The following is a 288,358-nucleotide window of genomic DNA, read 5'->3' on the forward strand; positions in this document are numbered from 1 at the left end:
TGGCCGGGCTCAAGAGATCCTACCCGTGCCCCGGCATACACCCCATCTGGCGTACACCCCATCCTAGGCTCTGTCCTCTTGCTCACCGCATGGCAAAGGGGCCAGGGAGGCCTTCCGTGCACGTCTGGGCCCAGGAGCTCTTATCAGGGCCTGCCAGGAGCCAGTGTGGGTGCTCTCGCCCTGTGCTCCGTTCTCTGGCCTGCCCCATAGGCAAGGTCCCGGGTCAGGGGTCCACTGGGCTCAGGGTGGCTACCCCTGCTTCGCCTGCATGATAAGGTGCCTGAGGGCCATGGGTCGGAGGCCTGTCGGGGCCCCCCTTACAGCTCCGTGCCTGAGATCCAGCTGGGGCTCCGAGCCCCTGGGTTGCAGAGCCCCCATTTCTTCCAAGGATAAGCGGAAGCCCTGTTCGTTAAGGCACAGCACGACCAGATGGCTGCACTCAATGCTTTTCAGTGGTGCTACCAGATTGCTGACCCGCTCTGGTTGTCCAGCTGAGGCCCATTTGCTTCCCAAGCCAAGCCAGGGCTCCAGGATGCTGGGTGCGTTTGAGCCTTAGGTACCCTCTCTCACTCGGTGTGCAAGGATTACAAGAAAGGGGGTAGCCTTCCTCTGGATTACTACGGACAGGGTACTCAGGAACCACTTTGGGTCTGGTGGTTCTCAGCCAGTGTCCCGATGGCCCAGGACTGGACCACCTCCGTCCTGGACTCCGTCCTTAGGCCACCTGCATGCCACATCACCCAGGACAGGGTTGCACGGCCCGTGGAGGCTCCCCCTGCTTGGCTGGGTCCAAGAGCTCCAACCGGGGCCCCAGCATGCCCTGAGGTGTGTACCCCTCATTTTGGACTCCGATCTCTGGTCCACCGCATGGCAAAGCACCCGAGATGGGGTCCCGAGGTCCTGGGGTGCCTACCCTGCATGTGCGGGCCCAGGAGCTCCTACTGGGTTCTGGTGCCCCGCTGGGCCCCAAGGCAGGTGCTCCCACCCTGGGCTCCGTCCTCAGGCCTGCCACAAGGCCAAGGTCCCAGGTTCAACAGGCCCAGGGAGGCCTCACCCACTTCGCCTGCATGTTAAGGTGCCCGTGGGCCCTGGGTCGGAGGCTACTTGGGGCCCCTTTTGCATCCCCGTGCCTGAGGCCCAGCTGGGGACTCGAGTCCCCCAGCGGCACAGCCCCGTCCCCTCCAAGGATAAGCAGAAGCCTTAAGGTTAAGGCACAGCAGGACCAGATGGCGTCCTACAAGCCCAGCCATCTGGTCGCACCGAGCCCCTCAGCCAGGTTGCGCACAATGCTTTCCAATGGTCCTACCTGATGGCCCGGCTGCCCTGGAACCCCCGATGACGGCTCATTCGCTTCCCCAACCCAGCCAGGTCTGCAGGAGTTCAGGCGCGTTTGTGCCTTTGGTCCCCTTTGTCACTTGGTGCACACGAATTACAAGAAAGAGGGGTGATTTTCCTCTGGATTAATAGGGACAGGGTACCTCGGACGCCTGTGGACTCCAGCAATTCTCAGTTGGGTTAAGCCAGGGCCCGGGCTGGCCCACCTGGGCCCCCTAGGGCTCGGGTCCATGCTTGCCTCCCAGCCCTTCCCGATGGGCCTTTCCTCTGAGTCTGCCTTCCCTGTGAGCGGACAGAGGTGTGAAGCTAGCAACCCCGGGCAGGGCGGCCTTCCAGGGGAGGGTACAGCCAGCACTGTGTACTACGATTGATTGGGCATGCTTGGTCAATTTAGGGATGTACTGCTTTGCCAGCCTCGGCTGTTGTTTCATTGGAGGGCAAGTCTGGTGCCAGCAGCCGCAATAATTCCAGCTCCAATACCGTATATTAAAGTGGCTGCAGTTTAATAGCTTGAAGTTGGATCTTGGGATCTAGCTGGTGTTCCCCTGTGAGGTGAGCTACAGTCTGTCCCAGCCCCTGCCTCTTGGTGCCCCTTGGTGCTCTTGACTGAGTGTCCGGGGGTACGAACCATTTACTCTGAAAACATTAGAGTATTCAAAGCAGGCTGGTCACCTCAATACTTCAGTTAGGAATAATGGGATAGAACTGAGGCCATGATTAAGAGGGAAGGCTGGGGGCATGTGTTGTGCCACTAGAGGTGAAATTATAGAACCGGCACAAGACAAACCAAAGCAAAAGGATTTGCCAAGAATGTGTTCACTGAACCAGAACAAAAGCCGGAGGTTCGAAGACGATCAGATACCATCCTAGTTCGTACCATAAATGATGCCGACTAGCGATCCTGCGGCATTATGTCCATGACTCACCAAGCAGCTTCTGGGAAGCCAAAGTCTTTGGTTTCCGGAGGTAGTATGGTTGCAAATCTAAAACTTAAAGGAGTTGACAGAAGGGCACCACCAGGAGTGGAGACTGCGGCTTAATGTGACTCAACACAGGAATCCTCACCCGGCCCAGAAACGGAAAGGATTGACAGATTGATAGCTATTTCTCGATTCTGTGGCTGGTGGTGCATGGCTGTTCTTAGTTGGTAGAGCGATTTGTCTGGTTAATTCTAATAATGAACAAGACTCCTCCATGCTAACTAATTACACGACCCCCAGCTTTTGGTGTCCAACTTCTTAGAGAAACAAATGGAATTCAGCCTGACGATAGCAAGAAATAAGAGGTCGATGCTGCCCTTAGATGTCTGGGGCTGCACACGTGCTACACTGAAAGGATAGCGTGTCTACCCTTCGCCAACAGGTGTGGGTAACCAGCTGAACCCTTTTCATGATTGGGATGTGGGATTGCAATTATTTCCCATGAACAAGGAATTCCCAGTAAGTGCGGGTTATAAGCTTGTGTTGCTTAAGTCCCTGCCCTTTGAACACACCGCTCGTCGTTACTACCCATTAGATGGTTTAGTGAGGTCCTCGGATATGCATTGCCGGGGTCGGCAATGGTCCTAACAAAGTACCGAGAAGGTGATCAAACGTGACTATCTATTCAAAGTAAAAGTCATAACAAGGTTTCTATAGGTGAATCTGCAGAAGGTTCATTAACAATGGAGTGTCTTAAGTGACGGATGCTGCCAGCTCGAAACCCTCAGCCGCCTCGCAGATGGAACACGCACACCGTTGGCACAGGGCCTGGACCTGCCCTTGCGTGTCCTTGCCAGCGGAGCGGTCCGCGGCTGCGGGGGAGACGACTGGGCACAGGGAGGACCCAACCAACGAATGCATGAGAGACCGGAGATGGGGCAGCCCTGACCTCTGCCCCGCCAGGAAGGGCACATCAGTAGGCCCTCCCGAGACAGAACCCATGCTCACCTAGCACGACCCAGTAATGGGGAAACTGAATGGCAGTGCCTTCTCAGACCACCTCTAAAGCCCCTGCTGCCCTGGGCCCTACCACACCCGATCCCGGCCAGACCAGGCTTCGGGCAAACGAGGAGGGACCCTTCTTGAGCGGCAGGGCAGCCTGGAAGAGAAGGAGCCGGGCCTCCAAGGAGACCCACTCTGAGTCGTGCAGGATGGGGAGCCACCCGGTTCTTCCCTTCTGGTGCCTCTGACAAGGGCAAGGGATAGGCTACTCACCAGCAGGGTGCAAACCCGGTTGCAGATGGCTGATGTGCATGTGTGATGACCCTCCCTCGTTGCCAGGTACCTGGTTTGTCCTGGTCCCGTGGGGCCAGGCTGAGGGTTTCAAGATTTTTGTGGTCCAGACAAGTGGCTCTGGGGCTGCTAGCTCCTGTCTCTCTGGGAGCCCCCCTTGGGGGTAAAAGACAGGGCTCCCGGCCGAGCGCCTGGTAACGCTCTTCGACCCGTGGAGGTTGACTCCCAGAGGGGAAGCCTTGAACAAAGTGTGGACAAAGGGAGGCCGCCTCCATTGCCATTACTTCACCGCATGTTCATTAGTCACCTGGTGCTAAATCATTCGTAGACAACCTGTTCTGGGTCAGGGTTTCGTGAGTAGCAGACCGGAACCCCCTGCACAAGTCACTGGGAGGCAAGCAGCTCCAGGAGGGAGCCTCCCAATGACCGGCCTCAGAGTGCATGGCCACTCTTGTCATCGTTGACTTGGTCCTGCAACTGGGTATCCCGACCCATCTGGTCGTTGGGTCATTTTGGGCCATCTGGTCACCATTCTGTGTGACCAGATGGCCAGGCTAACTCCACATTTTGTACTCCCACCAGGTTTCTGTAAGCCAAAGTCGAGGAAAATGGGCTTACCAGTCAGACCTGCAGGGAGGGAATGTGGCCTGCTCTTAACTCTCCTTGGCTCCCTGGGCTCCAAGAAGGTGGAATGCACCCACCCAAGGCAGCACCCAGAGCCCACTGTATGCAGGGGCAGTACCCAGGGCAGGGTGGCTTCAGGCCCGGGGAGGACTTTCTTGCTCCTGTACTGGGTTTAGGGTAAAGAGCGGAGACCAACCCTGCATGAAGGCCTAGCCCCTTCCCGGGGCGGTGAGCTGGAACACTAGCCCGGTGGAGCTCTGAGAAGCACTCAGCAAACACCTGGGCCTAATCTTGAATGTCAGTGACTGTCAATGTTCAGCGCTACCCAGTCCCCCGATGTACCAATGGCAGGCCCAAAGCAAGGCTTAGCGTTCTCCTAAGAACAAGAGGGGCCTTGCAAAGGGGAAGCAGCAGGCCCGGGGAACCCCTCTCCCCACTTCTCCAACAGGGAGGTAGGGCGTGTTCACGCCCTTGGTCAGAGCTCAGGGAGGGCCTGGGCTGCATTCACTGGCCCTCCTTGCTACCAAGCTTGTGGTGGGAAGAAAAGAGCTCCGTGGTCACAGACAGGGGGCTGCCTTGGGGAAGGTCCAGACTGGACTCTGGTTGACCTGGTATAGCAGGGTCTTTTTGGCGACTGTAGGCTGCTTGGTTGGAAACACCTGACTGTTGCCCCGGTGAGGGCTTCCGAGCCACAGAGGGGACAGGACTGGGCTCCAGGTTCCCCTCTCTGGCCATGGTGGTGTCATAAAGGGGATGCTACCCCAGCGTCGTCAGTTTCAGAGGATCTGAACGGGGCCTGGGCCCCCTTCTGTACCAAGGGGTAGGCAGCCTGCTCCTTTAGCATGCCACATCGTAAAGGGCATGAGACGGGGATCCCATGGGTGTGGGGAGGCTTTCCCTGCTTGGCTGGGTTCAGAAGCACTGAATGCTGCCAAGGCCAGGGCTCCTGTGGGTCCTAGGGTGGGAGCCACAGTCCTGCCAAGTGCCCAGGAAAACTTTGGAAGATCTACACATATTTAATTTAATTTAATTTAATTGTGGGTTTATATAGCGCTAGAATCGACTCCCGGAGGAGTATCTCTGCGCTTCGACCCCTCGCTGAATTAAAAATGTTTCAGAAATGAATTGCTTTCTTGGATCCACCATGTGTTTCACATCCAATTCGACTATTTTATAAGGTTTAATTTATTTAACCTTTGAACCAGATGTTTGCAAAATATGGGTGTAGTTTGCCTTACTGTCATGGTATATAGGGCCAGGTGTACGACCATGACAATTTGCGACTCGCAAATTGCGCTCGATTGCTAGCCACAATTTGTGAGTCGCAAAATGTCATGTGCAACAGTGTCTGAGACACTGTTTGCGATTCCTAATTGGGTCGCAAATTGCATGCCTCTTGAATATTCTTGGGGCACTCGCAATTTGTGACCCCATTTGGAATAGATGGCCCTCCCAGGGATGGTGGCCTGCTGGGCTCAGCAGACCTCCATGTCTAGAACTGCTTTTTAAATGTAGCCCATTTTTCTTAAGGGAAACAGGATGCATTTAAAAAAAGAAAAATGAAACATTTTCGTTTCATTTTTTAAGGGCAGGTAGTGGTCCCTGGGACCACTGCCTGCCCCTAAAAAATATTCCCCTGTATTTGCGGAAGGGAAGGGGTCTCCTGGGGACCCCTTCTCATTTGCAATTGCATTACCACCCTCTTGAAGAGGGCGGTAAAATGTATGTGTTTTGCGACCGCAATTGAGGTTGCAAAACATTCATACATGAGGTAGAGAGTCGCTATTAGGAAGGCACACCCTTGAAACACCCCTTCCTAATAGCGAGTCGCATCTCTTATTTAGCAAGTTGCAAATAAATTAAGACTTGCTAAATAGGAATTGTACATGGCCCTATTCATTTTTGCATGTGCAAACGGATCGCTAACCTGTTTGCGCATGCAATTTAGGGTCGTAGATGCCAGATCATTAGCTGATTGGCTATTGAATACCTCTTCAAATATTGAAGTCAAGCATGTTGGTTTTAGGTCTGCTTTGCCTGTGTTCTGCGTTAGGCCTTCTAATATAGGTAATTATTTAGTTTGGCATTTTTGCCCTATCTATTAATACTTTACAAAAGTGATAATAGCTTTTACAAAATATTTATAACTTTCTTTATTTCTTTCATATAACTAGGGAGTAGTGCTGTACTATCGCAGTACCACAACATTATTTTGTAGGATTACCATTTTTATTTCTACATGTATTTATAATTTTGTAGCACTCAACGGGGAATGGCATATTTCTTTTAATAGTAATTGTGAAATCATTTAGTAATTAACGTGCTACTCTGTACACTTTTTTCAGCATATTTAAATATGTTATTATTAGAAAATACACTTTTCCCGACTATATTTATAAAATATACATCCGCGATGAGGAAAGCAGGGATAAGCAGCGCCAGGACCACGAAACACACGGCAGGCGGGAATAAGCACAACAAAAGCCTAAAAAAGTAAGACAGACCAAACAGAAAACAACAGCCAACCACAATGGAGGCAACACGAGCCAGCAGAAAACCCCACCAAACCCATTGGCAACAAAACATTGTACATGGCAGGCCAACTTGGACAAGATGAATGCAGCCTGAGAGCAGAGGAGGACAATGGCAGAAAACCAGAACACCAGCAATGATGCGAAAGGCACAAATAAGAAGAAACACGCCAACAACAACTTGGCAGCAATGCACACCTGAGGTGGGAATCCAGCGCCACACCAGGAGCTGGATGACATGGAGGAAATGGTCTCTGCCACATCAGTCTGGAGACGGTGGCAGGACTCCGGGACTGGAAACTGCACCAATCAATAGACATAACAGCAACAGGGAGAGGAACCAGCAGGGACAGGGGGGACGGGGGGAGATGGGCACAATGGCACACATGCACAACTAAGCACAGCACAACTGCAGACAAACCATGCCCAAGAGTAACACCACCAACCAGGAGCACAAGTCACACAACCCGGCAATGTCACACCACTGAACAAGCACAGAAGTGTACACAACACCGCCTGAAAGGGAGAAGGATGAGCCAAATCAGAGCTGAAGGGACATCTCACACACAATGCAGCACACACACATAGGAAGCAGAGCACCCCAAAACCCAACACAATGTGGTACAAACACCAACCTGTGCACAACCAAACACAGGACAAAAGTGCACCTGCCTGTGGCCAGTAAACGGCCATACGCATCTGGCAAAGCACGAAACAGGGACATGATAATGCACAAGTACAAACACACAGTCCTGACGGGGTAGCAATGCACGGATGGCAGGGAGCCTGAGAGTCCGTGACAAACACATTGGCATACAAATCAAGACACAACACAGTTGGAGACAAGTGAAAGTGAGGAAACTTTATCAACAAGTGCGAGTCAGTACAGCCAAGAGAATTTCCTCGATATGCAGATCAATGCAGCAGCATGTCTGAATGAGAAACGTAGGAAAGCGCCCATGTCCATCTCGGGGGAGTCCATCACCAACACAAGTTAGTGCCAACCAGCGTTGGTTGTACGCCTCTGGATCATGAGTCCAGACCAATGCAGCCATTTCCGCAGTCGTCTTGGGACATGTGACCAGATTCCCAACATGCAACCAGGCGTCCGGACATGTGCAATGGGTCACATCCAGTTGTGGCTGCAAGTACCTTGTCACTCGCCCATGAACGCGAGTGTATCTGCATAGGCTATCATCTCCAATGAGCGAACGTCGTCCACCACGTCCGACATGTCGACATAATCCATCAGCTGTCCTGGACAGATGTGCTGACTCCAACCACTGGACCCAATGTGCAGCAAAGCCCAATCGGGTAGTGGCTTAATGTGCTCACTGCACACGACGACTCGTGCAATCTCCCAGGTCCAGTTTCCAGCCTGCATGCCAAACATTCATGCATGCCATAAGTGGGCATCCTGGTGACACTCCTGGTCATGGGCCAACAGGGGGTGCACACACACATCGAAATCCAGGTCAGCTACCGCTACGTTGGAGAGGCAGACATCCATGGACCACTCGAATATGCATGAGCGACAATGCAACACAGGCTGCACGCAGGTGATGTTTGCAAGGCGGAAGCTCAGCTGGTAACTGATCCGCAGCACTGCCAACGGCAGTGCCCCCAGTACATGCAGCAGATGTGCACGGTACAGCTCCACGTGACTAGAGTACACCATGTGTCCGGGAAGGTCTGCCATTGCGTCAGTGGATCTGCTTAAAGCGGCACTGGCCTGCCCTGAGACAGTCCTGTGGATGAAATGGCACAGCTCGCTGCAATGGGCAGTGTCTGTGTGCAACGGGTGCAGGCCTTGGGTGGTGTGGGAGTATGTGTGAAGGCCATATCACCCACGCAAACTACGACCATGGACTACTGCGTGTGGGATGGGTACACATTGGTCTAAAGCCGGGCAGTGCGTAGTGTGGGATTCTCAAGCAAATGCCATCGTACCTGTCAGGAGGTGCTGGGCACATGCAAGTTCCAGCATTCATTTTTGCCACCTGGCCTGTTTCTGCTTGGTCACGCACATGACCTCACCCCCTTCCACTGACCCCCGATACACTCCGATGCACTCACCTTGGACAGCGACATGGACTTCCACATCCTGTTTGACGACCAATGACACGGCGGACAGACTGCGGACTGTACTCTTCCTCTTCCGCAGTACATGTCATCCCCGGATGGACTCTGGCTGGCCCGCCACAGGTCCATTTGTGTAGTGTGCTTGGCATAGCCCTGTACCGCTCCAGCTGCATAACTGCACTGGATGTGCAAATAAACATCCTGTGACGCATTGCTGTGTCATGTCTTACATCATTCATGTATGGATGTGTGGATGGATGTGAGGACAGTGCCTTCCCTTGCGTCAATGATGTTCATCCTGTGGGATGCCAGTCAGAGGGTGCGACATTGCATTTGAGTACCGGGTCCCGTGAACACTACAACAGGGACGCACGCATCAGTCACTTCCTTGTCCAGACATGGACTGGACCACGCCCAGAGCCCACAAGTCATTCTGGCAAGCCCTGCGCTAGTCCGGCGTACGGCAGGCCTGACCATTCCGCTGATGCACCGAGGGGAAGCCCTCATTCCTACCCGTCGCAGTCGTACCTGCTGGTGGTGTGCAGGTCCCTGGTCTAGTTGTCAGCATGTCACAGCCACTCCCTGAGGGTAAGTTTTCACACACACCACACCCATCCGGCACAGGAATCACAGGCCATGTGACACCACCAACATAAGGGGCCGGCGACGTCACATTCCCTTCTTCCGGTGGTGACTGGATGATGGCTGCTCCACGCTTCTCATTCATGAAGGGCCCAAGAGTTGTTGCGCACAGGGTTAGTGGCATCCGAGGCCTTGAGGACGGCCTGGGGCTACCACCACATAACGCAGACTGGGGTTGCACAGGGTTAGTGGCATCCGAGGCCTTGAGGACAGCACGGGCCTACCACCACGTGGCGCAGACTGGGGTTGCACAGGAGTTAGTGGCATCTGAGGCCTTGCGGACGGCACAGGCACCCCACCACGGGACAGTGATTTTGGGTGCACTGAGTCAGTGGCACCTTAAGCTGCTGACCAGGTGTGCAGCCTGCGATGATGCCCCGTCCCGATGGTCCAGACAGCTCATGTTTTGTGTGCCCTGCTGGACTGTAGTGTAGGCCAGAGCCAGCGGGCAGCGCTGGCCTACCGCCCCTTGGCGTCCCTTCCGGGATCCCAGAGTTAGTGGCACCCATTGGACTGAGCGGGTGTGCAGCCTGCGATGGGGCCGGGTGCACTGGTATGTCCCATGCCATGGAGTGATCAAGACCCAGCACAAAACGTGTGACCTGGTGGCCTGCGGAGCATGGCTGCATGGTGTGGAGGGTGCCCTGTCAGCGGGCCCCGGGCTTGTGGCTTGTAGCGGCACGTGGTGGGACCTCCTGTTTACGCGCCGGTGGCGCAAGGTGAGCATTGAGGCCTGGGTGTGCATGGGCGGGCATGCTCCGATGGGCGGTGGGAGGGGTTGGGGTGCCCCTGCCTGGGTGTGCATGGGCGGGCAGGCGATGTTGTCTTGTGCAAGTGTGTGTACTGTGCCAGTCATTTATCTGGACTCTATTTCAGCTGACGGCTCTGACTCAGATGTGTGACCTGGTGTCCTGCTATACATACCGGCACGTGGTTGGAGACACACCAATGGCAGCAGGTGAGCAGTGTGGCCTGGGTGCGCAGGGGCGGCACTCTCTCTCTCTCTCTCCCTCTCTTCTTCTCTCTCTCTCTCCCCCTCTTCTTCTCTCTCTCTCCCTCTCTTCCTCTCTCTCGCCCCTTCTCTCTATCTCTCTCTCTCCCTCTCTTCCTCTCTCTCTCTCCCTCTCTTCCCTTCTCTCTCTCTCCTCTTCTTTCTTTCTCTCTCTCTCTCTCCCTCTCTCCCTCTCTTCCTCTCTCTCTCCCTCTCTTCCGCTCTCTCTCCTCCTCTCTCTCTCACTCTCTTCCTCTCTCTCTCTCTCCTCCTATCTTCCTTTCTCTCTCTCCTCTTCTTTCTCTCTCTCTCTCCCTCTCTTCCTCTCTCTCTGCCTCTCTTCCTCTCTCTCTCTCCTCTTCTCTCTCGCTCTCTCTTTCTCTCCCTCCCTCTCTTCCTCTCTCTCTCCTTCGATCTCTCGCTGTCCTTTGATGTGCGCAGGACACACCTTCTTGTCAAGTTTTTTGTCTTACAGGTGTGACCTACGGATTGTCACGAGGGAAGCGGCCATGTGTCTGCATTTCATTTCGGTGTTCATTTTAATAAAGTTTCATTTGTTGCTTTGAAAGTGAATGTGTGCTGCTCATTTCTGTGACGACACATGCATGTCACCAGTTGTGATTGTGCGACATCAAGCGGACTATTTTGTACATGTTTAGGTCAGGCTGATGTGGCATGTCTTTGGTCGGGGGTGCTAGGGAGGGGTGGTCCTGGGGGTGGTGGCGGTGGGTGTTGTGGCCCTCTTGGGTGTTTCAGCCGCATGATGGGTGTCTCCATGGCATCTGTTGCCCTTCTGATGTAGCCCTGGGCTGTGCTCCCTTTAGGTTTGCAGGCTGCCGTCTGACTTTACACCACGTCATAGCAGGTGTAGATTTCCTTGTGCTAACGCGGCTTATCGCCTGTTTTGTGTTCTTATCGCTGATGTGTCTGTTCGTTGAGAATGTTGTGGAGTGATGTTGTCACCGCTTTTGGCACGGGCACGCCCACTCTGCATCTCATTAGCGTTAGTTTTAGGGGTCCACTGTGGCAATGTTTTTTGTGGCTGCTATCGCGGGTAAACTGGTGCTGTGGGCTGTTTACACCATCTTGTGAATGGGGAGGCAAATTTATCACGACTTTGGCTGCGATAAAGTGACGTTAATTCGGCGATAGCTCCTTGTGAATATGCCCCTTGGTTTCCTATGCAGCCCCCACAAATTTTGATGGGAATTGGATACTGATTTTTGGTGCCATCTATTGGGCACATTCTTTAGATGGTTATTGTTTGGTTTTCGAGAATTTTACCCTTGATGTGGGATGGCACTTGATCATTGGCATTGTCAGTAAAATTGACGTAATGGGGATTGGATACTGATTTTTGGTGCCCTCTAACATAACAGGAGATTGACGAGATCAAAATTTGTTGGGGCTACAAAAGACTCCAAACCCGATGAGGAAATACAAACAAAATGTCTTTCACACAGACAGTGTGAAGGGGATCACGGAAAGAAACATCTGGCATGAAAGAAATCTGAGCCCACTTCTGACTTTGTAAACATATTTTTCTTTTTCGAACCCTGTTCACTAGAAATGTTAGAGCACATTAAGAATGCATTATGTGGGGGGAGGAGCCTAGCGCGCAACCAAGATGGCCGCGTAGGTGCGAGGCTCCCGAGGACCTCCGCAACCTCCTACGTTTATCCTGTCTTCATCCTGCATCGGTTGAGGGGACTGTGTCGGTGAGCCTGAGCCGAGGTGGTACCCGTTTCCCGTTTTCGAATCGGACCTCGGGTGCCGGAGTGAGCACCGACTGAAGTTTGCGGCCTACTTCTCTCCTGACCCCGGATTCGCGTTTGGGGGCGACCCAGTGGCAAAGTGAACAACAACGGCGGGCTGGGCCTGGCGAGTCGCGTACCCCACACTTTCACTTTCGAGTCCCCTTGCCGTTACCGCAAGTGGGATCACGGCGCTCTTTGTGTTGGGGTGGCCTCGCTGGGAGACCCTGCCTGCCTGCCTGCTGTGGCCCGCTCTGCCGTCCTGGGGTGGCCCCCGGGGCTCGCGGCCTTGATTGCTTGCTCTCCACTGCGTGGCTGGTGCGGGTGCGAGACACGCGACGATGGCCACGAAGCAGGATGGGGATCGGTTGAAGGCCAAGTCGACCCGGCGTGGCACCGCACATCAGGCCAACATCATGGACCGCTACACCCTCCCGAAGGGGTCTCCCGGCGGATCGCACAAGTCCTCTGAGTGCCCCCCGGATGCCCCGGATTTGCCTACGGATCTTTCTCTGCAAGACGTCATGGGCGCCATTGCTGAGATGAAGGCCTCAGTGGGCCAGCAGTTTGACACTCTAGCACACAAAATCGACGCGGTCCTCATTGATGTCAACCTTGTGAGAGCTGATCTCTCTAAGACTAACGACCGGGTCGACTCTTTGGCCCACACCGCGTCGGGCCTCACGACTGAGGTGGCGGCCCTTCAAACGGAGGTGCACCGGCTCCGTCAGGCAAGTGCGCTCATGGATCGGCGCCTGGAGGACTCCGAGAGCCGGACCCGGAGGAATAATATCCGTATCATCGGAGTACCCGAGGGACGGGAGGAGTCGGCGGCGGATCTCTTTGTGGAGGACCTGATCACTACCCATCTCCAGCCTTGAGGACTGAGTAAATTCTTTGCTGTGGAGAGGGCCCATAGAGTTCCCGGGGGCAGACGAAGGTCGGAGCCCCTCCGCGGCCTCTTATTGCCCGTATTTTTAACTTTCGGGACAGAGATGCGGTTTTGCAAGCTTCCAGACTGCAAGGGCCGATTAAGCTGGAGAACATGGAGGTGAACTTTTATCCCGACTTCACCCAAGCGGTCCAGAAGCAGAGACTGAGTTTCCTGGGCGTCAAGCGGCGGCTTCGAGGCATGAACTTAAAATACGCCATGCTCTTCCCGGCCAGGCTGCGGGTGGAGGTGGATGGTCGCACTCACTTTTTTGACCGTCCTGAAACGGCCGGGGACTGTCTGTCTGGGGGTCATGGTCGGGATGGCGGGGGGGGGGCGGCGGGAGGAGAGTGCCCACCGGACCGGGTCTGAGGTACTGATGCGGGGGCTCACTCCGGATGCTGCCACTTTCGGCCAAGCTTAGGGTCTTTTGTCTGTCGTGTCTTGTCTCCCCTCCATTGGAGGTGGTGCGGGGTCTCGAGGGGGTGCTCTTTCCTCCTCTAGGGGGTCTTAGTAGTTTAAATTACATAGGGGCGACAGGCACACTGCAAGTTGGGGGGGCTGTCTGGGCTCATGCAGGGGTGCAGGGAGGGGGGAGTTTTGTTAGGGCGGTTGGGTTGGGGTGGGGTATTGTTCATTTGTACCACAAGGCAAAAATATTGTTGTGCTATTCCTAAAGTGCTCTCTGGGGGGCGATTGATCGCTTTCGGCTATGATGGGGGGTAGGGGACTGAGTCTTTTGTCCTGGAATGTTAATGGACTGGGGGACAGGATAAAACGGGGGTGGTCCTGCAGTTCCTAAAACGAATTTCACCTGATATAGTCTTTCTGCAGGAAACACAGCTCATTGGAAACTCCTTTCGTGCTATGAATAGACGGGGCTACCGCCTTATGGCCCACTCGGGCTTCACGTCTGGTTCAAGGGGTGTGGGCATTATGGCTAAGACCTCGCTCCCGTTGGAAGTTGATGAGGTGCTCCATGATGACAGGGGACGGTACACGGTTCTGGTGGGTAGATTGGAGGGCAGAGTGATTGTTTTCGTTTCTGTTTATGTCCCGCCGGGGTTGCAAACGACTACTTTTGCGGATCTGGGGCGCCTCCTCCTTGGCCTTCCGGAGGGGATTCTAGTGGTTGGGGGGGATTTTAACGCTGTGGTTTCTGGGACTGAGGATCGTCACCCCCCTAGGGATCTCCCCCGTGCCCAAGCGTGGTTGTCCGGCCTCTTGGATACCTTGGGGCTGGTGGATTGCTGGCGTTTGAAACACCCTACGCAGATACAGTACACCTTTCATTCCGGGGCCCATGGCAGTCTTTCGAGGCTAGATTATGTCCTAATGCCAGCGGCGCATGCGGGGAGAGTCGGGGAGGTGCGCCATTTGGCGCGGGGTATTTCAGACCACTCCCCGCTCCTGTTACACTTCGACATTGTCCCGAGGGGGGAGGGGAGGATGGTCCCGATTAATCCCTGGTACCTGCGTGACCCCACCATTCGCACAGAGTTGGTTAAATCCCTTAAGCGATATTTTGAAGATAATATGGGGTCTGTGTCCTCGGCGGTCTCTCTGTGGGAGGCGTTCAAGACGGTACTCCGGGGGGAGGCCCTGTCCCTTATTTCCCATTCCCGGAGGCGCGAGCGGGAGGAGGTGACCCGTATTGAAACTGAGATAACTGAGTTGGAGGGTGATTTGGAGTGTGGGGTGACGGAGGACAAATTGCATGCTCTCCGACTCAAGCAGGCAGACTACAAGGCCCTCGTCACGGAGGCAGCCAGGGGCCTCAGTAGGGAGCAACAGGGGAGACTGTATGATGTGGGTGATAAGGCTGGTAAACTGATTGCGTGGCTGGATAAAAAGGAGAGAGCGAGTCGAGTTGTCCCGTCGATTGAGCAATTGGATGGTGTGTGTGTCACTGACCCAGGAGAAATTGTCGATTGCTTTGCAGAATATTTCCGTGGGGTGTACTCCCCGGTATCTTCCCGCTCGGAAGAGGACTCCCATGCCTTACTTAAAGACATTGCGTTGCCTTCCCTTTCGGAGGAGGATAAAGCGTTGTTGGACGCGACCCCAACATCTGAGGAGATTGCCCTCGCCATACGCTCGGTCGCCTCCGGCAAGGCCATGGGTCCTAATGGCCTTCCCATCGAACTGTATAAACTACGACCGGATACGCTGGCGCCACATCTCCGTGCTATGTTCCTCGCGGCCCGCTCGGCGGGATCCCTCCCGCTGGACCAGCGTCTGGCCACTATCGTGGTTATTCATAAGGAGGGGAGGCCGCGGGATCGGGTCACGTCCTACAGGCCCATTTCGCTGCTGAATGCGGAACCCAAAATTCTCGCCAAGGTGTTGGCTAATCGGCTGGTTGGCGTGGTGTGCGATCTGATTCACCAGGATCAGTCCGGCTTTATCCCTCATCGCAACACTGCGCTCAACCTGCGGCGTTTGCATGGGGTGCTCGCGCGGGTCCCGTTCATACGAGAGCCGGCCATTTTGGCGTCCCTGGACGCCAGTATGGCGTTCGACACGCTTGAGTGGCCATATATTTGGGCGACACTGGCGAAGTTTGGTTTTGGCCCGGGATTCATCGGTTGGGTGAAATTGTTGTATTCCGGACCGCTGGCGCAGGTGGCGGTGAACGGTAGAGTGTCGGCGCACGCGGCAGGGCTGCCCGTTATCACCGCTCCTCTTCGCGCTTGCCTTGGAGCCCCTGGCGGAGTGGCTGCGGTGGCATTCTTCTATCCGTGGTCTCCGATGGACCCCCGAGTATGAGGATCGCGTATCCCTTTACGCTGATGATATTCTTTTATACCTTGCTTCCCCGCGTAAATCACTGATTGTACTAGTTGATGTTTTGCACTCATTTGGCCGCAACTCCGGCTTAGTCATCAATTGGGCTAAATCTTGTGTGTATCTCCTTTCCGGGGAGGCTCCTATCCTTCCGCGGGGTTGTCCTATCCAGATCGCTCCGCAGGGATTTAAGTACCTGGGTATCTTCATTACCCTGGACGCGGAGGCCCGATATAAACAGAACTTGCTCCCCCCCCTCCAGCGCCTGAAGGATGACGTGGCGTGTTGGAGGCGCTTGCCGCTCTCACCGCTCGGCCGTGCGGCATTGTTTAAGATGATGTCGCTGCCACGTTTCCTGTACGCTCTACAGAATACGATGGACGTTGTCCCGGCGCGTTACTTTCGCGAGGTGGAGAATCTGCAGCGACGCCTGTTCTGGGAGGGTAGGCCGCGTATCGCCCTTGCGAAGCTGACGCTCCCGTGGTACGACGGGGGGGTAGCCCTCCCAGACATCAAACGGTATTACTGGGCCTCCCAGCTGGCTGCGATAAACCACGGCCTTTATGGGCCCGCTCTTAACCCGGCCTTTGAAATGGATAAACTATTACTGCCGGGTGGCAACTATAATCGGGCACTGTATTCTAGATCGCTTGACGCGCGTCTGACGGGCCCTACGCGGGTCGCGGTACGGGTGTGGCACGCGGCTAATTTGGCGATGGGGTGGAAGGACCGGTTGACCCGGGCGACGCCACTGTATGCATCGGAGCGGTTGGGCTCCCTGTGGACCTCGAAGGGCTTTGAGAAGTGGGACATGATAGGCATCAGCAAGGTGGGCGATCTCTGGACGAAGGGGGGATTTAAGACGTTCGAGGTGCTGCAGACGGAATTCCAGTTGCAGGACAGGGAGTACTTTCGATATATGCAGGTCCGTCACGCGCTGTGCTCCGTATTCCCGGATGTTGCCTCCATCCCGGAGTACTCCCCTCTGGAAGATAGAGTGCTAGATGGGCATGTACCAGACGGCACGATTTCATTAATTTACAAAAAGCTCATCAATGATCGCTCGGGACTGCTGACTAGCCTTCGTGAGGCGTGGGGGGCTGATGGACTGGAGCTGGATGACGAGGACTGGGTGTCTGCGGTGGCCTCCCCGAAAGAGGTGGCCATACCGGCTCACCTTCGCTTCGTCCAGCTCAAGATACTCCATAGGGTCTATGTTACGGGGCCGGGTCTGATGCGTATGGGCTATGCCGTGGACGGGTTGTGTAAGCGTGGGTGTGGTTCTTTGGGGACCTTTCTCCATATTTTGTGGGAATGCCCGGAGGTGGCGCGATTCTGGCGTGGTGTGCATGCGGTTTTGCAGGCAGTCACGCATGTGACGCTGCTGCCCGAGGCGAGGAGATGTCTCCTAAATGTGTGGGAGCCGACAGACTACTCAGTGCCGCAGACGTGGTGGGTGACTCTGGGATATATGGTGGCCAAGCGTGATATTGCGCAATTGTGGGGTTCCCAGAGGTTGCCAACTGTCTCGGCGTGGAAGGACAACATGGATTGGTGTATGTTTTGGGAAAAGGTAGTGTATGTTGCGAGAGGTAAGCCTGGGAAATGGGTGAAAGTGTGGGGCCCCTGGAACACCTACCGTGGGGGAATCTGTACCCCGCCGCTGACGCCTGATATGTCACCGGCCCCGTCTCCTTAGCCTGCTTGTCTCCCTGGTTCTGGGCATTGAGTTCACTTTGTCTCCGTCCCGACCTATCCCCCCCCTGCTATTCCTGTGGATCGGTAGGGTCCCCCCTAGGGGAGCTCATGCTGCTGCTTCGACTGTTGTTTGCCTTGTGGATTTGTTTTTTTGTTTCTTATATAAAAATGAAGCCGTTGTGTGGGGTCCGGATGGTGTGGCTGCCGACGCTTCTTTCAACTCCTGTGACCTCTCTTCTGCCGCAGCGTGTGTTTTACTGCTTGTATTATATGCTCTTCCTGTTTGCTAGCGGCCGGCCTGAAGGTTGTAGGCCAATCTTTGTACATCTTTTGGATTCTGTAATAAACGGTTTCAAAAACAAAACAAAAAAAAGAATGCATTATGTACATAGGAGTATTTCTTGTATTCACTTTTGTTTGTTTTGTAACTAATGAGGATAGGCCAGAGAAAGAAAAGAAACGCTCAAAAACTAGATATAAACAGTGGTGAAGGACCAGCGAACATGAACCCGTGATCAAGGTCTCACTCACAGTGAGCCCTTAATTAAGTAGCGGTGAAAGCATGAGAGTAGGAAAATATTACTTTTCCAGTTTTGTTGGTTTACTTCAATGCTATGGGACTAAAAGCATCATTTGTGGAATCAAGTTTGAAAGAAAATGACCACATTTTATAATTAAAATCTCGTTTTCCTTGGGCTTATAAAGTATTTCTGTGGACATATTTTCTGGCATAAGAAATTTTGTATGCCTCAACATGGTAATCTGCTCATGTTTTTCAAACATTGTGTGGGTGTCAGAACCCCTTTCAGAGGGCCACGGATTAAGCAGCAGTTACTGGGCCGAACCGTGGGGGTAAAGGCCCTTTACTCATGATGTACCAGGGCCAGACCTACTATGGATTCTGAGCAACTGGGGCGAATACTCCTTCAGCAATTGACTCTTAGGATTAGTGTGATCTGAGCAGTCCAAGACTTCCCCTTGGGGAGGTGCGTACAACTCAAAATGCTGCAGCAGTAAATAATTGTCCAGCCAAATACTTATTTTTATGAAAAATGTAAGTATTTTATTTCTACTCCTACCAACACAAAGGAAAAATACAACATTAAGAAACACCTACACAGTCCTTCTAAGGTCAGGGCTCTAGTGCTCCGTAAAGCAGTTACCTGGATACCACTCCCTCCTCACTCTAGCAATAGTTTTTATACCTCATTAATTATTGGCAACATCCAGAGTATGCACCTCTATTAGTCCAAGTCACAAGAGTCCACTTTGACGCCATTCTAAAGTCAAAAGTGTTCCAGAGCTTACATGTTATTTTAGCCAGCAAGTTCCCCCGGAAATTAGGAAACCCTTCCCATGATGTACATTGTACAAAACAATGTCTGTTTTTTTATCAAAGTGCACAGAAAAGTGATGGATGAAATGATTAAATGATGCTCATTCTCTGATAATTATTCGGGTCTCATCCCAATCCATTATTATTTTCCATACCATGTCACCTCAGTTTTGACCCAGTCAAATGCAAATCATTCTTGACTCTGCTCCAATGGGAATAGGCCAGAACACAAGGTACCCAGGACAGTTTTCCCCCTAGTTAGGGCTCATCAGACAGGTATAGCTTGGTTGTTCCAGTGACACGGTATATGTCCAGATGTGGGTTTGGTGACACTGTGCCACTGGAATAAAGCTGGAAACCTTGTGGACATTCCCTTATTGAAGAACTGTGAACTTTTCTGCATTTTCTTTAATCCTGCTTCTGTTGTTTGTTGGAATTTCCCACACACCAGGATTTTCAACTCCGTCTTCCACCCTATGTAGATTCTGTATGTGACATCATCAGACATTGCCAGGTAGCAGAAATAAAAACATAACAAGCAGGTGGTTGCTGACAGTGTCACGATGGCTCATTACTGCTGCCTTGGACACTGAAGATGAGAGTTCTAGATCTCAGGCGCAGTGGTCACTTTCCTTGGAGACTTGGGAAGAGGAGGTTGGGGCTGTGCTAGCTCGTGAGAACTGCAATTTCTTCAAACACTGATATGTATTGCTAAGCATGAATACTACTACTACTGGTAAGTTCACTTATGCATTAGATTGCTTGACTGAGGGTCTTATTTAGAGTATGTGGATGGAATACTCAGTCAAAATAGGACAGATACTTCTTCCACCATAATACAAGTAAATTAGACTATAATATACTTGGGATACGATGGATGGGACTTCTGTTAAGTTTTGACTCTAAATCATTATGTTCATATTTAACTAAAATAGAAGTGAGACATTGTCTCTAAAGACCTATGCATTTTCAGAATCCATGCACTCTTACATAAACACACACACACACACACACGCACCCACACCCACACACACACACACACACACACCCCTCCTATTGGCAGTCGCCAGTAGGTATTTATCGTTAGGACCTAGTTTCCATATGTATATATATTTCTTCACAAAAAAAACATAGGTTACAGAGATGTTAAAGTTAGGTTCAGATTTTACACACACAAAACTGGAAATTCAGCAGTTATAGTTATACTTATCTGAAGAAACTGTAACTTGTGCCCTAAGGTAACTATGATTCGCGCCCCCGCCATGCACAGTTTTCTCGTCAATAATTTTATTGCAAATGTTGCAGTAATATTATCAATGACCGTAAAAGATGTCAGGACTGGTGTAACATGTGGGGTAATTTGCAGTGTATGGCGAGGGCACAAGTTATAGTTTTTTCAGATAAATATAACTATAACTGCTGAATTTCTGTGGTTTTGTGCATGTAAAATCTGAACCTAACTATAACATTTTCTGTATCCTTTGGCTTTTTAGTGAATTTCTAAGTTTAACAATAATATACCTGTAACATTTGGTTTATTGAATGAATTCATAAGGATTTTTAAACTGTAATTAATATTTAATTACCATACGTTAGTCCAACCCCAGCATCGTACAGCCTTCAGAGTTTGTCCTTCAGTCGTGCACTGAGGGGGGGTTACCCACAGGGCCTGCAGCCAACTCTCTGCAGATACACAATCCCGCAGCCTGCACAGTGGGGGGGGGGGGGGTCGGGCTGCAGGCAGCCAACTACACACACTGTACTTGGTGGGTGGCTGGCCGCAGGGCCTTGCCTGTGGCCAGGACACAGGCACCCAATCCCCCACAGGCACCCAACCCTGCACACAGCCTTTGGCTAAGCCTGGCCAGGGGTGGGCCACAGCAGGGGCCAACCCCCCACATGCAGGCAACTGGGAGGGGGGCATGCAGCCCCCCTTCCCAGGCTGATTTTGGCCTTGGGAAACCCATCTTCCGGGGCGCAGCTGTCAAAAGAGGGGGAGGGGAACATGTGGCCCCCTTCCCAGGTCTCTGCTGTTATAATTACAGGCCCATATCTCTTCTCTCTACCTTTTCCTAAGTATTGGAAAGGCACATTAACTCTCAACTCTCTGCACATGTGACACTGCATAAGTTATTTCATCCGTCACAGTCTGGCTTTCGCTCTGGTTATAGTACCGAATCTGCTATGCATGGGGTCACGGAGGACCTCAGGCAGCAGCTGGACTGTGGTGGTACAGCAGTGCTCATCTTATTGGATTTGAGCGCTGCCTTCGACACAGTCTCTCATTCCATTCTGGTGGATTGCCTTAAAGGTTTAATAATTGTAGGTGTGGCCGTGCATTGGCTGATCTATTTTCTAGAGGATCACTCCTTTCAAGTTTCCTCCCCCATCTCTAAATCCAACACTGTAGCCTTAACATCAGGAGTACCACAGGGCTCAATCCTGAGACTTCTACTTTTTAATCTTTATGTTCGCCTTTTTCTCTTATGCAGATGATATGCAGATTATTTTTTCTCTTTCATCTGCTCAGCATCAGGACCCTTCTTGTCTTCAGCTTGGAATGCATAATATTTCCTTGTGGATGTCCAGAAATGCTTTAAAGCTGAATGGCTCCAAGACTGAGGTCCTTATCTTGGGGAGCAATTCCGAGCTCTGGGGAGCTAGCCACTGGCCTACCTCTTTAGGACCTCTACCGGCTCCAGTCGCAAAGGTCAAGAACTTGGGTTTCACCTTTGACAGTAAGCTTTCTCTCGGAGCCCAAGTGTCTTGAGTCACCTCGGCTTGCCTTGCGGTCCTCATGTGGCTAAAGAAAATCTTCTGGCTACTTCCATCCGCAGCTCAAAGAACTGTCTTGCAGGTTTTGGTGACTTCCAGACTTGATTATGGAAATGTACTATATTTGGGTGCGTACAAGGCCTCCATTCGCCGTCTCCAGCTCATTCAAAATGCGGCGGCCCTGCTTTTTTTGGCTGCCTCGTCATGTCTCTTTCTCCTCTGCTGCACCAACTTCACTTGCTCAAGGTAAATAAACGTATTGAGTTCAAGGCCCTGTGCTACATGTTTCGAACTCAGCATGGCTTGGCCCCCTTGTACATGCAAAACCTTAATAAGCCGTATCAACCCACTCGTAAACTGAGATCGGCCAGCCTGTTTCTCTTCTCAGTTCAGAATGTGGCGGACCCGTATGGGAGGCCGCTCATTCTCCTACCTGGGACCTAAATTGTGGAATTCCCTACCGTTGGAACTCAGGACCGGTCGGTCTCTCCTAGCCTTTTGTAAAAAGCTGAAGACATTTCTCTTTAGTCAGGCTTAATTTCTACTAACCTCTACTTTGCTTGTCCTGCTCAGCGCTGGGAAACCCTGTTGGGTAGCTGTGCGCTTTATAAACCTTTACAATAAATAAATACATAAATTCTCCATGGACCTCATCCCCTGGGGACTGGCCAATAAAAAATTAGGGGCCCATTTTCACCCTGGGGACCTGACCGCCAGGAGCCCTGCCAGTCAATAGTGGGTACCCTAGCCCCACCCAGGGCACCCAGTGTCTGGTTGTTGGGGGCCAAAGGAGAGCCCCAATGCCCCGAGGTCCCAGCCACTTCCCCGCCTCCAGCAGGAGCCAGCATTGCACCAGCACGGAGCACCAAAAAATGCTGCTACCTGCATGCAGGAGCAATTTTGCCATGTTTCCCTGAAAGGCCCGCTCCCAGTGGGCAGGAGCATTTTGAATGCTCCCACCTGCTGGGAGCGTACTTAGTGTTTGCTCTTGATTGGTGGGAGCCTTAAAATTTCTCTCAACAAGCGAGAACAAACACGCTACATCATGGGGGTAGGCGCCCCAGGAATTAGCAGGAGCCCGGCAATGGGGGATAGGGTCCCCAGGGCCAATAATGGCTCTGTGAGGGGGTCTGTCTTCTCTTTGAATTGAGTGGCCCCCTCCCTATGGATTACATGGTCGAGGCCCCTTCCCCATTTTTCTAATTGCCAGGCCCTGGGGATAGGGTCCCTGGGGCTGAGATCAGCCTAGGGAAGGGGGTCACGTGCACCTCCCAATTATATCGTGTATTCGCTGATTGTTTGCGAATTCACAGCCCAAAAAAATTAACCCTGCTCCCTTGTATGTCTTTTAATATTTTTTCTTGGGACTCAGCTGAGTCAGTGTCCCAAGTTGGCTGCCAGTACTTCCTGGTTGAAGTGCTGGCAACCAATCAGATCTCAGCAAACACAAGGCGATGATGGACGGGGCGCTGAAAGTTTTCAGACACTCACTCCCAGTCACAGATCTGGGTTGAATCCATAATCGTTTTTAGCTCACTTTGCCACCTCAGTTCAGACCCAGCAATATGCAAATCAGTCTTGACCTGTGCCTCATGGGAACAGTTCAGCCTGAACTGCCAAGCCAGGTCTTCCCTGAATCGGAAACAAGCATCATGGGATCGGTTTCGGGGTAACACCCCTCATCAGCCAGGCTAGCTTGAATTCAGCTGCAAAGTGAGCAAGGGACCCACGTCTGGGCATACTCTGCCAACTTAGGGCGAACAAAGCAAACAGAAGGTGATGATGGACGGGGCGCTGAAACTTTTCAGACACTCACCCCCAATCACAGATCTGGGTTGAATGCATAACCGTTTTTTAGCTCACTTTGCCACCTCAGTTCAGACCCAGCTATATGCAAATCAGTCTTGACCCTGTGCCTAATGCGAACGGTCCAGCCTAAACTGCCAAGCCAGGTCTTTACTAAACCGGAAACAAGCATCCTGGAACTGGTTTCAGGGTCATCACCCAGACTAGCTTGAATCCCGTGGCAAAGGGAGCAAGGGACCCACGTCTGAGCATACCCTGCCAACTTCGGGCAAACAAAGCAAACACAAGGCGATGATAGACGGAGCGCTAAAACTTTTCAGACACTCACCCCCAGTCACAGATCTGGGTTGAATCCATCATCGTTCTTTAGCTCACTTCGCCACCTCAGTTCAGACCCAGCTATATGCAAATCAGTCTTGACCCTGTGCCTAATGGGAACAGTCCAACCCGAACTGCCAATCAGGTCCCACCATGAGAGCTGTCGTATTTGCGGACCCTCTGTGTCCCTAGATATATACATTTCTTTTGTCTTTAATAATGCAAAAACTGCTGAACGGATTTAAATCAAATTACAAAAAGGTCTCTTTCTGGCCCAAGAGGTAGCTTTCGGCCATATTTGGTGTAATTCCGTTCAGTAGTTCTTGGGAAATTATACGGAGAAAACTGTTTTGCCCCCCTCTCCTCTTTTCTTGGTCCCCGCTTGATGAATCACCTCAAAACTCCAGAGAACAGCTGTAGTCAGAAGCACCTTAGTTTTGAATTTTATTTGAAGATTTGTCAAACGACGATTAGTTATTAGCAAAACAAAAAAAAATTGTCCTATGGAAACTAGGTCCTAACTATAACTACCTACTGGGAATCGCCACTAGATGTATATATATATATATTCACTTAAAAAAACCATAGGTTTCACACATGTTATAGTTAGCTGGACATTTCCCTCGTAAAAAAACAATGAAATTCCCCCGGTCGCGTGAGTTATAGTTGCCTGCACTAACTATAACGGGGGAATTTCATTGGTTTTTCACGAGTGAAATGTCCTACTAACTATAACATGTGTGAAACCTATGGTTTTTTAAGTGAATATATATATACATATATATATATATATATACACATATATATATATTCACTGAAAAAACCATAGGTTTCACACATGTTATAGTTAGCTGGACATTTCACTCGTAAAAAACCATTGAAATTCCCCCGTTATAGTTAGTGCAGGCAACTATAACTAACGCGACCGCAATCCTCTGCTGATGCGAATACTGTATTTAGACACTTATTTGCCCATGTCTTCTTCCATTAAATTTTAGCTATACATATATTACAAATATTTTTTTTTCATAAAGACACATATGTCATCAGCAGAGGATTGCGGTCGCGTGAGTTATAGTTGCCTGCACTAACTATAACGGGGGAATTTCAATGGTTTTTTACGAGTGAAATGTCCAGCTAACTATAACATGTGTGAAACCTATGGTTTTTTCAGTGAATTTGCAAGGTTTTTTAAATGCTAATTCCTAACTACAACGTGTGTGAAACCTATGGTTTTTTCAGTGAATTTGTACGGTTTTTTAAATGCTAAGTTACTTTACGCCGTTCGTAGCGTGCGCGCCCACTTCACGCAGTTCGTTCCGTGCGCGTTACACAGTTAGTGCCGTGGGCCATGCCATGGGCCATGTACGCACGATGCGCTTCGCGCACCGTCCACACACGGAGGACATATTATGCACTTCGTTGTGAAAGTTTATATATTAAAGGATCAATTAATAACTATGCCATGTACAAAAGGTTCCTTCGGGCACCTGTTGCACACGGGGTGGGGAAATTGTGGATATTTTTTTTATTTTTTACCGTACGCGTACGATAAGCGTATTCGGCGTTTTTTCAAAAAAATAAAATAAATAATTTTGGCCTTGGGGGTTCTATTGGGATACCCTAACCATGGCTAGGTGGTTAGGTGCTGTCTAGCCTGCCACTTTTCATGTTATCCAACTTTGTTTTTCCTCCCCCCCCTCAGAGTGCGAGAGAGAAAATGGCGGCCGACACTTCCTGGTTTCGACCGATTCGAATGTTTACTAAGATCTAACAGCCAATCAGAATCGCGCTCGCGCACGGCACCGTACGCGTACGGTAAGCTTACCGTAAGCGAACGGTAAGCGCACGGTAAGCTGCCACAGATATATATATTGATTTAAATGCTATTTTCTCAGGAACTAGTGAACAGATTTACACCAGACCTACAAAAGGCACTTCCTTGACCTGTAGACTACCTCTCTGCCAAATTTCAAGTAACTCTGTTCAGCCGTTCGGGCTTTAGCTGTGTCTAAAGGTCCTATGGAAAAATGCATGGGGAAAACGCGTTTTGGGACCCCCCTTTTTTCTCAGCCCCCGCTTGACGAATCCCCCCGAGACTTTCAGGGTAGGAGCGGAGCGTAGCGCCCCATTAGTTTTGAAACTTTCGCGAGGATTCGTCGACCGGCGCCAAAGTTATTCAAAATAGAATGTTGCGGTTTTCCTATGGAAACAGGGTCCTAACTATAACTACCTACTGGCGACCGCCAGTAGGTAATATATATATATATATATATTCATTCACTGAAAAAAAACAAAGGTTACAGGGACATAGTAGTTAGGTTCAAATTTTCCACACAAAACAAACCAAAGCTATTCATCAGTTAGAATTATATGAGTATTGTATAATAACTTAAGATGGTCAGGGACATCACTGATGACATCTCAAATTGCATCATCCAGTGGGTAGGAGTGTTTCGTAAGTTGCCGACACTGAAAGAAATATACTGCGCTACTGCATAAGTTAAATGACTATTCTTTCTGTACTCCTACTGAATGTTAGTATTTCTAAAATATATCTTCTGAACTATAATCCTATTTTTAAAGGAGGTGTACTATTTATGAGTAAACTAGCATCTACACTGACACGTCCTCTGTTCATGTATCTGTAGGGTAGTACTGTGCAACAGTCTAAGCTGTTCATTGAGACTGCACTCCAAAATGATGGCTGGGTACTGCTGTGTTCTACGACAAACTGACCACTTTGTTTGAACCTCTGTCCTTTGTGATGAATGAGTGTAGTAGTAGTGTGCAATACAATCATATGTTCACTAAGATCTCTCTCTAGGATGATGGCCAGGTGTAGTAGTGATTTTCAACAGACTGACCTCTCTGATACCTTTCTCTAGGATGAAGAATAATTTTACTTGTGGTATGTGACTCAGTGGCCTGTCTTCTAAGACCTATCTACTGGGTGTGTGCTGTAATGGTTTGTATAAAACGGACTGCAATAAAACCTCATTCCAGGTTGACAAATGGTGTTGTTGTGGTTTGCAATAGATTAGCCTGTACAGTTAGACGTCTTACATTGGTTGTTAGTGTTTAGAGTATTGCTTTAGAAGAGACAGGATTGTCTTCCAAGGGTCCCATCCATCCTTGGCAAGTGGCAGCAGCGGGAACATGGCGACCAGCTAGAAAGCCGGTCGCGAGTCGAGCGCCCTAGCTAGCTTCTACAGTTCCGTGATGGTGCTGATAATCAGTTGATTTATAACCGAAAATACACTGCAGAGCATACGATACACATAATGCATCCTGGATTTATCTGATCTTACTTTATCTTTTCGGTGCCTTGTGCCTTGAGGATCGGGCGGACTGCTGCCGGAAGGATCCGCTGCCCGGCCTGCCCCGATGGCGTCTGCGTCTGCTGTCTGACTCCTGGCTCTTCGGCGTTCGGTTCTGGCGGGAACTTGGGGGGGGTCGGCGGTGTGGTTGTGGCTTGCCTGTTTGCTGTTTTTGCCGTTTGGGCGGGGACGTTGTGCTGTTCTGGTGGTTTTGCTTCATTTCCCAGAGTTTTTCTCTGTTTCTCGTTTTCCCCTCCTGTTTGGTCCCCTTCAGCCTCCGTGGCGGTGTGCTGATCAGGAGAGGAGGGGGCAGGGGGGAGACGCTGGAGGAGAAGCAGAGGCAGGTTGCTGATAGCATTCTTCGGTGAACGCTTGGAAGGAGAAGAGAAGGAAAGAAGGGGAAAACAAATGCTGGTAGGCTTTTATTTTTTCAGAGCTGATCTGTATAAATATCTAGAAGCACCTCAGAATTTATAGCCTAAGATAAGTGAGACCTGGGCACTAAAGGCACCAAAGGCAAAGTAATTAAGGTCCAGACGCCCTACTATGGTACTGTCCCCCTCTGTTTTGTTTTTTTTAGCCTAGATGCATGACATTCCAGGCGTTATTTTTTCAGGGCAGCTGGCGCACTTGCGGAGCATCGTCGTGTTCGGTGCACTATCAATTGTATCAGCGCCCCTGATACTACTGGCAGGGTTAGGCTTGGAATTAAGTACGGTTCATCCTCTGAGTCTTGTACAGGTCTAAAGGGGGTGATAAGACAGTGTTCGGCCTCCCCTTATGACATCTCTGTCTCTCCGAGAGAGCAGATGAAAGCGGGCACGAAATTAAGATATGTATGTTACCCCTGCCCCGTGGAGGTAGTTATTCAAAAATCTGGTCGACAACCTGGTTCCCCTGAAGCCGTAGAGGCCGTCAGGAAGGGACAGTTAAATTCGCAGTTTTCTGATATTCCAGGTTGTTTAAGCCCCATTACTACCTACACTACTACCCCTAATACTATTACCACCACCTCCATTGCTTCTTCCATTTCAACCACGGAGTTGTCTCGGGGAGGAGGTATAAGCTAATATCACGCAATTTTTTAGGGGCAGATCTTCCGGCATCACAATCTCATCAAACCTCTGGGATCTGTAAAGGCGAAACCAGACAGAATCCTAATCAGAGACAGTTATCTAGCAAGCCGAACAAACCGGTTGTGAAGCCCACCCCAGCAAAGAGCCGTAAGAAAAATAAGCACTTAGTTCCCATAAAGGTAGCCCCCTCACTTCGGTCCTACTTCATGGCTAATTTACAGGGCAGTATAGACTCTGTACAGTCTGAGTCTACAGCCTCTGTAGAGGAACATAGTGATGTGGACCCCTCTATTGTACTCTCTAATCGTTTTGCCCCTCTGAGCGTTATGCCTGTGTCATCTGTGGTGGACAGCCAAGAAGAGCTTGAAGAGGTGGGCTCTACGCCAGCGGAGGAGGTTGCTCAAAGTGCTGAAATAGTACAGGGGCTTTTAAAACAGCTGACTCTGGAAATTGGGGCTCGCTTTCTACATCAGAAAAAAATACAAGATACCTGCACTAGTTTAGAAGAAAATTTGTTGGCACTCACCCACAGGATGGAAGATCTAGAACTAAAAGTAGGGGAATTGAGCCAGGAGGTAAAGGACAATGCTCAAGAGGTATTAAGCCTTAAAGCAAAAGAGTAGGAAATGGCAGAGAGATTGGAGAGACTGTAAAATATGTCAAGAAGGAACAACATTTGGATTTTAGATTTAAAGGAAGGGTTGGAAGGAGATAACCTAAAATCCTACGTTATTGATATTCTGACCAAAGCTTTCCCCCAGATTGCATCGGCTTCGGTTTGGGAAGTCGAAATTCAACAGATTCATAGAGACCCCTTTAGGTTAAATCCGGCTCGGAAAAAACCTAGAAAGATCCTGGTCTATATACAGTCCTATTCTGTAAAGGAGCATTTATTGGGGGCGGCACTCAAACTTAAAACTATTCAGGTTCAAGATGCTTCCTTTAGAATCCGTTCTGATATTTCCCGGGTTACGGAGGACAGGAGATGGGAACTGGGAAAGCGTATGGATGCATTAAGGGATCTAGGAGCACAGGTGCAGCTTCCTGCCTTTTTGAAAGTGGTCTATGCAAATAAAATGTATAATTTGAGGTTCCCGGAGGAGGTTGACAGTTTTCTTGCACAATGTAGCTCCACAGTGTAAGGTTTTTGAATCAGCATCTAAGTTTTCTTTTCATTAACATCTCACTTATAAGAAGCTAGGCTAGGGGCCCTCGGCTCAAAAGGCAATATTTATTGCCAATTGGTAGTTTGGGAGGGTTCCCGCGGGGGGGGAGGGGTAGTTGGGTGGTAGTGGGGTTCAATGGGGGTTTTCACGGAGTTTGGTGGGGCGCATTGGGAAAAAAAAATATATATATATATATTAAATTCATGTGACATTACAACCTCTAGTAGCAACTGCAGAGGGTGGAATATGTGCTATGATGGGGGATAGGTCTGCTCGTGATGGGAATCAATATCTTGAGTGTCTTAGTTGGAATGTTAATGGCTTGAGAGTCAGAAGAAGGCAACGCCTGATTCTTCAATATTTAAGAAATAGTTCAGCTAGACTGCTCTTGATCCAGGAGACCCATCTTTTGCTCGCAGAGTGCAAGGCACTGTTTGGGAAACAAAAATGGGTGGATAAAATCATTGCTTCAGATCAGCAATGCTGCTCTAAGGGGGTTGCGATAATATTAAAAACGAACTCGGGAGTCGAGTTTACTAAGTGTCAGGTAGATAAAAGAGGATGTTGGGCTATCATCGAAATCACATTTAAAGTGGTTAAATATACTTTAGTAAGTTACTATGGGCCTAACGAAGATGATATTTCCCCCTTGTACAATCTCTGCTTGGCCCTTGCAGACTTTGATGCCCCTTTGATCTTGACTGGCGATTTCAATGTACTTTTAGACAATAAGCGTGATAGGTCTTTTCCCCGAACTCACATTGCAGCTCCTCGTGCTAAAGCTCATTTGTTGAATATTTTGAAAATTTTTAATTTACGAGATCTGTGGAGGAAAAATCATGGTGAACTTAGGGAGTATTCCTTTTATAGTAAAAAGAACTCCCACTATTCCAGGATAGACTATGTATTTAGCGGAATCTCATAAGGTGAGCTTAATTAAATATCTGCCCATTCATTTATCGGACCATGGAGCTATGGTTTTTAAATTCGATTTTCCTCTGGATCATTCTTTAAGGAGATGGACATTAAATAGGAGGTTTCTCCTGCTATGTTCTACTCCGGGCCTTTTGAATTCTGCAACTGACACCTTTTTTCACAATAACTTAGGGTCTGCCCCCCAACATATCGTCTGGGATTCCTTTAAGGCTTGGTTGAGGGGGATATTAAAAGGAGCGGTAACTGGGTGGGCCAGGTCAGAGAGGGAAGAATTGGTTAATTTAGAACAACAGATAGCGGGGGCTGAAGCTGATCTGAAAGCCATACCTTATGACGATCCAGAGAAAGAACAATGGGTAAAGAGAGTGGAGGAGCGGCAGTTAAAATTTAAACTTAACACAGAAGAAATCTTACACCAAAAGTCGGAGATAAGTAAAATGCGCAAGTTTGACCAAGGGGAGAAATGTGGAAAGCTCCTTGCCATTAAGCCACGGATCGATAGAGGTAGTATCTATATTAGCAAGATTAAAGTGGGTACACAACTTAATGAGGAGAAAGATTAAATAGAACAGGCTTTTACTGGGTTCTTTCAAGATCTTTACCATGAAGATCTCCAGGAGGTGGAGGAGTCTATTGATAGTTGGCTGGAACAAAAACAGCTTCCGAGGTTAACTGAGGCTAGTCAACAATTCCTTTCCTCAGAAATAACAGGGGCTGAGATACTGGAAGTGCTTGATACGGCAAAAAAGGGGAAAGCTGCAGGCCCCGATGCAATCCCGATGGAGGTGTATTCCATGCTGAGGGATGAAATTATTCCAGTCTGGTTAAAATTGTTTAACGAAATATTAAAGGGTACATCTCCTCTGCCGGATTCATGGTCTGATGCAGTTATTACCCTGATTTTGAAGCCTGGTAAGGATCCCTTTCAGTGTCAATTGTACCGTCCAATTTCCTTATTAAATGTTGATTATATATATCGACATGCGAATTTGTCTCTTCTGCCTTGCCCCCCTCCCCCCCCTCTGTCTACCCGGGTTGGTTTACTCCTTCGATACGAGGAGCACATGCTACTGCCATTAACTTCCTCTGCCTTGTGTGTTTGATGTTTTCTGTTTTTCAAAAATATGAAACCTTTCTTGTTTGTTTATGGACTGCGGCTGCGGCCGACTGCGATGATTAGCACTTTAGTAACTCTTTTGTTGCTTCATTGATGTGAATGTTAAGTCGTGCCTAGGTTTACACTGCGTTTAGTGGCCGGCCTGTTGGTTGTAGGCCCATACTTGTATCTCTTCGAAATTGTAATAAAGGATTTAAAAAAAAAAAAAAAAAAATGTTGATTATAAGGTTTTTGCAGGCATATTGAATAAACGGCTTTGTTAAATCGCAGCCCAAATAATTCACGAAGATCAAAAGGGCTTCCTTCCGGGTAGACAAATGTCAGACTTGGTATACACTGTAGTTGGTACAGTGGATCTGGCTTCATCCAGGGGTCTTCCTTTGTCAATTATCACGGTCGACGGGGCTAAAGCCTTCGATCGTGTGAACTGGCACTTTTTAGATAGGACCTTGAATGTTATGGGTTTTATTCCCGGCTTTAGAGATGTTTTTAAAAAAAATTATAGCACTCCTCGGGCCCGGATTTTAGTCAATGGAAATCTTTCTCCCATTGTTAACATAGAACGTGACACTAGGCAAGGTTGCCCTCTGTCCCCTATTTTATTTGACATTTATATGGAGCCTCAGATAAGACTGAGGTTATGGCCTGGAATATTGTTAATCAGGTTGAGCCATATGCAACAGAACTTAGATACCTCGGAATTACAATAACTCAAGATCCCAGGAAAATCCCAAAGGTTAATTTAGACAGAGTTTCAAAGGAAGTTGAGTTTCTTTTAAAAAGATGGCAGAATATTCCTATATCTCACTACGGTCGGGTTAATCTCGTCAAAATGTGTATCCTCCCGAAGTATACTTACCTTTTTAATAATATACCATTAGAATTCCCAAGAGATGAGATTCTTAAAATTCAGGGCAGGATTTCTTCTTTTATTTGGGCAGGAAACGGGATTAGGCTGTCCTGGAAAAAACTCAGGCGCAAACTAACACAGGGTGGTCTGGGTTTACCAGATTTTCAGCTCTATTGTTGGGCCTATCAGCTGAAAAATGTCAGGATGCTATTGCATACTCTGGATAGTTCATTAATTGGTAATATGTTCAAAGCCATGCTGGTGGGTCTAGGGGAGCATGGTTTTATGTATAAATTTGGCTCTCCGAAATTTTATAAAAAGGTCCGTCTGAAGACGCTGGGTATGGCAGCCAAGCTTTGGTCAGATTGTCGAAACTGCTTGGGGCTCTCTTATTATAGTGAATGGGCTCCGTGTGGGACTCACCTGGAACTCCAGAGTGCCTTGTGGACACCCTAGCTCAGCCTCTGATAGCGGCAGGAGTCCTTCATTGGGGGGACTTGGTAGTGGACAGTATATGTCATCCTTGGAATGTCTGGAACCATATTACAAATGGAACCTTGTCCAGATTTAAATATTATCAGCTCTCCTCATGGTGTAGATCTCAAAACTGGTTGTGTTGTGAGGATAATTCCATGGAAAGTGACCTGCAAAACCAGATCCCAAGGAAGAAAGAAGTTGCTTTATGGTGCAATTATCTTCTGGCTGCAGTAGAAAGAGGGATGGAAAAACCTTACCAGGTCTGGGAGAACTACTTGCCAAGCGAGGAACGGAAAGAGTTATGGCAAGAATCTAATGATCTGCTTTATTCGGTGGTTAAATCTGCTGCACTCAGAAGAAATCATTTCTTCACACTCCATAGGATATACTGGACCCCTCTTAAAATTTCCAAATTGAAGGGTGGAGGAGAAGCTAAATGCTGGAGGTGTGGTTTCCAGAATGCAGATGACGTCCATATATTTGCGTCTTGCCCCAAGATACACAAATTTTGGTCGGATGTGGGTAAGACTATCTCCAGGGTCATGGGTGAGGAGGTGGAGGTAAGCCCAACTCTTATTCTCTTTGGTTTTGTGCCTAAGCTCGGTGGGATACGAGATCACCTTGGACCCCAACACAAATTGGTATTTTATCTGATTTTGTTGGCCATGAGAGAGATTTGTATGTTGCGGCGTCAGGAAATCTCCCCAAGTTGGAATGCTTGGTGGAATTCTGTTAAGTATTACCGAGCTGTAGATCAGAGGGTTAATGTTTTCAGGGAAAGGCCTGACATTGGGTTGTTTTGGAATTGGTTGGATGACTCCTCTTGAGTAGTTTTTTTTTGGGTCACCTAATGGTTTGTTCTCAGTATAGGAAAACTTCCAATGATTAAAACCTCTGGTCCAGCTCAAGTTGAGTATAAACGGGTATCCCCCTGTTTGGAATACTTCAGCTGAGACTAAGTACCACCAAATAGTTATCTGCGCCAGTGGTGGGACAGGTCGAGAGGAGGCAGTAGCTACAGAGGTCATATTAGGAAAGAAAAAAAAAAGGATTGTCTTCCAAGAACTCTCTCCTGGGTGATAAGTGATTGTAGTAGTTGATAAGGTTACAGTGAGCTCTTTGCTTTGCGTCTGCCTCCTTTTCTTATTTTTTAAAAATGTAAATGGTATTTTATGAAGTGTATTAACATTTTCTTTGCTGGATGATGTCATCAGTGATGTCAATTGAGATGTCATTAGTGATGCCATCAGTGACGTCACTGACCATATCATGAATGATGTAATATGTGAGGTCATAAGCAGTGCATTGTGGAGGGTGTAAGTTCTAATTAGCTCAGGTAACTATAACTGCTGAACTTCAATGGTTTTGAGTGAGTAAAATCTGAACCTAACTATAACGTCTTTGTAACCTTCAGCTTTTTCAGTGAATTTTAAAGATTTTTTAATGCTATTTCATAACTATAACTTCCCTGTAACCTTTGTTATTTAGTGAATTTCTGCCGTTTTTTAGTGCCACTACAGAACTATGATATCCCTGTGACCTTTGTTTTTTTAGTGAATTTCAGTTTTTTAAAAATATAAATTGAAGTACAATTTGACCCAAAAAGTGCAATTTGCCAATATACATTTTCACAAGTTTATAAATACACTGTATTCACACATTCATCCTTAGTATAAATTTGAAAATGAAAAACTAAATAATTAAGTTATGGTAACCTATGTAGTCTTTCTGTAAAAGCAATGCAAAGTCCTTCTTTTTTGTTAAATTTTTTTTATGGATCCGCGTATCCGCTGCAAATTCGACAAGGAAGCCCGTACTCTATGGTTACAAGTTTCTGCGACGAAATTGCAATGGATCCATGGATTCAGTAGAAAGTAAAACAAATACTGTATGATATGAAGGCCACATAAAACTGAACATTTACACTGTGGCGGATAGTGACTTTTTAAAGTGGTGAGGCATAAACATGAGTGGCGAGTTTGGTTTACTCAAGTGACATAAGGAGGGTTTGGTGGCATATCATTATTTTATTTTCAGTTTTATATAGCACAACTAGACCGGAAGTGCTGTACACGATTTGCCAAGAATCACAGGATGATGAACTTATGTCGAGATTAGAACTGTGGTTCCCAGTCTCAAATTCAGCAGCTCTGACCAGATCATATACATCAAAAGGAATATCTTTCTGCATGTATCAACAATTTCAGAGTTCCAACCTTTAAGATTACATGCGTTTTTGGACTTATGGTTAATAGCATCACAGTTAAACAATCAATTAGTATTTGTTGCAATATTCATAAAGGGTGAACATAAACATTTGGTTCACAGAGTCCTCTAAAGAGAACTTCAAAATATATCAAAGATACATTAGAACAACAAAAAATATCATCTATGATACATTAGAACAACAGTCGGAAATTGTACTTCTGTCCAGACCTGCAATCCTCGCTCCTTCAGTGCTGGTCGTCTGTCTGTCTTTGGAAGGCTCTGTATGCACGCTGCTTTCTGGTGAAGTTACGAACGCTACTTAAAGAGTACAAAGAAGAAATCAAAGCCACTCAAGCGGCATATTTTTCTAACAAAATCATGTCAGCCAAATCAAAACCTAGGGAGATTTTCCTAATAATAAAAAATCTCTCCAAGCTACCACCCAGCCTACCTGTAACCACATCCACAGAGCATTGCAACAATGTGGCAGCCTTTTTCCACCAAAAAATTGACAAAATCTACGCCTCATTTCCCCCCCTGGCCACCTCCGTTCCAGCCTCGACTAACACAGTCTTGGCACACCCTACCTTACAGACTCCCACTACACTAGCTCACTTCCCCCCCCTAGATCTGGCATCTCTGGAAACTGTAGCCCAGAAAGTCAAATCTGGCTCCCCCAACGACCCAGCCCCACCAGACATTATAATGTCGGCATCTCAGGTCACCCTACCCATCATAATGGACCTCCTGAATGCCTCTATCTCCTCTGGCACGGTCCCTCCTGGATGGAAACGGTCCATGGTTAAAGCACTGCTGAAGAAACCCAGTTTGGACCCATTAGACTTCAGCAACTATCGGCCAATCTCCCTGCTTCCCTGGCTGAGCAAGGTGTTGGAGAAATACATCAACAGCCTTCTGGTCACCTTCCTAGAAACCAACCTACTGCTAGACCCCACCCAGACAGGCTTCCGACCCAAGCACGGAACCGAGACCGCCCTCCTCAAGGTCACCGAGGAATCCAGAAAAATCTTGGACCAAGGAGGATCAGTGGCAGTGATCCTCCTTGACCTCAGCGCGGCCTTTGACACGGTCAGCCATGACATCCTGCTGAACCGTCTGTCTAATGTTGGCGTCAAGCACCAGGCTTGGCTATGGTTCGAGTCCTTCCTGAAAGACAGATCCTTTCAGGTATTCGACGGTGAATCAGTATCTACCAGCAGACCTTTAAGGTGCGGGGTCCCACAAGGCTCCTCTTTAAGCCCGGCGCTATTTAACATTTATATGAGGCCACTGGCTGAGGTTGTTCGTCCGTATGGAGTTAAGATCATCTCCTATGCGGACGACACCCAGCTGGTGGTCTCACTGGCACATGAGGCCAACATTCCCATGAGCGGGGGACTCTGTAAATGCCTTGATGAAGTAAAGAGCTGGATGTCTTCCTCATCACTCAAGCTAAACGGGGACAAGACAGAGCGGATGCTTCTAGGTCCCGCGAATCCTAGCTCCTTCAATTCCCTGTGGCCACCCTGTCTGGGCACCCCCCCAACACCCAAGGACAACATCAGGAGTCTTGGGGTGTGGCTCGATAAATCCCTGTCATTCGACACACAAGCTACCAAACTTTCCGCCACCTGTTTTGGCCTTCTTAAAATGCTCAAAAAAATTCTTCATCTTTTACCCACGGAGGCAAAACAAGTGGCCATCCAGGGTCTGATCCAGTCCCGCCTGGACTTCAATAACGTCCTATACCTCGCTGCACCAGACTACACACTGCGGAGACTTCAAACAGTGCAGACTGTGCAGCTCGGACACTGCTCCAGCTCCCACGCCGACAATCCGTCAGAGCTAGTCTGACCAGTCTACACTGGCTGCCAGTCCGCCAAAGAATCCACTTCAAAGCCTTGTGTATTGCCCACCTGGCTTTCTGGGACAAAGGCCCAATCATCACCCGCGACCTAATCTCTCACTACCATCCAAGCAGAAACCTACGGTCAAACCAGACTTTTCTGGCCACCGCACCCAGAATAAAAAGAGCCAGAGCAGGCGGTAGGACCTTCACCCATAACGCTTCCAAGCTATGGAACGCCCTTCCTCTTCATCTGAGAGCCAATTCTAATCTTACCTCATTCCGGAAACAGCTCAAGACTCTTCTTTTCAACTCCCCACAATATTTCTGGTAACTATCCCCGCCTCTGCCTATACATCGGTCGGTCCCTCAGCGCTTGGACGCCCCCGGGCATCAATCGCGCTTAATAAATCCACATACAAATACAAATACAAGTGTTTTGGGTTAAGTGCTTAGTTTCAGATCTGCAGGGACAGGCTAAAAACAAAGCCTGGGCCTGCCTAACATTTCCGGACTGAACTATGGAGGCTTGGCTCCTCCCTGGGAAGGAGCTTCCACCCCCCCAGAGCCTTGATGCAATGGACCGTTACACCGTGGGGTGTTCAACTGTGACGCCAGTCCGGTCCTGTCACAGGATTAATTTTTAAAATAAATTAAATAACCAAACCATGGCACAGCACGGCAGTGGGAGCAGCACTGCCATGCCACTGCTGCAGCCTGCCAAAACTTCTCTGTACGTGCTGTGCCGCTTGAGGAGGTGAGGAGAGAGGCCCAGTGAAGCCTCATGCAGGTGCCTGGTGGCCATGACCTCACCCTCTAAGCCACTCCTGGCACTGCTACTGCTGTTACAGCAGCACCAGGATTGGCTGAGACAGGTGACTTCCCCGCTCATTTCTGAGACGGGGGATGCAGCTTTGAGTCACACCCGGCTCAGTAATGGGTAGGTAGAGGACGAGTGTTTGTGACTTCAGTGTGTCTGTCAAGCAACTTCAGCTCCACACCTCTCATGCCCACCCCGCACTAGCTTGGGACTTGCCTCAGCCACTCTTTATGAATTTGACGCACTTGCGGATCCGTTGCGGAGCACACAGGGGTTGCAATGAACACTGCGGTGGATCCACGGATCCTTGTGCTAAAAAGAAAAATGTTTTTAGACAATTTCTTGCCCATGAGGGCACCCTCACAGTCCCCTCCATCAGTCCCATGGATTTGGGGCACTTCTACCCTAGACGCTTCTATCACTTTTAAATTTTATTTCCCCCTTTGAGAACCAGGTCCAGATGCACAAAATGATGGGCAGCAACTTTCTTCTCAGGCTGTGGCAAGCCAATCACAGCATTGCTGTTAGCACGTGGATCAGCGGATACGCCCTGGTGGATCAGAGTCTCTAGATATACATAAACCTTTTTACGTAAATAACTCCACAACTACTGAACAGATTTCCACCAAATTACAGAAATACCTGTTCTGATCAAGATCTAGCTTTCTGCCAAATTTGGTGTAATTCCATTCAAAGGTTTGAGCTGTAGTAGTGTCTAAAGTCTCTTTGGGAAATTACATGGGGAAAATGCATTTTGGGCCCCCCCTTTTTCTCGGCCCCCGCTTGATGGATCACCCCGAAACTTTCCAGACAGCAGCTGAAACGACTGGCAAACTAATTTTTAAAGAGTCCGGAAGATTCGTCAAATGGCGCCAAAGCTATTAGCAAAACAAAACGCTCTTCCTATAGAAAGGAGGTCCCAACTATAAAAACCTACTGGCGACCGCCAGTAGGTAATAAATGAAATTTTATATTATATATATATATATTATATATATATATATACACACCTACACATCATGAAATCATATAATGATCCTTTTATACAATTATAATACAACATGGCTAAAATAAATTAACAAAGTCAATAGATCTTGGATTGGCGGGAACTATTGGATTTGCCAATGCTCATTAATTCGCCAAGCCAAGATGGTGATCAGCCATTTTAAACCAGTAATTAAAGTGAACAAGCTTCTAAAAATGAGCAAGTGGACCTACAGCACATTCCAGCTGCTGGGCAGTCCTAAAAAGTGTTAATATTGGAAGCAGGTGGGGAGCGGGACAGAGAGCTGGTCAGAGAGCATTTGACAAAGGGAGAGAGTGACCTGGCAGCACTTAGCAGCTTCCGTGTTGTTGGGGAAAAAAATTATTACACAGGGAGCGGGAGGGAATGAATGAGGGATCGGGTGGGAATGAGAGGGGGAGTGCGGTGGTCGGCATTGGGAAGCAGGGGGGTGAAAAAAACTATCAAACACGCGCGCTGCCATGGAGTACTAAATGTTAAATGAAGAAGAGTCCTTCAGGGATGCAGAGGAAGAATACAACTCATTCATTCAGAACACTGTGAGACTGAATTGCTTCAGGGAAAGACAAACAAAGGACTCAGAAGGGAAACCATTGAATGAGAAGTAGACAACAGGTATAGACAACAAATCCATTCAATCATGAGCAATGGGTTGACTGAAAGACCATTCTAAATATATGATATTCACCTGAAACATTAACTCAACTTACAGCTAGGGCTGTCTGTAGCTGAGACCTTAAAAGCAGCTGCTGTGTCCGTCAGACGCCATTCGGGGAGGCTACAGGGCAGGCAGGGGCTAAAGTACGCCACTTGTGGTGGTTGAGGTCATTTGCCACTGGCTCTGCAAACTGGGCTAAGTATAATTCCTTTCCACACTAGATTCTGAGGTCAGCGAGGGCGAAGAGTCACAGGCTTCTTATGGAAGTTGTGTGGGGCATCTGAGCTCAGAACTCAACAATCAAACAACAGAAACAATAACATCTATGTTCTGCCCAATACTTATCTTAAAAAAAGAAATAACTTTCAATCGCACAGCAGAACTAAATACTAAACTATCCAATTTAGTATACAAACCAGTGAACCTGTGTATGGTGGAGTGGGTAACGCATTAGTTCTTGATGCTGCACTGGAGCCTTTTAGTCGGGCACAAAGAGAACTCTGAATGGAAGGGAATTGGAATACACATGACCCAAACCTCAGGCACCTGACACACATTAACCATGCAATTACATAAATACACCCTACATCCCAGGTGCTGCCCTCTTTCCCCTGGACTGGGCCACTAACAGGCTGCCACACAACACCTAGACTACAAGAGGCAATGAAAGTTACTCTACAGGAAGAAAAACTTCACTGATGAGGAGACAGACTTTGCCATTAGTTTTTTACTTGATCATTACAAGGAACTACATGGTCTACCTAGATATACCCGCAGTGCAGAGGAGCAGACACCCATGTGGCAGAGCTGAGAGACAGTCAATGCATTCGTTTTGGAGTCACACAACACGGTGGAAAAAGTTTCCAGGATACAGGTGACAAATTGTCTTCCTGGATGTGGACCTAGATCCTGTCTTTGTCTCATCTCCATCAAGGGGCATTCCTTACCACTATACATCCTGACCTGCATTATGACCTGTCTGTTTCACGGAACCCCAGCTTAAGACCAGGTAAGAACTTTAACAACCTTCTCTCGCAACGAATTCTTGTATCAGCACTCTGTGCTCCCTACCCTTAACAGGTGGGCAGCCATAACACATTCGTTCCTCATACACAGCCTCTGACACCCCCATTTCCAGAGAGTAAACTGTTAAAATTGTTCTTTAAGACATGCAGTCCCCACATCTAGTGTTTTGTTAGCAACAGCTGGAGCAGTAGCTGAACGTAGCTGGGCTATATAAACAAAGTGCACTCAGCTGGTGATGCTTCTAAGTACCTGTCACAAGCATCATGATTAACTTGTCTGTGAAATGGCCATGATATCTCCGCTGACCCTAAGGAAAAATCCAGTGGCCAGGTAGTGGAGCTCAGCCATTATTTTTATATGCACATTGATGACCGTGAGCTCCTACTCTTAGTCTGCAGCAATGTCAAGGATCACTTTGGAAGAGAGGTGGCATGTAGTAAGGATTGCTTCCCTGGACATACCAAATATGTTGATCTTATGTCTGTAATTCCTCTATCTCCTCCTAAAATAACTGTTCTACAGTATGAGTGGCACGGCAACAAATACATTCACCAGCTTGGTGAAACAATTGTTTTTGGGTTTGTCTTGCTTTCATGTATGGTCGGGCTGTGTGCCACTGGGTGATGTAGTGAGTTTGTTGATGGGTGTGGCGGAGTACTGACTGTTCACTCCCCACCCTGCAGTAGCAGAAGTTTTGCATGTGTTTTGAGGTCTTGTTGGAATACATTCTATATTACTTGAAGCTAAAATTAATGTTTACATTTTTTACATAAAATTTATAATTGAATAAAAGTTAATTTGTAAACATTCACCAATATTTTCCTTTTCTTTTCATATTTTCCCATATTGATTGGTAGTGTTACTACTTACCTCAATTCATTTCTATGAGAGTGCATTGCAGTGCCATTGACTGGCCATGTGTGGTGAATGACTTACTCAAATACTTGGCTGTAGTAAATTCGAGCCTGTTTTGTCAGCTGTACTACTATAGTCAACATAGGTGTAACATATGTGAATAGAAATTGCCTTACTCTTGAGGGCCTGTTTAAGAATGAGCATGTCCCTTCCCAAGCCAATCTTTAAATTTCCTTTAATCCACCCATACAGAAGTAGATATCCTCCTTTTATTTTCCAACCACCACCACAGTTCCTCTGAATATGGAGATATCTGCACATAGGAGAGAGGACAGGTGAGGCAGAACTCTGACAGGATGTTTGTAAACAGCATTTGTGATTTCATAAAGTAGTACATTTGCGGGGAACCTGGCTTAGCAGGGCAAGATTCTGGTTGGGCCCTGCTGATTTGCCACAACAGCCTGGACAAACCATCAAAATCCTTACCTGTATATTGCTACTAGTGACTATAAATTCAGATAGAGGTGAAATAAAACCCCAAGGCCCCACAGCTGCAATGACTGTTTAGCTGAGAAGCAAAAAACCCTCCACCAGGAGCACAGTCTGGAAGGATTTGTGCAGTGCACCTTACAACCACTGAAGACCCTGGTGAGACGCACCGCTAGGCAGTGGCATTAAAAGACTCTGGTCACAGCAAAGACGGGTGACAAAGGAGTCATTGTAACCTGCTACTGGCACAAGAGTTCCCACCTACTCTTCTAAGAGGGCAACTGTAAAATAGCCACATGGACTGAGGGGCTCCCATGCAAGAACAGATGATGTAGGCTGGGGTTGTGAAGGCCTGAACATGAGAGATGCAATACTATTGTGAGACCTCTGGGCACTGTGAAGAGATGCAGGAATGAAAGACACTGTGCTTCCCCGCCTATGTCTCCCTGATGGTGTGAGCAAATTTGGTTGAGGACAGTAGTTCATGGGCATACTGGAGGTACGACGACAATAGCAGCGGGGCCAGGAGAGGCAAGAGAGGCCCAGTGAGACAACCAGGCAGTTAAGCCAGAGCCAAGCCTTACACATAGGTGCTTTAAAGACAGAGACTATGAGCAATATTTAAAGTAGACCCTACACAAAGCACAACAAGTGTGGTGGTGATAGGAACAGCTCTGAGGTGGGTTACAGTGGACAGGCACTCATGACTCTAAGTGGAGAAGTTAACGATCGCTGGTCGGGTCTCGAGAGCCCCCTGTCCCCTTCCCATTTCCCTCAACAGGACTGCATGCTTTGGCAGGGCTGATCTTCCTGAAACAGACTTGAAATTGGGGTGCATGGGAGCAGGCACATCAGGCTCAGGTAAGAGCTCAGCCGATTTGAACATGCCAAAGACAAAGGACAAGATTCTGCAAATGAAGGGAAGTGGGAGAAACAGCATAATGAAAGATAGGCTCCTAGAGGGGTTGAAAGCCTGGATGTGGGGGCGACTGAACCCACTCTTCGGAGACAATACTAAGAGCCAAAAACACCCAAATATGCAGTAAAAAAATTGAAACACAGGAGAGAATGGACATCAGTACATCGGGATGATTTTATACACATTTTAAATGCAGTGACATGTATTACACAAAAGCATAATCTATAATAAATACATAGTTGGCATTATTCTACAACACTGTAACAACTACACTGGACCCACAGTTAATCATGTTTCTGTTTTCTTCTTTCTGCTCTGTGTGATTCTACAATAATATCTACAACTTTATCTGAACCATTGCTATTCACTTTGAAATGATATGGCGTTGGTCTTTTAAAACACTGTTTGCATTTTATAACAGTTGTATAAAACGACTTTATAGGTTTTGAAAGCGATTTAGGACTGAGTAATGAAAGCTAAGCATCAGTATCAATGCTATCAATAGCTTCAAGTGGTGCGAATGAACACGTTTGGTTGTGTGGGGAAGATTTGGATAATGAGGACAGAGATCAAATCGCTTATTTAGAATTTTACTGCTGAATGGTTTTCTACACACCCACATCTAAAGAGATTTAAGGTTAAATGCTGATTTGTGAATTTTCATTATATGATGACATTTCTTGGCCAAGTTTGATTATGAAGTACTTTTTGGAAAGGCTAAATTTGCACATTAAATATATTATTAACATAACTCACATGTAATACAGTTCTGGCCCCAAATAAGTACTATTTAACATTTTTACAGTTTCTAGCATAATTAATATCTGGCAACTGATATGAACTCACTGGTCTTGAGGTACGGTCCTATCAGTGTGAGTCACGCTTCATCGAAATTCCAATAAAATTTAGCATGTGGCAAATTTCTTTAATCTCCTTCATACACCTACCCATTTTTCCTCACTTCCACTATAATGGTACGATGCCTTTGGATAATGTCATGACTGCAACTGTTCTTTGCCAAGAGGAGTTACCATCATCATGGGGAGCCTTGAGTAATATTGGTCATGCTCTACAAACCTCCTTCCCACTGTATGTACTGTGGAAGATTTGCTACTATGAAAGGCATGAGTAAGCTTCTATCAGAGTTGGAAATGTGGAGTGGCCACGCTCAAAAACGGCGTAGGAGTGGGTGAAGGGGTTTCATCATTTGGGGAGTCATTTTCCCCATGGAAAGAAAAAAAAGCTGACAAACACACATTTCCTCTAAGATTACTATTGCGAGCACTCCTGAGTGGCAGCCACTGTGCCGCCTTTCGAGGAGCACTCCTGGAATTTTTTGAGAATTATGGATTTTCTGTGAATCTGCCCTACAGCCAGCAACTTTCTCTTTCCTAGAGTCAATCATGTGTGGCGCTCATGTTTACGAGTATAAGCAAGAACAAAATACATATTCAGGGCTTAATGATCAGCTCTGGTTTTGAGATAATTGATATCAGATTGCCATCTGATAATGGATCTTAATTACTCATTTATACTGCGTGTATTTGCAATTTTAAATGAGATATTACACAAAAAAAGAAACACTTGTATTCCTAGTAAAATAACATCCACTCTTGTATTTTTAAGTAATTATCTGATTTACTGGGAAGGAGAAACATATGTTTACAGCTTTCCCCTTACCAAATATTTAACTGATGTGACCACTGCCTGTGACTTGTCATATTCACCTGTCAGGTGGCCTTTGACAATTATGAATGACAGCAAAATAAAGGCAGAGGAGGATCTGGGATCCAGCAGTCTGTGGATTTCAAAGAGGCTCATTTAAGCATGGCAAGGGTGCCCTATCCTTCTCTAAGGGTTGAAGAATGCGATATCACAGCTGCGAAGTGCAAGACATAACACAGTGGGTAGCTCTACTGGTATGAAGATGTGAAATTTACTCTCCAACATTGCCACCCAATAGACGGGGTGAGACAACCATAATCAAAGTGTGGGGCTTACGCCATGGTTCCATTCAGTTCCTGAATAAGGCCTCTAACTCGTGCCGTGCACCTTCTGGAGCATGACTGGTGCCAAATCTCTGCCTACTGCTGTCAAAAGCACCACTTATATGGCTTGCATATAGGTGAAGATGTGATCAGCACACGCTCTACCCAAATTATTAAAGCCACTCTCTAGCCACATTGTTAAAACCCAGACAAAAGAAGCAAGGCCATCCTGCTCCCATTTTAAATTTCCATTAGTGTGGGTCTGTAGGATAGACTTGTTGAAAAGGGCATTTTTCTTTTTTTAAATGCAGCTCTACCTAACAGCTTTTTTTCCCTTTTAGATTGTTGAATCCTCACTGTAAAAAGAAATGATGACTCAGGTGATCTGATGTCTCACTACTACATAACCTGACTTTTTTCCATTACAAATAAGGGAGGTCATATTTTAACCAGCTTCTTTCACAGGTGGTTGAGCAACCTATTACCGGATTCTGAGACTGTCACGTATAGACAGATAATCCTTGTGCTCCAAACCATTATAGAGTGTAATCGGGATACAGGATCATGGCACCCACGCACCAAACAAATTGAATAAATATTGCACTTGGTTATTTGCCTTGATGCGAGGAACTCCCAGAGATATACAAGTCCAAGATCCAAAAAAAAAAAAGAAAAACTAAAGTTATTTAATTTGCAATTCCTCATGTTGAAAATCATTAAATTAGATCACACCACTGGTGAAATATTCTGGATGGAGAAGCAGGCACCACCATCAAAAATGAAAGAGGGTCCCACGAGCTATAGGCTAGTGCCAACCCAACCACAAAATACTAGTGGTACAGCCACAATCCTTAGAGTTCTCAAATTCCTCATTCCATGATCGCAAAGAGACACCATATCACCACAGTTTCTATTTACAGGCAAACATTCTGATAAAAAACAAAATAGCATCACTGGAAAGAATAGGCTGTCTTCAGTAAAATGATACTGGGAGTATTCAAATTAATTTAGGGCGTCACAGCTCTACTGTATGAACGATTTGGTAATAGGGATTGCTTTGTTAATAAAGGGGAGTCTACTTTCCTATGAATTTTGCTGGTGAAATCTAAGGATATATAGTTATAAACCCTAGTTGCACGACTTTCCTATGATGAGGTATTTATGTATTACTGTTAAAAATGTATAACTTATAGACTGAAATCTTTTCCCTTTCTACCATTCCTCAGGTAGTTGCGCTTTGACAAATAACTTGTGATTGCTGAAAGAGTTATTACATATACATTTTTGCATTAAAATATTCTTATATTCTTTCATTTGATGTCTTTCAAGTTTCCTTGAGTTCTGCCTGATTTAGTTCCACTGAAGAAGCTTTACAATCATTTTTTTACTGATACTCTAGTGGTTTCCTTGAATATGCAATTCTGTAATGCCAAGATGTATGCCATATTGCCTTCTGCACAGAATGATGGTCCTACTATATAAAACCTTTCTAATGTTTTGTTACTTGAGTTTAGTTAATGCTGCCATGTTTGATTACATTTTATACATATATCTAATGGCATGTATCAACCTTCTCTTTGAGTCAGGGCAGGTGAGGATAATTTTCGCTTCTATCAATAGAAGCCAACCACATAATCTGAAATTTCAATTTTCCACTTAATAGTTTTTTGTTTTCAGCTTACATGCTCATCATGGGGCGTGGGCTTTTTTGAAGTGTCCTAAAAGCTGTTTCTTCTCTCTGAAGCTGCTTTCACATTCAGTACAGTGATAAGGGCGTTCTCCTGAATGTATTCTCTGATGTATAGTTAGACTTCCTTTTTGAGTAAAGCTTTTCTCACATTCATCACACTGGTACGGTTTTTCTCCTGTATGTTTTGTTTGATGTCTAATGAGATGGTATTTACAGCTGAAGCTTTTCCCACATACTGTACATTGGTAGGACCTGTGATGCGATCTCTGGTGCTTGAGGTACTGACTTTTCCCATTGAAACTTTTCATACATTCAGCACATTGATAAATAATGTGATCTGCAAGTGTCTTGTAATGTTCAGCAGACCGTCCTTTATAAAAGTAGCTCTGCTTACGCTGAAGATATGGTTGCCAGTTTTGCTGAGACCTAGGTGGACATGTTGTAATGTTCCGATTACTCTCACGCTTGGTAAATTTATCTGAAAGTTCAATTTCTAGTAAATCCTGATTTAATTTAGAATTTGATGAATTGCTGAAACCGCTTTCATCTTCGGGGTTCATCTCTCCTTCAAACTCCACTCTATTTGGTGGCCATTTGCGGATGTTTGCCCCTTTGATAGAATTCTGGAATATCGTCCCTTTCGCTTTTTCTGAAGCTTTTCGCACTTTCATTTTTCCAGTACTAATCAGGAAATCCTCATTGTTCAAGTTTCTGTGGGAGATTTGCTCACCTTGTGAATAAAAATGGGAAGGTTGTTATTACATCTTTATGGGCAGAGAAACAATTATTGATACAACTTTGCAAACATCCACACACAAACAGAGATGGTTGTAAAATAAAACGTGAACATTTATCTTTTACCTATTTATTCTATTCTATGACATCTGTAAAGAAAATATTTAAAAATAGATAAACACATAGTACTGACTAGATAGTCTTATGAAAAAAGACCTTGAAAGGTATAAATTATATTTGATTTTAAACCTTGTCATCATTTCTGCTACAGAATGTAATTATGGAAAACATTACAGAAATAACTAACCAAAAAAAACACATCAAAATCTACGGACATGTGGTGACATTTTGCCTTGATTAAGGAACTTAGTTTATCTGGATCCAAATCAGACATACAGTGATGCTCTTCCAGCACACAGGAACAGGTCTCGTGGATTAAACCAATCTGGCCATTTACTACCTCTTTATCAGTTTGTCCTCCTCCATAAGAACACTCTGAGCCAGTTCAATTAAAAAACTGGCATTGCTTTTGATTTCTATATATTTAATGAGTGCAGTGGAAAATATGGATATATACCAAAAAATGCAGTAAAATCATGAGCTGTACATGCTTCCTTCAAGAATGAGCTAACTCTTAATATGTTAAGTTAGTTCATAATATTGAACCAATAATTATCCAACACTAGTCAACATTTTTTAGAAAAAACATCCTGTAGCTGTGTGCAGCAGGGTTTGACCACAGACCCTGCACTCAAGGGTCCACACCACGAAACACACAGCCTTTGATACAGCACAACTAGGGTTGACCACATGACTTGTCCTGTGTCCAAATCCTATGAACCAGGCACTCATCCCCGCTGCAAAATTCTCCAGAATCTCCCTTGGCCTCCTTTGTGGGTCAGCAGATGCTGTGTGGACTTAAAAGACCTCCATTAAAAGACCCACTCAGACTCCAGCGCGTTTAGGCAGACTCACAAGGCCCATGGACAGCAGAGTCGATGCTCCCACAGTAAATGTGTTGTTTTATTTTAGTTAGGACCAGGAAGAATCCTTTTGTGCATCACATGATGGCAGCCACAACAAATAATGTGCCTGTCAGATTGCACAGGTCCTTGTACCTCATTTGCGCTTCTCACTCAAATTTACAAGGTGTTGCTTGAAGTATCTATTGCTATTGCTATTCCTATGCCACCCTGTTTAATATACCCAAATGCTTTGAGATAGTTCCTGATACTTGACACACTTCAAACAAATACAATAAATACACAAGTAAATGAGGTTAAGGGTGGAATGGGCATTCAAAGTGCACTAGATCAAAAAGAAAACCAAAGAATGATAGATGCAATGTAGGAATTAACTTTAGCAACAGTTAATTACTCTGAGCCAGGTTCCAATTCATTGTTTATTTTTCTTTTGTTGCTAATTGTGCCCCAACCATAAGTAAATAGATATTGGCCTGTCAGTGCACTGAATTGTTACCAACAGATGATCTTTCAAAACAGGGTAGGGACTGGACTGGCAAGAGGACTTTTAACTGAGAATAAGTGATTTGTCCAAGGACAAACTTCTACTTTTGCCACCTAAAATCAGGTTTCCTTAGAAGAGTAGCTGAATAGTACATTGACATGAGGTATCATTAAACTCAGCAGCTAGTAAGAATCCATCTGTTCACTCATCTGCTTGTCCAAGTGTTCTGGCATGGGTGCTGCCTCACTGTACGTCTGTTAGGAGGGTCTATACACGTTTGTGTGCTGGTCTATGTACAAACATACCTGTTTGTCTGGTGATGTATGAGTATGGGTGCAGGTAAGTGTGATGATATCATGCACTGCTGCTAGTCGGTCTATGTGCATGAGTACTTTTTATGTGTGTTAGTTTTTGGTGTTTGGCTAGCCGAATATCTAGTAAACATCACAAATGAACGTTTGAGCCATGGCTGCGCTTAAAGTCCTTAATATTTACAAGGGCTTATATAACTCACTTTGTTGCCATTTGATGGCTATTTTAGAATGTTTGTCTCAGTAGGTGACAAATATTGGCATTCAGTAGAAGATTAATAATGGAGACCCTTCAGCGTAGGATTCATCTTAAGTGGTCTTCATGGGTGTTTATCTTTGAGCAGAGCCTACAACTCAACAGAATTGAAGCCTTCTATTAATAAATAAGGCATACTACATTCCGTTTTACATTAGAGGTACTCTAGTGTTGGGCTCTTAAAATTAGAAGATTCGTTTGGTGCAATGCGTGTGACTGACCAATGTGTTTTTCAGATCTTTTCTGACTGGATAGTAAATTATATGTGTGGGAGCAAGTTGAGATGATGAAACCCCTGTAGCAGGATTTTGCTATTATCCAAACGTCATCAAACCTTAAGCCATACCTGATCTGGGTAAGGAGCCCTTGGAAAAGATTGCTGTTAGCTAAATTCCAGTTGGGAACTATTAGATCCCACCTCTGCTTTCTCTTGGGCCAATATGATGAAGCATCTGTCTTAATTTGTCCGTGTGACAATACGTCTCTGCCAACTTTAGAACATTTCGTCTTCTTTTGCAAATATTACGAGTTTCAAATTAAGAAGTTTTTAAAACCGGTTTTTAAGCTTTATGGCGTTCGTAAAAGGAAACCTGCCTTGTATTTTTTTCGTATGCGCCCACATTATTTGGTTTTTTTCTATGTAGTAAATTTACTGAAGTGTGTAGTGCATAAGCATAATTCACTGTCTGTTTAATAGTTTGTCCCTTCTTCTTTATTTACTATCCATATTTCAACTTTATTTATGCTTGCTTTTAAATGATTGTTATGCTTGTATAACTTTTATGACTGTTTTTAAATAATCGAATAAAGCCTTGATTGACTTCATGAATATGTGTTCTCAAGAATGGAATCACATTGTTCCAGAACGTGTTCCGTTTCTATCTGCCTTTTGAGGATTATCATGTTTGGGGTGTTGCACTAGTCAAGTGTTGAGAGAATAAACATTTCATGTTCCACACAGTGGGGTCGTTAATGTAGAGATATATCCTTCCTTAGCACTGGGGTTGGCAATTCGCTCTGTCATTGCAGTTTAAGCTTGCAGAACAAATGATAGCTCTGAATAGTGTGCTCAGGTTCCTATCCTATTCCACCAGTTTATAAGCATCGCTTAATGATCAAGGCTACATCAAGCAAAGGGTTTAGCTAGCATCAGCCAACACAAGCGTTTCAATCTATGCAGTGCAGCTGCTAGTAGTGGATGTGCTCCCCGAATCGTGTGATTCTGCCTAGAGTCCCAGATCTATTGTCTAGTGAGAGCAGAGTCTAGAGGTATAGGAGAGCTGCACTACCTGAAATCCACACATGTATTATATTGTACAAACATGTTGCCCACCTCAATGATCAGTTGCTCATTGACCAAAACATAAACATAAATTGTATACAGAAAGAGGCAACCACATTCAATTAGTAAATATGGTAGATTCCCCTGATTGTATGTGGAGTGTACTTTCATGCACCTGTGAGGTATATTACCCATAAAGCTAGAGAGTGTAAATGGCAAACAGTTAGCGGACTTCCCTTTTCCTGCATATCCCCTGAACGGCTACTTATATGACCTCGTACCTATGGAATTCTTTATAAAGCCAAGTAGCTTTGAATCAGCATCCAGAAAAATGACCTTTTGTTGCAAGTGAATGATAATGAACAGGTTTCAGCAGGTCACGGTGTGATTTGGCCAGAGTGCAACACCTGAACAGAGACTGTGACCTGAAAGCATTGCCTGGATCAATCCCCAGTAGAAAGACTTCAAGCGACTGACAGACATAAGCTGTGCTGACAGCTGTGCTGAGCCCATGTGACCAGACCTTCATCCCTTGCATCTTTTCTTCAAGTGACAGTGGACCATGAAAGACCCGCTACACCTCCCTCCCTAAGGCTGCCACTCACACTGTCCACCATGGACAGTTGGCTTCAAGGAAGGCTCTTCTACTACCAATTTGTTTCCCTTCCCTGGTGTGGCTCAGAATGTGGTCCTCATCATGCTACCAAATGCACAAGGAACTGTTAAACTTCTACCTGCAGCATGGTTCCCAGGTGCAGTCCCTATCATCCTATGTAAAACGAGCAGTCAGATATCACACTGTGATAAAATCGTAACCATTTCAAACCTACACTGTGATCGGCTGTCTTTTGGCAATCATCCCCATGTATGCAACCCATATTCCACGTGCAAGTCTAGAGTACGGTAGTTATTGATTACATTAAGAGCCCCAATCTAAAATATTGCTGTAACCATAAAACTTATTAAAGTAACTAGACATATTTGATTGATTATAATAAAAGTCACATCTTTTTCTAAAAGAAGAACACTGCTTAGACAATTTCTTGTGTGATACATGTATTTGCAGCCTGAACTAGACAACGTAACCTATCACCAACGTCCAAGAGGTAGCTTCGAGATTTTGACACTGCCCCTGCTGAAACCAAAGCCAAAAAAGGAGGAGTATTCGGATGATATCTGTGTATTATCAGACAGTGGCACAATTATTAACATGGATTGCACCGGCCTTGGAAAAGTGAATCGACACCTATCATGAGTTCCATCTGCAGCCTGTACAAAAGAAAGGTCAAAGACAAGTCAATCATGTTTCGCTTTGCACTCTATTCATTTACAATGTAGCCACTCCCTTCTCGGCTGGGGAGATCACGACTGAAAATAAATAAAGATTACATCATAATGTAACTTGGTGATAGGCACTAAAATAAAAGTTGTACATTACTGTAGCTTCTCTCTTGAATATGTTATGAAAATTGGCTAAAAGTAAATATTTCTTGACAGGCTGTATGTATTATATAGCATGGTTTAGTTTTCTATACATTTTCCAGCTTGATTTTGAGCTCTTACTCACCTACAGATTTTACTTCAAGCTCTGGGTCTTCTTGGAAATGAATTTCATCTTCTGGTTTATTTCTTAGTGCAAACAAAGGATCACCTGCTATAAAAGGAAAATAATAGTTACCGCCAAGTGAAATAATGAAATACTTTTCATAAACTTAATGGAAAATTGGTTTAAAATAAAAATAGTCTATTCATCCACAGCAGTAAACAAATAAAACAATCAATCCTACTCCTATATGAAATGTTCTAAAATGGTAGGTGATGCTTTGTTTATATTATCAATGTCCTTGTAATAGATATGGATCAGTGTAATCAACTGGGGCTCTAGAGCCGTGGATATTTCCTACATTGAGGCCCCAAGGTCGCAGACTTTTAGAGTATTCCTCTTCAGGGTTTTATTGGTTTGTTTTTAGGATTCTCTATGTATATTAGGCTCATTTTGGGGTCGTTTTAGATTCCTTTCTATTGCTGTAGTATTATCAAATGTTGATGTTGATCTTTTATGATGATTGTCTGCTGTTATATCTTTATGAATTGTCTTTTTTCTGTGCTTTTATGAATGGAGGCCAAATAAAGTTTGACTGACTGACAATGTCCTTGTAGGATGCCAGCACATATACATTTACAGGTAGACGCCAATTACGACACACTTGAGATTCAAATGGTGATGTTCCATTACATTCGCCCCTCTCTTAAGAGTAGCATAATTTCCATCAAACACAGCTTTGAAAATAACTTTTTCACAATATTTGCTGCATTACTGTAGCAACATATCTGCTAGAGAAGAATGATGAAGGGTCACATTTGTCAATTAGTGACCTTGGACATGTTTGTTTCAACATTCCTTGATGTTCCTCGAAGATAAGACTATTTCAATGTCACTGTGATCTAGTAGTTTATTGTAGTGCTCAAGGGGGAAGTTAAGCTATAACCACTAGATAGTAGGTCAGAGAGGACATTTTAGCTCTCCCAACTACTTAAAGACACTGCTTCCATAGGGCCCTCCTCCTTCTCCCATTGACCGTCTTGCATCAGAGCCCAACCCCCTAAACCCAAAATATACGCCACCTCTGTCTCTCTAGTGCCATCCAGCATATAATGTCTACTCTTGCAAACTGCTGAAAGCCTTTGCTGAACAGCACCAGTGTGCTGAATTCTTGTTATTCTGACACACTGTGGCCCTAATGCTGTGGTCATGTCACCATGCCACTACAACACCCCCACCTTGCAACAAAGTCCTACTGTCGCTGCCTCAAAATAGTGAATCCCTCAAAAATGTGCAGCTATTTGGTATGTGTTTCACAAGGTTCTCCTCAGGGGATCCACTCCACACCACTGCACCCCTCTGTCTTTCATAATCCTTTCATCTCCTTAACCATGCTCCACCAGGGTTGACTTTTGCACTCCATCTAACTACTAGTGAATGAATATTCCGTCACCTGTGCTCCATACCAGCTCAGAGCCTCGCCCCTCTCTGACATGTCCAGTTCCATGGTCCTCCAACAGAGATGGTCTGGGCTCCAGGGCACAGCTCCCCCTTGCATGCGTGGAACTTCTGTTATGGATATTGTCTTCCATCTTGAGGCATTGTTTTGACCCCAAAGGCAGGATTCACACATGCAGTCCTAATACCCCTACACCTCTGCATCTCTGCTTCTTACAACTTTCTACATACAACAGTTGTGCCTTTAATGTTGGAATTTTGCTTCAGCTCAATGTAGAACAGTTCTAGTCTTATGAGTTAAGCCTTTAAGAGAAAAATATAATGGCGATCTCCATCACCTGCTGAGCCCTTTGGAGTGATCCTGAGGTGTGTGTGATCCTTCTCTCTGGATTCCAGATCATACCCTAAGCAGCAGGATTGCAGAAGATGGTGCTTGACATGTCGGATGCATGGACACAGTCCCAGTCTGGTGGTTCATTGGTTTTAATTGGAGCTGTGCAATGTGCACCATCTTTTCTCCATGTCCTGTGCTAAAGAATTGCAGTTTTACATGTGGATGATTACTTTTTTCCGAAGATCCTCTTTAACTATTCGCAGACATAACAAAAACAGATATATAATGCTCCAAACAGGTTTTTTGAAGGATTATCTACCAAATGAAGTCTAGATTTTTGGCAACTAAACTGAATTAAGTTGCTTCACATTCATAAATAGCTCAAATAAGGAGCTGCCCTGTTATAAGAGTACAGACCGTTGTTGCCTGGTTAACACTCGCACTCTCCCGTCATGCTAGTGTTGAACTTTATCCCTTTGCTTACCTGCTGATCGGTCCTTGTGATATGGGACGCTCAAATGTGCAGTATATTTTGCAATGATGAAGATATTATTGGACTGGTCTTTCCACTAATGTCAATTATGCTAAAGTACATTCTTTTTTCCCACCCTGTGGGCTGCCATGTATGGCATATGTGTATTGAAAATGATAAAGTCTTAAAAAAAATAAAGATACGTTTCCTGGGGATTGTTATGGACGGAAGTGGCTCCCCAAAGGAAACCATACAATGCTGCATCTTTGCACCTTTATTCTTTAATCTTTATATTGCTGATATAACCATGAAAAGAACTCATACATTTCAACTGAAACTAACCTCCTAGCATGCTTAGTTATGACATATCCCAAAGGCACTTTCCTGTACTATGCTCCATTTGGAAATCAAGGGCTATAACTGGGAAACTATTATATTCAAAGCGTATTAGCTTACAGTCAATTGGTTGAATTATAGGCAATTGCTTTAGAAAAATTATTGTCAATTTAAATAATTTAGCATTTCCGAGTGTGTGTGTTCCATGCAAGGTTGTCAGAGAATGCACATATCACATGTAAAGAAGGACACCTGCAGCAATTCAAGATACAGTTAATTTTTAATACAGAGTTTAGAGGTTGAAACCATTCACTTCTAATCCATGTTGCTGTTTTACTTCCTTCCCATCTTAACTTATGGTGTAAAAATCTAGATGACTGTAGACAAGAATGAATCTAGAAATGGTGGAAGGGAAAGTAGGCTTTGCCTCTTTCTGATGTGCCCCATGTCAAATGAATAGATTTGTGCTGGAGCATTGCAGCCCACCACTTAAGGAGACGTTCAACACAAATAGTAGGGTGTCTGTTCTTACCCGGTGTGGATCTTGATGCTGTAGCGATGACTCTGTGCTTGCCAATAAGGGAAGAAATCACTCGGTAATGCAATTTCTATGAAACAGGGCTCTTCCCAGCAGACATTCCCATCCTTTGTGCTAGTGTGTCCTGCACATGTTTCATTTAAATTGTTGCAGACAGCATTCAATAGCTCTTTGGTAAATGGAAGTATTTATTCTATTTACACAGAACAAATCTTATCATCTTAATTGGCTGACTCAGCACAAGACCAGTAAAGATGATGTTAAGAGATCCTTTTCTGCATATAATCCAATACATCTTAAATTTTGGAAACTCAGCAATAATATGCCAAAATAAAGCTGTCTCTCCTCACTGCCCCAAAAGCAAACTGTACTTTTATCTATCTTTTCTGACTTTGGAAAATTTGCCTGTGGTATATTGCAAATGGTTATTATTGAAACAATGAATTCATTTAAAGTTGATGGTCTTATTACATTATAGATTTGGAAAAATGTGTGTGACCAAGAAGTTGGCAATTTTTTGCAAATTGACTTATTGTTGGGTTTCCTGACCATGGAAAGCACTTCTTGGAAGGAATATGCTACTTACCAGTATGCATCTGTTCTTGGCATGTAGAGCTGCAGATCTACACACTTTTGCATAGATCGCCATCTGGTGTTGGGCCCGGATGTTTGCAGTTTGTTTTTCCTCTTGGAAAGTCTTTGGAAGTCACGAGGTCGGTGACTCCTCCTTTGGATCGTATTGCGCATGGGCTTCGGCTCCATCCTCAGATTGTTTTTCGCCAGCAGGGAAAGATGGAGCGTAGTGACAACAGTGAAGAAACCCATGTGTGTTGTATCTAAATAAGATAGACTGGAACAGATACAGGTAGCCGGGGAGGCGGGTGGGCGTGTGTAGATCTGCAGCTCTACATGCCAAGAACAGATGCATACTAGTAAGTAGCATATTCCGTTCGAGGCATATGAGCTGCAGATTACACACTTTTGCATAGACTATATAGCAGTTCCCAATCTTAGCGGCGACCACCGGCATCTGTTGCAGTGGTTTGAAATAATGTTTTTAGTACAGCCTGGCCCACACTAGCTTGTTGCTTGGTTTGCACATCTACACAATAGTGTTTAGTGAAAGTGTGTGGTGTTGACCATGTAGCAGCTTTGCAGATATCATCTAATGGGATGTTCCCTAGAAAAGCCATGGAAGCCCCTATCTTCCGTGTAGAATGGGCTTTAGGGGGAACGGACAGCGTTCGTTTTGTTTTGTGGTACCAAATCTGGATGCATTTTACAATCCACCTAGCTATCCCTGATTTTGAGATGGGGTTGCCCTTGTGTGGTGGAGAGAAAGAGACAAACAGTTGTTTGGTCTTTCTGAAAGGTTGTGTTCTTTGAATATAGTAAAGTAAGGCTCGTTTGACATCTAGCGTCTGCAACGGTTTGAGGTTGCGAGAAAAATACTGGTAATTCTACAGATTGGTTTAGGTGAAAAGGGGAAATGACTTTAGGTAGGAATTTTGGGTTGGTACGGAGAACAATCTTGTTCTGGTGCATTTGAAGAAAAGGTTCTTGTATGGTAAGTGCTTGTATCTCACTGACCCTTCTAAGGGAAGTGATGGCTACAAGGAAAGCTGTTTTCCATGTGAGAAATTGCAGTTCACATTTATGCAAAGGTTCAAAGGGAGGCCCCATCAGCCTTGTGAGAACGATATTTAAGTTCCAAACAGGTGAGGGTGGTACTCTGGGGGGAATTATTCTTTTGAGGCCTTCCATGAAGGCTTTAATGGCAGGTACTCTGAAAAGTGATAGGTGCTGCCTGTTTTGTAGGTAAGCTGCAATTGCTGCGAGGTGTAGCCGAGTGGAGGTATAGGCTAGATTACACCTTTGTAGGTGGAGTAAGTAGCATATGATGTGTTGTATAGACACGTCTAGAGGATTGATTGTGTTGTTATGGCAATAAACAACAAATCTTTTCCACTTGGCAGCGTAGCAGGCTCTAGTGGTAGGGCGTCTAGCTTCTCTGATGACGTTCATACAGTCAGGGGGAAGGTTTAGGTATCCGAATTCTAGGATTTCAGGAGCCAGATCGCAAGGTGGAGCTGAGCTGGGTCCGGGTGCCTGATCTCTCCATGGTTCTGGGTTAGGAGGCATGGCGAGAGGTGTAGCTTTTGGTGTGGTACTACCGAGAGTTCCAGCAGCGTGGTGTACCACGGTTGTCTGGCCCATGTTGGAGCTACTAGGATCAGTGTGAGGGAATGCTGTTGTAGCTTTCGCACCACTAATGGAATTAGTGGGAAAGGTGGAAAAGCGTAGGCAAATTTGCCTGACCAGTTCATCCATATCGCATTTCCTTTGGACAATGGGTGTGGGTATCTGGCGGCGAAGCTTGGCCATTTTTTGTTTTCGTTGGTGGCGAAAAGGTCTATCTGTGGATGCCCCCACATTTGAAAGAACGGGTGAAGAACCTGCGGGTGAAATTCCCACTCGTGGATCTGTTGCGTTGAGCAGATCTGCCATGGTTTTTTGGACTCCTGGGACATGTTGGGCTAGGAGAAAGATTTTGTGTGGAATTGCCCATCTCCATATGCTCTGTGCTAATTGAGAGAGCTGTGGAGAGTGTGTGCCACCTTGTTTTTGAATATAATACATGGCCGTCATGTTGTCTGTGCGAATGAGGACTGCCTTGCCTGAAATCCGTGGTTGAAAGGATTTTAGGGCTAGAAAGATTGCTAGTAACTCCAGATGGTCGATATGGAGTATTTGTTGTTGAGGCGTCCATGTGCCCTGCACTGTGAGGTGTAATAGGTGAGCTCCCCAGCCGGAGAGCGATGCGTCTGTTGTTAGTATTATTTGGGGAACCGGGTCCAGGAACGGTCGACCTTTGGAAAGGTTTGTGGTGTTCCACCACTGCAGAGAGCGATGGGTGCGACCGTCTACCAATACTAGATCTGTCAGTTGCCCCTGGGCCTGGTTCCAGGGGCGCGCTAAGCACTCTTGGAGTGGACGCATCTGGAGTCTTGCGTGAGGCACTATGAAAATGCAAGAGGCCATCATCCCTATCAGTTGCATAAACACTCTTGCTGGAAGGGAGTGTTGAAGTACGAATTTTTGTCGCAAAGCCTGAATGCTTGCAATCCTGGCCGGATTGGGGTAGGCTATTGCTTTTGAGGTGTCTATGGTGGCACCGAGGTATTGTTTTGTGTGGGATGGTGTTAGCTGGGACTTTTGGTGGTTCACCGTGAAGCCTAGTTGGTGAAGTAGTTGGATTGTAGTGGCCGTGTGGTGTACACATTGGTTGTATGAAGTGGCTTTTATCAGCCAGTCGTCCAAGTATGGGAAGACGTGAATGTGCTGTCTTCTGAGGTGTGCCGCCACTACCGCTAGGCACTTGGTGAATACCCGTGTGCTGTTGTGACTCCGAATGGGAGCACCTAGTGTTGTCCGTCCACTACAAGTCTGAGGTACTTTCTCTGAGCATGGTGTACTGGAATGTGGAAGTATGCGTCTTTCAAGTCCAGTGTGGTGAGAAAGTCGTTCTGGGAGAGGAGCGGAAGCACCTGCTGAAGCGTTACCATGTGAAAATGGTCTGAGTGTATGTATGTGTTTAGGGGCCGGAGATTTAGAATAGGTCGTAGAGTCTCGTCCCTTTTTGGTATTAGAAAATATAGGGAGTAGACCCCTAAATTTTGCTGATTGACGGGAACGTGTTCTATTGCCTGTTTTTGTAGGAGGGAATTACCTCCTGCTTTAGTAATGTGGAATGTTCTTGTGACATTGGGCGTTGCCTGGGTGGAATGTTTGGGGGGGTAGATGTTAATTCCAGGCAGTATCCTGACCGAATAATTTGGGTCACCCATTTGTCTGAGGTGATGGTCTCCCAGACATGAAGGAAATTTGTAAGTCTGCTCCCGACCAGAGTGGGATGGTCTGGAGGGAGCGGGGGGAAGTCATTGGGTAGGGGTTTGGCAGAGCGGGCGGTATTTGTTTTGCCTCTGCCTTTATTATTGTTGCCCCTATAGGCGCCTCTTTGATAACCCCTTGTGAAGGTGGACTGAGAGGGGGATTTGTAGGAAGTGGACGCGTTATCTGAGGAGTAGCCTCTAGATGTACTCCGAAAGGAAGAGCGGCGAAAAGAGCGCCTAGGAGGGTGTGACTGTAGGGCTCCCATGGACTTCGCCGTATCGGTGTCCTTCTTCATTTTTTCGAGGGCCTCATCTACCTTTGGGCCGAATAGGTGTTCCTGGTCAAAGGGATGATTAAGGATGGAGGCTTGTACCTCTGGTTTAAATCCTGTTATTCTTAGCCAAGCATGGCGACGTAGGAGGACGCTAGTATTAATGGCCCAGGTGGCTGTGTCTGCTGCATCTAAGGCACAGCGTATAGAGGTGTTAGTGATTGTTTTACCCTCTTGAATTAATTCATTGGCCCTAGTTTTATATTATTCAGGGAGGTGGTGCATTATGTTTTCCAATTCATCATAATGTGCCCTATCATATCTGACCAATAGCGCTTGGGTGTTGGCGATACGCCATATATTGGCTGCCTGTGACGCAGTGCGCTTTCCTGATGCGTCCAGTAGCTTTGACTCTTTGTCAGGTGGTGGTGCTTCGCCTGACGCCTGGGAATTTGTTTTTTTTCGTGCAGTGGAAACCACTAGGGAATCTAGTGGCGCTGGCCCTTTGATATAGGCGGGATCTGTGGGGGCAGCTTTGTATTTTTTTTCTATGCATGGGTTAATGGCTCTGGCCCTGACTGGGTCTTTAAAAACCTCTGGCGCATGCTTTACCACCCCCTTAAGCATAGGTAGTATGGAGGTAGACCTATGTGTGGTATCAAATGTGTCGAGGAGGAAATCCTCCTCCACTGGGTCAGTGTGCAACTCTACCCCGTGATAGTGTGCCGCCCTTTGAAGTAGATGGTGGAACCCTAATGAGTCTTCCGGTGGAGATGGCCTGGAAGGGTAAAGGTCATCTTGTGGGACGTCGGGGATATCTGGGTTATTGTAGTCGTCCCATGGGTCTGGGGATCCTGTAGTGGTGGGGTCTTGGGGCACATCCCCTATATCGTGATATGGGTCCCTCTGATCATCATCGTCTGGAGACGGGGTCAGAGAGCGAGGAGGTGGGGGTGGAGAAGGCGGAGGGGGCGGAGGTGGAGAGGGCGGAGGAGGTGGAAGAGGTGGGGAAGGTATTCTGAAAGGAGAGGTAGCAGAGTCCTTCCTCTTTAGAGGTGGAGGCGGAGCCGGTTTGTCCAAATGTCTCTTTTTGGAAGAGAGTGCCAGATGTCCAGTTTTTGGATCAATGGTGAGAGTTTTTTGCAAGGGATCCGGTGTAAATAGTTCCTGTGACGGTGTTTGGTCCGTTGGCGCCGAAGTCTTCGGGGCGATGACTTTTTAGGCTTGTCCGTGCCAGTTTGCTTAGCACTGGGCTTGGGAACCTCCGATTTCTTGGTCGGCGCCGAGATGGGCTTCGGCTTGGAAGTGTCGGTGCCGAGGGCCTTATGGGGTTTGGTCGGTACCGAAGATGGCGTCGGTACGGAAGCGCCGGGTTTCGACCCCGAGGGCTTCAGTGCAGAGCACGGTGTCGAGGTAGAGGCCGGTTTCTTTTTCGGTGCCGAAGTGTGTTTCTCGGCACCGCTGGCAGGCTGGCTCGAGCCCGAGCCGCCGGAAGGCTTACTTGGCTTCTTCACCGGGCCCGAAGGTGGGGTGTGTGAAGCAGTGTCTCTGGTCTTGCTTAGGCCCGGAGGCGAAGGCGTGACCGAAGCCTTTTTGGGTGTTGGTGCGGGTGTGGGGGGGGGGGGGTATAGTACTCACGACCCTCTGCGCCGGAGTGATGTCTTCCACATCTGAGTCGTCGGCCTCGGAAGCACTGACGAGGTCCTCTTCGGTGCGCTGCTGTCCCGGATCTTCGATGTCGTCTCCGAAGATATCGACTGGAACGGAGGTCGAGGAGTGTGCCATGTTTCTTCTGGCTCTTCGGTCCCGAATAGTCTTTTTCGATCTGAAAGACTTACAGGCCGGACAGTCTCGAGCCTCGTGTTCAGGGGAGAGGCAGAGGTTGCATACCTCATGAAGATCGGTGTGGGGGAATTTGGACCCACATCGAGGGCACTTCTTGAATGGAGTTCTTTCCATCAGCCGGGACCGGAGCTTGGGTAGGCCCGAAGGCCGCTGTCGATGACTGGAACCGAAGATTTGTCGATGAGAAGGTGCGTTGATTGAGGAGATCGCGATCGAAACAATACCGCGATGTGAGGTGAGGATTCCGCTTCGATCGTCGAACTGGAAAATGTTCGGAACCGGAGCGCGAAGATTACATCCGAGCCCGATAGCGGAAAAAAACTATCTGAGGATGGAGCCGAAGCCCATGCGCAATACGATCCAAAGGAGGAGTCACCGACCTCGTGACTTCCAAAGACTTTCCAAGAGGAAAAACAAACTGCAAACATCCGGGCCCAACACCAGATGGCGATCTATGCAAAAGTGTGTAATCTGCAGCTCATATGCCTCGAACATATGTTATTTGGTTAGACATTTTAAAAACGTACATAATTGTTACAAGTGGACGTTTGTATCTTTCTGTACCTCTCCACTATGCAATTTTAAATCGGCAATGCAGACATAAAATGCGATGCAAAACTGATTAATCCCCTGGGACCCAAGATCTGCTCCCAATTCCTTGAAAGTCAGACATGTATTCCCAGTTGTCAAATCTACAAATGCTTGTATCCTCTTAAAATGCTTTCTACAGAGCTTTATTTCCTCGAAAGCAGGAGGTAGAGTCTGACTTGCTTACATGCGAGTCTCAAAGGATATAAAAATGTGGGCTTGCCCTGCATCAATGTAATGTAGAACACTACCGCAAAATGTTTGAAAAGTGTTAAACTTAACTTTGGAAAAAAAAGCAGGTTTGCAAACTGCAGCTCTTGATAATTCAAACTCTCAAAATGGTGCAGACGCAGATTTTCTTTTCATTTAGACTGACTAAAGGAGTGCACTTTTGCTTGAAGCGATTTGTTTCAATATTCATTATGTGTAGCCATACTGCAGGCATTGTCAAAAGCAGGCTGATACAAAATTAAAGTTGTTAATTATTTGTGATTGTTAAAGTGAAATGATTATGTTAGAATGTGAAACTGAATTATGTCTCAAATGTTAGTTTACTGAAAGACTGTTCTTACCTCTTGTAATTAGAGACTTTTGAGGTGAAATTAAAAGTCTGATGATGAAACGTAAATTGTGCATTCCCGCTTGTTATGAAGTTTGTATTATTTGTAGATCTGAACATTAACACCCCTTCAACAAAGATTTCCTCCAAAGACTTTTTGTATTTATTTCCATTATTATGGTTAGCATTTGGTATTAGTACCAAAATGTCCCTAGAACAAGGTTTTGTCAAAATATGTCTTGGACTTTGTGAAAACATGCTTTGTTCAGATTATGCCCCATGGGCACAGAAGCACGGCGATGACGTAAACCTTGTCTGTATCCAGCATCCATGCATGCAGGGTCAGCACTGTGCCGATCACTTTCTCTGGGTTCAGAGGTCAGTGGTGTAGCCATGGATCTGGTCACATCCATATCAATTATGCAGTACTTACAAGAACCTGGCACATTATGCAGGACTAAGGGTATAGTATAATAATATTTCACTTTCAGTATATCCGGAAATAAAAAATATGTTCAGTTTATGGATCCTGTGACAAATGCAGTCGTTGTTCTATAATCAATGGTATCATCACCACTTTGGGAATCACACTGGCGCTTCCTATGGATGGTTGTGCCCAGCCTGCCCTCCACCTCTGACACACATTAACAGCGCAAAGGTTTCAAAACCAGGGTCCCGAGTGCTGCAGGAGCAGAAAATGTTTGGCTCCTGGCAGCTCAGATTCATATTTATACCTAGAAAGCCTCTGCAGGTGTCTAAAAAGCGTAATATTTTCTTTATGGATATTTTTTTTAATCACTGGGCAGCTTTTCACCACAACAATGGATAAACGGAGCTTCTAACTGTGATCTAATTAAAATTTGGGTTTTGGTGTCGAACTGCTCAGCGTTTTTGCCTTCTTGCGTCAACAAAATTTACAATGCCTTTCTCACCAATACAGGCAAGTAATGCTAGGCTCACCGCTAGGTAGAAAAAGATCTTAGGGGGGGGGGGGGGGGCGAGGGGGGTACGGGGGCAAGGGGGGGGGGGGGGTTGGGCTGAGATTTGTGTGAAGAAGCTGAGGAAATACCTTCCAGTGAGTTGGCATAACATCTAATACAGTGAAACTGATACATAATTAAACACCGTGCAGTGAAAATAGGGATAAGGGGACAGCGAAATCAGGTTGCAGCTGACAAGAACTGACATTTCCCCATCCACACGCAGGGAGTTTCGGAGCGAGTAGCGAAACAGCACCGCTTTGACTGCCAGATGGAATCACGGCATCCCCGTTTCTTGGGACTCTGCATCTAACGAGCGCAGTCCAGGTCGTCAATGGAGCTATAATTAACCAGATTGTTTAATTTAAGTGATCAAACCAAGACTGCTGGTTGTGATCTACACGGGGACTAGAGAGGGATAATTACCGTGTATCCTCTCCATGAGTGCTTGTTTTTCGCTCATCCAACCCTTTGGAGCCTACGCGCCCATTATTTCAATTGCCCTGTCTCTAGGGCTGTTCATGGTGCCCTCCCCCACTCTCACCATCGTCCTGAAGAAGACCCCGTTGTAAGAAAGTCAGGAATCTCCGTGTTTTCAGGGGCCAAAACGTCGACACTTTGTTGATTGCCAGTCTAACCAACAGTGATTGTTTCGCTGTGGTAACCCCCTTTGGGTACATGGCTATGTGTATATATGTATAAAAATGGACAATATGTTTAATCAACAGGCTGAATGATAGACCTTGTTTGGAAACAATTTCTGAATATGTATTTGGCACAATATTCTGACCCCTTATGCACACCCTCTAACTCCACATAAATCACTTTACCTTATCCCCTTTCTCCCCTCTGGGCACTCACTATTTATGTCTAATAATTGCCTGTATTTGTATAGCATGGTTCAGTGTGATTAAATAACACTGTTAACTAAATACATAACGTGGTTGTCTTGAATTTGATTGTTTGAATTGTGTATATATTGTATTTTGGTGCGATTTGGCATGTACTGGGACCAAGTTTTTCATTGTACTGACCAGAACTAACAAGCAGAATCAGACAATTCTTTTTTAATCACTGAATAATGCAGAATCGCTGCAGTATGGCGAGTGTTAAAGGAAGAACATGGCACCCAAGCGGAGGTCATTTCTGGAAGTCAATGTGATTCCATAACATTACCGGAGCCTTGGAATCATTTTCGGGAGTGCTGGACAGTAGAAATGGAAACATTGTTTGTGTGTAGTACAATTTAGCAACTAAACTTTCCCCCTGACCTCTTCCTCGTTCTCTCAAACTGGCTGCCTCTTGTGATATAGCATCAATCCAGCGCGGGGACACACTATTTTTAGTGCAGTCAGGCGCTTTAGAAATGGCTTTATTATTATTATTATTAAAGTAGATGTTGTCGAGCCTATAATTAGAAGCAGGTAAGAACAAGTTACTCACCTGGAGAAATATTAATAACTTCTCTATTTTCAACATTTCGATGGGCTAAGGAATATGCCTGTTGCTCATCTTTTATGATGAAGGAAATTACCTCATTCCCTGTCAATAAAGGAAAATATCAATGTAGTTATAATTACACAAAAAACATAGGAGGTTGTTTGTAGGCATAGCAGACTCTTCATGGAGTGAAATCGTGTACTCTTATTTATGTTGTATACATTTTCTCTCTGTTTCACACCACAACGTTTCATAATAATATAAATGAATCTGAATCTGTAATGAATTACTAGTGTTGAAAAATAAATAAACAAACAATTAAATAAATAGCTTAATATACCCATGTATAGTTTTAAGGGGTATTGATGGCTGTAAAATTGCATAAAGGACAACCACATGTCTCTAGCAGGGCCTGCAAACATTTATGAATCTAGCGGACCTCAGAAAAAAGCTGATGAGGACATGACTTGTTCAATAGAGTACACAGGGGCTAACTGGTATGCCCCAAGCAATGCGCCAGGCATACCAGCTCCAGCCCAGTTTATAAACTAATTCCATGTTTCCATGCCCATGGACAAAGAGCCCCACTGCACCCAGATGGGTTGATGCAGAAAAATAATTGTTTTAGTCCCATTGTTCACATGAATCCCTGTGGGAGAGAGAGGGTCTACAGTCCCTCATGTGTCATGGACAAATGCAGATTAACAACATTTTGATGTTGTACTGTATCTGCTGGTAGAGCCGGGGACAGTCAATGTGAAAGTCTGGAAGGAGTGACCGACTGGAAGGAGGGATCGCCTGGATGTAGTCCATCATCAGCTGCATCCCACTATGCTTACAGGAAGTTAAAAACATAGATTTCGCACTCTACCACTAAATGTAATCAGCAAAACAGAATTACAATCTCTTCAATTTAACTAGTTTGAATCTGTTGAAAGTTACCTGAACTGGGCATAGTGCTGCGTTTCCCTTTTGAACCAGGCTGCGCCATTAAAAATGATTTTGACATGTCCTCCTTTCTCCAGCTGACATCGGCATTGGGATTTTGAAATTCTATTTGACATAATGTATATTTAGTTATATCTTTCTGACATAGGATCATCATGTGTACAATTTGCATTACGCGCTTAATATTATTTTTAAAGCATAACTGTACTATTTTTTGGGCCTGATTGTCAATGGTCGTTGCAGAAACAGGTAGGCAAAATGAGTTGTGATTTCTTAGGGATGAATGGTAAACATCATGCCATACAACAGCAGTTAGTCGCTAAAGGGCTTAGACATTCCAAACAAATTCCATCTTCAGAAAAACTATTGGACCATATATTACAATACTGGATCTTTGACCCTAATTCTGCTACCCAACTCCTCCTCTTTGAACCGTTCCTAGCAATCTCTCATCCGGCACATCCATCATGGATATCCTTTTCTGCTCAGTTCCTGGCTAAAGTTTCTTACCCACCCAAATAGTCGCAATACTTCTGCTCCTTCCAATTACTCAGCTTCTCAACATAGGTAACGTTTATATGTTGTTTGGCCTCGCACACACATGCCAGAGTCTGCTATATGTAAGTGTTCCACAGCTCTCAATCTCCCACAACACATCATCACGCCAAAGTACTCAACCAGCTTCCCCATCTACCAGACCGTCTTCTACAACATTTATTACCAACTGTTGACTCACCAAACCCTCAATCAGTCTAGCTACAGCCGTAGCCAGGTCTTTAGTCAAACCTAAACATGAAATGTCTTCTTGCTAGGATCACACTCAGTAAGTGGGCTAGCAACTTGGAAACTCTTGCCCCCATAGCCCTCTCTGAAACCGGTAAGTTTGGAAGGACTCCGGACGATTCATAAATTAACCTACAAAAACACCAGAAAATAAGCAGGTCCTCTAGCTTCTGAGAGGTCCCAGGCCTCCTGTACCTGCTGGTTAAATGAAGGGATTTTTCCAAACCCACACAGAACCACTAGCAGCTTGGTGTGGCTGTGAGCTCAGACTCACTCAGGGGCAGCTGCAGACAGATGCTAGGGAGAATTTACTTACACTTAAGTGAGAGTAATATACAGTTTCTACAATTTAAATTGTGTTTAGTATTATTTGCTTCTATTAGGTTTTAGGAAGCACCAAAAAGTACTGCTATTACAGTTACAATGGCATTAGGAGCTGTTGATCGACCTCATATTTGTGATAATATACTGAATACCCCAAGAAACATGGTACCTCGTTATAAATATGGTTCACTGATTTATTTGCTACCCATGTATCATTCTCGTATTGAAGCATTTATGAAATGGACTATTTTCAGAATTTCCAGGTCACCCTTTTCAACTTTCATGCTTTGGTAAGATCTGATTTGTTTGAAATAATAATTCAACAACCATTCACCGTCATCAAAGGATTAACTCAAAATGTCTTCCAGTCGTTTAGGGCCGTATTACGATCTTGGAGGATGGGAATACTCTGCCACAAACGTGACGGATATCTGTTCCGCTACATCACAATTCCATTATATCCTATGGAACTTGTAATACGGCTATGTTTTCAACTTGCACTCATTTAACTATGAATTTAGAACATGTGCACTCACCTTTTGTAGGACAAATGAGGACGTCTGAACTTTCAGAGCCAGACCAATCTCTAGAATCCATCTCTTCCTCTTGTTGCATTTGAAGTAAAACATCAGGGTGGATGGCAGGATAACCATCTAGGCAGAGAATGCATGAGTATTACACATACATGTCAGGCACATTACGTTTTCAAAGGGACTTACACGAAAGAAGAAGGAATGTCAAACATGCAGCCTGCATATGTGCAAGATTTCCAGCATTACAGTGTGGCAATATGACGTTTGCAGGCAAACCACCTTGGGTGACTTTATTGCAAATTTACTGACACCAGCAGTGGAACTTCACTCACGTGCTGAGTGAATTGCCACCTCCAGGATAATCAAAGACGCTTGGCAGAGGCATTGCAGCAACAGAGGCAGATACTGCACTGGGAGTAATCCTGCCCCCAGCAGGAATAGCTCTTAGCACCGGGCCATAGTCCCCTACCACTGAAGACCCAGTCCAAGTGCCAATCCTGCATGCACCCTCTCCCTCCAGTGCCTCAACATCAACAGTGCCGGCTCTGTGTCCCTTGGCAGCACTGGCAGCATCAGTTCTCTTCAGGTCACGTGCTAGCAATGACTCACTCAAATTTGGTGCTGCAGATTACCTCATGTTAAATGAGCATGAGATCATAATTTGGAAACCTAATCAGCCACGGTTGTTTATTCTTGCTTTAGGGACTGTCAAGATGAAAACACAAGTATGCTAAATCAGCAACACAGAGAAGTAGGTGTTTGTGCCCATTGCATTGGAAACTGTATAACTTGGGCCTATCACAGGTTGGTTTTGAACGTAACGTCCTCATGGCTGTGAAAATCAGCTATTCAAAAGTGTCCGCATCAGTCTCAGCAAACACAAGGAGATGATGGACGGAGCAGTGAAACTTTTCAGATATTCACCCCCAGTCACAGATCTGGGTTGAATCCATCATCGTTCTTTAGCTCACTTCGCCACCTCAGTTCAGACCCAGAGAAATGCAAATCAGTCTTGACCCTGTGCCTAATGGGAACAGTCCAGCCAGAACTGCCAAGCCAGGTCTTCCCTAAACCGGAAACAAACATCCTAGGACCGGTTTCTGGGTAACACCCTTCATCAGCCAGGCTAGCTTGAATCCAGTGGCAAGGGGAGCAAGGGACCCACGTCTGGGCATACCCTGCCAACTTAGGGGGAACAAAGCAAACACAAGGAGATAATGGACGGAGCGCTGAAACCTTTCAGACATTCACCCCCAGTCACAGATCTGGGTTGAATCCATCATCGTTCGGAGGACTGCTTTAGACAAGGAAAAGCCTTCTCCCAGTCTTTAAGTATAAAGGCCTTTCCTACAGGTTTTCAATTCAATTAAATTGCTCATTTAATTTCCCCTGTCCTGATGAGGACTCATTTATTACCATGGGTCGAAACGCTGTTGACACTTCTGACAATTGGAATGGAGTTATACCCTTGAAAATCAAATTATTGTATTTTTTGAAATCTCTAACTATATATTCCATTGTCGCTTTCTTGTTTTACATACTGTGTATTGTATAACCTGTACTCACTGTGTGATCATGTGAGTACTTTTTCACAAAAAGTTTATGTTTCGTCTACTTTGTTGATGAGTAATGTAAATATAACATGCTTCGCTGAAACTAATAAGTGGGTCCCTTGTCTTGTTGATTTCTGGATTGTTTAAGCCATTTGGCTCTCGTTCATGGGTGAACTTTTCTCTAGTAATATTCCTACATTTTCTTAATTGGAACTCATGTTGTGTATCTCTTTAGTACTTCCCTTGGTTCCAGATACCGTTTGGGATGCCTCTATTGTGTAGGATTGCTTATTAAATAAGATATCTATTATCTACTCGTGGGTACCTTTGATAATAATGACATCATTTTTAGGTCTCGCCTGACCCAGCGCATGCGCTGGTCTGGCGAGACTTATTGAGAGGGCTCCAAAAAGTGCTACCAGGCCAGCCTAGAGCTACAGTGCATGTGCGCGAGCGCCGCGCTTTACCGCTATTACTTTCACTTTCGCGGCCGCAAGGCCGCTTTGATGTTTGATCGTGATCGCGATCACTTTCACTTTCGCGGCCGCTTTGTATAGCCAATAGGTCTCGCTTTTGGGACCTTATAAGTATTTAGTTATGCAACTGTTACATAGCTAAACACTTATAAGGTCCCAAAGGCGAGACCTATTGGCTATGCCAATGCCTGTTAATTTATGTGTGGTGCAATTGACTGAGAGATTTTCCATTGTTGGTGTTAAGTAAAAATGTAAAAATGTATATACGTTTGTGTGCATCATCTGGTATGTTGCTAAGCAAACAGTTGTCATACTTCTGGGAAAACCAAGCTTTGTGTGTTTTCTCTAGCTGCAAGAGAGAGACAGAGAGAGGGAAGTCATTTCTCACAGGATGCTTAAAATGAATCAGATCACAAACTCAAAAGATCATAGAGGAACCATCTGGCATCACTGTAGGGCAGGGATCCTCAAACTGAGGGCGAGCTCCTTAGGCAGTATAAAGAGGTGTCAAGGTGGGGTTTTAAAGGATCAGTAAGTATGACCTTTGGAGACATAGACAAATATCATTCTGAAAATAGTGCTGTGATTTTACTGAAAGAAAACAGAGTCGCTGTGAACCAATCTCTAGTGTGAGCCATCAGTTGCGTCTTTGATTAGTCATGTCATGACTGGGAGTGGGTATTAAAGGAGGTCTCCAATATCCCAGTCTCATTCATGCTGGAAGCACTTTTAGGTCTGCCAATAGAATGTTGGCAATCATGTGTTAGAATGCACTTTTAAAGGGGATAACTGAACAGAACTACGATGCTTGAATTGTTATTTATATTCAGAGCTTCCAAGTGTCTCCAAGTCTTGTCCAACGCCTGCGGCCAGTCTGTTTATTTTGGCGAACAGCTCATCACATTGTGGGATTTGTAGTTTCACATTTAACACTGTAAACAAGGGCTCAAAAATTCCTGCATATAAAGTGCTTTTGGCTGAAAAAACAAATTAGGACTGTCTGAAAGTGTCACACTTGCAGTGATGCCAGCTTGGGTTCATAGTGTCTCTAAAGAAAAGAAAAGAAATAATATCATTTTTTTAAATGCCTTTGATGCCGTTGCTGTTTTTCTTTGTCTCATTTGCTTACAATACATTTACAGTTTCACTTTGCATGTATTGTAAGGAAAATGTAAGATAGAATCAGAGGTTGAAGTGGACAGGGGAAGGATTTCCTACGCTTTTTAGATTTGAGTAAAACAGTTCCCATACTTTTTAGTAAAAAAAAAACATCCGTTCCTGAATGGGTGCGTTGAGGAAGGTTGAAAGAGGAGAAAAATGATCTTCTCCACTGTGAAGTGAGAGGCAGATAAAGAAGGCGGTCTTGAAGAACCTTCTCTCTATGGCACTTGCTACCTGAAAGAAATGTTAATATATGCACCTGGTTAATGGGTAATTCTGAAGGCTGTTTGGGAGCCAGTGAAGGATTTAATTGATTGAATTTGCAATTTGTTTAATACACGCTTAATCTAATGACTTGCATATTCACAGTGCTTTTCGTCATAGGCTTGGACCTCCTAACACTATAAATACACGTCACTATTCCCCAGTGCACCAACCAGGATTCAAATCAGTGACTGTCCAGTTACTTCCATAGTCATCTGAAGCAATCGCATTCACCAAACGGGCTTTACTATCAGGAAAATGCATTTTCTGCATATAATCTGAAGTTGCATTTATTTATCATATAAGGTTTATGTATTATATTTTATATGCAGTTACCTGTAGGTGAAAGGACAAGAAATTGGTAACATATTTTGGTCTTTCTAGCCATTGTAGTCAGGATCACAGTTCCCAAATTTTTCTTCGTGCACTTAGACCACTGGATAGAATACTGCATTTGGTCAGATTGTTAAAATGCCCCTATACTCTGTAGATCGCACTTGAATTGTGTGGCTTCCTTGCTGTGTTTTTCACTTAATATTTTATCGTGTTAAATTAAAAAACATCATTACAGATCAATGTTGTCTATATTTGTGAGTGGATGGGACCTCAGGCCGCACTCAAATTCTTAAGCTTGCTTGCAGCATTTAATTGAACAATTGTGAAAAAATCAGTTGCTCCGTTTGGGGGTGGGGACGGGACCTACAGTGAAAATATTTTATAAAGGGAAGAGATGTGGGGGATGGGGGAAGAGTGTGGCATCGAAACGTTTGAAGACCATTGTTGTAAGGGTAATCTTCTTCTGGGTTTGGGTGATTTAAGAAACTGGTTGGTCAGAAGCGGCTGTAGCTCTGCATGACTAGCACACATGCCAGCGCCAATGAAAATGTCAGTGTCAATTGTCCCACTGCAATTAAGTTGCCAGTCTGGTGCGACTCCGCCCACACAGTGTTCTTCTGTCTCTCAAATGCCCTCTGCAAAAAAAGTGTTAACCACTTGCGAATTTACACTCTGCATGACTTGGGGTCCATCTGCAGTAAAAGTGCAGAAGGGATGTCAGGAACAGGGTAGGGTGCTAAAGGGACTGTACAAGTGCAGTTTAGGCCACCAATGTTAGTAAAGCCTAGCCAGCCAGCCAGTAGGGGTTACATGTTTCTGCTATATGTGCTAAATGTTGCCCATTCTTTCTGAAGTAAGATGGCATAAAAGGAATTCAATGCAGTGTCTGCCAACCTGTGCCTACAGGCTAGTCCTCCAGGTTGTGCATTGCTACAGTGGCCCTCCAGGAGAGAGCAGCTCCACATTCCACAACAACCTATTCAAAGAACTACTCTGGTGCATATTCACACCAAATAAGGGGACTGGAAAGGCATTTATTCATACATGTGTGTATCCAGCATTCCCTAGGTTTCACTGAATTTGGCTGCCCAACACAAGTGAACATGAATCCTGGTAGGAAGAGGATTCACCCATGCAAAGACTGGTGACCAAGAGGCGACCAAGACTAGGAGGAATCTATGTCTAAGACTGGAGCTTAAAGAATCAGGTAGTATTAAAGGTCATAGTTGGCTAATAAAAGTATAAAACCATTCTTGGTCCAGAGCTGTAGGGAAGGGGGAACAAGGAGGGCAAGAGACAATGCCTAGCTCTACTGATCTGCACCAAAGCCAATGATGCTGCCATAGCATGCATTGAGCAATGTGCTGAAAAGGCTTCAGCTATACAATGTTTTCTGAAGAATCTGGAAGTGTTGTGAGAATGCTCTCCCAGCTACACACTTGTACTTACAGGAGGCCACTTCCTCAATGTCTGTTCTTCCCTCCGGTTCCTGTGGATCCCAGATCTCTGGCTCTTCTCTTATATTAACCCTGACTAAAGCGTCAGGACTGGTAATTTGACAGTCTGCAAACATGACATAAATGCAACACTGCATTAGAATACATATATTAAAGATAATAAGCATTTCGTTTGGTTTTCCATGCTGGGTCATTTCATTCAATATACTTTAAAGCAATTGGTTTCCATACTTGATCTGCAGTCCAGTAAAGTTTCACAAAACACACAACAGTAGCATTTTACATATCCCATTTTGTAAACAAATGCATTCAATGGCATTACTATATTTGCAAAACAGGGGCTGAACATCTCCAGAGACATCTCACTGTTCACAAAGAGCCCCTACTCAAGCCCAGGTTGTAAAAAGTCACTCTCACAAGCATCTGGAATTTACTATAGTAAAATAAAATAACTCTTGTATTAGTGACAGTGGAGCATTCCATCACCAGCAGCCTTCATTTCTCTCTCTTCGCTCTAACTCAAAACCTATTCCTACGGAGTGTTATTTTTATTTGTATAATGCTGAAATGAATGCAAGTTCTAGCTTACTGTTTTGTTTCTCTTGATATTGTAAAGAGATCCTGGTCACCAGCATGTTGGAGGTCCAGATCGCTACCACTTGCTCCTTACGTAAAGCGCACTGACACCTATTTTAGGCTGAGTTGCGCTATAGAAAAATGTGAAATAAATAAAATAGATAAAAACAATTGATTGATTCCGAATTTACAAATGTTGCATTTTGGCGCAAGACATTACCACAGGAAAACTTCATATGTTTTCTCTCTGATTTTATCTTCCCTCTTCCAAATGTTCTCCAGAGTGTCAATCATTACTCTGCGGGAATTACAAACGCATTGTCCTTTAAAACGATTTGTGTTACCAAGCAGGGATTTACAGCAGTGTTAGTGACTGATGCTATATATTGATATATAAGTAATATATATATATATATTATATATAGAAAATAAATCTGGTTTGCTCAGTAAAACATGTACTTCCAACACCAACAGCAGTCTGTCAGTTAACTTTCAACTTGTCAACTGAAGCATCACCACAGATTTCTAATGAATAACTAGTGCGCTAACAACCTTTTTCCAAGTTTAGTAAACTTTTTTATTTTTCCCTATAAAGTTTGCAAAAATACTTTTATGTTAACTGTTAATTCATTGTATATATTTATATTAAATGTAGAACTTAAGAAAAAAATGCTACAGCACTATTAACTTAATTCTAAAATAAATGTTTCTCTTTTTAATTTTTTTTTATTGTTTTCATTGATGCAAGAAACAATACTACGGCATCACGATCAACATTATTACAATCATAGCAGACATTGTTGTCAAAACTTCCCACTTCACAAATTAGCCATGCCATCTCCTCCCCTTCCAGCAGTAATCACATATTTGCAATAAATGTCCCCAGTACTTGGCTCCACCAGGAAGCTCCTCAGGATCTCCACCTCCCATAGCCGCGGACCACTTTATCCCTTCTATTTAGCTGACCCCTGTGCTTCAGCACCCCCTCCTTCCTCTACCTCTACCTGCTTGCGTCCTGTGTGTTCACCCTCCATGCCTGCCCCCCGTCATGCCGGACTCAGCTGTCTTCCCTCCTCCATCTCTTGGAATCCTTACAATAACACCGCCCAAATCTCCAAATCCTCTCCCACCCTATTGCCCACCCTGGCCAACTGAATATGTGTCTCCTCTGCCAAGACCAATTCTACCATATCCCTGCTCCACTGAGATACCGAAGGGGTAAACTGTCCCAGTCATCCCATTGCTACCCGCCTCTTGGCAACAACCAGAGCCAGCAACAAATATTTCCAGCGCACCACCACCCCACAGAGCTTCTTAACCACACCCAGAAGATACTGTCCAGGGGTTTCTTCCAATGCGATGCCAGTCACCCTGCCCAGTTTTGCCGTCACCCTTGCCTAATATGTGCACACAGTGGGACACATCCAGGCCATGTGCCAGAAGGAGGCGCCCGCCGTCCCGCATCTCAGCCGGTCTGCAAACCTATTAGCATGCATTCTACTCAGCTTAATTGTTATCAGATGGGTGCGATGCACATAACAAAAGTCAATTAATTTAAACAGGGCATTACAGGACACCCAACGAACAAGTGCACATGTCTCAGAGGAAACCTCGTCCGTTACGGGTTCCTCCAGGTTGTCCACTCAAGCCTGCCAAGTGTTACATGTCCCCCTGCCCTTATCCCTCATATGCGCCACATTTAACACAGACACCAGCCGCCAAGTATCGTCCACTGTCGACAGCAGCTGCCACGTTTCTTACCATCGGGGGACGCTGGAACCCCGTCCAAATCTCCTGAGTCATACTGGCAATGTTAGCATATTTTTTAAAACTGTTCTGCCCCTGCCACAAACTTAACGCATGCATCCTCAAACGTAACAAACTGATCTTCTGGGTATATGTCCCCCAGTATCTCACAGCCCCCTTCCTGCCAGCGAATTATGGACATTGTCCCGCTAATACGTTTAAAGAGCACCAATGACCATATGCTCAGCTCACTCGTAAATGGCAGCCTCTTCAGGACCTTGCCAATCACTCTCTCCCTGATCACTGTATTCCGCTGCACCAAGTGAGGAAAATGCCCCATGTACTCTCGCTCCCATCAACAACTCCATCAAGGGCGCAGTTCCACACGTTCCCCTCAATAGCCTTTTCTCCCAGTTGTCCTCCTCTGTAACCCACTGTGCAGCGTGCTACATCTCAGACGCATAATAATACAAATTGAGGTCAGGGAAGACCATGTCCCCTTCTCCTGATCCAGTTTAACTGTGGACATTGCCAGTCAGCTCCTCTTCCAAGCACACACAAGCCAGGTCAACATACTCTCCAGTGCCTTGAACGTACTATGGGCAATTGTATGAAGCAAGTTCTACACAATATACAAGCATCAGGAGACGGAAACCATCTTTGGGACAGAGATACGACCCGACACCCAGAGCGTCAGCATGTTCCAAAAGGCAACCAATTTCTTCACTTCCCCTAGCACCCGGTCTGTGTTGTGTCACCTCAGCCCCTCCTCACCATGCACCACCATAATCCCTAGATATCTAAAGGCCTCCTTTCCTCACCGTAACCCCGATAAAGGCAGTTTAGGACCCAGTCTATTACATAGCGCCCCCAACGGGCTAGGAGTGCCTTATTCCTATTGACCTTAAGACCAGTCGCAGCCACAAATTCATCTCATTTGTTCAGCAACAACGGTACCGAGTTCATCGGCGTCTGCAAATAAAATAACACATCATCCGCATGAGGCGATATCAGATGTACGCTATCTTTATCTTTATACCGTTATACTTATTTTTATACTGAAATCTTGCAGGTCACTGTAGAGCCTCGCCCCTCACGGTTTTAAGGCCAGTGCAAACAGCAGTGGGGAGAAGGGACAACCCTGGCACATACACCTGTCCACCACCCAACCCTCCAACACCAGCCCACCGCTACAAACCTGGGCCTCAGGTGCCCTGTAAAGGAGCTTCAACCAGCCACCCGAACCCGGACAGAATCCGACGCATCCCAACACCTGCTGCAGATATTCCCAGCCAAGCATATCAAACACTTTAGCAATGTCTACTGACACCAGCACCAATTACTCACGGCTATCATCGACCGATTGCAGCACATGGACCACCCTGCGCAAGTTCATGGCCATACTCCTGCCCAGAATTAAGCCACATTGATCCTCATGCACCAGTGTCCCCACCACACCACGCAGTTGTTCCACAAGTAATTTACACAACACCTTTGTGTCTGCATTCATCATGGTCAGACGCCTGTATGCCACCGGGTACATGGCATCCCGCCCGGCTTCAGTACCATACAAACCACTCCATTTATGAGTTTAGGAGGCAACTCCCCCACCCTAATCGCCTCCCCATATACCTCAACAAGGGTTCTGTCAACTGCGCCGCTAAAGCCTGGTAAACCTCCACCTGGAAGCTGTCTCCTCCAGGCGACTTCCCTCCCACCATCTTCCCCAATGCCCCTCGCAGTTCCTCAAACGTCAACTCTGCCTCTAACCCCTCACGATGCTTCTGAGGGACCACCGTAATATCCACCCGTACCAGGTAATCAGTCACCATATCCAACCCTGTGTGTTGTTCCTCCCGATACAGTCTCCCCAAGTGCACCTGAAGCACCCCAAGACCCCCACCTGTGTCGATGCCAATGCCCCATCCAGTCTTCTTGAAGCCATAATGGGAAGTTTATTTTCTTCCCACTTTAACAGCCATGCCAACAGCTTACTTGGCCTGTCTCCCTCCCTGTGAAAGCTCTGACAGTATTCTTTTCGTGTCCAGCCGATCCAATGTTTCCCCAACCCACGCTAAGTATTCATAATCTCCACCCCCACCGTGGGGCCAGTGCCTTATGTCTTTGCATTTCTGCCTATTCTCCTTCTAATGTCCCCACTTCTCTGGACAGCTGTCATCGAATACCGTAAATTTTACTCATGCACTCCCCCGCATTACCGTTTTTATCGCTTCCCACTTGTTTATACAACTAGTCATGGAACCTCAGTTCCCACTAAAATATTCCGTCAGCCACTTGAGATGAGAAAACAGATGCATCTATAACTTAGGAAGAGATAGTGGTTGTGTCATGCAACAATGTATCAAGGAAAGATTTATTTACCCACTGAAAGATCCCAAGCTTGAAAATACGGTGCTGGTCAGCACGTAAAAGTGGGATCTAAAACACTTTTCTGAGGCACAGTATCCCAGGGACATTAACGGATATTCCGCTCACTTGGCAAGAAGGAAAAGATCCTAATGGCCACCAAAGGAACAAAGCGAAAAACGAATAGAAACCCTAAATGGGAACTATGTGAAGACTTGTTACAGGTTATCTGACTGAGAAGGCATGTGATGAGACTGGGGCCCACCAGAAAAGAATAACCTATATAAATGATGAGTTCCCTTTGGTCTTAATTTAGAGTGGAACCGGAGTTTGCACAACATAACAAAATGAAGCTCCTGGGAATTCCATATAACCAGAGAGAAGGGGGAGGACCGGTCCTGGCCTCCCCGTGCCATGGACCTCGAAGTTGGAGAGGCACAGAAGAATACAAAGAAGCAATGACACACTGGCACCTCCTGGAGCGGCAGAGGTTTGGGGAAATCACATGTTGTGTCACTGGTAAAAGGCCTTTGGTTTCTTGGGGTACTCAAATAGACTTTTCAGGAATCTGGGGGGGAAGAGTGGACAAACGAAGATTTCCTGGCACTATGACAGATTATTGTATTCGTTTCAAAGGGAGCTGCTTCTTCAGTTCATAGTTGTGAACTGAAGCTGTGTCCACTGTGAGCAGCGTGGAGTCTCTGGGAGATGAAAGTGATACTCGGGCAATGGCCATAGGGGACAACAGCCGTTCACCCTGGAGTCTCCCCGAACAACATGAATGAGATCATCCAGTGTTGGTTACTCTTACTGACTGAGGCAATATGTCTGTCAGCATTGCTTGTTGTCAGTATGCCATTTAGTGTATACAGGTGCACGGAAGCCTTGCATTAGGTCACATCTACCTACCGCACCTTGGGCCGGAAGTGCATCCCTTACAAGCACAAGAAATCATACCCTTGATTAAAGCCATATTATTGAATGATAGAGGACTGAATTTCCCCTCCAAAACAGTCACGCTTCTAAAGGTACTCAATGCATTGAATTGCAATGCTGTTTTCCTCTGTCAAACACATTTCTTGTTTAAGGATCAGGTGAGGCTGAATTCTAGAACCTTCCCAGTAACGCTTCTTGCCTCTAAAAGGGCAAGGGCAGAGGGTGGGAGGAGAGTTCCTAAGAGAGATCAACACTTAATGAGACTTCAGTGCTAACCGATAAGGATTTTAAAAATATATGGGCGGTGGAGGGACTTCCTGGAGAGAGACTACAAGAGTGACACAGAAGGTTAATTTGAATATACGTCGCCAGTATATGGAGAAGGCGAGCCTTGTGCAGAAGGCTGAGAAAGAAAGTCGATGTGTGGTGCGAATAACAAACAACCACTAAGAACTATGCTTTCTTTTCCCATTAATACAATAGATTCTATTTCTGAAAGACCAACACTATTAAGAAACGTACTGCCCAAGAACACATGCCATTTTACCATTTCTGATCATGCCCCAGGAATGGCTGGCCTTAAAATGGCTTTCATAATGCTCAGAAAAGGAGCTGTAAATTGCGGAATTATTTTCATAGTACCATCGTCGGAAGCGCCGACATGTCTCGAGAACTATTTAACCATAAAATACAAAAATGGAAAGCAAAAACCTTTCTTTAAGCATTATCTTTGCTGCATTTGGAAATACCTTTTATCTCCATTTTTAATTGTATTCCAGGACCCCAGGCTTCGGCTGATATATTCAGTGTTTATGAATATTTAAGAAGATCCATTATGGAAAAGGTCAGTCCTACCTAGACTTTCAATTTCTGGAGAAATAGACTGTGTCTATGCGAAAAGTCTTGACATTTATACACGTCTTTAGTTTGGCGCAAACAATTGCGTCATCACATAGCAACTCTTACCACTCCCAGAAATCTGCATCAGATACTCACTTGGGGAATTATGATCACTGCGCCTTCTCTTGGAGTCTGGATTGCTGACAGAACACAGGTCATCCTTTTCTTTAGCTCTCAATGAAAATACAGAGGTGGCGATGACAGGACCTAGCATTGAAAGCAAAGAGACGTTAATAAGAGATAAACAGCCAATCATCATCTATCTACAAGTGTGGTTTGTGAAAAGCCAACTGAGCGTCACAATAAATTAGTATGACTTACAGCAACTGGACAAAGGTGGTCATCATGATCAGAGTACCACAACTGACCTCATCCATCTTGCTCTGAGAAAAGGCTTGTTATGCAAATAGAAGGGTTGCTAAATGGACCATCAGTGACAAGCTGATGCTAAGCACAGATGGGACACTCTCAGAACAAGCACAGAAAGAGCAGTATATTGTAACAGAGAAGGCAACATAAATAAAACATAATGCACCATTTAAAGCACACTACATAGAAGAACAGACCAGATAATGCAATGTGTAGTACAAACATAGCAGTGCATACACCGAGGCAGGAGAGGTAATGCGTCAAAAATATTTTCTAAACAGGCATTGGCAAAGCCAATAGGTCTGGTGTTGACTGACAAAAAAGCAAACACAAGGAGATGATGGAAGGAGCACTAAAACTTTTCAGAAACTCACCCCCAGTCACAGATCTGTGACTGGGGGTGAGTGTCTGAAAAGTTTTAGCGCTCTATCCATCACCTCCTTGTGTTTGCATTGTTTGCCCTAAGTTGGTAGTGTATGTCCAGAAGTGGGCCCCTAGCCCACTTTGCCACTAGATTCAAGCTAGCCTGGCTGATGAGGGATGTTACCCCGAAACCGGTCCAGGATGTTTGTTTACGGTCCAGGGAAGACCTGGCATGGCAGTTCAGGCTGGACTGTTCCCATGAGGCACAGGATCAAGGCTGATTTGCATATAGCTGGGTCTGTACTGGGGTGGCGAAGTGAGCTAAAGAAAGATGATGATTCAACCCAGATCTGTGACTGGGGGTGAGTGTCTAGAAACATTTTGGTGCTCCGTCCGTCATCTCCTTGTGTTTGCCCTAAGTTGGCAGGGTATGCCCAGACGTGGGTCCCTTGCTCACTTTGCCACTGGATTCAAGCTAGCCTGACTGATGAGGGGTGTTACCCTGAAGCCAGTTTGTGAGGGATGGGTGGAAAATAAATCTGGCAGGCCGTATGTGTTTCTTAATCTTGGTCTATAGTTAGGTTGTTCACTCCTGTTGGACCAGAGTGCTGAAATTTGTTCGTTGCCACTTTGGCACTGAGGTTCGTCTGGCAACACCTTGGATTCGAGGCACATTCTTCCTGTGCCAAAGATGTTAAGAGTAATTTTCAACATGGGACACTTTAGTTCAACGTGGCTGATGCCGACTGTACGGCTTTTTTTGGTGGTGGTTCTTTGGCGAAGGCATGACACTCTCAAGGATGTTCCTTGCCATGAAGCCTAGGCTCCTTTGGAAGTCAACCCCAGTGGGAAGATTCTCTTGACCATGACTTGTATGTTTGAGGCCAAGGGTGCTGTGTTCGGTCCTCAATGTCTTTCCTGTTGTCTTAGTCCTGGGCGCTGGTGCTGGTTTTAGTAAGGGCCCTGGAGATTGTTCGTCTCTAAAGTCAGAATCATGGAAAGAAAAACGTTTGATGTCCTTAGTGACTACAGCAAACAGTGAGACTCCGTAGAGTCCCGACCATGCACCATGGAATGTGTCGTGTGCCTGTCACTTCAGTGAATTTTCTTTTTCAATCTGAAGGTGTTATACGCTGAACAGGCAGCCTTGTATTGGTCACTCCGGTTACAGACATGATACTGATCTGACCACGATATTTACTGCTACGTAAAAGGCAACATTTTAATGATGTGTTCTCCAACCCTCCACCCACACTAGTCATTTTTACAGGACCTGGCCCCAGGCTTGTCAAGCATTTCAGCTTCTACACAGTCAATGTAGCGAAGTATTCCTGATCGATTCCATTGACGTCTCATAGCTAATGATGCTTTAGTTTCCCAGCGCCTAAAGTAACGCTTCTTCAACGAGCAACAGTCGCAGAACTGTGAGAACCGGTCTAAACTTGATTGTGAAAAAAAACTACGTGAGGTGTAATATTTTGGGCTTCAAAGGGGGTATCATGAGTAATCTCTAAACAGAATCTCATTCTAACATAAACTTGCAAAGCCTGAGTCCAACACTAGATAGAGGAAGTGTGCACAGCATGTAATCTATAGCCACACATGCTTCAAACGTATAGTTCTTACATACAAACAAACCTGACTTTTTATTAATGATCATGGGCCTTTTTTGGAGTTTAGCAGATGGGATAGACTCAAAAACAGATGCCCCATTTGCCAACCTTGAGATTACTCGCTCAATTTTGTGTCAGGGGAACTGCCACATTTCCAATGGGAGAGTCTACACAGGCTCTGCTGGAGGATATCTTTGACTGGTGATCCATCGGACATTGTACTGTTGAATCAAAGGACCTCAGATTATCAACCCTACTACGTAGGGCAGATATTCCGGCGTACTTTTGTCTTCTTTAAGAACACCAGGGAATGCCTGGCCACAAAAATTGCTCTGATGCACTGGGGAAGCTTTGAGTATCTCAGAGATACTTCTTCTTTATTTTTCAATACTAAGCCCCGCTTTGGAAACAAAAAACGTGGCTGAGCAGATGTATTAAGCATGGCACCCAATCAGCAAAATGTCAGGGCCTTTATCAGACCCACCGCAAAATAGGCTCTTGTGAAGGTACAGAGATCTCCTCCTCCCATCAGGAAATCACCATGTATGGTGGTTGGTCCTCCACCAGGCCAGAGGAATACAACCCTCCAGTGCCCTAGCAGATCAACGCACAGGCTGCCATACTCAAAATAAGGGTCCATATCGCAACTGAAGCCTTGTGCACAATATATTTGCATTTTCAGCAGATTTTATAACTCTGGAACATTATCTGTTTAACTTTACCTAGAGAGATCAAAGCCTGGTGAATTTCATTCATCACATTCTTGTAAAGTTCCTTCTGCCATTCATGTAGCAGCTTCCACTCCTTATCAGAGAAACAGGCAGCCACATCCTGGAATGTAACTGGCACCTGTAAGAAGAAATGTATGTGATATTCTCTGTAACACAATATTAAGACAACTAAACAATAATATATTTTAAAAGTTCTCTTTGTCTCCAATGACAATAATGACTGGTGCGAAATTGCCTTCCTTTGACAAAAAGACAAAGAAGGGGAATAAGTGAGAAGAGACATCACAAGTGACTCAGAAGCGAGAGAGCAAAGGAGTGTGGGAAGAGGAAAAGAGAGCGAAAGAGACAAAAGCAGAGAAAGATAGACTGAGACAGATGGGGGAAAAAACAGGAGGAAAAGACGGGGAAAAACATCAGAAAGAAAATCTGAGCTCATGGGATATTTCAAGGAGTTAAGGACTTGCTGGAAAGATCTTTCTGCAACCTGCATTTCAGAGGTTTGAGATTCCGACAAAGCAAACTTAGCCTTTTGTTGCCCGAATGCCTATATATGGAGTTTTATTGAAAATAGGAATACTGACATGCAACAGTTATAAAACGCTTAATATCAAGTGTTGTTTTAACTAAATTTGTCGTTATCATTCTCATTATTTTAAAGCTGGGTCCATGTCACAAAAAACACTTGGTTAGTTGCACTTGAGAAATAAATTACTAATGGAAGAAGCCAATCTTGGACTCTCAAGTAACCCTTATCTGGTGTCAGACAAATAGATCACCCTAAATATTACTTTATATGGCTATTTTCTGTTGTTCCCTATAAAATATTCATCTTGGTCAATGAATTTCAATGAAAGATTCACGTCAAACCAACAGTGGAATATCATAGGACTCTAGAAAACAACTGATAGATTGAGAGCTGTGCAAGTCCAGAACATACCCCAATAAAACCTAAAGGTAGCAGATGCAAAGTTTGAAGAAATCGGTCTTACAAGAGTCCCCTTCCCCTTGTTCCTCGAGCACCATGGCCTAAAATAAATCAGAAACAATTTCCAGAAGCAAAATAAAGGAGAAGAGCAACTCTTTGGCCGAAACAAGCAGCTGTGCAGAGAGATTTCTTGTCTTCAGCACTTGGAAGAATTAATGCAGTTCAACCAGTTGCAAATAGTAGGTCCGGTAATCAGTCCATATATATGATTGGAGCATCAGTTCTTTACACCGGCTCATACAGGTTCCTTAACACTACTCATTCCTAAATGGACGAGCAGTAGCCTAAGACTTCTAGTGTTGCTCATAAGCAGCAACGCAAAGCACCAGAGTACAGCACTACCAGCAACCACGGCACAAAGCAAAACCATGGCACCCACAAGGAAACAAGAGGAACCAGAAGCATTGACTTAGCAGTGCATTATTAGATGGTCAGTAAGTTGAGCTGGCCATCGGCTGAACAATAAGGGCGATTATATTTGAACAAAAAAGATGACCTTTGACCCTGCTTGCAGGTTAGGCCGCTCCCCACGCCACACAGCACCATCTGTGTGTTCGTGCCTCCAGCCCCCTGCTGCCTGAGTTGGGCGCCGCCGTTAGTCTGCTGCCTTCCGGCGTTTTCCTTTCTGTGCCCTCGCATCTGTATTTTGCCCCTTTTTGTGCTCCCATTCTTGTCAGTGCCCCTCTCCCAGCGTTTTTCTTTCTGTGCCACTAGCATTGTATTTGCCCTTTTGTGATTATATTTGTGATTGTGTTTTGCCCTCGTTGTAATTCTATTTGTGATTGTATCTCCCGCTCGTTCCCACCGCTGCCTCCCCGGCAGCCCGGCCCCCCCAGCGCACCCATTCGCCGCCCCTCTCCCGCCTCCCAGCTGCTCCTCCCTCCCACCTCCCCATATATGGCGGGCGCTGCGCGGCCGCGCCCAAGGCAAGCCCATCTGCGCGCTTCCGTGCCTGGACCGCGCCCAGCCCCAGGAACCCTGGTCCCCGCGAACGCCACGACACCCACCTCTGCTACGACTCCAGCACCCTCCTCGCACTCAACACCGGACGATCACACACCTGCTGCCTAGCCGCCCCGAAACTCACCCATGGACCCTTCTCCTGCCGGAACTGCAGCTTCATCAGCATCCGGCCCGCCAAACCACCTACCAAAGAACCCAACTACCTCAAATGAATCCTCCTCAACACCCACTCCGCACGCAAACACGCCGTGGAACTCTGGGGCCTACTAGACTCCAACACCCCAGACATCGCCTTCCTGACGAAGACCTGGCTGAACCCTTCCTCGGCACCCAACATCGCCATAGCCATCCCGGAAGGCTACATGATCACTCGCAAGGACCGCACCAATGGAGTAGGAGGAGAAATCGCCATCGTCCACAGGAACACTCTCAAAGTCTCAACCAACACCGACGACACCTTCAGCACCGCCGAACACCTGCACTTCCAGATTCACACCGATCCCAACACCACCCGCAGGGTAACCCTCGTCTATAGACCCCCCCGGACCCCGAGCACAGTTCAGCGAATCCATCACCGACCTCATCAGCACACACACCCACGCCTCCACAGACTACATCCTCCTCGGGGACCTGAACTTCCACCTCGAGAACAACAATGACGCCAACTCCATCACCCTGATCGACAACCTCGCCAACCTCGGACTCAGACAACTCGTCACTACACCCACTCACTCCACTGGCCACACGCTTGACCCCCATCTTCTCCGCAAGCTTCCACGTCTCCTTCAACTACACCACCGAGCTCCATTGGACCGGTCACCGCTGCATCCACTTCTTCCGGAAACCCACCACATACCACTGCACCTAACAGATGCCGCGCTGCTGCTGGAGTAAAGTCACCGAAGACCAGCTTTCCACCACCCTCACCTGGAGCCCACCCGCAGACTCGACCGACCCCGACGTCGCCGCTCGCAACCTCAGACAGTGGATCAACGACTGCGCCAACACCCTCCCCCTCTCAAGAAGCCCTCCAACACCCACACCAGCAAGAAAGCCAGCTGGTTCACCGAAGACCTCCAGGCCTCCAAGCGAACCTGCCGAAAACTCGAAAAAAACTGGATCCGTGAACGAACACTGGAAAGCTACACAGCCCACAAGAACGCCACCTGCAGACACCACCACCTCATCAGATCCGCCAAAAGGACATCCTTCAAAGACCGCCTAGACAACAACGCACACAACAGCAAAGAGTTCTTCAACATCGTGAAGGAACTCTCCAACCCCAGCTCCAACACCAACGACATCCCACCTTCACAAGACCTGTGCGACTCGCTGGCCGCCTTCTTCCATCGCAAGATTGCAGACATCCACGACAGCTTCAACGCCGTCACCACCCCGGCAACCACTGAGACCCCTGCTCCCACGACCACCATCCGCACCAACCGCCTGCTCTCCTGGACCAACATCAACGACGACACCATCAAGATCATGAACACCGTCCACTCCGGATCCCCAGAAGACCCTTGCCCACACCACATCTTCAACAAAGCCAGCAGCACCATCGCACCCCATCTCCGGAAAACCATCAACATCTCCTTCGAGACAGCGACCTTCCCGGAGAGTTGGAAGCACGCAGAGATCAACGCCTTACTCAAGAAACCCAAGGCGGACCCCAAGGACCTCAAGAACTTCCGACCCATCTCCCTGCTCCCGGCAAAGGTCATCAAAAAGGCCGTCAACAAACAACTGACCAGCTTCCTCGAGGAGAACAGCATCCTGGACCCGTCCCAGTCCTGCAGCAACCACAGCAACAAAACTGTCCTCATCGCCGCCTCCGATGACATCAGGACCCTGCTAGACAACGGAGAAAACGCGGCCCTCATCCTCCTGGACCTGTCAGCCGCCTTTGACACGGTCTGCCACCGCACACTATGAACACGCCTCTACGACGCCGGAATCCAAGAGAAGGTCCTGGACCTCCTCCTTCCTCTCCTGCAGAACACAGAGCGTCCGCCTCCCCCCTTCTGATTCAAAGCCACCGGGATCATCTGCGGCGTACCCCAAGGATCATCCCTCAGCCCAACATTGTTCAACGTTTACATGGCATTGCTCGCCCACGTCGCACGACGGCACGACCTCAACATCATCTCCTACGCCAACGACACCCAGCTGATCCTCTCCCTCAGCAAGGACCCCCACACCGCCAAAACAAACCTACATGAAGGAATGAAGGCCGTCGCCGACTGGATAAGGAACAGCCGTCTGAAGCTGAACTCGGACAAGATGGAGGTCCTCATCCTCGGATCCACCCCCTCGGCCTGGGACGACTCCTTGTGGGCGACTGCACTAGGAACACCTCCAACACCCACCGACCACGCACTCAACCTAGGGGTCATGCTCGACTCGACCCTCTCCATGATGAAGCAGGTCAACGTCGTCTCCTCCTCCTGCTTCAACACCCTCTGCATGCTTCGCAGGATCTTCAAGTGGATCCACACCGAAACAAGAAGGACGGTCACCCAGTCCCTCGTCAGCAGTAGACTGGACTACGGTAACGCCCTCTACGCAGGAGCCTCGGCCAAACTCTTGAAACGGCTCCAACGCATCCAGAATGCCTCCGCACGCCTGATCCTCGGCATCCCTCGCCGCAGCCACATCACACCCCACCTGAAAGACCTGCACTAGCTCCCGGTCAACAAGAGGATAACCTTCAAACTCCTCACCCACGCACACAAGGCACTCCACAACACCGGACCAGCGTACCTCAACAGCCGATTCAGCCTCTACACCCCCACCCGCCAGCTCTGCTCCACAGACCGCGCCCTCGCCACCGTCCCCCGCATCTGAAGAGTGACCGGCGGCGGCAGATCATTCTCCCACCTCGCTGCCAAGACATGGAACACCCTCCCCATCCGCCTACGGCAGATCGAAGACCTCCTGACCTTCAGAAGACTCCTCAAGACCTGGTACTTCGAACAGTAGCAGCTCCCCCCCCCCCCCCCTCCCCCGGCACCTCGAGACCCTCACTGGTATGGAGTGCGCTTTACAAATGCTATGATTGATTGATTAGTAAGAATTTGTTTCGATATATATAATAATAACACCTTGCTTGAGAAGAGTTTATCAAAGTCTATTAGCCACCACCTTTTTGATTTGCTTTAAGAGTACAGTGGTTTTCCCCTTTAAGGATTTCAGGTTGTTATGCAAGCCTTTATTGTGTCTTCCACATTTCATTTTTAATCTATCCTGTCTTAATGGATGGGCTCCTGTAAATGCTCCTGTAGACTCACACCTCCTTAACCTGCCTCTGAAGTGAGGAAGTGGTTTAGGTGTGTTTAAATATGGGGCCCCTTGTTGTAAAAGCCTTGGGGCTACCTGTTGAAAGCTCTCCCACAGTCAAGCCAATAGTTTTGTCAAGCATCTAAAGACTATATAAAGGGAACCCTCTCCCTTCAGATACTCTGAAAATTAGAGACCCAAGGTACTCCACTGAGATTGTGAGGCTCATGCCCCTTTTTCTAATCCAGAATAACATGCAAACGAGAAACGGTGGCCAAAAATACAGGGTTTTCTAACATTTCCAAGGCATAAATTACTGGTATATTGGCACCAATATTAAAGATCCTACCATTATACGTTACCATACTTCTACTGATCAAAACGGCACACTCATGAGTGGCTTAGGAATATTTTACAGGAGAGAAGTAGGCCAAAACCGCATTCATGTCAACTCATTTGCAAGGATCTCAAACTAACATTGTCACAGCTCTGGTTTGCTCCCCTCCCACTAAACACTCTCACTGTAACAAACATTGGCAAAGCCAGTAGGCCACGACTTTGATCCTACTGGGTTTGCTAAAGCCTTTCACCCATGTTGTACAGCATCTGCAAGATGCTAGGTAGCATGCCATCAAGCTAAAATATTTTCTTAACAAAGCCACGATGATGCGTCTGCGCGGTCAAGTAATTTTGTAGGCGTGTGCATGCTTGATTATGCATGTGTGCCTATTTACTGATCCGAGATTGATCAGTAAATTAAAAAAAAAAAATATATATATATATATATATATATGTATGTATATATATATATATATATATATATATACGAGCCAGCAGCAATTTGCTGCCTGGACCACTGCAAAAAAAAAAAAAAAAAAAACGGGGATTGTGGCAAATAGAAGAAAAAGAGTACACGAGGGAGACAGCTGGAAAACACATGCTCTCTCATGGACAGAGCAACCACATAGAAAAAAGTGGTGCCTGAAAACTAAGCAGAGGAAGGACGCAAGTAAGGGATCTGTGCTTTAAGGGAGGGATAAACAAAAAGAGAAGGAAGAAAGCCACACAAGGTAATAAATAAAACCCACGTAAATGAGAAGGACTATAAAGCCAACCACTATTAAGCAAATGGAAAATTCTAAGCCCATTTTAAGCAGCCAGTAGGCTTTTTCACAACCAGTAGGCAAGACTTAAACAAGCATTTGCAATGCAATAGGTCTCGCATTTACGCGAGTTTGAGCTATTGGCATTGTAAATGACAATGCTTCTTATTTAGGTTTTGTTTTTTAAAACATAAATAAAACGCATTATCCTTTACAATGCCAATAACTTAAACTTGCGTAAATGCGAGACCTATTGCATTGCAAATGCTTGTCTTTATAAAGTTGTCAATCCTGCACTATTGTCTCTGTACTACATAAGAAAAGCACACTTTAGAATGAATGTTTGAATGAATGAATGCAGGAGTAACACTGCGGCACAAGTGGGCACTTTCTATGGATGGTGAAAGCCATTCTAAAGGCCTCCAGGGGTCCACCTTCGGTCACTTGCAAGTCTCTTGAAGATGCACCACTGATTCTTCAGTGTATGGTAACTAGTGTGTAGACAGCACAATTGTGTTTGTGTAGCCTGAAATGTGTTGGATGGTCATAGAAGCGTTGAGAAAAATTATACTCTTGTTGAACTGTACCGTTCTAATTCATCTGAAACTTCATTCCTAACTCTAGTTCGTGCACTGTCCCGCATCACTTTGCATAATAACTTGTATTGGAAGGTGTGTCGGATTACTTTCACTATAACCGTTTTGTACAGGCACTGTAGTTTACACAGTAAACGATGTGTCCAAATAGGGCTGCTTTGTGTGCACTGGTGCAAGTGATTGCTGGTCACCCTTGGGCGTTAGAAAAGCACTGGGGTGCCGTATTGAGTACAGATTATGTTACATAAATGCTAAATAACTTCTGTACATACTCCTCTCGCTTCTCTTATTTGCCATACTTCAAAGGGGCCACCAGGCCAGCCCCACATCCTTGTTTGCCCAGGGCGTTTGGATATGCATAGGGCTGGGACAGAGTCACTGTCCGCAAGGTCCTCGGCTAAGAGTTTCTGTCCCAGTAGCTGACAGTCACTGGCCCTCCTTCACCCACGGTAAATGTGCACGGGTATTTGTCTTATATCTCACCCCCTTCCAGTCATTTCAGAACTACAAAATCTTGTCAAATCTGGTCTCTCTCGCTGTCCAATAATCTGGCACTCCTGAAAGCAGCAACACTGCAAGTACTTCGACACTGGATCTGCCCGAGACCTCAACAAGACGACCACTTCTAAAACTCGTTTAGAACTCGTTATTCATTGATTTGAGGGTGTGGGTGGTGAGGAGAAAGGTAGACCGCAAGTGGCGTAACAACCAGAGCTGGCGACGTTGGGCCTAGGGGGATTCGGTTCGAGTCTTGGCGCCGTTTCAACATCGTGTGATTCTTGGCAAATTACTTAATCTCATGGTGCTTTGAAAAATGTGACATTGGCTTATGTAAATGGGGCTCGTGTAAAGTCTCCAATACCCCCAGGGTGTTTAAAACTTTAAAAAGTGAGTTACGTTCTGCCAAATCTATCTATGCCTCGCTTCTTGAATGTGATCAGGAGTTTACGCTGTGTTAGACCTGTCATAGGCCAACCTCTCGGATGGATCCAAGCCACGGCCACGTGTGAGACCCACTGCCCCGTGCTGCCAGCTTTTTGCAGGTTCAGGTTTCTCTCATTTCCTCTGGTATTTAATATCCGTGCGGATCCAGAGTCGCCTTGGGTCTCTGTTGCACGCATCCTTGTATCCTCCTCCCATCCTGCCCAGCTTGTGCCAGCGTGCCCTTCCCAGGCACTTTCAAACAGCAAGCAAGCGCTTCCCCTTTCTCTTCTCTGACAGGGAGATGGACGCGGATTGTTATTTACCGAGCAGATGTGTAACCGGACGCTCTAACCTGCTAATCCTGTATTGTGAACGGAGCCACTGAGCGCGCCATCATCCCTGTGCGCAAAGCGCCCTCCCTGCGCGCAGGAGGAGGAGGGGGCACGGCTCCGGCTGCTTATCAACACCTTTCTTTTTTAAGGCACTGTTATTGTGGAAGAAGTTCAAACGTGCGTGGCTTCGGTTCCTTTTTACGTTTTTGGTTTGGCTTTTTCTGCCATCCCACTTGAACGGCCTCGCCTGCCAAAAGGTTTCTTATCTTTATGGGGCCATGTGTTTGGCCCCATAAAGATAAGAAAGCTTTCACTGCAGAAGGAAGGCAGACGAGCCCGTCCAAATGGGATGGCTCAGAAAGCCGAGCAAAGACGTCACCAACACCTCTTTTCCAATGGCTGGCCACTGTTTAGCATAAACGGTGACGCCGGCCAATGGAAAAGAGGGGTGGGGCTTAATGCCCATTACAGAAAATCCCTCAAAACGTTAAATCTCGCCAGCGAGACTGCGCATGCGCGCAGCCTACGCCAGGTGAGACCTAAAAATGGTTTGTGAACCCAGCCCTGCATCAGGGAAGTCGTCAGCAGAAGGAGTTCTTGGTCCCAGGGATGTACTGATCTCAGTTCATCGGAAAAGGGGACGTACTACGGGTCTCTGGTGACAGAACTAATCTACATGCTTCCCCTGCTTTGGTGCTCTGAGACTATTGAATATAGTGCAACTCTGCACTGAAAACTCCTCTTCATGCTTCTGCCAGACAATGCTGGAATTTGCAACACATCAGGAAAACCCAAAGCAGATAGTGACCTGAGATTAAACTGCTGATTGTTTGTCAACTCATCTGCACTGACTGCAATGTGCATTTTACTCCAGATCCTTTAATACATTGTTTTCAAACGTGTGCAAATACCTCCCATACATTACAATTCAGGGGCCCTGTTTATCTCCTTTAAAGTCTATGTTGCCAGTTTAGTTCTGAAAACAAATACTTTCCAAAGAGGCACTAAAGTCTGTTGACCCGTGGGCCCCAACCCGGACTGCCGCCAGAGTAGTAGTGACTCACTGGCAACCTGCTGCATTGCAGATCGGCAGTACTGAGCTCAGCAGCCAGGCATAATTTCAGAATGCAGCATGCAATGGCGCGGCAATGAGAAGTTGTCGACACGACTCCTGGAGGACCGCGGCTGCAGCTGAGCCCCTGCAAGGCCGGGAGTCATCGTGGCAGGCTGGCCCGCTGTCAGACCAGCAATGCAGCTAGTCGCTAATAGTTAAGTGTCACTACTAGTACCTGTCCTTCAATTTTCAGTTCTGGGATTTTGCAAAAAAATTAGATGACTGGTTTAGGTTACAGCTTTAGAGGTCTGCTTAAACATTTGTTTAACAGTACGATCAGGTTAAAAGGGCACTAGGTTAGTGTCCTTCCATTTCTGGTGCTTTGCAGCAGTTTTAAGATCTTCTTACATTTTCTTATTTCTCAAATGGGTGTAATTCTGATATTCATGCTTCCCTCGTCTTCATTGCTTGGTTTTGCTCACAAGAAAAATGTCACTCATAGTCACTGAATGTCACTTATAATTACACTGAAATTATGAAAAAGTCACACATAAGCGATCTGAAACCTTGGCAGCTATGCTGTTGGAAAACATTACATCATTTTATTTTTCTCACAGTTTCCCAATTTGTAGATGATATTTTCTGTCCCTTGCACTAGGCCACAGTTTTTTTCAATCTTAGTGCCTGGAAGCCTCTGGATAATCATGGTGCTGTTTCAGTATTAAGTCACCTGCCTCTGCCGGTGATTTTAAAACTTTTTAATAATTTATTGCCCAAATTCTCACACCTAGCAATATTTACTCTTGTCCTCCCATGTCTCCTCTCTGAAACACTCCTCTGCTAACCCCATTGGCTCCTCTAAGCAACAGTCTGACTGACCAGCCTGTGCAATAAAATACAAGTTTGGCAAAGCAAAATGTGTGCATATGTGAAGTAGCCAAAAATGATTGAAACCCCAAAAACTGCACATTCGTCAAAAGTATGCCGATGTGTTCTGTAAATGTGGCACTTAAAAGCCACTGCTTTGACAAGTGCTGTAGTTGCTATTGTATAGTGCTTTACATGCATACACACTCAGTACAACGTAAAACGCTTGGCGCTAGCAATGATGCACTGCACAGTGTATGTGTGTTAGATCTGTCAACCCTAGGGTGGTCTTCCCCTACATTTTTGGACCTCTTCGCCTCCCACTGGACCCCACATTTTTGTTGGACTTAGGACTCTGGGCCCCTTACCACTGCTAAACAGTGCTGAGGTGCAGGTGCTCTCCGTTAAAAGCATGGTGACACTATTGCATCAGCCATAGACCCTGCTATTGCAGTGAGGCCTATCCTCCATCTGCATACTGATAGTCTGCACGGTCTGGGACTTTTTGCAACTGTAGTCTTTTGTCCCTGTTGACAGACAGGTAGGAAAGAAAGGGAACACACCAGAGCCTCCTGGATTTTTCCAGAGATTTCCAACCCCCTGGATTCTTCCAGAAAGTGCCGCTCCTCCCGATCACCTGACCTTAGGGTATAATAGGGAGGGTTCTGGCCACACATCTCTGTTACACTGCTGGACCAGGAAGAATCTCTGCGGGAGTGAGGACTGCTGTGCCAGGAGGATTGCCACTTGTGAGGAGGCTGTCTGCTCCCAGGAACTGCTGCCCCAACTTGCTGAGCTGCCCTACTGCCTGCCGATCCTGCCCTGCTAGAGAGAACAGAAAATAACACCCTCCAGAGTGTCTCCACAGCATTCATGAGAACTGATTTTTTTGTTTGGACTGCAACACTTCCCAAAACAGCCCCTTCGGTGCTTTTGGGACACCAACGTTCTTCAAGACAGCCTCTGCAGCATTGGGCACGGGGAACTGCCTCTAGCCTGGACACCTGCCCTATCTAGGAAAGACTCTGTGCCCAAGATCGTCCCTCACGCGGAGTGCGCGAGACTGCACCCGACTGGGGACTTCAATTATTGTTAAAACTGCCCCCGAGATCACCACTAAAATTGCCCTTCACATCACCGCTGCGGGCCGAGTCGAATCGCCACAGAACTCTGTCCCCGTAATCACCGCCGCGGCCGCATGTCAACAACCAGGTGTACACCTCCAGCGAAGAAGCTGTGCTGAAGCCAGGCATTGCCCAGCAACCATGACTTCCCTGACGTCACTGCCGCGTGGGGAAAGGGAACCGCCCCAGGAGACCGCCGCATCAAAGCCAGAAGGGCTGCCTCCGCCCCACTCCTGTGCAGCCGTGACAAGCAACCCAGCGTCCTGGGAGACCCACGAAGCCCTGAAGCCGGTGCCCGCCTCAGGTAACGGTCAGCGTACAAGTTAACCTGCCGTGAAGGGGAAGTTGGCGGGAGCGGGTTGTAGAGTGCAGGGACTGCCTTAGCTTACTCACAGGCTTGCCAGGAACTGCATCTACTGATTGCGCAGTAGCCCATTTGAACTCGCTCTGCCCGGGACTATTTGTGCATACCTCCTGTGAACGGGGACTGTCTTCCTTTACGGAGGAGTTGCCGGGGGCTGTGGGATTCATCGGCTGGGACGGCCTTCATTCATATCGGGGACTGCCGTACTTGACTAACGGGACTGCCGGGGCTATGTATATCTAAATGCGAACCTCGCCCTGATAAGTTGAACACCAGTAACAATAGCGCAACTGCGAAGGGCGCAGGACAGCTGCAGCACCGTCCTCCCGCACCAAAGTGACCCCTGTTCATAAAACCTGCGATCAGTGCTTCATCTACACCACTTAAGGAACTGCTTTAGTTTGAGTACAAAGGATCGTCCTCCTAAAGTGGTACAGGCTCACAAAGACTACGAGCAGTGCATAATCTCCTGCCCTTGAGGAACTGTTCTTACCTTAATGTTCTTCCACTGAAAGTCAGTCCCTATTTGAAACCAAAAGACCTTTTGACTGACTCCTTTTGATTGCATATAGTGACTTCTTACTATTTTTGGATCTTGCATAATCTTTGGATAAAGATACCTTTTTTATAAAACTGGTGTAGTGTCCTTTTGTGAGTGATTTTACTGTGTCACTCGTGATCTGTGTTGCACAAATACTTTACATATTGCCTCTGAAGTTAAGCCTTCCTGCTTTGTGCCAAGCTACTCTGTCGGAAGCGGTGGTCCCTATTTGGACTAGGGTGCATACCCCTACCAACTAGAGACCCCGGTTCTAACATTGGTGGCAGCGGTGGGATTAGGACTTGTGCTTGTGTAACACCACACATGACTCAGTGTACACCACAACCCTGTCTTCCCTCTCCAATTGCCATTTTTATTTTGAAATTCTCCATGACTGGCTGCTCTTTTTCAAAGTCCTTTTTGCCAAGTCCCATTGGTTTTCTCTACGAATGTCTGAGGTCCTACCTAGCAAGATGGAATTTGAGCTGGCCAACCTGGAAGCTTACACGGTGGCGCCGCTCAAGGAATTCTGCAAGGAGAAAGGGGTGCCCTTCAAGCGAAGCGCCAAGAAGGCAGAGCTTCAGAAAGCCTTGAGAGCATGGGTAACGGCCCACCCAGAAGGAGAAGGGGACGGGCAGGGATCAGAGCATGACGCCACAGGAGATCTGGACCTACTGCCTAATAGCGACAATGTATAGCCAGGGTCAGGAATACGCTCCAGGGCAGGCAGTAGTGTCTTAGCGAGGAGCCTGCCCTCAGAGGAATTGGCAGACAAGAGGGAGGAGAGACAGCTTAAGTTAGAGCTTGCCAGGTTAGAGAAGAAGCGTGAAGAAAATAGGCTGGCCATGGAGGAAAGGAAACTGGCCCATGAGCTCAGCCTGAAGGAGCTGACGGCGACACAAATGGTGGCAGCGTACCTCCTGAAGCTTCACGCGAGTCCAGGTTCTATATGCCTACAGATGTTGTGGCCAGTTTTAATGTGGGGGATGGTATTGACAAGTGGTTAGCAGCCTATGAGGTGTCTTTAAGAGCCCATGGCGTCCCCGAGAGTTACTGGGGGGTAGCCTATACAGGTACATGCCTCCAGTGGGGAGGGACACACTCCTTACATTAGACAAGGCAGACCAGACCAACTATCCTGTTATGAGGGAAGCGTTAGTCAAAAAGTTTGGTCTTACCCCTGAAAAGTATAGGCAGAAGTTTAGGAATAGCCACAAACGTCCCACACAGAACTGGGTAGATTTCCTGGATTACGCTAGTAAGGGGTTGGGTGCGGGGCAGCGAAGTAACTGATTATGAAGGGCTGTATAATTTGTTCTTGAGAGAGCACTTTCTAGAGAAATGTTTTCCAGAGCTGCGTCAACACCTGGTTGACCACAAGTTGACCGATCCGAGGAAGCTTGCGGAGGAGGCGGACACCTGGGCCAGTACCAGGGCGTCCAACAAGGGATCTGGGGGAGACCCCCAAAAGGGTGGATAGGGTTTCCACCAGAAGAAAGAGGGGGGAGATAAAAAGAAGGAGGAGTTCTCCAAATGCCCCCAAACCAGATCGCAAGGGAGAGGGTTTGGATCCCAGCCCCAATCTGGCCACCAGAAGCCCACTTATTCTGACAAAGGTCAGCAGCCCAAATCTGTCTGGTGCTATGAGTGTGGTGAAATTGGACACTATAAGGGGGATCCCCAGTGTCGGAAAAGAGCACCACCTCCCACTGGAGGCAAAAACCCCAGGGTGGCTAGTGTAGTGCTGGGGGAGGAGCTGTCCCTAGATAATAGGGGTGAGTAGGCAGGGTTGACCTTAGTATCCCTGGGAGACAGTGAGATGGTCCCAAAGACCCATGTGCCCTCAAATACCACCAAGTATAGGCAGTGGGTCACCATCAATGGTCGGGGGGAGGCTCTGAGGGACACAGGTGCCAGCATGACTATGGTAAGGAGTCAGCTGGTGTCCCCAGAGCAAGTAGTGCCCAATGCATTCCACTCAGTTGTGATGGCTGACAACAGGGAAGGCCACTATCCGGTGACTCAGCTTCCCTTTGAGTTGGGAGGGGTTTCAGTCCTTCTAAGAGTTGCTGTAAGCCCTGCCATGCCAATCGACTGTCTACTGGGGAATGATCTGGAGCACACTGCCGGGAAGGAGGTAGAGCTCAAAGCACATGCAGAGATGCTGGGGTTACCAGAGTGGGCCTGTGCTACCACACGGTCCATGGCTGTCCAGGAAGGGAGTCTGCCAGGGCTGGAGCCTGGAACAATGGCCCAGCCAGCTGCTAACAAGGGAAACGACCGAGGGCATTGGAAACCCGCCCCGGAGAGCGCATCCTGTGAGATGGATGGGTCACCTGTTGCGGTCGCACCGAAGTCCACGGAGGGTGACGTTACTCCCTTGGGAGACATGCTGACCCCTGCAGAGTGGCAGGTGGAAGGAGGGGCTACCCAGGAGGAGTTTTGTCAGGCACAGAAGGAGTGCCCCACCCTTTTTTTTTTTTTTTTTAATTCTTTTTATTTGCATTTTTAAACAACAAATAACAACACAACTCACTGCTGTGAACACAGGTCATATTATTGACGATACAGCCCCCCACCAACCCACAGCCAATTATAGGGTCAGCATTGTCCACTTCAGTATGCAGGTACAGCATTCGCCAGATCTAATCTCCGCATCTTTGTCGCCACCCATGCACCATCCAAATCCCCGATATACACCCTCATGTCTCAACGTCTACCCACATCCCATCTGCGTCCCGCCTGTTCCCACAAGGAGCATTACATCACAGTGCCTGGAGCGTAGTTTGTGCCAGCCAGTGTATAAAAGGCTCCCATATGTCTTTCGGCCGTGAACGCACCGGCATGAGCTCCCAGTACAAATCGAGCTGTGTTTGACAATATGCAGCACTTTGTACCCAGTCCCTTATACTAGGCGACGTAGCCACCCCCCAATGCATCGCAACTTGTCGCTTGGCCAGCAAGAGTAGCATCGCAGGTAGCTTCCGGTGCTTGGGTTTGATCATATGTAGAATGCCTAGTAGTGTAACTGTCGGTGTACAAGGGATCAGCAGGCCAGTTATTGTGCATATGAGCTCTATCACCCTGGTCCAGAAGGACGCCAGTGTGGGACAGTCCCACGCCATATGCAAGAATGTAGCCCCGCGAGCACCACAGCGCCAGCAAGCATCTGTCTCTCTCAAGCCCATGCGGTGCAGCCGGCTAGGGGTGCGGTACATCATATGGATATATTTGAAATGGATCAGGCGAAGCCTGTAGTTGGGGGGATAGGATCTCAAGGAGCCCACAACACAGATCCCAGTGTGCATCAGAGATTTCGGCACCTAGTTCCGCGGCCCACATGCCACGCGCCGCCGGGGTCACCACGGGATTGCTGTACTGCAGACTCCGGTAAAGTCGGGATATGAGCTTGCGTCCCGACTCCACCGTCAGCACATTCACCAGGGCAGGGAAATCCGGCGGCGGTGCCGGAAATGTAGGAATGAGCTTTTTACATGTGTGGCGGAGCTGGTAATAAAGGAGTGTGTCAAGCATCGTTGGGGCGTCCTCCCCGCATAACTGTTCCTGTGTGAGGAAGGCATCCCCCGGGAACAGATCCCCCCCTGTGTGAAGTCCACGTGCTGCAGCCCGTTCCCCAGTTCGCATGTGTTGCAACGGGGGCCACATCGGATTCCCTCGTATAGGCATCGATCTGGTGTATAGAAGGTCCAGCCCGGCCCTACGCTTCAGTCCATCCCAGGCCCACCGAATTGCATGCACCGGGTCGATTTCGGTGCATCTATGCTTGTGTGGTGCATAAACAGCCACGGCGAGCGGCAGTGGTGCCGCCCTATCCGTCTCAATCGCCACATGTGGCTGAAATGGCGTGGGGTGCACCCAGTAGTGCAGAAACTGTGCCTGCGCACAGTATGCATAGAGCGAGAAATCCGGTGCCGCCAAGCCCCCCTGTCGTTGCGGGAGAGTGAGGGTCTCCCAGGACACCCTCGGTTGTTTTCCCCCCCATGCCAGTTCCACCATCCGCGAGCGCACTTGGCGCAAAAAGCTAGCACCCAGGGGCATCGGTATGTTGACAAATAAATATAAGAGCTTAGGTAAGATGACCATTTTGGCCACAGCAATTCTTCCCGCCAGCGAAAGGGGAAGATGTTTCCAGCGGCCGACCCTCTCTTCCACCCAGCGCAACACCCGTCCATAATTTTCGGACCATAATTGCTGCATATCCGCGCTTATCCATATCCCCAGGTATCTAACCGGACCGTCAGCCCATTTCAGCGGACAGTCCGGAGTAAAGCGTGAGGTCCCGGCCGTCAGAGGCAGGATGACCGACTTTTCCCAATTTATGGTTACTCCCGACAGCCGGCCATATTCCAACAGTTCATTTGTCATGGGGGAAAGATTTTCCTGCGGGTCTATCATGTATAGAGTGATATCGTCCGCGTACATGGATACGGTTAGTGCCCTTGACGAAAAACCAATGCCTCTGTCTGCATGATGTTGTCTAATGCGGGCCGCCAAGGGCTCTGTGGCGATCGCAAACAACAGGGGCGATAACGGGCAGCCTTGCCTCGTACCTCTCCCAATGGCAAAGGGCTCAGAAATAAGCCCGTTTACTCTAACCCGAGCAGTGATGTTAGTATACAGTAATTTAATATAGTTAATGAAAGCCTCACTTACACCCATTCTCTGCAGCAAGGGGAACAAGAACCCCCACTCCAGGGAATCGAACGCTTTTGTGGCGTCCAGCAGCACCGCCACCGCCTTAACATGTGGGGCCAAATAGTGTAGGACTCCAAAGAGTGTTCGAAGATTATGAGAGGTCGAGTGGCCCGGCACAAAGCCCGATTGATCCGGGCGTATCATAAGCGGCAGCACCGGCTGTAGCCGCGTTGCGAGCATTTTTGCAAAGATCTTCGCATCAGTATTGATCAAAGATAGCGGTCTATAGGAATCGCAGTGCTGGGCGTCCTTGTCAGGTTTCAAGAGGGCAATGATTACAGCCTCCCTCATTGATGCTGGGAGCATGCCCCCCTCGACCGCCTCGGCATATACTGCCAACAGTCTGGGGGCCAGGAGATCAGCGTACTCCTTATAGAACTGTGCCGGTAGACCATCCGGCCCTGGCGCCTTCCCGGCTGCCAGAGAGCCTATTGCTTCTCTAACATCCTCGACCGTGAAGGGGCGATCAAAATACCCTTTTTGGTGCGCATTGAACCAAATTAACTGTATCGTATCCAAGTATCCAGCCAACTCCTCTATCGGAGGCACTCCCCGGGCACGGTACAGGTCTTTGTAAAAATTTCGAAAGGTGTCTAGGATTTCTGGAGGAGTATGCACCTGTCCACCTCCTTGTGTCTCCACTGAGGATATGAAGGGGGAAGGTCTTTGTGATCGCAGCAGGAGGGCGAGTGTTTTACCCGGGCGGTCTCCCTCCCCATACCTGCGGGCAACCGTGTGTTTAGTCAAAAATTTAATTTCCCTATCTGCTTCAGCCTGGTACTCTGTAAGTTTGGCACGTGTCTCCGCCAATGTTGCCGCCGATAGATCCGAGCAATACCGCACCTCCAGATCATGTATGTTGTCTTCCAGCCGCTTTAGTGTACCCCGGATTGCCTTCAGGACTGCGGCCTGCCCCGCGATGCAGTGACCCCTCACCACCACTTTAAATGCGTCCCACAGGATGCCCACCGATTGCACAGAACCTGTGTTCTGTTCAAAATATTCAGTTATGTGTTGGTATATTTCTTCCCTAAATACCTGATCCGTCAGGGCCTGTGCCAGTAATCGCCACGCGAAGGGCGTTATATATGGTTTTGGTACGTGTAACGTCAGCTCAACCGGGGAGTGGTCAGAAAGGGTACGCGCCCTGTGAGTAACTGCGGACACCCATGCATGTATGTGTGGGGTCAAGAGCCAAAAATCCAATCTGGACCAGGCCCCCCTGTGTGGGGTGAAACAGGTGCCCTCCCTGATCGCTGGATGCAACGCTCGCCACGAGTCCAACAGATGATAATCCGCCATGAGGCCCCGGATGAGATCTGACGCATGTGGGTGATGTATGCGATCAGCCCCTACCCTGTCTAACTCCTGCGAGAGCACCACATTAAAGTCCCCGCCCCATATGTATGCCCCCCCTCCTAGTGACTGTGCCTTGTGCCAGACATGCCTAAAAAAATCAGGTCGTCCGTGTTGGGACCATACGTGTTAATTAGTGTTATCTGCATGTGAAATAACTGCCCCATCAATATTACGTAGCGCCCCTCAGTATCGGCATACACCTTGAAGGTGCGCCAGGGTAGGCCCCTTCGAATTAGAATTGCCACTCCCCTGGAGTAGCTGGAGCAACCTGAGGTGTGGATTTCTCCCCATCTGGTGTTCCTAAGTTTCTCCCCGGCAGTCTGTGTCAGGTGTGTCTCCTGTAGGAAACAGATGTCGATCTGGTGCCGCGCCAAATGTGCATGGGTCAGTCGTATTTTGCGGTGATTATTTAGACCCCTAATATTCCAGGTAAGACAACGCAGCGCGGTCATGTAAGCGCATATGGGTGTGTCCTACGCAGCCGTGTGATCATCCGCTGTGTCCCTCTCTGGGCCTGCATGTAAACCTCCCATACATCATGGACAGCAATCGATAACAACATGGCATCAGCCAGCGCCAGGGCTGCATCAGTAGTCAGTGGTACAGTAAAATAGTGCAGTGGAAGAGAACTACCCAACAAGAACCAAACCCCCCCGCCACCCACTCCAACCCCCCAATCAGGTTGAGATTCATTTACCCCCCACCACCCATCTCAAAAACAACAGTCTTGTAGTAACATCCCGGGAATTATCCCTACGAGGGCATGGGGTCACCGGCATACTCCCCTATCGAAAGGCGATAGGGTGGCCGAACAAGTCCGCCTTATATGTACTCAGTCTGTCTGCTTACAGCGGGGCTAGCCCAGTAGCTCTCCCCCTTTATATCTCTGCCAAAGTTCAGAAATGGCCTCTGCAACAAGTCCGACTATCTCCCCACTTTCCCCCTGCACCGCCCTCGCCCCCCGCAGGCCTCAGGATCCCCCAATGCATCAGCAAGTGGTATACTTAGCAATCACGCTGACCGGTGCCCTGTCGCACCAGCGGTCGGGGAAACCAGCACAACTTTGTCCTCACTACTCAATGTCACTTAGCTGGCCCATCGGTGGAGTCTCCTGTCCTTCTCGCCGTTCTCGCTGTGACCGCTCCGCCTGTCTCGCGAACTTGAGCGCCTCCGCAGCCACCGCGAAGACCATTGGCTTTCCTTTATGGTGTATCCGCAACTTGGCAGGGTATAGCATGGCATATTTAGTCCCCACTTTCTGGAATATCTTTTTAGCCGGTAGGAATTCGCGCCGCGCAGCCTGCACAGCTTGCGTGAAATCGGGAAATAAGGATATGTCCATGTTTTGAAATTTGAGCTCACCTCTTTCACGTGCCAGCCGCAATATTGTGTCTCTGTCTCGATAGTTTAGTACTCGGGCAAGGATCGGGCGCGGAGGCGCCCCCGGCACCGGGCGCGGCCCCATTGTATGGTGCGCCCGTTCGATCAGAAACATGGCCGACAGGGCCCCACCAAACAGGTCGCGGAACATGCCCTCAACAAAGTTCTCCATATTGCCAGTGTTCGTGGATTCCGCAATGCCAATAATTCGTACGTTGTTCCTTCGGGAGCGGGCCTCCAAATCTTCATTACGCCCCCGTATCACCTCCAGGACCTTATCCATGCGAAGTAGTTTCTCCTGGGTGTCCCCATGGCCCTCCTCGCATTCGGCAATTCGTGTTTCCATCGCCTCCAGCCTCTCCTCATGTTTATCAACCTTATGCGAAATTCCGTCCAGGCGCTGGGCCATGGAGTCCAGTTTGCCGTCAATCTCCTTGAGGCAGCCCTTCAGGTCGCGAAACATACTCTTCACATCCTCGTCCTGCGTCGGTTCCAGTTGCGTTTCAGGGACCACCGTCTGCGACACCGGGCCATCGCCCGTACTCTGGGCCAACTGTCGCTCAAACTGGAGCTTCCGCTGCTTGGCATCTGTTTTCCCCATGGTGCAGGTAGGTACTCCAGGCCCAATATAGGAGGGGGAGGATCCAACAGAATCGCCACAGGCCCCCCGGGTCTCTGCCAAATCCACGGGTGGCAAAGGCCTACAACCTCCCTGTCTCGTGGCCGTGTACCGTGTTGCGCGTCATGCCGATAATAACGCCAAGCAGTCCTCCAGCGCCCCCCGTCCGTGGGCCCGCGGCGGCCTCCACCAGAAAGCGCCCATCAACCGCTCCGCAGTCGGGCTAGGCCACCCGGGTCTGGCACTCCCGCGGTCACCACATCCGGGCCAGGCCCGGTCGGACCACTCTGCGCAGGTCACGGATCTTCGGTGCCCACCAGCTAGGCGCCCCTTACAGGCACGAGGTATGCGGGTCGCTCCCCCAGGGTGTCGCAGTTAGCAGCCTCGTCGATAGGAAAGCCGGGGAAGCAATCCGCGCCGAGTCGGCATCAGCAGCACCGCAGGTACACAGATCGCGCTGTTGTTATGCTGGCTGTCCCATGTCATCCGGGATCACCCTCCGGTCACTTAGGGCCGCGAGGGCAGGAGAGGCATCCCTCAGCTTTCAAACGCGGCGTCCTCACCGTGCGCGCCCGTCCTCGGCCCGCGACCGGGGACTCGCGTAGCAGCAGACGCCGTCAAGGGCGGCGCAGTCCGGCAGCAGGGTCGAGACGGAGTCGACGCTCCGGATAGCCTTAACCGATCTCGGTCAGAAAGGCAGCATTCGATTGCTCTTCGGCTAGGCAGCCCCCGCCGCAGCTTAGCGGCGCAAATTAGAAGGCATACTACGGATGGGCTGACGGATTCGGCGTTCGGCCGGCAGAGCCCCGTTACACGGCGGCCATCTTGCAGCTCGGCTCGGCCAGGAGTGCCCCACCCTTGAGGGCATGCAGAGACAGGCCGAAGCCCAGGCAGGAGGAAACGTCTCTGGAAACTACCACATTTACTGGGAGGACGGCCTCCTCTACAGTGAGCCTAAGGCTCCTGTGCATGGGTCATCTAGGGCCTTAGTGGTCTCCCAATGCTACAGGGCCTTCCTGTTGGAGTTGACTCATGAGATCCCCTTGGCGGGACACTTGGGCCAAGACAAAACTTTTGCTAGACTAGTCCCACATTTCTATTGGCCCAGGATGAGGATTTCCTCTGATACATTTAGCAAGACATGTGTGTCCTGCCAAGCTAGTGGGAAAACAGGGACCAAATTGAAGGCCCCCCTGGAACCACTACCAGTTGTTGGTACTCCCTTTGAAAGGGTGGGCATGGACACTGTCGGCTCAATGGATCCGCCGACCTCTTCTGGTCTTTGGTTTATCCTGGTTCTGGTGGACCACGCCACCCGGTACCCAGAGGCTATCCCTCTGAGGACCATCACTGCACCTGCGGTTGCTCGGGCCTTGATGGGGATATTTACCCGTGTGGGCTTCCCCAAGGAAGTGGTGTCGGACAGGGGCACCAACTGTATGTCCGCCTATATGCAGGCCATGTGGAAGGAGTGTGGGGTGACTTACAAGTTCTCCACCCCTTACCACCCCCACACCAATGGGCTTGTTGAAAGTTTTAACAAGACCCTGAAAGGCATGATCAGGAGTCTGCCTGAGGGCCTGAGAAAAAAGTGGGACGCCCTCTTGCCCTGCCTATTGTTCTCCTACCGGGAGGTACCGCAGAAGGGGGTGGGCTTCAGCCCCTTTGAGCTTCTGTACGGTCACCCTGTCAGGGGACCTCTCAGCCTAGTGAAAGAGGGGTGGGAAAAGACTCCAAGGAGGCTCCTCCAAGATGTAGTGAGCTACATGTAGGCGTTCCGCAGCCAAATGGCTAAGCTGTGGAAACAGGCCTCTGACAACTTAGAGGCCAGCCAGGCGGTCATGAAGGAATGGTATGACCAGAATTCCCACCCTGGGGAGTTGGAGCCTGGACAGAGGGTGTGGGTCATGGAGCCCAGAGAGCTCAGTGCTCTCCAGGACCATTGGACTGGCCCTTACGAAGTACTTGAGAAGAAGGGTAAGGCCACTTATGTGGTGGATTTTAAGACCCCTAGGCAACCCCACAGGGTGTTGCGTGCCAACCGCCTCAAATCCCACCATGAGAGGTCTGAGCTCACCTTGCTGATGGTGACTGATGGGGCAGAGGAAGAGGAAAGCGAGCCTCTCCTTGACCTCTTTGCTTTCCAAGAAAAGGATGGATCGGTGGAGGGAGGGGTCCTCTCACCATCCTTGACGCCGGAGAAACAGAGCAACTGTCACCAGGTCTTAGAGCAGTACTCCTCTTTGTTCTCCCTTATCCCTGGGATTACCCACCTGTGTACCCATGATGTGGACACAGGGGACAGCCCCCCTGTCAAAACCAAGTCTTACCGGCTGTCAGATAAGGTAAAGGCCAGCATCTGGAGTGAGGTCACCAAGATGCTGGAGTAGTGGGTGATAGTTCCCTCCAACAGCCCCTGGTCCAGTCCGGTGGTTCTGGTACCCAAGACAGCCACACCTGGCACCACACCTGAACTTAGGTCCTGTGTGGACTACAGAGGACTAAATTCCGTGACCAAGACGGATGCTCATCCCATCCCTAGGGCGGATGAGCTCATTGACCGGCTGGGGGCTGCCCGATATTTGAGTACCTTTGACCTCACGTCAGGGTACTGTCAGATCGCCCTGACAGAGGGAGCCAAGGAGAAGTCGGCTTTTTCCACCCGGAGGGCCACTACCAGTTTCAGGTGATGCCCTTTGGATTGAAAAACACTCCTGCCACATTTCAGCAGCTGGTGAACCGGGTATTCTCCGGTCTACAGGCCTTTTCCGCTGCCTACCTGGACGACATAGCCGTCTTCAGCGGCAGCTGGGAAGAACATCTGTGTCATCTTCGGGAGGTGCGTCAGGCCCTGCAGCAGGCGGGCCAGGCCCTGCAGCAGGCGGGCCTGACCATCAAGGCCAGCAAATACCAGATCGGACAGGGGTCCGTAGTATACCTAGGACACTTGATGGGTGGGGGTAAGGTGCAGCCCCTACAGGCCAAGATAGAAACCATCCTAGCCTGGGAGCCCCCCAAGACGCAAACTGAGGCCAGGGCTTTCCTGGGCCTCACAGGATACTACCACAGATTTGTCAAGGGTTATGGCACCATTGTGGCCCCCTTGACTGAACTAACCTCTAAGAAACACCCTAGGAAAGTAATCTGGACCGAGGCTTGCCAGAAAGCCTTTGACTCCCTTAAGCAGGTCATGAGCACTGCTCCTGTGCTTAGGGCCCCTGACTTCTCTAAAGAGTTCACTGTTCAAACGGACGCCTCTGAACGTGGCATAGGGGCAGTACTTTCGCAACTCAATGAGAAGGGCCTGGACCAACCGGTGGCTTTCATTTCCAGGAGGCTACTCCCCCGGCAACAACGGTGGAGTGCAATAGAAGGAGAAGCTTTTGCGGTGGTCTGTGCTCTGAAGAAGCGGAGGCCATACCTATTTGGCTCCCACTTCCTAATTCAGACCGACCACCGGCCCCTCCGGTGGCTCATGCAAATGAGGGGCAAAAATCCTAAATTGTTGAGGTGGTCCATTTCCCTACAGGGTATGGACTTCAGGGTGGAACATTGACCCGGAGTAGACCACGCCAATGCTGGCGGTCTCTCTAGGTTCTTCCGCCTTAATGACGAGAACTCCCTAGAGGATGGGCAGTTCTCCCTACTTTCGGCTGGGGGAGACACGTGTTAGACATGTCAGCCCTAGGGTGGTCTTCCCCTACATTTTTTGCCCTCATTGCCTCCCACTGAACCCCACATTTTTGTTGGACTTAGGACTCTGGGCCCCTTACCACTGCTAAACAGTGCTGAAGTGCAGATGCTCTCCCTTAAAAGCATGGTGACACTAGTGCATCAGCCATAGGCCCTGCTACTGCAGTGAGGTCTACCCTCCATCTGCATACTGATAGTCTGCACGGTCTGGGACTTTTTGCAACTGTAGCCTTTTGTCCCTGTTGACAGACAGGTAGGAAAGAAAGGGAACACCCAAGAGCCTCCTAAATTTTTCCAGAGATTTCCAACCCCCTGGATTCTTCCAGAAAGTGCCGCCCCTCTGGTCACCTGACCTTAGGGTATAATAGGGAGGGTTCTGGCCACACATCTCTGTTAAACTGCTGGACCAGGAAGAATCTCTGCTGGAGTGAGGACTGCTGCGCCAGGAGGACTGCCACTTGTGAGGAGGCTGACTGCTCCCAGGAACTGCTGCCCCAACTTGCTGAGCTGCCATACTGCATGCTGATCCTGCCCTGCTAGAGAGAACTGAAAATAACACCCCCAGAGTGTCTCCACAGCATTCATGAGAACTGTTTTTTTGTTTGGACTGCAACACTTCCCAAAACAGCCCCTGCGGTGCTTTTGGGACACCAACGTTCTTCAAGACTGCCTCTGCAGCGTTGGGCCCAAGGAACTGCCTCTAGCCTGGACACCTGCCCTATCTAGGAAAGACTCTGTGCCCAAGATCGTACCTCAAGCGGAGTGCGCGAGGCTGCGCCCGACTGGGGACTTTAATTATGGTTAAAACTGCCCCCGAGATCACCACTGAGGGCCGAGGCCAACCAATTGCCCTTCACATCACCACTGCAGGCCGAGTCAAATCGCCACAGAACTCTGTCCCCGTAATCACCACCGCAGCCGCGAGTCAACAACCGGGTGTACACCTCCAGCGAAGAAGCCCAGCAACCAGGACTTCCCTGACGTCACTGCTGCGGGGGAAAGGGAACCGCCCCGTGAGACCGCCGCGTCGAAGCCAGAAGGGCTGCCCCACTCCTGTACAGCCATGACGAGAAACCCAGCATCCTGGGAGACCCGCGAAGCCCCAAAGCCGGTGCCCACCTCAGGTAACGAACAGTGTGCAAGTTAAGCTGCCGTGAAGGGGGAAGTTGGCGGGAGCAGGTTGTAGAGTGCGGGGACTGCCTTAGCTTACTCACGGGCTTGCCAGGAACTGCATCTACTGATTGCCGAGTGCCCCATTTGAACTCGCTCTGCCCGGGACTATTTGTGCATACCTCCTGTGAACGGGGACTGTCTTCCTTTACGGAAGAGTTGCCGGGGGCTGTGGGATTCATCGGCTAGGACGGTCTTCATTCATTGCGGGGACTGCCGTACTTGACTAACGGGACTGCCGGGGCTATGTATATCTAAATGCGAACCTCGCCCTGATAAGTTGAACACCAGTAACAATAGCGCAACTGCGAAGGGCGCAGGACAGCTGCAGCACCGTCCTCCCGCACCAAAGTGACCCCTGTTCATAAAACCTGTGATCAGTGCTTCATCTACACCACTTAAGGAACTGCTTTAGTTTGAGTACAAAGGATCGTCCTCCTAAAGTGGTACAGGCTCACAAAGACTACGAGCAGTGCATAATCTCCTGCCCTTGAGGAACTGTTCTTACCTTAATGTTCTTCCACTGAAAGTCAGTCCCTATTTGAAACCAAAAGACCTTTTGACTGACTCCTTTTGATTGCATATAGTGACTTCTTACTATTTTTGGATCTTGCATAATCTTTGGATAAGGATACCTTTTTATAAAACTGGTGTAGTGTCCTTTTGTGAGTGATTTTACTGTGTCACTCGTGATCTGTGTTGCACAAACACTTTACATATTGCCTCTGAAGTTAAGCCTTCCTGCTTTGTGCCAAGCTACCCTGTCGGAAGCGGTGGTCCCTATTTGGACTAGGGTGCATACCCCTACCAACTAGAGACCCCGGTTCTAACATTGGTGGCAGCGGTGGGATTAGGACTTGTGCTTGTGTAACACCACACATGACTCAGTGTACACCACAACCCTGTCTACCCTCTCCAATTGCCATTTTTATTTTGAAATTCTCCATGACTGGCTGCTCTTTTTCAAAGTCCTTTTTGCCAAGTCCCATTGGTTTTCTCTACGAATGTCTGAGGTCCTACCTAGCAAGATGGAATTTGAGCTGGCCAACCTGGAAGCTTACACGGTGGCGCCGCTCAAGGAATTCTGCAAGGAGAAAGGGGTGCCCTTCAAGCGATGCGCCAAGAAGGCAGAGCTTCAGAAAGCCTTGAGAGCATGGGTAACGGCCCACCCAGAAGGAGAAGGGGACGGGCAGGGATCAGGGCATGACGCCACAGGAGATCTGGACCTACTGCCTAATAGCGACAATGTATAGCCAGGGTCAGGAATACGCTCCAGGGCAGGCAGTAGTGTCTCAGCGAGGAGCCTGCCCTCAGAGGAATTGGCAGACAAGAGGGAGGAGAGACAGCTTAAGTTAGAGCTTGCCAGGTTAGAGAAGAAGCGTGAAGAAAATAGGCTGGCCATGGAGGAAAGGAAACTGGCCCATGAGCTCAGCCTGAAGGAGCTGACGGCGACACAAATGGTGGCAGCGTACCTCCTGAAGCTTCACGCGAGTCCAGGTTCTATATGCCTAAAGATGTTGTGGCCAGTTTTAATGTGGGGGATGGTATTGACAAGTGGTTAGCAGCCTATGAGGTGTCTTTAAGAGCCCATGGCGTCCCCGAGAGTTACTGGGGGGTAGCCTATACAGGTACATGCCTCCAGTGGGGAGGGACACACTCCTTACATTAGACAAGGCAGACCAGACCAACTATCCTGTTATGAGGGAAGCGTTAGTCAAAAAGTTTGGTCTTACCCCTGAAAAGTATAGGCAGAAGTTTAGGAATAGCCACAAACATCCCACACAGAACTGGGTAGATTTCCTGGATTACGCTAGTAAGGGGTTGGGTGCGGGGCAGCGAAGTAACTGATTATGAAGGGCTGTATAATTTGTTCTTGAGAGAGCACCTTCTAGAGAAATGTTTTCCAGAGCTGCGTCAACACCTGGTTGACCACAAGTTGACCGATCCGAGGAAGCTTGCGGAGGAGGCGGACACCTGGGCCAGTACCAGGGCGTCCAACAAGGGATCTGGGGGAGACCCCCAAAAGGGTGGATAGGGTTTCCACCAGAAGAAAGAGGGGGGGAGATAAAAAGAAGGAGTTCTCCAAATGCCCCCAAACCAGATCGCAAGGGAGAGGGTTTGGATCCCAGCCCCAATCTGGCCACCAGAAGCCCACTTATTCTGACAAAGGTCAGCAGCCCAAAACTGTCTGGTGCTATGAGTGTGGTGAAATTGGACACTATAAGGGGGATCCCCAGTGTCGGAAAAGAGCACCACCTCCCACGGGAGGCAGGGTGGCTAGTGTAGTGCTGGGGGAGGAGCTGTCCCTAGATAATAGGGGTGAGTAGGCAGGGTTGACCTTAGTATCCCTGGGAGACAGTGAGATGGTCCCAAAGACCCATGTGCCCTCAAATACCACCAAGTATAGGCAGTGGGTCACCATCAATGGTCGGGGGGAGGCTCTGAGGGACACAGGTGCCAGCATGACTATGGTAAGGAGTCAGCTGGTGTCCCCAGAGCAAGTGGTGCCCAATGCATTCCACTCAGTTGTGATGGCTGACAACAGGGAAGGCCACTATCCGGTGACTCAGCTTCCCTTTGAGTTGGGAGGGGTTTCAGTCCTTCTAAGAGTTGCTGTAAGCCCTGCCATGCCAATCGACTGTCTACTGGGGAATGATCTGGAGCACACTGCCAGGAAGGAGGTAGAGCTCAAAGCACATGCAGAGATGCTGGGGTTACCAGAGTGGGCCTGTGCTACCACACGGTCCATGGCTGTCCAGGAAGGGAGTCTGCCAGGGCTGGAGCCTGGAACAATGGCCCAGCCAGCTGCTAACAAGGGAAACGACCGAGGGCATTGGAAACCCGCCCCGGAGAGCGCATCCTGTGAGATGGATGGGTCACCTGTTGCGGTCGCACCGAAGTCCACGGAGGGTGACGTTACTCCCTTGGGAGACATGCTGACCCCTGCAGAGTGGCAGGTGGAAGGAGGGGCTACCCAGGAGGAGTTTTGTCAGGCACAGAAGGAGTGCCCCACCCTTGAGGGCATGCGGAGACAGGCCGAAGCCCAGGCAGGAGGAAACGTCTCTGGAAACTACCACATTTACTGGGAGGACGGCCTCCTCTACAGTGAGCCCAAGGCTCCTGTGCATGGGTCATCTAGGGCCTTAGTGGTCTCCCAATGCTACAGGGTCTTCCTGTTGGAGTTGACTCATGAGATCCCCTTGGCGGGACACTTGGGCCGAGACAAAACTTTTGCTAGACTAGTCCCACATTTCTATTGGCCCAGGATGAGGATTTCCTCTGATACATTTAGCAAGACATGTGTGTCCTGCCAAGCTAGTGGGAAAACAGGGACCAAATTGAAGGCCCCCCTGGAACCACTACCAGTTGTTGGTACTCCCTTTGAAAGGGTGGGCATGGACACTGTCGGCTCAATGGATCCGCCGACCTCTTCTGGTCTTCGGTTTATCCTGGTTCTGGTGGACCACGCCACCCGGTACCCAGAGGCTATCCCTCTGAGGACCATCACTGCACCTGCGGTTGCTCGGGCCTTGATGGGGATATTTACCCGTGTGGGCTTCCCCAAGGAAGTGGTGTCGGACAGGGGCACCAACTGTATGTCCGCCTATATGCAGGCCATGTGGAAGGAGTGTGGGGTGACTTACAAGTTCTCCACCCCTTACCACCCCCAGACCAATGGGCTTGTTGAAAGATTTAACAAGACCCTGAAAGGCATGATCAGGAGTCTGCCTGAGGGCCTGAGAAAAAAGTGGGACGCCCTCTTGCCCTGCCTATTGTTCTCCTACCGGGAGGTACCGCAGAAGGGGGTGGGCTTCAGCCCCTTTGAGCTTCTGTACGGTCACCCTGTCAGGGGACCTCTCAGCCTAGTGAAAGAGGGGTGGGAAAAGACTCCAAGGAGGCTCCTCCAAGATGTAGTGAGCTACATGTAGGCGTTCCGCAGCCAAATGGCTAAGCTGTGGAAACAGGCCTCTGACAACTTAGAGGCCAGCCAGGCGGTCATGAAGGAATGGTATGACCAGAATTCCCACCCTGGGGAGTTGGAGCCTGGACAGAGGGTGTGGGTCATGGAGCCCAGAGAGCTCAGTGCTCTCCAGGACCATTGGACTGGCCCTTACGAAGTACTTGAGAAGAAGGGTAAGGCCACTTATGTGGTGGATTTTAAGACCCCTAGGCAACCCCACAGGGTGTTGCGTGCCAACCACCTCAAATCCCACCATGAGAGGTCTGAGCTCACCTTGCTGATGGTGACTGATGGGGCCGAGGAAGAGGAAAGCGAGCCTCTCCTTGACCTCTTTGCTTTCCAAGAAAAAGATGGATCGGTGGAGGGAGGGGTCCTCTCACCATCCTTGACGCCGGAGAAACAGAGCAACTGTCACCAGGTCTTAGAGCAGTACTCCTCTTTGTTCTCCCTTATCCCTGGGATTACCCACCTGTGTACCCATGATGTGGACACAGGGGACAGCCCCCCTGTCAAAACCAAGTCTTACCGGCTGTCAGATAAGGTAAAGGCCAGCATCTGGAGTGAGGTCACCAAGATGCTGGAGTAGTGGGCGATAGTTCCCTCCAACAGCCCCTGGTCTAGTCCGGTGGTTCTGGTACCCAAGACAGCCACACCTGGCACCACACCTGAACTTAGGTTCTGTGTGGACTACAGAGGACTAAATTCCGTGACCAAGACGGATGCTCATCCCATCCCTAGGGCGGATGAGCTCATTGACCGGCTGGGGGCTGCCCGATATTTGAGTACCTTTGACCTCACGTCAGGGTACTGGCAGATCGCCCTGACAGAGGGAGCCAAGGAGAAGTCAGCTTTTTCCACCCGGAGGGCCACTACCAGTTTCAGGTGATGCCCTTTGGATTGAAAAACACTCCTGCCACATTTCAGCAGCTGGTGAACCGGGTATTCTCCGGTCTACAAGCCTTTTCCGCTGCCTACCTGGACGACATAGCCGTCTTCAGCGGCAGCTGGGAAGAACATCTGTGTCATCTTCGGGAGGTGCGTCAGGCCCTGCAGCAGGCGGGCCAGGCCCTGCAGCAGGCGGGCCTGACCATCAAGGCCAGCAAATACCAGATCGGACAGGGGTCCGTAGTATACCTAGGACACTTGATGGGTGGGGGTAAGGTGCAGCCCCTACAGGCCAAGATAGAAACCATCCTAGCCTGGGAGCCCCCCAAGACGCAAACTGAGGCCAGGGCTTTCCTGGGCCTCACAGGATACTACCACAGATTTGTCAAGGGTTATGGCACCATTGTGGCCCCCTTGACTGAACTAACCTCTAAGAAACACCCTAGGAAAGTAATCTGGCTCGAGGCTTGCCAGAAAGCCTTTGACTCCCTTAAGCAAGTCATGAGCACTGCTCCTGTGCTTAGGGCCCCTGACTTCTCTAAAGAGTTCACTGTTCAAACGGACGCCTCTGAACGTGGCATAGGGGCAGTACTTTCGCAACTCAATGAGGAGGGCCTGGACCAACCGGTGGCTTTCATTTCCAGGAGGCTACTCCCCCGGCAACAACGGTGGAGTGCAATAGAAGGAGAAGCTTTTGCGGTGGTCTGTGCTCTGAAGAAGCGGAGGCCATACCTATTTGGCTCCCACTTCCTAATTCAGACCGACCACCGGCCCCTCCGGTGGCTCATGCAAAAGAGGGGCAAAAATCCTAAATTGTTGAGGTGGTCCATTTCCCTACAGGGTATGGACTTCAGGGTGGAACATTGACCCGGAGTAGACCACGCCAATGCTGGAGGTCTCTCTAGGTTCTTCCGCCTTAATGACGAGAACTCCCTAGAGGATGGGCAGTTCTCCCTACTTTCGGCTGGGGAGACACGTGTTAGACATGTCAGCCCTAGGGTGGTCTTCCCCTACATTTTTTGCCCTCATTGCCTCCCACTGAACCCCACATTTTTGTTGGACTTAGGACTCTGGGCCCCTTACCACTGCTAAACAGTGCTGAAGTGCAGATGCTCTCCCTTAAAAGCATGGTGACACTAGTGCATCAGCCATAGGCCCTGCTACTGCAGTGAGGTCTACCCTCCATCTGCATACTGATAGTCTGCACGGTCTGGGACTTTTTGCAACTGTAGCCTTTTGTCCCTGTTGACAGACAGGTAGGAAAGAAAGGGAACACCCAAGAGCCTCCTATATTTTTCCAGAGATTTCCAACCCCCTGGATTCTTCCAGAAAGTGCCGCCCCTCTGGTCACCTGACCTTAGGGTATAATAGGGAGGGTTCTGGCCACACATCTCTGTTAAACTGCTGGACCAGGAAGAATCTCTGCTGGAGTGAGGACTGCTGCGCCAGGAGGACTGCCACTTGTGAGGAGGCTGACTGCTCCCAGGAACTGCTGCCCCAACTTTCTGAGCTGCCATACTGCATGCTGATCCTGCCCTGCTAGAGAGAACTGAAAATAACACCCCCCAGAGTGTCTCCACAGCATTCATGAGAACTGTTTTTTTGTTTGGACTGCAACACTTCCCAAAACAGCCCCTGTGGTGCTTTTGGGACACCAACGTTCTTCAAGACTGCCTCTGCAGCGTTGGGCCCAAGGAACTGCCTCTAGCCTGGACACCTGCCCTATCTAGGAAAGACTCTGTGCCCAAGATCGTACCTCACGCGGAGTGCGCGAGGCTGCGCCCGACTGGGGACTTTAATTATGGTTAAAACTGCCCCCGAGATCACCACTGAGGGCCGAGGCCAACCAATTGCCCTTCACATCACCACTGCAGGCCGAGTCAAATCGCCACAGAACTCTGTCCCCGTAATCACCACCGCAGCCGCGAGTCAACGACCGGGTGTACACCTCCAGCGAAGAAGCCCAGCAACCAGGACTTCCCTGACGTCACTGCTGCGGGAGAAAGGGAACCGCCCCGTGAGACCGCCGCGTCGAAGCCAGAAGGGCTGCCCCACTCCTGTACAGCCATGACGAGAAACCCAGCATCCTGGGAGACCCGCGAAGCCCCAAAGCCGGTGCCCACCTCAGGTAACGAACAGTGTGCAAGTTAAGCTGCCGTGCGGGGGAAGTTGGCGGGAGCAGGTTGTAGAGTGCGGGGACTGCCTTAGCTTACTCACGGGCTTGCCAGGAACTGCATCTACTGATTGCCGAGTGCCCCATTTGAACTCGCTCTGCCCGGGACTATTTGTGCATACCTCCTGTGAACGGGGACTGTCTTCCTTTACGGAAGAGTTGCCGGGGGCTGTGGGATTCATCGGCTAGGACGGTCTTCATTCATTGCGGGGACTGCCGTACTTGACTAACGGGACTGTCGGGACTATGTATATCTAAATGCGGACCTCGCCCTGATAAGTTGAACACCAGTAACAATAGCGCAACTGCGAAGGGCGCAGGACAGCTGCGGCACCGTCCTCCCGCACCAAAGTGACCCCTGTTCATAAAACCTGCGATCAGTGCTTCATCTACGCCACTTAAGGAACTGCTTTAGTTGGAGTACAAAAAATCGTCCTCCTAAAGCGGTACAGGCTCACAAAGACTGCGAGCAGTGCATAATCTCCTGCCCTTGAGGAACTGTTTTTGCCTTAATGTTCTTCCACTGAAAGTCAGTTCCTATTTGAAACCCGGTAACCGCCATCCCAAAAGATCTTTTGACTGACTCCTTTTGATTGCATATGGTGACTTCTTACTATTTTTGGATCTTGCATAATCTTTGGATAAAGATACCTTTTTATAAAACTGGTGAAGTGTCCTTTTGTGAGTGCTTTTACTGTGTCTCTCGTGATCTGTGTTGCACAAATACTTTACATATTGCCTCTGAAGTTAAGCCTTCCTGCTCTGCACCAAGCTAATCTGTCAGAAGCGGTGGTCCCTATTTGGACTAGGGAGCATACCCCTGCCGACTAGAGACCCCGGTTCTAACAATGTGAATATACATATGTGGTACTATTAACATAGTGAGTGCAGCCTATGTTCTGGGTTTTGTGTCATGCACCATCTCGTGGAACAGCACTGTGTATCCTGGAAGTACAACACGTTGTATATTTGTAGGAAACATTTTTTGGGTATAAACTGTTCAGCACATCATATACCCTCTGTATGCATAGTGCTGTGCAGTACCTTGTGCCATTGACCGCTCTAAGAGTTTTCTGATGTTGAACACATCGTATTTTTCACGAAGCACTGATACAGTACGTGTACAGCACGATATGCACTCAAACCCAAACTGTACTGTGCACAGAACAATATCACCTGACACAAAGCACTATATAAATCCTCCAAGGTTCGTAAAACACATCTCAGGCTTTGATAAAGAACTGACAGTGTGCATTCTGAGAGGATATGCACTCTGATCCACTGTACATGTACTTGGTGCCGCACGAGCTGCAGCACGTGGCATAGAATGCTTTATGAGCACTCTGATATACATCACAATGGTCTGGTAAGAATACTAGTGTGGGGAAAGTCACAGTGGTTATAGATGATATGTCCAGTGTGTGCCTCCGTACCTGGCACTGAAGACCCGGTCATCACTTGGAGCTGCACAGTGCTCTACGTAACCATAGCACATGATAAAGAGAAATCTAATGACACTTAGTTCAGCTAATATTGCTTATCTTATGCACATATGGATCAGGAGTGAGCAAATTGCATGCCATTTGTTCCATGTACAGCACCACGTCAATTCTACATCTGCCAGGGGCGGATTCTACATTAGGGTTCTGGGATTTTGCCCCCTGATATTCCTTCACATTCCTGTACAATTATTAAATAGATTTATTTATTTAGAGATTCGATCATGTCTCTAAACAAATTGATGTATTTAAGGCTGGGCTGTGTGTCCCAGGCATCCTGCACTGCCTCGCTCTGAAGCAGGAGACAGAAGCCAAGCAGTAAATCAACTTTCTGAACTGTGACGCAAGACACAGGGCTATCTGTTCTGAAGCTCTTCGAAATGAATCATTGCCATTGTATTCTATGGCAGTGTCCACTGTAGGTCAGTGACGCTTTCAGCGTCATAGTTTCAGGCGTTTAAGTCTCCGTCCCTGAGTGACAGCAGCCGTCCGTCATACACAGGCATAGATCCCACCCTTTTCTATTCATCACAAGTAGGATTGGATGCAAGAAAAGTGTGATCTGGTGCCTTGTTCTCAGTAATGGTAAATGTTAGAAAGCTAATATTCTGCTGTGTATATTGTGCTGAGACCACTCACCACTCTAAACTCCCCCACTGTGACACCCCAGGCTTTGGCTGAACATCGCTGGCCCCATTATAAGTGGAGCTGCTGCATTTGTTCCCCTAAGAAATGGATACAAAATCCGAGTCAAGCGCAGAGCGAGAGAAATGTGCTTATAGTAGGCAGTTATCTGCTGTATGATATTAAAACTGGCGCAGAGTACCGAATCCTCCAGAGAAGTACATGCTGTGTGCCTCAAAGTCTCTCCAGTCCAGCTGAGCTATGTTGGCTCATTTGATATAAATGCATTGCAGTTCTAATGTGGTATGCCGGCAGGGTGTCTTTAAATCAGCTGCCTGCCTAACTGCAGGTACTACATCCCTGCAGGTGCATGGCCATGCTGCTTTGTCTCCAGACCGAGAGCATGCAATGCAGACTTTAAAAATAACATGGGGGGCGGAGCCAAGATGGCGGAGTGAGAGGACGTGCTGCTCCGGAGCTCCCGCCGGGATCAGATACAGCACCGGCCGTTGGGCAGTTAGTAGCGCAGCAGGTGCCCAGATTTCGACCTCCGGCGACCCGCGACCTCAACTCACCGAGGGCGGGGCGTTGCCCGGAGACCGAGAGCTTTTTCGGCCGCGAGACGGCAGCGGCGGAGAGCGGCGGGGCGGAGGCCGCGCTGGAGAGCGCAGTGCCGGCAAGCAGCCTACTGACCGGTGAGGGCGGCGACGGCGGTCCCGGAGGCTGAGGCAGGCGGTGTGCAGCGGAGGCGACCTCCGGCGTGGTGCGGGAGCCTCTGGGAGCCTGCGGAGAAGACCGGCGGCCGCGTGGACCTGGCCCGCCGTCCTCAAGGTGAGAGCGACGCTGGAGAGGGGGCGGACCACGGAGAGCTTGTTGGTGTCCGGAGAGCAGGGAGCTACTCCCACGGCGACCCCACAGTGTCCCCACAGGGCAGCGGGACCGGGAAGAGCTCGACCCCCACGCACAGTGCTTGCAGGAGAGGCCTCGGGGAGCACGGAGGGCCGGGCAGCTCGGTGCCGCGGGGGATATCCGCGCGGCTGGCCCTGAAATCGCCAAGGTGCGGCCCGGGGTGCCTGGTTCTGCCTCGGGCCCGGCGGTGGTGCCCCAACCCTTGGAGCAGCGGACAATTGGTGCAGGCTCGTGGGTGCCAAGAGATTGCAGCCGGCAGACGGGTCAGGCTGGACGTCGGGAGTCGGCCTTGATGGCTGGAGGCGGTCGCGAATGGCGGAGCGGGCCTTGGTGCGGCTGACCGCGAAGGAGCGCGACAGAGGGGGGCAACGGAGAGACCTCGCCTCCCTGAGTTCTGTGTCCATGTCTGGGACTGCGGTGTGCCTTGCCTCCCCCTGGTGACAGTTGGAGCATACTTGGGGCCGGGAGGGGCCTCTGAGGGCCGTGTCCTTGTGTCCGATCGGGTCTCCTGGTCGGCGGTGCTGTGCCGGGCCCCATTACACGGTGAACGAGGCAACTTGAGGCACTGGGAGTGCACTGGGCCTAAGGACAACATGGCTTTAGTGGCTGCCCGCAAGGGGGGGGCACGTGGCCCGGAGCTTGTGACAGTGGCCTGGCGACGCGGGCTGATCGCCTTCCAATGACACCCCTACGGGGACAGGGGATAGCGACGCCATTGCCCTTCGAACACGTCGGACTCCCCTGAGCAGGGGAGGGTTCCGGCCTCGGGCCTCCTGACGGGCCTCGACTGAGTGGCGGTCCTGCGGGGAGGCACTCCGCAGGATACACGCAGGGACTTGCGAGCTGCGCCTTGACCACGCACAGAAAACGACAGGATAAAAGCATTAAGGATTTGTTCTCCAAGTCCCCGGGGGGCCAGATGGCCGCGACTGCGGAGGCCGGGGGATCCGGTAAGGGGAGGCCGGACGCCGGGAGCTCGGAGCCTATCATTAAGGCCTTCCTGGAGTCAATGTTCGCCGCGCTGCGGGACGACATCCAAACTTTTAAACAAGAGTTCACGTCTGAGCTTAAAGAAGTCCGCCGCGACGTAGACAGTATTGGCGAGCGAGTGGCTGACCTGGAGGGCAAGAGTGACGGAAAGGATGAGGAAATCGCAAATCTACAGCAGGAGATCATCCGACTGCATGATCAACAGGTGGGCCTTCAGGTACATCTTGATGACCTCGAGAATCGCTCTCGTCGCCACAACATCCGAATTAGGGGAGTGGGGGTGGACGAGGACTCGAAGGACCTTTTCGTCTACATGAGGGAGCTATTCAACCACATTTTAGAGCGCCCGCTGGACACGAGTCTGGGGATAGACCGGGCACATAGAGTGGGTCCCCCTAGGGCACCGTCAGCGTCCCCGTCAGATATCTTGGTGTGCATGCAGGACTACGGTACCAAGGAGATGATAATGCAAAAGGCACGCCGTCCGAACCCTTTACAATTTCGAAATCACAGATCAGTGTTGTTTCAGGACCTATCCGCGCTCACGCTGCAAAAACGGCGCCTGTTCAGACCTATCACGGCGCACCTCAACACAACAACATCCCTTACAGCTGGGGTCACCCCTTTCGCCTGGTCTTTCGTAAGGACGACAAACTGTACCAGCTGCGCTCTCTGTCCGAGGCCGCCAAATTGCTAGGGGTGGACCTCCCAGAGGAAGAAGGGGGAGAGGGGACCTCCACATCGGGCACGGGACATGCTGGGCCTCGTTGGCGGCAGCAGGGCTGTAGACGCCGTCTTAACAAACCACCAGCCGCAGAGATCACAAAGGGCCGTCTGGCGGCACTTGAGGCTGTGTCAACAGATCTTCCAGGTTCGCAGAGTGGCTGAAATGGACAAGTACGGTACCTGATATACTCCTTTTCTTGCATCTGTATCCTCAGCGGGAGGGAGGCTTCCTTCCATGATTGATGGACGTTCCCCACAGACTTTCTACCAGTCGCAGGCGTGCGATGGACTATATGCTTATAGGTTTCATGGTTTGGGGATTTTCTTTTTTTGTTTTTGAGGGGGTTTGTTGGGGTGGGAGAGGGTCTGGAGCTCCATGCCCGTCGCCCCCGTACAGCCTGAATCGTCATTTGCACTCCCGTGTCTCTGACTCGCTGACAAGCCGTAGGTCTAGAGCCGCGATGTGTGCTGCTATACCGCTGCAGAGTCCCCCATGTGTTACACATCATGCCACCCGCTATACTTAAAATACTGACCCTGAATGTCCGGGGTCTTAATAACCCAGTTAAGCGTAAGGCTGTTTTATCATAATTAGAAAACTCCCAAGCGGATCTCTGCCTCCTGCAGGAAACCCACCTGCTGGTGCGCGACTGTCACCGCCTTAGGTCCCGGAGGTTCCCCACCCAGTTCTTCTCTTCTGGCCCTACTAAGACAGCTGGGGTGGCGATACTAGTGGCGCAGAGATTTAGGGGGGGAGGTCCTCCATAAGGTGGCCGAGATCAGGGGATGCCTTCTGACCTATCGTCTTGCTCTTGGGGGGTTGCCATTCACTATTAGCTCCATCTACGCCCCGAATGAGGGTTCTGAGCGATAGGGGGGGATCTTAACTTGGTGTTCGACAACGTTCAGGACAGATCCAGTCAGCGCTCACACCAAACTGGGGCCATTTTTGCGGAAGGGCTAGCGCGTTTGCAGGATTTAGGGCTGGACGACCTCTGGCGTTCCCGGCATCCCCGTGATAGGGAGTACTCCTTTTACTCTAATGCGCACAAGACCTATGCCCGGTTAGATTATCTATTAGTCTCTGCACCGATGCGAGCGCTCTCGACAGCAGCTGACATAGGGGTGGTGTCATTATCGGATCACGCTCCGGTGACTGCTACTTTTACTCTCCCATCCACATCACGTCCTTCTAGGGTGTGGCGTCTCAGAGACGCTCTCCTGCACCGAGAAGAGGTCGTACAACGCATTAAGTGCACCATTCATGAGTATCGTACACATAATGACAACACAGACACTTCGCTGGCTACGCAATGGTCAGCGCTAAAGGCGGTGCTTAGAGGGGAGTTCATTTCGATTTCGGCGGCAGACAATAGGGATCGCGCCTGCAAACGGGAAGAGCTTACGCAACAGGTGAGAGAGCTGGAGCGCATACACCAGAGGACGGGAGCTCCGAGAGTTTAGCGGCAACTTAAAGCGGCTCGCCAACAGTTAGCAGCGCTCGATCAAGACAGGGCGGAGTACGCGGCGTTGAGGCTGAGGCATGCGTACTATGCGGGTGGGGACAGGTTTGGGCGTCTTCGGGCTCATAAACTCAATGACAGAATGTTAAATTGATTTCTCGGGCAGATGGCTCGACAGCGACAGATGACGGCGATATTGCAGAGGCATTCCGCGACTTTTATGCATCTCTGTATGCGGAGGCCCCGTTGGCCCGCTCGGAGGGGGAGGCCTTCCTGGATTCGGTCGAATTACCGGCTTTGTCACCTGAGCAGGCCGAACATCTCGACAGAAGCATTCATACGGATGAAGTTGTGTCTGCCATTTCACGGCTTAAATTAGGAAAGGCCCCGGGTCCAGACGGTTTTCCCGCCCTCTTTTATAAGAAATTTGGCTCTCTGTTGGCCCCGATCCTCACCAAGCTGTTCATTTCCTTTGTCGATCAAGGAGCTATTCCGGGACTCACGAACCCGGATCAGGCGGGTTTCATCCCCGAGAGGCAGACGTCTGATAACACTAAGCGAATATTGCATCTTATCGAGAAGGCCACTAGGGTACCGGGGGAATTCATGATGCTCACCATTGATGCCGAAAAGGCGTTCAACCGGGTACACTGGCCATTTTTAGAGAAAGTCTTGGGGAGGGCTGGAATAGGTGACCGATTTCGCCCGCATATCCTTAACTGTTATAGATACCCCACAGCTACTGTTAGGGTGAACGGATTGAGAGGGGCACGAGACAGGGGTGTCCGTTGTCCCCCCTTCTCTTTGCCCTCTATATGGAGCCACTGGCTCAGAGGGTGCGACAAAACCCAGAGATCACAGGAATCCGGTTTGGGGGTTTCGTCCACACGATCAGCCTATATACGGATGATGTATTATTAGCCTTATCTGATCCGGGCCCTGCCCTCCCAGCTTGCTGGGCCGAATTGGAGGCTTTCGCTCGAGCGGCCGGGTTCAAAGTGAACGCTGAGAAATCCTTAGCCCTAGATCTGTCGCTGTCCCGGTCCACTCGTGAGCATTTGCAGGCCCGGCTCCCCATTCGTTGGGCAACGGATACGATACCTTACTTAGGGATCCAATTAGCCCCATCACTTTCTAAGATAGTGCAGACAAACTACGCACAGCTACGCGACAGGGTACGCCGGGACCTTGACAGGTGGCGGCATTATCCCCTCTCATGGTTGGGTAGGATTGCGGCGGTCAAAATGACCATCCTTCCACAGATTCTCTATTTCTTGCGCGCGATACCTCTCCGCCCACCGGTGGGATGGATTTGAGCGACACAGTCAGACCTGGCTCGGTTTATTTGGAACGGGAGGAAGCCGCGGATGCGGCGGGCACTGGGGGTACTGGCTCCGGAAGCGGGCGGATTGGGTATCCCAGATCTGGGACTCTACTATCAAGCAGCTCAGCTGAGATATCTAGTGGAGTGGAGCAGATGGGAGTCCGAGAAGCACTGGCTATTTCAAGATCAGGCGGTGGCTGCGCGACCGTTACAGGACGTTCCTTTCTCACGCAAGGCGCACCGACCGCCTAACCTATATGCCTCCTATATTACGCGGGTCCCCCTGGCGGTTTGGGACGCCACCAATCTCACACACAAACTTACATCGTTCCCGTCCCCGCTTACTCCGCTGATAGACAATCCCGATTTCACTCCAGGACTGGAAGAGGCTGCCTTTTCGAGTTGGAAGGCGGCGGGCTGTAGGTCCCTGTGTCATGTTTACGGAGAAGAGGGGGTGAACTTGTTCGCTTCCATGCGGAGAGATTTTGGGCTGCCAGAGGCGGAGAGGTTACGGTATATGCAGATAAGGCACTGGGCACTTCAGCCGCAGGTCCGCTTGGGGGCAGAGAGGCGCCTCTTCCCTTACGAGCGATGGCTTATCACACGCACATCAGACAAACACCTAGTTTCAAATCTTTACAAACAGTTGCAGATTAAACACAAAACACACATATAACGCGAGCAGGCTCAGATGGGAACGCGAACTGGGAAGAACACTGACTCATAAAGAATGGGAGGGCATCTACTACAGGGCACGACATTCAGCATATCACATGGGGCTCACGGAGACTCTCACGAAAGTCGTGACATATTGGTATTATACGCCGGAGCGCTTACATGCAATGGATCACTCTCGGGAAGCGACATGCTGGAGGGGTTGCGGTCAGTTAGGCAGTCTTACGCACATAATGTGGGACTGTACGGACCTTCAATCCTACTGGAAGCTGGTCTTGGATGAAGTGGATAAGCACTTCGAAACAGAGATACCGTGTTTTCCCGCTTATGTGCTCCTGGGTTTGCCCAATCCTCTGACATACCCATTATGCTCACGCAGAGGCAGGTTGATAGCGATCGCGTTGGGGTCTGCTATACAAAACATACTTGCACACTGGCGGACACCTCAGCTACCGACTTTCGTGGGATGGCTCCACCGATTGTGGTATATCCTAGGTATGGAAAAGTTGGCGCTCACCTTGGCAGGGGAGGGAGACAGATGCAGGGAGCTGTGGAAGCCCTTTTTATCACTCTTATCCTCAGAGTTTAGGGAGGTCACATGTCCCCGATATTTAAGATTGTTACGTATTGCAGAGACTACAGAGGGAAACGGACATTAAATCTGGCGGGCCTTGGGCGAGTTATGGAGCTCAGGAAGAGGGAGGGGGCTTGAGGGTCGGCGGGGGGGCTGAGTTAATTTGAGGGGGTTTTTCAGTGGGATGGGTGGGTTTTTTATTTGAAAGTTGGGGTTGAGTATATGATTGTTCAGCTGGAGCACACTTCGGTTACAAGAAGAATGACACAGACCCAGATGGTAGTTCTAGCACTGTAAGGGGTACTTGGGTCTCACTGTATGTTCTTTGAGCTGATGTCTTTTGAGCTGTCTTTCAAAAAAAAATGTAAACCATAAAAATAACATGGTATTAATGACACAGTTTTATCAAGTCATCAGCAAACAGCCTAATTTTTGCCAATAGTGCTGCCAAGATTGATGTATTAGAACGGATCTTTACCACCAGCGGCTCGATAAAAAGAGAGAATAAAAGGGGAGACAGGGGGCAGCCCTGCCTGATACCACGCCTGATCACCACCTCACCCGCCTGCTTGGCATTTATAATTATCTTTGTGACTGCCCCATTATAGATACCTCTTAACATCTCTATCAGGCTGGGTGGAAAACCAAACTTTCCTAGAATAAAAAAAAAGGTCCTGCCCATCCACAAGATTGAATGCTTTCTCCGCATCCATCATTAAAATAGCCGCTTTATCCTTCTTGGCTGAGAAATAGTCAATCACTTGTATCAGAAAAAAGGTATTAGCGGCCCTCAACCTACCGGGCAAAAACCCTGTTTGGTCCTCATGCACATCCAGAGATCCTATTCGCCCACATTTTCATAAAGAGCTTATAATCTACATTTAATAAGCTTATTGGACGATAGGATCTCGCGAAAGGATCTCGGGTCATTTGGATCCTTATCCTTCTTCAAGATAGTAATCACAACTGACTCCTTAAATCTATCAGAAATGGGAATCCCATCCATGATATGATTATACAAGGATATTAAAAAGGGAGAGAGCTCCTCTGAAAACAACTTATAAACTTCAGCCGGGATTCCGTCATTGCCAATTGCCTTAGCGCTAGATATTCCTTTTACAATTTCAGACAGCTCCGAAAATTAAATTGGTTTGTTCAGAGTCGTACTATCATCCTTGGTGATCATGGGTAACTAGACTTCAGAGAAGTAGTTCTCAAGATCCTGAAAGTCAACTATCTGGGCCTCAGCATAGATTTGCCTAAAGTGAGATACATAATCTTTCGCAATTCTGTCTTTCTCGCTAACTAAACTCTCAGTATTGGGGTGTCTGATTTGTGAAATTAATTGCCTTCTCTGCTGTGTTTTGGTGGACCAGGCTAAAAATGTACCTATCTGCTGGCTTTCTTTGTATACTTTCTGTTGAAATGCATTGCTCCCAGAGATCTCTTCAATAATAAAAAAGTTTTTCAGTTCCTCTTTTGCCCTTAATAGTATTTGCTGCAGCACCTTCTCCTCTGGATCTCCTAGAGGCCTGGAAGTAAGATCTTCCCTATCTCGATCTATAGCTTTTTGAAGCCCTTCAATCTTCCGTTGCCTCCGTTTATGAAGAGTCGCTTCATATGCAATCACCTGCCCTCAAAAAGAGGCCGTGTAAGTTTCCCAGACCATAAAACCTGATGCTGTATTAACATTCTCTTTAAAGAACCACTGAATTAACTCACGAGTTTCAGAGATCCAGATTGGGTCCGAGAGCAATGTCTTATCAAAGAACCACCTAGTATTGTTTTTTTGGGAGTGCCTAAATATATTACCAGAGAAACTAACAAATGATTTGAGAAAGAATTGACAAAGATTTCCAGATTCCCCTCTTACAAGTTGCTTGCTAATCAAGAAAAAGTCCAATTGAGAGGCTGTTTTAAATCTAGCGGAATAGCATGTAAACTGAGTAGAACCTGGATGGTCTACCCGCCAAGGATCTAATAGTGCATAACATTCAATTATTTTTAATAATTTAGCAGTCTTTTGTTGAAGTTGTTGTTTACCCTTATTTGAAGTATCTAGAACTGAGTGATGTATGAAATTAAAATCCCCTCCTATAACTATAGGGCTATGAGTATTTATTAGCAAGTCATATATCTGTTTCAGGACCTTAAAATCATCAAAAATTGGCACATAGTAATTTAACAGAGTGAGACATACCCCACTGACTAAGACCTCAATTCAAAATCACCTAGCTCCTTCATCTCAGATCACCTCTCTCACCTCCCAGTCCAGTACAGATGAGAATAAAATACCCACCCCGTACCACACGATTAGCCGAAGCAAAATACGCTTGAGCATACTTCCTGGGGAGTGATAACTTAGAGAAGTTGGACTTAAGGTGAGTCTCTTGCAAAAAGATCACCTGGGGGGAGAAAGAGCCCAACCATTTTAACATTGCCCCTCTTTTCTGCACATTTAAACAACCATTTACATTGTACGTAATTATCTTTAGATGTTGAGACATTCTTCAGGACAAAACAGAGCGCTTTATCTCAACCAAAGAGAACTTGTTACGCTCTACCCTACACAAAACCCCAGATCGTATAACCCCTTTGTTGGCGTTAGCTCTATTCCCTATTTGGTTTTATTGCAATCCTGAATCTTGATAATTGCTGGCCTGCTTTTTTCCTGCCCTTTTTAGGTCTCGCCTGAGCCAGCGCGCACGCGTTGCTCTGCGAGGCTTATTGTAAGGACTTCCAACTCGGACCACACGCTCGTGCGCGTGTTTATTTTTTTCCTCACACGCTATTGGCCTTTGCATGAGTCTTTCTAAGAACAACCACACGCAATTGGTCAAAGGCGGGTGCATGTCCCACCTTTGCATCTGCCCACGGCCTAGGGCTTGCGAGAGAGAGCATCAGTGCCATCTGCTTCCAATTATCGCGCCCGCGTCTCACGTTAATTGGAAACAGATGGTGCTCGCGCTGGCCGCTGGCTTTTTAAAATGTCTCTGGTGAAGTCGGAGGTCACAGCTTGAGTCGAGGTAAAGAGCTCCAGAGACATGATGAGAAGGAAGCGCCGCAACCTCTGCTTTTCAGATATTGTGTATCTATTAGTGAGCTCCAAAAGTTGGGCATTTCTATCATCCGAACTATGGGTGAGTCCTCTAAGCACCTCGCATTCTATACTTTTCAAAGGCTCTTTGTGCTGCCCAACAGCCCTACTGTCCAGGCTCAACGTTCTTTTTAAATGTATACCAATTTCATGTTTGCGTCTAGGACGGCTAGGATGGTTAGAACGATATACCTTCTTTGAATTAGCTTAGTTAAAAAAGCCTCTCCAATATGATAGTTAGAAAAATTCACAATCATCTGAATCCAGATAAGTCAAACATTCGGGCAGCGCTGGGGGAAATCCAGGCAGTTACAGTCAACCGGGCCAAAACGGAGCTCCTTTTGTTTAATTCGGCGGGGACTCAGCTTCCAGAAGGGCTAAAATTCTTGCCACAAGACCTATAAGATACCTAGGCTTATATGTTACCGCAGATTTTTCTTAACTGTTCCATCTAAATTATGGGAATACACTCTCTAAAACAAAAAAACTTTTAGATACATGGTCGCTATTACCTCTGTCCATTGTAGGCCGAGTTTCCCTTGTAAATATACTTGCCCTGTTGATATTTTTGTTTCTAAATCTTACTCTAAAAATACCAATTTCATATTTTAATTAAGTGGGTAAAGTCATCTGTGAGTTTATATGGGCAAAAAAGAAACCACAATTTAAACTATCCATTTTACAACTAGACATAGAACAGGGGGGCTAGCACTAGCCCACTTTTCTACCTATTATCAAGCTGCGTTAGCTAGTTTACTAACTCAACTAGCAACCCCCTCCTCAAAATTTGATAATTTTATATCAAATCTTATGTTAACAAAAAGCGCAATTAAGCTATCAGCATTTCTGTGCACTACAAAACTACCCAAGGAAACAAGATATAAGGTCGTAAATTTAATTGCAACACGTATTCAGCGGTTTTATAAAACCTATAATGTTCCAGCATGCCACGCATACACCTCTCTTCAAGACTGTGAGTTATCGGGTCTCCAGTTTTCTCAAAAGGGACTGCAGTCCTATAACGATCTAGGGTTTTAGAAGCTAGGCGGTTTTTACAACGGTACCTATTTGATACCATGGGAATCATTTGTATCCCAATCGGAACCCCAAAGTCAAGACCTGTGGTTAGGTTTTAGAGAAATAACATGCTTTCTTAAAAACAACACAATGATTAGTGAGAGGGAGAGAACAATTCTAAAAGCATCTTAGGAGACGAATCTGAGTGGTGTTGGAAACTGGTATCGGTTACTGCGTCAGGACATGAACAAGAGGTTCATTGAAGAAATGCCCCCTAAAATTGCTCAGGAAACGAATAGCGGTTTAACATCCAGGAATGGCAGCGAGTGTGTGAGTTTGGGAATAAATCATTGAGGGCGGCCAACTTTATAAGAATGTCCTTTCTGTCCAAATGGTTTGTCTATTACACTCTCCTCAGATTGCACAAATGGTTCCCATCAATTCCTAACCAGTGCTTTAGATGCAGTTTGGCTGGGGCAGGAGACTGGATTCATATATTTTTTGCATGTCATAAATTGCAACTCTTTTGGGAGGAGGTGTTTAGGTTCATTAGTCGTTGCATGTCTCTGGTTATCCTACCCTCAATGCCACTGGTTTTATTTGGGTTTTCTCCCACGAACCGCTGCCAAAATATTGGAAATATTTTGTTTTTTTCACTATAGCGGTAGCCAGATCCCTGGTGTTGCAAAATCGGAGATCACCGATAATGGGTCAGTTGCTCACTAAGCTAAATCGGACCTATCAATTTGAAGAGGCCTACGCAAAAAGGGTAGGGGCGCTTCGTAGATTCAGGGCTACTTGGGAGGGTTATGTTTTGGTTACTCATGCAAATTAAAATATGCAACGTAGGCTATTTTCTAGGGAATGATATATCATTTTTTTTCTTTACTATGTCATGCCTTTCTTTTTTAGGTCCCGCCAGACCCAGCGCTTAAAATGCACTATTTGCCAATCTTTTTTAATTTATTTTCTCTGGAGGAGGATCCATTAAGCTTGCCTGCGTCGTTCACTACATAATAGTCATACCAAACTTTTAAGCCCCGCCACTTTAAAATGCCTCTAGCCACCACTGCTTGTCAGCATAACTTTTAATTTTTCGCTTACTACCAGAATCCTCTGTGCAAATGTCTTTCTCAGTATTTGATCTGAGATTGGTCCTTTGGGGTAACTCGGTCGTCATGGCTCTCCCAAACATTAAATTTGTAGGGCTTTCCCCTGTATTTGAGTGAGGGGCCAATCAGTAAACTCGAAGAGTGGTATTCAAAACAATCTTGAGGTTGAGCTTCTTTAATACAGCACACAGCACAGCTTTCTTTAGAGTACTCATGAATCGTTTTACAAGGCCATTGGCCTGAGGCCAAAGAGGAGTACTTTTCTGATGCTTTACATTGAGATGGCTGTGAGAGTCTCTGAACTCTCGATTATTGATGGGCGGACCGTTGTCAGATTTCAAGATCTCTGGGAGACCCCATGTCACAAAGATGCCATCTAATCTTTCAATAACTTTTTCATGGGTGATGCATGAAAGATCTTCTACCAATTGAAAACGGGAGCGCTCATCAACAATGACCATTAGATGATGGCCATTCTCAAGAGGACCGAAGAAATCAACATCAATTATCTCCCAAGTATGGTTAGGCAATTCTGACATGTTTAAAGGGTGCTGAGTTACGTGGGATAAGAGACAATTGCATAAATGACAGGCTTGAACTCTCTTTCAACCCTTTCATTGAGCCGAGGAAACCAGATTCTATCTCAAAGACCTCTCTTTGTGGCATCTATTCCTCTGTGTCCTCATGGACCACTTCAATTATTTGTTGTTGTCGACTCTCCGGAATGACAATACGTGTACCTCACAAGATGAGGCCTTGGTGAGCTACAGACAGTTCATCTCTGACATTTCTACATTTTAAGTACTCTCTGTTACTGGTGAGAGGTTGAGAGTTTGGTGAGCAATAGTGTCTTTCAAATTCAACATGTCACTGTCTTGACTTGTGGCAGTGGCAATTTGTTCTAATGACATGGCTGCTGGTGTAATCGATTTTACGATGAAATTTATGGAGGCGTCAGATGTCTTAGATGCGGTACCAGGGCACTGTATGAACAATCTTGAAAAATAATCAGCAGGATTTTGATCTTTCCCTGGATGGTGAATGCTGGTGTAGTTGTATTCCTGTAATCTCAGACCCCAACATTCAGTACGAGGAGTCATCTTGGCTTTTGGATTGCCAAATAATGTCAATAGTGCTTGATGATCGCTCATTACTGTGAAAAGTTTACGATATAAGAACATAGGGAAATATTCACAAGCCCACACCACTGCCAAGCTTTCTTTCTCAGATTGTGAATAAGCACGTTCAGTCTGTCACAAGCTTTTACTAGCTTATGCCACAATATTCCTCTGGACATTCAGCTGTTCATTGTAATGTACAAGGATTGCGCCTAGCTCAACAGGGCCAGCATCAACTACAACCTCTGTATGAAGCTTGGGATTTAAGTAGGCCATTTAAGTGGCATTCTCGATGACTCGCTTGATTCTCTTGAAACTCTCCTTGCACTCACTTGACCAATAAATCACAACAATGTATTGAGAACTGTAACTGCCCATCCCAAGGAATGAACGAAACTTGGAAATATCCGGTGGGGGATTATCAGTAGATAGTGCTTGCACTTTAGCATGATCAGGTGTCATACCCCCATCAGAAAAGATATGGCCCAATCTTGCCTTATGAAATTCACATTTGTCAGCATTCAAAGTCAATCCGGCATCATTTAGCAAACGACATAATCAAATGAGAGCTTTGTCATGCTCTTTCTGAGTAGCTTCAAAAAACAATATGTCATCACTACAGTTGAAGGCATTAACAATAGGCTGTATGATACATCGAATTATGTCTTGGAAATGTTCTGCAGCAGAAAATGAACCAAAACTCAGTCACTTATAGCGAAACAGGCCAATGTGTGTAGAAAAGGTTATTATGTACCGCAATTCTTTTTCAAATGGTTATATCCTTTGTTTAAGTTGAGTTGAGAGAAAAACTTTGCACCATTCAATTGAGTTATCATATCAGCAGTGTGCGAAACTGGATATTGTTTTCTCTCAATTGCCTTGTTGGCCTGATGCATGTCAACATAAAGGCGTACAGCACCTTCACTGTCTCGTTTAGGCACTACTACTATGGGAGTGGTGCTTTTTCATGACGCTTTTTCTTCAGCCTGTGGTTTTTCTCACATTCTACTAGTCCCACATGCGCATGCCTCTCTGAAGTAAACATCAACATTGTGCAATTACCATAGTCACTTTCACTGGAAACCAACACTGAGGAACTCTTTGACAATGATTTAGATGACGATCGACTTCGTTTGGTGTCAATTTGCATCTGTTGATGTGATAGCTTGGCCATGTGGGAGCGCGTTGAAAGTCGTTGATGCAGCGCTCGATCAGCCATTTTGTCTTCATGCTGTGATGCACTCACTTTTCCTTTTGCCTAGCACACTATCACAAAATGCTTTGTTTTGCAACAGCAGTTGCAAATCTGTCCAAAGGCGTGTGGTCTACTGTCATGTGGAAACGACAATCCACATCTGAAACACATTTTTTTCTGTGGAGACATCGCTTTGCGTCCCTCAGCTTTAGGCGTGGCCTACATTTCATATTCATGACTGATGCACTGGGGGCACCTCCGGCCTCCATGTCAGACAATTATCGATTAGAATGCTCCACACCTCCAGCAGCCGTGAGGACTTGCTCCGAGCTCACAGTTGCATTCAGCATTTATCGTCAAAAGGAATCTGAAAGACATCTATCCATAACTCTGAGGCGGGTAGCTTCCTCATCATTAAATTCATTGAACTTACAGTGCTTTATGAGGAGATCCAGTCTCTCAACACTTCATCAATGGTTCCACCTACTCTCTGGCGTTCTTGACTGAAGATGTAACGTTTGTAATCTACATTCGGCACTGGATTGAACTTGACATTCAAGGCTGCTTTGATTTGATTGTATGTCACTACATCATCTTGTGGTAACTTTTTTATGGCTCCTTTTACACCTTCACCACCCATGTTCTTCAGATACTTGATAATCTGTTTGTCATCCATTTCATCTATCGTATCTATGAAACCCTCCAAAGTGACTTTCCAAGCAATTTATATCCAATATTGTATTTCTTAGCAATATCAAATGATGATGGTGGTTTTAAGAAAGCAGCAGCAGTATAAGCACTGGAGGACAGCAGTGGTCTCTCTAATGCTCCTTGAGGATCTTGCTCATAAAAACCATCTCCAGAGCCTTGCAACGTGCTGCCTTAAAAGTCAACCTTGACAGTTGTAGGAACTTTGACCTGGGCCCTTGATCTCCATTGAGGCTCTTTATCATGATGGAGATCTGTGGTGTTGTTCTGAGCCCCCACACAGTGGCTCTGATGGTGGGCCACTTCGTTTATGGACAGCTTCGCAAGCACAACCCACGGTCCGGCCTCTGGAGCCACTTCACAGCATTCCATGATATAAATACTCTCTTGAGCTGTTTTGGTAAGTAGACAAATCTTTCTCGTATTTGAATGACTTGATAAGCACATAACGTTATGATTTTCCATTGGCTATTCACTTAAATGTCTCTTCGTAAACACCTGGTTGATCTCTGCTTCAGAACACATCTGATTACAGCTCAACATGCACTGGATTTCCACTATATGCTGGCTTTCAAAACCTGGTTGCCTCCGACTTTAGCATTATCAGTCTGTATGACATATATCATAAATTTTTTGTAGTACCGCGTTACGTCTCTTTGCGGCCTTTCCATTTGATTCTTGGCCACTGATGTGTCGATTTTCACTGATGCGTTCTTTATCCTTGAAATCTTTGCACAGGATGGCGTTGCACTGAGATTCCACAGGTGCCAGCATGGATTGTGAACTTCGACTGCAGCACACGAGGCTTGCACGAGTAGTTTTCTAGACCACTGCAAACTCTCTAGGAGAGCACTGTTGATCTATGGGTTACTTATCCCCTACTCGTTGTCAGTTGCAGAGTTCTACTCAACCCAGGTACTCGTCAATGACTACGCCACACAGGGAGAGTAGTTATACATGTCTTTCTTCTTCAGCATGTTAGCAAGAACTCAACGTTCTAAACCTGTATTCACTTCATTATACTCCAAAGCCTACATCACAGGTCTACGGAGTCCATCGGGAGCCAAAAGAATGCTGCCATTATTTACAACACTACAATGGCGTTCCAATACCTGCACGTCTAGATATTATAATTCTGAGTATGAAACCTCTAGGATGGGAGGGGGCCCTGTTGGAGAGTTAATATAGCAATGATTACTTATAGCACAAATGACAATTGCCACGCAATGGAACCAAAGAGTAGCCTGAAGAGACACATGTTGTACTGGCACCTGTATAAAAAGAATGACAACAGAAAAGTTGAGATCTCAAGACAAGGATATTTTTTTTACAAATTTGCAAAACGGTGCTAGCCTACATGGAAGGAGTGAACAGAGAGTTGACCTGTCCTCCTAAACTATGAGCCCTACGTCTTCATCAATATATTCATAATAAAGAACGAGAAGTGAAGGCTGATGTGCAACTAATAAAGACTTGGTCTGAAACACTTAATCAATTAAAAGTGTAAATGAGATGACTTGTCCTAATATGACATTGTGTATGAGAGGGGGCTTTAGGAGGTTGTTGTGGCTAACTGGTATTCTTCTTTTCTTCTTTATTTCCTTACTATTGACTAAGTGAGATATTAAGCTGAATTGTGTTTGTGTGTGGTGAGTGATATTTGCACCGTCAGCTGATATAACCAAATAAAATTAATTTGCACACAAAAAAAAGGGCATAGCATTCTTAGGGAACAGGCTTAGTAGGCCAGCAATTAAGTCTGAATGACTAAAGAAAACATAACACAACAAACATTGGCAAATCTAACAGTTCTTGCCTTGCTGACCACTGGCTTTGGAAAAGCTTTTGCAGATGCTCTTTAGCTCCGGCAAGAAATTACACAATGATGCAGCTGTGTCATTCTGCTGGTGCATGCATGCGTGATGACATATGTGAGCACCTGTGGGAAGGCATATGCGTGTACAAGTGTGATGTATGCGTGATAACGCAGGCGCCATTTTTTTTATTATGCCAGCCCAAGATGGAAGATGCCAGTCAACTCTATATATAAAACAATTGAAGATTCTTAGCGCAAAAGTACTTTCTTAATGGAGGAGCAGCCCAGCAGCAAATGGCAGCTGTCAGGCCCTCCAAAAATACTTGAAAAATAAATAAATGAATAAAACAAAAAGATTGACACAATGGAGACTGGGCTGCTGGTAAGCAACAGGGAATGGGCAAGAGGTTGGAAGCAACAGGTAGTGGTGGGAGGAGAGAAAGCAACAGGGAGTGGTGGAGAAGCAGCATACGAGGAGAGAGTATTACAGCGCAGGGAGACACACACAAGAGACAGAGCAGCACACGAGGGAGAGAGTAACATAGAGTGTGGGTGGGTGGGTATTTGGAAGTTGGAGAAGCACACAAGAGATAAGAGCGGGAAAACACATGTACTCTTTTTGAGTACTTAACCAAAAAGAAAAAAGTAGTTCCTTAAAAGTGAGCAGTGGAAGGATACAAATCAGCCAATCAAAAGGACAGTAAAGAGGGACACACACGGGTGGCTGGTAACATTTGAAAGTGGTGGGGCGAGTGAAACTCTCCTTGCACTCACTTGACCAATAAATCACAACAATGTATTGAGAACTGTAACTGCCCATCCCAAGGAATGAACGAAACTTGGAAATATCCGGTGGGGGATTATCAGTAGATAGTGCTTGCACTTTAGCATGATCAGGTGTCATACCCCCATCAGAAAAGATATGGCCCAATCTTGCCTTATGAAATTCACATTTGTCAGCATTCAAAGTCAATCCGGCATCATTTAGCAAACGACATAATCAAATGAGAGCTTTGTCATGCTCTTTCTGAGTAGCTTCAAAAAACAATATGTCATCACTACAGTTGAAGGCATTAACAATAGGCTGTATGATACATCGAATTATGTCTTGGAAATGTTCTGCAGCAGAAAATGAACCAAAACTCAGTCACTTATAGCGAAACAGGCCAATGTGTGTAGAAAAGGTTATTATGTACCGCAATTCTTTTTCAAATGGTTATATCCTTTGTTTAAGTTGAGTTGAGAGAAAAACTTTGCACCATTCAATTGAGTTATCATATCAGCAGTGTGCGAAACTGGATATTGTTTTCTCTCAATTGCCTTGTTGGCCTGATGCATGTCAACATAAAGGCGTACAGCACCTTCACTGTCTCGTTTAGGCACTACTACTATGGGAGTGGTGCTTTTTCATGACGCTTTTTCTTCAGCCTGTGGTTTTTCTCACATTCTACTAGTCCCACATGCGCATGCCTCTCTGAAGTAAACATCAACATTGTGCAATTACCATAGTCACTTTCACTGGAAACCAACACTGAGGAACTCTTTGACAATGATTTAGATGACGATCGACTTCGTTTGGTGTCAATTTGCATCTGTTGATGTGATAGCTTGGCCATGTGGGAGCGCGTTGAAAGTCGTTGATGCAGCGCTCGATCAGCCATTTTGTCTTCATGCTGTGATGCACTCACTTTTCCTTTTGCCTAGCACACTATCACAAAATGCTTTGTTTTGCAACAGCAGTTGCAAATCTGTCCAAAGGCGTGTGGTCTACTGTCATGTGGAAACGACAATCCACATCTGAAACACATTTTTTTCTGTGGAGACATCGCTTTGCGTCCCTCAGCTTTAGGCGTGGCCTACATTTCATATTCATGACTGATGCACTGGGGGCACCTCCGGCCTCCATGTCAGACAATTATCGATTAGAATGCTCCACACCTCCAGCAGCCGTGAGGACTTGCTCCGAGCTCACAGTTGCATTCAGCATTTATCGTCAAAAGGAATCTGAAAGACATCTATCCATAACTCTGAGGCGGGTAGCTTCCTCATCATTAAATTCATTGAACTTACAGTGCTTTATGAGGAGATCCAGTCTCTCAACACTTCATCAATGGTTCCACCTACTCTCTGGCGTTCTTGACTGAAGATGTAACGTTTGTAATCTACATTCGGCACTGGATTGAACTTGACATTCAAGGCTGCTTTGATTTGATTGTATGTCACTACATCATCTTGTGGTAACTTTTTTATGGCTCCTTTTACACCTTCACCACCCATGTTCTTCAGATACTTGATAATCTGTTTGTCATCCATTTCATCTATCGTATCTATGAAACCCTCCAAAGTGACTTTCCAAGCAATTTATATCCAATATTGTATTTCTTAGCAATATCAAATGATGATGGTGGTTTTAAGAAAGCAGCAGCAGTATAAGCACTGGAGGACAGCAGTGGTCTCTCTAATGCTCCTTGAGGATCTTGCTCATAAAAACCATCTCCAGAGCCTTGCAACGTGCTGCCTTAAAAGTCAACCTTGACAGTTGTAGGAACTTTGACCTGGGCCCTTGATCTCCATTGAGGCTCTTTATCATGATGGAGATCTGTGGTGTTGTTCTGAGCCCCCACACAGTGGCTCTGATGGTGGGCCACTTCGTTTATGGACAGCTTCGCAAGCACAACCCACGGTCCGGCCTCTGGAGCCACTTCACAGCATTCCATGATATAAATACTCTCTTGAGCTGTTTTGGTAAGTAGACAAATCTTTCTCGTATTTGAATGACTTGATAAGCACATAACGTTATGATTTTCCATTGGCTATTCACTTAAATGTCTCTTCGTAAACACCTGGTTGATCTCTGCTTCAGAACACATCTGATTACAGCTCAACATGCACTGGATTTCCACTATATGCTGGCTTTCAAAACCTGGTTGCCTCCGACTTTAGCATTATCAGTCTGTATGACATATATCATAAATTTTTTGTAGTACCGCGTTACGTCTCTTTGCGGCCTTTCCATTTGATTCTTGGCCACTGATGTGTCGATTTTCACTGATGCGTTCTTTATCCTTGAAATCTTTGCACAGGATGGCGTTGCACTGAGATTCCACAGGTGCCAGCATGGATTGTGAACTTCGACTGCAGCACACGAGGCTTGCACGAGTAGTTTTCTAGACCACTGCAAACTCTCTAGGAGAGCACTGTTGATCTATGGGTTACTTATCCCCTACTCGTTGTCAGTTGCAGAGTTCTACTCAACCCAGGTACTCGTCAATGACTACGCCACACAGGGAGAGTAGTTATACATGTCTTTCTTCTTCAGCATGTTAGCAAGAACTCAACGTTCTAAACCTGTATTCACTTCATTATACTCCAAAGCCTACATCACAGGTCTACGGAGTCCATCGGGAGCCAAAAGAATGCTGCCATTATTTACAACACTACAATGGCGTTCCAATACCTGCACGTCTAGATATTATAATTCTGAGTATGAAACCTCTAGGATGGGAGGGGGCCCTGTTGGAGAGTTAATATAGCAATGATTACTTATAGCACAAATGACAATTGCCACGCAATGGAACCAAAGAGTAGCCTGAAGAGACACATGTTGTACTGGCACCTGTATAAAAAGAATGACAACAGAAAAGTTGAGATCTCAAGACAAGGATATTTTTTTTACAAATTTGCAAAACGGTGCTAGCCTACATGGAAGGAGTGAACAGAGAGTTGACCTGTCCTCCTAAACTATGAGCCCTACGTCTTCATCAATATATTCATAATAAAGAACGAGAAGTGAAGGCTGATGTGCAACTAATAAAGACTTGGTCTGAAACACTTAATCAATTAAAAGTGTAAATGAGATGACTTGTCCTAATATGACATTGTGTATGAGAGGGGGCTTTAGGAGGTTGTTGTGGCTAACTGGTATTCTTCTTTTCTTCTTTATTTCCTTACTATTGACTAAGTGAGATATTAAGCTGAATTGTGTTTGTGTGTGGTGAGTGATATTTGCACCGTCAGCTGATATAACCAAATAAAATTAATTTGCACACAAAAAAAAGGGCATAGCATTCTTAGGGAACAGGCTTAGTAGGCCAGCAATTAAGTCTGAATGACTAAAGAAAACATAACACAACAAACATTGGCAAATCTAACAGTTCTTGCCTTGCTGACCACTGGCTTTGGAAAAGCTTTTGCAGATGCTCTTTAGCTCCGGCAAGAAATTACACAATGATGCAGCTGTGTCATTCTGCTGGTGCATGCATGCGTGATGACATATGTGAGCACCTGTGGGAAGGCATATGCGTGTACAAGTGTGATGTATGCGTGATAACGCAGGCGCCATTTTTTTTATTATGCCAGCCCAAGATGGAAGATGCCAGTCAACTCTATATATAAAACAATTGAAGATTCTTAGCGCAAAAGTACTTTCTTAATGGAGGAGCAGCCCAGCAGCAAATGGCAGCTGTCAGGCCCTCCAAAAATACTTGAAAAATAAATAAATGAATAAAACAAAAAGATTGACACAATGGAGACTGGGCTGCTGGTAAGCAACAGGGAATGGGCAAGAGGTTGGAAGCAACAGGTAGTGGTGGGAGGAGAGAAAGCAACAGGGAGTGGTGGAGAAGCAGCATACGAGGAGAGAGTATTACAGCGCAGGGAGACACACACAAGAGACAGAGCAGCACACGAGGGAGAGAGTAACATAGAGTGTGGGTGGGTGGGTATTTGGAAGTTGGAGAAGCACACAAGAGATAAGAGCGGGAAAACACATGTACTCTTTTTGAGTACTTAACCAAAAAGAAAAAAGTAGTTCCTTAAAAGTGAGCAGTGGAAGGATACAAATCAGCCAATCAAAAGGACAGTAAAGAGGGACACACACGGGTGGCTGGTAACATTTGAAAGTGGTGGGGCGAGTGAAGTGCCCCACGGCTCCCCAAAACACTTGATTAGAACAAACAAGCACAATAAATAAACACTAAGTACCTAATTACGATGTCAATCCACCCACCACCATTGCGGTTTGAAACCGCCTGACCTGAGGTCGGCGGTTCCGACCGCAGTATTACCATGCGACCACCCATCGGGCAGTCGCAAACATCCATTTGTCAATAGAAGCTTGTGTAGCAGGTGGAAAAGGCCTGCAGCACAAGCTTCCATTGACAAATGGATGTTTAAAAACATCCGGGAGGTGCCTGCCACATGGTGCAGGGTTGTTGTTTTTACAATTGTCACTCCGAGTGGGACGGGTATGCCCAGAGTGGGTCCTGTGCTCTCCATGCCACTGGAGTCAAGCTATCCTGGCTGATGAGGGCTGAAAGCCCGAAACCGGTCATAGGATGCTTTGCTCCAGTCCAGGGAGGACCTGGACTGGCAGTTCGGGCTGGACTGTTCCCATGAGGCACAGGGTCAAGACTGATTTGCATATGGCTGGGTCCAAACTGGAATGGCATGGTGAGCAAAAAAAGATGGATTAAGGCTCAGATCTCTGTACTGAGGTGAATGTACGACAGTGTTCTGCATTCTGACCATCAATTGTTGTTTTTGCATTCGTCACCCCGAGTGGGGCGGGTATTGCCAGACGTCGGTCCCCTGCTCTCCATGCCACTGAAGTCAAGCTATCCTGGCTGAAAGCCCTAAACCGGTCCTAGGATGCTTGGTTCCAGTCCAGGGAGGACCTGGCTTGGCAGTTCGGGCTGGACTATACCCATCAGGCACGGGGTCAAGACTAATTTGCATATGGCTGGGTTAAAACTGGAATGGCATGGTGAGCAAAAAAACGATGGATTTGCCCAGACGTGGGTCCTGTGCTCTCCATGCCACTGGAGTCAAGCTATCCTGGCTGATGAGGGCTGAAAGCCCGAAACCGGTCCTAGGATGCTTGGTTCCAGTCCAGGGAGGACCTGGCCTGCCAGTTCGGGCTGGACTGTTCCCATTGGGCGCAGGGTCAAGACTGAATTGCATATAGCTGGGTCCAAACTGGAATGGCATGGTGAGCAAAAAAACGATGGATTAAGGCCCAGATCTCTGTACTGGGGTGAATGTATAACATTGTTCTGCATTCTGTCCATCAATTGTTGTTTTTGCATTTGTCACCCCGAGTGGGACGGGCATGCCCAGACATGGGTCCCGTGCTCTCCATGCCACTGGAGGCAAGCTATCCTGGCTGATGAAGGCTGAAAGCCCGAAACCGGTCCTAGGATGCTTGGTTCCAGTCCAGGGAGGACCTGGCCTGGCAGTTCGGGCTGGACTGTTCCCATTGGGCGCAGGGTCAAGACTAATTTGCATATGGCTGGGTCCAAACAGGAATTGCATGGTGAGCAAAAAAACGACGGGTTAAGGCCCAGATCTCTGTACTGGGGTGAATGTACGACATTGTTCTGCATTCTGTCAATCAATTGTTGTTTTTGCGGTTGTTAAGGGGGGCACCATAGGTGCCACCATAGCGGGGGGCCAGAGGGGAAGGGGGGCCCAGCTAGGAGCCCCCAAAGGCACTTTCCGACAGACTTATGTGAGAAAGCCGGGCATGAAAAGACTGTCAGAAAGTGTCATAATTTTCCTGACAAAGCAAAACCAAAGGGGATGATGGACGGAGTGTTGAACATTGCAAGCACTCACCCCCAGTCAACTGATCTGGGTTTAATCCATCATCATTCTTTAGCTTACTCCGCCATCCCAGTTCAGACATGGCCATATGCAAATCAGTCTGACCCTGTGCCTCATGGGAACAGTCCAGCCCGAACTGCCAAGCCATGTCTTCCCTGGACTGGAAACAAGCATCCTGGGACCGGTTTCTGGCTAATCAGCCGTAATCAGCCACGCTAGCTTGAATCCAGTAGCAAAGTGAGCAAGGGACCCACGTCTGGGCATACACTGCCAACTTAGGGAGAACAAAGCAAAAAAAAAGGGGATGATGGACGGAGTGTTGAACATTGCAAGCACTCACCCCCAGTCAACTGATCTGGGTTTAATCCATCATCCTTCTTTAGCTCACTCCGCCACCCCAGTTCAGACATGGCCAAATGCAAGGGTATGCCCAGACGTGGGTCCTGTGCTCGCCATGCCACTGGAATCAAGCTATCCTGGCTGAAGAGGGGTGAAACCCCAAAACCGGTCCTAGGATGCTTGTTTCCAGTTCAGGGAGGACCTGGCTTGGCAGTTCGGGCTGGACTGTACCCATGAGGCACAGGGTCAAGACTGATATGCATCTGGCTGGGTTCAAACTGGAATGGCATGGTGAGCAAAAAAACTATGGATTTAGCACCAGATCTATGTACTGGGGTGAATGTATGACATTGTTCTGCATTCTGTCCATCAACTGTTGTTTTTGCATGTGTCACACCGAGTGGGAAGGGTATGCGCAGACGTGGGTCCTGTGCTCTCCATGCCACTGGAATCAAGCTATCCTGGCTGAAGAGGGGTGAGACCCCGAAACCGGTCGTAGTTTGCTTGTTTCCAGTCCAGGGAGGACCTGGCTTGGCAGTTCGGACTGGACTGTACCCATGATGCACAGGGTCAAGACGGATTTGCATATGGCTGGGTTCAAACTGGAACAGCATGATGAGCACACAAACGATGGATTTAGGCCCAGATATCTGTACTGGGGTGAATGTATGACATTATTCTGCATTCTGTCCATCAACTGTTGTTTTTTTATCATTTTCCTGACAGCGAAGCTGAGCTTGTCTCCGCCGTCATTAGGAGATTATGGTGGCTTCTGATGGGCTCCTTCAGTCCGTCGACCCACGTCGGAATTCCCCCGCTAGTTTCAGTCTGAACACCGTCATCCTAATATGGTGCTCGAGCTGAAACCTATGATGTCGGGCAGAAAGCCTCCGATTGCTCGCCGGAGGCTTTCCGTCTGACATTGTAATCGGGCCCCTATTCACTGGTGTGCATAACAGTAACATTATAAATAAAATGTGCGATTTTGGCACAGTTAAAAGGAGACTGTAAAGGTATATTACAATTGGAAAAAGTAATTGATTTGTCCAATTTTGGGGGGGGGGGGGGGAGGGGGTTCTTGCACGTTTTGAAAATAAAAAGTGACACTTGAGAGTAAACACAACTTTTATTTTGCAGCAATATTGTTCATCATGCTGAATAATTGAACCATTTTATCTAAACAGTAGGAATATCGATTTAAGTGTTAGTGTTTTAATTGAGTTACTTCCCTCAAGTTATGATTCAGATTTTAGGTACGATGTTCGGACAGATCAACCTTAGAACCTTCTAAGTTTAAAAGGGTTTGCTCAAAGTCCTCTCCTAAGTGTCCTTAAGCTTTAAAATTCCAACCGTGACTTTACCATAGGATTGTACAGAGCTCGCGGCTGTGTTCACACTGCACGCGTCCGCCGTGGGTCCCCTGTGTCACTACCTTGGGTGGTTCCTTGGGGTCCCAGCGATTCTACGTGCTCTAGGCACTGTGTCTAGTCAAGTCATGGTTGTTATAACACTTTCTTAATATATGGTTTGGTCTCCCCCTGGGGCCCACTGTGTATTGTGCTATTTACTGTTGTTCTAGTGCTTAAATATTGCGTATCTTGTTCTCTAATCTCATAAAGAGGTTAGTAGAGAGTGTTTAGTAATAAAAACATATATTTTATATATATATACCATGTGTGGTTCTCCTTTCATTTGGTCATTCAAGAGGTTATAATCTGGTAAACCAAGCTGCTTTACATTCCTTCGAGACTTAGCCTGAAGGCTGCTCTCCATAGCTACCACTAGGATAGCTTTCAATAAAGGTTGTCTTTAACCTAATCATCAATAAGGGTTGTTTGGACTGGTACAAAGTGCCCACTTTAATTAGTGGACAGCATATACCAGGCCAACTTCTCACACATTATACATAGCCTCATATTACTAAACATTGAAAATGTGTGTACACATTTTCATACTGGAACCACTGTCAGTAGAGCAGTCTGAGCTTTCAACATATACAGAGAACGCTGACCCTAATAATAAAGATTTTGCGTTAATGAACCATCAATACAAGTTTGAACAGCATTAACACATGGACACAAAGAGTACCTTAACTGCAGGCAATGCCTTTCCCTGATCCATAATGTGTTACTGTAAACTGGCAGCCTATGGGTTTGTGCTGTAGGGTTTGTGCCTACTCCTCCCAAGGACAAAATACACATGAAAACTTGTTGCCCTTGACCCCAAACAATATGTCCAGGGCGTTGGGCTACAGGGATTCCACAACCCTGTAGTTCATTTTTTTGGCCATAGACATGTATGAGATCTAAAATTCAACGCCATCTTGTGTGCAGGTGTACCAATAGGGGGTGGAGCATCTGCTCCAATAGCAAAAGTCAATGGCATATTCAAATTTGCACCCATTGTATTACTAATCCAACCAATCACAATATGATTATAAAACGAGACTTGAAATGCACAACGTAAACAAAACAAATACCATGTCAACCCACTGGAATATAGGATGGAAAAACAAACTCATTAAAGCAAGGGGAAAACAGCGCTTTCAATCACACCAAGATAGGTCTTCAACCAGCAGTGACCCTCAAAATTTGGTTCATGTGTCTATTTCTCTGCACAAATAAATAATAATAAGTTCATACACAACTAGACTATTTAGGACTTTAAACCAACCAATAGAAGATAGAACTTAAATTAATGACCAAACTTTGCACATGAATCACACAAATTCTCAATATTTCGTAAGCAAAGCACAATTTAAAACAGCTTCAGCAATTCGCACAAAACATTATAATGCAATGCAGATTTTCAACTTCAACCCAACGCACATTATGATTCGCATAATTGACACAACACTCTGTGCAATTTTTCACGGAACGCACAACAATTCACTCACTCCAGGCCACATGCCACAAGACAATATGAATGCACCATCACAATCCGCCTAACAATCTGCACAACATATGCAAGACAACACACTTCACAAAGCCCCAGTGATGCATAATGCAACTCTTGACCAAATCAACTGGACAGGTACAGCTGGTGTTCTACTGCTGGTACACCTGTAATAATCCATGCAATTTCAGCAATTAGGAATCCTAACTCTGACAATTAGGGAGCACAAATTTCAATGAAGAATTTGTACTAAAATGTGCACAGAATTTCCCCCAATTTTCCCAAACCATCCACTTTTTTGAAAATGATCAATTTGCCTAACCATTGATTTGCTTGAACCATCCTATGCTACTAAAATCTGTCTCCACTATCTACTCAAAGGGATAATACGTCGGATTGGACCGTGTGAATCCCAAAAGACGAGGGCCATAGGCACGCTAAGATTCAAAGTCCAAACCATTAAGGTTTATTTAAAATTAAGAATCATTATAAAAAGCAAAAAGATAGTCAGGCAATTTAACAATTCATAATCAGCAAGAGGATAACATAAGGCCAACCTCTAAAAATATTCTAAGTACAGTATTAAATTACAATCTGATATAGAGACTGCTTAGTATGAAAGCAAGCAATGGTCTCTCAACCCATCCTAAAAGAGGCATTTAATAGTTTGTTAGCAGTAGAGATTCAGGCACTACGCATACTTTAAAATGGTAAGACGGCTATACTAATAAGGTTACATGACAGAAGCCAATCAGCTTTGCAGGAATTGTGTTGCATAAAACAGGGTATTCCAGAAACCCCCCCAAATTAAATAGGCAATGAATACTTTTCACCTACATGCAATGCGTAATGACATTACATGAGTAACAATGGACTTATTAAAATGAATAGACAAATGGTTGTGGCTGCAAGCAGGAACAGCCTTGAATTCTGTCATACTTCATGCATCTCCAACAAGCTTACTCTAAAGCACATTATTTGACATAATACGAATAAACAACACAATATAATAGATCACATTTTTGGCAATTTTATGCATGGGAAATCATCAGAATGAAACAGAGAAACCATGCACACTGTGAAACTTTTTTTAAAAATTATTTGCTTTCAGACCAGCAAGTCCAGTAAAAAATCAGGCGTCGACTAATCTACTCGCCCACTCGCTATGGCAAGTCGGATTTCATCAGGGTGAGCTATTTTTAGAGCCTACTCCCCTGTTCTAGTGAGCTGACAAATAACAGGTGTTCTGTTCACTCACAAAGTGAATGACCTACAGGCCCTTTGGTCCACGCATACAAATTTACAAAGTTCAGGCCAGAGGGGCCGTCACTTATGGAGCAGAAATATGGGGCCATACATCAACGCAGAAGCTCCAGGTAACGGAGAATAATTTTCTCAGACAGTTGGCAGCCCTGCCGGTAAGCACACTTCTTTTGCCACTTAGATTAGATCTGGGGCTAAGACCAATCTCAGAGGAGCTGGGCCTTAAACCCCTTACATTTTGGTGCAAAATATGGTCCTCGCCAGAACTTTCCAATTACAGAGCGGAGCTGTCAGAGATTTTGCACCTCTACAAAAACACGCAAATTCCATGGCTAAGTTACATAAAGCATATCTGCGAGTTATTGGGCAGATCAGACCTGTGGCGTGACCCAGAGTCGGCATGCCCCAGGGTCTCACGCAAACTTATCACGAAGGCATATTATGAGCATAATTTACGAGTTGCCAGCATGAGTGTGAGGGAGGGGTCCCATATCGCCCACTTTCTGGCCTTTAAAGACTCGTACCACCTAGAGCAGATCTTTAATGATATGGGCCCGCCACTTACAAGGAAGCTCTACATGCAATGGCGCTACAGTACCCTCCCCCTCAGGGCGTATACGGCTCTTTGGGCACACTCGGATCACACAGCTCTTTGCCCTGTTTGCAACCACACACGTGAGACAGATTTGCATGTTATATTTTTCTGTCCAGCGTACCATAGAGCAAGGATTTATTGGCTCCGCCCTCTCCTTAGAAACCTGGGCTTTAGACAGCATTTCCCAGCTTTCAGAATACTGAAAACAGATCTGTCGGCTCCAATTGTATTTGCAGTTGCCAAATTTTTAACATCAATGTGGTTTACTCGCATGCATTGTCTTAAACTATTCCAGTCGAACGAATTAACTTGATGATTTTAGTACAATTGTGTTGTGTTAAATTCGTATACTGTCATGATTTTATTGTATTTTTTGTACTCTTTTATGGTCCGAGTGACCGAAATAAAGACAAATGATGATGATGAATGAGCAATTAAGATGCCTTTAAATCTTGTTTATATCTTGTCACATTTGCTCTGCATTCAGAGACAGTAGTCAAAAGTCAGTTTGTCATCCTACATTTACTTTTCTTTCTCGGATTGTAAAGTTAGAGGATTTTGTAAAGTGAACTGTGTTTCACTTGTGCTGTGTAAAGTGAATTTCAAAGCTATAAGATGTCAGGCTTTTTTTCTAACACAACATTGAAATAGCCAATAAGTGAACTGTACAAACATTTCAAAATATATTTCAGGAGTCATGAAAGGCACATTTTTGTAATTCTGTGTGGTGAAAAAGATTTTTAGAAGATGAAAACAAATCGGAACACTTTACTTGGTGAAGTACAAATGATAAAGATTTTTGCGGAAACCCAATTTCCAAACATTGTTTATGTGCTATATAATAACCAGCAAAACTGCAAGTCTGCATGGTTGTGCGAAAGTTTGAGGCTCTTGAAATGGAATATGTGCACTCTTTAAATGATACTGCACTACCACATCCTGCTTTAGTAATATATTTAATAAAAGTAAGTTGTTAAATATGAACTGAGAAATATTCCAGCCCCGCCCTGGTGACGATTCTGTAAGTAAACTAAGAGGCAAGTAAGGGGTCTTGTGTACCCTGTATGTGGGCTAGATTCTTATTATACATGGAGCAATTGAGTAGTCTAATAAATCAAAAAAAGAGGTTTTTTGTACAGCAAAAAATGCTAACTTGCATACTTGAAGGTTCTCTCATGTTTGATCATGAAGAAAAAGGCGGCCTCATAAAATAAAATATTTGCCTAGGTTCACACAATTTGAGATAAGTTTACGGGTCGAGTACATTACAGTTACGTTGAGTAGATTATTCAAGTTACTAGACCTACTGGTCTACTAAAATTGTATGATTTTTCGAGGCCTGCACTATATAGTTTTATAAGTAAAAGAGATCTGGACCCAAATCCATTGTTTGTTGCTCACCATGCCAAAAACTATGGATTTAGGCCCAGATCTCTGTACGGATGGTGAGTGTTTGACATTGTTCAGCATTATGTCCATTAATTGTACTTTTTGCATTTGTCACCCCAAGTGGGACGGGGATGCCCAGACGTGGGTCCCAAGCTCACCATGACACTGGATTCAGGCTATCCTGGCCGATGAGGGGTGATACCCCGAAACCGGTCCTAGGATGCTTTTTTCCGATCAAGAGAGGACCTAGCTGGGCAGCTCAGGCTGGACTGGAGAAGGGTCAAGACTGAGTTGCATATGGCTTGGTCCAAACTGGGGTGGTGTGGTGACCAAAATAATTGATTTAGGCCCAGATCTCTGTACTGGGGGTGAGTATTTGACAGTGTTCAGCATTCCGTCCATGAATTGTACTTGTTGCATTTGTCACCCCAAGTGGGACGGGGATGCCCAGACATGAATCCTGTGTGTGCCATGCTAATGGATTCAGGCCATTTGGCTGATATGGGGTGATCCCCTGAAACCGGTCCTAGGGTGCTTGTTTCCAGGCCATGAAGGACTTGGCTTGGCAGTTTGGGATGGACTGTTCTCATTGGGAGCAGGGTCAAGCTGATTTGCATATGGTGAGGTCCAAACTGAGGTGACATTGTGACCAAATAAATGATAGATTTAGGCTCAGATCTCTGTACTGGGGGTGGGTGTTTGAAATGATCCCCACTCTGCCCCTAAATTGTTCTTTTTGCAAGAATGAGAGAGGGACCTGTGGCAAAAGAATGATGAGTGAGATGGTAAATGCAAACTAGTGTGAGAGGACAGAGGCATGCAATGGAAGAGTAAGGCTAGAGACCAGATCAGTAAGTGAGGGGGCAGAGGCAAAAGATGGATAGATTGAATAGATTGAATAGGGGAAACAAAGGACAAACAGATGAGTGAGGGGACTGTTTCAAATGATGCTTGGAGGAAACCCAGGTGGATCAACAATTGAGCTCATCTATCAATGTAACAGTTGTTCTGTAAAACTGAAACTTAAGAGAAATGCCTACTTAATACGAATTGCAAGCAAGAAACACAGAAAGCATTTGGAGTGGCATCTCCTGATCCACTAATCAGGAGCAGTAAGGACTGTCACCCATTAAAAACATTCTTCTCTGTGGGTGCCCAACAAGAAAATATTTGGATGTGCTATAGTTTCCTGTAGTTCCAGATTTCATGTCCAAATAAACAGAGCGTTGGGGCTAACATAATCATCAAAAACACATTAGGCAGTGAGTGTCATTGAGCATATGAACACGCATGCCATTAACCGCAAGTGGGCCTAACTACCTTATGAACATATTTTAGTAGAAGAGAGGTGTATGGAAGTTCCAAGGGAAAACACAGAAAATGCACTTTCAACCCCTCCAAGTCTAGTCATAGTCAATCGCTATCTAAAGAACTGTCACTCACTAATGGATTCCTTGAGATTTTCCATATTACACAATACATGGCTTGTAATGTCTCCCTACATTGCGGAGTCGAATTTAGTTGCGATCAATGCTGGTCCTTGCTCAACGGAATAAATAATTATAAGTGAAATGCTAATGCAATTTAAGAGTGGCCAGTAATTACATCGTATGTTATCTGCACAAGTAGTCTCGAATAAGTCTTCAGCTATCACAAATTCAGAGCAAATACTCATGAACATAATGTTCAACTTAGTCTTCATTTAAGGTTACTCAAGGTTAAACAACTATATCTGGCTTGAAATAACAGCGAATTTAAATAACAGTTGCCTTTGTGTTAGTTGTGTACGAGCTGATGCTTCATATTCAATGCCGGAAGAATGACCGACAATATGGTTTTCAAAAGTATAGCGCACAATTCTGCAAAGCACAATCCATGCTGCTTAATGGAAGAGGTGAATAATGCAACCAAGTGCAGAACATGTTCTGATAATATTTAAATACACCTTGTGTGCATTAAAAGTAGTACACACTCTTCTCCTGCACAGCACATCACTCACCGTCTCTGAATCCCTCAGCGACATTCTCCCGCAATCGTGGTAACACTTTGAAGATGAACAAACTGAGTCTAAGTTATAAATAAAAGGTGGGTGAGTATTATGCTCCAGACCCAAATACAGCCCCCAGCCCTGTAAATACAAACTACCAAGAAAGCGGTTCAGAATCAGTTCACATTTGGACCTAGAGCGCGACCTCAGAAAAAAAATACTAAACATCCGAAAATGCTCTGTGATGGAAACACCAAAGAGCGCCCTCACAGAGCAGACGCTGCTCTTCACCGCCCGGCCGGATAACCTTTGTTTTCCAACTCCCCTTACCTGATAGTGACTTGAAGCCTAGACCAGAAAACCAAAGCACATGTGAGAAACTGTAATGCATGGATAAAAGTTGCATGAAATAAATGCATTCTTAAACAAATACTAGAACGATTAGCAGCTATTTAAAATAGGTATTTTACCAAAATAAAGCACTTCAAATGCTTGTATCGGAATATTGGTTAGCTTGTTAACATATGTCTATAAATTGTGAATCATGTTGCTCTATATTTAACGATTACATTTATATTCTATGTGGCATCAATGACATATAGAAATTCAAAGATGGCGACGCCCTCTTGTTCAGAACAGTCCCGGCAAGCACGTCTTTCTTCTGCTTCAATTGTTGCCTGCCCGTTCCCAGCTCTCGCGTGGTTTGCCCTCTCCCCCGTGTCTCCTGGTCGTGTGCAGGTCTTCATCGGTCTTCTCCATTCATTGTTACCGGGGCTGCACTTTCTGTCGACGGCGGAATCATGAGGTTAGGGAAACCCGGCGTAAGGGAATTCTCGTCGGGACTAAGCTAAAGCCTGTGGGAGGGAATTGAGTTAAGCAGGAGTAAAAGGCAGGAAAGTAACTAGGCCTTAGCGTAGGACAGACGTTGCGATGGCCTGGCAAAGGTGATGAGAGGTACTAGGGTGGGTTGTCGGATCTCCGCATGTGGTAGGCATGGGTTGGTGGCCCTCCATAGGCCACGGGATACAGCGACTGGTTCAAAGCTCTGTAAATGGATGGAATCGAGAACAAAGCTAAGAAGGCTTGAGTTTAGGTCGAATGGGTTTAAGAGAGGAAGAGGCATACCCCGCTCGTTGTATTTAAATCGTTCGTCACCATTGGTCATGTTCGAGAAGGCCTTAACACAGTTTGCTAAGTTCTATTTAATGGGCACCTAAGCACAATCATTTTCTACTTTCAGGGGCGAAAGAGGACGCGGTCGTGGACGCTTCGGTGCCAGGGGTGGCCTTTCCACCGGGTGAGTTGTTTCCTCGTTTGATTTATGCTTTTTTCCAGGCATCCTTTAACTAGGGTTTGTGATGATTAATTCAGGAAATAGTTCTACCAGCCCGTCAGAGACTTTACAAAATGGCATTATCGTACTCCCCTGCCTGTCCCTACAATGATCGTGCTTGATAGATGGCAGCCCCCTACTCTTTCTCTTAAGCAGCTTATTAAACACTTCTGCTGTAATTTCCTCAGAAAAGACACGCAGTAGAAGGCTTGAAGTGTGATGTATTTGTAACCAAATTACATTACAATCAAAAGTGCTACTTAAAAAAACATACATTGCCAAAAGCATAACGCCATACAACTTCACTATACCAGGTCACGCAAGAGAACCCTCTTGTTATTCTCAGCTAATTTATCTAACAACCTTCCTTATTTCCGCACACTCGTCTATCGTGTCACCCCATATAATTTTCCTTTTAAGCTTACGTGAGTGTTCCTAATTAAGAATGCGTAACGTGTTGCACAGCAAATAAAATCTCTACAGAATTTCCTAACATCCTCTCTTAACCATTCACCTATTTTATCTATCGGTGCAGCATTCGCCTCCCTCGTCTAACTTGCTGGCTCTGTTGTATCACGGTGCTGCCTTATTCCCTGACCACCTCTTCGCTTGAACTTCCAATTTTATTGTACTTTACTTACGATCTCTTACATATAAAATTGATAAAGCGATGATAGAAAACATGTAAAGCTCACTATATACGCACGTTTGTACGTACTGGTCATCTCATTTGTGATGTGTTCGTAGTGTGGACAACACACTTTATTAAAGTTTCTGGAACGAAGACTGGTAGGCTGATTTAGAACTCGGTCCTCTAGGTAAACGTTGTGCGACAGTTCCTGGAGTATTAAAGACTTTGAGCAGACCCATGAAAGTATGTGAATTTGAAAGTGATTTCATTCTCTGCTTTCAGCCAGAGGACGCCTCTCTTTAACTTAGACACATAAACACCAAGTCCTGTGGTGCCTACGCTCCCTCACACTTTCTGCTCCGCCCGTGCGTTCTCCTGCAGTTACAAGTCTAATTTTTAGGTCGAGGACCGTCCGGTCTGCCGAAGGCAGAACCGGAAGTCCGGAGATCTTATGTTTCTTAGTGTGGCTATTTAGCCCGCCTCTCTGTTTGCTTCTCCTCCATTGGCTGGTTTCCTAAACGGAGGCCAGCCATTGGAGGAGAGAGCCGTCCCTCCAAATAGGCTGTCTTTTTCAGATTCGGGGGCGTGTTCCGTGCTGTTCTTTCCACTTTTTAGCCACGCCCTTTTTTAGGCATGTTTTTCTCTCCTCCAGCCAATGGCAAGAGGAGAGAAAAAGAAACACGCCCCCGAAAACGCCACTGCGTTTCTCCGAGGCATTTCTGCTTTGCCTCGGAGAAAGGCAGTGGTGTGCTTGCCTTTTGCTCTGCCTTGTTTGGGTTGTCCCATTAATATGGCCGCCGGAGCCATAAAACTCGGTTGCCCGCGTGCGTTTCCCCTCTCTCGTTTTCTCTTCCCTTTCTTTCGCTCCCTTCTCGCTCCGTCATCTCCTTTTCAGTGCGCTCTCTTCAGACTTCTCTAGCCTCTTGTCCCGGAACCAGTTCGCTCCCTGGCGCGGTGTCGGCTGCGAGCCATGGGAGCGCCCCTGTCATCTCGAGCCAAGTCATGCGGGTGATATCAGGAATGTGTCTATGCATGTGCTGTGTCCGTTTGTGTGGCTGTTTCTGCAGTAGTTTGTGTCTTCCTCCGTGGTGGCTGCTTCTTCCTGTTTGGTTACCGTGTGCGCGATTGCTGGGTTTGAAACTGCCTGAGTAGTATGTGTTTTTATTTATTTAGAGAAGCTTGTGTGCTCGTGTATGCCCCCCGCCCCCCTCCCCGGAATATCGCTGATATCCTCACGGCTCCACAGTGTTGACCCCCGGGGTTCGGCTCTCAGCCCTGCGTGGAAGGGCGCAGGCCCTCCCGGACACGCTCTTGTTATCTAGCGGGCCAGGCTGCCTTTGTGTGGATTCGAAGGAGGTGGAGTCACCCATGTGTGCACAGCGCCTGAGAGGAACGGCACAGTGATCCACGGAGTGTCAGGGGCCAAACGCAGCCACCCCCAATCTCTAAGGGCCCCTTTCAGCCCCAGACATCTGAATATTTGTGACGTGGGAGTCTCAGCCCCCCATCACATCTTGCGGTGGGGGAGGGGGGTATTTTGAGTTACGCCAGGGCTGCTAAGTGCTGTGTGGAAGGTTGCTTTAATACAACAGCTGCCAGCTCTTAATTCGCAACCATTGGCCAACTAGAATCCGCCTTGCGCACAACCACCCCAACAAGCATACCAACACATGGGGAGCTTTGTGTAAATAGCGCCAAGGGCAAAACCAAATTTGGCACCACCACCAGCGCCTTCCGTAAAAAAAATTCCTAGCACCGCCTGTTTCAGCTCTGTTTGTTTTGAGTCCGAGAGTGTCATACATCCTACATACCCCCCCCCCCCCAGTGCTTTAAGACCCTCATGGGTGAGTAGTAGCGCTTTACAAGCCCCAGACTGATTGATAAGTTGGTTAAAAGCTAGGGTTGAATACGACACTGGCAGTTCATGCAGAAGAACAGTGTTTAGAGGCTGCTGTGTGTGGCCTGTGTGCAGAGAGCTGCACGCGCCCTTTGCTGTGTGTCTCAGGTGCTCCCTCGTGTCACCGGGAGCGACCATATCCGCCGACATTGTTCCTTTCCTAAAACAAAACACCCCGAGCCTGGTTAGGGTGGTTTTATCCCCACAGTTCCGCAGTCTCTCGTTCACTTCCGAGACCTGTGTCACACATGTTCACGAGTCTATCTTCCTTTTATGTTTTAACGACCATCTGAAGTTCTGCCTCTTGGGAGCCTCACAACTTTGGGCTCGGTGGCTAACAGGCCACACACACACAGACCGCCCTTCCCCACCTCCCACCGCTTCCTTCTTGCAGAGGGCCTGTCTCTCCTGGTCTTGCACGGGCCAGGCTACAGAAGTATTCATGGGGAGTGGTGTTCCCAAACTTGAAGCCCCACCCCCCTCACTCAGGGGCTCTCAGGCCAGGCTACTGTGCTGAGGGGGCCACCCGCACTGCGGGGGGCCTTAGTTATGCCACTCTTCCTGGGTAAGATCCAGTACTTCAATCTGAAACGGCATCAGATATAGCGCCCAGAAGAGGGGGGTGAACATGCCACTTCTCGGATCCCCCACTCCCAGTTTTATACCAGTGAGTGGCTTAAGGCGAAAACCTTTGTGCGTGAGTGGTTGGTTCTAAGCATTCAAGATACCACAACAGTAACAATATAGAAATGACTAGGCCATGTGCAGGCCTTTTACATTGATTCATTCCCAGTGAATTACACGGGTGGTCTCGCCCAATCTGGTGTCCCCTGATCTAAGGATTCCATGAAGGAACAGACCTGTAAGGAACAAAGCCATAATCTTTTCGTACAATGTCCCAAACACCCCATCCAGAAACAGACCTATCAATACAAGGCCTCAGACACAATCAATATTCAGAAACAGTAACCCATTAATTAAAATTCACAGGCACTCTATCAATATTCAGGAACAATAATCTATTAACAGAAGCTGCCATGCACTCTAGTACTATGACAAAAACAGAAAATACATCAATACCCAAATCGCCTACTGATAAAAAGTCTCTGAAACCCTATGAATATTCAGAAAATACAAACTATATAAGAAAATCTTATACCAATAATCAATATCCACAATAACCCGGGTATTCTGCTATTTCTGCAAGGCAGACAGCCCTGGGCAAGTTTTTGGGGCACAAGCTCTTCTTGTCAGTGGTTATTGGTCAATGCTTCTTGTGAAATACAGGACTCGATTATTTGCAGTCAGCCTCGCATAATGCACAGGGGGTAGCTTCTTCAGGAAGATTGGGGGGGGGGGAGGGGTATGTACGTCAGATTTCCCAACAATCACGCAGGTTAAAATACATTATATGCACTCTCTCTCTATCTCACTACCTCACTCTCTATCACTACATCACTATCTATTTCTATCTCACTCTCACTATATCACAACACACTCTCTCAAAACTTCACTACATCACTCTCTCACTACCTCGCAAATTCACTCTCTCTTTCTAACTCACTAATTCACTCTCTCCATCTCACTACCTCACTCTCTCTCTCAAATACACTAAGGGGCATATCAACAAGGGCTTTATCTCTGCTTTTTTGGCTTTAAAAGCCAAAAAAGCAGAGACAAAACTAGCGCCCTATCAACAACAGGGTGCTAACACGCAAATTTGCATGTTAGCACCCTTTTACTCTACGCTTCCCCTTGCATCTCTAATGAGATGCAAAGGGGGCGTTCCAGAGTAAAATAATAGGAGAAATGTCGCTAAGCGACATTTCTCCTATTATCAAGAATGTCGCTAACCCTGTTAGAGACAAAAAAAGCAGCGCTAACCGCGGTTAAAGCTGCTTTTTTACGTCTGCTAATTTTCAGACTTAGCCATGATATCCTATGGAAGGAGGATATCATGGCTAAGTTTGCCTGTCCCTATCAACAAGGTAACGTGTGATTATTGCTGGGTTTCCAGCGATAATCTCACGTTAGCCTGTTAGCGTGTAGATTTTTATCGCTATTGAGATAAGCGTTGCTAATAGCCCGCTATCTCAGTGATAAAAATTCACGCTAGCCGGCGATAATTATCCTCACGCTAAGAGCGCTGAGCGATAATTATCGCCGGTTGTTGTTGATATGCCCCATAGTCACTTACACTCACTCTTTCACTACCTCACTACATCACTCTCTGTTTCTATCTTAATACCTCACAACATCCCTCACTACCTCACTCTCTCTTTCACTACCTCAATCTTTCTCTATCTCACAACATCACTCACTGTTTCTATCTCACTACGTCAGAAAATACCTCACTAACTCACTCTTTCACTACCTCACTCTCTATCTACCTCACTCTCTATTTCAATACCTCACTCTCTCTCTGCTAATGCAATAGGTATCAGATATGCAAAAAAAAACTAATGCCAATAGAAATGACAATGCCATTTATTTAGGGATACAAAAATGATTAAAAAAATGAGCAATACCAATAGCTCTACCTATAATATTGCCGAGACCATTGCATTGTAAATGCTTGTTTATGATGATATGGGTTGTTTTGCTCCGCGTGGCTAAGTTAGTTTAAATTGAATTCTCTTCTTCCTGACCTCAGCACACCCTTTTGCTTCTTGATTAATTCTCCCGAACAAGCATATTGCAGAAATGGATTGTTGGAAGTGCTTTAAACTTGTCTCCAAGTGGTAGATCGACTGATCCATTCTCCCGGATTCAGAAAGGAAAAGATTAGGCCTGGATTGTTTTTTGGTTCAGTGGAAGAGCTCCCCGTCCGATTCCCACAAATTTAGACGCCAATCGAAGTGTCTTTCAGGATTAGTGCTTTAAAACAGAACTACGCCACATATCGAGTTGGCATGTACAACTTTCGATATCTGATAAGGAAATGGAAAGTTGATCCACTGAGCTCTTCCTCCTCTAATTTGTGCAAGGCAGGTCTCCATCATTTATGTAATGTTCTACGTATTTGTGCAATATTAAATAAGCCGAGCAAACACAATTTAGTACAAATAATTGTACACTTCAATATTACAGTGCATAATGAATTATGTTATGATGCATCCCCAAATGAGCTAGTCTTTAAGATTTTTATAATTAAGAGTTTTTTTGGCCTATTTTAAAATGTAGTTTTGTATGTGCGTTTCTCTTTTTTCTTTAATCTGGATATGATTTTACTTATAACAGAAACGGAAAATGTTTATCTCAATTGAGGGCTAAATCAATTTAATAAGTTTGAACTGGCACATAAAGCAAATTCAGTTTTTTTAAACCTATTACAGCAGCTACCTTTTGGTAGCCTTCTTCAACATTTCTGCATATGTTTTGAGTAAGGTGTGCGTCTTGCATTTTTCCCCATCTCCTTAGAATGTTAAAAGCGTTATTATTCATATTCGGTTCTGCATCTGTTGTAACCTTGACTTACAAATGTTAATTTCATTTTAGGTATCGACCTTTTGTTCCACACATCCCATTTGACTTTTATGTGGTAAGTTTCCTTCTTTCTCTGGAGCATAAGTATTATAGATTAGCCTATTCAGCTACAGGGCTTGCACTGTAATAGACTTGAGTATGGATTCTAGAGAGAACATTTTCACCTGTATATTGTTTCCGGGTTTGAAATAATTATTCTTTCATACTCAGTGCGAGATGGCCTTCCCCCGTGTGAAAAGTGCCCCTGATGAGACCCCGTTAAGTGATGCATTGTTGAAGAGGAACCAAGACCTTGCACCCACACCAGCAGAACAGGTGCCACTTATGAACTTGCTGTGTTTGATAGTTTGCGTGTTGCCTTTGTGAATAGCTCATTTCTGGGAACTTCTTCCAGAAGAAGGCTTGTTTGGATGGTTTGTGTTTGTGCTCATGTGGAACTGTGTTCTCTTCCCCTGTTTACCTTTTCTTATGTCTCCTTTAGGCATCTATACTTTCCCTGGTCACAAAGATTAACAATGAAATTGATAACCTCATTGTGGCACCTGGAACTTTTGAAGTGGTGAGTTGGGATTACTTTTTTTCAATCTGTGTATCACTTCATCACAATTGGTATCTGTTTTTAAAGTAGTTACCTTCCCTCAATATTTGAACTGTTTATGGACATTTACCAAAAATAGAAGGGGGACATGTGCAGTCGGGGAATGTGAATGGAAGACTGGTGACTGTGGTGTGCAAAGTGTATGAAGTAGGCGTCTAAGAGTGAGGGTGATTTCCGTAGTGTGGCACCCTGGATCCAGTTTCATTTGAGTGATGTAGTTTAAATGGAGAGGAAATAAGTAAGACTAAGCATTTTCGAGATGAAATGACGGAGGGTGCAGATGTGTAGTAGAGGAGGGTAAATGTCTGTGTGTAAAGTATAAAAGGATATGTAAACATGATGGTACCTTGGGGGTTATGGTTCGAGGCATGATGATTTGGTTGCTGAAGGGCTGAGATGGTGCGCATGAAAGGTTAGCCCTATACGGATGGTGATTAAATCGAAATGGATGTAGCGAGTGTTCGAGAGACTGAAGTATTAAAGATGGATGAAAAGTAGGATAAACTGAGAAGCATTGTTAATGTTTGGGAAGATAGTAATATTTGTGCATGTGGCTCTTTTAAGAGTATGAGTGTTAAGATATTGGGTATTGTAAGCCGATTTGGTAGATATGAGGGTAGATCTGATGACAGCATGGGCATATTTGTAGTTCTCAAGATAATTCATGGTTGGGTTTTACCTTCCCGTTAAGGATGAGTGAAACGGTTTTTCAGTGCTTTAATGTCGCGGAAAATCTAGTGCCGAAGTCGAGGGGTCAAATATATTTCTCTGCATGTCAGTAAGTTGAGTTCAGTATGGGTGTGAGGTTGTGAACTTGATGGCTAATGTGATTAGTTCTATTGCTGATGGACCATGTGTTCTGTAAAGAGAACATTGTAATATAGGGTCTATTGGTTGCAGCTCTCGTACTCGCATGTCTTATTTGCATTTGATGGGGGAGGGGAGTATTTACCCAGAATCCAAATTGTTGGAGGTAAGTGATGAACAGCGTAAGGGGGTAGGCCATGAAAGCCCTATGTATTGTAGTAAAATGGTGCTAGTGATGGGGTGAATTATGAGCTCTTGTGATACTCTGAACTAGTTTGAAGATGGTTCCCTTTGGTCCTCAAATGGAGTTGCACGGTTAGGAGTCAGTTAGTGATTGTACTGCAGAATTTATATTGCTAAACAGTGTAGAGTATGTGGTTGGAAGGATGTTAACTTTGTTTTGATCTTTTGTGGGAAGTATTTCCATGCCCTTTATTAGCCACAGGGGTGCAGTTATTTTGTTATGGACACAGCACATAGCCGTGTGGTGGATGAAGTGTGAGAGACAGACGCTCTGTTTTATAGTTTTAAGTATGCTGGTAGCTTTGAACAGATCTGCACATCTCTTTATAGTATTTCTTAGGCTATAGTGCTGAGCTGATTACTGCACTGGGTTGTCCAATCTGAGATTTTCTGTGTAGTTCTGGTCTTGAGATAGCATGGTTGGAAGAAGGGAAAAGCTGAGAGATCAGTTGGGATTAGCATTATCTCAGTCTGTTTGTAAGATGTAAAGAAGCACCTGCCCTGGTGGACTGTATTAAAGTCCTCCACGTTGTCCAGGAATGTGTGACTTCTGTTCAGATTCTCCATGCCTGTACATTTGCGGTTGATTACTGCCTGTTATTGTCTCGTATTATTGTGGGCCATGACCGTTTATATGAAAGTACATAACTATACAATGCCATGGCAAACCATACATCAGCCTGTAGATTACCTGCGTATCCAAAGCAGTTTGCTGGTTGAGGTGTTCGTGAGTTGTAAACTGCGGATTACGCATAAAGGTGCATCAGTTTTCTGGGCTCTGTTGCCGGGTTGTGGGTGATAGTTATCTAGGAAATAGCCTTATTACACTGTCTAAAGGAGTGTATTCGCTATTGAGTGCTAATAATGTTGGCTGTTGATGAATTCCAGAGCTTGGTGGCTTCTACTGAGAAAGTAGTGCCTTCTACAGATTTCCTGTAGTAGGGTGATGTAAGAGGTGCAAGCCTAGATCGCAGTGTTCTGTTTCAATCAATCAGTATTTTTAAAGAGCTGCTATTCACCCGTGAGGGTATCAACGGGCTTGATTGACGGGCTCAGTAGAACTGCCAGGTCTCGAGTCTCTTCTCGAAGTCTGTCTGGAGGTGTAGGCGTTGGCTATTCTAGGAGTTGGCGGCGAGGCAAGAGAAGGAACAGCTTCTACTGGCTTTAGCCGATGCGTTGTCTGTACTAGGGAGAGGGAGCAACGGTTGGTGGAAGTTCAGGCGGTGGTTGATGTATGCTGGTACTTGGTTGTGGAGGGCTTTGTAGGCATGAGCCACCATCTTGAATTGGCATCTTTTGTAGACTGGGAGCCATGGGAGGTTCCTTAGGTCCGTGGCGATGTGGGTCTGTTTGGGTAGTTTGAGGGTGAGTCTGGCTGCTGAGTTCTGTATTGTCTCAAGTCCTCTCATGAGTTTGGTGGTGGTTCCTGTGTACAGTATGTTGACAGTCCAGCTGGCTGGTGACTAGGGCCTAGAGAAGACAAATAGCTACTGCGTTAGCAGTGGCAATATGTGTATTCTGTGGCGATGTAAGCAATCTCAATTACCCACTCATGACGACTGGCTACGTGACATGGCAATGGCAGCGGTGCATCAAAAAACAATTTACAGACTTGCAGATCAGACACACATAAATAATTCCATACAGGTTTCTTTTCTATCAGAAATGCCATAATAAGTGACTTTCAAGTACCCTGGTTACACTCTTTGCTGTGAACTCATTTATGCGTATACCTTGCTCTAATATAAGTCTCTGTGTTATTAGTTGGTCCCTATATTGGTCCTCCTTAGAGAATACAATCCGTTCTCCCTCTCCCCGCATATTTCTAGACTATTATGAAAGTTTGGTATGACTACAATGACCGGTCTGGTTAGAATTTTGTACACTGTTCGCCTGTACTGCACTATAAAGTAAAATTTGGTTTGTGTTGTAAGAAATGTATTTGTAATAGCGTGATAAACCAGGCCACATAGCTCAATGGCATTGTTCTTTAGGCACTAGTGGCGCAGCATCTCTTTTATTGCAGTGCATCCTAAATAATTGAAAGTAGGGGGAATAGTTGTTCGCATGCGCTGGATTGGTGAAAGTTTCTTCAAAAGTGACAGCTGATTTTCATTAAAGGCTACTGAGGGCTGTCTTGATTCCAAGGAACTGTTGATTAGCAAAGTGATCACAGATGATCAGCAAAACATTTTCAAATGCTTCACATGGTTGAATATTATCTTTCTTGTCTCTTTGGTAAGGAGAGAAATTAACATACGACTTCCTTTTCTTAAGCAGTGTTTGTTTATGTATTTTTTTTATACAGCAAATAGAAGAAGTTCGTCAAGTTGGCTCCTACAAGAAGGGTACTATGATGACTGGTCATAACATTGCAGATTTGGTGGTTATATTGAAGATCTTGCCTACCAGTAAGTACTACACCACTGTGCCTGGGTAGTTATTTTATGGCGTGATGGTCAAACTGGCTTTAACGTATGCTTTTTCTTCATTACAGTGGAAGCAGTTGCAGCCTTGGGGAACAAAGTAGTTGAGACCCTTAAAGCCCAAGATGCATCAGAAGGTTAGTTTTATTCATTTTTGACCTAATATTTTATTGGAAATTAAACTCCGTATAATACCCATACCAAGCGTACTCTTCAGCTTGGTGCGTAACAATTATTTCGGTATCTTAGCATTGCTAGTATGTTTAACCAATCTAGAAAGGGTAGTGAGTTGGGTATCTAATTTAATGCCTTTTAGGTCTCTGCTTTAGACGGCGCATGCGCTGTCTCGAGCTGTGCTCTATATATCTTGTGCGCTTCAGCCCACCAATAAGCTTTCCATTTGCTGTCTCCATCACTCTCCTATTCTTTCTTCCCATTCGTCCATGGCATGCATGCGTTATGCCTCTTTGTGTGTTTAGCCCTCCCTGAGAGCATGGCCTAAGCACTAGTATCCATCCCTAGCTGCCGTTTTAAAACCTATTTTAGGGCCTACTTATTTCTTTGGTTTAACAGCACTCTACACAGTGCTTGTGCTTTTCCCAGCTGTACTTGCAAGGGAACACTTTGTCGTTGATCGACTGCTTGCATAACAATTGCTCGCCAGGTGCAACACAACATCGGACCATAAATAAACATTCATGCAAAACAACATTGCATATCCTCATCTTTGTTATCGGCAGCATTTCCACATGCTTTTCTGTCGTCTCCTACCTGCTTCCTCCCACGCTTGCTCTCCGATACATATAGAATGTAAACACGTCCCGAGCGTTTAAAACAATGTTTACTTTCCCCCTACAAACCCCTCCCCCACACTCAGACACCCACCCACCCTTTTGGCTTGTGAAATGGACAGCCACGCAACATTACCAATGAGACACTAAAAGGGGACAACTGGGAAAGAGGTGTGGAGCAGCGGCCAGGGCGACTGATGCCGAACGCTGGGGATCACGGTTCGATCCCCGGCACCGGCGGCAGGTCTGCCCAGCACCCTGTTACTCTGGGCAATAGCTCACTTAATCTTCACGCCGGCCCCCAGCGCCGGGATGCCTACGGGTAGCTGTGCGCTTTACAAATACTGGATTTACCTACTGGATTTAACTGGGTGGGAGCAGTAGCTCAATTTTTCTGTACATCAAGATGGCAGTGCTTCACGTAGCAGCTGTTTCACCTGGAAGTACTAATAAAATTCCATGCAACATGGCAGTCTCCTCCTGTATTGTACGTGAAATATAATAATGCAAAATATGGCCTTTATTATCTCGAGCAACATAAAAACAAAGCGATGCGAACAACCTAGTGACTCGTATGTTGAACATGCGCTTCTTGAAAACCAGGCAGCTCTGTGCTAAACATGGCCATGAACCTTGTGTTCATCTGGTGTTTTGGCTATGCGCATCGAGAAAAGACTGCGTCATGGATTAAAAGCAAGAAGTCTACTCGATGCCACTATCGCTGCCATCGTCGCTGCTCCTGGCATGATTGAGGTACTAATTGCTCCTTCAGACATTTCTAGCATTTTCTATGCTACCTCACACTGCTACTGTGAATTCTGCCTGCACTGTTATAGTTTCAATGGCACACTAGGCTGGGCATATAATGCGAGGTTTTAGATTGAGCCTCCTGTTCTTGCACCCTGTATTCCTGTTCAATTGTGGGTAGTGCCTGCTGTCCCATCATTGCTGCTTTTTAACTGAGGTCGCAGTCCCCAGTTATTTGTGTCCTGGGTAGAACAGTGTCTCTCCTCGCCTCACAAGCTGTTCTCACTATTCTGGCAAGTCTGCTGCACACTATCTCTGCTGGGCCCCCAGAACCTCATTTTGGTTCAGGATCTTATCAACCTGTAGATTACTCGCACATGATGTTGATCTCCTTCGGTATCGGTACAGCAGCCCAGAATCACTACAGCAGTAAATCTGCTATTTATTCCCTCTGCGCCCACGCCCTCCCCCAAACCCCCCATTGGCATGCGAGCTCTTTCCATAGCGCTCGCATGCCAATCCTCAAAACACAATACCACTCCACATTACACTCCATGACACACACCATCCCACTCCACGTATTCCACTACTCAATACCACATAATTACTACCCACAATTCCAATGCACTCCATGCCACATAATTCAACTTCACACGGCACCACACAATTCCACGCCCACCGGTTCCACAACAAACCGCTTGCTACAACCAACACTCCACACCACATACATCCACTCCACAACACCTAGCTAAGAGACAGTAACCTAGACAATGGCAAAAGCTCTGATTGCTGAAACCTATTGGCTTTGCCAATGCCTGTTAAACCTGTTATTGAGTAGAAACAGTCTACTGTAGATTATGGACATGCCATTGCTGGCACTTCCAAAAACGTATTTCATCCGGACCTGGGAAAACCAAAACACAGGAGGAGCATGTCGACTGTGACTACAAACGAGAATCGTGGCTACACTTCCTGTGCTGTTGCCCAGCCTTAGCAACCGAAAGGAGAATCCTTCTTAGGGAACTATGCCTGAGTGAAAAAGTAAGCACCTGCCTCGAGGCCTCTCCGTATGTCTCGCGCAAAAGGAAACTCACATCCAGGCCTGCCGTTGAAGATTTGTACAATCTATTAGGACCGCTATTCGTCCCCGCACTGGCCCTCAACCTAGCCCTCCTATAGTTCAAAGGCTGATTCTGGATTACATTAAATACAGGACCCTGAAAGAACGTGGACCCTTCCTTGAATGCAGCAATTAAAACCGGAGACTTCCAACTGTTTCACCCAAAGAAAAGTTGGCTCTAAACTGTCAAATCTGCAATGTATATTCGCAATCACTTTATAAGAGATCTCTGACTAAAGCCAGTTAAAGTAGTACCTGCGGAGACTGGGATAACTGACGAGCCAGACAGGTGACATCCTTCATCAGGGCCAGACGTAGCACAACGGACAAAGGTAAACACGAGAATAAGCCAGAGTCACCAGATGGCACATAACATTTGCACTTTAACATATAAAATCTGTTATCTCCCACTAAGTCGCAAAGCACAAGCACTTTATTAGAGAATTAGTACCAACGAGTAGAACGGAAAGAAACTAAGACCTGGAAATTTGAAGAGCCAGACGGGTGACACTCCCCTACGGGGCTGGTTGCAGAGCAACGGTCATCTGCAAACATGAAAATAAGCCCAGAGTCAAACCATGGCACTTATTAATTGCACCGTATCAGAACTTTTAATCTTTATGAATTATGGTTCCTATTTAATGTAATGGTTTTAATTAACTTGTGCAAATGAAATTCAACTAGCCAACCTACTGTATCAACTCCTAATCTTGAAATAGGCCGACTAAATGCTTAATCTCTTGTAAAGGAGCAGAATTCCAAGTAGTAAACCTTGGCGTGTAAGTTTCCAATTGTTGCTGATCTCCCGTAAGTAATGTTGTTTGCCTTGATTGGTACTGTACAAGTGGCCAGATAATACTAGTATGCAGGAATGTGTATTTACACAACTATAACCTGGCTGGTTAGCAAAGGAATGCTGTGTGGGCGGGATAGTGGACAGTTGGAGATTGTGTACTTAAGTACGGTAGAGTGCAGTCTATGTGCTAGTGCAGTACAGATCTGTGACTGGATATTGCTCTAATTGGACCTATTTTATTTTGTAGAGTTGTTAATGGAAGTCAATGAAACTGGCTTTGATATCAGTTCTGCGGATGCTACGGTTAAAGTCCTCATCACCACAGTGCCCCCCAACCTCCGGAAACTGGATGGGGAACTTCACTGTAAGTTCCATTGGACCGAGCCCTTTTATTGGCTTCTTCTAAATCCATCTGTAATTACCAACCCCCATTTGTTTCCTATTCCCAGAGTCCTTCTTTGAAGTTTGCACAACTTTTGCTTTCCTGCCTCCGTATTACCACCTTCTCCTCACGTCTACATTTTTTGCTCACTTTTTTATGCCGTATACAGATGGTCAGGTTAACTCCTCCATCAAATATTGTGCATCTTTTGTCCGTTCCCTTCTGCATTCCAGTCTGCTAAGTTCTGACATAAGCCAGCCGCTGCTTGTCCTCATTCTCCCATGCAGACATTGTAAGGACCTGTTCAATGCCATTAATCCATACCGTCTCTCTGTTTCAGTGGATATTAAGGTGTTACAGAGTGCCCTGGCTGCTATCAGGCATGCTCGCTGGTTTGAGGAGAATGCATCACAATCCACGTAAGTTTGAACTGCCTAGCACCTTTATCTAGAATTCTTCCTCTTATCATATTCAACAGGGTTGGCCCCTTGTCTGACAGTCATTTTTGCTCGCATGAGATGCAGCAACGTGTTTATCGCATGTACTTTGCATGGTACATTTAAGTAGAGGTGTGGCCAGGGCGACTGACTCCGGAATCTGGGGATCACGGTTCGATCGCCGGCGGCAGATTAGCCCAGCACCATGTGACTCTGGGTAATAGCTCGCTTACTCTTCCCGACGGCCCCCAGCGCCTAGAGACCCTTCTAGGGATTGTTTGCGCTTTACAAATGTGGATTACTATTATTAAGTAAAGGTGGGATGCCGATGAGACTTTGGCTGTCACCAAGTGACTTATACCATATGGTGATCATATAACATGTACAGTCCATATTGTAAACTATACTGTTCTTCGACTCTCATTGTAATGAAGGATGGATACATAAGTGCTGTGCATTAAGTACAAACTTATTTGATGTAATTGATTTATTTGTACATTCTGGTTTCAAGTTAATGACCTAGTAAATTGATTTCTCTTTCCAGAGTGAAAGTTTTAGTCCGATTGCTTAAGGATCTGAGGAACCGGTTCCCTGGGTTAGAGCCGCTAACCCCATGGCTAATTGATCTCCTGGTATGTGATTATGGTGGTACTCCAGTGGAGATGGTACTTTGCTTGTGTCTTTCTGCACAATCCTACTCTAAATTGACATTTTCACATCTCTAGGGTCACTATGCAGTAATGAACAATCCTCAAAGAACGCCCCTTGCTCTCAATACTGCTTTCAGGTATGATTAAGGCTTTGTTTATGTCTCCTGAGTAGGTAAATCAGCGCAGCACACAGTGTTACTGTTTCATTTGTTTCTCCATCAGGCGCTGTCTGCAGATACTAGCAGCTGGACTCTTTCTGCCTGGCTCTGTTGGAATCACAGACCCCTGTGAAAGTGGAAACTTCCGCGTTCACACTGTTATGACTCTTGAGCAGCAGGTAAGGTGGCTTTTGTACAGATGGAAAAGCAGATTGGCATTTGTTTGAGCCATATCTGCACAAAAGTGTATACCAGGGATTAGGTTGGATTTTGCATCGTCTGTGAATTAATATAGAATATAGTAGCATAATCCACCTTGAAAAAAGGACTCTACAGACAAGTTACTGTATTGGCGTTGATTCAGTTTGGAGAGAACGATTTTGAAGGATAGGTTTTTTGCATAATGCCTTAAACTTCCTTCTAATTGTACATTTGACTGACCCAGATTTTTTTAAATTATTTTTTTAAACAAATGTTATTGTCAAATTGCACAGACGCAGGGCTCTGTACCCCAGAGGCCACTGCCGTATCAATTTATACATTTGCAAGACAGCAACTGACCATTTTGTAAAACCAAGCAACCAAAATATTTGACATTGAGCATCTGTTAGGTTATCGGACCCTCCATCCCCAACTTACCCCACCCCGAGTTGCGCAACGACCCCTGAGACCAGTCCACCAGCCGATAATAGAGGACTAAAGGAAACCATAAACGAGAAACCAGAACCGAAGTAGAAAAGTGCCAGTCTTAGCGCACACACCCACCCCAGGCTAACCCACCCCCCCACCCCCTGTGCCAGGCCCAACCTCGCCATCCCTAGGAGGTTTTTGAGCCCTCAAAAAGTCTCGCCAGACCAGCACATGCACTGAGTCAGGAGAGACCTAAAAAGGACATTCTCCGCATTCAATGCGATCCTGTCGGAGAAGCCCGGAGTCCACTCAAATCCCTCAAGCTGTGCGTCGATACACACCCAGGCCGCCAATGGTTCCATGGCTAGGGTGAATAAATATGGCGACATGGGGCACCCCTGTCTGGTGCCACGCCAGATAGGGAAGCTGGACGAGACCGCTCCTGCCACATGCCCCGACGCTGTCAGATCGGTATACAGGAGCATAAGATACAACAAAAAATGGGGGCCAAAATTAAGTCTACGTAGGAGGGCGAACAGGTAGACCCAGCTCAGGGAATCAAATGCCCTGTCCATGTCTGCCAGTAAGAGTGCAGCCGGCTCCCCAGTCCGTCGGACCGCTGCCAGCGCTACTTGTGCCCGCCTTATGTTGTGCCGCGTCCCCCTCCGAGGCATGAACCCGGCCTGGTCTGGGTGTACCAAGGCCGAAATGTGGGGCAAGAGGCAGTTAGCCAGTGCTTTAGCCAAAACTTTGGCCTCCACATTAAGAAGAGAGATGTGGCGGTAAGAGGCGTGCTGCTCCGGGGGCCGAACAGGCTTATGAAACACCACCATGCCTCCAGTCCGGGGGGAGCCGACCTGCCTCCTCCACCGCCACCCGGTAATAAGAGGCCAACTGTAAATTGTACTGGCGAAAGAACTCACTGGGGAACCCATTGGGTCCAGGTGCCTTTCCCGAATTGAGCTCTTCCAGGGCCTTACCCAGCTCCTCCTCTGACAGGGGGAGCTCCAGTTGTTGACACGTCTCATCGGACACCGCTTTGGGAGGGAGGTCCGCAATGAACTTGTCGACCGTAGCCTCCGGCAAGCACTCCAGAGGGGCGTATAGATCTGCATAATAGGTGGTGAAGCTCTCCGCTATAGCCTTAGGGTCTATTATCCGCGCCCCACCCGGAAGGGCCTGGGGATGTAAAGCGCCCTGGCAGAGCCGATGTAACATCTTACTCGACTTGTCACCCCATTGACCGATTCTGCTATGCATTGCCAGCCAGACTTGGCGAGCCTCGTCCATTAGGAGAGAGGCATAGGACTGCCGTGCTAGGAGTAGCTGTCGCACTGCCGGCCCTTCACCCGGCTCAGACGCTCAAGCGCTTCTACCTCAGCCCGGATCAACTCCTTCCGCCGCTTTCTACCGGCCGCCACCCACCATGCTATGTCCACCCCACGTAGTGGGTTTCAGTGCTTCCCAAAGTGTCACGGCACTGGAGACTGACCCCACATTGGCGATAAAGTAGTTCGCGATTGCTTCCCTCATGTGCCTCTCGTATTCAGCATTCTGCAAGTTCCATACTGAAAGGCGCCAACGGAAGGGTTGCATACCCCTGCCCAGCTGCAGCTAAACGAACACCGGAGAGTGGTCCGATAACCCCCGAGGAAGGATCCCAGCGACACTACACTCGTTGCAGTCGCCCGGGGGACAAAAACAGTCTATCCTAGAGAATGACTTGTGGACCGCTGAGATGTACGTAAACTCCCTCCTGTCACCATGAGTGTGTCACCAGGTGTCTACCCAATCAAGGCATGTAACCAGAGAGTGCAATTTCGTGGGATGATTGCCACCTAGGCCCCCGCCAGCCCTGCTTTTGTCCCTGCCCATATCGACCACATCATTCCAATCTCAGCCCACCACAGAGGCCACGTCTGGCATGTCAGCCCACAGGGAGAGTAGCTGCTCCACCAAAGACCACTGCAAAGGGAGGGGGGGGGCGTACACACAGCCCAACACAATAGGATCCTCCCCAATCGTGCCCCTGCGTATCCAGCCATTGTTGCGTATGCACGTATGGGAATCGCTACTCCCCTGGAACCCTGTATGCACCCAGCGTGTAAAACCTGTTGGAAGCCATAGCGCTGCAGGCACAGGACCTTGGAGCCCAGCAAATGGGTTTCCTCCAAAAAGAGAATGTCAGCTCTGGCCCTCTTAGCCTGACGTAGGACAGCCCCTCGCTTAATTTTATCCAGGACCCCACTCACATTCCAGCTAACAATGCGGAAAGTGCCCAGGGACACCCAAGCATCTACTACCCCACTAGCCATTTGGTAACAAGCAATGGTGTAACACGGATAGGAGGTCCAGACAGTGGGTGTGTGTGCCTGTCGTGGTGAACCCTGTGCGAAAGTGCAACTTGGCTGACCCTGAAATTTAAATGTCGCAAGTTTAATTTTTTTTGTTTTCCTGTTTTCGGAGTAACTTCGCTTTTATAACCTCATAGCCTTTATCAAAGCAACCTGAAAGGTCACACTCAGCAGATTGAAAGTATTGGTAGTTAATTAGCAACTGAACTCTGTTACGAATTGTTGTCATGTGTACAGTGGTTACTAAAAATGCACTTATCTTTGCTGAGCTTCTAAATGCACAAAAACATCAACACCTGCATTAACTGGTCACGAATATTATGAGGTGTGGTGGATAGCGGAGCGACGCCTATATTTACTTGGCTGAACCAATTGTTGATGGTTACGGTTTTAAATACTTTTCCCCCAAATGAAAGCTTAATTCAACCTTCCCATGGAAGGGATTGTTAAATATATTGTGCAAGGAAACTTTCTTTGCTTGACTGTGAATCGGAGTGTGTTCTGTCAATTTTACATGCCTATCAATGTTTGGTTGCTGATATATGCAATGACTTTAAGCCTTGGGTTACAGAACTATCTAGCTGGGTAAAGTTGTCAATATAAACGTGAGTGATTTGTGTCATTGTATACAAATGTATTATGCACTTGTTTTTTTTCCCTCTCCTTTGGAGCGTTCCTTGACGTTTGAGTGGCTCAAACTTTTGCATTTAGGTGATGAATCTTGTTCTTTTTGTTTAGGATATGGTTTGCTTTACGGCACAGACTCTAGTCAGGATACTTTCACATGGCGGCTATCGAAAGATCTTGGGGCAAGATGGCGATGCGAGCTGTAAGTATCCTTGCATGCTTTACCCGAAGGCAATCTCTAAAGCTGATTGTTTTGATGTTTTAACTCTCAGCTGTTGTTTGTTTCCAGCAGATCTTGCCACTGAGATTTCAACCTGGGATGGCGTAATAGTTACTCCTTCTGAAAAGGCTTATGAGAAGCCCCCTGAAAAGAAAGAAGAGGAAGAGGAGGAAGAAGAGGAGGAGACCTTGGCTGAGGGTACTGAGGTAGCTGAAGAGGAGGAGGAAGAGGGCATGGAAACAACTGAATAAAGTAGGTAACGGATTTCAGTTGATTCAGGCTAACTTCTTTATGTTGCTTTAGCAGAGAACTTTACATTTACTGATAAGCAGAAAAAAATACTGAATCCAGTAAATAAAGGATGAAAGCTGGGCACAAACTTGAGCGTTGAGTGAATCCAGGGGACTTAAGATTCTTGAATAATGAAACCAGGAGGGTTCAGATTCTGGAATAATGAAACCAGGAGGGTTCACCTTTTTTTTTTTTTTTTTTTTTTTTTTTTTTTTTTTTTTTTTTGTGGTGAACTGGAGCAAGTGGCATACATTGTGGGTATTTCCTGATTTGTGAAAACGGCATACATGATTGAATAAATCACGTGTGTAATCACCTTTTTTCATTTTTGAATTCTTGCATCAGTGAATGAAAGGTACAATCATTAAATCAAAATCTATAAAAACCCATGTTCGCTTTTTCAGGCATTGTTAGAATATGAGCCATTCAGTTCGCGCCTGGATCACCATTGGCTTTCATTGCCATTTAAATATTTTGCTGTAAACATTGTGATGGTTTGCCAAACCTATGACTGTTTCCAAGCATATTCCCTAATCTCTCTGAAAACTCTCATGGATTAACTAGTTGTTAAGGGGGCTTGAAAGATGCGAGTAATCCAGCTACTTGGTACTGTTTTGAAAGCAAACTAAGGTTGTTTATTGCAGTGGAAGCATTTAATCACAGTTCTCAGTCACTTGTATTCTTTCCGAATAGTAACATATCTGTGTATATTGCATTCAAGAAAATAATTTTGGAAGTGTATTTATTTTTGTGTTGAAAATAATCTACGAACTTGACTGCACGAGGCCCCAATCAAAACAATTTTTTTTTTTTTATCATAAGGTTATTATGACAGTTGTTTATCGTAATTTTTCTTCGCGGTCACAGAGCCTGGAGCAGAGGGATATTATAGGCAATATATTTTTGTTATATGGTTACCTTCATTGCATTTTTATGTTGAGCACTTTTTGTAACCACCTGCATATAGTCAGTCCAGTGTTCTTTATAAGAAACAGTGATCGAAAGCAGATCAATGTGAGCTTGAACAAACAATCCTATGTGCTTCAGCAACTTTTTCTGTTGCGTGTCTTTTAAGAGAATGATGCTCTGGTCTTTTCTAAAAACTTGTATCTTTCAGTTACCGGGAAGCCTCAAGTACCCCCTAAGCATCCACTAATGAAGTAATGCTTAGTCATTAAAATCATATTTCTTTTCAGTTGAAGATGTTGCTTTTCGTTGACTAATGATATTCTAAAGCTTGTTTCTTCTGAACCAATAGACATTGAAGAGTGATCTTGTTCACTTAAATACATTTTACAAGTCTTAACAGTCTGCCCCTTGTATTAATCACTTTTGTAGTCTGTCATTAAACTACTCTGAATTAACGAGTTTCTCTAAATGATTGGAACATTGACTTTGATCTGAAGTCCAAGGTTTGTAAGTAGTCTAAACTCTACAAATTGATCAGTTTTTTCAGGGGCTGGTTTTAAGCAGCCAATATTCGAAGTAAGCATAGCTGAGCACTCCATGCTCTGGTAATCACTGTTCCCCACATATCCTTTTTGAGAAGGCATGTGAGGGTCAGATTTGAGGCAGAAGAGGACTTTGTACTCTTAGTATTGAAAATTTTGCTCAAACTTGAACTTCAGAAAGTGGCTACCCTACACAGATTTTAATGTGAAACCGAGTGTGTGCAGATTGTGCAATCCTACGGTCTCCTTGATGTAAATTAAGAAAAATCTGGTCTAGCAACATCCCAAATCTGCATTTTGGCTTGTTTGCAGTCATTCGATCCGTGGTTGATTGAAATTTGTGTTTTGGACCTTTCCTCTTGATTAAAATGTTGCAGGAACAGTTGGCTTAGTTCTTCGGCAGTTCGCAACTGGTCCCACTGAAATATATTTTTTATTGAGTGACCTGTGCGAACTGATCTAATACTAAATGCTCCCGTCAGCCTTGGTGGAATGTTTGAGCAGCAGTGAGATCTGAACTGCCATCCTGGCCACTGAAAAAAGGGGTTCTAATTTGGTCACGGGGACTATCTTCTGTAGCAATTTCCCATAGGGTATGACCCTGCTGTTGACGGCTTAAATCTCCTGTAACTCTATCTTCAAGTAAACTGCCTTAAACTGCTCCATATTCATCTTAATGTGTATGAATTTTATTGGAATGAGCTGCAAAGACTGGTCATCTAGGCCTTTTCTCTGTTTATGGTGTTGGAGGTAAGATGCATCTACGATATTCTGCTCATGGAGATGAACATTGCTCTTACCTGTTCTACTCTTGATTTTAGCTTCACGGCACCTTGGTTCCCATGGGTTAAGGTGGTTTATTTATACCTGGGCAGTACTCATGAGCCAAGAGGTCTACTCTAGCCTTGCTGATTAATTGGTTGGATATAATTGCACCCTCTTATCTTTTTTCGGGGGGGGGACTCAAAAAGAGAGGAAGCACCTCAGCATTTGGTACGTTTGAGCTGACGTATCTAGGGCTCATAATATGTAGGAAAGGCCTTCTTTCAGTTACTTTATTCCTTGTACTTTTGATGGTTTCTCTAAACAAAATAAACGTATCCAGCAGGGCACCCTGTCCCCTTTGTGTGCGAAGTAAATTATTATTATTATTCTGAGTTTTGTATAGCGCCTGGTTACCAGATAGGCATCCCAGCGCTTTATAGTTGATGCTTAACCTTCAGGATTTCTTTCCTCTGCAAGAAAACCTGCAGTGTAGACGTGATGAAAGAGAACCATGATAATGCCTCCATGAATAAAAGTCTGAAAACCGTACAGATGCCCCAAACTGTCTAATGAAAGCAAAAAAGTTTTTAGTCAAATTGCCTTTATATAAACTGTAGTGTTCAGACATCCCATGCACACATACTGTAATATCTGGACTGACTGGTTTATTGCACATGAATGCAGATACTGTATGGTCTATGAAGTAAGGCTTGTGGAGGAGTTTGTTTCCACATGGATGGTAGTGGTTTTGCATCAATATCCTATGCTATTCTGAATTGCCATTTTGTTAAAATGTGATTCATTGTTTTTTGTGGTTTTTTTTACAAAAATTGAGGATGGGTAAAGAATGCAGCATTTACCCTGCGCAGTTTCCCAAAAAATACTGTTGCACCGTGGACGTTGCATTTGGTTGAAACAATTAAATGAAATGTTTGAGTGCCCAGATCACGTCAGGCGAGTTATATCATTTTAGGAGGGCCAGCTTTTAGTGTCCTGAAATTGTGCTGCATATCTTCTGGTAGATATGAACAATTGTTTTGTTCAGTATTGTTGAAGTATGCAGGAATGATTGTACACACTTTGTGTAACAATAGGGCGGTATACTATGGTGTAGGATTTCTGTTAAGATACTGCTGTTTCATGTTGGTTTTCTTTGCCACTCGCCTGGACTGTTTCTCACGGAACAACCATCACCATCATAACAGTTTATTTCTGTTTTCCCAGGTGGTGTGTTCATTCGCCCAATACAGAACTTCATCACATCCTGAAGGAGAGCTTCAACGACCATTCTAGACCAAAACCAGCCAAGAATTTAATTATTTTATTTTGACCGATGTGATTTGTGAACCCCTTTTTTGTATATGTTCAGTAGTTTTTATAATGGAATAAAACGCTATTTTGTTCCTTTTTATCTTGTGTGTTTACTGTTGTACTGTTTTAGGGTTTCCATTGTGTGCGGGGTGGGTAGGAACTTCAAAGGTCAATTTTGCAAACTTGACTTGTAAATCGGGATCTCTGCTCGATCCATGCCCTCCGCCCATATTACATGCAGCCATTGACATGACAATTCCCATTATTCACATCCTAAACACTTCATTACTGGAAACAGTAGTTCCCTCTGATTGTAAACTAGCAATTGCTAAGCCTCTACAAAAGAAACCTTTGGCGGACCCTACCATTTTGCCCAATCTAAGGCCCATCTCCCTTCTTCCAGCACTAAGCACAACTTTGGAAGATTGCTAATCAACAGCTTATGGCCTACCTTGAGAATTCCTATGTACTGCACGTACGCCAGTCTGGATTTAGGCCCAAACGTTCAACTGAGTCCGCACTCAATCAGGGGGTTTATAGAGCGCGCTACTCACCTGTGAGGATCTCAAGGTGCTAGGGGGGTGCAGCTCCTACTCAGTCGAAGAGCAGGGTCTTGAGGTCTTTTCTGAAGGCGTGCAGGTTCGGGGAGCGTCTGATGATAGGGAGCTCGTTCCAGGTCTTGGCTGCGATGTAGAACGCCTCTCCTCCTGCTCTGCTTCTGCAGATGCAGAGAATCTCTGCTAGGGTGAGGTTGACGGACCGGAGATTCCTTTTGGGTGCTTGGAAGCAGACTCCTCGGTTGAGGCTTTTGGGTCCGATGTGGAGGGATTTGTAGGTGTGTGAGAAGCTTGAAGGTTATTTTCTTCTTGACGGGGAGCCAGTGTAGGTCACGGAGGTTTTGTGTCATGTGTTCGGGACTCCTCGGCACGAGTCTGGCCACGGCATTCTGGATGGTTTGGAGCTTGTGTAGGAGGGACTTGTTGATGCCGGCGTAGAGGACGTGTCCGTAGTTCAGTCTGCTGGTTGAGTGTGTGGGTAACGTGTGCACAGGGGGGGGGGATCTATTTGAAGGTCTTTCGGAGGATGCAGAGGCAGTTGTAGCTGGTGGAGGCGATGGTGTTGATCTGGCGGGTCATGGAGAGGGAGGAGTTGAGGGTGATGCAGAGGTTCCGCATGTGGTCTATCGGAGTGGGAGGGCCACCATGTGTTGTCCCAGGCAGAGGTCGAGGGTCCCAGGATGAGGACCTCTGTTTTCTCAGTGTTGAGCTCCAGTCAGCTGTCCTTCATTCTTTCCCGGAAGCTGATCCTGGTGTCATCTGATCCTTCATGAGGGAGAGGATGAGCTGGTTGTCATTGGCGTAAGATACTATGTTGTGTCCGTGCTGTCTGACAATGGCGGTGAGGGGGGACATTTAGGTGTTGAACAGTTTGGGGCTGTGCGATGATCCCTGTGGTACTCTGCAGTGGATCTCTGTGGGTTCGGAGATGAAGGGGGGGGGGGAATAGTCTGATCCTCTGGGTTCTGCCGAGGAGAAAGGAACAGATCAGTTGAGGGCGGTTCCCTGTATCCCAGCGTCATTTAGTCTGGCTGTGAGGGTGGGGTATGAGACTGTTGAACGCTGCGGAGAGGTCAAGTAGGATGAGGGCTGCGGTGTGTCCCTGGTCGAGTAGCATGTGGATGTTGTTGGTGGCGGCGAGGAGAGCTGTCTGGGTGCTGTGGTTGCTGCGGAGTCCGGACTGGGTGGTGTCTAGGATGGCGTTTTCTTCAATGAACGCAGTCCGCTGATCATTCAAGAGTCTTTCGGTGACTTTGTTGGTGAAAGGGAGCAGGGAGATGGGCTGATAGTTCTTCAGGTCCGTGGAGTCGGCCGTGGGCTTCTTGAGGAGGGGCTTGACTTCGGGGAAGATGCTGGATTGGAGGGAGGCGTTGATGGTCAGTCGTAGTTCGGGGGCGATGGCGACCCTTTGGTAGATGTGCGGTGGGCAGGGGTCTGTTGGGGCTCCAGACCGGGTTTTCATCATGGTGGTGGTGATGAGTTCAACTGTGACTGGAACTATCAAGTCAAACTATGAAGTCTCAAACTATCAAAATGACTCTGGACTCGGAACTAATGCAATGCCTACACTTCTAGACATATGCACTGCATTTGACACCTATTGCAGCGGCTATTGAAAATCAGAATTTTGCACTGTGCCATAGCCTGATAAAAATCCTTCTTGACCAACCGAAGGCAAACCGATCTCTTGGACAATTTTTGTCATCGGAAAGAAGTCATGATTGGTGTACCTCAGGGCTCCTCCTTGGGCCCAGCTTTTTGACTCCCCTTATTTCAGCAATTGCTACCACATCGTATGGTGATGGCACCCAACTAATTTTGTCCTTGGATAAAAACTCTTAATTCAGAAACTAACTTGTAGAATTGCCTGGCAGAAATTATTTTGTCGAAGTAAGAACCATCTCAAGTTCAATCCAGACAATACTGAGATACTCTTTGGCAAATCCAACTGTTTCTCCACCATAAAATGGTGGCCAAACTCTGCTTCTTAAATACCCTTCGCCAGCCACTATAATGGTTGCCAAAAATCTTGTCAAATTCGATACTGACCTTTCTTTTCTTCCACAAGCTTCAGCAGTCACTGGCATGTGTTTTAATCTCATAAAATCTCTGAAAAAAGAATTTTACTTTCTGCCCTTGCTTCTAGGAAAACAAGCCTTTGTTCTTATTTCCTCAAGATTGGGTTATTGTGATAGTCTTTATTCGGGCTGCACAAAACACAGTGTACAGAATACAGCTTCCAGACTGGTCTTTTACAACTTCTCAGGCGGAGTTCTACATCAGCCGCTCTGCCTTCCAATCCATAAAATGAGTTTTTTAAAAATACTTCTGCTCGTTTATTGAGCTTTTAAACATTCCGCACCCAAATACCGTAAGGGGTTCTGCCACTACCATCCCAAAGATCATTCGATGATGAATTTTCTTAAACCACCTTCGTTCTGCCTGAAATCTCGAGGGCGGGGGTCATTTGCCGTTCCAGGCTCCAAAGCATTGAACCTGCTTCCTAGCAGTATGCACTCCATTGAATCTGAAGCAACTTAAAAAGAAAAAAAAAAGGAACTCAAAACTTGGCTCATCCGAGCTGCTGATACTTTTTGCAGTTACATTTTAAATTCTGCTAGCCTGTCTGTAGGAAACAGTTGAGCACAGCGCCCGGATGCTCTTTTGGAATACATACTCCTATCGTATCAATTTTATCTTTACCCAGTTCTCATAATGGGGGTTAGAGCCTGCTTGGAAATGAGAGCTTTATGTATGCTTACTGATGTGCATCCAGTCAAAATACTACTGCATACTACCATTTTTATTTGAAACGTGGGTCTCCAAAACCTTTCATAAAGATGTGAAGTGTTTCACATTGCGGATAGCATTCGTCATGCAGCCCTGGGTCGACATGCTACAGGGGAGTGTAATGAAAGGAACTGGTTTGTTTTTGTTACTTTGCCTCACTGGACTGGTAAGGCTACAGAGTCACTTGATGGTGTGAGGGTATCCTCATTGTGTTGCAAAGTGAACTTGTGAACCACTCACCCTCTGCAAGTTGGGGGTACCACTATAAATACCCTATTCAAATGATGCCAAAAGGAGTATGGGGGATTGATAATGGGTTTGAAGTATCATCTTTGAATGTTCTTCAAATAAGTTTTAATGCTGATGTGTGGGAATTCTGCTATTAAAGGGGAGAGGAGTTGGCCTAACTGCTAGGGCGGTGACCTCGAATCTGGGTAACCGGGTTCGAGTCTCGGCAATGAAGCTGAACATCCTGTGATTCTGGGAAAAGCACTTAATCTCCCCGTGCCTAACAAAAATATGAATGTGTCCTCATGTAACCCAACTGGTGCTGGTGTAAAACGCTCTGATACCCGATACCTTCGCGTCAAGTTCGCGCTATATAAAACTCCGTAAGAAAAATGCTGCACTGAGAGCACCTACCATCCAGTTGAAGGCACATTGTTTCCATAATGGGATGGGAGCAAAAACAAGCCTGTATTTTGTTACTGCCGTCCCGGTTATTGTCCGTGCTCTGGGAGTAGCTGCAGTTAAAGTAATAAGGCAGCTTTTTAATGCAGCTCCCTACACATTGGCCAATGTTCTGCTCCTGCTGCTTTGAGAGTGCGTCATAGTCTGAACACAACTGTAATTATTGAGAATATTGGAAGTACATTTTTGTGCTGGGGAGGTGAGGGAGGGGGCAATCCTACACCCTATAGACCTGCATGCCTTAGAGTCTTGTGTTCCTCTGAAATGTTTCACGAAGGAGCAATTATTTTCTCGAATAGATTACTCCGTGTTTTTTGTTTTCTTTTCAACAAGTAAGTTGTCCTTACTGTGACACAAGCATCTGTAGGTCAAGCACATTAAATCAGTGGCAACTTCTTAGTCTGTAATTACTGTGGTGATTATTGTACTCCTGTTCCAAAGCCTTCCCTTGCTTTTCTGTACTTGTGGAATCCTGTCCTGTCATAGGCATGGACTGGTGTGTATCATAGGTATACCTCCTAAGAAATTTGGAGCCTGGGTGTATCTGCTGTGCTTTTCATGCTCATACCACATCCCCCAGCCTAATACAGCCTAATATCCTCCAGCACTCTAGTCCGTTCCAGTGTATAACAAGGCTTGTCGACATTTAAGGTGGGTTGTGTGGAAGGTCTGGTGAGGGGTAGATGGAACTTGGTTTCTGTTACATATTTCTATACCATGTCCCTTTTCCTCTTCTGTGATGATTAAAAATTGAAGTGTCTTGTAGACCAGACAGCAAACCAAAATCCTTCCTGGGCAAACTGGTCTAATAACTTCTGTCCAAAGCCTAGGCTCTCCAATATTGTTGTATTAAACAAAGCTAGCTGTTCTTAAAGGGTTTGGAGATGCCTGGTTTCGGAAACTGCAAATTAAAGCTTGGAGTTTCCCTGCTGTGGACTGAAATAGTCCAAATAGCTTTTCTTTACAGGACCCTTGAGCTCTAAAGGCCCCTTTGCAGATACTGCTCAAACATTAAAATGGTGCTTTATTTCCCTGGGGAAGCTGGTCAGGCAGCCCAACAGAATGGTGCTCATCAGTGTTCAGTAGAGCAAGCTTCTGATTTCTTCTTTTTTTTTTGTGTGTGTGTTCACCGCAGCCTAGTAAGACCTGTTGGAATAAGCCAGGTTACCAGCTTTGTCTTTGAGGCAATTAAAAATCTGCTCTGAGATTGCTGCATCTTCTTCTGCTATTCCATAGCCTTCTAGCAAAATCGCAATCACTTGCGTTCAGCCAAGACCTAATGAGCCTCAGTATTCACTTCCATATCCTGGTTCATCAATATCTGTGGTGAATAGTACGACTTTGCTCTCTGATCAGGAAAGGTGATCAAAATGGCATCCTACATAGAAACAGCGTTGCCAATGGAGTTTGGGGCCCTCAGCGCATCCAAAATGCAGACTGGTGGAACGCCATGCTAGATGTGGAGTGCCACCTTCAGGTGAGAAAAAAAAAATTGTGTTAATCTTGTCTTCTATGAGAGGAGTGAACAAGTGTGTTGGTGAATTCTGAACTGTGCACTGGTGGTGACTAGTCAACAAGGCGATCTCTGGCTGATGAGGGCTGTTAGCCCTAAACCAGTCCCAGGATGCTTGTTTCCGGTCCAGGGAAGACATGGTGTGGCAGTTTGGGCTGGACTGTTCCCATGAGGCACAGGGTCAAGACTGATTTGCATATAGCTGTGTATGAACTGGGGTGGCGAATTGAGCTAAAGAAGGATGATGGATTCAACCCAGATCTGTGACTGGGGTTGAGTGTCTGAAAAGTTTCAGCGCTTTATCCATCGAGCTCAGTACTTGTTAATTGTGAATACATAGTCCTTGTCTGTGTAGGCCAGTCTTGTTTTCTTCCACCCAACCACAAAGTGGCATTTTTAACACCAGAAAACACGATGCAGTTGATTGTTCAAAATCTAGAATTGTTAACATATATAGGTCCAGAGTTGTGTAGCTGTATTCCGAGAGTTGATTGTTATGGAGAAATACTATTGGAAAGGTATCCCTCCAGGACAGTTCTGCTCCATCACCTGCTCCAAACTCTAATGAAATCAATTAGCTGGGAGTCCTGACACCAGGGAATTCCAGATAGAGGACTGTTCTCTTAGACCAAATATATGTAGGGGATCAAAAATATCTTCAAATAGCTCTCCATAACACTCACAGTACCGTTAACTAACCCTCAGCAAGCTGGACTGTGGCTAACACTTTATCCTGGAAATGGCGCTCCACTGGCTAGAAGGCTTCAGACCATACAAAACTCGGCAGGTTCAACCTCCCAACCCACACTCGCATTATCTCTCATGTCGAAGAGTTTCACTGACCACCAATCCACAAACAAGCACTCTTCAAACTCCTCTGGCACATATACAAAGCCTTGCACAACATTGGCCCCACGTAACTTAACCACATAAACTTCCACTAACTTACTAGACCCCCTCTCCTCAACCCTACTCCTACTTGCACCCTGTCCCCCAACACCCTCCCATCACAAATGCAGAACCAGATCTGGCAGTCGTGCCTTCTACTGTGTGCCTTTTTACTAAAGACTGGAACGGCCATCTGCTGCACCTCAGAGCCACCTCCTCAGTTCTTGAATTCTGCGAGAAACTGAACACCTGGCCTTTAACCTAGCCATGTCTCGTACAGCTCCTGCTTCAGGGCCAAAGTACCCTGCCGGGTGAGTCATGCACTCTACAAATATAACAAACAGTGGGGCTATCAGAATGTTGGTGTCTACTGGACATGTTACTTGGGTATTATCTAATTTAGGGACGAGAGCTGTGCTGTCTGGAGGCCTGGGGAATGACAGTAACTTGGGAGGTGGCATGTGGGCGTGGCTTGGCACATGGCGAAGATGGCTGCGCTGTAGTGCAGCTCCGCCGGCCGGCCCGCTATAACCCTACATTACCCTATCTCATCGCGGACATCCGCAACCTAAACTGAGTGGCGCTTTATGCTCTTGCTGCAGGGCACCCGTTGTTTGCGGTTTCAGGGGTGTGTGATGCCCCTGGGCACTTTCCATGCTACCCGGCTCCCCATGAGTGGGGAGCCGGACGAGCATGGCGGCCATGACAGGGTCCCGCTGCTGTTGAACTCCGGGGATTCGCCGCAGGAGCGTCTCTGCTTTAATAACTACAGTTGCTGGAGCAAGTGAAACCCGCAGAGAACATCGCCCCGTGCTGCAGCCCCCCCATGAGACAATCAACTATTTTTTGGGAGTGGCGGCGCAGTGGCCTGATCTGGGAAGCTCTGCGATTGCGGGGCCTACGTCCTCGGCCTGCTGACACACCGAAGCTACTGCACTAGCTGTGATCGAACTAAGGTAAGGGGTTAGGTGCGTGATCCCCCCTCCCTGCTGGGATGATTGCTGCCTCTAGGGCCCAGGTTGCGCATCGTGGTATGTTATCAGAAGGAGGCAGCCGGCCTGTGATCAGCAAAACGGGGAGTCACTAGAAGAGGGATATAATAGTTGTTATTGAAGACTGGTGCTAACGTACTCCCCACTGGCCGAAGGATTGGTTTCACCTCACTCTGCGGCAGTGCACGATAGCTGACCAGGGAACTGGGTGTGGTGGGTGGCCGGGAGCTGCGTGAGGCCTGGCCGCGCTATCAAGATTTTCATGGGTGATGCCTCTGGCTTCGTGTGGCTCTGGGCCCTTCTCCCTTCTCCCTCCCCCCCCCCCCCCATTCCGGATTGGCCATATATTCCGCTGGGATTGCTGAGAGAACGGCATCGCTTGTAACCGGATTGAGCCTGTAATCGCTTGGGTGCAGGGCTCCATGGTACGTGAGACAGTGGCAGCCTGCTGGGCCTTCACAGACCTACGCACTTGCTAAACTTTCCTGTTGTACATGAATTGCTGTTGTTCTCTCCTCTGTTGAATCACCACCCTCCTCTACCCTCCCTGTCTCAACTTGGGGCTACTATACTGCTGCCTGGGCCGCTGCTGCATTGGACACTGCCTTCGTTCAGCCCGATCCCATCACAGCTGCACAACTAATGCTCTCTTCTTTATGAGACCTGCTGGGCTGGCTATTTGTGCGGGACTGTATGGCGACTATCGACAAGTGACCACATGATAACGACTGCTGAATCTGCTCCTATTTCATGCACTGAAGTTCATAATTCTTGCCTTACTTGGCTGGATGATCGGAGCTGACTGGGACTGAGTCGGGGTAATCTGTCTACCTACCTGGACGCAGAATACTGGAAGAACATTTTGGTTACATGGTCGGCGCTCCCTGATATCGAATCACGGCTGAGGACTGGACAAATAGTGATTTTATTTTTGATACTCCAGTGCCCCTTCCCACGATGGGGAAACCTGACAAGAACCAGCAGCGCCTCACATTTGAACAACGGAAGTCCGGCAGGCCGCCGTGCGGTGCCACATCGGACTCGGAACTAGACGTTCCAGCAGAGCCTTCTACTGTAATGGAGAAAACACTAGTGGCAATTCAGGCCAGTCTTCAGTCAATAGATGGCAAAATCGAAGCCCTGAACAGCCGTATGGACCACATATCTGCTAAATTTGATAAGCAAACCATTCGCATCGGAGAGACTGAACAATGCATATCTGATATAGAGGACTGCCTCCAGCAGGTAACTTCCAAAACACTGGATATAGAGAAGATTTTGGCTGTCATTAAGGCACAAAATTAAGACATCGATGCGAGATCACGTCGTAAAAATCTACGTATAACGGGCCTGTCAGAATCGACCAATGTAGGAAGGTTGGAGACATATATTGAAAACATGCTTCGTGATAACTGTGGATCTGAAAACTTGTCACAGCTTCTTATCGTGGAGCGGGCACATCGGTCCTTGTCGGTTCGCTCTCCTCCAGGAGCTCCACCCAGGCCGATAATTGCTCGACTACTTAATTTTAGGGAAACATGCTCTCATTCTATCAGTACTTCACAGCTACTGTTCAAGCGGCTCGAAAGGAGTATCAGGCGGTGAAAAAGATTTTAATTGCTGAACAAATTCCTTATGCCATGTTGTACCTGGCGCGGCTGCGCATTGGCACGGATGACAAAGCAAAAATTTTCACAAGCCCAAAACAAGCACTGGATTTTGCGAAGGCTTTGGGCTGCAAGAAAAAGACTGCACCTGCTGATTCGGAGGAGGACTGAGCAATGCAGTTGATGATTGCTTCCCTTTGCGTTTTGCAGGTCTGAGGATCACTACTGAGTTCTGTTGCACTGCTTGACTAGACACACATAACAAACATGGGCAGCTTTGATGGATATTATGCTAGTTTATCTGCCCTATACATGTCAAGTGCCTCCACTATTATTTTGAGATCTTATGCGTGCACTTTGCACTTATGTACCTGTTTATTGATGGGTGGTTGTGAGCCTACACAACATAGGGGCCGGCCACCTTCCTTATCACCTAGGGAGTAGAAGCGCCACAGTGTTCCCCAATGGGTGTTCCCCAAATTGCACTGTTCTATGGTTATCTTCGTGGGGTTATGTCCGAATTTCTGGGATGCCTTTGGCAAGTTGGGTATGCTAAAGTGGGTGGGGGTTTTTATTGATGTGCGATTGGGTTTGTTCAAAGTCATTGACCTAACATTTGGATGTAGGTGTGCATATGATAATACAGTACAATGTAGATGGAAACTTATATCTATCATTATCTTTATCAATGATCCACGCAGGGGATAAATTAACATGCCTAACGTGGAATGTCCGAGGGCTTAACTCCCCCAAGAAAATACGTCAAGTCCTTGCGTATTTGGATAGGCATGAGGTCCGGATCGCTCTCCTCCAGGAGACGCACCTAACGAAACTGACAGAGGCCAAGATTGCTGCTAAATGGGCTGGATATAAACTTCCCTCGTCTTACTCCTCCTACGCCAGAGGGGTGCTTATATTTTTAAAGCGTGGACTGCCCATACACCTATAAAAACATACGGATACTGAGAGGCGGTATGCTATTGTACACGGTAAATTGGGGGCCTCACAGCTAACAATTGTTAATGTCTACGGCTCCACCATGGATGAACCTGAGGTGTCTGTGCACATTGTTAATGTATTGCGAGATTGGCCTGCTGCTGAGGTATTGTGGGGGGGGGGGGGGGTGGAGAGATTTTAATACGCATCAGGATCCACAACAAGACAAGTCCAAACAACAAGGCAGCCGCACCCCAAAAACTGCCAAGTACATCAGAGATGCTATGTTAGAGCTTGGTTTATTAGATGCATCGAGCCTTAGAAATTGCGACATAAAGGAGGGCACACATGCCACGCCGGCCCATGGTAGTTGGTCCTGCTTGGACTATTGGTTACTTAGTGAGGGGTTGAATGATTGGGTCACAGCGATAGCGCCCCTCCCTCGTACCCTATCTGATCATAATCCAGTCAAACTCAACATCACCATACCTACCAACACTCGTCGTCCTTTTACTTGGAGGTGTCGCTCGGAGGTGTTACTAGACCCTATATATGCTGCCACCATCAGGAAAGGAATCGTACAGTATTTTGAGTTTAATACGGGTACAGTCGATAGTGCCTTCACTCTGTGGGAAGCCTTAAAGTCACTATTAGAGGAACATGCATTAGTACCACAGCAGGCATTCTCAAGGACATTAGAGGGCAGCTTGCGAAGATAGAGAAGATACAGTTGCAACTTGAGAGGGATTACACTGCTGACCCATGTACCACCACGTTATCTCTTATCCATGAGTTGCTTCAAGAGTACAAGGAGATGGCGGAGACGGAAACCCAATACCTTTCTAAAAGATACATTGCCCGGGCTTATGGGGAGGGAAGTCGGCCTGGTCGTAATCTGGTGACTCAGCTTAAATCCCGTTCTGATCACCATCACATCACCAAAATTGTAGACAATCAAGGCAGGGAATTGTATACACCGCCAGACATAGTCGAACAATTTCGAGATTGCTACGCCACTATGTATAAATCCCATGGGGATGGGGACTCTCATGATTTGGCCGAGTACTTGTCGGATGTTACATGCGCATGGCTGGTAGATTGTCACCGTGAGTACCTAAGCCAACTGATTGAGGAGTCTGATATCAAGGCAGCCATATGCTCTTGGTCAAACAAAAAAGCTCCGGGTCCGGATGGTCTCATGGCGGAATTCTATAAGGAATATGCCGAACTCCTGGCGGCATAATTGCTTGACGTATATAGCGAGGCACATGTTTCATATACTGCGACATATGGGGGTCCCTGAAATTTTTATAGGTTGGGTGCGGCTCTTATACTCTGATCCCTCAGCATGAGTGAGGGTCGGTGGACTGACCTCAGAACCCTTCCAAATAGAAAGGGGTACACGTCAAGGCTACCCCTTGTCGTCGTTGCTTTTCGCGCTCATGCTAGAGCCACTCGCATGCATTATTCGACAGCACCATAGGGAAACTGCTCTGAATTTCATATATCGCCCTTTCAGCATTTCTACGTATGCCAATGAAATGATACTATTCATAAGACAACCACAACAATACCTTGCCCCGTGTTGCGTGAATACATACGATTTCGTTTATTTTCGGGCCTAACTATCAACTGGAATAAATCGGTGATAATATCCCTGACTGAGATAACACTCCCACCCAGTCTTGAATATCCCTTACTATGGTCTACAGACCCAAATAAATATCTGGGTATTTGGGTGCACCGTGATCCTGAGATCATGATTCGCCAAAACTATGGGAAAGCATGTGTGGCCCTGGAACATCAGATGGACAGCATTGCCATTATCACTAGCGGACCGCATAGCGGTCATAAAAATGATAATCTTGCCGCGATTTTTATATCTCTTCTGTAATATTCCTAACGTACTAACTAAGCAGTTTTTCATGACACTCAGCTCATCGCTACTGGGACTCATCTGGGGAAATAAACAAGCTAGAGTGAGCTGGAACACTCTGACAGACTATAACAAGGGTGGTTTCTGTGCACCTGAATTTTATATTTATTATCTCTGCGCACAGGCACAGTATGCATATTATTGGTATAACCCCCACGCCTTCACTGCTCATGTAGCGGTAGAGGACGGCGACGCACATCCTATCCCACTCGCTGGTATCATCACACACTCAAAGAGAGGCACTCCCAAAAGTGACATTAATACGCTGAATACTACTATAGCTGCATGGCAGGCTATTGGCAAGCTAGCTAACAAAATATCACTAAATGCGACGACACTGCCGCTGAAGCATCATGTGGCGCTATCAGTTACCCAAGAGGAGGGCCCATTACGCTCTTTGCGTGAAGCCGGCATAGATACCATGTCTGATCTTTACCCCGAGGGCTCTCTTCTTACCTCTGGGGACCGTCTATACAACACTAATCGAACTATGCTATTTCAATTCACCATGCACAGACTGAAACTAGCTATCAAAGAACACTATACCACATTTCCTGCGGAGCCACCTTCTCTACAAGCGTTGCAGCTGTTATTGGTTGCCCTCACAAAGCGCAAACTGATAACTAAACTATATAGGGCAGTGCGGGAGGAGAAAGTTAGTACCCTAGACAAGAGTTTGGCGCAATGGAATGAGAAGATCACCCCTCCGCTGTCCCCCTTTGAATGGGAAAAGATTTGTGCACTAACCGGTTCCCTTACACCCAATGGCAATTTGAGGATTCTTCATTTTAAATACATTCATCAAGTATATCATACCCCTTACAAGCTGCATAAGTTAGGTCTTCGCGACACCAGTGCCTGCAGGCGCTGTGGTCAATCAAAGGCGGATTTTCTGCACCTAGCGTGGGACTGCAGGCTGGTTTTTACCTTCTGGGAGGATGTAGTACAGCGTATCCAGACTATGGCTGGGGTCCCTCTGCACTGCACACCACATGTCTGCTTATTGTGTTATGTGCCTCACTTAAAGGGAGTGATTGGCAGGTTTGTTCGAATTGCTTCGCTTATGGCAAAGCGCCGGGTGGCATTGACATGGGAAAGCACTTTAGCCCCTCGGACAGATCACTGAATCAGAGACCTAGTGTATTGGAAAGATAATCTTGAACTTTATGCAGAAGAACTTCCATCTACTTCCAAGCCCAAGGATATATGGGAACCTTTGCGCTAATACCTCTGTATGCAAGCACAGACACAATAAATCCCTGATGAAGAGTGATATTAAATTGATTTCCTCTCCCCCTTATATATTCTTTTTTCTCTTCTCTGCTATCCCCTCATCACTTGATGCCATTGTATACCACATGATGTACACCTCAAGGTATTTGATAAGGTCAATCACTTAGGTGCCGAATCCGATCCGTTAAAAAAAATTACCGTACGACTCGTATCCGTATTTTTTTACGTACAAATCGTACAAGTGCCGTCCCACCGGTGAAGTACGATTCGTACGTGAAAAATACATACAAATCGCTTCGGGAAAAGTCTACGAGACGTCCCCGGACAGTTTTACATACAAATCGTAAAACTGAAGTCCGAGCGCGCAAGTACGATCCGTACCGCCCTTCCGAAAACACAAGCGCATGGAAAAGGCCCCGTACGGAGCGAACGCCGTACCACTTGTATCCGGGTAAACTTGTGCCCGGGATATGAGTCGTACAGCCCCCCCCATATGTCAGCACCGTACCCCCCCATGTCCGCACTCTACCCAAGCCCTGTACGTGTATGCACGTACCCCAGCCCCGTACATGTACGCACCGTACCCCCTCCACTGTACCCCAGCCCCTTACTTGTACGCACCGTAACCCACCACCTTACCCCAGCCCCGTACTTGGACGCACCGTACCCCAGTGCCCTACCCCAGCCCCGTACCCCAGTGCCGTACCCCAGCCCCATACATGTACGCACTGTACCCCACCACCGTACCCCAGCCCCTTACTTGTACGCACCGTACCCCACCACCGTACCCCACCCCTGTACTTGGACGCACCGTACCCCATGCCCGCACTTGGACGCACCGTACCCCAGTGCCCTAACCCAGCCCCGTACCCCAGCACCATACCCCTGCCCCGTACATGTACACACCATACCCCACTACCGTACCCCAGCCCCGTACTGGTACGCACCATACCCCACCACCGTACCCCAGCCCCGTACTTGGACGCACCGTACCCCAGCACCATACCCCATGCCCCTACTTGGACGCACCGTACCCCACCACCGTACCCCAGCCCCGTATTTGGACGCACCGTACCCCAGCACCGTACCCCAGGCCCCTACTAGGACGCACCATACCCCAGCCCCGTACATGTACACACCGTACCCCAACACCATACCCCAGCACCGTACTTGTACGCACCGTACCCCTGCCCCATACTTGGACGCACCGTACCCCACCACCGTACCCCAGCATCGCGTAGGTACGAACCGTACAACAACATTACATATGTGAGCACTGTACAACAACATCGCGTATGTACGCACCTTACATACACTAAAACGACTTGTACAGAACAGCACAAGGAGGGTCAATTTGACTCGCACAACACCACAAAACACGTCTACAGTACAAAAAACATCTAAAAGACTGACCTGGCACATCCAAACATGCAAACAGAGGCCCAAACTCACAACCACCTCTTATAACACACCCACCAAAAGTTCAAACCCAGCCACACCCACAAATGGACCAATAAAAAGGGCCCACACTCACAAACCATGAGCCTTTGCAACAGACCCGCTGCTGACAGACAACACACACAAACAACTGCACCCATACACCTTAACTTACACACCTTCACACAAACTCCTTCACACATACCCCCTCTACACATTCACACACACACCTACACATTCACACCCACACACCCACAACCACCCACACCATGCCCACAGACAAGAATCCAAAGTTCACAAGGGAGGAGCTGGACATCCTTGTCAACAAAGTCATCAGAGTCGAGCCACAGCTCTTTGGAACATTGGTCAGACAGACCAGCTTAGCCGAAAAATCACGCCTGTGCCAGAGGATCGTCGATCGGGTGAATGCTGTTGCGCCCATCAGAAGGACCAGGAATGAATGCCAAGCCAGGTGGTACAATCTGCGGAGGGCAGTCAAGCGCAAAATGAACGAGGACTACGCCCCGAGTAACATCACAGGAAGTGGGCTGCCCCGCAGACTGGTACATTACCATCCCTGGGAGGCGAAGGTGATGGCGCTGCTTCCGCCGGTGGGAGTATACGGAGTCGAAGGAGTTGCTGAGCCTGGTGAGTACACAAACAACTTGCGTAACATGGGGGTAATGGCATCCACACCCCAACTACAACAAATGCACTCACCTACCCCCAAGCCCTCACCGGACACAACCACACTCAAACAACGCTCATGCCACTAACATGCATGCCCCATTCACAAAGCAAGGCCATATCATGTCCCAGCCTACACAAACCACAAACCCAAGACTGGATGTCCGGGATGCTGGGAGGGTGGGGATCACTAAACATATTGCACAACTCAGAAACAGACACCATTGCCCTCAGCCCATATGCCCAGGTACATACCCATGCACCATGCTCAATGCACAGGGACTGGCAAAGTACTGACATGGTAGCTGACACTTTGCCCTGCTGTAGGCAGCACAAGGCCCTCCTGTGACCACTGCAAACTCTAACACAAACACAACAAGCTCAGCTATCTAGGACAGGAACTCACACTCGCTGACATGGCAGCATGCTCCATGGGGTGACAGATACATCACCTGGGAGACCCACTGCCAAATCGCACTACACCCACCAGCAGGCACCGTCAATCAATCAACAATCGATCAGGGTACTTGTAAGGCGCGCTACTTACCTGTGAGGGTCTCAAGGCGCTGAGGGGGGTGGGGTGGGGGGGAAGGTTCCACTACTGCTCGAAGAGCCAGGTCTTGAGGAGTCTTCTGAAGGCAAGTAGGTCTTGGGTCAGTCGTGGTTGGGATGGTGTTCCAAGTCTTGGCGGCGAGGTAGGAGAAGGATCTGCCGCAGGCGGTCGTACGTTGGATGCGGGGGACAGTTGCGAGGGCGAGGCTGCCGGAGCGGAGCTGGCGGGTGGGGGTGTAGCAGCTGAGTCTGATGTTCAGGTAGGCTTGTCCGGCGTTGTGGAGTGCCTTGTGTGCGTGGGTGAGGAGCTTGAAGGTGATCCTCTTGTCGATGTGGAGCCAGTGCAGGTCACTCAGGAGGGGGGTGATGTGGCTGTGGCAGGGGGTGTTGACAATCAGTCGTGCGGAGGCGTTTTGGAAGCGTTGTAGCCGCCGTTGGTGTTTGGATGGGAGTCATGCGTAGAGTGCGTTTCCGTAGTCCAGTCTGCTCCTGACGAGGGACTGTGTCACTGTTCTACTTGTTTCGGTCGGGATCCACCTGTAGATCCGGCGGTGTGTGCGTAGGGTGTCATAGCAGGAGGAGGAGACGGTGTTGACCTGCTTGGACATGGAGAGGGAGGATGCGAGGATCAATCCTAGGTTGCGTGCGTGGTGGGTGGGTGTCGGTGCTGTCCCCAGAGCAATCGGCCACCAGGATTCGTCCCAGGCTGAGGGTCTGGGTCTGAGGATGAGGACCTCCGTCTTGTCCGAGTTCAGTTTCAGATGGCCGCTCCTCATCCAGTCGGCGATGGCCCTCAGACCCTTATGGATGTTTGTTTTGGCGGTGTGAGGGTCCTTGGTGAGGGAGAGGATGAGCTGGGTGTCGTCGGCGTAGGAGATGTTTTTGAGGTTGTGGTGGCGGGCCACTTGTGTGAGGGGGGCCATGTGGATGTTGAACAGCGTCGGGCTGAGGGATGATCACTCACCCCTTACACAAGCACACACCCCCGGGACAGCCAATGGAGTTACCCACTCTCACAATGGACATGTGACACAACAAGATCAAGCCACAGCCAAAGAAGCATCCAAGCCCAGATTTGACATGTCAAACACCCTGGAGAACATTTCAATCAATCCCCTGCAACATACCCATCCACAAGTGAACATTGATGTGAATGCTAGGCACATACAACTACCAGGAGGAACTGTGGCAACTAGAATATGTATGAAACATGGATGTCGCATTAAACAGCATTAACCTTGTCCCTCTCTCACACACAGGGCAACGTCATGGATCTCCCCCCAACAATGGGGGGGAAGTACCACCGTCCCAGGCTCGGGAGGAACCTGATCCCACCGGCAGCGACACCTCACAACACTCCGCGGATGACCCTAACCCACCTGGCCCCTCTGGTGTCCAAGCCCCTGCAGCACCTGCTTCAGGTACATCTGTGCCAACCACCACCCCCATTACTGCCACATCCCAGGAGAAACCCAGGAGCCCTGCCCACACTGAACAACTGAGCCAGTCTGACCTGGAGGGACAAGGTTCGCCAGGCACCCAGGAGAGGCAGCCAACACTGACACTGCCATCCCTCAGGGGTCCCGTAGACCCGATGTGCCCACAACGGCAGGCCAGGCACGTGTGGGCAGGGGTGGTGGGAGTGGAGGCAAGTGGAGGCGAGAACCTGACCAGACAGCTGAAGGGACCGGTATGTCACACGTACGCAACATCATGGAGGCAAACCGGCATGACACCAGGGCCATCAGTCAGGTAGTGGCGACCCTCACAGACATTAAGAATCAGCAGGCCGAGCAACACACCAGTCAACAACACCACCAAGGACGGATGGAGGCAAGATTGGCTGAGCTCCTGTAGGTGCAAAGGGACATAAGCCATTCACTCCGTCGGATCGCCGACAACATGGGCAACCCTCCCTGTGACACCAGGTGCAGACCAGCACCAGCCACAGGGAGGGAGGAGGAGGAGGAGGAGGAGGAGGATTCGTCCGATGGAGCGTCCCAAGCATCGTCAAGGCCTGCATCTGAGGGTCCCCGGAGGAAGGTGGGTCATCCACGGAAAAGACCGTGAGAGGCAGCAGACCATCCACATCTCCCAGGTCACCTGGCCTGGCACCTGGCCTTCATGCGCAACAGCAGCACATCATTCACTGACATTCTCTGCCACATGGACTTGCTGGTCACAGTCTGACCAATGATGACCAACACTGTGGTCTGGACACTGATGACTTCAAATGCCAAGGATCCCATCTCCCCCTGTGAACTTTGGATTCTATGCACCCGGTAGAGCACCTTATTTTTTCGAGCAAAACACGCACCCCACCGAGAATAAAACTCTTTATTTGTCATGAGATGTTGCAGTCATTTTGCATTAGTCCACAACATACGTGTGGGTAAATGTCAAACTATGCCTGAGTGTTGAACTAACTCCAGCCATCCATACCCTGGGATCTGAGTCCGGTACAGGACACACATGGGTCACAATGTATCATCCGATACAGCCTGGGAGCCCAATACTCACCCGTGATGGCCTCAAGCTGCTGAGGGGGGGGGCTTGAAATACTGTGCGGACACACCAATCAGAGAGAAGATGATGAAGGCCTAGAGGTCATGGCTCATGTGGAGGTTCCCAGGGAGTCCCAGGTATGTTTTCCAGGCGTGAGAACCATCTCATCCATGCTGGAGTGTTGTGGATGTGAAGAATGGTGGCCAGGCCAAGTTCGGATGCATAGAGTTGGGCCAACGGGGTCTTGGATGACAGACGTACAAGGTTGATTTGGGGGTCTGGTGTTGTTGACTGCCTCCTGAGTGTGTGTGAGGAGTGTGAAGGTCATCCTGCAGCACACAGTGATCCCTTGCAGCTATCTCAGGTGGACGGTGATGTTGATGGGGTGCGGGATGTTGAAGCTGAGTTGTGCAGATGCACCCTGGATGTGGACAAGTTTCCCGTGAGTTTGGATGTACTTGCTCCGTAGAGGGCGGGGCAGTAGTTGACACGGCTGGTGTCGTGGACCTGGGGGATGGTCTGTCTTTCCTTGGAGTGGATCTATCTGAGGATCATGTGCATCTTGCAGAGGGTGTTGCAGCATGAGGTACAGATGCTGGTGATTTGCATGGCAAATGTGAGTGACAAATCCATGATGCACACCATCTTGTGTGCGTGGCCACTGTGTGCTTGTGTAGGGCCCCTGCGGGTGGGACACAAGGAGTTGAGCCAGCTGTAAGGGGACAATCCTCAGATGCTTACCTCAGTCCTTTACAAGTCCAGCCTCAGGTGGCTGATGTTCAGCCATTCATCCACGGACCTCATGCCTTCTTGAATGTTGGAACTGGCAATGGCTGCATCTTTGGTGAGGGTGAGGAGTACCTGGGTGTCAATGGCATACGACATGATGATGAGGTTGTGTGCGCATGTGATGGTGGAGAGGGGGGTCCTGGACACATTGAAGATTGACACGCTGAGAGATGATCCCTGGGCCATGTGCCAGATGACGCCACTATACTACATGCTGAAGGCTTGAGTCCCACTCCCATGGCCTTGCTGGTGGACGGAGCCGTTGTGGAGCAGGAGGGACATGATCTGGTTGGTGTGACAGGGCCTGGAAGGCGGGGCAGAGCTGTGTAGACAGTTGGAGTTGCACACTCAGCATGCAAAGGTGTCGTGTGTGCGCTTGGGGTATGCCTGAGAGCAGGCGGTTGAATTTCAGATAGACATTGCTTGGAGGGTGGCTACAACATCAGACTGCAGTGTGATGTGGGTCATGCAAGGACATGAGGGTCGTGCAATGTGCACGTTGCATGTGCTAACGGTCCTGCCTTTGGCACCGCGTGGCCGCAACAGTGGCACAGACAAGATGATGACAGCCAAATGAATGGGTGGAGGGAAGCAGGGAGGAGCATCTTTGAGGCGTGTGTGTTGCCGAATCCTGCTACTTTGTGGGCCCTTGCTGCAGGGGCCGCAGCAGCAGGCGGCATGTCCTGGAAACTATGTCACTAGTTGCACACAAAGACAAGGATGTCAGAAAGGACTACTGCAACAGGCGTATGTAAAGGAGGAGTGTCCGGTTCCCCATGGCACACCCAGAGACAATGGATGCACAATCACCAAAGATGACTGACACCGGATCATGAAACTGAAGGACGAGCTGCGCACAGGATACACACCCTCAGCAGGTGTTAACGGCCTGTTGTGGTCACCAACATGCCCAAATACATACACAACCATGGACATCATGCACAATAGATATTCAAATCCCTGAAGAACTGCATGCATGTTGCTAAACTACACATAGACTCATATGCACAATCTTTGACAACTATGCCAGAGATGCCGCATGCAAAGTGGCAAGAGACCTGCATTGACAGAGATGAGGCACCTTGGAGGCTGAGGAACACCTTTATTACTCAGGTTCACACCTAGGGAAATGCATCAATATGAACAGACTCACAGGTCATTTGGCTGAACATGTGGGACCTACACTGGACACCCCCTTCACAACACAGAAGCTGTAAATCCATTGAACTGGCACACAAGTGAAGGGGGTGAGCCAAACACCCCCTGCTGCACACGGAGGGGCTGCAATTCCCCATTTATCCTCTCATGGGGATGTCCCACACTATGTCCACCCGTAGCATCCCGTATATTTCAGAGGGAAGTTGTACACACATTGATGCCTTCATCAGAATCCACAGTACCATCACAGATGACTGTTACGAAGGGTGACTATCAATACATGGGAGACATGCAACATGTCATGTGCCCCATGGTGAGTCGACATGTATGCTTAGTAACACAACATGCACAGGAGCAGTGCCCACACATTCCAAACACCTACCAACACCAAAATGCCGTGCAGCAATCCTTAACCAGAAAGACTTTTCACCATGTCCGTGCATGGGACGCTGATTCAGCACACGTTGCAATACTCATGAGGAATAGCGGGAGGCCAACGATGACACGAGCAGACAGCATGCAAAACGACCTGGGGATGACAGACACACAAGAAGACAGGGAAAAGATTGTCATCTGCATGCGTGGTCATTTAGTCTACAGGAATAAGTGTGTCACCATGCTATATTAAAATTGAGTGTCTAAGCTAAAATGTGTGGAAGGACATCATCACTCGAGTGACACATCTGAACACACATCTAAGTCCCTTAGCATACAGTCAGCTGGACACACACATTGCAACACATGCCACACAAGGCTCCAGGCGTGCACACTCAGACCCATGAACTCACCATTATGAGAAGAAGTTGCGTATGAGCTGACTCCGGATGTCGTCGTCCTCCTCCTCCTCCTCCTCCTCCTCCTCCTCCTCCTCCTCCTCCTCCTCCTCCTCCTCCTCCTCCTCCTCCTCCTCCTCCTCCTCACTTGCCTCTTGACCAAGACCTTCATCCTCCACGGGTGGATGTTCCTGCTCATCCGGATCCAGGATGAGTGGCACAGTCTTCTCCACTGCCATGTTGTGCAGCATGCAGCACACGAGGAAGATCTTGCAGGCCTTCACCGGTGCATATGGGAGGGACCCGCTTGTCTTGTGAAGGCAACGGAATCTGCTCTTCAGAAAGCCAAACGTCCTCTCAATCACACGCCTGGTCTGGCCATGTGCGTTGTTGTAACGGTGATCTGCAGCTGTTCTGGGGCTGCGGAGAGGCGTCATCAGCCATGGCATGTTGGGATAGCCAGAGTCCCCTACATGGAAACATCATGTAAAGAAGTGGATCAGGAGATACCGTAAGGTACAAAAATAACGCTAAACAAAGGACAAACAGAGTATATCCACCAACAAGACATGCTCGTTCGTTGTGCAGCCCCAGCATCATTTCTGGCACCCTGCTACGCCTCATGATGTAGGCATCGTGTGCTGACCCTGGAAAATGTGCACAGACATGGGAAATCAGCATGTTAGCAAGACACACCACAAGGGCATTTATAGAGTGGTAATGTTTACGGTTGCGATAGGCGACCTCCTGTGCCTGTGGTGGTACCAAAGCCACATGTGTCCCATCAATAGACCCAATTACATGGGGCATCCCTCCCAGAGCATAGAACTCACCCTTTACACCTGTCAACTGCTCACGAGTTGGAAAATGGATGAATTCATCCAGGTGCTCCAACATGGCTTCTAAAAAATCATGCAGGACACGGCTGAACATGGTCTGTGACATGCCACCCACATCAGCTATGGTGAATTGAAACGTACCGGTGGCAAAAAAATGTAGGGCTGCCATCACCTTCATCTTGGGGGTCAGCGCAGTAGGATACCTGTGTCGTGGTTTGAGGTGTTGTCCAAGCTTTGCGGTCAAGTTCTCAATCAACTGTTGCGAGAAGCAGTAACGTCTTATGCAGTCACGTTCCCTCATGGCACCCAAGTCTGGCATTGGTCGGGGGAGAGGCGGTGCCCTGCAGAAAATCGGAATGAATAACGAAGAGTGAGAACATAACAACATCAATGTCAATGAACTGAGCACATGCTCAACTGCTACTACACATCTGCTAAATACAGAGTCTGGTCAATACATCCAGGACACGCATGCCAGCCAGGTGATACTCCTACGACAAGCCAGCTACACCCATTGATAGTCAAGTTCTACATGACATGCCCCGAAACTAGCTGTGGGCCAGTGTGAGTGAACAGCCAGAGACATCACAGGAGTGACATACATCCACATATCTGCATTTGAAGGATGTCATCTCATACAGACTGCTGGCGGCAAGCTAGACGCACAGGTCACATGTCATTGGAAATGTACAGATCACACACATAACGATGAAGGGGTACACATGAAAAACGAAAACACAGACATGAGTACGGCGCAGATATGTCCTCATGTACAAAAATCATCTTAGAAGCATACAGACACACGTAACGCGTGAATCCACATGTGGCATGGTGTGCGTATATGTGTGCCATGCCCATCTACACACAGACACATGTTGGATGCAGCAACAGCAGATGCAGTTGACGGAACACCAACAGCAAGCTCATGGGAACACATGACACACACAGGACATAGTCACATCGGGGCACGCTGGTACTTAGATGTCAGGTGTTAGTGTCCCTGTCCCTGGCATCAGGGGACATTTGCAGGTGTTGGTGTCTGTGCCATACCAGTGATGCAGTGTTTGACACGTTTGTACTACATGCACACATGTGCAAAGTGGGAAGGGGAAGTGTGCCACATACTGCCCCATCACACATGACATGTGGACACAGGTCATCACACATCTATTGTGCTAAAACATGAGGAGACATGTGCCAAATCACTGCCTGACACACCTAGGCCCTGCACATGAAGGACTGCAATGACAATGACTTGATGTACAGCCGTGCACGAGTCTGATACCTCCATTCCATTCATGTGCGCCTCCTATCACCTGTGTAAGCTGTGAAACGCACCGTACACACGCTCTGAGGGCATGTGAACGGTCCGTATCATCACATTGGTGTTCCCGCCGGAGTACGGGTGTGTGTACGGACCGTACACACGTACGTGTACGACCAGTGTGTACACGTACGTGTACTACGGCAGTGTACACACTGGTCGTACACGAACGTGTACACACTGGTTGTACACGTACGTGTACGACCGTAGTACACGTACGTGTACACACTGCTCGTACACGTACGTGTACACACTGCTCGTACACGCGGCACGTACGTGTACACACTGGTCATACACATATGTGTACGACCAGTGTGTACACTGCCGTAGTACACGTACGTGTACACACTGCTCGTACACGTACGTGTACACACTGCTCGTACACATACGTGTGCACACTGGTCGTACACATACGTGTACGACCAGTGTGTACACTGCCGTAGTACACGTACGTGTACACACTGCTCATACACGTACGTGTCCACACTGGTCGTACACCTAGGTGTACACACTGGTCGTACACGTACGTGTACACACTGGTCGTACACGTACGTGTCAAACACACTGTGCAACTGGTGCCGTAGGGGTACGTGTGAAACGCACCGTACCTGTGTGTGGATTGCTAAATTACATAGGGACACATGAGGGACAAGTATTAGGGCCTAAATGCATGCTGGTTGTCATGGATACCGATTTTCAAGTTCACATTTTCCATCATGTGGCCTGTAAAAGGCAGTTGGCAACTAAATACAATGTTGCAAAGTGGTTGTTGACTTCACATTATGCTCAAATTTTGAACCATGCAAATGTAAATGTGTATGTGCTTATATAGCGCCGAATCACTCACTGGTGTATGTTTAAAGGGATTGGAGGAAACGTAGGATGCAAATGAGACTGACCAATCACTCTGTACTCCTGTAAATGAAACAGCCCAGCAAGGCAGATATAAGTCAGCCAGAACTCATGAGAGGGCACTTGCCTGCACTACCTTTCACTCGACACCACTGCTGCTGCCTGTGCTTCCTCTGGCACCATGTCAAGGTCTGTGGAGAGGGCCCAGCCTTTCACCCAAGAGGAGAATGAGGCATTGCTTGAAGTCATCCTCCCACAGTACCCCAGCCTGTATGGGAGACCAGGGGAGCAGGTGAGTGCTAACTCCACTACCTTTGACTGTGCACCTTTTTTGTGGCATTGTGTCCAGGTGTGACAGACATGCAATGTTGTTTAGAGTGGGTCCCGGGGGGGAATGACTTATGTCTCCCATGCAGGGCATGATGTAGTTCCTGTGTGCACTCCTCACTTGCATTGTGCTTACTGTGACATTCACTGCATAGTGCATGGCACATTCAGCCTGCCCAATCCTTTGGACCATTTTTGTTCTATAGTCCTGAGGTGATTCAGTGGCACCCCCGGTGTGACAGGTGACTGTACCCACAGATGTGTGTGAGTTGAGTGGAGCTGTGGTGAGAGTGTCCAAATGATGTTTACGCCCCCTGGACATTGATGTGTGTGAATGTTCCTTGTCATGTGGGTGAGTGTCTATGTGGAGTGTTGCACCACAGCTGCATGGAGGAGGCAACAGCTCCACCCATCTGATGTGAGAAGTAAGCCGTGCGGAGTGTCTGACTTGCTGCGCTAGCACCACACCTGTGACACCCCACAGGCAAGTGGCACATGTGCAGAGTGAGGTTTGTATCCACTGTTGCCAATGGCAAGTGATTGATCTGTGCCTGTGTGTGTCTGTGTACTCTGCTGAGGTTGCGTCAGTGGCCTGGGGCATGTGACTGCTTGGAGGTGCTGTCCATCAGCCTGGTGTTGCATGTGATGCACAGCGTGTGCCATGATCAGGGAGTGTGTTGCACCCCTCATGCCACCTGTGTACTTTCAATGCCATGTAGTGCATTGGGGCATCCACGGAGGCTAATGTCCCTATGACAAAGGTGCTATTTGTTGCCAGCATACTATGCCCTGTTCAACATATCAAAGATGTTCAAATGTGTGTCTCTGTGACATGGAGCAGGTGTAGTGATGTTGTCTTACTTTGTCATCCTCACAGGTAACTGCCTACGCCAAGGGGGAGATATGGAAGCGGGCCGTCAGGGCCGTGAGATCGGTGGAGGGTCGCAGTCGGCGCCTAGCCCAAGTGAGGAAACGCTGGCAGGACATCCGGTGCTGGACCCGGAGGATCGCCCAGTGCCAGCTGAAGGACTCACCTCCACGCAAGCACGGCGGGCGTCAACGCCTGACCCACCAGATGAAGCGTGTCCTGGCGGTGGTCTTCCCTGACTTGGATAGTCGGTTACAGGAGTTGCAGCAGCAGGAAGGGGGTAGGTACATGTGTGTTTGTTGTGTGTCACCAGCTTTTGGAAGTGCTCAGTCGCCTGGATACACTGCGAGGGTTAATTTGTGCAGTGCAGATCCTGTTCCCCAAAGTCAAACGGTGCTGTTCTTCCTCCCTTCCCCTCCTTGACATGTGTTCCCTGGTCTGTGTGTAATCACTATTGCACATGGTCATCTAGGCTGCCAGTTAATCCAAGTGCACATTGCTTTTTGCATCATGTGGGAGGGGGGGGGTCTGAGACATGTGTTGTTACCCTGCCTGTGCCTTGTCCTGTTCAGTCATTTGGGGGTCCATATTAGTTGGCACTGATGCTGAGTCTCGACATAGGAGTGTGATTTTTCAAATGAACAGACTTGCAGCATGCATGACCGATGTTGTGGCCTCATACATGATGTGCATGAGTGGGAGATATGCATAGTGCGGGGACGGTAGCTCATGTTACAGTCAGATAATTCCAGGACCATGGAGCAGTGTGCCCACTACAGTCCCCTAAGACACCCTTGTCTCGGAATCATGTGTGTCATCCAACACTGTGCCCATTCTCTGTGTGTTCAGCATAGTTTGGCCTCTGTGGCATTGTTCCCTGGCCTCATTTGTATTTATCTAAAGTGTGCTACATGTGCCCATTGTACAGGCTGACCCCATTTTGCTTGTGCATCCTCACACTGGGCAGTGCCTGTGTGTCTATGTACAACTATCTGTTGATGGTTGTTTGTCACAAATATGTGTTGGCAGCCTCACGAGGTGATGTGGAGTACATTTAGGAATTCTTGATGCACATTTTAGTAAACCCAGATTAAGAGGTGTAACTTCTTGATCTGTCTCAATAACATTGTCTCAGGTATGGGGGGGGCTTGTGCGGGCAAGGCCTACATGTCCAAACCATATGTCTCCTTGCCAGGTCTGACCTGTGTGTGATAATTGTCTGGACAGACACTCAACATGCAGTGACCCAGTCATGTTGTGCTGGGTTTAATGTTTGTGCTTTGCAGCATGTGTCAAAATTTAAAATACATGGCTCATGCTCATCCAGTTTTTGCCAGCAGTGTGTGGTCGAGATGCTACGTAGTTTGGTCTGTGTGTGCTGACATCTGTGTGGACATTCTTGCTTGCCATGAGGGTGTCTCCTCAGTGCAGGTGCTCCTCATCCCGACACATTGCAGGCCCATTAGCTAATGCATTGTCCTGTGTTTGGACATGTGTGCCACTCCACATGACAGGCAGTGGGTCAGATGTGTTGCCAACTGTGTCATCATGGTACGGGTGGCCATGTGACAGGTGGCATGATTCAAGTTGTTAGTCAAGAAGTATTGTACCTTGGCACTCACTACACTTGTCAACATGTCTCAATTTTTCATATGCTTCATTTTGCTAGTTTGTTGTGAAGGACAATAATGTGCCTTCATGACAGATGTCTCTCAGGGAAGTGCAAAAGAAAGTACTTTTACACTTTCCGTGGACACGCTGGCACATTTTAAAGAAAGGCACAGCTCGATTGCCACTTGTTTTCTGATTATACATTTCCATGTTCACACAGTGTGTTTGCATTTGGGTAAGTCCTTGGTTATTGCTGATACCAACTTACGAGTGTCAAGTCATCCAGACCACCGTGGTGCCATGTATATGTACTTAATGATACCCCATTTCTTCTTTACAGTGGCTTATTTGAATTCAGCTGGCAGCTCATACAATGACTGTGTAAATGTATTTTTGTCTGCACCTCATTGTGTGACTTCTGTCATACAGGCAGATGTGTCTTCTGTTCACAAAGTGGCACATTCACACATTCTAAACCTGTACATTGTGTAAAGTGTTGTGAGTCCCAAGGGATCGCAATGTTTTTGGTTAGGGTTTCCAAAGTACTCACAGGTCTCAGAGTGTGGGGACACCTTCAGCATTGAGGTGTGTTATTTGGCCTTGGGTGCACCAATACTGTTTCGTTCACAGTGAACAAGAGGTGGCATGCCTTCATAGTCTTGCTGTGCTCAACTGTCCCCAGACACTAGCTTCTCAGTATAATTCGATATCAAGTTATTTGCTGTTGTGTCATAATCTCCATTGTATCCAAGTGGCATGGTGGGTCAACCAACTGGGGAGTGCAGGGTTACATATGTGCGGACTATTCTAGATGTTACTCATGATGCATTTCCTGATATGCATGGTGACATTTTTGTTTGGACTCATGTGTCTGTTGTATACAGGTGACTGATTATTTTCTGTATCTTCACCTTGCCCACAGCATCATCGGAGGACACCGAGGGAGACACCTGCACGGAAGTGGAGGAGGGATCCAACACCGCTGCCACCACTGCTGGCGAGTCTGCGGGAGCAAGTGGCACAGAGGGCGAGGGGAGTCAGGCGGAGGACCTGTCTAGTGACAACACTGACTACGACGCAGAAGGGTCCGAGGCTGAACTCCTCGAGGGGGCGGAGGCTGCTACAACACCTAGCAGCAGCACTACATCTGTCACCGCCCCCTCCATTTCCATCACCGCCTTCCCAGTTGCTCCGGTCCCTTCTGTCCGTGCTAGGCAACATTGCGTCTCCTTCGTGCCAGGCACCGCACCCCCTGCCCCTATCCCCCCTGCTGCCCTCACTGCAGAGTCTGTGGACATTCTGCGGCAGTTGCAGGTTGGACAGACATCGATGCTGAATGTCCTCCATGGCAACACCAGAATGATGACACAGATGGTGTCGTACATGGAGGGCATGTCATCAGCGATGTCTGACCAACGGATGTTGCTGAGGTCCATGGACACTTCACTGACGGCAGCAGTGAGTCTCCTGCAGAGCTTCGTCCCCACCTACCCCTGCACCATCCACACTTCCCACTCCCATGCCTGTCCCAAGCACACACAGACATTCCCAAGCACGCATCCCACCAGACACAGGCAGCACACCACCACGTAAGGGCAAGCGCACTCCTCCTGGCACGCACACTCAGGGGGATGAAGGCACACCCACTGGGTTTGGGGCACACAGGCATACACGCAGCCACAGTCCGCGTCCGCATGCCGCACTACCCAGTCCCTCCAAAGGCACTCCCCTCGGCTCCCCTACCACACAACCTAACAAGGAGGCCTACTAGGCTGTGCTGGGCCTCAGCCCCTCTGGCTCTCCTGCCCGCAAACGGGAACGGCACTCCACGGGTAGGGGAGTTGAGTCCCCCCCTGTCCATCCCCTCCCCCAGTAGCGCTGCACCCCATCCCTCCGATCCCCCCTCCTTTGAGCCTGTGTTTTCTTCGGGTGCAGGGGATACGCTGGACGACCTGGCAGCAGTGTGCAGCGCCGAGCTGACCTCCTCCTTTGGCGCTGCCCCACCCCCTGTGGTGGAGGCGTCCGTCCCTGCACCCACCACACCTACCCTTACACCTCCTGTCCCTTGTCCCTACGGTGCCTGGTCCTTCCCCACATGATGCCCCCCCCCAGTCGACGAACCTGAGGGTTCTAATGTGCAGGCAAGCTAGGGGAGACGCGTGGCCATGTGTCCCCCCCAAGGACTTCTGATCTGGACTGGCCATGTGCCTTTGTAAATAGTGTCCTTTTATGAATTTTCATTTAATGCTGAATAAAGCATTTTCTTTTCACTTTGAACACTATTGCATTTCAGGTATTGATGTGGGTGCTGATGGTCCCGGAGTTGGGGTTGTGGTAATGTGTTATGTTTCAGGAAAAAGTTGTAGTCTGATGCTCATGGGGTGGACCACGGTATCTGCGTGCCATCACAAGGTCTCTGCAAAGTATCTTTGGTCGTGTGTGCTATTTGTGTTTGGGGACATTGTCCCAAGGAGTGTTCCTTCCTCTGTGGCACCTGACATCTTCCCTGCAGGGAGTTGCACTTTTGTTGTGCTGACCTGTGTCTACATTTCCTTTGTTGGTGACGGATCCCTTCAACTATGGCCATGCCTGCTCAGCAATGTCTCCGGCTGCATCGTCTGTGCCATCCTTGCTAGTCACTGTACTTGTGTATTGAGTATGTTGTAATGCCTTAATGGCGATATTCTCCATTTTTCGCACTATGCATGTGATTTATGCCAGCCTAGCACACCATTGGTACTTGTTCTGCAGGGTATTTGGGCACCTGACTGACAATTGTGGGCATTGTATCTGTGGGAACTCCACCCTATTCCTTCCATGAGAGGCAACATCTTGGTGGCTGTCCCAGCACCTGTACATTCCTATCAGTCCTGGGATGTGCGTGACAGTGTGTGTTCCCTTTGGCTCTCTTAGTTTAGTGGGCATTGACATGAGTATACAGTCTTGTGGCATGATCTCTGTGTGTGTATTGTGCTGCATCCGCCAGGGGTGGGTATGCATGTGTCATTTGTCCTCACACCCACATGTGTTGTGTCATGCAGTGGGGGAAAGACATCCATCCTCATGGGAGTGGGACACTGCTGTCAGTGATGTGTTGTTATAGCGCTATCAACATAGTCGAACATTAGGGTTGCGTACATACACCCATGGAGTTGTGCTCATCTGATCATGATGTACACACCCCCATGACTCTGTCCACTGCTGGTATTCCTCTGCACCCACCCCTCACATGTCTCTGTCCACTGCTGGGAGTGATAGGCACCCACCCCTCACATGTCTCTGTCCACTGCTGGGAGTGATAGGCAACCACCTCCATGTCTCTGTCGACTGCTGGGAGTGATAGGCACCCACCCCTCACATGTCTCTGTCCACTGCTGGGAGTGATAGGCACCCACCCCTCACATGTCTCTGGCCACTGCTGGGAGTGATATGCACCCACCCCTCACATGTCTCTGGCCACTGCTGGGAGTGATATGCACCCACCCCTCACATGTCTCTGTCCACTGCTGGTATTCCTCTGCACCCACCCCTCACATGTCTCTGTCCACTGCTGGGAGTGATATGCACCCACGGATCACTGACATAATATCGAGTAGAAGAATATCGAACTACCAACATATAGAAGGAAAAATATAGAATGCCAAAATATCAAATGCCTATCTCCAAACAGGTAAGTACAAAAATATCGAATCCAAAATATCGTTGTAAAAAATATAGTTAGTCACAATATCGAATTATTGTAAATGTCTTACAATTAATGTAAAATTAATTAAATAAAACATGTAATTAACTGAAACATACTTAAAAATACTTAAATTACTTTAAAATTAATAAATAATTAATGTAAGTAAAAAAATAAAAAACTACATATATATTAACGTAATATTAATTTAAAAAATGCAATATTTTTTGCGTAGGATAGCGGGCGGGTAAAATTTACTATTACCACTCCAGTAAGTGCAATAGTAGGGAAAACGTTGGATAGCGGTAGGGTAAAAATTACTATTCCCACTCCAGAGAGTGCAACAGTAGGGAAAGCGTTGGATAGCGCGAGGGTAAAAATTAGTATTCCCACTCCAGACAGTGCAATAATAGGGAAAGCATTGGATAGCGTAGGGGTAAAATTTAATATTCCCACTCCAAAGAGTGCAACAGTAGGGAAAGTGTTGGATAGAGTAGGGCTAAAAATTACTATTCCCACTCCAGAGACTGCAACAGTAGGGAAAGCGTTGGATAGCGTAGGGGTAAAAATTACTATTCCCACTCCAAAGAGTGCAACAGTAGGGAAAGTGTTGGATAGAGTAGGGCTAAAAATTACTATTCCCACTCCAGAGACTGCAACAGTAGGGAAAGCGTTGGATAGCGTAGGGGTAAAAATTACTATTCCCACTTCAGAGAGTGCAACAGTAGGGAAAGCGTTGGATAGCGGGAGGGCAAAATTTACTATTCCCACTCCAGTGAGTGCAACAGTAGGGAAAACGTCAGATGGCGTAGGGGTAAAAATTACTATTCCCACTCCAAAGAATGCAACAGTAGGGAAAGCGTTGGATAGCGTAGGGGTAAAAATTACTATTCCCACTCCAGAGAGTGCAACAGTAGGGAAAGCGTTGGATAGCGTAGGGGTAAAATTTACTATTCCCACTCCAAAGAGTGCAACAGTAGGTAAAGCGTTGGATTGCGTAGGGGTACAAATTACTATTCCCACTCCAGTGAGTGCAACTGTAGGGTAAGCGTTGGATAGCGTAGGGGTAAAAATTACTATTCCCACTCCAGAGAGTGCAACAGTAGGGAAAGTGTTGGATAGCGGGAGGGTAAAAATCACTATTCCCACTCCAAAGAGTGCAACAGTAGGGAAAGCGTTGGATAGCGTAGGGGTAAAAATTACTATTCCCACTCCAAGGAGTGCAACAGTAGGGAAAGCGTTGGATAGCGTAGGGGTAAAAATTACTATTCCCACTGCAGAGAGTGCAACAGTAGGGAAAGCGTTGGATAGCGGGAGGGTAAAATTTACTATTCCCACTCCAGTGAGTGCAACTCTAGGGTAAGCGCTGGATACCGTAGGGGTAAAAATTATTATTCCCACTCCAGTGAGTGCAATAGTAGGGAAAGCGTTGGATAGCGTAGGGGTAAAAATACTATTCCCACTCCAGTGAGTGCAATAGTAGAGAAAATAATAATTTAATATTTTATTACAAATAAATAAATTATCAATACCAAATAAAAATATTAAAATTAATTACCAACCAAACAATATTTAATAATTACTTTATTATAAATACCAATGCTATTTTATTAATAACCTATTAATAATTAATTAACAACAAATTAATTTTCAATACCAAAAATTAATAAATATAATTAATACCAATTAATAATATATTAAGAATAAATTAATTAGCAATATACAAAAATGACTTCAATAATTAATTATTTACAATTAAATTAATTCCCACCATATTCCCCTATAAACCCACAACCCGCTACAGATAATAAATTAATACAATTAACATTATTAACAATTAAACAATTAATACTAATTAATTACCAATTAATACAAATTATTTACCAATTAATAATTAATCAAAAAACAATTAATTTTCAATACCAATTAATAATTACCTAATTACAATTAAATTACTTCCCACCCTATTCCCCTATAAACCCACAACCCGCTACAGAAGTAAAACGCAAAATTAAATTAAAAATAATTAATAATTCCTAAAAATTATTATTTAATGTACTATAATTAAATAACTTCCCACCCTAATCCCCTATAAAGCCACAACCCGCTACGGAATTAAATTACACAAAAATTAAATAACATAAAATTCATTACTTTAAAAATATTCAAACATACATTCCAAAATTTATACATACTTTTAACACATATACTAACACTTAAAACACTATAAAAAAAATCGATATTTTTAACAACTATATTGACTGTCGATATTACTTACTTCTATATTATTTAAATCGATATTTTATTTCTTACCTGATTTGTCTCTGTCCACTGCTGGGAGTGATAGGCACCTACCCCTCACATGTCTCTGGCCACTGCTGGTATTCCTCTGCACCCACCCCTCACATGTCTCTGTCCACTGCTGGGAGTCCTCTGCACCCACCCCTCACATGTCTCTGTCCACTGCTGGGAGTGATAGGCACCCACCCCTCACATGTCTCTGTCCACTGCTGGGAGTGATATGTACCCACCCCTCACATGTCTCTGGCCACTGCTGGGAGTGATAGGCACCCAACCCCATGTCTCTGTCCACTGCTGGGATTCCTCTGCACCCACCCCTCACATATCTCTGTCCACTGCTGGTAGTCCTCTGCACCCACCCCTCACATGTCTCTGTCCACTGCTGGGAGTGATAGGCACCCACCCCTCACATGTCTCTGTCCACTGCTGGGACTCCTAGGCAGACACCCACCCACCCACCCGCTCCCTTCGTGCTGTACACTGCTGTCCTGGCCATGAACATACCCCAATATATTGGTTATATGCTGCACCAGGCCCTAAGCCAACATTTGTGGCGTGTGTACGCCTTGTATCCCTAATGTACTGGTGCCCTAGAGGTACGGGTGATGCGGTCCGTACCCCCGCTCTGAGGGCGTGGGTACGGCCCGTACCACCATTGTAGTGGTGATGTAGGAGTACGCGCCGTACCCACGCCCTCAGAGCGTGGGTACGCCCGTACCACGCGTACCCCTACATCACCACTACAATGGTGGTACATGCTGTACCCATGCTTTGAGGGCGTGGTAACGGCCCGTACCACTATTGAAGTGGTGATGTAGGAGTACGGGCCGTACCCACGCCCTCAGAGCGTGGGTACGGCCCGTACCACGCGTACCCCTACATCACCACTACAATGGTGGTACGGGCCGTACCCATGCCCTCAGAGCGTGAGTACGGCCCATACCACGCGTACCCCTACATCACCACTACAATGGTGGTACGGGCCGTACGCACGCCCTCAGAGCATGTGTACAGTCCGTACCACGCGTACCCCTACATCACCACTACAATGGTGGTACGGGCCGTACCCACGCTTTGAGGGCGTGGTTACGGCCCGTACCACCATTGTAGTGGTGATGTATGAGTACGCGCCGTACCCACGCCCTCAGAGCGTGGGTACGGCCCGTACCACGCGTATCCCTACATCACCACTACAATGGTGGTACGGGCCGTACCCACGCTTTGAGGGCGTGGGTACGGGCCGTACCACCATTGTAGTGGTGACGGGTACACGTACGCGGGGATTGGTGGACACGCCCCCCGAAGTGACCAGACCCTGGAGGTAATGTATGGGCAGTATATGGTATTCTTAAAATTCGGTACAGGTTATGTTTCCTGCCCCTCGCCCCCCCTTTGCCCATGGGTGTTGTGCTGACCTTCTGCGGCGTGCGCGGCGGTTTCGGTGCACCAGGTCGTAGGCTAGGAGGGCCGGGATGACACGTAGGATGGGGTCCATGGCTGTCCGTCGCGTACCGCTGCTCCTTCTTCGCGTCGTCCTCAATTTCCCGGGAGTTTTTGGCTGCCTTAAAAAATGATCCGTGCGGAGTGACGTAGGCACGAATTGTACTTGCTGGTCCGTAGAACGCTGCTTGACTCCGTCCGGACGTCACATACGCGATGTCCCGGATCGGAATTGTGGGTATTTTTTCGTCGCACGTAGTTTTTTACGATTCGTACGGAAATGGTATTTCTGTACGAATCGTACTTGCTGATTTGTAAGGAGCATTTCCCGGGTACGAGTCGTACGGAGAATACGCTCCGTACGACCATTCGTACCCGGGTTTTACAGGATCGCAATCGGCACCTAAGTATGAGTTACTGAATAAATGAAGTGGTGTTTGTATAAGTGTGTAGCTGAGTAAATGTAAGTATGATCCATTGTTTGCATAAGTGAGTAGGATGACTGCATAAGTGAATAGGATGTGTGCTGGTGTGTAATGTCGATATAGGTGTATAAGTATATTTGAAAGTGTTCTATTGATCATTGACAGCATGTATGAGTGAATCTATAGGTAAGTGATTAGATGTGTGTTTGGATCTAGGAATCACTGAGTGGGTTTTTAGAAACTTGTACTGGTGTGTCAATGGATTCAAATATGGTACTCTGTATTTTACAGAGAGTGATGAAAGGTTATATTAGTGTATGATGAGGTGTATCTGATTGTCACATGGATGATGTCATCAGTGATGTCATCAGTGATGTCATTTGAGATGTCATCAGTGATGCCATCAGTGATGTCACTGACCATGTCATGAATGATGTAATATGTGACATCATCAGCAGTGGATTGCAGGCGCGTGAGTTATAGTTAGCAGAACTAACTATAACGGAGGAATTGCAATGGTTTTGTATGAGTGAAATGTGCAGCTAACTATACAGGCCTGAAACCTATGTTTTTTTCAGTGAATTTCTAAGGCTTTTTAAATGCTAATTCCTAACTATAACATGTCTGAAACCTATGGTTTTTTCAGTGAATTTTGAAGGTTTTTTAAATGATAATTTTTAAATGTAATAATAGTTATATGTATTTTTTTAATACTGATTTTCTACAGTTTTTTAATTGTTTATTTTTACATACTTTATTTTTTAAATTACATTATATATTTTTAATATAAATGGAAATAAAAATGTTTTTTAAAATATTGAAACTGAAATATTGTTTTTTGTTGTTGAATGTATAAGTGCAGAACTATAAGTGTGTTGGTTAGTTAGGGGACTGCATGCATTGTGGATAGGGGTTTGAAGCAGTCCATGTGCTAAGGCCTGGCTCAGTTCATAAGTACTTGGGTACTGACTGAATGATTAGAGTACTGCAAGGAGAGTGCCTGGGTAAATTTATAAGTGGTTGGCTTTTGGTGCAGTGAATGGATTAGTACATGGTGCTGAATGGGTCACTGGAGGAGTGCAAGGGGAATGACAGGGTGTTTCCTGGAAGTGTATGTATACTGACTGGGGAATTGAAAGTGTGAAAGACAAGTGTGTAGATGATTAGAGGACTGCATGCATAGTGGATAGGCGTTTGAAGCAGTCCATGTGCTAAAGCCTGGCTCACTGCATGAGTACTTGGGTACTGACTGAATGATTAGAGTACTGCAAGGAGAGTGCCTGGGTGAATTTATAAGTGTTTGGGTTTTGGCGTAGTGAATGAATTAGTACATGGTGCTGAATGGGTCACTAGAGGAGTGCAAAGGGAGTGACAGGGTGTTTACTTGAGTGTATGTATACTGACTGGGGAATTGAAGGTGTGAAAGACAAGTGTGTATGTGGTTAGAGGACTGCATGCATAGTGGATAGGCGTTTGAAGCAGTCCATGTGCTAAGGCCTGGCTCACTGCAAGAGTACTTGGGTACTGACTGAATGATTAGAGTACTGCAAGGAGAGTGCCTGGCTGAATTTATAGGTGGTTGGTTTTTGGCGCAGTGAATGGATTAGTACATGGTACTGAATGGGTCACTAGAGGAGTGCAAGGGGAGTGACAGGGTGTTTGCTGGAGTGTGTGGATACTGAATAGGGAATTGAAGGTGTGAAAGACAAGTGTGTAGGTGGTTAGAGGACTGCATGCATAGTGGAAGGGGTTTGAAGCAGTCCATGTGCTAAGACCTGGCTCGCTGCATGAGTACTTGGATACTGACTGAATGATTAGAGTACTACAAGGAGAGTGCCTGGGTGAATTTATAAGTGTTTGGGTTTTGGCACAGTGAATGGATTAGTAAATGGTGCTGAATGGGTCACTGGAGGAGTGCAAGGGGAGTGACAGGGTGTTTGCTGGAGTGTATGGATACTGACTGGGGAATTGAAGGTGTGAAAGACAAGTGTGTAGGTGGTTAGAGGACTGCATGCATAGTGGATAGGCGTTTGAAGCAGTCCATGTGCTAAGGGCTGGCTCAGTGCATGAGTACTTGGGTACTGACTGAATGATTAGAGTACTGCAAGGAGAGTGTCTGGGTGATTTTATACGTTGTTGGGTTTTGGCGCAGTGAATGGATTAGTATATGGTACTGAATGGGTCACTAGAGGAGTGCAAGGGGAGTGACAGGGTGTTTGCTGGAGTGTATGGATACTGACTGGGGAATTGAAGGTGTGAAAGCAGTCCATGTGCTAAGACCTGGCTCGCTGCATGAGTACTTGGATACTGACTGAATGATTAGAGTACTACAAGGAGAGTGCCTGGGTGAATTTATAAGTGTTTGGGTTTTGGCACAGTGAATGGATTAGTAAATGGTGCTGAATGGGTCACTGGAGGAGTGCAAGGGGAGTGACAGGGTGTTTGCTGGAGTGTATGGATACTGACTGGGGAATTGAAGGTGTGAAAGACAAGTGTGTAGGTGGTTAGAGGACTGCATGCATAGTGGATAGGCGTTTGAAGCAGTCCATGTGCTAAGGGCTGGCTCAGTGCATGAGTACTTGGGTACTGACTGAATGATTAGAGTACTGCAAGGAGAGTGTCTGGGTGATTTTATACGTTGTTGGGTTTTGGCGCAGTGAATGGATTAGTATATAGTACTGAATGGGTCACTAGAGGAGTGCAAGGGGAGTGACAGGGTGTTTGCTGGAGTGTATGGATACTGACAGGGGAATTGAAGGTGTGAAAGCAGTCCATGTGCTAAGGCCTGGCTCACTGCATGAATACTTGGTTACTGACTGAATGATTACAGTACTGCAAGGAGGGTGCATGGGTGAATTTATAAGTGTTTGCGTTTTGGCGCAGTGAATGGATTAGTACGGTAAACAGACATAATATCGAATTAAAAATATCGACTGGACAGAATATTGAGTTTTTAATATAGAATGGACAGAATATCGAATTGCCAAAATATAGTGGTGAAGAATATCGAAAATCAGGTAAGAAATATCGATTAAAATAATATCGAAGTAAGTAATATCAACAATAATAATATAGGTCCCGATCCTGGAAAAAATTTCCCCGTACGAATCGTATCCAGTATTTTTACCAGACGAATCGTACAAGTAGCGTACAAACTGCCAAGTACGATTCGTATGGGAAAAAGTCCATACGAATCGCATTGGGAAAATTTCTCCACACGTCCTCGGGTCGGAAAATGTGTCCGACACATCCCCGGACGATTTACCCTACGAATCGGAAAAATGAAGTCCAACCGCGCAAGTACGATCCGTCCCGTCCTTCCAATTTTACAACCGTATGGAAAATACACCGTACGGACCGAACTCCCATAGCAACCATCGAGACATGTGCCCGCATACGCGCCAAACGCCCCCCCCCCGCCGCGGATGTACGCGCCGAACCCCCACCCGTGTATGTACAGAGCGTACCCCCACCCGTGTCTGAATGGCGCGTACCAACACCCCACCAGTGCATGTACGGAGCGTACCCCCACCCGTGTATGAATGGAGCGTACCAACACCCCACCAGTGTATGTGCGGTGTGTACCAACACCCCACCAGTGCATGTACGCGCCGAACCCCCACTCGTGTATGTACGGCGCGTACCAACACCCCACCAGTGTATGTACGGCGCGTACCAACACCCCACCAGTGCATGTATGCGCCGAACCCCCACCCGTGTATGTACGGCGCGTACCAACACCCCACCAGTGTATGTACGGCACGTACCAACACCCCACCAGTGCATGTACGTGCCGAACCCCCACCCGTGTATGTACGGCGCGTACCAACACCCCACCAGTGTATGTACGGCGCATATCAACACCCCACCAGTGCATGTACGCGCCGAACCCCCACCCGTGTATGTACGGCGCGTACCAACACCCCACCAGTGTATGTACGGTGCGTACCAACACCCCACCAGTGCATGTACGCGCCGAACCCCCACCCGTGTATGTACGGCGCATACCAACACCCCACCAGTGTATGTACAGCGCGTACCAACACCCCACCAGTGCATGTACGCGCCGAATCCCCACCCGTGTATGTACGGCGCGTACCCCCATCCGTGTATGTATGGAGCGTACCCACACCCCACCAGTGCATGTACGCGCCGAATCCCCACCCGTGTATGTACGGCGCGTACCAACACCCTACCAGTGTATGTACGGCACGTACCAACACCCCACCAGTGCATGTACGCACCGAACCCCCACCCGTGTATGTACGGCGCGTACCAACACCCCACCAGTGTTTGTACGGCGCGTACCATCACCCCACCAGTGCATGTATGTGCCGAATCCCCACCCGTGTATGTACGGAGCGTACCCCCACCCGTGTATGCATGGAGCGTACCCACACCCCACCAGTGCATGTACGTGCCGAACCCCCACCCGTGTATGTACGGAGCGTACCCCCACCCGTGTATGAATGGAGCGTACCAACACCCTACCCGTGTATGTACGGCGCGTACCCCCACCCGTGTATGCATGGAGCGTACCCCCACCCGTGTATGAATGGAGCGTACCAACACCCCACCAGTGCATGTACGTACTGTACAGATGCCAAAAATACACATACTGAACCAGGACAACCCCAAACAACACAAGGAGAGTCAATTCGATTCGATTCACACAACACCACAAAACATGTCCAACAAGCCCAAATACACCCCATACACTGACCTGCAACTGCCAAACAGCTAAACAGAGGCCCAAAACACAACAACTCCTTATAACACACCCACCCAAAGTTCAAACACAGCCACACCCACAAATGGACCAATAAAAAGGCCCAACACACACAAACCATGATCCTTTGCAACAAATCCACCACTGCCAGACCACAGAGACAACGCACTGCACCATACTACAGCCATCAATACACCTTACACTTGCACTCCTTCACACAACCACCATCACAAACACCCCCTCATCACATTCACACACACACATCTTCACAACCACACTCACACACCCACAACCATCCACACCCACACCCCCACAACCATCCACACCCACACCCCACACCATGCCCACTAACAAGAATCCAAAGTTCACAAAGGATGAGCTGGAGGTCCTTGTCGACGAAATCATCAGAGTCGAGCCACAGCTCTTTGGAACATTGGTCAGACGAACCAGCATATCAGAAAAATCAGCCATGTGGCAGAGGATTATCGATGCTGTGAATGCTGTTGGGGCCACCAGAAGGACCAGGCATGAGTGCCAAGCCAGGTGGTACGATCTGCAGAGGACGGTCCGCCGCAAAATGACGGACGATCACAACCAGGGGAACATCACTGGAGGAGGGCCGCCCCGCAGACTGTTACAGTACCATCCCTGGGAGGAGAAGGTGATGGCCAAGCTGCCGCCGGTGGGAGTAGACGGAGTACAAGGAGTCCCAGATTCTGGTGAGTACACAAACAACGCACCTCACATGGGGGGAACGCCATACACAACCAAAATCCCAATCATGCACGCAACCCCCCCAAAGCCAGCACCGGACACAACCACACTCTAAAAACACACACATGCCACTAGCGCCTCCATGCCCCATGCACCAAGCAAGGCCATGCCAAGTCACAGGCCACACAAAACACCAACACAAGACAGGATGTCCCCGATGCCGGGAGGGTGGGCCCCAAAACTAACATAGAGCAACTCTGAAGCACACAACAATGCCCTCAGCCCATATGGCCTAGGGCACAGCCATACAAACAGTGTGTCCCCACACAGTACTGTGTTGCCTGCAAATGGTGGCCGCGTTGCCGGATGACATGGGTATGAAGGCACAATTTGCACATAACAGCAGCTAATCAAGACGCATCACTCTGGAAGAGTGTCAGCACACACCGCCACAGCAGCAGTGCAGACTCAGACACTCCGCCCAATGGGTGCCCGGAGACTACAAACAAACCCACATGAACAAGCCAATGGCCTTTGAAAGACCTGCAGACTGTGCGTCCCCAGGAAGCTGGGCTGAGGTGATAGAGGGTGACACACAGAGGGAGGAAGGAGGCTGACAGAGGGAGGGAGAAAGGGAGACAGAGGGAGACGGACAGAGGGAGGAGGCTGACAGAGGGAGGGAGAAAGGGAGACAGAGGGAGACGGACAGAGGGAGGAGGCTGACAGAGAGAGGGAGAAAGGGAGACAGAGGGAGACGGACAGAAGGAGGAGGCTGACAGAGGGAGGGAGAAAGGGAGACAGAGGGAGACCAAATCACCCTTGGGTGGTGTGGCCATGTCCGCTCGTCAGCAGGTGGACTGTGTGCATGTAGACAAGGCTTGGCAGTGCCTGAACCCCCCCCTTTTTCCTGTGATAAACACTGGGACATGTGTCAATCTGTGCACGAGTACATCCATGCTGCAGGCACAAACCTAACCTTACACCCAGTAAACCTACCCTCTGTGTTTGGTAGAACCCTGTCACAAATGCTCAAGTTACCTACCTGCATTCTCAAATAGCATGGTGAAAACACCATTTGGCAAAGTACAGTGCAACACGTAAGGCGGCTCTGCATGGCTTGCTACGCCCGCTCACTACACTGCTGACTGCGTTCCAAAAAGATGCATCAACTAAGATTGTGTCACACATGGGTAAAGTGTCGAAAGCTGTGGCCAAGGGACATACTAATGAACAAGTGCACTGCGAGAGGAATGCAAGCCATATCCAACCACCCAGAGGAACTGTGCCAACTCAAAAATGAATGAAACATGGATGTCGCATGTAACACAATTAACATTGTCTCTCTCACACACAGGTCAACGTCGTTGATCTCCCCCCAACTGGGGGGGAAGACTCACAGGACCAGGCTCTGTGTGAAGAGGACCCCACCGGCAGCGACGACTCTCAACACTCCGTGGACGACCCAGACCAACCTGGCCCCTCTGGTGTCCAACCACCTGCAGCACCTGCGTCAGGTACAACTGTGCCAACCACCACCCCCATTCCTGCCACATCCCAGGAGACACCCAGGAGCCCTGCCCGCACACAACAACACAGCCAGTCTGTCCAGGAGGGACAAGGTTCTCCGGGCACCCAGGAGGAGGCAGGTGACACCGCAAATGCCATCCCTCAGGGGTCCTGGAGACCCGATGTGCCCACAACGGCAGGCCAGGTGCAAGTGGGCAGGGGTGGTGGGAGTGGAGGACGGCGGAGGCGCGAACCTGACCAGTTGGCTCAGGAACCGGTAATGTCACACGTCAGCAACATCCTCGACTCATACCGACGTGACACCAGGGGCATGGTCCCGATTGCGTCAACCCTCACCGACATCAAGGGGACCCTCGAGGAGATCAAGACCCTGCAGGCCGAACAACATGCCTGTCAACAGCGACACCAAGGACGGATGGAGGCAAGACAGGCTGAGCTTGTGGCGGTGCAAACGGAAATGACCCGTGTACTCCGTCGGATTGCCGACAACATGGGCAACCCTCCCTGTGCCACCAGGCGAAGAACATCACCACCCACAGGGAGGGATCAGGAGGAGGAGGATTCATCCGACGGAGCATCCCAAGCATCGTCACGGCCTGCATCTGAGGGTCCCCGCAGGAAGGTGGGTCGTCCACGCAAAAGACCGTGAGAGTCAGCGGAACATCACCACCTCCCAGGTCACCTGGCCTGGCACCTGGCCCTCTGGCCCAACAGCAGCACTACAGCAAATGACATTCTCTGCCACATGGACTTGCTGGTCACTGTCTGACCAATGTTGACAAATACTGTGGCAAAGACTCTGATGACTTCCATTGGCAAGGATACCAACTCCCCCAGTGAACTTTGGATTCTACACTCCCGCCAAGCACCTCTTGTCATCCCCCCAAACACGTACCCCACCACAAATAAATATCTTCACAATCACGAGATGATGCCGTCATTTTGCATTATTCCACTACATGTGTGTGTTGTAAAGTCAAACCATGCCTGAGTTTTGAAGTAACTCCAACCATGCATACCCTGGGGTCTGAGTCTGGCACAGGACACACATGGGTCACAATGTATCATCCAATACAGACATGGAGCACCATACTCACCCGTGATAGGCCCAACCAGCTGAGGGGGTGCCCGCACAACTGTGCCCACAGACCTATTTAGAAGAGCAACAGTCATGCGCAGAGGTCAGGGATCATGTGGAGTGTCCTGGGGTGCTACTCCCAGGTATGTGTAGACAGGTGGCAGAACCATGGCCTGCATGCTTGAGTCAGGTGGATGTGGAGAATGGTGGGCCGGCCAAGGTTGGATGCCTGGAGATGGCACAATGGGGTCTTGGATCACAGTGCCACAAGGTTGTGTTGTGGTTGTGGGCTGCATCCTGAGTGTGTGCGTGGATTGAGAAGGTCATCCTGCAGCTGGCAGTGATCCATTCCCCCCATCGCTGTTGGACGTTGATGTGGCCTGGTCACCGGATGTAGAAGCAGAGCTGTGCAGATGCACCCTGGATGTGGACAAGTATCATGGGAGTTGTAACGCACATGTCCGTAGAGTGCAGGGTAGGATTAGACACGGATGTCGTAGTTGACCTGGGGGATGGTCTCTCTTGCCTTGAGGTGGATGGAACTGGGGAACTTGTGCATAATGCAGAGTGTGCTGCAGCATGAGGCACAGATGCCGCTGATCAGCATAGCACATGTCAGCAAGCAATCCATGATGAACACCAGCTCGTTTCCGTTGACACTGTGTGTCCTTGCTGCAGGCCCTGCAGCAGCCTGCGCCATGTCAAGAAAACAATGCCACAAGTTGCACACAAAGACAAGGATCTCAGGAAGGAACTGTGCAAAAGGTGTATGTCAAGGAAGGAATGTCTAGTTCAACATGCCACACACACACACACAATGGATGCACATGCAGCACAGTGGCCGTCGTGGAGACTGACATGCCACAATACCTATACAGCCATGGACATCATGCACAATACAGATTCTAATCCCTGACAAACAGCTTGCATCTTGCTACTCTACACATAGACCCATATGCACCATCTCTGATAACTATGCCAGACATGCCGCATGCACAGTGGCAACAGACCACCATTGACAGAGATGAGGCACCTTGGAGGCAGAGGGACACCTTTATTAGTCATGTGTGTCGGAATGCTAATGCAACTCTGTCAACACATACACAGGTCATGTGGATGAACATGTGGGACCAACACTGGCACCCCCCTTTGCACCACATATACTGGAAATCCATAGAACTGGCACACAAGTGACGGGTTACAGCTAAACACCCCCTGCTGCTCACGGAGAGGCTGCCATACACCATTGAGTCTCCAATGGGGAATTCACACACCATGTCAACCCGGTGCAACCCGTATGTTTTCGAGGGCAGTGTTACACACATTGATGGCTCCATCACAATCCACAATCCCATTACAGATGACTGTCAGCAAGTCTGACCATCAATTCAGGTGAATTCAGCTCCATGTCATGTGCCCCATGGTGAATCTACATGTATGCTAAGTATCCAAACATGAACAGGAGCAGTGCACACACAATCAAAACAAATACGGAGGTGGGGGTTCCGGCCGGTGGCGGAGATTTAGCCATGGCCAAAATCTCCACCTCCGGGCCGGAAGCTCCGCCTCCGGACCGGAAGCTCCGCCTCCGGGTCGGAAGCCCCGCCTCCGGGCCGGAAGCTCCGCCTCCGGGCCAGAATTTCCGGCCCGAGTGCGGACGTAAAGTTAGTAGTCGTAAATCCATTCTGTGAATACCAAAAGTAGTAAGTACAGTCTGTGAATACCAAAAGTAGTAAGTACATTCTGTGAATACCACAAAGTAGTAAGTTTAGGATTTAGTCTTAAGTTCATTCTGTGAATCGGGCCCCTGCTGTTCTTCCTCCCTTCCCCTCCTTGCCATGTGTTACCGGGTCTGTGGGTAGTCACTCTTGCACAAGGTAATCTAGGCTGGCAGTTAATCCAAGTGCCCAATGCTTGCAGCATCATGTGTGGGGGTGGTGTGTAAGCGGTTTTGGGACCTTGCCTGTGCCCTGGCCAGGCCAGTCATTGTGGGGTCCATGTCAGTTGGCACTGATGCTGAGTCCCGACATAGGAGTGTGTTTTAGAAGTTTACTGCCTTACAGCATGCATGTACAATGTTGTGCCCTCTGACATGATGTGCATGAGTGGGAGTAATGCATAGTGCTGGGACGGTTGCTTCAGTTGTAGTCATATCCATCCAGGACCATGGAGGTGTGTGGCCACTACCGTGCCCTGGGGCACCTTTTCCTAGGTATCATGTGTGTCATCCAACAATGTGGACATTCTCTGTGTCTTCGGCATAGGTTGGGCTCTGTGGCATTGTACCCTGGCCTCATCTGTATTTGCGTAAACTGTGCCACATGTGTCCACGTTACAGTGTGACCCAATTTTGCTTGTGCATACTCACGGTGGGCAGTGCCTGTGTGTCTTGGTACGACAATCTGATTCTGGTTGATTGTCAATGATGTATGTGGACAGGCGCAACAGTGGTGGTTTGTGTACAATCAGGATTTAGTGCAGCCCATGTGTTTTCATCCCAGAGTAAGAGGTGTCAGTACTTCCTCTGTCTCAATCACATTGTCTCAGGTAGGGGGTGGTTTGTGCAGGCAAGGCCTACATGTCCAAATCTGTATTCTCCTTGCTAGGTCTGGCCTGTGTGTGATGTTTGTCTGGACATACACTCAAGGTGCAGTGACCCAGTCATGTTGGGCATGTTTCAATGCGTTAGCTTTGCAGCATGTGCAAAAAGTTAATAGACATGGTTCCTGCTCATCCCTTTTTTGGCAACGCTGTGTGGTACAGATGCAGTGCACGATTGTCCCCAGAGCCTGGCTCCTCTGTCCAATTTGATATCAAGTAATTTGCTGTTGTGTCATGCACTCCATTGTTTCTCAGTGGCATGGTGGGTCAACCAGCTGTGTGTTGCAGGGCCTACATATGTACCTTGTATTGTAGATGTTACTCATGTTGCTTTTCAGGCTATGCACTGTGACCTATGTAGATCTGACTCATGTGACATATGTATACAGGTGTCTGATTATTTTCTGTCTCTTCACCTTGCCCACAGCATCGTCGGGGGACTCCGAGGGAGACACTGGCACGGACCGTGAGGAGGGACCAAGCACCAGTGGCAGCAGTGCTATCTTGTCTGGCACATCGAGTGGCACGGAGGCCGAGGGGAGTGAGGCGGAGGACCTGTCCAGTCTCACCACCGACTATGACGCAGACGGGTCCGAGGCTGAGCTCCCAGAGGGGGCGGAGGCTGCTCCCACAGCTGAAAGCAGCACACAATCTCTACCCGCCCCCTCCGTTCCCATCACCGGCCTCCCACTTGCTCTGGTCCCTTCCCGCTGTGCTAGGTCATCACGTGTCTCCTTCTTGCCAGGCACCGCGCCCCCTGCCCCTGTCTCCACTGCTGCCGCGAATGCCGAGTCTGTGGACATCCTGCGCCAGTTGCAGGTTGGTCAGACTGCGATGCTGAATGTCCTCCATGGCCACACACGAGTGCTCACCCAGATGGAGGCATACATGGAGGGCATCTCAGCTGCGCAGTCTGACCAACGCCAGTTGCTGAGGTCCATAGACTCGACACTGACTGCAGCAGTGGGTCTCCTGCAGCGCTACGTCCCCCCCCACTACCCCTGCACCATCCACACTTCCCACTCCCATGCCTGTCCCAAGCACACCCAGACGTACCCATGCACGCACCCCACCAGACACAGGCACCACACCACCAGGGAAGCCCAAGCACACACCTCCTATCACGCACAAACAGGGTGAAGTAGGCACACCCACTGGGTCGGGGGGAAAACGTAAGACACGCAGCCACAGTGGGAGTCCACATTCTTCACAACCCCCTGCCTCCAAATCCACTCCCCTCAGCTCTCCTGGCCAAGATTCCAACAAGGAATCCTTCCTGGCCGCTCTGTCCCTGAGCCCCAAGGTGACACCACCCCGCAAGCGGTCAAAGGAGTCCCCGGTCAGGGTAGTTGAGTCCCCCCCCTGTCCACACCCTCCCCCAGTAGCGCTGCGATCCATCCCTCCGACCCCCCCCCCCTCCTTGGGGCCTGTGTTTCCTTTGGGTGCAGGGGAGACGCTGGAGGACCTTGCAACCGTGTGCAGCGCCATTCTCACCTCCACGTTTGGCGCTGCCCCACCCCCTGTGGTGGAGTCCTCCGCCCCTGCACCCACAACACCTACCCTTGCCCCTCCTGTCCCTGCGGTGCCTGGTCCTTCCCCCCCACATGATGCCCCCCCTGTGGAAGACAAGGAACTTTAAACTGTGCAGGCAAGCCAGGGGACACGTGCCCCAATGTGTCCCCCACCAGGGATGGAAATATGGACTGCCCTATGGGGCTTGTTAATAGTGTACAGATAACAACTTCTTTGATTTGCATGCTGAATAAAGCTCTTTTTTTTTCTTTTGAACACTACTGCTTTTCTGGTATTGCTGTTGGTGGTGCTGCTCCATGATTTGGGGTGGGGATAATGTGTTAGTTGTCTGGGAAATGTAGTAGTGTGCTGCTCATGGGGTGGACCCTGGTATCTGTGTGCCATCACAAGGTATTTGCAAAATAACTTTGTTCATGTAAGCTCTTACTGCATGGTGACATTGTCCCAAGGTGTGTTCCTTCCTCTGTGGACCCTGACATCTTCCCTGCAGGGTGTTGCCTAAATGTTGTACTGAGCTGTGTCTACATATCCTTGGTGTGTGATGGATCCATTCAACTTTGCCCATGCATGCTGGCCAATGTCTCCACCTGCATCCTTCGTGGCATCCTGGGTGGTCACTGTACTTGACTTTCGAGTATGTTGACGTGACTTCATGTGGACATGTTCCCTTTTACACACTATGCATGTGTGTACTCTCAGCCTCGCACACATGTGTACCGTGTTCTGCAGGGTCTTTGTGCACCTGACTGACAATTGTGGGCATTGTATCTGTGGGTACTGCACACTTTTTTTCCATGGGCACTGCTGTGAGGACTCTGCACCCACCCCTCCTGTGTCTGGGCACTGCTGGGAGGACTCTGCACCCACCCCTCCTGTGTCTGGGCACTGCTGGGAGTGATAGGCACCCACCCCTCCTATGTCTGGGCACTGCTGGGAGGACTCTGCACCCACCCCTCCTGTGTCTGGGCACTGCTGGGAGGACTCTGCACCCACCCCTACTGTGTCTGGGCACTGCTGGGAGGACTCTGCACCCACCCCTCCTGTGTCTGGGCACTGCTGGGAGGACTCTGCACCCACCCCTCCTGTGTCTGGGCACTGCTGGGAGGACTCTGCACCCACCCCTCCTGTGTCTGGGCACTACTGGGAGGACTCAGCACCCACCCCTCCTGTGTCTGGGCACTGCTGGGAGGACTCTGCACCCACCCCTCCTGTGTCTGGGAGGACTCTGCACCCACCCCTCCTGTGTCTGGGCACTGCTGGGAGTGATAGGCACCCACCCCTCCTGTGTCTGGCCATGTACGCTCGGGACATACACCGGTGGGGGTACGCTCCGTACATGCACTGGTGGGGGTATGTGCCGTACATACACTGGTGGGGTGTGGGTACGCTCCATTCATACACGGGTGGGGGTATGCGCCGTACATACACTGGTGGGGTGTGGGTACGCTCCATTCATACACGGGTGGGGGTACGCGCCGTACATAAGGGGGTGGGGGTACGTGCCATCCATACACGGGTGGGGGTTTGGTACGCGCCGTACATACACGGGTGGGGATACGTGCCGTACATACACTGGTGGGGTGTGGGTACGCTCCATTCATACACGGGTGGGGGTACGCGCCGGACATAAGGGGGTGGGGGTACGCGCCGGACATATGGGGGTGGGGGTACGCGCCGTACATACGGGGGTGGTGGTACGCGCCGTACATACAGGGGTGGGGGTATGTGCAGTACATTCACGGGTGGGGGTACGTGCCATCCATACACAAGTGGGGTGTTGGTACGTGCCGTACATACGCGGGTGGGGGTACGTGCCGTCCATACACGGGTGGGGTGTTGGTACGCGCGTACATACATGGGTGGGGTGTTGGTACGCTCCGTACATACGTGGGTAGGGGTACGTGCCGTCCATACACGGGTGGGGTGTTGGTACGCGCCGTACATACACGGGTGGGGGTACGCTCCGTACATACCCGTACCCACGCTCTGCAGGCCTGGGTATGACCCGTACCCACGCCTTTGGGACGTGGTTACGGTGCGTACCCACATTGTTGGGGTGCCATGGGGGTACGCACCGTACCCAGGCCTTTAGAACGTGGGTATGGGCTGTACCACCATTGTTGGGGTGACGTAGGGGTGGGCGTGGTACGACTCGTACCCACGCTCTTAAGACGTGGGTACGGTACGTACCGGACTTGTTGTGTTGCTGGTTCGCGTCATCACCCACTTCCGTTGTGGCGGACGCATGCGTTGCTGGACACGCCCCCACCCCCTCGAAGTGACCAGGCCCTGAAGGTCAGGTATGTCCAGGGCATGTATGATTTGTAACTTGGGTGGGGTTTGTGTGTCCTGCCCTGCCCCCCCCTTTGCCCCTGGGGGTTGTTCTGACCTTCTGCGGCGTCTGCGTCGGTTCCTGTAGAGCAGGTGGACTGCTATGAGGGCTGGGATGACACGTAGGTTCGGGTCCATGGCTGTCCGTCGCGTACAGGTGCTCCTTGTGCGCGTCGTCCTGATTTCCCGGCAGTTTTTGGCAGTCGGAAAATATAACCCGTGCGGGGTGACGTCGGTGCGGATCGTACTTCCTGGTTCGTGAAACACAGCCTGAATGCGTCCCGACGTCACGTCGGCGCTTTCCCGGATCACATTTGTAGGGATATTTTCGTCGGTCGGTGTTTTTGTACGATTCGTAGGGAACTTGTGGTTCCATGCGAATCGTACTTGCATATTTGTAATGTTTTTTAACCGGGTACGAGTCGGACGGAGAAAATGCTCCGTCCGACGGTTCGTACCCGGTTTCTCCAGGATCGGAATCTGCACCTATGTTGTTAAAAATATCGATTTTTTTTATAGTGTTTTAAGTGTTAGTATATGTGTTAAAAGTAGGTTTTAATTTTGGAATGTATGTTTGAATATTTTTAAAGTAATGAATTTAATGTTATTTAATTTTTGTGTAATTTAATTCCGTAGCGGGCTGTGGGTTTATAGGGGATTAGGCTGGGAAGTAATTTAATTATTATGAGGTAATTATTAATTGGTATTGAAAATTAATTGGTTGTTGATTAATTATTAATTGTTAAATAATTTGTATTAATTGGTAATGAATTTGTATTAATTGTTTAATTGATAATTATGTTAATTGTATTAATTTATTATTAGTAGGGGGTTGTGGGTTTATAGGGGAATATGGTGGGAAGTAATTTAATTGTAAATAATTAATTATAGAAATATTTTTTGTATATTGATAATTAATTTATTATTAATTAATTATTAATTGGTATTAATTGTATTTATTAATTTTTGGTATTGAAAATTAATTGGTTGTTAATTAATAATAGGTAATTAATAAAAAAAAGTATGTGTATTTATAATTAATTAATTATTAATTATTGTGTGATTGGTAAATAATTTTAATACTTTTTTTGGTATTAATAATTAATTTATTTTTAATAAAATATTAAATTATTATTTTCCCTACTATTGCACTCACTGGAGTGGGAATAGTAATTTTTACCCCTACGCTATCCAACGCTTTCCCTACTATTGCACTCACTGGAGTGGGAATAATAATTTTTACCCCTACGCTATCCAACGCTTTTCCTACTGTTGCACTCTTTGGAGTGGGAATAGTAATTTTTACCCCTACGCTATCCAACGCTTTCCCTACTGTTGCACTCTTTGGAGTGGGAATAGTAATTTTTACCCCTACGCTATCCAACGCTTTCCCTACTATTGCACTCACTGGAGTGGTTATAGTAATTTTTACCCCTACGCTATCCAACACTTTCCCTACTATTGCACTCACTGGAGTGGGAATAATAATTTTTACCCCTACGCTATCCAACACTTTCCCTACTGTTGCGCTCTTTGGAGTGGGAATAGTAATTTTTACCCCTATGCTATTCAACGCTTTCCCTACAGTTGCACTTACTGGAGTGGGAATAGTAAATTTTACCCTCCCGCTATCCAACACTTTCCCTACTGTTGCACTCTCTGGAGTGGGAATGGTAATTTTTACCCCTACGCTATCCAACGCGTTCCCTACTGTTGCACTCTTTGGAGTGGGAATAGTAATTTTCACCCCTGCGCTATCCAACGCTTTCCCTACTGTTTCACTCACTGGAGTGGGAATAGTAAATTTTACCCTCCCGCTATCCAATGCTTTCCCTACTGTTGCACTCTCGGGATTGGGAATAGTAATTTTTACCATCCAGCTATCCAACGCTTTCTCTACTATTGCACTTACTGGAGTGGTAATAGTAAATGTTACCCCTACGCTATCCAACACTTTCCCTACTGTTGTGCTCTTTGAAGTGGGAATAGTAATTTTTACCCCTACCCTATCCAACGCTTTCCCTACTGTTGCACTCTTTGGAGTGGGAATAGTAATTTTTACCCCTACGCTATCCAACGCTTTCTCTACTGTTGCACTCTTTGGAGTGGGAATAGTAATTTTTACCCCTACGCTATCCAACGCTTTCCCTACTATTGCATTCACTGGAGTGGGAATAGTAATTTTTACCCCTACGCTATCCAACGCTTTCCCTACTATTGCACTCACTGGAGTGGGAATAGTAATTTTTACCCCTACGCTATCCAACGCTTTCCCTACTGTTTCACTCACTGGAGTGGGAATAGTAAATTTTACCCTCCCGCTATCCAATGCTTTCCCTACTGTTGCACTCTCTGGAGTGGGAATAGTAATTTTTACCCTCCCGCTATCCAACGCTTTCCCTACTGTTGCACTCTCTGGAGTGGGAATAGTAATTTTTACCCTCCCGCTATCCAACGCTTTCCCTACTATTGCACTTACTGGAGTGGTAATAGTAAATTTTACCCGCCCGCTATCCTACGCAAAAAATATTGAATATTTTTAATTAATATTACGTTAATATATGAATTTTTTTTTTTTTTACTTACCTTAATTATTTATTCATGTTAAAGTTATTCAAGTATTTTTAAGTATGTTTCAGTTAATTATATGTATTATTTCTAGGGCTCCCGGTTTTCCATTTAAACGGATTGTTACATATAAATACAGACGGAAATCTATTTTTCCTTTGTCTGTATTTATATGTAAAAATGGCAAAATACTAGCAAATTATGCAGTGCTGCCATGCTCGAATCTTTTCACTTTGGGATGGGTGTTTTTAAGTTGCCAGTTTAGTCATTCCCTCGGCTCTTTACAGGTCCCTCGATGCAACTTTACAGGTCCGTGTAGAAACACTGGCGGAGTTTGTGCAGTTGCACATGTGTTTTTATAGCGTGCTTGTGTGGCGAATGTTGGGAAAGTGTCCTTACCCAGCTTGTGCGCACAAGCCAGGGATGGAGCACGAGGTGTTGTGTGTAGCTGCAGCGCATAATTGTTCATTGACCAAGGGCGCATATTAAATTAGATTATTTACATGTCATGAATGTTCGGTATACATATAGGACAATAACAGCACAGAGTCCATTTTTTGGGGGGGGCGGGGGGCTAAGGAGAGACAGGGCTTTGTAATGTACAATTTGTCTGAAGCATTAATAAATTAACCTTTTTTAAAAAAAAACAACTATAAAACAATGGCACAAAGTGGAGGAAGGATCAGGATTCACTGCTTGGTGCATCATAGCAGGCACACACAGTATCCGGGGGTCACCTTGGCTCCATCATTCCTACTAAACTGCCTAATTAAAGTGTAAAAAACTCGAAATAAAGAATTAATATTATTTACTACTCAGCGGACGCTGCGACTCGAATTTAGATTCTCAGTAACGTAGTCGGCTGCTCTGGCCGTTACACCACACCCTCTCCCTTGAAATACGTCATGACAAGCAGCTAGTGAAAAAAATTCTGTTACTGCTGCAAGCTCAGTGCAGTTCAATGTCTGCCATTTTCCTGACTGCAAACAGGTGGGTGTTGATGTGCAGAGTCACAGAAATGTAATCTATTATAGAGCTGACCTCCTTAAGATGAACAAACAGTACAACCAGACTTTTAAAAAAATCCCTACGGGAATCTCTTGGTGTCATATATCAAACAGTGGATTTAGATACATTCTAACGTGCCCACGGACGGCTGGGCCTCCGCCCAGCCTCCTTTTGAAGTAGAAAGGCTCTGCTAGTCGTCGTAGTATTTGGAACCTGTTTGAGCACAAGTTTCAATAACTTGTTTATCGGAACAGCAGCTCCTGCCCACAAACAAGAAAGTGTAAAAGCAGGCACAATGTTAATGTCCTCTCCATCTCTCGCAGAGCTCCGGCTCTTCCCCCGCCCTCTTCTGCAACAGGGTGAGTTCATAGGCGCAGCGTATGGAAATAAAATAAAAAGCCCTGCCCGGAACACCTTCATCGACCACGGGCGCATATTAAATTAGATTACTTACATGCCATGAATGTTTGGTATACATATAGGACAATAACAGCACAGAGGCGCAACATTTCAGGTGGGCTAATTCCCGCAGCAGTAGGCAGAGTGGGGAACAGGAGCTCTAAGAAGGGGTGAAAAAACAACAAAGCCCATTAACAAGCAAATGGTCTTTTAAAGACCTGTGAAGTACTTGGGTGCGGCTGTGTGCGTGCCCGGGAAGCCGTCTTAGACACTGAGGTGCCGATTCCAATCCTGTAAAACCCGGGTACGAACCGTCGGACGGAGCGTTTTCTCCGTCCGACTCGTACCCGGGAAAAACACCTTACAAACCCGCTAGTACGATTCGCACAGAAACACCATTTCCGTACGAATCGTAAAAAAGACCGACCGGCAAAAAAATACTTACAAATCTGATCCGGGACACCGCGGACGTGACGTCCGGACGGAGTCAGGCAGCGTTTTCGAACCAGCAAGTACGATCCGTGCCCACGTCAATCCGCACAGATTATATTTTATGGCAGCCAAAAACTGCCGGGAAATCAGGACGACGCGCAGAAGGAGCACCTGTACGTGACGGACAGCCATGGACCCCAACTTACGTGTCATCCCGGACCTCATAGCAGTCCACCTGGTGTACAGGAACCGACGCAGACTCCGCAGAAGGTCAGAACTACACCCAGGGACAAAGTGGGGGGGGGGGGGCAGGGGCAGGAAACATTACCCTCACCCAAGTTAAAAATCATACATGCCCTGTACATACCTGACCCCCAGGGCCTGGTCACTTCGGGGGGCGGGGGCGTCTCCACCAAGGCCTGCGTCCGCCACAACGGAAGTCGACATGGACGCGAACCGGCAACACAACAATTGTGGTACGCACTGTACCCACGCCTTAAGAGCGTGGGTACGGGTCGTACCACGCCCACCCCTACGTCACCCCAACAATGGCGGTACGGCTCGTACCCATGCCTATGGGACGTGGGTACGGGCCGTACCGCCATTATTGGGGTGACATAGGGGTGGGCGTAGTACGGCCCGTACCCATGTCTACGGGACGTGGGTATGGGCCGTACCGCCATTGTTGGGGTGCCGTAAGGGTACAGCTCGTACCCATGCCTATGGGACGTGGGTACGGGCCGTACCGCCATTGTTGGGGTGCCGTAGAGGTACGGCCCTTACCCATGCCTATGGGACGTGGGTACGGGCCGTACCGCCATTGTTGGGGTGACATAGGGGTGGGCGTGGTACGACCCGTACCCACACTCTCAAGGCGTGGGTATGGGCCGTACCCCTACGTCACCCCAACAATGGCGGTACGGCCCGTACCCATGTCCCATAGGCATGGGTACAGGCCGTACCCCTACGGCACCCCAACAATAGCGGTACGGCCCGTACCCACGTCCCATAGGCATGGGTACGGGCTGTACCGCCATTGTTGGGGTGACGTAGGGGTGGGCGTGGTACGGCCCGTACCCATGCCTTTGGGACGTGGGTACGGGCCGTACCGCCATTGTTGGGGTGACGTAGGGGTACGGCCCGTACCCACGGCTTGAGAGCGTGGGTACGGGTCGTACCACGCCCACCCCTACGTCACCCCAACAATGGCGGTACGGCCCATACCCACGCTCTCAAGGCGTGGGTATGGGCCATGCCCCTACATCACCCCAACAATGGCGGTACGACCCGTACCCACGTCCCACAGGCATGGGTACGGGCCGTACCAAGCCCACCCCTACGTCACCCCAACAATGGTGGTACGGCCCGTACCCATGCCTATGGGACGTGGGTACGGGCCGTACCGCCATTGTTGGGGTGCCGTAGGGGTACGGCCCGTACCCATGCCTATAGGACGTGGGTACGGGCCGTACCGCCATTGTTGGGGTGACATAGGGGTACGGCCTGTACCCACGCCTCAGCCCCAGCAGTGCCCAGACATAGGAGGGGTGGGTGCCTATCACTCCCAGCAGTGCCCAGACACAGGATGGGTGGGTGCAGAGTCCTCCCAGCAGTGCCCAGACACAGGAGGGGTGGGTGCAGAGTCCTCCCAGCAGTGCCCAGACACATGAGGGGTGGGTGCCTATCACTCCCAGCAGTGCCCTGACACAGGAGGGGTGGGTGCAGAGTCCTCCCAGCAGTGCCCAGACACAGGAGGGGTGGGTGCAGAGTCCTCCCAGCAGTGCCCAGACACAGGAGGGGTGGGTGCAAAGTCCTCCCAGCAGTGCCCAGACATAGGAGGGGTGGGTGCCTATCACTCCCAGCAGTGCCCAGACATAGGAGGGGTGGGTGCAGAGTCCTCCCAGCAGTGCCCAGACATAGGAGGGGTGGATGCAGAGTCCTCCCAGCAGTGCCCAGACACAGGAGGGGTGGGTGCAGAGTCCTCCCAGCAGTGCCCAGACACAGGAGGGGTGGGTGCAGAGTCCTCCCAGCAGTGCCCACACACAGGAGGGGTGGGTGCCTATCACTCCCAGCAGTGCCCAGACACAGGAGGGGTGGGTGCAGAGTCCTCCCAGCAGTGCCCAGACATAGGAGGGGTGGATGCAGAGTCCTCCCAGCAGTGCCCAGACACAGGAGGGGTGGGTGCAGAGTCCTCCCAGCAGTGCCCAGACACAGGAGGGGTGGGTGCAGAGTCCTCCCAGCAGTGCCCAGACACAGGAGGGGTGGGTGCCTATCACTCCCAGCAGTGCCCAGACACAGGAGGGGTGGGTGCAGATTCCTCCCAGCAGTGCCCAGACACAGGAGGGGTGGGTGCCTATCACTCCCAGCAGTGCCCAGACATAGGAGGGGTGGGTGCAGAGTCCTCCCAGCAGTGCCCAGACACAGGAGGGGTGGGTGCCTATCACTCCCAGCAGTGCCCAGACATAGGAAGGGTGGGTGCAGAGGCCTCCCAGCAGTGGACAGAGACATGGTGGTGTGTACACCATCCTACAATTAGCAAAACACCATGGGTGCATGAAGGCATACACAATGTGCGACTATATTGAGAGTGGCATGCCAACACATCACTGACAGCAGTGTCCCACTCCCATGAGGGTGGATGTCCATCCCCCACTGCATGACACACCACATGTGGGTGTGATGACAAATGACACATGCATACCCACCCCTGGCGCTGGCAGCACAATACACACACTGAGAGCATGCAACAAGACTGTATACTCATGTGCCACCCTACTAAACTAAGAGACCCAAAGGGAACACACACTGTCACGCATATTCCAGGACTGATAGGAATGTACAGGTGCTGGGGCAGCCAACAAGTTGTTGCCTCCCATGGAAGGAAAAGGGTGGAGTACCCACAGATACAATGCCCACAATTGTCAGTCAGGTGACCAAAGACCCTGCAGAACACGTAACACATGTGTGCGGGGCTGGGAGTACACACATGCATAGTGTGGAAAAGGGAACATGTCCACATGAAGTAATGTCAATATACTCCATACACAAGTACAGTGACCACCAAGGATGCCACAAATGATGCAGGTGGAGACATTGCTGAGCATGCATGGCCAAAGTTGAAGGGATCCGTCACACACCCAGGAAATGTAGACACAGCTCAGCACAACAATTGGGAAACAGCCTGCAGGGAAGATGTCAGGGTCCACAGAGGAAGGAACACACCTTGGGACAATATCACCATACAGTAAGAGCTTACATGACCAAAGATTATTTGCAGAGTCCTTGTGATGGCACACAGATAACAGGGTCCACCCCATGAGCAGCACACTACAAAATTTCCCAGACACCTAACACATTATCACCACCCCAAATCATGGAGCAGCACCACCAACAGCAAGACCAGAAAAGCATTAGTGTGCAAAAGAAAAACAAAATGCTTTATTCAGCAGAAAATGGTATTTGCAAAAGAAATGTCCACTATATACAGGGCCCATAGGCCAGGCCATGTGCGTAGTCCTGGTGGGGGACACTTTGGGACGCGTCTCCCCTAGCTTGCCTGCACAGTTCACTCTACCATATCATCCACAGAAGGGGGGCATCATGTGGGGGGGAAGGACCAGGCACCGCAGGGACAGGAGGGGCAAGGGTAGGTGTTGTGGGTGCAGGGACGGACGACTCCACCACAGGGGGTGGGGCAGCGCCAAAGGTGGTGGTTAGGATGGTGCTGCATACGGTCGCATGGTCTCCCAGCGTCTCCCCTGCACCCGAATGAACCACAGGCCCCAAGGAGGGGGAGGGGTCGGAGGGATGGGTTGCTGCGCTACTGGGGGAGGGTGTGGACAGGGGGGGGCTCAACTACCCTGGCCGGGCACTGCCTCCACCGCTTGCGGGGTGGTGCCACACTGGGGCTGAGGGACACACTGGCCACAAAGGACTCCTTATCAGACAGTTGGCCAGGAGAGCTAAGGGGAGTGGTTTTGGAGGAAGTGGGTCTTGAGGACTGCGGACTCCCACTGTGGCTGCGTGTCTGCCATTTGCCCCCCGAAACAGTGGGTGTGCCTACTTCCCCCTGTGTGTGCGTGACTGGAGGAGTGCGCTTGGCCTTTCCTGGTGGTGTGCTGCCTGTGTCTGGTGGGGTGCGTGCATAGGGACATCTGGGTGTGCGTGGGACAGGCATGGGAGTGGGAAGTGTGGATGGTGCAGGGGTAGGGGGGGGACGGAGTGCTGCTGGAGATCCACTGCTGCAGTCAGTGACGAGTCTATGGACTTCAGCAACATCCGTTGATCAGACATTGCTGCTGACATGCCCTCCATGTACAACACCATCTGTGTCAGCAGTCTGGTGTGGCCATGGAGGACATTAAGCAGTGATGTCTGACCAACCTGCAACTGCCGCAGAATGTCCACAGACTCGGCATTGACGGCAGCAGGGAAGACAGGGGCAGGGGGTGTGGTGCCTGGCACGAAGGCGACATGTTGTCGCCTAGCACGGAGGGAAGGGACCCGAGCAAGTGGGAGGCCGGTGATGGGAATGGAGGGGGCGGTGACAGATGGAGTGCTGCTTTCAGCTCTGGGAGCAGCCTCTGCCCCCTCTGGGAGCTCAGCCTCGGACCCGTCAGCGTCATAGTCGGTGGTGGGACTGGACAGGTCCTACGCCTCACTCCCCTCGGCCTCCGTGCCACTCGCTGCGCCAGACTCCCCAGCACTGGTGGCACCGGTGCTCGATCCCTCCTCAAGGTCCGTGCCAGTGTCTCCCTCGGTTTCCCCCGACGATGCTGTGGGCAAGGTGAAGAGACAGGAATAAAAAGAGATAATCAAAGAGAGGGAGTAAAGAGGTATAAGGATAGAACCTACCTCCTATCTGATATTTAATAAACAAAAGTGATTCTATCCTATCAAAAAGTGTAAAAACGTGATACTAAATAGTTAATTGATTACTTGATTTTATATATTTTTTGATTTTTACAATAATTAGTACAGTGAAATTGAAGTGATCCGTGGAGTGCCACGGAAAGCACTAAGTGTTTTTTAAAATACCCCTCACACACTATGAGTCCCATAGTGTCATGCTTCATCATGGGGGTCTTCCCGTCCCTCTACGGGGCGGGGCGTGCTACTACCAACGGCTACGCGGGAGCACTGTTGTTGTGATAGTAAGGCTTATGTGTAGTGCAAGGGATGTGAGTGATTAGGAATACGTGAAAATAAAATTAAAAAGACCCTGGCTAGTAGAAAAAACAATTTTATTCTGTTCTCTAGCTGGGACCATTAAAAATGGGGAAAAGGGGTAGGAAATCTCAATTTAGTGGTTACCTACTGGGTCGACAAGTTTCGTGAGCAGTCCCCACTGCTATACTCATCAGGACCAGAAAATAATAATCCCTTAAACACTAGAGAGAATTTCTAGATTCATATGCCTATTCGTCTCTATTGGCAGACTTGAATGAGAGCTGCGCCCTAGGGTACACTGACCCCAATCGGAAAATAGGACCAAATTGGTATCTGAAAAAAAGGAAAGAGGATGAAGAGAACACCAGAAATACATTGCTTTTTCATCATTGTCGGGTATGAACACATCACCGTACTTATAGTATATCTTGCTGCAAATACAGTTGATATTGATCTGTGATATATTTTTCTAGATATATATATTTTTCATTCTATATCTAAGCGGGTATGGTAAATTGCACTCAGCACCCGATTTTTAGAAAGGCTATAGGAGAAAAAAGGGGGAAGTTGGACATAGAAAACAGACTATACGAAACATTACCACACAAAGGCACACAATGGTATATATATACTGAATACATAAAATAGACATGATGGTACACAGTCATACACTACATGCAAGAAGACGTAATGTACATACTTTGATTAGTTGTACTGTTCAGGCTTCATGAGCACGCACTGGAGGGGAGGACGCCTGGTAATAGTCACTACAGAATAGTAAGTATCGTAATAGTTAGTGAAACGGTAGCTGCTGGTGGTAGGCGAGCTTACCAAACTCCTGACCTGTTTTTAAGGACCTGGCCCGGTCACAACTTACAGTTTTCAGGATCATGCCTCGCTTCCGTATGCCTACGTGCCGCTCCGTCGATGTAAACACTGAAGTGTACAGCAGTGTTTTTATTGGCCGGGAGCACGTAGGAAGCAAGCGCGCTACTAGAGCGTGAAAGGCTTAAAATGGCCGCCCAACATGGACTTTTGTGAAATACCAATCCCTCACTTCCTGGTTGCTGTAATATGGTAACAACTTTATGCAGGACGTAGGAAGCAAGCGCGCTACTAGTGCGTGAAAAGCTTAAGATGGCCGCCCAACATGGACTTTTGTGAAACACCAATCCCTCACTTCCTGGTTGCGGCAGTAGAGTGGCGGCTTTCTGCAGGACACCAAATGAAGTCACCAGCCGATCGCGTAGTTCATTGGTCGTTACTTAATGAAACATCTATTCATTGTCTGTGTTCATCAGATGTCTCCCCGTCATTATTGTGAAATAAAAACGAAAGACACAAAAAGCACCCTGTTCATGGGCGCGAGCTCATAGAAAGAAAACAGAATGGTCGTTTCATTCATTATTATTCATAGGTGGCGCTGCGTGCTGTAAAGATGAAATAACAGGACCATCTACTACATTATATTTAACCAAATGGGGGAATAGAAAGCGCTCCTCAAGATATGTCGATAGTTTCACAGTGTGCCAGAAGGTGGATCAGATAGATTGAATGCAGCAGGTGTTTGAGGAGTAAAGTTATGTTCATAAAGAAATAATCCTTAGTGGAATTATAACTGACTCCAAGGAATATCATCATTAAGACCTTTGATGTTGGTCTTAATGCGATGTACCCATCTTTGTTCTTTCTCAAACAGGTGTTTGTCATTAGGTACATGTTCTATGACTGTCCATGATATTTCTTCTGGTGAGTGTGCGAAGTCAATGAAATGTGCTGCCATTTTCGTTGCTCCTTTTTTGCACTTGATGTTGCTTTTGTGCTCGCCGATTCTCACTTTTACGCATCTCGTGGTCATCCCTATATATTCCAATTGGCAGGGGCATCTGATCAAGTACACAACGTTGTGGCTGTTGCAGGTGGTGAATCTTCTCTGTTCCCATTCAGTGCCATCAGAAAAGGTGATACTTGTAGTTTTTTTGGTAAGACTGCAGACTTTGCATCTTCCACATGGATGGTGTCCTTGGATTTTGGCCATGGCGGTTGATAAACCTGTGGGATCCTTGTTGCTGGGTCTAGTATGGACCAACATATCACGTATGCTTTTGCCTCTTCTGTGTGCGAAGATGGGTTTTGGGAGGTTGAGTCCACCACTGTTCAGAATGCGCCAATGTTTATTTACGATTTTCGTAATTTTATTGGAGTTGGTGTTATAAGTGGTAATGCAAAAAGGACGTTCTTCCTTTGCTTTTGGTGTGGTTGGTTCAAGAAGGCTTTCTCTGCAATTGTTGCGTGCTCTTTTGTATGCTTTCTCAATAATTCGTTTGGGGTATTGTCTTTTTGCTAATTTCACTTTTAGTTCTTCTGATTGGTTTTTGAAATCATCAACCTCAGTACAATTGCGTCGTAGGCGCAAAAATTGTCCATAGGGAAGGTTATCACGTAAGTGTTTCGGGTGGAAACTCTGATACAGTAAAAGGCAATTTTTCGCTGTGGTTTTGAAGTGAGTGGTAGTCACAAGTCTTCCATCTTTAGGTGATATGTTTAAGTCAAGAAAGGTCAGCTCCTTATTGGATATTGTGCTGGTGAACTTCAGAAACTCATCTTGATAGTTTAGCCAGGTCATGAAGTGATTGGCAGTGGTTTCATCGCCATTCCATATAATCAAAATGTCATCAATGTATCTTTTCCAGATACCAATATGGCCCTGGAAAGGATTATTGGGATGTAATATCCTCGTAGTCTCTAGATGGTGCACGTAGAGACCAGCTACACTAGGAGCGAAGGTGCTCCCCATGCTGGTCCCGTGCTTCTGAAGGTAGATGGTATCTTCGTATCTAAAGAAATTTTCCCTCAATGCTAAGCTGCAGCATTCCATGATGACGTTTCTGGGGGTTTGGTACACCCAGTCAATGTTGAATAGAACCTCCTCAATTATGTTGAGAGTCTCTGTATGTGGTAAGCTGGTATAAAGGCTCTCAACATCACAGCTAATGAGCAGTTGATGTCTAGGGTCGAAAGGAAGGTCTTCTAGTAGTACGAGGACATCTTTGGTGTCTCGCAAGTACGTAGATGTTTTTTGAACCATGGGTTTTAAAAAGGCGTCTGCAAATTTAGAGATAGGTTCTAAAATGGAGCCTATACCAGACACAATCGGGCGACCTGGAGGATCTTTTAGTTTTTTATGTATTTTCGGGAGTGTGTATAGATACGGTGTTCTTGGTGAATCTTGGATAAGAAAGTCTCCTTCTTTCTTTGTTATCCATCCATGTGTGAGGGCCTCTTCCACCATGCTCATAATCTTGATCATTACCTTTTCAGTTGGGTCATTCTCCAGAATTTCGTAGTTTCTATGGTCTTGGAGTAGGCGCTTACATTCCTTGTCATACTGTTCTTTCGATTGTATGACGATGGCCCCTCCTTTGTCGGCTGGTTTTATTACCAAGTTTTGATTGCTATTCAGTTCTTGTATTGCTTGTTTTTCGCTTCTCGTTAGGTTTTGAAAGACATGGTTAGTAGTAGGATGGAGATTCTCCAGATCCTTCATCACAGCCTTCTCAAAGGTAAGTAGCTCTATGGGAAGGGTGATATCAGATGGAATAAAAGTGGATTTGGGTTTCAAACCGGAGTCTCCCTCTTGTGTTTCTCTAGGTTCTTTGTCTCTAAAAAAGACTTGTAGCTTCAGTCTCCTCATGAAGTCTTGAATTTCTTTGCATAACAAGAAACTGTCCATGTTCGCTGTAGGTACGAAACCTAGTCCTTTCTCCAGGACTGAAACCTGTGCAGTGGACAGTGGTTCATCAGTTAGGTTGACTACTAGACTCATTTCTTGCTGGTCGACGCCTTCGTCATGCTCCTGGTCGATATTCTCGCCTGTTCTTCTTCTCTCGGTGTCCAATGGACATTGGTGCCCCTTCGATTTCTTCCTCTGTTCCTTCCTTGGCGCGTCCCTAAAAAAGGAGTTTGGTCAAAATACGAGTATTCTTGAGGTGGGTACTGCCATGGTGGATATGCTCCTTGAGGGAGTGGGAATGGAGGTGGTCCGTAGAATTGTGGAGGATACATAGGGGGTCCCTGGAAATTGCCCCATCCTCTCGGTCTTTGTTGATTTGGGCGTCTGTAGTTGTTCCTCATGTTGGGATGTCTGGGACTTTTCCCATAGTTGGATCCCGAGCTGTTAGAACCAGTATCGGATGAATCATCGTCTGTTGTCGCTTCTTGTTGTGGTTTGTAATCCTCTCTGATATAAGGATACACCCTCTCATGGCTGAATTTGCTGGTGTCCTTTTTAAGTTTATTGTATTTACTCTGTTTAAGAGTGGCTTCAAAGTCATTCAGTGTCTTATTAAGTTCTTCTAGATGTTTCTTCAAACTACTGGTCGACTCATAACTTTTCAGTCGTATTTCAATAGTCTGGATTTCAGTTTTTAATTCAGATGCCAATCTACTTGCTGTTTTTATGATTAGAACAATCCAATCTCTCGTGCAATGCCACGATATCTGTGACCAATCTTTTTTGAACCTCATATCATGTAAGAAGATATATGGTTCGTTGCGAACGATCAAACCCTGTGGTGCAGCGTTTGCTTTCAGGTATTCTGACATGAGTAACCCATGAAGGGCCGTTCTTATTTGGGTGCGTCTTAGTTCCTCTAACTCATCCCAGTCATTATTTCCAATTGAGGGTTCTGTAGTGTTTAGTCCTTCAAAAGTGCCCAGTGACGACAGGATGTTCTCTATTTCTTCGTCAGTGAAAGTTACAAGAACTGAATAGCAATCAAAACTTGGTAATAAAACCAGCCGACAAAGGAGGGGCCATCGTCATACAATCGAAAGAACAGTATGACAAGGAATGTAAGCGCCTACTCCAAGACCCTAGAAACTACGAAATTCTGGAGAATGACCCAACTGAAAAGGTAATGATCAAGATTATGAGCATGGTGGAAGAGGCCCTCACACATGGATGGATAACAAAGAAAGAAGGAGACTTTCTTATCCAAGATTCACCAAGAACACCGTATCTATACACACTCCCGAAAATACATAAAAAACTAAAAGATCCTCCAGGTCGCCCGATTGTGTCTGGTATAGGCTCCATTTTAGAACCTATCTCTAAATTTGCAGACGCCTTTTTAAAACCCATGGTTCAAAAAACATCTACGTACTTGCGAGACACCAAAGATGTCCTCGTACTACTAGAAGACCTTCCTTTCGACCCTAGACATCAACTGCTCATTAGCTGTGATGTTGAGAGCCTTTATACCAGCTTACCACATACAGAGACTCTCAACATAATTGAGGAGGTTCTATTCAACATTGACTGGGTGTACCAAACCCCCAGAAACGTCATCATGGAATGCTGCAGCTTAGCATTGAGGGAAAATTTCTTTAGATACGAAGATACCATCTACCTTCAGAAGCACGGGACCAGCATGGGGAGCACCTTCGCTCCTAGTGTAGCTGGTCTCTACGTGCACCATCTAGAGACTACGAGGATATTACATCCCAATAATCCTTTCCAGGGCCATATTGGTATCTGGAAAAGATACATTGATGACATTTTGATTATATGGAATGGCGATGAAACCACTGCCAATCACTTCATGACCTGGCTAAACTATCAAGATGAGTTTCTGAAGTTCACCAGCACAATATCCAATAAGGAGCTGACCTTTCTTGACTTAAACATATCACCTAAAGATGGAAGACTTGTGACTACCACTCACTTCAAAACCACAGCGAAAAATTGCCTTTTACTGTATCAGAGTTTCCACCCGATACACTTACGTGATAACCTTCCCTATGGACAATTTTTGCGCCTACGACGCAATTGTACTGAGGTTGATGATTTCAAAAACCAATCAGAAGAACTAAAAGTGAAATTAGCAAAAAGACAATACCCCAAACGAATTATTGAGAAAGCATACAAAAGAGCACGCAACAATTGCAGAGAAAGCCTTCTTGAACCAACCACACCAAAAGCAAAGGAAGAACGTCCTTTTTGCATTACCACTTATAACACCAACTCCAATAAAATTACGAAAATCGTAAATAAACATTGGCGCATTCTGAACAGTGGTGGACTCAACCTCCCAAAACCCATCTTCGCACACAGAAGAGGCAAAAGCATACGTGATATGTTGGTCCATACTAGACCCAGCAACAAGGATCCCACAGGTTTATCAACCGCCATGGCCAAAATCCAAGGACACCATCCATGTGGAAGATGCAAAGTCTGCAGTCTTACCAAAAAAACTACAAGTATCACCTTTTCTGATGGCACTGAATGGGAACAGAGAAGATTCACCACCTGCAACAGCCACAACGTTGTGTACTTGATCAGATGCCCCTGCCAATTGGAATATATAGGGATGACCACGAGATGCGTAAAAGTGAGAATCGGCGAGCACAAAAGCAACATCAAGTGCAAAAAAGGAGCAACGAAAATGGCAGCACATTTCATTGACTTCGCACACTCACCAGAAGAAATATCATGGACAGTCATAGAACATGTACCTAATGACAAACACCTGTTTGAGAAAGAACAAAGATGGGTACATCGCATTAAGACCAACATCAAAGGTCTTAATGATGATATTCCTTGGAGTCAGTTATAATTCCACTAAGGATTATTTCTTTATGAACATAACTTTACTCCTCAAACACCTGCTGCATTCAATCTATCTGATCCACCTTCTGGCACACTGTGAAACTATCGACATATCTTGAGGAGCGCTTTCTATTCCCCCATTTGGTTAAATATAATGTAGTAGATGGTCCTGTTATTTCATCTTTACAGCACGCAGCGCCACCTATGAATAATAATGAATGAAACGACCATTCTGTTTTCTTTCTATGAGCTCGCGCCCATGAACAGGGTGCTTTTTGTGTCTTTCGTTTTTATTTCACAATAATGACGGGGAGACATCTGATGAACACAGACAATGAATAGATGTTTCATTAAGTAACGACCAATGAACTACGCGATCGGCTGGTGACTTCATTTGGTGTCCTGCAGAAAGCCGCCACTCTACTGCCGCAACCAGGAAGTGAGGGATTGGTGTTTCACAAAAGTCCATGTTGGGCGGCCATCTTAAGCTTTTCACGCACTAGTAGCGCGCTTGCTTCCTACGTCCTGCATAAAGTTGTTACCATATTACAGCAACCAGGAAGTGAGGGATTGGTATTTCACAAAAGTCCATGTTGGGCGGCCATTTTAAGCCTTTCACGCTCTAGTAGCGCGCTTGCTTCCTACGTGCTCCCGGCCAATAAAAACACTGCTGTACACTTCAGTGTTTACATCGACGGAGCGGCACGGAGGCATACGGAAGCGAGGCATGATCCTGAAAACTGTAAGTTGTGACCGGGCCAGGTCCTTAAAAACAGGTCAGGAGTTTGGTAAGCTCGCCTACCACCAGCAGCTACCGTTTCACTAACTATTACGATACTTACTATTCTGTAGTGACTATTACCAGGCGTCCTCCCCTCCAGTGCGTGCTCATGAAGCCTGAACAGTACAACTAATCAAAGTATGTACATTACGTCTTCTTGCATGTAGTGTATGACTGTGTACCATCATGTCTATTTTATGTATTCAGTATATATATACCATTGTGTGCCTTTGTGTGGTAATGTTTCGTATAGTCTGTTTTCTATGTCCAACTTCCCCCTTTTTTCTCCTATAGCCTTTCTAAAAATCGGGTGCTGAGTGCAATTTACCATACCCGCTTAGATATAGAATGAAAAATATATATATCTAGAAAAATATATCACAGATCAATATCAACTGTATTTGCAGCAAGATATACTATAAGTACGGTGATGTGTTCATACCCGACAATGATGAAAAAGCCATGTATTTCTGGTGTTCTCTTCATCCTCTTTCCTTTTTTTCAGATACCAATTTGGTCCTATTTTCCGATTGGGGTCAGTGTACCCTAGGGCGCAGCTCTCATTCAAGTCTGCCAATAGAGACGAATAGGCATATGAATCTAGAAATTCTCTCTAGTGTTTAAGGGATTATTATTTTCTGGTCCTGATGAGTATAGCAGTGGGGACTGCTCACGAAACATGTCGACCCAGTAGGTAACCACTAAATTGAGATTTCCTACCCCTTTTCCCCATTTTTAATGGTCCCAGCTAGAGAACAGAATAAAATTGTTTTTTCTACTAGCCAGGGTCTTTTTAATTTTATTTTCACGTATTCCTAATCACTCACATCCCTTGCACTACACATAAGCCTTACTATCACAACAACAGTGCTCCCGCGTAGCCGTTGGTAGTAGCACGCCCCGCCCCGTAGAGGGACGGGAAGACCCCCATGATGAAGCATGACACTATGGGACTCATAGTGTGTGAGGGGTATTTTAAAAAACACTTAGTGCTTTCCGTGGCACTCCACGGATCACTTCAATTTCACTGTACTAATTATTGTAAAAATCAAAAAATATATAAAATCAAGTAATCAATTAACTATTTAGTATCACGTTTTTACACTTTTTGATAGGATAGAATCACTTTTGAAGAGACAGGAATAATCAGACACCTGTATACATATGACACATGAATCAAAACTACATAGGTCACAGTGCATAGCATGAAAAACAACATGAGTAACATCTACAATACTACGCACATATGTAGGCCCTGCACCACACAGTTGGTTGACCCACCATGCCACTGGGAAACAATGGAGAGCATGACACAACAGCAAATAACTTGATATCAAATTAGACAGAGGAGCCAGTCTCTGGGGACAGTCGAGCACAGCATCTGGACCACACACCGTTGCCAAAAAAGGGATGAGCAGGAACCACTTGTGGCACATGCTGCTTAGCAAATACATTAAACCATGCCCAATATGACTGGGTCACTGCATGTTGAGTGTATGTTCAGACAAGCATCACACACAGGCCAGACCTGGCAAGGAGACATAAGGTTTGGACATGTAGGCCTTTCCCGCACTAACCCCCCCTACCTGAGACAATGTGATTGAGACAGAGGAAGTACTTACAACTCCTACTCGGGGATTACAAACATGCCCTTCAATAAATCCTGAGTGTACACGAAGTACTCCTCGTGAGCCTGTCCACACATATAATTGACAAACAACCATCATCAGATAGTTGTACCAAGACACACAGGCACTGGCCACTGTGAGTATGCACAAGCCAAATTGGGTCACCCTGTACAGTGGACACATGTAGCACACTTTACGGAAAGACAAATTAGGCCAGGGTACAATGCCACAGAGCCCAACCTATGCCGAAGACACTGAGAATGTCCACATTATTGGATGACACACATGATACCTAGGAAAAGGTGCCCCAGGGGACTGTAGTGGCCACACTCCTCCATGGTCCTGTATGGATATGACAGCAACAGAAGCGACCGTCCCTGCACTATGCACATCTCCCACTCATGCACATCATGTCTGAGGGCACAACATTGGTCCTGCATGCTGTAAGGCAGTACACTTGTAAGACACACTCCTATGTCGGGACTCAGCATCATTGGCAACTAACATGGACCCCACAATGACTGAACTGGCCAGGGCACAGGCAAGGTCCCAACACATGTCACACACCACCCCCACACATGACACTGCAAGCATTGGGCACGTGGATTAACTGGCAGCCTAGATAACCTTGTGCAAGGGTGACTACACACAGACCAGGGTACACATGTCAAGGAGGGAAGGGAGGAAGAACAGCACGGGTAGACTTGGGGGAACAGGATATGCACTGCACATATGAACCCTGGCTGTGTATCCATGCGACTGGGCACTTCCAACAGCTGGTGACACACAACAAACACACATGTACCTACCCCCTTCCTGCTGCTGCTTCTCCTGTAAGTGCCTATCCATCTCTGGGAAGACTATCGCCAGGACACGCTTCATTATGTGGGTGAGGTGGCGGCGCCCACGGTTCTTATGACCCTCTGGTGAGTCCCCCAGCAGGACCCGGGCGATCCTCCTGGTCCAGCACCGGATATCCTGCCAGTGTTTCCTCACCTGGGCCAGGCGCCGCTTTCGTCCCTCCACCGACCTCACGGCCCTGACGGCCTCCTTCCAGATCTCCCCCTTGGCATAGGCGCCTACCTGTGAGGATGACAAAGTGAGACAACATCAATACACCTGCTACATATCACAGAGACACTCATTTGAACAATTTGGCTGGTGTGAACAGGGCATAGTATGCAGCCAACTCATTGCACCTTTGTCATAGGGACATTATCCTCTGGGGAAGGCCAAATGCACTACGTGGCATTGAAAGTACACAGGTGCAATGAGGGGTGCGACACAATCAATGATCATGGCTCACACTGTGCATCACAAGCTACACCAGGATTATGTGCAGCACCTCAAAGCAGTCACATGCCCCAGGCCACTGACGCAACCTCAGCAGCGTACACAGACACACACAGGCACAGGACAATCACCTGCCATTGGCAACTGCGGGTACAAACCTCACTCTGCACATGTGCCACTTGACTGGGGGGTGTCACAGGTGTTGGGCTAGCCCAGCACGTCAGACACACAGCACTGCTCCCTGCTCACATCAGATGGGTAGGGTATATGCATCCCTCATGCATCTGGGCTGCAACACTCCACATAGACACTCACCCACATGACAGGGGACTTACACACACTCCAATGTCCAGGGGACGAACACATCATTTGGACACTCTCACCACAGGTACACTCAACTCACACACATCTGTGGGTACAGTCACCTGTCACACTGGGGGGGACACAGAATCACATCAGGACTGGAGAAACAACATTCCCAAGAGGATTAGCCAGGCTGAATGTGGCATGCACCATGCAGTGATTGTCACAGTAAGCACTATGCAGGTGAGGAGTGCAGACATGCACTACAGCATGCGCTGCATGGGAGACATGAGCCATTCCACCCCCTGGGACCCACTGTAAACAACATTGCATGTCTGTCACACCTGGACACAATGCCAGAAGTGACAGTCACAAAAAAGGGGCACAGTCTAAGCTAGTGGAGTCAGCACTCACCTGCTCCCCTGGTCTCCCATACAGGCTGGGGTACTGTGGGAGGATCACATCCAGCAATGTCATATTCTCCTCCAGGGTGAATGGCTGGGCCCTCTCCACAGACCTGGACATGGTGCCAGAGGAATCACAAGCAGCAGCAGTGGTGTGGAATGAAAGGTTGTGCAGGCAAGTGCTCTCTCATGGGACCTGGCTGCCTTATATTGGCCTTGCTGGCCTGTTTCAGATACAGGAGTACAGAGTGATTGGTCAGTCTCATTTGCATCCTACGTTTCCTCCAATCCCTTTAAACCTTCCCCAGTGAGAGCCTTTGCATGATTCAAAAATTGAGCATGATGTCAAGTCAACAACCACTTGGCAACATTGTATATTGTCTCCAACCGACTTTTGATGCCCACCTGATGAATAATTTGAACTGGAAACTCGGTCTCCATGACAACCAGCATGCATTTAGGCCCTTATACTTGTCCCTCATGTGTCCCCTATGTAATTTCACTATACACACACAGATACGGTGCGTTCCACGACCCTAGGGCACCACTACTCCAGTGATATGGTCCGTACACGAGTGTGTAGGGTCCGTATCACTATGGTATTGTTGCCGTAGGCATACGCCATAGGGATACGGTCCGTACACGCGTGTGTAGGGGCCGTACCACTATGGTAGTGTTGCCGTAGGCATACGCCATAGGGATACGGTCCGTACACGCGTGTGTAGGGGCCGTACCACTATGGTAGTGTTGCCGTAGGCGTACGCCATAGGGATACGGTCCTTACACGCGTGTGTAGGCGCCGTACCACTATGGCATACGCGTACGGCTACACTACCATAGTGATACGGACCCTACACACGTGTGTACGGACCGTATCACCATGGCGTACGTCTACGGCTATACTACCATAGTGATACGGACCCTACACACGCATGTACGGACCGTATCACCATGGCGTACGCCTACGGCTACACTACCATAGTGATACGGACCCTACACACGCGTGTACGGACTGTATCACCATGGCGTACGCCTACAGCTACACTACCATAGTGATACGGACCCTACACACGCCCTCAGAGCGTGTGTACGGTGCGTTTCACACCTTACACTGGTGACAGGCGCACACAGAAAGGAATTGAGCTGTCATACTTGGCCAAGGCTGGATATCAAGTCATTGTCAGTGCAGTCCTACATGTCTCGGGCCTAGGTGTGTCAGGCTGTGATGTGGCACATATCTCTTCATGTTTGAACCCAATAGATGTGTGATGAGCTGTGTACACATGTCATGTGTGATGGTGCACTATGTGCCACACATCCCCTTCACACCTTTCACATGTGTGCATGTAGTACAGACTTGTTGAGCAATGCGTCACTGGCATGGCACAGTCGCCAACACCCGCAACTGTCCCCTGATGCCAGGTACATGGATTATTGCACCTGACATGTGACTACCGGCATTGCACGATGTGAGTATGTCATGTGTGTGTCATGTGTTCCCATAAGCTTCCTGTTGGTGTGCCGTCAAATGCATCTGCAGTTGCTGCATCCAACATGTGCCTGTGTGTAGATGGGCATGGCACACTATTGTGCACACCAGGACACATGTCGAATCAGACGTAACATGTGTATGTATGCATCGAACATGGACTTGCAAGACAAGGACATATCTGCGTAGTATCAATGTATGTGTGATCAGTCTTGACATGTACCCCTTCATGGCAAGGTGTGTGGTCTGTCCTTTTCTCAGGGACATGTGACCTGTGCCTCTAGTGTTCCGCAACCTGTCTGTATGACAAACATCCTTCTTCTGCACATATGTGGATGTCTGTCACTCCTGTAATGCGTCTGCCTGTTCACTTACACTGGCCCACAGCTAGTTTCATGCCATGTCATGTTGAGCTTGAGAATCCGTGTTTGTAGCTGGCTCTTGGTAGGAGTGTCACCTGCCTGGCATACGTGTCCAGGATATATTGCACAGACCTGACTCTGTATGTAGCATATGTGTATTGGCTGTTTAACATGTGCTCAGTACATTGACATCGTTGTTGTACTGTACTCACTCTTTGTTGTCCCTTCCAAATTACTGCAGGGCTCCGCCTCTCCCCCGACCAATGCCAGACTTGGCTGCCCTGAGGGAATGTGACTGCATACGCCGCTACCGCTTCACTCAACGGTTGATAGCGAACTTGACCGCAAGGCTGGCACCACACCTCCAACCGCTACACAGGTATCCTACTGCACTGACACCCATGATGAAGGTGATGGCAGCCCTACATTTCTTTGCCACGGGTACGTTTCAATATACCATAGCTCATGTTGGTGGCATGTCCCAGACCATGTTCAGCCGTGTCCTGCATGATTTTTTAGAGGCTATGTTGGTTCACCTGGATGAGTTTATTCATTTCCCAACTCCTGAGCAGTTGACAGGTGTCAAGGGTGAGTTCTCTGCCCTGGGAGGGATGCCCCATGTCATTGGGTCTATTGATGGGACACATGTGGCTTTGGTACCACCACAGGCACAGGAGGTAGCCTTTCGTAATCGCAAACATTACCACTCCATTAATGCCCTTGTGGTGTGTCTTGCTAACATGGTGATTTCCCATGTCTGTGCTAGTTTTCCAGGATCAGCACACGATGCCTACATCACGAGGCGTAGCATGGTGCCTGAAATGATGCTGCAGCTGCGCAACGAACAAGCATGTCTTGTTGGTGGGTATACTCTGTTAGTCCTGTATTTTGCGTCATCTTTCTGTCTTACTGCTTCTCCTGACCCACTTCTCTCCGTGATGTTTCCATGTAGGGGACTCTGGCTATCCCAACATGCCATGGCTGATCACACCTCTCCGCAACCCCAGAACGGCTGCCGATCACCAGTACAACAATGCCCATGGGCAGACCAGGAGAGTGATAGAGAGGACCTTTGGCCTCCTGAAGAGCCGATTCCGGTGCCTCCACAAGACCGGCGGCGCACTCCCATATGCACCGGTGAAGGTCTGCAAAATCTTCATCGTGTGCTGCATGCTGCACAACATGGCAGTGGAGAAAGCTGTGCCACTCATCCTGGATCCGGATGAGCAGGAACATCCACCCGTGGAGGATGAGGGGCTTGGTGATGAGGCAAGTGATGTTGAGGAGGAGGAGGAGGAGGAAGAGGACATCCGGAGTCGGCTCATACGCAACTTCTTTGCTTAGTGGTGAGTTGCAGTGTCTGAGTGTGCACGCATTGAGCCTTGTGTGGCATGTGTTGCAATGTGTGGATCCATCTGCATGTATGGCAAGTGAGTCAGAGGTGTGTTTGGATGTATCACTCGAGTGATGGTGTAATAAGAGAATGTCTTTCCTGAGACACTATTTTCACCTAGCATGTTGACAACCTAATACGTGTCGAGTACATGCCCATGCATGCAGATGTGCTCCTATTGGCTCACTTCTTGTGTGTCTCTCATCCCCAGGTATTTGCGCATGCTGTCTGCTGGTGGCATTGTTGTGCTCCTGCTATTCCTCATCATCATCAGTCTTTATTCGATTTAAAATGAATCATAAAAGACACAAACATAAAAACAGGAGCACAGTTTTGCGCCCTCATTAATACCATACATCAATAAATACATTAAAAAGACAGTTAAGAAAAGCATTAAATGAAAAAATATGCTGATGAGTAAGTCTAAAAATAGTGAAAAAACGCACTGTCAGTTGTGCTTTCTAAATCACTGAGCTATAGATTCAAGCGCAATGCACATAGGTGGCCCAGGTCCCATGTTCCTTTGTTGATCCTCTAGGGTTTTCTTGGTCACTTTTCTCCGTATAACCCAAGCCCAGCCCAAATATTTAGCTAGGGCCACAGATACAATTGTTAAAGTGCTAGTGCGCAGAATTCGTAGTGCCACAACACTGCTCCTGGTGCCAAGTGTCTTGCACATGGGGGAAAGCCAAACACATCGTGGGGAAATAAATGCCGGACAGGCAAACAAGAAGTGAGCAGTTGTTTCGGATTTAGCCCCACATGCAAGGCATGATTCCTGCGACTTCCTATCCCACCTCCCTGTGAAAGATCTAAGGGGTAGAGACCCAGCTCGAAACTGGAAATAAAGTTTCCTGTCGCTAACATTGGTAACCAAGTCCCAGTATGATTCTAAGGCAGGTGCAATTTTAGCCTCTAGGAAGTGGCCGGACAACCCTGTAGCTCTATTCAGTACCTGGAGGTCTACTCTTTCCCAGTATGCCTTTTTGAGAGAACTCTTTGATGGACACAGGGCTTTCACCGGGTCAGACCATAACACCTCCATGCCCATTCCTTTCAACGTCTCATGTAAGCTCTTTAACCATACAATTTTATGGAAGACATCAGTTTTTATAATGTCCATAAGACCGTTGGCATAATGGGAGAGCTCGGGGGTAGTCCAGAGTCTCCGCCAGTATAAAACCGGTCGGAGCTTTGCAATGTCCAAAATGGACCTCCTTCCTAGGTCATGTCTAAGTGGATTCAATGGAGTACTCTGGGGGAGACCAGTAATACTCCGAAAAAACGTATTTTCTACACTAGATAGAGGGGCTAATTGGTCAAAACCCCAAAGCTCCGCCCCATATAGTGCAGAACTTAGGGCCTTAGCTTCATAGACTTGCAAGACTGGGCTAATTGGTTTAGTGAATGACTTGCTAAATTCCCTGCTGATGGCGCCGGTTAGTTGTTTAAATCGCAGGGTGGCCATTTCGATATGTTTGCGCCATATGTTGTCATTCGCTATTTGAATGCCAAGGTACGTGAAGTTGGTTACCATCTCCAAAAATTGGCCATTCATAGATAGCTTTTTTCCTCGAAAGCTAGTATGGGGGTTAAAGGCCATGAATTTTGTTTTTGCCACATTAACCTCCAGGCCATAGTCAAGGCAAAAGTCATCGAACAGGCACAAAGCTTTTTGCAGTCCACTCGACGTTTTGGATACGATAAGCGTATCGTCTGCAAACATTAATATAGGGATGCTAACTCCAGCCAACCTTGGGGCGTCAATATTTGCAGAGAGCATAAGATCAACTGTCCCATTAATATACAATGAGAAGAGCGTGGGAGCCATGGTGCAGCCTTGTCGCACACCACGCTCAACTGGGAACTCGGGGGTAACCTCACCTGGCCCACCCCATTGGATCCTGGCATAATTGGACTCATGCAATCGCATGGCCAATGTCAGGATTTCTTTAGGGAGACCAAGCTTTTCCAGAACTGCCCACAACCGTACACGAGGCACAAGGTCAAAGGCAGCTCTCAAATCCACGAAGGCTGCGTAGAGGCTGCCTTTGCCCAGCGTCACCACCCGCCAATGGAGTTGAACAAAGCGGAAAACCTGGTCTACTGTGCTGGTTGATTTACGGAATCCTGCTTGGAAGGGGGACAGAGTGTTGTTATCGTCTACCCACTCCTGTATCTGGCTCAGGACCATTCTCCCAATCACCTTTTGTATAGAATCTATCAGACTAATTGGCCTGTAGTTGCATGGGAGTGCCTTGTCGCCCTTCTTAAATACAGGGATTATGACAGCCCCCCCCCCCCATGATTTAGGAACAGGAGCACCTACGGCCAGAGCATTGGCCAAGAGAGTAACATACTTGCTCCAACTATCTTTGTTGTGTAGAAAAACATCGGGAGGAACCCTATCCGGCCCTGGGGCACGGCCACCAGTAACAGAACCCAGAGCCTTCATAGCATCTTGGATGCAAAAAGGACCATTTAAAAATGGAGCAAAAATTGGGACCCAGGCAAAATTGAGCAAGGTGTTACAGGCGTATTGGGGTTTAAAATATTTGACCCACTCCGTCTGAGAAACGTAGTTCGAGGGGCTAGCGGGTCGCCCACCCCTGCCCCACTTAATAATATTCCAAAATAACCGGGAGTCTTTGTTGCAGCATGCCCCTTTTAAATCAAGCCAATGTTGTTCATCCCAATTCCATTTGGCCATTGTTACAGCTTTTTTATACAGCGATCTAGCTCGTCGAACAGAGTCGTTGAGTCCACTAGAGAGGGCTGTGGCCAAGTTGGCCCTAGATTGCCTACAGGCATCGTCGTACCATCTAATACTCTTGGGTGGGAACTTATTAGGTTTCTTCCTGGGCTTCATAAAATGCAAGCCTATATCATCAAACAACTTATCGTGGAGTACGGTGATTGCTTTGCAGCCTGACTCTGGGGTCCGCATGCCCTCGAGCTCCAATATAGCATCAGCTAGTTTGTTGTCCATGTCAGCAGTGACCAAGTGGTTTAGCTTAAGTTCGCGCCACTTGAGCCTGCGCATATCGTTTGTAGTGACAACTTCGGGCGGCCTTGAATCCATGGCCTCAGCTACTGGACAATTACTAATCCACCATTGGTGGGTAACACAAATAGGGTTATGGTCGCTCTCAGCTCTAGCCTCAACCACCATATCTAGGACAAAACGCCACAATTTCAGGCTACATAGGACGTAATCGATCCTGCTAGAGTGGCGTCCATTATCAAATGTATTGACCCCTGAGTTGTCACCTGGCGTCCTACCATTCAAAGCCCTCAAGCCATACTCGTAGCAGAGAGCATTGGCCTGCAAGATTGTCTCAGACCACCTTTTTATGGGTTTAAAGTCAAGCTCAGGTACTCCCCAGAGTTGATCTTCCACGGGATCGATGCCCCACCTAAGGTCGGGGTCCAAGAGTGGTTTAAAGGTGACATTCAAATCACCAGCGACAAGCACTCCCCTCCCACCTGAGTGCTGGTCTATGAGGGAAGCCAAATGTGCCAAGACCCGGGAGCCCAACCTGTTAGGGCCTCTCATATACAGATTGAAGATGTCCAAATCACCAAGGGGGCCCAGTGATAATCTAACTAGTTGAATATCATCGGAGGTAGTTAAAACTGCGTTAGCTCCTGGAAATACATCCTGGCGAACCCAGATTGCCAGGCCTCCCTTCGGACGTCCCTTAGGTCCCCGTACTGCAGGGACAAAAAAGTTCAAGAAGCCCTGCATGAACTGGGGTTCACAAGACCAGGTCTCCTGGAAGATGCAGACGTCGAAGCCCCCTATAAAAATCAACCATTCTGGGGATTCCATTTTTGACTTCAGACCAGCAACATTCCAGGAGACCATTGTTCCCCTCGCCGCTCCATAGCCAGGTGTGTAGAGTGGACAGCCATAGGTCTGTTCAGGATCCCTTTGGATCTCACCAACCATTTTGGGGGAAGATGTATCTGTAGTTTGAGACGTCCCATTAGCTAAAGAGTAGACTACCTTGCCTTCCCCCTTTGCCTCACATGTGGGGTTGCTTGAATTTAAGAAAATAATAGAGAGTTGCGTCCCAGGCGCCGGTCAGTCCGAGACTACAGGATAGCATAATTCGTTGGTTCCCCAATTTGTCTGTTCTGGACTGATATCACGGGTATGTTAACATTAAAATTGTAAAAGTACCTTAGATCTTGCACCCCGATTTTAGACCGAGTATGGGCCAATGGATGATCGCATATAAAACGCACTATGCGTCTGTCTTCGAAGTTAATAATGATGCAGTCCCCGGGGACGTCTTTAGGTCTAGAGCCTATCCAACTAACCCTTCTAGCTAAAAGGATCTTCCCGTCCAGATAGTTCGGGATAGGTCTATTCCTATTTAGCCAGAATGTGACTTTGTTTTTAAGCTGTTGGTAGGATTCCAATAGACCTTCTTTTAATTCGGGGACCCCGGTCAATACAGCTACATAGGGAGTGGATTCTGGGGGAAGATGGATATGAGCCCCAGGGAATATACTAGTTTTATCCCTAGACTCCGTATTAGCTCCCTTACTCACTCTCTTTATTGCAGTACTAGTTCCAGAAATACTCGTAGGCTTGACCCTTTTGTGACCATCACCTAGAATAGAGGGATTATCCATGGCCAAGGCCTTTGGGGGAGCAGCCTCAGAGATACCCTTAGACAGGGCATCGGGGACAAGGGATGAAGATGACGAAATAGGAGGAAAAGAATTTGCTATAGGGGAGTTTTCTCTGCCCTTAGTAGTTAATTTAATGACATTTTTCAGAGAGCAGAAGTTATCTAGAACTGTTTGTTCAAGTCGTTCTTCCTTTTCGCTGACAATGTTTACCCTCTCTAGTAATGGCAATATTAGGGAACGTACCATTTTCTCAATCTGAGAAATCAAATCATTATTTTGGGGCAGATCAGGAGTCTTGGTAGGAATCTCGCCCAGAGGTAGTTGGTCATCAGCCTGGACCCCCCCCAACGCAGAGGGAGGGATTACTGGGACGTTAGGATGTTTCGCCTGTCTTCCTCCCTGAGTTATTCCATCTCTTTTCCTCTTAAGATTCGGAGGTTTTAAAGATCTTCTACTAGCCCTCGTCTGGGGGTAGGTGGGGACATGTTTGGGGATATCAGAAGAACTACCTGTTATAAGGGCAGAATCTCCGAGTGCATCAATCACATTACCACTGGCCACTAATGCATTGGTGCTAACCCCAGCAGTCTCCCGCTGCAGTGAATCATGTGGGTCCTGCCTTGCTAAATTCGTTGGGGATTTTGTTTGTGCTAGGATTCCCAGAGATGAGCGTCTGGCTTGGATCAGCTCTGAGGATAAACGATGCTCAGTGATAGCTAGTTCATGTTCTAGGACTGAGACCGCTCTGGTAATGAAATGGTCAAGAGTACCAGACACGGAGCCACCCCCACCAATACGTTTCCCTTTGCCCGCCATCATGCACTAAAATGCACAGGTAGAAATGTAGCTCAAGACAATACCAATTATATGGGGAAAAGACAATAGCGCGATTTGCAATAAGCAGTGTATTCCACGTCTATATTTTTACAGTGTAGTAGCCCAGAGGATTCAATAGCAAGAAATAAACAAACACTCAGCTACTGGCCAACCGACCTGGAAGTGCACTTTGTCCTTTAGCACGAAGGTTCCGTAGCAACGTTAGAGGGGTGGCCCAGTCCAGTCAGGGTCAGTCAGGGACGGGCAAGGACAGGCCCGCCCTTGGCCCGGGCTTCGCCCGCGCGCGTCCCGCGCTGCGGAGGCACCCCGCGGCTTTTGTAAACCTCCGGCGCGCCCAGATGACGTCAGGTGCTGCGCCGGTACCAGGGGATGCTGGGTAATGGTGTTCAGTACAGCCGTTCCCCTCACGGCGACGGATGAAAATGCAGGGAGCAGGATTCCCCCGCTTGCAGAGCCATTCTCCTCACGGCAGGTAAGTGGAGTCTCAGAAAGTGTCTCTCGGGTCTTTAGGCGCGTCCCGCGCTGCGGAGGCACCCGGCGGCTTTTGTAAAGCTCCGGCACGCCCTGATGACGTCAGGCGCTGCGCCGGTACCAGGGGATGCTGGGTAATGGTGTTCAGTACAGCCGTTCCCCTCACGGCGACGGATGAAAATGCAGGGAGCAGGATTCCCCCGCTTGTAGAGCCGTTCTCCTCACGGCAGGTAAGTGGAGTCTCAGAAAGTGTCTCTCGGGTCTTTAGGCACGTCCCGCGCTGCGGAGGCACCCGGCGGCTTTTGTAAAGCTCCGGCGCGCCCAGATGACGTCAGGCGCTGCGCCGGTACCAGGGGATGCTGGGTAATGGTGTTCAGTACAACCGTTCCCCTCACGGCGACGGATGAAAATGCAGGGAGCAGGATTCCCCCGCTTTCAGAGCCGTTCTCCTCACGGCAGGTAAGTGGAGTCTCAGAAAGTGTCTCTCGGGTATTTAGGCGCGTCCCGCGCTGCGGAGGCACCCGGCGGCTTTTGTAAAGCTCCGGCGCGCCCAGATGACGTCAGGCGCTGCGCCGGTACCAGGGGATGCTGGGTAATGGTGTTCAGTACAGCCATTCCCCTCACGGCGACGGATGAAAATGCAGGGAGCAGGATTCCCCAGCTTGCAGAGCCGTTCTCCTCACGGCAGGTAAGTGGAGTCTCGGAAAGTGTCTCTCGGGTCTTCAGGCGCTATTCCTCATGAATACAGCAACGTGTGCTGAATCAGCGTAACATGCACAGACATGTCGAGAATTCACCTTAGGGTAAGGGATGAAGCACGGATTTTTGGGTGTGCTATTTGTTTTGAATGTGTGTGCACTGCTCCTGTTCATGTTTGGTTACTTTGCATACATGTAGAATCACCATGGGGCACATGACATGGAGCTGGATTCACCAGAATTGATAGTCACACTTGGTGACAGTCATCTGTAATGTGATTGTGGATTGGGATGAAGGCGTCAATGTGTGTAACACTGCCCTCAGAAACATACGGGATGCACACGGTTGACATAGTGTGGGACATCCCCATTAGAGGCTCAATGGTGAATAGCAGCCGCTCCGTGAGCAGCACGGGTGTTTGCCTCAAACCCGTCACTTGTGTGCCAGTTCTATGGATTTCCTGCATCTGTGGTGCAAAGGGGGGTGCCAGTGTAGGTCCCACATGTTCATCCACATGACCTGTGGATCTGTTAAGATAGATGCATTTGCCTTCCGGCAAACATGACTAATAAAGGCGTCCCTCAGCCTCCAAGGTGCCTCATCTCTGTCAATGCAGGTCTCTTGCCACTGTGCATGCGCCAAGTCTGGCATAGTTATCACAGATTGTGCATATGAGTCTATGTGTAGAGTAGCAAGATGCAAGCTGTTTGTCAGGGATTATGATATGTATTGTGCATGATGTACACGGCTGTGTAGGTCTTTTGGCATCTCAGTCCCCACAATGGCCACTTTGCTGCATGTGCATCTATTATCTGTGTGTATGCCATGTTGAACCAGACACTCCTTCCTTATCATACACCTTTTGCAGCAGTCCTTTCTGACATGCTTGTGTTTGTGTGCAACTTGTGGTATGGTTTTCAAGACATGGCGCATGCTGCTGCAGGCCCTGCAGCAAGGGCACACAGAGTTTCTATATTTGGCCTAACACACACGCCTCTAAGACACACCCCCCTTCCTCCCTCCACCCATTCATTTTGGTGCAATCTGCTTGTGTGTGACAAAGTTGTGGTGGCAAAGGCTGGACTGTCTGCACATGCTACGTGCACATTGCACGTGCCTCATGTCCTTGCATGTGCCACATCACGCTACACCATGATGTTGAGGCCACCCACCAAGCAATGTCCATCCAATACATCTGTTGCATGCACTCAGGCATGCACTCATCGCCCACACAACACCTTTGCATGATGAGTGTGCAACTCCAACTGCCTACACAGCGCTGGCACGCCTTCCAGGCCCTGTCACACCAACCAGGTCATGTCCCTCCTACTCCCCACCGGCTCTGTACCCCAACATGGCCATGTGAGTGGTACTCCAGGCCTCTGCATGTAGTATGGTGTCGTTGTGGGACACATGGCACAGGTATCATGTCTCAGCGTGTCAGTCTACAATGTGTCCAGGATACCCTCCACACCATGACATGCGCACTGCATCTCATCATCATCTGGTGTCCCATTGACAGGCAGGTGCTCCTCACCCTTCCCAAAGACGCAGTCCTTGCCAGTTCTCATATTGAATAATGCATGGTATCCATTGGCAGATGGCTGAACGTTGGCCACCTGATGCTGGACTTCTACACGACTGAGGTGTTCATCTGCGGATTGTCCCCTTACAGCTGGGTCAACTGCTTGTGTCCCACCCGCCAGGGCCCTGCACAGGCACACAGTGTCCACGCACACGAGCTGGTGTGCATCATGGCTTGCTTGCTCACATGTGCTATGCTGATCACCAGCATCTGTACCTCAGGCTTCAGCACACTCTGCATTATGCACAAGATCCACAGTTCGATCCACCTCAAGGCAAGCCAGACCATCCCCCAGGTCAACTACAACATCCGTGTCTAATCCTACCCTGCACTCTACGGAGAAGTACGTTACAACTCCCATGAGACTTGTCCACTCTGTGGTACTGTAAATTTCGGAACCATGTTGGTAGCATGGTCCTACCATGCCGATTTTGGTATCAGCGAACCGCAAATGACTAATGCGGTATGTATGAGTGTTTTTGTCATGTTTCCCCGATGAATTCACAGCGTATATGTATACTACATATAAAACCCTCGGGTTCCATTTTAGAATGGTAACCATTTTGTGGTTGCCCTCACATAGGCTGCGCATTAAAGCCATGTGTAGGCCTAATGGACACGCAATCCTCCTGTGACTTCTTTGTGACCTGTGAAAACTGACTCCGCTGCCCGAGGTCAGTCCTGTCCGGCCGGTTCCTTTTACTGCGGCCAAATGGGATTAGCATCAGGGCCCGACACATCATAAAGTCGTGCATCCCACACGAACCCTGACTAATCTTTTTCACACCTGACTCTGTTTCCTACTTTATGGCTTGTTTCACGAGAAGGAGGTGCCCGTTTTATTGGGGTCTGCTGATATCTGATGAGGGTTCTGAGCCTCGCTGGGTAAATAATTATGTGCTGTCCGAGCTGAAATGTGGGATTATCATCATGACTGTGCTTTCTCTTTGAAGCGAAAATATGTGAACAACCACTTGTAAAATAGGGGCGGTGTTGCCCAGAGCGTAATATTCTGTATATAAGAAAAGACTGGTTTTTGGTTCAGGAGTAGTCTCCTGAGAACATACACCGTGCTGTACTTCTCGGATACCTGTGATTGGTCTGCAGCCAATAAATACGATCTTTGACTTCACCTAGAAGACTCTGTGTTTCTGTAGTCTGAAACAGGAAGAACCCGAAGTCTTCGGGTGTGTCCCCTGGCACCGCTGGGTTGGTTCTGAAAAACCCAGTACTTCAGTTGGTGCCCAACGTGGGGCGATTTCAGCGGTACCGGTCCAAGCCAGAGGTTCGTGAGGAGCTTTGTGTGAAAATTCTGGAGGAAGGCCGCCACTTCATCGACCCCTGCATGTCGACGTGGTCCGAAAGTCTTTACTGCGAGGTTCTCTGCGTCCCGACGGCTACGAAGGATCGCTGCCCTGATTATCGCCCTGTTTTGGACCCTTGATGATTTGGTAGAGCGAATCGATTTAACGAGTCTTCTGGTGACGTCATCAATACCTCAGTTAAGTATAAGTGGAGCGTCTCCCAGTCCTTAGTTTGGTTCTTAGTTTGGTATCCCTTTGGGATCGCTTTGATTTGGAACTTGCAAGTGCCAAAGCCGAAGGACTCGTGTATTCACGAGACTATCGTATTCGATAATCCTTTGAAGTTTGAAACTAGACTAGTGAGCGAAGATGCCTGGTTCTAGTATATTTGGAAATTTGTTTTGTCTGGGTTATAATAAGGACTCCCGATTAGAGGATTCGTGTCCGGTTCCTCCAATTGGAACTCCAACTTATGAGCTTTATGTAAAACATGGCGTGGGCCCCATTACGTACAATGAAGTATGGATCTGATACACCAGGAAAGATGGTGATTTAAAATGGCCCCAATATGGTAGTTTCGACACAGGGATCCTGGATAATCTAGAGGTTAAATTATTTAAAAAGAAAGCCCGGCCGGCGATGTTTGATTCTTTACGCCTATGGCGAAAGGAAGCCAAACAGAAAGAAATCAAATTAGCAAAGAAAAATAAAAGAGAGAGAGGTATGTCGGTAATGCAAGCAGCCTTACAGTTTAAAGATAATGAAGAAGAACAAATGAATGAGCAGTTGCGAAGGCAACGTAAACTAGTGATTGATAAATGCTACCCAGTTTTGCCGCCCCTTCAGCAAGATGCGTCAAAAGAAAAGGAGAAAGATCCCCTAATGTCACATTTGCTGAGTTCGCCACCCCCGTATGCGCAGAGTGCTACAGCACCTCCGCAACCCTTAAATGTACAGTCTCTAGTTAATTTGCCGCAAGCCTTCCCGCAGCCGCCAGCTCCTCCTCAGCCGGCTCCTTTCCCTACAGCGCAGCCCTCTCACGGGCCATCGATTTCGCTACCTGTCTCTTCTGCGCTTCCTGCGACTTTACCTAGTACATCAGCTGCCTCTCTCGGCGCTCTTCCTGATACGATCCCTGTACCTGTCTCTGCACCCATTTTTCTTCCCTCTGTCTTTCCCCCTGTTCTTGCCTCAACTTCACCTTCTACACGAGAACGAATAGCTAGTGCGGTCACTAGTTTTATATCGCCTCTCTTCGGGTCATCTAGTACGACCCCTGGTTCACAACGTACGCAGTTGCGTAGTCAGCTGCCAGGTTCTGAAGAGAAAGAAGTATTAGACCGTATGGCATATAAATGGATTGTTTATCCTTCAAGATATGATGTGGAATCTGTTGCAAATGTTTTTCATCAATGGGAAGCACCAAAACAGAGATACGTTTTGAGAAAATGTGTGAATTCCTCTGTGAGGAATTGGAAGATCATGGTTTAGATTCAAGCCTGCAGGAGTTGTGTCATGTACGGTTCGATTTTGAAAAAGGCACGATTGTGGGCCCCGATGTTGATAGAGCAGTTACGACATTGTTGTCCTTCAGGAATGGGGATTGTCATCAGTCGTTGTTCGAACAGGAGTTCCCTGTAGGGAAAAAGGTAAAAGCGCGCCAATATCCGATGCGTGAGGTTCCTCCAGTTTGGAGACCTGGTGATTTGAATGCTAACCCACCTGTTCAGCCACATTTTCAGCGTGTTTGGGTACACGTGCCATGGAAGCGAGCTGAAGTAATAGCGCTTAAGCAGACATTGCCTGACCCACGTAAAAACCCTGCAGGATATTATAAGGAGTTATCACAGACCGCAGAATCGTGTGTCATGAATTCATTGATATGTTGTTCGGGAATGTTGTTCCGCAGCCTTTGTGGGGATTGATTCGTAATGCAGATCATGCTGCAGAACTAGGTGACACATGGGCTAATATCATTGCTGCAGACACCAGACAAGTTGGTGGTGCCAAGCCTGAGCCCGCGGTAGCAGAACTCCCTGGTAGAATAATTAATTATATGAAAACTTTAGTGCCCGCGATGCGGGTGAATTGGGATAAATTATCAGCATGCAAGCAGAAGAAAGATGAGTCAGTGTCCGATTTCTTCACCAGGTTCGAAGAAACTTTTATCGACCATAGTGGACAAGATATGAGTACGGAAGGTGGTCAACGATTATTTGTTGATAAATTTGTGCATAATTTACTTCCCGAGTTGTGCAAGAAATTGAAAGATTCTGAGAGTTCTTGGGCTGTTTCCTCTTCAGCACAAATACTGGCTACTGCACAGTATTACGAAAATAGGGATAAAGATGAGAAAGATAAAGCAGACAAGAAAACAAAAGAATTGAAAATGAAGGTTCTGTTACAACAGGCCTACCCACCACGCGGTAGTCAGAGTAACTATCAGCAACCTCAGCAGATTCAAAGAAACATGCAAAGGTTCAAATATTCACAACCGCGTGTTCCTGTAGGTCCCAATCAATGTTCGTATTGTAAAGAAGAAGGTCATTTTAAGTATAGTTGTCCTATATTGTTGCAGCATACGAATAATGCTTATGGCACGAGAGGTAGAGGTGGTCAGCAAGCTCCTAGAGGTAGAGGGCGTGGAAATGTTCCCCAGAACGCGCGTCCTCTTCCGCCTCAAAATACGATGAATAGTTTTGATCAGCAAGCCAATGCAACTGGTAGGACGACTCAGTACTGTAATAACGACTATTATGCAGAAGATGAAAATGCGGAACGTAATGATTACTAGGACAGCCATAGACAAAGAGAGGGAGTTGTTTCAGTGCCAGTGGACCAGAGTGGACCGTATGTCAAAGTGACTACAGCGGGTGTGTCAGAGCCTTTTCTATTGGATACTGGTGCTGCAAAGAGTTCTATTATGCACTCAAAACTCCCTGGCGCGCCTTTGTCTGGCGAAATGAATGTTTCAGTAGGTTTTTCTGGCGCCCCGGTTAGGAACCCGATCTCTAGTCCTATGCCCCTTTCTGTTGGACCTTGTGAGCTGAAAGCACCCCTCATCCTAACGACAGGATGTGGTGAAAACCTGTTAGGATTGGATTTCGTAAAGAGATTACATGCAACATTATATTGTTCCCCCTCGGGAGTACAACTTACACTGGGTAGGGAAGTGATTTCTCCAATGTATTTGTCGAAGAATAAACTGCCAGCTGAATTGTCGTCTCTTCCAGATGTCCTTTGGGCTACTGGTCTTAATGATGTGGGTCTCTTAGAAATCCCGCCATACGTGGTCACTTTGAAAGCCAATGTTAAATTGCCACGCATTCCCCAGTACAAGATCTCTAATGAAGGTGAGAAAGCGTTGTTAGCAATCATCTATGACTTGATTGAAAAGGATGTAATTGAAGAGACAAGAGGCAACGTTTGTAATAGTCCGGTTCTGCCTGTTTTAAAACGTACTGACCCTTCTCAGCCACCTGTTTACAGATTTGTGATCGATCTTAGAGAGGTCAATAAGATAGTTGTGCCACAGTTTCCAGTTGTCCCTGATATAACTGCCTTGTTAACTATGATTCCAGCTTCCGCTGCTTGGTTCTCAGTGGTCGATTTAAAGAATGCTTTCTTTAGCATCCCGATTGCAGAGGAGAGCAGGGATATTTTTGGTTTTAGTCTAGGAGGTCGAAGCTTCTGTTTTAAACGCGCTCCACAGGGCTACTGTGAAAGTCCATCAATATACAGTCAGGCGTTAAAAGCGCAGCTTGATACAATTGTTCTACCTAGTGGTGCTACCCTTATTCAGTATGTTGACGATTTACTAATCGCCGCGGATACTGAGGAGATTTGTAAAGAAGCTACATTGTCATTGTTGCGTCATTTGTCTACTTTTCATCACAAAGTGTCTCTCTCAAAACTGCAATATTGTCGACAAGAGGTGACCTACTTAGGCCATCTCTTGTCGAAAGAGGGAAGGAAACAGACCCCAGAAAGAATTCAGGCCATTGCACAATTGAGCGTGCCAAGAACACAGAGAGAAGTGCGTGCTTTCTTGGGTATTACTTCATACTGTAGGCAGTGGATCCCGAGTTTTTCTTTGCTGGCATAACCTTTGATAGCATTAACATGTAATTATACCCCGAATCCCGTCCCGTGGTCTGAAGAGTGTCAGAAAAGTTTTTCGGAATTGCGTAATGCATTTTGTTCAGCTCCTGTGTTGGGTACCCCCGATTATAGTAAACCCTTTACATTGTATGTTTATGAGAAGGAAGGTTGCGCATTGTCAGTGTTAACAGAGTCTTTGGGAGACAAACAGCGTCCATGTGCGTATTTTTCGTCAACTTTGGATCCGGTAGCTAAGGCCTTGCCGAGTTGCTTGAGAGCCACAGCGGCAGCAGCTGTGTCTATTCGACAGTCTGCTGGGTTAGTAATGAACAACACGATGATTGTGATGGTTCCACACGCAGTGGACACGTTATTAAACAGGACCAAGACACAGCACTTAACTAATGCTCGATTGTCAGGTTATGAGTTAACACTGTTAGCGAGTCATGTGCACATAAAGAGGTGCAACACGTTGAATCCAGCTACTTTACTGCCGATTTCAGCAGACACAGATGAGATTGAACAACATGATTGTCTGTTCAGAACAGAAGAAGAAACAAAAGGGAGAGTGGACCTTAAAGATACTCCCCTGGTTGAGTGTGATGGTACCTTATGGGTGGATGGTTCGTGCTTCAAACTTCCGAATGGTGATACGACTGCTGCAATGCTATCACGACTTTGCGCACGATTGTTGAAACTGCACGTATACCACATAATTCGGCTCAGGCAGCAGAATTAATTGCCCTTACAAGAGCATGCGTGTTGTCGAAAGGAATGAAAGTAAACATATATACTGACAGTCAGTATGCCTTTGGCGTGGCCCATAGTTTTGGGCGCTTGTGGAAAGAACGTTGATTCAGAATGGTCAGTTGGTGAATGATCTCCTTGAGTCATTGACCTTGCCATTACAAGTTGCGATTGTGAAATGCAGTGCCCACAAGAAAGTTACCGATGATGTTGGTCGTGGTAATGCATTTGCTGACGAAGTTGCGAAAGAAACAGCAAAAGATGTTACAACTCGAATGTATGTTGCAGGCCCTGCAAGATGGGTTGGTGATATTGGAATGTGTGAAGACACGATAGAGAGTGTGAAGTCCCTTCAAGCTGAAGCCACAGAGAAAGAATTGAGTATGTGGAAAGAAAGTAAGGGTAAATTGGATGAAAATGGTTGTTGGGTTGATTTGTCTGAACACCGGCGATGGTTATTACCTGATGCATATGTGCTTCCAGTGGCTACGATGGCATATGGAATGGCGCATATCAGTGTGAAAGGGATTTGTAAGTTGTTGGCTCCAGTATGGCAGAATGCTGGAATTCCCAAGTGTGCAGAGAATGTGGTCAAAAATTGCATGGTATGTTTGAAATACAATCCTGGTAGGGGAACCCCAACTCCAGCTGGTCATTTTGCGCCTCCAACGTATCCGTTTGAGGTTTTGCAGCTAGATTTCATCCACATGGAAAGGTGCAACAATTTGAAATATGTACTTGTTGTTGTTTGTGCTTTTTCAAGGTGGATAGAGGCATATCCCTTAAAAGACAATACTGCCTTATCAACAGCTAAAGCCCTTGTCAAGGAATTTTTCCCTAGGTTTGGAATGCCAAGAATGGTATGGAGTGATAATGGGAGTGAATTTGTGGGACGAGTGATGAAGAATGTATGTGAGGGACTAGGTATAAAGCAGAAATTCCACGCTGCCAATCACCCCCAATCAGCTGGACTAGTAGAGTGTTACAATGGCACTTTGAAACTTAAGTTGGCTAAGATTCAAGCAAGTTCTGGTCTTAAATGGCCTGATGCTCTGCCCTTAGCACTCCTATCAACAAGAATTACTGCGCATTCACGAGTGGGACTTAGTCCCTACGAAATCGTGTTTGGCCGCCCGGCCAATACATGGGGAGTGCCAAGGCCTACAAAATTCAGTGAGATCGAACATCCAGTACTGCTTGATTATTTGTATGAATTGACGGCTAAATTGCGTGTTTTACACCAACAGGTGCATGATACTCTGCCTCAGGTCTCTGAAGCTCCACGACATCCGATCAATCCTGGATCATGGGTGCTGGTCAAAAACTTCAAGAGGACAAAGAATGATGAGCCCCGTTGGACCGGCCCCCATCTCGTCCTTCTTTCAACGAGATCGGCTGTTCGAGTAAAAGGGAAAAAGAACTGGATACACGGCGTTCACTGCAAGAGGGTCCCTATGCCTTTGCCTTTACGACCAGTGGGTCCAGGAAGGGATCGCTGACTCAGAGACTGAGACTGTGCCTCATTTTCTGCCGTTTAGCGATGCACGAGTAAAAGGAACGCTTTCTGAGAAGGAAAGCGATGACATCTTGCAAGAAGCTGTGCAACCGTCAATTCGATTGGAAACTACCGAGCCTGAACTCTTGTTTCGAGACCAAACAGTACCTACGAGAAGTCGTTACAATTTGAGGCCGAGAACTATGGACAAATAAAAAATCTTTTTCTTTGATAGTTTTTGAATAGTGCAGCTCTCTCTTCCATCTGAGAAACTTTCTTATTTTTACTTTTTTGAACCGCCATCCGGGTTCAGCTGTAGGGTCGCGGTGCCAAGACTTTGGGATACAAGCCGGAGACGTTAGGTCCCGGTCTGGTTGATCTAGGGCGTTCCCTGGACTGACAGGTGTACTCCTTAGCAGAAGACACTCATCCGCCGCGAACAGCACGATTAGAGGATGGAGTTTTTCGAGATGAAGAGACCCGCTGAGGAAATAAATTTTAAGAGCAGAATATGTAAAGTAATGAATAGCAAACGTTTTGTAATATTATGTCTGTTTGTACTATTTAGCATGATGATGTTTTCTGTAGGTTATGTATTATTGTCTTTTCAGGTGCCGTTTGCACCCACTATACAGCTCATACCTTCTCCTACTGTTCCCTCACACTCTTTCCACCCTCTGCCTGAACACGAACAAGCTAGATGTTCTGAGTTCGTAAACAATTCGTTTATTCAACTCCTGCACCAGCACCAACTAGTTATGAACACAACAAATTGCTGGGTGTGTGGTTTGATGCCGCATACCATCGATAAGGGTATCCCGTATCTAGTGCTGCCGTTTAGCTATAATGGGTCATCATGGGCATTCCAGACTATGTTTCTTTTCGCACTTGAGACCTATTCCCCACGTCCACCGCGTTCCAATAGACCTAGCACGAACAATAAAGCCTTGATGAGAGGAGTTGCTGATATGAGTAGAGATATCGATGCATATTCATCTATTCCCAAGGATGAATTGCGAGCTTATGTGGGTTGGAACGCGACGGGGTATAGCATTAGTCTGGGCGAGAAACAGCGTAAAAGTTCATCTCCGATTTGGGTCGTACCCCACATAGGTCGGTTCTGTTTACAAGGCAATGGTCAGAATCCAAGAGCTCAATTAGGGAAGAGTGACTGTGCTGAAACGTACATTTTTTCATCACAGTTTTCCCCTGCGTTTTTGGCTGCCAAGGGTACATATTTTGTTTGTAATGACCGAGCATATACGTGGTTGCCCCCTGATTTCTCGGGCACGTGTTATGTTGCAAATTTGCTACCGCCGACATTTACTGCCGCCTCTGATTATCACAAGACCAGAGTTGTGAGCGGCCTTGTTAGAAAGGAGGATACTGCCGGTCAGGAAGCAGGAGACTTCTTCTTGGGTTTCCTGCCGTTTTGGGGACCAATGGTCAATAGCGGGAACCTGAGACAACTGACTCGTGTAGTTGAATCCACTGTTAATGTAATGGCTGGTGCCCTTGGTAACTTGACAGCTGAGCTCCAAGCGGATCGCCTCATGACGTTGCAGAACCGTATGGTTCTAGATGTCATACTTGCAGACCGTGGTAGAGTATGTAAGGTTATCCAATCAAGCTGCTGTATTTTCATACCAGATGACGCTCCGACAGTCTATCAGGCCATTTCCAAACTGCATAAGATTTCCGAATCCATTCATGTGGATAAAGGAGACTGGTCGATGATGGGGTGGTTCTGGGGACTGATATCAGCTTGGGGATGGAAGATTCTAATAGTCATTGGGACGATCTTAGCCATTCTTTTCCTGTTCTGTCTATGTATACAGTGTGCTCCTGTAATGTGTAGCCTCTGTGTTACATCATGTGTAAGGAAACCTGTATCAAGGGACGGGCTAAGCAATAGGATGATGCTACAGCAACATCTTCATGACTTTATGAATATAGACCTGGACTCAGATTAGTATGAGTATAGTTATTGCCTATGTAAGGGCAAAAGGAGGGTCTGTGTTACTGTAAATTTCGGAACCATGTTGGTAGCATGGTCCTACCATGCCGATTTCGGTATCAGCGAACCGCAAATGACTAATGCGGTATGTCTGAGTGTTTTCGTCATGTTTCCCCGATGAATTCACCGCGTATATGTATACTACATATAAAACCCTAGGGTTCCATTTTAGAATGGTAACCATTTTGTGGTTGCCCTCACATAGGCTGCGCATTAAAGCCATGTGTAGGCCTAATGGACACGCAATCCTCCTGTGACTTCTTTGTGACCTGTGAAAACTGACTCCGCTGCCCGAGGTCAGTCCTGTCCGACCGGTTCCTTTTACTGCGGCCAAATGGGATTAGCATCAGGGCCCGACACATCATAAAGTCGTGCATCCCACACGAACCCTGACTAATCTCTTTCACACCTGACTCTGTTTCCTACTTTATGGCTTGTTTCACGAGAAGGAGGTGCCCGTTTTATTGGGGTCTGCTGATATCTGATGAGGGTTCTGAGCCTCGCTGGGTAAATAATTATGTGCTGTCCGAGCTGAAATGTGGGATTATCATCATGACTGTGCTTTCTCTTTGAAGCGAAAATATGTGAACAACCACTTGTAAAATAGGGGCGGTGTTGCTCAGAGCGTAATATTCTGTATATAAGAAAAGACTGGTTTTTGGTTCAGGAGCAGTCTCCTGAGAACATACACCGTGCTGTACTTCTCGGATACCTGTGATTGGTCTGCAGCCAATAAATACGATCTTTGACTTCACCTAGAAGACTCTGTGTTTTTGTAGTCTGAAACAGGAAGAACTCGAAGTCTTCGGGTGTGTCCCCTGGCACCGCTGGGTTGGTTCTGAAAAACCCAGTACTTCAACATCCAGTGTGCATCTGCACAGCTCTGCTTCAACATCCGGTGACACAGCCACATCACCGTCCAACAGAGATAGCTGCAATGGATCACTGTCAGCTGCAGGATGACCTTCACAATCCACGCCCACACTCAGGATGCAGCCCACGACCACGCCCCCAACACAACCTTGTGGCACGGTCATCCAATACCCCATTGTGCCATCTCCATGCATCCAACCTTGGCCTGGCCACCATTATCCACATCCACCTGACTCCTGCATGCAGGACATAGTTCTCCCACCTGGCTACACATACTTGGGACTCCCACCCCAGGACACTCCACATGATCCCTGACCTCTGCGCATGACTGTTGCTCTTCGAAATAGGTCTGTCTGCACAGTTGTGCAGGCACCCCCTCAGCTGGTTGGGCCCATCACGGGTGAGTATGGTGCTCCATGTCTGTATTGGATAATACATTGTGACCCATGTGTGTCCTGTGCCAGACTCAGACCCCAGGGTATGCATGGTTGGAGTTACTTCAAAACTCAGGCATGGTTTGACTTTCCAACACACACATGTAATGGAATAATGCAAAATGACGGCATCATCTTGTGATTTCTATGATTTTTATTAGTGGTGGGGTACGTGTTTGGGGGGATGTAAAGTGGTGCTCGCCGGGTGTCTGTAATCCAAAGTTCACAGGGGGAGTTGCGATCCTTGCCATTGGAAGTCATCAGAGTCCATGCCACAGTCTTTGTCAACATTGGTCAGACAGTGACCAGCAAGTCCATGTGGCAGAGAATGTCATTGGATGAGGTGCTGCTGTTGCGCCAGAGGGCCAGGTGCCAGGCCAGGTGACCTGGGAGATGGTGATGGTCCACTGACTCTCACGGTCTTTTGCGTGGACGACCCACCTTCCTCCGGGGACCCTCAGAAGCAGGCCGTGACGATGTCTGTGATGCTCCGTCGGACGAATCCTCCTCCTCCTGATCCCTCCTTGTGGCTGGTGGTGATCTACGCCTGGTGGCACAGGGAGGGTTGCCCATGTTTTCAGCAATCCGACGGAGTACACAGGTCATGTCCGTTTGCACCGCCTCGAGCTCAGCCAGTCTTGCCTCCATCTGTCCTTGGTGTTGCTGTTGACTGGCATATTGCTCGGCCTGCAGGTTCTTAATCTCATTGAGGGCCTCCACGGCCTTGCTGATGCCCCTGGTGTCACGCCGGTATGTGTCCAGGATGTTGCGGACGTGTGACATAACCGGTTCCTCAGCTGTCTGGTCAGGTTCGCGCCTCCGCCGTCCTCCACTCCCACCACCCCTGCCCACTTGAGCCTGGCCTGCCGTTGTGGGCACATCGGGTCTCCGGGACCCCTGAGGGATGGCATTTGCGGGGTCGCCTGCCTCCTCCTGGGTGCCCGGGGTACCTTGTCCCTCCTGGTCAGACTGGCTGCGTTGTGTGTGAGCAGGGCTCCTGTGTGTATCCTGGGATGTGGCAGGAATGGGGGTGGTGGTTGGCACAGTTGTACCTGACGCAGGTGCTGCAAGTGCTTGGGCACCAGAGGGGCCAGGTTGGTCGGGGTCATCCACGGTGTGGTGAGAGTCGTCACTGCCGGTGGGATCATCGTGACGCCGAGCCTGGTCCTGTGATTCTTCCCCCCCAGTGTTGGGGGGAGATCGACGACGTTGCCATGTGTGTGAGAGAGAGACAATGTTAATGGTGTTTCATGCGACATCCATGTTTCATACATACTCAAGTTGGCACAGTTCCTCTGGGTAGTTGGATATGTCTAGCATTCCTCTCACAGTGCACTTGTGGATGGGTATGTTGCGGGGGACAGATTGGTATGTACTCCTGGTTATTTGGCCTGTTTCATGAGTGTTGGGATGCCTATTTGGCTATGGATTGGTCTTGTTGTGTCACATATCCATTGTGGGAGTGCCTATTTGCGTTGCCTGCCCCGGGGTGTGTGCTTGTGTAAGGGGGGGTGTGTGTGATCGGGCATGCTGTTGCGTGTGTTGTGATTTGTCATTGGGTCTACCAGGTGATGTGTCTATCCCCTCATGGTGCATGCTGGCATGACAGTGAATGTGAGTTCCTGTGGTAGGTAGGTGGCATGTGGAGTTGGTGTTTGAGTGTACAGTGATCACAGGATTGCCTTGTGCTGTCTACAGCGGGGCCAAGTGTCATCTACCTTGTCTGTACTTGGCAAGTCCCTGTGCATTGTGCATGGTGCATGGGTATGTCCCTTGGCCACAGCTTTCAACACTTGTCCTATATGTGACACACTCTTTGTTGTTGCATCATTTTTTAACGCAGTGAGCAGTGTAGCGAGCGTGCTTAGCGAGCGATGCAGAACCGGATGACTTGTTGCACTGTACGTGGGCAAATGGTGCTTTTTCATATCTATTGGAGAATGCAGGTAGGTAACTTATGCATTTGTGACTGGGTTCTAACAAACACAGTGAGTGGGTATACTGGGTGTAAGGTTAGGTGTGTGCCTGCAGCAAGGATCTACTCGTGCACAGTTTGACACAGGCCCAGTGATTTCCAAACGAAAACGGGGTGTTTCACGCACTGCCAGACCTTGTCAACATGCACACAGTCCACCTGCTGACGAGCGGACATGCCCACACCACCCAAGGGTGATTTAGTATCCCTCTGTCTCCCTCTCTCCCTCCCTCTGTCACCCTCCTCCCTCTGTCTGTCTCCCTCTGTCGGCCTCTGTCGCCCTCTGTCTCCCTCCCTCTCTCTCCCTCTCCCTCCGTCTGTCTGTCACCCTCTGTCACCTCAGCCCAGCTTCCTGGGCACACACACTTTGCAGGTCTTTCACAGGCCATTGGCTTGTTCATGTGGATTTGTTTGGAATCTCCCGGCCCCCATTGGGCAGAGTGTCTCTGAGTCTGCGCTGCTGCGGCGGTGTGTGCTGACACTCTTTCACAGTGATGCGTCTTCATTAGCTGCTGTTATGTGCAAATTGGCCCTTCATACCCATGTCATCCTGCGACGCGGCCACCATTTGCCGGCGACACAGTACAGTGTCGGGACACACTGTTTGTATGGCTCTGCCCTAGGCCATATGGGCTGAGGGCATTGGTGTCTGCTTCTGAGTTGCACAATGTTTTTTTAGTGGCCCACCCTCCCGGCATCACGGACATCGGGGGGCCGATTCACAGAACTAATCTGAGACAAAATCCTAAACTTAGTACTTTTGGTATTTACAGAATGCATTTAGTTAGGATTTTGTCTTAAGACAGACTTAAGACAGACTTAAGACAGAGTTAAGACAAACTTAAGACAAATTTAGGACAGACTTAAGACAGACTTAAGACAGACTTAAGGCAAAATCTTAACTTTACTACTACTAAATGCCTTCTGTGAATACCAAAAGTAGAAAGCCTAGGATTCTGTCTCAGATTAGTTCTGTGAATCGGGCCCCCTGTCTTGTGTTGGTGTTTTGTGTGGCCTGTGACTTGGCATGGCCTTGCTTGGTGCATGGGGCATGTAGCCGCTAGTGGCATGTGCATGTTTTTGGAGTGTGGTTGTGTCCGGTGATGGCTTTGGGGTAGTTGCGTGCATAATCGGGAGTTGGGTTGTTGATGTGGTTCGCCCCATGTGAGGTGGATTGTTTGTGTACTCACCAGGCTCGGCGACTCCTTCTACTCCGTGTACTCCCACCGGCGGCAGCGTGCGCATCACCTTCTCCTCCCAGGGATGGTAGTGTAACGGTCTGCGGGGCGGGCCACCTCCAGTGATGTTCCCCTGGTTGTATTCATCAGACATTTTGCGGCGGACCGTCCTCCGCAGATCGTACCACCTGGCTTGGCATTCATGCCTGGTCCTTCTGATGGCCGCAACAGCATTCACCCTGTCGACGATCCTCTGCCACATGGCTGATTTTTCGGCTATGCTGGTCTGTCTGACCAATGTTCCAAAGAGCTGTGGCTCGACTCTGATGATTTCTTTGACAAGGATCTCCAGCTCCGCTGTTGTGAACTTTGGATTCTTGTCTGTAGGCATGGTGTGGGGTGTGGGTGTGGATGGTTGTGGGTGTGTGGGTGTGGTTGTGAAGGTGTGTGTGTGAATGTGATGAGGGGGTGTTTGTGAAGGTGGTTGTGTGAAGGTGTGCAAGTATAAGGTGTAGTGAAGGTTCAAGTATGGTGCTGTGGGTTGTCTGTGGGGTCTGGCAGCAGTGGGTCTGTTGCAACGGCTCATGGTTTGTGTGTGTGGGCCCTTTTTATTGGTCTATTTGTGGGTGTGGCTGTGTTTGAACTTTGGGTGGGTGTATTATAAGGAGTGGTTGTGGTTTGGGCCTCTGTTTACCGGTTTGGCTATTGCAGGTCAGTGTATTGGATGTATTTGGGCTTGTTGGACGTGTTGAGTGGTGTTGTGCGATTCGAATTGACTCTCCTTGTGGTGTTTTGCAGTGTCCTGGTTCTGTACGTGTGTTTTTCGCGTCTGTACGGTGCGTACATCGGCCATGTTTTATTGTACAGTGCTCACATTTGCTATGGCTTGGTACGACTCGTACATGCGCAATGCTGGGTGAGGGTGCTGGTGTAGGGGCCTGGGGTAGGGTGTGTACAGGCACGGGCAGGGTGTAGGGGCCTGGGGGTACATGCCGTACATACGGGAACCGAGGGTATGGCGCATACATACGGGGGGGCTGGGGATACGGCGCGTACATACGTGGTGCTGGGGGTACGGTGTGTGCCCCCACCCCCGTATGGACAGTGCGTACCCCCAGCCACCGTATGTAAGCACCGTCCCCCAGCACATACCCCCAGCCCCCGTATGTATGCGCAGTACCCCCAGCCCCACCCCCGTATGTACGCGCCGTACCCCCATACCCATACCCCATTGTGCCATCTCCATGCATCCAACCTTGGCCTGGCCACCATTATCCACATCCACCTGACTCCTGCATGCAGGACATAGTTCTCCCACCTGGCTACACATACCTGGGACTCCCACCCCAGGACACTCCACATGATCCCTGACCTCTGCGCATGACTGTTGCTCTTCGAAATAGGTCTGTCTGCACAGTTGTGCAGGCACCCCCTCAGCTGGTTGGGCCCATCACGTGTGAGTATGGTGCTCCATGTCTGTATTGGATAATACATTGTGACCCATGTGTGTCCTGTGCCAGACTCAGACCCCAGGGTATGCATGGTTGGAGTTACTTCAAAACTCAGGCATGGTTTGACTTTCCAACACACACATGTAATGGAATAATGCAAAATGACGGCATCATCTTGTGATTTCTATGATTCTTATTAGTGGTGGGGTACGTGTTTGGGGGGATGTAAAGTGGTGCTCGCCGGGTGTCTGTAATCCAAAGTTCACAGGGGGAGTTGCGATCCTTGCCATTGGAAGTCATCAGAGTCCATGCCACAGTCTTTGTCAACATTGGTCAGACAGTGACCAGCAAGTCCATGTGGCAGAGAATGTCATTGGATGAGGTGCTGCTGTTGCGCCAGAGGGCCAGGTGCCAGGCCAGGTGACCTGGGAGATGGTGATGGTCCGCTGACTCTCACGGTCTTTTGCGTGGACGACCCACCTTCCTCCGGGGACCCTCAGAAGCAGGCCGTGACGATGTCTGTGATGCTCCGTCGGACGAATCCTCCTCCTCCTGATCCCTCCTTGTGGCTGGTGGTGATCTATGCCTGGTGGCACAGGGAGGGTTGCCCATGTTTTCAGCAATCCGACGGAGTACACGGGTCATATCCGTTTGCACCGCCACGAGCTCAGCCAGTCTTGCCTCCATCTGTCCTTGGTGTTGCTGTTGACTGGCATATTGCTCGGCCTGCAGGTTCTTAATCTCATTGAGGGCCTCCACGGCCTTGCTGATGCCCCTGGTGTCACGCCGGTATGTGTCCAGGATGTTGCGGACGTGTGACATAACCGGTTCCTCAGCTGTCTGGTCAGGTTCGCGCCTCCGCCGTCCTCCACTCCCACCACCCCTGCCCACTTGAGCCTGGCCTGCCGTTGTGGGCACATCGGGTCTCCGGGACCCCTGAGGGATGGCATTTGCGGGGTCGCCTGCCTCCTCCTGGGTGCCCGGGGTACCTTGTCCCTCCTGGTCAGACTGGCTGCGTTGTGTGTGAGCAGGGCTCCTGTGTGTATCCTGGGATGTGGCAGGAATGGGGGTGGTGGTTGGCACAGTTGTACCTGACGCAGGTGCTGCAAGTGCTTGGGCACCAGAGGGGCCAGGTTGGTCGGGGTCATCCACGGTGTGGTGAGAGTCGTCACTGCCAGTGGGATCATCGTGACGCCGAGCCTGGTCCTGTGATTCTTCCCCCCCAGTGTTGGGGGGAGATCGACGACGTTGCCCTGTGTGTGAGAGAGAGACAATGTTAATGGTGTTTCATGCGACATCCATGTTTCATACATACTCAAGTTGGCACAGTTCCTCTGGGTAGTTGGATATGTCTAGCATTCCTCTCACAGTGCACTTGTGGATGGGTATGTTGCGGGGGACAGATTGGTATGTACTCCTGGTTATTTGGCCTGTTTCATGAGTGTTGGGATGCCTATTTGGCTATGGATTGGTCTTGTTGTGTCACATATCCATTGTGGGAGTGCCTATTTGCGTTGCCTGCCCCGGGGTGTGTGCTTGTGTAAGGGGGGGGGGTGTGTGACCGGGCATGCTGTTGGGTGTGTTGTGATTTGTCATTGGGTCTACCAGGTGATGTGTCTATCCCCTCATGGTGCATGCTGGCATGACAGTGAATGTGAGTTCCTGTGGTAGGTAGGTGGCATGTGGAGTTGGTGTTTGAGTGTACAGTGATCACAGGATTGCCTTGTGCTGTCTACAGCGGGGCCAAGTGTCATCTACCTTGTCTGTACTTGGCAAGTCCCTGTGCATTGTGCATGGTGCATGGGTATGTCCCTTGGCCACAGCTTTCAACACTTGTCCTATATGTGACACACTCTTTGTTGTTGCATCATTTTTTAACGCAGTGAGCAGTGTAGCGAGCGTGCTTAGCGAGCGATGCAGAACCGGATGACTTGTTGCACTGTACGTGGGCAAATGGTGCTTTTTCATATCTATTGGAGAATGCAGGTAGGTAACTTATGCATTTGTGACTGGGTTCTAACAAACACAGTGAGTGGGTATACTGGGTGTAAGGTTAGGTGTGTGCCTGCAGCAAGGATCTACTCGTGCACAGTTTGACACAGGCCCAGTGATTTCCGAACGAAAACGGGGTGTTTCACGCACTGCCAGACCTTGTCAACATGCACACAGTCCACCTGCTGACGAGCGGACATGCCCACACCACCCAAGGGTGATTTAGTCTCCCTCTGTCTCCCTCTCTCCCTCCCTCTGTCACCCTCCTCCCTCTGTCTGTCTCCCTCTGTCGGCCTCTGTCGCCCTCTGTCTCCCTCCCTCTCTCTCCCTCTCCCTCCGTCTGTCTGTCACCCTCTGTCACCTCAGCCCAGCTTCCTGGGCACACACACTTTGCAGGTCTTTCACAGGCCATTGGCTTGTTCATGTGGATTTGTTTGGAATCTCCCGGCCCCCATTGGGCAGAGTGTCTCTGAGTCTGCGCTGCTGCGGCGGTGTGTGCTGACACTCTTTCACAGTGATGCGTCTTCATTAGCTGCTGTTATGTGCAAATTGGCCCTTCATACCCATGTCATCCTGCGACGCTGCCACCATTTGCCGGCGACACAGTACAGTGTCGGGACACACTGTTTGTATGGCTCTGCCCTAGGCCATATGGGCTGAGGGCATTGGTGTCTGCTTCTGAGTTGCACAATGTTTTTTTGGTGGCCCACCCTCCCGGCATCACGGACATCGGGGGGCCGATTCACAGAACTAATCTGAGACAAAATCCTAAACTTAGTACTTTTGGTATTTACAGAATGCATTTAGTTAGGATTTTGTCTTAAGACAGACTTAAGACAGACTTAAGACAGAGTTAAGACAAACTTAAGACAAATTTAGGACAGACTTAAGACAGACTTAAGACAGACTTAAGGCAAAATCTTAACTTTACTACTACTAAATGCCTTCTGTGAATACCAAAAGTAGTAAGCCTAGGATTCTGTCTCAGATTAGTTCTGTGAATCGGGCCCCCTGTCTTGTGTTGGTGTTTTGTGTGGCCTGTGACTTGGCATGGCCTTGCTTGGTGCATGGGGCATGTAGCCGCTAGTGGCATGTGCATGTTTTTGGAGTGTGGTTGTGTCCGGTGATGGCTTTGGGGTAGTTGCGTGCATAATCGGGAGTTGGGTTGTTGATGTGGTTCGCCCCATGTGAGGTGGATTGTTTGTGTACTCACCAGGCTCGGCGACTCCTTCTACTCCGTGTACTCCCACCGGCGGCAGCGTGCGCATCACCTTCTCCTCCCAGGGATGGTAGTGTAACGGTCTGCGGGGCGGGCCACCTCCAGTGATGTTCCCCTGGTTGTATTCATCAGACATTTTGCGGCGGACCGTCCTCCGCAGATCGTACCACCTGGCTTGGCATTCATGCCTGGTCCTTCTGATGGCCGCAACAGCATTCACCCTGTCGACGATCCTCTGCCACATGGCTGATTTTTCGGCTATGCTGGTCTGTCTGACCAATGTTCCAAAGAGCTGTGGCTCGACTCTGATGATTTCTTTGACAAGGATCTCCAGCTCCGCTGTTGTGAACTTTGGATTCTTGTCTGTGGGCATGGTGTGGGGTGTGGTTGTGGATGGTTGTGGGTGTGTGGGTGTGGTTGTGAAGGTGTGTGTGTGAATGTGATGAGGGGGTGTTTGTGAAGGTGGTTGTGTGAAGGTGTGCAAGTATAAGGTGTAGTGAAGGTTCAAGTATGGTGCTGTGGGTTGTCTGTGGGGTCTGGCAGCAGTGGGTCTGTTGCAACGGCTCATGGTTTGTGTGTGTGGGCCCTTTTTATTGGTCCATTTGTGGGTGTGGCTGTGTTTGAACTTTGGGTGGGTGTATTATAAGGAGTGGTTGTGGTTTGGGCCTCTGTTTACCGGTTTGGCTATTGCAGGTCAGTGTATTGGATGTATTTGGGCTTGTTGGACGTGTTGAGTGGTGTTGTGCGATTCGAATTGACTCTCCTTGTGGTGTTTTGCAGTGTCCTGGTTCTGTACGTGTGTTTTTCGCGTCTGTACGGTGCGTACATCGGCCATGTTTTATTGTACAGTGCTCACATTTGCTATGGCTTGGTACGACTCGTACATGCGCAATGCTGGGTGAGGGTGCTGGTGTAGGGGCCTGGGGTAGGGTGTGTACAGGCACGGGCAGGGTGTAGGGGCCTGGGGGTACATGCCGTACATACGGGAACCGAGGGTACGGCGCGTACATACGGGGGGGCTGGGGGTACGGCGCGTACATACGTGGTGCTGGGGGTACGGTGTGTGCCCCCACCCCCGTATGGACAGTGCGTACCCCCAGCCACCGTATGTAAGCACCGTCCCCCAGCACATACCCCCAGCCCCCGTATGTATGCGCAGTACCCCCAGCCCCACCCCCCGTATGTACGCGCCGTACCCCCAGCCCCCCTATGGACGGTACGTACCCCCACCCCGTAGGTATGGAGCGTACCCCCGCCCCCGTAGGTACGGTGCGGACCCCCACCCCCCGTAGGTGTGGAGCGTACCCCCAGCCCCCCGTATGTACGCGCCGTACCCCCAGTCCCCCTATGGACGGTACGTACCCCCACCCTGTAGGTATGGAGCGTACCCCCGCCCCCGTAGGTACGGTGCGGACACCCACCCCCGTAGGTCTGGAGCGTACCCCCAGCCCCCCCCCGTATGTATGCGCCGTACCCCCAGCCCCCCTATGGACGGTACGTACCCCCACCCCGTAGGTATGGAGCGTACCCCCACCTCCGTATGTACAGTGCGGACCCCCAGCGCTACGCTGGGGGTCCGCACAGTACATACGGGGGTGGGGGTACGCTCCGTACCTACGGGGTGGGGTGGGGGTACGCTTCGTACCTACACGGGTGGGGGTACGCTCCGTACCAACGCGGTGGGGGTACGCTCCGTGCCTACGAGGGTGGGGTGGGGGTACGGCGCGTACATGGGGGGGCTGGGGGTACGGCGCGTACTTGGGGGGGTGGGCTGGGGGGTGTTTGGCACGTATGCGGGCACATGTTTGGACGTCTCCATTGTTGCTATGGGAGTTCACTCCGTACGGTGTTTTTTACATACGGTTGTGCATTCGGACGGACGGGACGGATCGTACTTGCGCGCTCGGACTTCAGTTTCCCGATTCGTACGTAAAACTGTCCGGGGACGTTTCGGACACTTGTTCCGACCAGAGGACGTGTCGGGGACTTTTCCCAATGCGATTCGTATGGATTTTTTCACATACGAATCGTACTTGCCAGTTTGTACGGGACTTGTACGATTCGTACGTAAAACAATCCGAATACGATTCGTACGGGGAATTTTTTTAACGGATCGGAATCGACCCCTGAATGTGCTCTCTGCTGACTGCTCTGGACAAGCTTCGATAGACACAGAGTGGTGTGTCTAGTCACTGAAATTGTTCCGCCTGCCTGGCTCTAGATAAGCTCAGATGGAGACTGAGTGTTGGGCATTGGTCTCTGAAGATGTTGTAAATAAGCTCAGATGTACAGTGGCGGGCATTGGGTCACTGGATGTGCTCTCTGGTGCCTGCTCTAGAAGAGTCGGGGAAGGATAAAAGTCTGTGTCGTCCGTGTCGAAATGGAAACTTTTTTACCTTCAGGTTTCACTCTGATCTCAGGGCACACATAAAGATGAGCTCAACTACCATACCCATTCACATATCCAATCTTCATGAATTCTTCATTAATTCATGTATTCATTCACATGCACGCAGCAGATTTGTCACAAGGCGCTTCCCGCAGCAATGTCTTCTTATCTCACCAAGTAGGTGTGAAGCCTAGGTCAGATGCCAGTTTCTTCCCATGGTTACTGTGTCCGATAGTTAATAGATTAGCTGGTGTCTAACCTAAACTCACGTGGCCCGTGTCTTTTTCAGTAACCTTTTTCCTTCTCCCCTTTTTATATTTAATTTGAGTTAAAGCTTAAGTCAGAGATAGGTTTTGACGGATCAATCATCAATATGTTACACATTCATGATACATATTTCATCTATTACCCTCTGTTATGGTGCTTATCTGAAAGACCTCAGAAGTATGAAGGCCTGAACTCCTGACTTACGGATCACTACATGTTTCAGGGATGTGTTGTATTTTTTGAGAATTTAGAGTTATTACAAACACGTAAGAATGCTTAAAGATTCCAGCTTGATCAATACACATATAAACATTCCCCTTTGGAATCTAATCTTATTCTCACAGTATCAAAGTGAAAGCCACTAGATAAAAGTAAATCTCCATTACAATTTACCAGCAAATGTGTTCCTTTGTTAGGTTTCAGAATAGAAGTCTGTAGCAAGCACCTCAGGTGACAAGCAGCACCGTTAAAGGCACCACCCACATAATGAAGAAAAAACACAATTTACTCCTGATTGAGGACATAGTGTTCAGTGGTGTAACAAAGGCAGGGGCCCGAGCTGCAAGGGCCCCCTCAGCACAGTACTCTGGCCTGGGAGTTTCGGATTAAATCCGGAGCGGGCCCTTCTTGTACCTTGCGGGGGGGGGGGCCCTCAAGTTGCATTACGCCACTGCTTAAACACCTTCCATTACTAGATCGCACATTGATTACATTGTCTTCATTCTAAAGAAGGGGTGGCAGCTTGCGTTCTTGCTGGCCCCCCGCCCCAATTTAGTTCAGCACCTAGCAGATATACCCTCTGTCCTGGGCTGTCCTGAGAGATGCCCCAGAAGCTGTGCATCTATCCAGCCTCCTGCAACCCTACATGTGACATTTCATAAACAAACCAGAAAGAGCCTCACTGTCCTCAAAGTCTCTTGAAATGCGCATTTGCTTGTACTACAATGACAAAGTTTTCAGATGAATGTACTGTGTTGACCAATAACAACCGAGGGCATTTGTGTGCATTGTCAATTTAAATAAATGTGGAAAAATACTAGCTGTAGCGTCGTCTTTTGCTTGTGGCAAAAATAAATGTGGATAAATACAGAAAAAATGCCCCAAAAATAAATATGGATAAATACAGACGGAAATGGCAAAAAAATAAATACCATAAAACCGGGAGCCCTAATTATTTCATTAATTTTACATTACTTTTAAGACATTTTACAAATTCGATATTTTGACTAACTATTTTTTTTTTTACAACGATATTTTGGATTCGATATTTTTGTACTTACCTGTTTGGAGATAGGGCTTCGATATTTTGGCATTCTATATTTTTCCTTCTATATTTTGGTAGTTCGATATTCTCCTTCTCGATATTTTTTCAGTGATCCGATTAGTACATGATGCTGAATGGGTCACTAGAGGAGTGCAAGGGGAGTGACAGGGTGTTTGCTGGAAATGTATGAATACTGACTGGGGAATTGAAGGTGTGAAAGACAAGTGTGTAGGTGGTTAGAGGACTGCATGCACAGTGGATAGGCATTTTTTTTTCTCCATAGTTATTAATTGAATTTTACAGTACCATACAACATAATGGCATCTTATACAGTCGTCTCTATATCCATAAGTAACAACAATAAAAAACAAAAGGTACAATTGTTGATCAGATGTTATAAGAGGTGCAGTTATACGGTCCAGCTCCGGTGGAGCAATACAAACACATTGAGTAATATGCTGACCCAAAATTACACATCATCCATCAACATTACACAGTTACCGCTGAAGTCTGGGACAACAAATATTCCCTCAAGTGAGCCCAAATATCCGTAGGTCTAGATGCCACCGGCAATTCCTCAGCGTATGTTTCCAATTGTTCACGACAATAAATCAGGTCTTTCAACCACTCGGCAACCTTTGGGGCAAACCTGCTCTCCCATGTGAACATAATCCGCCTTTTAGCCAGAAGGAGTGCCACTCTCACATATCTGCCCATACCGGCCCTCGCCTGGGGGACTCAGTCAAGTAGACACTCCTTCGGGGTACATTGCAAGACAATACCCGTCATGGTGTGGATGCGCTCCACAATAGACTTCCAATAGTGAAATACAGGGCCACACTGCCAAGTCAGCGTTATCTTGACCACAACGTTTACATTGGGCAGAGTCTCTAAGGCCCATTTTATGCAACTTAACAGGGGTATGATACACCTGATGAATAAATTTAAAATGAATTATACGCAGGTTGCCGTTTGGTGTGAAACGGCCCGTGAACATGCAAATTTGTTCCCATTATTGCAGAGTAATCGGAGGGGCCACTAATGTATTCCAGCGCTCAAGGCTGCGATCCGCCCCTCGCACCGTTTCATCCTTCACCCCCTTGTATAGTTTAGTGATAAGTTTTTTCCTAGATGGAGCTACCAATAACAGCTGAAGTGTTTGAAGCACAGCGGGTTCAGCAGGGAAGTCGGGGTAATAATCCTTCATCACACGCTTTAAGCGATAGCAAGAGTATTGAAACAGAAATGTAGGATTCTGAATGTATTCTAGGTCCTCCCCAGTTATGTAACTACCTTCAAGGAAAAGGTCTCTCATGTGTGTGATGCCAGCCTCCTTTAGAGCCGTTACATGCCCCTGCTCCCAGGTGACAGTCAAGGCTGCATGCCCAACAAGGGGCATAGCAGGAGCGTATAGAGGGAGACTGTGTGCTCATTTGCCAATCACCTGCCAAGCTGCAATAGTGATGTCTATGGTATTAATTTCTGACCTAGGAGTATGCCGGTGAGTGTGCGTAAGGATACCCTCCAGTAGCACGGGGTGTGCATCACCGTCCTCTACTGCAATATGCGGAATGTAATTATGTGTCCGAAACCAATAATAAGCATATTCCGCCTGCGCACTCAAATAATACACATAAAAATCAGGCGCTGCGAACCCCCCTTATCCTAAGCTAGTGACAGGGTATGCCAGCCAATTCTGGGCTGTTTATCTCCCCATACCAGCCTCAAAAGTTGCGTCTGCACTGTCTTAAAAAACTGCTTAGTAAGTTTGATCGGGATATTGCAGAACAGATATAAAAACCGCGGGAGGATAACCATTTTAATTACAGCAATGCGGTCTGCAAGGGACAGCGGGAGACGGGACCACCGATCTACTTGCTGCACGAGAGTGCCATAAGCTGGACCATAGTTTTCTCTGATCACTGTGTCAGGGTCGCGGTGTACCCAGACCCCAAGGTATTTTACAGGGTCTGCGGTCCACACCAAAGGATATTCCAGCTGAGATGGCGATGTGGCCAAGGTCAGAGGGATAATGACTGATTTCTCCCAGTTAATTAGGAGTCAAGAAAAGAGGCCAAATCAGATGCACTACCGAATAATTGGAGATAGATGGAGCTGGGGATCACGAATAAAAAGGACCATGTCGTCCGCGTGCATAGATATACCAACCGGCCTATGATTGAAGTTAAGAGCAGTGAGTGCAAACAGGAGTGGGGACAAGGGACAACCCTGTCTAGTGCCACGCTCTATGGAAAAAGGCTCGGAGGTTAGGCCACCCACTCGCACCCTCACCGATGCATCTGTGTATAGGACCTGTATCCAGTGTGTCAAGAGGGGGGGAATCCCATTCTATGCAGTATGCGCATCATATACTTCCACTCTATCGAGTCAAAGGCTTTCGCTGCGTCCAGCATGACTGCAGCTGCCGATAATTCAGGATTCAAAACATGAAACATGGCAAAGATGGTGGGCAAGTTGTGAGATGGGGAGTGCTCTGGGAGGAACCCGGACTGGTCCGGAAGGACCAGTAGGGGCATTAGGGATTGGATCCTGGTAGCCAGTATCTTTGCTAGTATATTCGTATCTAAATTTATAAGCGATAGTGGATGATATGATTCACACAGTGTGGGCGATTTATCTTTCTTAATTAGGGTTATCATCAAGGCCTGCCTGAGGGAAGGCGGAAGGAACCCGGATTCATGCGCCTCCGCGAACATCTCAAGCAAGTGAGGCACAAGGAAATCTGCGTAGCTTTATAAAACTCTGCTGTCAGGCCATCTGTCCCAGGGGCCTTATTATTAGGAGGAGAGATAATAGCCTCCCGAACGTTAGCTTCGTCTATGGGCCAACACAGATACACTCTGTGAGCGTCCGATAACCAAGCACAGGCCGTATCCGAGAGATATTCGTCAAGTGCCTCATCTGCCATTCCACCCCGCGTTGTATACATAGCCGAATGGAATTGTCTAAATTGATCAAGTATCGCAAGTGGGGTAAAATGTGCATTTTCTTGAGGGTCTACTATTTGATCAATCGGGTGGTGGTCAGCTCTGAAACGTAGCCTGGAAACTAAGCACCTCCCAGGTCTACCCCCCTCCCCGTACGCCCTGGCAACATGTCTCCTGGTGATGTATTTTGCTTCCTGGTCGGCCAACGTGTCTACCTCTGGCGAGAGCTGATATTGGCCCTCCAATTCCCCCAAGGCCTTTTCTGTCTTTGATAGCTGGCCTCTGATGTCTCTTAGGATCCCCGCCGTGGTGCCAATACACACCCCCTTATTGTCGCCTTAAACGCCTCCCAGAGTGTGGCCTGACTATCCACCAAACCCACATTTAATTCGAAATATTGTACAATAGCAGCTCTAATCGCCTTATGATATAAGGGATCCAGCAATGCCTCCGCTCGAAACCGCCAGGTGAAGGGTCGTCGGGGATTCACGGGGATGCAGACCTCCAGACCCACCGGGTTATGATCCGACAATGTGCGCGGTAATATGTATACCTGTGTGACCCAGCCATTAGCTTCTTCGTTCAGCAGCCAGTAGTCAAGTCTTGACTAGCTATTGAATGCAGGGGTGATATGTGTTCCTACTAAACAATCTGGATTTTGCTTGCGCCAAACGTCCACCAGCCCCATTTCCACCATGGCATCCCGAACACATTGGGCCATCTTAACAGTGCGCACTCCTGCTGGATTGGACTTATCCAACTGTGGATTAAGATGGGTATTTAAGTCGTCACCCCAGAGGATAGCCGACTCAGGCCACAATCTCAGAACCTTAAGCATGTTTATAATAAGCGATGGGTCATCCACTACGGGCGCATACATATTAACGATTGTTACAATAGACATTCCCAACTTGCCCTGTACCATAGCACATCAACCCTCTGTGTCAGTACAAGTGTGGAGAGGCCGGAACGTAACGCCCCTTTTAATAAGAATAAGGACACCCCTGGAGTAGTTAGAATAGGATGACGCCCGCTGAAACTAGCCCACTTGTGTGCCATTCTAGTCTCTGTTTCCTTACTCAGGTGCGATTTCTGCAACAGAGCGATCTGCACCGCGTGCCTATCCAGATATGTTAACACGTGGCGTACTTTCTTTGGGGTATTAAGACCACGTATATTCCATGTTAAACATTTATACAACTCAACCATTTCCAATTGCAAGTGTAGTCAACATACCCTGCTTACCGTCCCTTATTATATCTGCGCCACCAGTGACGGGGGTACCATTTATGACATGCATTCTGATCTCAGTACCTACAACCGTAAAAAACAAAATCCCAATCCCACCCACCTCCCACTTTAGCAACCCAAATTTGCCAAAGACAAAGACCCAAAATATGAACAAACCCAACAAAAACAAAATACTGTGAACCATGAGGTGGGGTATACCCATTGGGGGCATAGCGGCGAAGTCCACTTCCCAGTGTGAGCGGGAGGGGGCCACCGATATACTGTAAAACCTCCTATCCCCCCGCCATCCAACCAGGCATAACAGTGGGGTCAGGACAGAAAGCAGGAGGAGCGATGCTAGGTGGCCTGAAATTATAACAATAGAGGCCGGTATTCCCCAACTATAATAAGGCAGCCAGTCCAACAAGCAAAAAAATGAGCATTTCTCTTATATACAGTGGGTATAACAGAAGGACATGAATCCAACACATAGATTCAACCGGTAAGAACCGAACCACACATGCGTCGTCCCATAGGCCTCAGTCCACCCATACCCGCTGAGTTTCAATAAATCAAACGCATACCACAACATAATGTCCCCTCCACAGTGACCTGTTGATAGTAACAATATGGTATACAGACAATATCATGAAGCGCACATGGTGCTCAGTCCTCAACATGTGACGCATTAGCTGCCGAGTTCCGCTTTCGGCACAGGGATTTAGCATATTCCAGAGCCTGTTTAGGTGTCGTGAAAATCTTAGCCTTGTCCCCAGTTCCTATACACAGCCGCGCTGGGTAAAGCATGGCATACTGAACCTGTTCCTTTATTAAAATCTTTTTGACCCCTTGAAATACCTTTCTTGCCACCTGCACCGTGGTAGTGAAGTCTGGATAAAATCATAGAACGTTGCCCTGGTAGTTGATCATCCCCTTCTGATGAGTGACACGTAGAATAGTGTCTCTATCTCTGTAATTTACCAGTCGGGCAATGATCGGTCTAGGGGGAGCCCCGGGAGGCAGGCGCGCCGCCAGTGACCTGTGAGCTCTCTCAATAGCAAACATGGCGGAAAGCTGTTCGGCCCCGCAGATATCCCGGAAGAGGGTCTCGACATAGTCCTCCAGTCGCCCAACATTTGTTGACTCCGGCAGGCCCAAAATTCGCATGTTATTGCGCCTAGAGCGCGCCTCAATGTCCTCGTTCTTTGCTTGTATTACTGTCAACAACCTTGCCATGTCTGGGGTTTTAGTAGCAAACTGCTGTAGGCCGTCCTCTGCGTCTGAGATCCTCTGTTCCGCTTCACTGATTTTTGCTGCGTGCTTGTCCAATTTGGTAGAAAAGTGGTCCATCCTACAGTTGAGCGCCTCTATTTTGCCATCTATAGTCTGAAGACTGGCCTGTATTGCAGACAAAGATTTCTCCAGCGCCGTAGGGACCGGGGCAGCAGAGTCCAGCTCCGAATCTGAAGCCACAGTCTGTGAGGACTTGCTGCCTCTACGTGACTCGAAAGTTACCCAGGGCTGGCTTTTGTTTGGCTTGCCCATTGCGGCGACAGAGAGTCTTAGCGTTAGTATAGTGAGAGCAGAACTATGCGGTAGTGGGGGATCACCCCGCATGTGATGGTCAGCATTGGAGGCACTGCAGGCTGAGTGGAGCAGAGGGACCAGCACCCAGCACAGCACAGGCTCCGCAGAAGTACCGCACCACAAGGTCCACAGCCGGCACTATGGAGCCCAGCCCAGCTCTGTTTAGGCGTAGGTATACACTCTCTGCCCCTGGCTCACCACATCAAGGAGCTCAGCGCGTCACACTCCTCACTGTGGCAGTTCAATACAGTGGGGCACCGTGACCGTATCCACCATGTCCCAGAAGCAAATGGCCCAGAGGTCAATTGTGAGTGACAATAAAGCGGGGCCTGCAAAATGCTGAGATGATCTGTACCACTGCCCTGGCCAGTCAAGGAAGCAGTGATTTTGCGCTGTTAAACCATCTCCCGCTCGCCGCAGCCGCCACCAGTCCGCCAGCAGGGCCCGTCCCCATGCCACCACCAGAGAAGCACCGATCCCCAGAACACGTCGGGCCGCTCTGCAGTTAGAGCTCCGAGCGGTGGGCAGGGCCGAGCGGGGAGCGGCACTTAAAAAGGTCCCAAGCGGCTGCAGAGGACAACGTAGCGGGGGGGTGGCAGCCATCAACTCACACAGGCCTACCTTCTAGGCCAAAGCCGGCCCCTTGCGTTGCAGAGCGCCCTGCCCCCAGCACAGTCACAGCCCTTGTCCGCCTCCGGGGGTCCCCACACACACAACAGCGGCAAGAACGCGCCTACGGCCGGGCAGCTCTCAAGTCCGGGGTACTGCAGCAGATGGCACGACTCTCAGCCCGTATAAGAGCCTCTCCAGTATCACCATCAACCAGGTCAGATGCGCCACTAAGTCCGCTTTAGTATGGCCCTGCAACCGCCATTTAGGCCGCCAGCCGAGTCCGCCGCAGGCTCTCCACCGGTCCCGGGAACCAGCCAGGCCTCAAATAGCGCACCGCTCACACACCCCGGCTACAGCAACCCCGGCGATGCAGGTTACTCAGGTGGATGGCGCGCTGGGAACAGGATAGATGAAGGATTAAGTCGGCGGCCGGCAGAGTCACACTACAATGCGACCATCTCGCAGAGCGCCAGGCCACACCCCCCCCCCGAGGATAGGCGTTTGAAGCAGTCCATGTGCTAAGGCCTGGTTCACTGCATGAGTACTTGGGAACTGACTGAATGATTAGAGTACTGCAAGGTGAGTGTCTGGGTAAATTTAAATAAGTGGTTGGCTTTTGGCGCAGTGAATGGATTAGTACATGGTGCTGAATGGGTCACTAGAAGAGTGCAAGAGGAGTGACAGGGTTTTTCCTGGAAGTGTATGGATACTGACTGGAAAATTGAAGGTGTGAAAGACAACTGTGTAGGTGGTTAGAGGACTGCATGCATAGTGGATAGGCGTTTGAAGCAGTCAAAGTGTGAAGGCCTGGCTCACTGCATGAGTACTTGGGTACTGACTGAATGATTAGAGTCCTGCAAGGAGAGTGCCTGGGTGAATTTATAAGTGTTTGCGTTTTGGCGCAGTGAATGGATTAGTACATGATGCTGAATGGGTCACTAGAGGAGTGCAAGGGGAGTGACAGGGTGTTTGCTGGAAATGTATGAATAATGACAGGGGAATTGAAGGTGTGAAGGACAAGTGTGTAGGTGTTTAGAGGACTGCATGCATAGTGGATAGGCATTTGAATCAGTCCATGTGCTAAGGCCTGGCTTACTGCATAAGTACTTGGGTACTGACTGAATGATGAGAGTACTGCAAGGAGAGTGCCTGGGTGAATTTATAAGTGTTTGCGTTTTGGCGCAGTGAATGGATTAGTACATGATGCTGAATGGGTCACTAGAGGAGTGCAAGGGGAGTGACAGGGTGTTTGTTGGAAATGTATGAATACTGACTGGGGAATTGAAGGCGTGAAAGACAAGTGTGTAGGTGGTTAGAGGACTGCATGCATAGTGGATAGGCGTTTGAAGCAGTCCATGTGCTAAGGCCTGGCTCACTGCATGAGTACTTGGGTACTGACTGAATGATTAGAGTACTGCAAGGAGAGTGCCTGGGTGAATTTAAATAAGTGGTTGGCTTTTGGCGCAGTGAATGGATTAGTACATGGTGCTGAAAGGGTCACTGGAGGAGTGCAAGGGGAGTGACACGGTGTTGGCTGGAGTGTATGTATACTGACTGGGGAATTGAAGGTGTGAAAGACAAGTGTGTAGGTGGTTAGAGGACTGCATGCATAGTGGATAGGGGTTTGAAGCAGTCCATGTGCTAAGGTCTGGCTCACTACATGAGTACTTGGGTACTGACTGAATGATTAGAGTACTGCAAGCAGAGTGCCTGGATGAATTTATAAGTGTTTGGGTTTTGGCGCAGTGAATAGATTAGTACATGGTGTGTAATGGGTCCCGACAGGAGTGCAAGAGGAGTGAGAGGGTGTTTGCTGGAAGTGTATGGATACTGACTGGGGAATTGAAGGTGTGAAAGACAAGTATGTAGGTGGTTAGAGGACTGCATGCCTAGTGGATAGGCGTTTGAAGCAGTCCATGTGCTAAGGCCTGGCTCAGTGCATGAGTACTTGGATACTGACTGAATGATTAGAGTTCTGCAAGGAGAGTGCCTAGGTGAATTTATAACTGGTTGGGTTTTGGCGCAGTGAATGGATTAGTACATGGTACTGAATGGGTCACTAGAGGAGTGCAAGGGGAGTGGCAGTGTGTTTGCTGGAGTGTTTGGATACTGACTGGGGAATTGAAGGTGTGAAAGACAAGTGTGTAGGTGGTTAGAGGACTGCATGCATAGTGGATAGGGGTTGAAGCAGTCCATGTGTTAAGGCCTGGCTCACTGCATGAATACTTGGGTACTGACTGAATGATTACAGTACTGCAAGGAGAGTGCCTGGGTGAATTTATAAGTGTTTGGGTTTTGGCGCAGTGAATGGATTAATACATGATGCTGAATGGGTCACTTGAGGAGTGCAAGGGGAGTGACAGGTTGTTTGCTGGAAATGTATGAATACTGACTGGAGAATTGAAGGCGTGAAAGACAAGTGTGTAGGTGGTTAGAAGACTGCATGCATAGTGGATAGCCGTTTGAAGCAGTCCATGTGCTAAGGCCTGGCTCACTGCATGAGTACTTGGGTACTGACTGAATGATTAGAGTACTGCAAGGAGAGTGCCTGGGTGAATTTATAAGCGGTCGGGTTTTGGCGCAGTGAATGGATTAGTACATGGTGCTGAATGGGTCACTGGAGGAGTGCAAGGGGAGTGACAGGTTGTTTGCTGGAGTGTTTGTATATTGACAGGGAATTGAAGGTGTGAAAGACAAGTGTGTAGGTGGTTAGAGGACTGCATGCATAGTGGATAGGCGTTTGAAGCAGTCCATGTGCTAAGGCCTGGCTCACTGCATGAGTACTTGTGTACTGATTGAATGATTAGAGTACTGCAAGGAGAGTACCTGGGTGAATTTATAAGTGTTTGGGTTTTGACGCAGTGAATGGATTAGTACATGGTACTGAATGGGTCAGTGGAGGAGTGCAAGGGGAGTGACAGTGTGTTTGCTGGAGTGTATGTATACTGACTGGGCAATTGAAGGTGTGAAAGACAAGTGTGTAGGTGGTTAGAGGACTGCATGCATAGTGGATAGGCATTTGAAGCAGTCCATGTGCTAAGGCCTGGCTCAGTGCATGAGTACTTGGGTACTGACTGAATGATTAGAGTTCTGCAAGGAGAGTGCCTGGGTGAATTTATAAGTGTTTGGGTTTTGGCGCAGTGAATGGATTAGTACATGGTGCTGAATGGGTCACTGGAGGAGTGCAAGGGGAGTGACAGGATGTTTGCTGGAGTATATGGATACTGCCTGGGGAATTGAAGGTGTGAAAGACAAGTGTGTAGGTGGTTAGAGGACTGCATGCATATTGGATAGGGGTTTGAAGCCATCCATGTGCTAAGGCCTGGCTCGCTGCATGAGTACTTGGATACTGACTTAATGAATAGAGTACTGCAAGGAGAGTGCCTGGGTGAATTTATACGTGTTTGGGTTTTTGCGCAGTGAATGGATTAGTACATGGTGCTGAATGGGTCACTAGAAGAGTGCAAGAGGAGTGACAGGGTTTTTCCTGGAAGTGTATGGATACTGACTGGAAAATTGAAGGTGTGAAAGACAAGTGTGTAGGTGGTTAGAGGACTGCATGCATAGTGAATAGGCGTTTGAAGCAGTCAAAGTGTGAAGGCCTGGCTCACTGCATGAGTACTTGGGTACTGACTGAATGATTAGAGTCCTGCAAGGAGAGTGCCTGGGTGAATTTATAAGTGTTTGCGTTTTGACGCAGTGAATGGATTAGTACATGATGCTGAATGGGTCACTAGAGGAGTGCAAGGGGAGTGACAGGGTGTTTGCTGGAAATGTATGAATAATGACATTGGAATTGAAGGTGTGAAGGACAAGTGTGTAGGTGTTTAGAGGACTGCATGCTTAGTGGATAGGCATTTGAAGCAGTCCATGTGCTAAGGCCTGGCTCACTGCATGAGTACTTGGGTACTGACTGAATGATTAGAGTACTGCATGGAGAGTGCCTGGGTGAATTTAAATAAGTGGTTGGCTTTTGGCCCAGTGAATGGATTAGTACATGGTGCTGAATGGGTCACTGGAGGAGTGCAAGGGGAGTGACACGGTGTTTGCTGGAGTGTATGTATACTGACTGGGGAATTGAAGGTGTGAAAGACAAGTGTGTAGGTGGTTAGAGGACTGCATGCATAGTGGATAGGGGTTTGAAGCAGTCCATGTGCTAAGGCCTGGTTCACTGCATGAGTACTTGGGTACTGACTGAATGATTAGAGTACTGCAAGGAGAGTGCCTAGATGAATGTATAAGTGTTTGGGTTTTGGCGCAGTGAATGGATTAGTACATGGTGCTGAATGGGTCACTGGAGGAGTGCAAGGGGAGTGACAGTGTGTTTGCTGGAGTGTATGTATACTGACTGGGCAATTGAAGGTGTGAAAGACAAGTGTGTAGGTGGTTAGAGGACTGCATGCATAGTGGATAGGGGTTGAAGCAGTCCATGTGCTAAGGCCTGGCTCACTGCATGAATACTTGGGTACTAACTGAATGATTACAGTACTGCAAGGAGAGTGCCTGGGTGAATTTATAATTGTTTTAGTTTTTGCGCAGTGAATGGATTAGTACATGGTGCTGAATGAGTCACTAGAGGAGTGCAAGAGGAGTGACAGGGAGTTTGATGGAAGTGTATGGATATTGACTGGCGAATTGAATGTGTGAAAGACAAGTGTATAGGTGGTTAGAGGACTGCATGTATAGTGGATAGGCGTTTGAAGCAGTCCATGTGCTAAGGCCTGGCTCGCTGCATGAGTCCTTGGATACTGACTGAATGATTAGAGTACTGCAAGGAGAGTGCCTGGGTGAATATATAAGTGGTTGGGGTTTGGCGCAGTGAATGGATTAGGTCATGGTGCTGAATGGGTCACTGGATGAGTGCAAGGGGAGTGATAGGGTTTTTGCTGGAGTGTATGGATACTGACTGGGGAATTGAAGGTGTGAAAGACAAGTGTGTAGGTGGTTAGAGGACTGCATGCATAGTGGATAGGCGTTTGAAGCAGTCCACTTTCTAAGGCCTGGCTCAGTGCATGAGTACTTGGGTACTGACTGAATGATTAGAGTACTGAAAGGAGAGTGCCTGGGTGAATTTATAAGTGGTTAGGGTTTTAGTGCAGTTTTTACAATTTTTTCTGATGGGTACTGGTGGTAACTGACTGACTAACCAGTCCTAGAGCCAGTGCTATGCTAAATGACACTTAGAATACAGTTAAAACACCTACATACACTAGGGAACACTATGCGTTGGGGCACCCCTGTGATTAGAAGGACCTCCTCTGTAAGCCCGTAGTAGATAATAGGGCAGGGGGATTAAAACTACCTCTTAAAACTCACCACAGGGTGCGTTTGCACACTGGTGAAGGGGGGCGGCTGAGCTGACGTGTGCAAACACGCCCTGTGGCCGTTTTAATTTGGGGGATTATGTCCCCTTGAATCCTGAGTGTCCCTAGGGTCCAAGTAGCCCACTAGGTACCTCCAGTTAGCGCCACAGAGCTGCATTGCAGAGAGGTGTAAAAAGGGGCACGGCCTGGGCCACCTCTCTGAAACACAGCGCAGTGGCGCTTACTGGAAGCACCTGGTGGGCTAGTTGGCCCCCAGGGTCCCTCAGGATTGAAGGGGAATTATTTCCCCATCTTAAAACCTGCCACAGGGCGTGTTTGCACACGTCACCTCAGACCCCATCTGTGAGAAAGTGCCATCTTTCTTGCATAGTATGCCCCCACTTTTTGCTGAATTGCTGATGTACTTTGACTGAGTGTGCCCTGGGCTCCTGCCAATCAGGTGCCCAGGGCCTGTGTTCCTT

The 288,358-nt window shown here is 47.8% G+C and overlaps 2 protein-coding genes and 1 pseudogene across 5 annotated transcripts; 2 read left to right on the plus strand and 1 right to left on the minus strand.

Moving 5' to 3' along the window:
• Positions 1-1,614: 1,614 nt before the first annotated feature.
• Positions 1,615-2,995, plus strand: LOC146861873 (18S ribosomal RNA; annotated as a pseudogene).
• A 39,765-nt stretch (positions 2,996-42,760) lies between these two features.
• LOC146861874 (uncharacterized) lies at positions 42,761-148,337 on the minus strand. Of its 3 annotated transcripts, none has more exons than XM_085641042.1 (9): positions 148,052-148,337; positions 82,025-82,151; positions 79,054-79,164; positions 72,425-72,538; positions 67,189-67,305; positions 65,540-65,650; positions 64,601-64,699; positions 51,907-51,990; positions 42,761-47,018 (listed from the first exon to the last, which is right to left on the minus strand). In XM_085641042.1, exons 1-9 carry the CDS (start codon positions 148,265-148,267, stop codon positions 46,288-46,290), a joined length of 1,710 nt encoding a protein of 569 aa, XP_085497168.1. In that variant the 5' UTR covers positions 148,268-148,337; the 3' UTR covers positions 42,761-46,287. The 3 variants fall into 3 exon arrangements, with proteins under 3 accessions (XP_085497168.1, XP_085497167.1, XP_085497169.1); XM_085641041.1 differs by having other exon boundaries at positions 51,907-51,993; positions 148,052-148,336; XM_085641043.1 differs by lacking the exon at positions 64,601-64,699 and having other exon boundaries at positions 51,907-51,993.
• Positions 148,338-148,714: 377 nt separating this feature from the next.
• On the plus strand, positions 148,715-172,288 carry LOC146861875 (interleukin enhancer-binding factor 2-like). Of its 2 annotated transcripts, none has more exons than XM_085641044.1 (15): positions 148,715-148,844; positions 149,280-149,336; positions 155,399-155,441; positions 155,597-155,701; positions 155,868-155,945; positions 159,343-159,445; positions 159,532-159,597; positions 163,162-163,278; positions 163,637-163,715; positions 164,278-164,365; positions 164,459-164,520; positions 164,606-164,720; positions 168,264-168,354; positions 168,442-168,624; positions 172,104-172,288. In XM_085641044.1, the coding sequence occupies exons 1-14, from the start codon at positions 148,840-148,842 to the stop codon at positions 168,621-168,623; spliced, it is 1,191 nt and encodes a 396-aa protein (XP_085497170.1). In that variant the 5' UTR covers positions 148,715-148,839; the 3' UTR covers position 168,624; positions 172,104-172,288. The 2 variants fall into 2 exon arrangements, with proteins under 2 accessions (XP_085497170.1, XP_085497171.1); XM_085641045.1 differs by having other exon boundaries at positions 168,445-168,624.
• Positions 172,289-288,358: the final 116,070 nt, after the last annotated feature.

The sequence above is a fragment of the Triturus cristatus genome, chromosome 2_2, assembly GCF_964204655.1.
Source record: "Triturus cristatus chromosome 2_2, aTriCri1.1, whole genome shotgun sequence".
In the NCBI taxonomy this organism is placed as follows: Eukaryota; Metazoa; Chordata; class Amphibia; order Caudata; family Salamandridae; genus Triturus; species Triturus cristatus.

Excerpts from the sequence above, each read along its gene's own strand:
- LOC146861874 (XM_085641041.1), bottom strand. The coding sequence starts at position 148,267 with ATGTTTAGTATTTTTTTTCTGAGGTCGCGCTCTAGGTCCAAATGTGAA. Across the intron at positions 65,651-67,188 it reads CCTCATTTGTCCTACAAAAG|AATTTCAAAATCCCAATGCC; the intron begins GTGAGTGCACAT and ends TATGTCAAATAG. Across the intron at positions 51,994-64,600 it reads AGTTATTAATATTTCTCCAG|CAGGTGATCCTTTGTTTGCA; the intron begins GTGAGTAACTTG and ends TTCCTTTTATAG.
- LOC146861875 (XM_085641044.1), top strand. Across the intron at positions 149,337-155,398 it reads AGGGGTGGCCTTTCCACCGG|GTATCGACCTTTTGTTCCAC; the intron begins GTGAGTTGTTTC and ends ATTTCATTTTAG. Across the intron at positions 164,366-164,458 it reads CATGGCTAATTGATCTCCTG|GGTCACTATGCAGTAATGAA; the intron begins GTATGTGATTAT and ends TCACATCTCTAG.